The following is a 288,358-nucleotide window of genomic DNA, read 5'->3' as shown; positions in this document are numbered from 1 at the left end:
ACATAACAGTCAGGCTTAACTTAGAGGTAGTGTGTAAAGTATTTGTGCACCACTTCGAACTGTAAAACAATGAAAACACCACACAAGAAAGATCCCACACCCAGTTAGAAAAATAGAGCAAAGCTTAATAAATAAAACAAGAACAAAATGACAAAAATCCAATAAGTAGAACAAGAGTAATGCATTTTAAAGAATAAACTGTAAAATAGTGCCTAAAAGCAGAGAGTGCCAACCGGCCACTCTGGGGACATGGGTCCAAGACAAACTTACAGGACCAGTTCTTCTTCCCCGGGCAAGAGGGCAACAGGCAGCAGGTCAGCACGGCAGGGCAGCAGTTTCTTCAGAGCAGCATTCACTATGAGTCTATTTGGTTCAATCTCAGATCTTCTTGAAGCTAGAGGAGATATCAGAGGAGGAAGAGAACACTCATCATAACCTTCTTTCTGGCAGGATCCTCCTGTCAGAGTATAAATGCAATACACACAAACAGTGTTTGGCTCAGACCAGAGTCTCAAGTCAGTATCAAGCTATAGCAGAGATCATAAGAGGGACAGAACACTCAGCAGCACCTTCTGACTGGCAGGACCTGTTGTTTCATTTCAACGTTTTAAACTTTTTTGAGTGTTTAGCAGCATAATTCCTTTTTCCATATCACACTGTTTTCACGTTGTATACACAGTGTTAAGAGCAGATGCAGACCTGCATTAAACTACAGCAGGTATCAGGGTATCTGTTGAACACTCAACGTATGTTTGGAGAGAGCAGGTTGTAATATTCAGGATAATAACAGGGATAAACATGAATAGCTTATATGACATGATGACCTCACTAATGCTCTCCTTGCTCATTTCCACACCTGCCTCCTTTCTCTAATATGAGCTTCAACCTTACTATGACGTTTGCTGATTTCCATGTTTGTATCTTTTAGAAGACTACAAGATGCAGAATCAAGAACATCATTGGCATGACAAGACTGCAAACAAGCAAGGAGATGGCGAGAGCGAAAACAAGCAAGGAGATGGCGAGAGTGAAAACAAGCAAGGAGATGATGAAGAACAAAGGGAGAAACAGCAAGCTAGCAGCAAAGGTGAAGATTGGAGTGACAAAGAATAAGAAAGAAGCTCAGAGGAAGGAACATCATGGACAAAGAGGAGACAAATAAGGAAGGGAAAAGATGAGTGAAAAAAGAAATTGACATGAAAAGGAAAGGAGAGTAAATAACATGGAAGCGGACAAAGTGAACTGAAAGAATGGGGAAGGAAGAGAAAAGGTGGGACCATGGGCAGGAAGGAGAAGAGGGTGGGAGCATGAATACTCAATACTGATAAAGTCTCTCAATCCTTTTGTCTGTTCTCAAATGAAGATGTCTGGAAAAATATTATTGTTTATTGACAAAGTTAGAATTAGAATAAAACAGCATTTGAAAATACACTGGGCTTTTACTGAAAATATTCATTTCTTCAAGACTGTTTGTTTTTGTATGCTGGGTTTGTAGCGTGAAAGGAGAGTTGAATGATAGACAATTCCTGAAATGTGTGATACAAAGTGATAATGTTTCTTGCACTAAATGTCTTCTTAAGAAACTTGGTCCAGATTTACTATGCTTGTTTCACAAAGTGTTGTACAGAGACACATTGAGAATTACCTTCCAGCACTGGTGCTCGAACTATAACCTTTCAGGAGCCCAAAAAGTGGTTTGCCTCATGGAGTCATTTGTGGGGGGTATTGTTTGTGGATCAGGTCAAACACTCGTAGATTTTGATGCAAAGCCTGATCAACTTTGCCTAAACAAAAATAACACCTCCTTGACCTTGGAGTAACATAGGAAATGTGTTCATTTATCAAACAAAGCATGCATTGCATGTGTGCTGAAGCTCACAGAACATATTTTGTGGTATGCTTGTGGAATCCAGGTGAGTTTGTTTAGGCTCAGGAATTTATACTGGAATGTTTGCTTCCAATACATATCTTCTGCTATAGAGGGCACTCCTTCGTCCCCAACATGGTGCAAGGCTGCGCGTTGCACAAGGCTGCCTAATTAGAGGACCATTGAAGGGAAGGGAGCAGGCCGAGCTCAGTGGATGTGGCTCTGCTCTGTATCCCTCCTTGTGAAAAGAAGAACAGCAAATGTAGTTGCTGCGCTGGGTTAAAAGACAGAATAATAAACCAGGCACTTAGAGCAATATGGAACAGAAGTGACGTAGGAAAGTGTGAAGAAGGGAACTTGCCATATTTGAAAAAAGATGACATAAGCAAACAGAGAGATTGGGCCTGATTTAGAAGTTGACAGGGGAATACTCCATCACAAACATAGCGGATATCCCATCTGCCTTATTCTGATCCCCATAGGATAGAATGTGATGGAGTGATCCCCTCCACCGACTTCTAAATCAGGCTCATTATTTATTATCAAGTCTTGCATGGTGGCTGTCGGAAATTGGGTTATTAATTTATGAGGGGGAATCCAATCGAAGATTTGCAAAGGCTCTCTGCTCAACCCCTAGGAGCTGTGGCACAAGGAGAAATGCAGACCAAATTCAAGCAGCGCTGACAATTTTATGCATCAACTATTTATATTGAAGGTTTATGTACATGAACTTCATCTGCACATAGTGGCTGGTGAGGAACTATTGAAATATTGACATACTAAAAATGGATTCAACCAGGCTTGCGAGAAATATTACCAAAACTTTAAAATCCTGCCCCCCCCATCCAAGCATGGTGATTAGTGGGAAAAGGCAAAGGCAATGTTACAGTAAGTGTGTTGACTTTCATGTGCATTAGTAGGCAGTCATGCTGAAGGTTTGCACGTAGACATGCCTAGCCTCGAATGACTTAGGTCAAAGTTTACTTGTCTTTTGCACAGTCTATTTTAAATACTCTCATTGCAATTTGCACAGACTTTTGGATTTAATTCTTATTGTGGTTTAACTGAAAGATTTGATCTTATCTCAAACGCCTATCGCTTGTCCCCCGCACTTGCCTTTTTAGTCCCAGCCCTGGTCCGCCACGGATGTGGTGCCGTTTGAGCAGAGGGCGGGACCTAATTTTGGCACTCACTTCCGCCTATACTTCTGTTCATGGACGTTGGCAAACTAGCCTTTAGTGGCACTTGCCCAATTTGAGGCGCATGCTGCAGCGGTGGCACAGTGTTTGTGCGCAGCGGGCGCCCCAAAGGCAAGCCCATCTGTGCCCGTCCGCGCACGGTCTGCCCACAGCGCCAGCCACTATGCCAGTTTTAACCCAGATGACTCTAATAGGTTTTTAATACAGTATTCCAGGGAGGCCTTATTGCTTCTTAGACCTACTGGCAACCTTTGCCCGGGCGCTCCCCTTGATCAACACTCAGGAAAAAACACACTGTCCCCATTGCACTACTGTGGTTCACAGCTTTCCCGTATCCCCAGGGAGACGCTGATACTTCAAGCTAAGAAACCCAGATTTAAGACAGAACATAACTCGCTGTATACTCAATACTAGATCTCTTATTAAAAATGCCTTACCATTTCACAACCTCTTGGAGGAGCATGCAATCGATATAGCCTTCGTCACAGAAACCTGGGCTGACTCCTCCTCTGAACCACACCTCTTAGGGGCTCTTCCTGAGGAATTTAAAATTTACAGGAAAGACAGAGTTGGGAAAATGGGAGGAGGAGGCAGGGTGCTTATAGCAAGAAATGGTTTTAATATACAGTTTAAACTTCGGATGCACGTTGGTGTCCTATGTGGATGACACACAGATTATTGTGTCCATCAATAGCCCGTCCACGGATACTGCATATCGAAATAAAGACTGCAGGAGCCACATAGGGAAGTGGATGCAGGTCAACTGTTTAAAACTCAACACAACAAAAACGGAAGCTATGCCTTTTGGCAACACACCAATCATCTGGTCAGATAGCTGGTGGCCAAATCACATGGACCCTCCCCCAACACCAGCCAACAAGGTTAAGAAACTTGGAGTTCTCTTCGACTCAAGGCTTCTCTTTGAATCCCAGATGAATTACACCACAGCAGCTTGCTTCTGCATTCTTAAAATTCTGAAAAAAGTACTTCCGTTCATCCCATTTGAGCTAAGGAAAACAGTAGTCACAGCTTTAATTGGCTCTAGGCTGGACTATTGCAACGCCCTTCTCACTAGCGCGAGCAAGCGCAGTATAGATAAACTCCAGATTACTCAGAATGCCGCTGCCAGAGTCCTGCTCTGAATCAGCATCCAAGGCTCTCGCAGAGCTACATTGGCTGCCCATCAGCAAACGCATTCAGTTCAAAGCTCTATGTATTTCATTCAAGGCTACAAGCAGCAAGGGTTCTTTAAACCTTATATCCCGGCCAGATCACTGAGATCATCAGAGAGCGGCAACCTGTCCATCCCCAAGATACATAAAGTAAAATGGGGAGGTAAAAGTTTCGCTTACACCACTGCCAAACCTTAGAACTCCCTGCCCATTCCTCTAAAAAATGAATCCAACTTGTTTCAATTTAGGAAGCACTTAAAAACGTGGCTCTATTAACAATGGCCTTCACAATGCGGCTTTTGCCGACTGGTTTATCGAGCGCCTAGACACCTTCGGGGTTTTGTTGCGCTTGATAAATCCCTCATTTCATTTCATGTGCACACCCCAATCCTTGATAAGGATTGCCATTTACAGCAAGTGTGACAGCCCCAGAGCTGATGGAGCTGTGCACATTTTTATTAAATACCTTGCACAGGTGAGTTCTTGAATGTTTAGTGCTAAATAATTAAAGAAAAGGCACAATCCATTTCAAAATCTTCTGCTTTCTGCCCAAGAGTCTTGACTAGTTTCTCCATTATCAAGATGTTCCCACTGTCAAATGCTTCAAATCTCTCCTGTCAGGTGTTCCAGTTTTCTCATGTAGTGCAATTATTGTGAATGTTGTGGGAAGGAGTGATATTGGGGCATCCCAACAGTATATGAGCCATGAATCGAAGGGTATTTGTTTTGAACATTGTATCAATAGAATCAGGAATGTCTGGCTAGTAGTTTTAGTTTTAAGGGCAGCCCCATTCTATGTTTATAAGGGTGCCTCTTCCGTCACAGATTCTCCAGCAGCTGTCTGAATGCCTTTCCATTCAGGGTCCTCACCCTGAGATTGAAGAGATACCTGGCAGTCAATGACTTCCAGGTAGGACACACCACCCCTCTCAAGGGCAATATACACTATCTGTGCCATTTAATGGCCTGTCTGAGGCAGGTGTCCTGCTCAGGTGGTACCTTTGCTGGCCTCAACAGGGTCAGCTTTGGGGTGCTCTTCTCTTAAGGCAGGTAACCCCTGACCTACTGGTCATACCAATGTGGATGGCATTCACCTCCTACCCCTTACTCCTCGTCTGGGCCTCTGTATCCTCTAATTAGGAAAAGAAACCCCAGAAACCTTTGTTTTTTGGGGTGCCCTCTGAGGCTACCTGTCCCGGCTCTTTTCTTGCCAGTGGGAGCTCATTGCAGAGGATGCAATCAATGGGCATCTGTGGACTGACATTGCCCTTCCTCTCGGCAAGAAACCTTTCTCATTCTAAGGATAGCATGGCCATGTAAAATGTCCTGACTGTGGGACAGAGAAGCAGTCAACAGGAGGTTACGATGAAAGGTCTTTTGTCATCGTTGAGGAAGCCACTGGCGTTGAGAAGGCTTGGATTAGAATGCACTGGAGCAGAAGGCGGGATGCGTTGTGCCGGACTGATGTCAATGTCAAGCTGTGTCTGCATTAAGGGAGCTGCTGGGGCCTGGGAGGACTTGCACTGCGATGCATTGGCAAAGGGGTATTGAGATGCATTGAAGTGGGCTGGTTTAGGTGGCAAGCTCCATTGCAATGCATCGATATGTGTAGAGTTGCGTTGCCATCAAGGAAACCTATTATGTCCCTGTGGCTTGAACAGTGGACCAGCACACTGACCCATGTAGATTTCCTGGGTCCACTCAGGTAGTCTGGATTTGGAAGGGCAGCTCAGAGCAACAGAAGAATCCTTGGTCAGCACAGCATGGCTGGGGCAACAAGGCAGACTTCCCAGCTGAGTAATTATTCTTCCTGGTAGTGTCCACATGTCCATAAGTGATCTGAAGAGTGGGTCAGAGGGTTCAATATATATACGTGGTGCCCACTTTAAGGTGGGAGAAGTTTCTTGAGTCCCCCGTACAGAGGTGTCTGGAATTTCCTGCCTCCCTGCCCTGATCCTAGTCTGTGTGCGGGCACAATAGGCTAGTGTGAAGTCCTGTGTGTGTGAACTGAGCCAGAAACTTTGAAGTGAAATTATGGTAGGTGACATCTCCGCCCCCCATCAAGTCAGAGATTGCCCATCCTCCCAACATTCAGACCCTCTATTGTGATGCTGTCTGGGATGAATACTCCAAGGACAACTGCCAAATACACATAGCCATGTGACCCAGGATTAGGCTACAGGCACAAGGGAGCAGATATACGAGTTCTGGCGCATCTCTGCAAATCAGCAGGTATGCGCCAGCAAAGATGTCACGCACAATTCCCTCCCTGAGCCTCCACAAATGCGTCGCATATACAATGCGGCGCACCGTGGCACAAGGATAGGGCGATGCGTGTCGCATTCTGTGGCGTAAAGGCGGCGCATTGCTGGAGTCATGTTGCAAGCGCGACGTGGCTCCAGCAATGCTCAGGGGCGCCCTATGCCTAACATGCTGCGTCACTCCTTACGCCTGCTTCAAGCAGGCGCAGGGTTTTGACGCAGCAGGGATGTAAAAGTGACTCAGTGAAATCTTGTAGATTTTACTGCGTCACTTTTATGATGTGTTCCTGCGAAGGCACGCCCATCCTGAGCCGGAATGCCCACATGAAACCTAACGCAGGTTTCATATGGCGCAGGGGTTTACAGCGTGACACATCTCCCTATATGCGTCACGTTGTAAATAAGGCACAACGTGGCGCATTGTTTATGCCACCGCTGCATCACAGAAGTGACGCAACGGGGGCGTAAATGTGGCACATGGGGCTTGTAAATCTGCCCCTAAATGGTTAGGACAAGAAAATGACAACTTTCTAAAACTGCGATTTTCAGAATTGTGATTTAAATCCAACTTTTCCATTCAATAGGATTTTAAATCCTCAGACACCAAACTTGACATCCCTACCTGCTCCGTATCAAAAATGAACACTTATAAACGTAATAAGGAAACATGATGTTATCCTATTTGGACGGTAGAGCACTCAGTAGTGAAAAATGAATGTGTGAGTTTTCACTACCAAGACATGTACAACTTAAAAGTACATGTCCACTTTTTAAATTACAATGCATCCTTCTGAAGGGTTATTTAGGGCCTACCTTAGGATTGTCTTACATGTATAAAAGAGGAGGTGGGTGCATGCTAAGTGCTGCAGGGCCACTAGTAGCATTTAATTTGCAGGGCATGCTTATACAATATACCACTTTACTAGGGACTTATAAGTATATTAAATATGCCAATGAGGTATAAGTAAATTTGACCTTGTTTTAGACAGTGAGCACTAGCAGTCTGGCATTGGTTCGCAGTGGTAAAGTGTGAGTTTTACCGTCAAATTTTTATTACAAAATTCTCTATATCCTAAAGTTGTCTCTCCAAGGACTTGCTGGTGTATCATACAGTGGATCTGAATGAAAAGTGTAGACACTTTCAACAGTTTGACTTTTAAGTCTGCCCGGGACAGTGTATGGAAGGGGCATAGTTGTTCATGAACTCTCGATGGTGAATACAAGATTATTGTCAAAAGGCTCAGGAAATGGTATATCAAAAGGAGAGTTGTCAGGCATTTTATTGGGTTGAACATTGTGAGGCTCCTTAGCGTGTTATTCATGACAAGTACATATTGAGATGATGCTGTCTTTGACACCAAACTCTCCATTGATGGTGGTGAGTACCTGTTAATGACCTCCTGGCATAATGTCAGACAACCAAAGGCTGCATTTCCAAACGAGGCACCTACTTTTTCACAGATGTGCACCCTTATTGAGTGTGCCCAGCACATAACGGGAGTGTATATTGGATAACCAAAACAACAGCAATGTCTTCAAGACATTGCCCACATGCAGTTTAAGAAATGCCTCATTACAAGAAACATGTGATAACCTCCCACAATGAGAATTACCATGGTGGGTGCACAAAGATCCATAGTGCCGCAATACCAAAGACCCTGAAGAGGTAATATTAAGCAAATGCACTATTTGAACTCCTGTGACTCTTTGTTAATATATCTGCAGGTTTGTATTTCAGGGTTCACAGTAGAAATAGCAAAAAGTTACTGGATAAGTGGCTGAGATGTTATGGTTGTGGCAGAGAAGAAGGGTGGCAAGGTCTCAGTTCTCCTGCAGTGGGGAGTTCCAGAGAGGATGTGCTTAAACTGAGAACCAGATGTCTCTAAACGAGAGTCTAATCTAAAGATCGGCTGTACCCACAGACCGAGGGGCCTAGTTACAAGCCCCTAGAGCCACCTGAGCGTAATTTTTATGCTCTGGTGGGGCTGTGTGCTGGCCCCTATTTAAAAGGCCACACAAAGCCACTTTGCGTACCTTTACATGGCCTTGTAAATGTGGCCCTCTTTCACACACTATTCTGGGTTAAAGGGGTATGTCATGGGGGTTGCTGTGCCAACGCAACACCATGGCTTTTTGACACTTTTCAAGGGGAGGCGTTAAAGAGGCACAACAAGATGAAATACTTTTCTTTCTCCTCGTTTTTTGCTTTCTATGTGGCCTGCATTCTACAGCACATATAGAAGGAGCATGACGCCATTAATGATTATTTTTCTGCACATAGGTGTCCCTTCCTGCACAAACACAATCATCCCTGCAATGCAGACACCCTTGCACCATGCTGCAGGGGTGCCTGCCTTGGGGCACAGCTGCTGTTTTAGTGCCGGCGCAGAGGAAGGACAGAGGTGCAATAGATTCCTGTAAATTCAAAGCATTCCAGTGCTTTTTAAATGATGCAGCTCAGCGCAGCAAAATTGCTGACAGTGCTGCTTTGCGCCATTTCATTTTAATATCCCCCAGAGTTGGTTAGCTTATTGAAAAGGTCTAGAAGGAACCTTATAAATAACCAATCACTATCTGTTGGGATTGTTCATGTAATCTACAGTAAGTAATTATAATACACAAATGACATAGAACCATACTACATAGAAGTGCTTAGGTCCTGCCATGACTGTGAGATAATGACTTGACATGAACAGTGACTAATGACCAGCCTCTAGAGTAATTGAGTAATCCAGGCACAGCTTGTCCATAAAATGATGTTCTCATGCTGAATTTTTCTGGTGTATGGGATTGTCTTTTTAACACCCCACATGCTGATGAATTAATGGGTATGTATACTTTCTGCTGAAAAGAAGGATGTGTTTGAGAACTCCACCTGCTGTGTACCACGCCTGGTCCCCATGTGTCTCCTAGCACAGCCCTGACTCATTCAAATCATGGAAACACCATTGAAAGGGAATACTTGTGGGCAAAAACAAAGCTTGTGAGAGTAATTTGCCCCGGAAACACAAAGGCTTGACCTGATCATATCTAAATCTACTGCTCAGATGCCTGTTCTGTAAATTGATATCTGGCTGGTTTATAAATATATAAAGTAATCGCATTATGCAATGCATTGGATGGATGCACTTTGGGCCAATAAAAGTCTTCTTATCTTCTAGTTCTATTATCAAATGCCAGCTGAACTTGTCTCATTTAATCATAAAAGTCAACACATAAAAAACTAACTTCCAACTCCTGATAACAGAATGAAAAGAGGAGATGTGTAAGGAAGATTAACCATTATTGAATTTCCAAGGCTGGATAGATAACCCGAGACAAAAGGTGTATTTGTTGGTGTTCATATCTCGCCATGCCTAAGTCTTGACTGCTGTAACAAATGTAAAGGAGATCCACACATCCACAGAACAATGAGACACTCGCTATTTACAAGTCATCTTTGGTGAGGTGGAATAATCCTCTAATCGATGTGTGAGTCTGATCTAATTTTCTTATCATGACACTACCTCCAAAATTGTATAAATGATAGATTGTCTTGTACTGATCAGCAGTGGAAGGAGCCAGGTCATCTCTCTCCTTTGCTGATACTGAGACTGTACTGCTAGCTCAGCTGCCATGAAGATCCTTCTCTTCTCTGCATTGCTGGCCCTGGCAGTGGCCAATGTAATACCAGCGGGTAAGTCGTTAGACTCTGAGAGTGACTATGGAGGCTTACATGTAAGCCAGACTAGGGTGAACAGAACTGAACCTCTCAGCCTGTGGATCTGGAAAGTCAGACAATCCTTTGTGAAATCAGAGATCATCTTTTCTGGCCACCCTCGTAAAGTACGCTTTCTATCATTCTCAATGCACACACTTTTTCCGAGCCACAGAACAAAAGGTGATGCTCACTAGGGATGCACGTGCTGCACAAGATCCCACTAGATGTGTTATTTACTAGCTCTAAGCTAGGCAGTAGTTTAACCATGCTATACTTGCTGAGATCTAAGCTTCAGGTTACATTCCATGGATTTCAAAGAAGTTTCAACATAGATTACATCTCTATTTATCACTTTGTTAAATTAAAATCTAAATTTGATAAAGACTGATATTTAGGGGTTTATTAGGATGGCGTGCTGATTGCCACCGCCCTACCGGCGGTGGCGATCCACATGCCAAAACACCCCGCTTGTCGGCCTTTTACCCCACCACATTAGCATGGCGGGGGTACCACAATGGATGGAAAGACGATCTGCCGCTTTTACACTGGTAGCCAATCGCCAAGATTGACTACCGGGCGGAAAAGGCCCATGATATGGGAACGGCCATCCATATTATGATGTGGCATTTTCAATGCCTTTCCATGGTGGAGACTCCACCATGGAAAGGCAAGCGGAGTTCTCCTCGGCAGCCAGTAGCGGGCCCCCAGGGGTTCAGGGGGTGGGGGCTGCACTTGGGGGGGTACTGATGGTACCACCCAACATCGGCTTGCACAAGGTGGCAGGCACCGCGCAGTGCCTGTCACGTTGTGCATGCCAATGAACAACATGCATATATAGCATTGTGGCAGGTGCTGCTTACAGCACCGCCCGCCAGAATGCAATATATGTGGGATGCCACCGCCAATGTGGCGGTGGCATCATAATTGCCCGTGCGGGACTGCAGTACCACAGGCGGCCAGTCCCAGTACCGCTAGGGAGGCGGGCGGACTGAAGTCCGTCCCCCACCCTAATGTACCCCTTAGTCTGATCAACCTGGTGATTAGTGAAAGAGTTGTACAGGCAGAATGTTTGCTACATCTTGGTACACTAGTGCAGAATGCAGTATCGCCCAAGTGGCAAACTCTTCCTTTTGTGTGATTGTCTTCCACAGAGAGCATTAGAGTACTAATTCTCTGCAGTCCAAAGACACTGTGTTTTGTGTGGTACCACTTACAGAAGGACCCACAGTTTTTTAAAATAATCTACACCAGTACAGGATAGCAGACAAATCAATGAAGGAAATCTGAGATTTCAAGTGTAAGTGAGGTCAGGCTCTTACCAGTTCTTCTAAACTCGTCAAGGGCTGCATATTGTCCACCCCCAAACAATTATTCAAAACGCTTATGAGCAGCCTTGTACCATGGACATCATTGAGGCTAAAATGCATTTTATGAAATGGAGTGGAGACACAATCAATTTAATTAAACAGTTTAACTTCTATTCTAAATAAAGCTTAATAATACCATTTACATTGTCATGTAGAAGACCTCTCAATACAGTTAAAGATTTGGTCTAGGGTATAGTAAATCAATATAACCACCTTATTTCTACACCAGGAGGGTACTTTATATTGGTCCTCTAAGCATTAAACATGACCTGACAACTAGATCAGGAGTCAGCAAAATATAATTTCTACTTTTGTGTGCTAAACCGTGCACTAGTTAAACCATCCATAAATATAAATGCAACACTTCTCTGTAAAAGCCCTTATGGAGGAGGCAAGCACAATGCAGTCCAGAACAGTTTCTTCTGTGCATTGATTAGAAATTGCATTTGATACATTACAACCTTACTGGATTGGCCATACTAGTTCTGTGTGGCCAAATTAGATTGGCACATGACTACAAATTTTCAGAATGGCTGTTATTACTTTAAGAGGGGTTGACCCCTACCAACGTAATAAACACAACTTAATTAGGTCAACGCCCAGTTCTAAGAGAATCTTTACTCAACTCCTCCTGGTAGCTATGGCACAAGCAGAAGAATTGTGTGTTAAGTTCAATCAGTACCTACAATTTTAATTTAAGGACCATAATGAAAATCCAATATAAAGAAACAAAGAAAAATTAACTAAGCATAAAGACACCAAGATCATAAAAATAAGTGGAACTAGAGATACGATTTTGAAAACTTTTTAAGGCAAAAAGTGCCTAGAAAATTTAACGAGACATTGAAAACAAATGTTTTTACTTGACTGAGACATAGGCACGATTTGACACTGCCTGAAATAGAGCAGAGGTCAGATACATCAAGCAGGTTTCCCCAGTCAAAGTCTGTAGTCAGTGAGGGTCCCTCAAGTGTGGATACGCCATATTGAAGCTCCTGCTGAAGCTATTGATTTAGGAAATAAAACCTTTGAGCAGGACACTTTGTGGGTGGAAGGGATGTCCCACCACACCTTTGCCCATGGTTATATCTTTGGCCCTAGTCACTTTTTTGTAAGTCATAATCCTCCAGGATGGCAAGTTTGGAAATTGTTTTCAGGTAGGTGTATGTGAAGCTGGATACATTAGCAGTGACGTCTTACTGGACCAGTTTTTAGCTTGGTAGAAAGTTCCAAATGGGACAAACCTGAGTTTCTCGCCTGCCTACTGTGCCATCTTCCTGAGCAATTCTAAGTACCATGGGCCAGATGTACAAAAGGTTATCAAATCAATAATCAATCACAAAGTGTTTTGATACTGAAAAAAGTAGCATTAGTAGTGTATTATCTGTTAAAAATTTGGAATTTTATCATTTTACAACAATATACTTTAAAAGAGGAATCACAATTTAGCGCTATACATTACTGTATTGGAAAATAGAGAATCACAATTGAAATATAAAAGCATTTCTAAATTACATTATATTAAAGTAACAGCTTTTGCACTCACTATTTCCCACTGAATGGACTTAGGTGGTAACCAGACTTTTTTAATCAATATTAAAATTAATATTTAAATGATGGAAATAAAATAGGCTGAGAATGATTTTTATTATTAAGGTTTAAAAAAACACAATAATTTATATTTTATTTACAAAAATATGTATTTAAATATTAATTAATACCTTTAATGTAATGTAATAAAAATTATTAAGTATCATTGGTTATTCTTCTAACAATTATTAATTATTTCAATATAGCTTTTTACATGTGTGAATCCATAATGAGCCCTCTTTCTTTTAAATGAATTCATGTTGTCAAGCTATGTGACTGTGGAAAAATGACTATCAATATATATATCAAAAAGGCAAGGAAGGCCAGATCAAAGAATAAAAAGCAACAACAAACAGACGACGGAATCCTTTTCCCCATTTTCAAACTAGTCACTCCAAAGGTGCAAAAACTTCGAATATTCCCGGACAATATAAAGGGAGTCCAGGCACCATCAACCAAGGGAGTCTCAGAAAACTTATTAAGGGAAGGCTGGCAGGGTTCTAGAGAAACCGCACGCCCGCCCTCACAAGAGCGCATAATATCAAAATCTTTCCCCACACATGGAAACCAACAGAGTTCAACATCTTCGGTTCCCAAGAAAGAGTGTCAAGGAAAACAACAAGTTAAAAATGACCACACAATGGAGCCTGGTTATGCAGGTCGCTCCCAATTAACATCTTCATCGCATCTGGTAGGTAACACGAGAAAAACCAGCACAACCAGCGAGAACCCCCGACAGGGAGAGGAAGCCAGTAACGCGCAGTCAGCCCCAAATCAATCGGAGACTCGAATAACCGGAATACATGAGGATGACACAAACTCAGGAAGCAGTATCAGGCCAAACCCCCTGAGTGTTACCATTATGGGAAACAAACGTAAATGTACGCTATCCCATGGGGTCTCCCCCCTCGTTCCAAAAAGGTTATTAAAGAAAGGATCAACGCTAACCACCATCGGTAAAACTGTGGAGAGGAAGGATGAACAAGAGCAACAATCCGCTTTAAGGAGTGGTATGAATCTGGCAACATATGACGCTATCCCCCAAAGACCAGCTTCTTTAAAACAGCTCAAAGACTCTCCTGACTATTCAGAGGCATTTGAATCCAAGTTGACATTTGTGCCAGATTATCCAACAAAGGAGCACCAAGAAATTCTTAATCGAGGCAATCTCTTAAAACTGTTTAAAGAAATAGCAGATCTCAAAGAGATCACTTCCCAAGATTTACTATCCGTGGAATTCCAACCGAGTGCCCGCAACTCGGACATTGAAGAATCTGTAACAACTTGGGCTTCAAAGGACCTGGCTGTCAAGATATATTCCGCAAGAACCCAGTTTAGTGTATGGGTTATTATCTTGTTGCAACACAAGCGTCCAAGATATCCCTTCCCCCTACTAGGAAAACCTTACAGCTCAAAAAAAGGAATATGTGAGAAGGAAAGACAATTTACTTGCTTACGTGGAGCTAGAGGTCAAACGCCGACAACTATTACAACAGGTCATAACGCTACATCTCCAGAAGGCAATCAAAGTATCAGTCAACAATCAGCAGTTCAGTCGGACTGGTCATGGTTGCCTAGGATCCTGAATAATCAAAATCCCTAACATCGAGCATAACAACTCAATCCGTACGCTAAGGCAGAAACAAAGAAAACAATGCCACAAAGTATTTCATTCTGTTCCTGGAATGTTCATGGTTTTCATGAAATGGCCTTTGAAAATTACACTTTCTCCTTTTTCCAGCAACTAGATGTTATCCTGATCCAGGAATCATGGAAAATCTCTCCCTCGCCAATCGTAGGTTTCCAAGAACACCATATTCTGGCAGAAAAATTATCACCCTTCGGGCATCCACGCGGCGGCCTGTCAATATACGTATCCCAAAAAAATAATATAATATAATATATTATATATAATTGGGTAACAGAAGAGCTGGACGTGGGTCTCTCTTGGGTACAAGTGATTAAAATTACCGTTTGTTCACCAACAGGAAATAAGAAATGGCAACTATTGGTGTTTAACATCTATATCCACCCGGAACGGAAAACCCAGAAGGAGAAATATGCAAATTTAACATCTTTGATAAAAGTATTACAGAGATCATATGCGCAATGCCCGATGTTTATTTCAGGAGATTTTAACAGCAATCTCTTAGGGAACAATCAGGCAGAAAAAATCAAAAAAGCAGTATGTGACCTGGGAGATACTGAATGGAAAAACAAGGGGCGACATTCCGGCAGGCATCACTTATTTAAGTGGAAAAGTCCACTCGATAATTGATTACACAATAACAAGCAAGGTTCTAACTTCTAGCATAGAATCATTCCAAATAGTCACGCGTTTGGAAAGTGACCATTTCCTCCAAATAACCAAAATTAATATTCCACTCACTGCACTGCAAAGTCTGCCGTCCTTATTACAACAAGCCGAGAAGTTCAACCTAAAAAAGTTAAAATGGCGTGGGGGTGGCCTGGAAAGTATATTGGCCACAGTAAAACAACATACGTTCAACTCAAACACCCAGCCCGATGAAGAGCGTATAAAGAACTGGGAGCAACTGATTCAGGTCCTCTTGCTTAAATTCCCAGCAGGAATTTGGGGAGTATTAAGGCAAGGAAGGAGCCATGGTTCAATCTGGACCAAAGAGAAAAAAAGAGAATCGTTGCACGGGAGGTCCGAGCACTGGCTCATGGGAAAAAAATGGGAACCAGCATAAACAATTGCAAACTAAAAGAAGCAAGGAGTATATATAGGAAGTCGTTAAGGGCCGCAAAGAGAACGTATAAGGAAACTATCTGGAATAAGCTATTGTGCGCAGGAAAACGGCCAAATAGCAGGGATTTTTGGGGAATTATTAACGACCTAAACAAAGGTGCGAGCCTCCATCAAGAAGCAGGGGTAGGAGAGGAATCCTGGTCCCACCATGTGCAATCACTGTATGGAAACACAGTTTCAAGCACCACTAATAGGCAACGGGGGAGAGAGTTGGAAAGCGGGAAAAGCACAAAAAACGAGACTCAGGTGAATAAAGACAAAGAGGCCCAGGAAGAAGTAAACGTGATCATGGAAACTCCTCTAACCTCCAAAAAACAACTGAGGGTAATAATAACAAGATTGAAGACAGAAGGAGCTGCAGGTCCTAATGGGCTACCAAATATGCTCTTTAAAACCGTTCCGGATTTTTGGTCAGAGTCCTTAACTCCCCTATTCAATCATATATATTCTCAAAACAAAGTCCCCGCATCTTGGCAAGGAAATATCATTCACCCCATTTTCAAACAGGGAGACCGTCGCATCCCCGCCAACTACAGGCTGATATCCCTAATAGACGTTGAAGCCAAGCTCTATGCCTCCTGCATCCTAACTCAGTTACAAGATTGGACATACGTTCAACTCAAACACCCAGCCCGATGAAGAGCGTATAAAGAACTGGGAGCAACTGATTCAGGTCCTCTTGCTTAAATTCCCAGCAGGAATTTGGGGAGTATTAAGGCAAGGAAGGAGCCATGGTTCAATCTGGACCAAAGAGAAAAAAAGAGAATCGTTGCACGGGAGGTCCGAGCACTGGCTCATGGGAAAAAAATGGGAACCAGCATAAACAATTGCAAACTAAAAGAAGCAAGGAGTATATATAGGAAGTCGTTAAGGGCCGCAAAGAGAACGTATAAGGAAACTATCTGGAATAAGCTATTGTGCGCAGGAAAACGGCCAAATAGCAGGGATTTTTGGGGAATTATTAACGACCTAAACAAAGGTGCGAGCCTCCATCAAGAAGCAGGGGTAGGAGAGGAATCCTGGTCCCACCATGTGCAATCACTGTATGGAAACACAGTTTCAAGCACCACTAATAGGCAACGGGGGAGAGAGTTGGAAAGCGGGAAAAGCACAAAAAACGAGACTCAGGTGAATAAAGACAAAGAGGCCCAGGAAGAAGAAAACGTGATCATGGAAACTCCTCTAACCTCCAAAAAACAACTGAGTGTAATAATAACAAGATTGAAGACAGAAGGAGCTGCAGGTCCTAATGGGCTACCAAATATGCTCTTTAAAACCGATCCGGATTTTTGGTCAGAGTCCTTAACTCCCCTATTCAATCATATATATTCTCAAAACAAAGTCCCCGCATCTTGGCAAGGAAATATCATTCACCCCATTTTCAAACAGGGAGACCGTCGCATCCCCGCCAACTACAGGCTGATATCCCTAATAGACGTTGAAGCCAAGCTCTATGCCTCCTGCATCCTAACTCAGTTACAAGATTGGATAGAAGAGTCCAATATTATCCCCAAGTATCAAACAGGGTTCAGACAAGGAATGGGCACCATCACAAACCTAGCTTGTCTGTCACTTTTAATGGAAAAAGCACTATCCGAGGGTTCAAGACTATACGCCTGCTTTATTGATATTAGATCAGCATTCGACCGGGTATGCAGAGAGCGCCTATGGGCAAAGTTGACATCCTGGGGATTCCCGAAATCCATGTTAAACGCCATTGTCACCCTGTATAACAATACATGGGCAAGGGTTAAGTTAGGCAATGGTGGCAGTATTTCCTCAAAGATCCCGACGTATCAAGGTTTAAAGCAAGGCTGTGTGTTGGCCCCAAGCCTCTTTAACCTTTTTCTCTTGGACATCAGCAAAGTTTTGGTTGCAGCAGAATGTCATCCGCCGAGATTGGCCAACGAACCTATCAACTTTTTACAATACGCGGATGACATAGTAGTACTGAGCAAATCACCAATCGGTCTACAAAGAGCAATCAACAAATTAGCGAAATATTTAAATCAGGAAAAGCTGGAACTAAATAAAGACAAAACAAAGGTTGTCCGACTAGTGGACTCAAGAAAACTCAACTTTAAATGGATGGCAAACGGAGAAACGGTAGAAGAACAACCTTCATATAAATATCTGGGTATTTTAATAGAGCAAGGACTGAAACATAAAGAGCAAAAAGTTCTAATAAGGGCAAAAGCTCAGTCATTAATTTTCGCATACCGACTATTGAAATCCAAATTGGACTGTCCCAATCATAATCACCTATTGAAGGTTATGGCCGCGCAAATTTTACCTACCTTGTCCTATGGGCTGGTTACTTGGCAAGGCAAGGAGGCTGATTTATTAAACGCAATGCAGACTAAGATCTATAAAGCCGTTTTTAATCTGCCAAAATCCGCCTCTCCATCGCAGATACGGTTAGAATTTGGCCTGCAAAATCAAAACTTCTGGAGCATGAGCGGCTTTGTGAAGCTTTGCAACAAATTTCGTTCTGCAAATCAGGAGTCCTTGGACCATTTATGCTGGAAAGAAATCATGCATCAGGCGGATAACAAAATCTTGAGTGCCTGGGGAAAGCATTTGCAAAATTGCTTGATGGAACTTGACATAGAATCATCATGGGAATTAAAGATGGATAAAGTTGGTTTAAATAGCACAATTAACAAGGCAGCCAAAATGAAATACTTTTTGGAAGACAAAAAATCATTGGCCAAACGCAGGCATGGGTGGACAGTTATAGCATCTTACAAATCGTTTAAACCACAAGCATACCTATCCTCTCATTTCAGCGGGTTCCTAAAGAAATGCTACACGGACTACCGGATGGGCCAACACCTGTCAAAAGACCTACTCCCCTCCTGGAAACAGAGCTACCAAACTGAAAATTGCCGTTTATGCGGTTACAAATCCGAATCCCTAGCTCATATTTTTTGTGTATGCCCTGCAGTATTGGATCTAAGACGGCGATACTTAAAGCAAATTTTTAATGTCCTAAAAATTCGTACTTGCAGACAAGCAGTAACAAGTTGGCTGGGAGGATCCTCCATAATCCTGGCATGCAGGGGAACCAAATTTCTGGGGGCAGTAAGGATCCGCCTGAACCAGCAAGAGCAGAAAGCACGTATCATCGGAATCCTTAAGAAAAAGCAACAAAATAAATAACCAGTGGATATAGATAACTTAAATTTTACAGAGACACATTGTCCCATGCTAGAATCAAATTTTTTCAATTGTATTTAACAAGTTTTATGCGCTTTGGTGACAATGATTAGACGTTTTACGATTCTCATCTTTTATATTTTTTTTAATTTTTATACATGTGGGTTTTGTAATAATTTTAACAAATTATACAATAAAACTTTGACTTGACTTGACTTGACTTGACTATCAGCATACTTTATAACAAACTCAGGTTGTTATTATATATAAAGGCAAAATAAAAGCTTACATAAAAAAACCCTGAAACTGACAAAGAAATGCGCGACCGGTCATGTGTAATGTTTATTCATGTATTTTTCTAAATTATTGTTAATAATAATTAAACAACTGTTGTAAAGACAATTTAAGAAATAAAGGAGTAAAAAACGATTTCAAATTGCGTTTAGTTCTAAAGAAAATACTTTTCATATTCAGAACTATAAGTCTGTTCATTTCCTTGCCGACAGAAGTGCTTCTTTGGATTGAAGCATCCTCACTCTCGGCAAGTGAAAGAGATGCCTAATTGAAGCAGTAGATGTTTGAAGTTCCTGTAGCAGAGACAACTTGAAGTAGGTCTCTTGAGATGACAGCCTTGAAGTGATCCATTACAGCTGAATATTGAATGTGTCTACATAGATTTGCTGTACCACTAGCCATTCGATCACATAATTGGACACTGGTGTCTACATGACATTGATGTCCTCTTTGTGATGTAGTTTGTGCATTTATTTCTGCAGAAAGAGCTGTGACATCTCAGTGAGTTGACCTGGCATGTATTTGCTGTAATCTTAGCATTGATCTTTCCAGTTAGGTACATTTCAAAGCAGTATGTGTCCTATCGACTTTGTCTTCTAAATGTAGTTCACTGTGTCAGGCTGTCATGACTGGAGTGCTAATAACGTGAGTCACAGTTGACATAAATGATGATGATGATGTACTTATGCTGTGTTGAATGTTATAGGAAGAGTTGATTGTACCGGCACAGTAGTTTGTCGCAAACAAACTAGTTGAAGGTTAATGTAATCCACTTGGCTCTGCTGTGGCTAATTCTCTTCTCCAATTTGTAATTCTATTGCTTCACAGGTGCCGTGTGTATACTCATAAGTAACCATAATATATAAAAAAAAAATATATTGGTTTTATTCATTCAAATTTGATTATAATATTTCATGGCGAGGTTATATATTTACTACTGAAGTACTCTAGGTTGTACTGATCTTTAAAATCTGCGTGTGCCATTTATATAAAAAAGGCAAAATAGTTTGAAAAATAATATTTTTCCCTTTTTGTTTAAATGAATGCATATCAATTAAACAAAATGTTATTTCAGTATAAAAAATAAAAGGGTATAATCTCGATGGTAATATTGATATAGAAATGTTAATGCTTCACCTAACACAGTGGACACAGGCACAGAGGGATTCTTATGTACAACACTAGATACGTCTCAGGTTGGAAAGTGAATTCAATTAGTTGCTCTATGGGTGTTGGTTCTCTAATTCGTCCCTCACCAGCTTATAAAGCTTCATGTATCCTGATGGCCAATCTCTCTTTTTTATGAGAGAGAAGATCATAAAAACTATTCTTGATCTTGTTGATACTTCTTCTGGTAACAATTCCAGCGTTAATGCTCTTTTGGATTTCCATTCAAATCCTCTTAATTCTTACCCCAGGGACCGAGAGAGAGGATTTGTCAAATAGAATTTAATGTCTCCTCTACTCGTCGGAAAAAAAAACACCTGTACTTCCCGAACATCAAGGAATTTTTGATGTCATCAGTGGCCACTCCTGAGATTGTTGCAATTTTTTACTCACAATGATTCACAATTACTGATTTGGTATCATAAATTTAGCAAATAATACTGATAGACTATTTTAAGGGAGCTCACATTTATAATCCCTAAATATTCGCAATAAAGGCATCATTATATCATGATCCCATACATCTGGGCTAAATTCCATGTCCTCCAGAAGTGGAAAAATAACTAAATCCACAGCCTTTGATTGTGGAATTGCTGCCACCCAATCCTAATTATTTCTTTACTGCCTCCCACTTTCTTTTGTAGCACATCATTTTTGTCTTAAATAAAATGACCCAGGAGCCAGCTGTCCAATATGACTGTATCCTTCTATCACCAGGCAGTTGTCCTCCCACCTAAAAGAGTCCAAACCACTTCTCATCCATACTGTGATGGAAGGCTCACAGTCTGCCAATGACCTGAAAATGAATGGGAGAAGCTCTTCTTTAAATGGGGTAGTTCTAAATGTGCCCTCTTTTCTGCTACTGTTTCTCTCCACTCCAAGAGAATGAATCTCTGCTATATGGTCAGCAGTTAACAAACATATATTCTTTCTTGCCTCTGATGCACTCTGATCTAAAGTCAAGAACGTTCCTATGCAATAATGCACTTTACAGCATTAGAGGGGTAGAATGACAAACTGATTTTAGTTTGGTTTGTGATAAGGGGGCACAAAGTGCATTTTAAGAAAGATTCTAATGTGGCTATAAAAAATCTGATTTGTTTTTGAAAATGTTGTAATAAATAATTGGAAGCATTTGTCCAGTGCTTTCCCAGACGGAGATAGGAATGAAATATCAAAATCATATTCTAGGCTTATTCAAGGAAAAAAATAGCAAAGCCTACATAGTGGAAGCTTTATTTCACAGTGAAAGCACATTAACCCCAATATGTAGTGGGTCAAATTATACATGGTGGCACCCTACCCTGTGGGCTTAAAAGACACACTTTAGGGATGGTTTATGAATATATTTCAATGCTTGCTTTTCAAGCACTGATTTTTTCTATTCAGCTAAGCACTACACGAGACTGCATGTTTTTGAATGCTGTCTCCCTCATATACTTCTCTCCTCCTGAACTCCGTGTAACTCTCTGCTATATTTGCCGTCTGTGTTGCTTCCAACCCCCCCCCCCCCCACACTGGGTTGCTTCACCCCCTGTGTTGCATTTCCTTCATTGCTTCCTGATTTTTTAAAACAAGCATATAATACTTTCACACTTGTATTCTTTTTCGTTACAGATTCAACTTGGTTCTGTAACCAAACAGAACAGTAAAAAGTGCCCACCTCACTTTGTAGGCCTGAGCACAAAACGCTGAAACATCCGTTCTGATATATAGCTGTAGGCTCGTTGGTTGAAGAAATATGGCGAATCAGTCAAAAATCCAAGCATTTTTCTGACTCTTCTCGTTTGTCAATGGAGATTTTCCTTCAGTGGCTAGTCTCATGCTAAGGCTCTTTCTCTTCGCGTTTGAGAGATGAGACATGCAGCTGTTTTATTAAATGAATAACGTCAGTCACAATCTGTGATTGCTGAGTTGATAATAATTTCACTCTTCATCTTCTTCACATAGAACAATCTGAAAACCTGGATGCGCAGAAGCCGGGAATGTGCTTTGAAGATTACTTCAGAAAGCACCGTGATGATAAAAAAAAGTTTATGAAGAAGATGACTGAACCATCTGAAGAATCTTCTGACCCAGCAGCCCATCAACGTGGTCCACCACCTCATGACCAACAAGGGCCTCATGCTCATCAAGAAGATGGAGCCCATCATCATGGAAAGCCCAAACCCTGGCACGTAATTGACTTCTCCAAGCTGAGAAACTGCTCTCTGGACCAGGATTGTGATGATGCAGACAAGTGCTGCAGAACCCTGTGCGGCATGAGGTGCACCAGGCCGTTGTTCGGTAGGCATTAACTGTCTTATGTCTCCCACATGCAGGTGCGCAGCTTCAGGGGAGTGTTTGGGGTGTAACACTTCCTAAATATATACGTTCTTGGCTAGATAGTTAGGTCCGGGGGGCTTCAGTTGGGCGTGCTATGTATGTGTCGATTTTTCTTGTCATACTAATTTCACTAAGAGGATTTAACTTGCTCACTTTTTGAATCAGGAACTTAAGTATATTTAGCGACCAGTTTGCCTAAAAAATATAGAAGTTCTCTGTAAATGTATGCAAATTTACTACTTTTCACAATTCATAACATTGGCAGTAGTAGGCTTGGGAGATACACCAGTCTCAGGTTTCCATGCATACTACTGGAAATTTAACACCCAAAAGGTGATGGGACAAATGATTTCGAATAGTCGACCTGCTGGCAATCGCCCGGGTAGCATTCAAAACTAAACCTCTAGCCAGAGGGACTGATCAAGGATTTAGAAGATGGAGTAAAGGATGTAGCCTTATCGCTAGAACAGTCGACCTCGCAGATGGGGAACCGGATTCAAGTCTCGGCAACGACGCTCAACATCCTGTGATTCTTGGCAAATCACTTAATCTCCCCGTGCCTAACAAAAATGAATGTGTTCTCATGTAAAGAAACTGGTGCTCATCTAAAGTGCTCTGATACCTGATGCCTCGGGTCTAGTTCGTGCTATATAATACTCTAAAAAAACAAAAAAAAAACAGCATTGCCGAGGAATTTGCTGCCTTTACTCAGCCTGCCAAATTTGGATGATGTTTGTCAGCCCCACAAACACCTGTTTACATTGCCAAGAACTGCCATCATAACGGTTCCTGGCAATGAAGGAAAAGTTTGAGTGAAGGCTCCATCAGACATCATGGCTGCAGTGAAACTACTCCAAAGTTTTTTATTTTTCAAAATCAATCTTCCACTGCAGGAGTTTGTTTTTCAAAAATAAAAAAACGGTAATGACTGCCTCACCACTGGAATTTTCTTCCATGGTGTGGGGCTCAATTTTCAGTTTTTGTCGTGCCTCCCTACCAGATTGTACCTGATGGTGTGAGATCATAAACAAAAGCCTTCTGATCATCCACTCTAAATAGAGCAGATGGTAGTATGGTTTACTTCCAACAGCAGCCACTCTGTCAGGCCATGTGTTAGAAATTGGATAGTTAGTTGACTGGGGTGTTACCCCTGGTCCAGCAGTAACCACAATCTTATTCAGGCTAAGGCAGAAGCTGACCCTAATTTAACATGTGCACAAGCCTCTAATAGTTTGTCACATAGCAGTCAGACCTAACTTAGAGGTAATGTGTAAAGTATTTGTGCACCACTTCAAACAGTAAAACTGTGAAAACACCACACAAAAAAGATACCACACCCAGTTAGAAAAATAGAGCAGAGATTATTAAATAAAACAAGAAACAAATGACAACAATCCAATAAGTAGAACCAGAGTAATACGTTTTAAAGAATAAACTATAAAATAGCGCCTAAAAGCAGAGAGCCCCAACTGGCCACTCTGGGGACCTGAGTCCAAGACGAAGTTGCAGGTCCAGTTCTTCTTCCCCAGGTGAGAGGGCAACAGGCAGCAGGTCAGCACAGCAGGGCAGCAGTTCCTTCAGAGCAGCATTCACTATGAGTCTATTTGGTTCAATCTCAGATCTTCTTCAAGTTAGAGGAGATATCAGAGGAGGAACAGAACACTCATCATAACCTTCTTTCTGGCAGAATCCTCCTGTCAGAGTATAAATGCAATACACACAAACAGTGTTTGGCTCAGACCAGAGTCTCAAGTCAGTATCAACCTATAGCAGAGATCATAAGAGGGACAGAACACTCAACAGCATCTTCTGTCTGGCAGGACCTGTTGTTTCATTTCAACGTTTTAAAGTTCTTTGAGTTTTTAGCAGTATCATTTCTTTTTCCAGATCACACTGTATTAACATTGTACATACTGTGTTAAGAGCAGACGCAGACTCACATTAAGCTACAGCTGGTATCAGAGCATCTGTTGAACACTCAACGTAAGTTTGCAGAGAACAGGTTCTATTATTTGGAATAATAACAGGGATGTACATGAATGCCTTCTATGACATGATGAGCTCACTAATGCCCTCCTTGCTCATTTCCACACCTGCCTCTTTTCTCTAATATGAGCTTCATCCTTACTATGACATTTGCTTATTTCCATATTTGTATCTTTTAGAAGACCACAAGATGCAGAATCAAGAACATCATTGGCACGACAAGACTGCAAACAATCAAGGAGATGGCGAGACTGAAAACAAGCAAGGAGATGACGAAGAACAAAGGGAGAAACAGCAAGCAACCAGCAAAGCTGAAGATTGGAGTGACAAAGAATAAGAAATAAGCTCAGAGGAAGGACATCATGGACAGAGAGGAGACAAACAAGAAATTGACATGAAAACGAAAGGAGAGAAAATAACATGGAAGAGGAAAGAGTGAACTGAAAGACAAAGAGATCATGGGAGAGTAAGAGGAAATGTGTGATCATGGGAAGGAAGAAGAAGAGGGTGGAAGCATGAATACTCAATATTGATAAAGTCTCTCAAAATTTTGTCTCTTCTCAAATTATGATGTCTGGAAAAATAATATTGTTTATTAACAAAGTTAGAATTAGAATAAAAAGCATTTGAAAATACACAGTTTTTTTGGAACTATTCATTTCTTTAAGACTAACTGGTTGTTTTTGTATGCTGGGCTTGTAAGTGAAAGGATGTTTGTATGAGATAAACAATTCCTGAAATTTGTGATACAAACTGATAATTGTTCTTTCACTAAATTTCTTCTTAAGAAATTTAGGGGCAGATCTACAAGGCGACGAAAAGAAATTATCGCCACTTTTCCGGCCGTTTTCGGTCGAAAAGCGGCGATAATTTTATCGCTATATCAGCAAGGTCACTCTATCGCGTGAATCCTTGCCTTAGCGCCTGTTTACTGAACGCCCAGCTTTGCATCTCTAATGAGATGCAAAGTGGGCGTTCCTTCCCGAAATAACTGGAGAAATGTCGCTAACCGACATTTCTCCAATTATCAAGGGAATCGCTAACAAGCATAGCGATAAGAAAAGTAGTGCTAACCATGGTTATCGCTACTTTCCTTATGCCTGCTTTGGTTCTGACTTAGCCATGTAATCCAATGGGAGGTGGATTACATGGCTAAGACCACCCTGCCCTATCAGCAAGGTATCGCCGGTCAAAGTGCGATTATCGCTGGATTTTCAGCGATAATCACACTGTTTTCCAGCTAACGCTTGCATTTCTATCGCTTTGGAGATAAGCGTTGCTGATAGCACGCTATCTCTGCGATAAAATTCAGAGTTGGCCGGCGATAATTATCCTAGCGCTAAGTGCGCTTAGCGATAATTATCGCCGGCCCTTGCTGATATGCCTCTTAGTCCCCGATTTACTACGGTTGTGCGCTGTCACATAGTGTTGCAGATTGAGAATTACTTTCCCGTGCAGGGGCTGGAAAGATACCCTTTTAGGAGCCCAAAAAGGGCTTTGTCTCATGGAGTCATTTGTGGGGTGTATTGTTTCTGGATCAGTGTAAACACTTGTAGATTTAGGCGCAAAGCATGATCCACTTTGCATCAAAAAATAACACCTCCTTGAACGTTGAGTAAAATAGGAAATGTGTTCATTGATCAAAAAAAGCATGCATTGCAAGTGTACTGAAGTGCACAGCACACATCCATTGTGTGATATCCTTGTGGGATCCTTGTGAGTTTGTTTAGTCTCAGGAATTTATACTGGAATGGTTGCTTCCACTACATATCTCATGCTATAGATGGCACTCATTCATACACAACATGGTGCAAGGCTGCATGTTGCGCAAGGCTGCCTTTTTAGAGGGCCAGTGCAGGGATGGCAGCAGGCCGATCTTGCTAGATATGGCTCAGCTCTTTTTTTCTCCTTGTGAAATGCAGAACAGCAAATTTGGTAGCTGTGCTGGGTTACGAGACAAAATAATAAATCCGGGGCACTTAGAGCAATATGGAGCAAAAGTAACATAGGAAAGTGTGAAGAAGGGAACTTGCCATATTTGAAAAAGATCACATAAGCAAACAGACATTGGGCCTGATTTAGAAGTTGACGGAGGGAATACCCCCTCACAAACATAGTGGACGTCCCGTCTGCCTCATTCCGATCCCAATAGGATAGAATGTGATTGTAATACAGCGAGCGGGACATTCGTCACTTTTGGGATGGAGTGATCCCCTCCGTCGACTTCTAAATCAGGCTCATTATTTATTAACAAGTTCTTGCATGGTGGCTGTCAGAAATTGGGTTATTATTTATGAGGGGGAATCCAAAGGCTCTCTGCTCAACCCCTAGGAGCTGTGGCACAAGGAGAAATGCATATCAAATTCAAGCAGGGCTGACAATTTTATGCATCAACTATTTATATTGAAGGTTTATATACATGAACTTCATCTACATCTTGTAGCTGGTGAGGAACTATTGAAATATTGACATACTAAAAATAGATTCAAACAGGCTTAAAAGAAATGTTGCAAAACCAAGGAGATGATGGACGGAGCGCTGAAACCTTTCAGACACTCACCCCAGTCACATATCTGGGTTGGATCCATCATCAATTGTTAGCTCACTTCGCCACCTCAGTTCAGACACAGCTATATGCAAATCAGGCTTGACCCTATGCCTCATGGGAACAGTCCAGCCCAAACTGCCAAGCCAGGTCTTCCCTGACCCGGAAACAAGCCTAATGGGGCTGGTTTCTGGGTAACACCCCATATCAGCCAGGCTAGCTTGAATCCAGTGGCAAAGTGAGCAAGGGACCCACATCTGGGCATACCCTGACCGGTCCCAGGACGCTTGTTTCCGGTTCATGGAAAACAAGAAAACTAGGTGGGGTAAAGGCAAAACATTTGGGGGTAACCCTGCAGAGAGGGCCATGTACAACATGAGTCCCCTCCCGCCAAAAGCCTAGGGAAACTAATCAATACCTTGATGGTACCCCAAGAAAACTGAGCCTCCAGGGCAGCATGAGAGGCTCCCCCTCCAAGCAATCCTGACACTGGGTGCAATTCATTTCCCAGTCAATGAGCATCTGGGGGACTAAATATGACTCCCCTTTGAGTTACCTCCACACCCCACTCCAGGGGTACCAGACCCATGGGGTGGAAAAAGGTCCTGCCATTGAGCCTGAGTTAGCCTACACACCTGTCTGGATTACTGCCCTAAGGAAATCAGCCTTTTCATTGTCATGATCTACAGGCGTCAGAGTCCCTTGGAGCATGTGACAGGGATCCCATTAACTTCATTGTGGTGGAAGTAACCACCCCCCCTTCAGGAATCACCAGCTCACCATCCTATTCCACCTCTAGGGCATGGTCTATCACCTTCCCCTGGGGACCACTTACTTCTAAAGTCATATTGGCCACACTTGTAGAGGTTCCACCAGTAGGTGGGTTCTTATGACAGAGAGAGTCCTCCTGCTTGTGTCCTAGCTGAGAACAATAAAGGCAACAAGGTTGAAAATAGAGCAACCTGGGGCACCACCGACCAAAGCCTCCTCCCTGTTTCTCAGAAAGGGCATGGAACCCCTTTCCTCCCACCTCATTTTGGGACTTGGCTGTATCTTCCTTGACTTCCCCTCGCTCTATGGATGGGAACCTGAACCACCCTTCTTGGGGTCACTGTCATTGTACCTTTGTGTGCTGAGCCAGCAATCTCCCTCCTTAGCAAGCACCCTGGGGTCACTTAGCTGATTATTAACTAGGTGTTGGTGCAGCTCTGTAAAACAAATAGTGAACATGTGCTCCTTGACAATTAAATTGTACATCCTTTTTTAATCACTGAAATCACAGTCCTTCATCCAACCATCCAGTACCTTGCAAAATCATGCCAAAAAATCAACCTAGGACTGTTGGGGCAACATCTGGCTGTCCCTAAATTTCTGCCTGTACTTTTCTGCAGTAAACCCGTATTTCCTGGTAAGAGTGTCCTTCATGAGGGGATACCTCACCCTTTCATCTTTCCCTAGGACTACTAAGGTAGCCTTCCCTTCATTAGGAATGTTTTTCCAGAGACTGCCCCCCACCAATCCTCTTCAGGGACCCTGTGGATCTCCAGAGCAACTTCATGTGCCTCAAACTATGTATTTATGCCTTCCCCAACAACAAGGTTAGGCAGCAGATCCTTGGGAATGTAAACTCTCTTTTCTCCATGGACACTGGGGTATTGATGCCACCATTGTTGCTAGACTCTGAGACTTGCCTGGCTTTGAGTACAAGTTCCTTCTTGCTCATCTCATGCTCCAGCAGTACGTTCCTTGCAGCCAATACCCGCTCAGCCTTCTCCCTTGCCAAGGACCTCACAGCATCAGCCTTTCTCTCCTCTGTTTCCACTTTCATCTTAGCCAGCTTTAGTTTGAGCTCCCTCTCTGCCTTTCTGTCCTCCAGCACCTCAATGGACTGTCAACCTGGGAGCTGTAGCTAAGGGCCCACAGCCAGGCACTCCTCCTCTTCCTCTAAATCCATTCCTTTCTCCCCAGGATTGTCATCATCTGGCTTCTCTAGGTTGGACTGCATGCTCTTGACCTCCTCATAGGCATGGAGGGAAAGCTGAGGTTTTGCGACTCTCTTTCCCTGCATTCAGATCCCTTCTCTTGCAGAGATTCTTCAGATCAACCCTGCCGAGGTTATCAATGTTGAGCAGCTCCATCTCCATTGTGGAGAAAAGGAGTTAGGGAAACTTAAATTTTAGTAAAGGGAGAAAAAAACAAATCAAAAACTAAGCAGAATTGAATAAAAAGGTAAACTCTGATGTCAAATTATTTTTCTGGGATTTTAGTGCTACACCGATCACTGTGAGGCACTGCACCAACACAAATACTGTATCCCACAACCGAACACCGATGTGAGAAGTGACCAGGAGCAGGACAAAGCACTGGGAGGAGCTTCCAACACGGGAACAGGAAGCTGGAGTTTCTGGGGCACTTTATTCTTGTTGAAAAATAAAATTAAATAAAAAAAAGGTTTCCTACCCTAATACAACTTGAATGGTCCATTGGAGTAGAAAATTACATCAAAAACATCTTAGCTGCTAGTCAATCTGAAAGTCTGCTCGAGGTGCAGCTGTGGTTGCTCGTGTTTGCCTCCATCATGAAAAAGATACCATTACGACCAGAAGCAGTGCTAACGGCTCTCAACATTTTGCACACACTTGTTAGCAGCCTGCAAATCTCAATGTGCTTGCCAGTGCACTCCAAATGAAGACTCATGCGTGCCAACAGAAAAAGAATTCCACTGGGCACCGGATGGTGGATTTTACCGTGTTACATGTGGAGCGCGGAGTTCTCGAATTCCACCAACTCCATGAGGTGAGTGAATTTCTCCACCCAGACCTAGTTTTCTTTTGACTCATCATAAAGTAGCGCAGAGGGTTAATGTGCCTGCGACAAAGAGCCTGTACCATGTAGATGAGAGAACTGTATTTTATGTGGATGTCTCTGCCGGTTAATGCTTTTGTCAACAAGATCCTTACTCACTTGCATTTCATAGGTTACAATCCAAATATAGCACAGTGACCTATAAACTGTCCTCAAAGAGCTGCATGCAAACTGTAAGGTATAGATTAGAATGTTATGTAATTCCCCAGTCTTTCATTATGAAGTACTGGGAATTTTAAGCCCAGCGGTGCAGGGGAACACACCCTAAGACTTCGGGTTCTTCCTGTTTCAGACCAACAGAAACACAGAGTCTTCTGGGTGAAGTCAAAGATTGATTTATTGGCTGCAGACCAATTACAGGTATCCGAGAAGTACAACAGCATGTATGTTCTCAGGAGACTGCTTAAAGTTACAGAAACGAGCTTCTCCTTAAATACAAAATATCATGCTTCAGGCACACATTCCTTGTTTTATGGCATGGTCATTCATATGTATACATTACAAACGAAAAGGCAGAGTCATGATGACCATCCCACATTCCAGTTAAGCCAGCCCACAATTATTTACCCAGCGAGGCTCAGATCCCACATCAGATATCAATAGGCTCCAATAAACACGGGCATCTCCTGTTTGGAAAACAAGTCATAAAGCAGGAAGAGTCAGGTGTGAAAGAGATTAGCCGGAGGCTTGTGTAGGATGAAAAGGCTTTATGGTGTGTCAAACCCTGATGCTAATCACAGGTGGCCACAGGACGGGCAGCTCGTGGGACCGGATTGACCTGGGCCAGCGGAGCCAAGCTGCACAGGTCACAGAGAAGTCAAACAGAAAGTACATGTGTTCTAAAGGCCCGTACTCGTTTGTAATGTGTAATGTATAATATCGTATACACAGTGCATTCATAGCTAAAACGTTATACAAAGCACTTGTACATACCGCATTGACCATTCACGGTTCGCTAATACCGGAGTAGACAGGGGTAGGGCCCTACCTCCTACGCGGTCCCAAAGGTCAAAGTACGACAGACCCTCCTTTTGCCCTTACATAGGCAATAACTATACTCACATCAATCCGAGTCTACGTCAATATTCACGAAGTCATGGAGATGTTGCTGTAGCATCATCCTATTACTTAGCTCGTCCCTCGATACAGGTTTCCTTAAACATAATGTATCACAGAGGCCACATATCGCAGGAGCACACTGTATGCACAGACAGAACAGGAAAAGAATGGCTAAGATCATTCCAATGACCATCAGAACTTTCCAACCCCAGGCAGATATCAGTTCCCAGAACCACCCCACCAGTGACCAATCTCCTTTATCCACGTGTATGGATTCAGATATTTTATGCAGTTTGGAGATGGCTTGATAAACTGTTGGAGCGTTATCTGGTATGAAAATGCAACAACTAGATTGGATAACATTACATACCCCACCGCGGTCTGCAAGTATAACGTCTAGAACCATACGGTTCTGCAAAGTCATGAGGCGATCCGCTTGGAGCTCAGCTGTCAAATTACCAAGGGCACCAGCCGTAACATTAGCAGTGGATTCAACCACACGAGTCAGTTGTCGCAGGTTCCTACTATTAACCATAGGTCCCCAAAACGGCAGGAAACCCAAAAAGAAGTCTCCCGCTTCCTGACCGGCAGTATCCTCCTTACTAATCACGCCTCTTACAACTCTGGTTTTGTGATAGTCAGAGGCAGCAGTAAATGTTGGCAGTAGCAGATTTGCAATATAACATGTGCCCGAGAAGTCAGGGGGCAACCATGTATATGCTCGGTCATTGCAGACAAAATATGTACCCTTGGCAGCCAAAAACGCAGGGGAAAACTGTGATGGAAAAGTGTACGTTTCAGTACAGTCACTTTTCCCCAGTTGAGCTCTTGGATTCTGACCATTACCTTGTAAACAGAACCGACCTATGTGGGGTACGACCCAGATTGGGGATGAGATTTTTCGCTGTCTTTCACCCAGACTAATACTATACCCCGTCGCGTTCCACCCTACATAAGCTCTCAATTCATCATTGGGAATAGATGAGTATGCTTCGATATCTCGGCTCATATCGGCAACTCCTTTCATTAAGGCCTTATTGTTTGTGCTAGGTCTGATGGAACGCGGTTGTCACGGGGAGTACGCATCTAGAGCAAAGAGAAACATGGTCTGGAATGCCCATGACGATCCATTGTAACTAAACGGCAGCACTAGATAAGGAATACCCTTATTAATGGTATGTGGCATTAAACCACACACCCAGCAATTGGTTGTATTCATGACTAGTTGGTGCTGATGCAGGAGCTGAATAAACGAGTTGTTTACAAACTCTGATCGTCTGGCTTGTTCATGTTCAGGCAGAGGGTGAAAAGAGTGTGAGGAGACAGTAGGAGGAGGTATAGGCTGTACAGTGGGTGCAATGGGCTCTTGAGAGGAGAAGAATACAAATCCTACGGTAAACACAATCATACTACATAATATAAACAGACATAAAAATACAAAACGTTTGCTCTTCATTATTTTACATATTTTTGCTTTAAAGTTCATTTCCTCAGCGGGTCTCTCCATCTTGAAAAACTCCATCCTCTAATCGTGCCGCTCGCGGCGGGTGAGTATCTTCTGCTAAGGAGTACGCCTGTCGGTCCAGGGAATGCCCTAGACCAACCAGAACCGTTGACCTAACGTCTTCGGCCTGTACCCCAAAGTCTTAGCACCGCGACCCTGCGGCTGAACCCGGATGGTGGTTCGAAAAACAAAAATCAAGAAAGTCCTTCAGATGGGAGAGCTATAATATCAAAAACAAAAAGGTAAGGGAATCTTTATTTGTCCATAGGCCTTGGTCTCAAGTTATAGCGGAGACGGCCAGGTACTGTCTGATCTTGAAACAAGAGTTCAGGCTCTGTGGTGTCCAATCAAATTGACGGTGGCACAGCTTCTTGCAAAATATCGTCACTCTGTTGTGCTGAAGTTGTGCCTCTTACACGTGCATCACTGAACGGCACAAAACGAGGTACAGTGTCTGTTTCAGAATCGGCGATACCCTCCTGGACCCACTGGTCATATGGTAGAGGCAAAGGGATCCTCTTGATGTGGGCGCCGTGGATCCAATTCTTTTTCCCCTTTACTCGAACAGCTGATCTTGTAGACAGAAGTACGAGGTGAGGGCCAATCCAACGGGGCTCATCGTTGCTCTTTCGCTGTAAATTCTTGATGAGCACCCATGTGCCAGGGTCGATAGGGTGTGCTGGAGCTTCAGAGGCCTGGGGGAGAGTATCATGCACCTGTTGGTGTAAAACACGCAATTTAGCCGTCAATTCGTACAAATAATCAAGCAGTACTGGATGTTCGATTTCGCTAAATTTCGTCGGTCTTGGCACACCCCACACATTGGCCGGGCGGCCAAAAATAATCTCATATGGGCTAAGTCCCACTCGTGAGTGTACGGTCATTCTGGTGGACAGGAGTGCTAGAGGCAGAGCGTCAGGCCATTTAAGACCGGAGCTCGCCTGGATTTTGGCCAGCTTGAGTTTTAGAGCGCCATTGTAGCGCTCTACTAATCCAGCTGATTGGGGGTGATTTGCAGCGTGGAACTTTTGCTTAATCCCTAATCCCTCACACACATTCTTCATCACTTGGCCCACAAATTCACTCCCATTATCACTCCACACCATTCTTGGCATTCCAAACCTAGGAAAAAATTCCTTCCCAAGGGCTTTGGCTGTGGATAGAGCAGTGTTGTCTTTTAGGGGATATGCTTCTATCCATTTTGAAAAAGCGCAGACAACAACCAATACATATTTCAGGTTGTTGCACCTTTCCATGTGGATAAAATCTATCTGCAAAACTTCGAATGGATATGATGGAGGTGCAAAATGACCAGCTGGAGTTGGGGTTCCTCTACCAGGGTTGTATTTCAAGCATACCATACAATTCTTGACCACATTCTCTGCACACTTGGGAATTCCAGCATTCTGCCATACTGGAGCCAACAACTTACAGATTCCTTTCATACTAATATGTGACATTCCATGTGCCATAGTAACCACTGGAAGCACATATGCATCAGGTAACAACCATCGCCGATGTTCTGACAGATCAATCCAACAACCATTCTCATCCAATTTACCCGTACTTTCTCTCCACTTGCTCAACTCTTTCTCTGTGGCTTCAGCTTGAAGGGACTTTACACTCTCTATCGTGTTTTCACACATTCCAACATCACCAATCCATCTTGCAGGGCCTGCAACATACATTCGAGTTTTTACATCTTTTGCTGTTTCTTTCGCGATTTCATCAGCAAACGCATTACCACGACCAACATCATCAGTGATTTTCTTGTGCGCACTGCATTTCATAATCGCACCTTGTAACGGTAGGGTCAGTGACTCAAGGAGATCATTCACCAACTTGCCATTCTGAATCTTAGCTCCATGCGAAGTCAGGAACCCACGTTCTTTCCACAATCGCCCAAAACTATGAGCCACGCCAAAGGCGTACTGGCTATCCGTATATATGTTCACTTTCATTCCTTCAGACAACACGCATGCTCTTGTAAGGGCAATTAATTCTGCTGCTTGGGCCGAATTATGTGGCACACGCGCAGTTTCCACAATCGTGTGCAAAGTCGTGATAGCATATGCAGCAGTCGTATCACCATTTGGAAGCTTGAAACACGAACCATCCACCCATAAGGTACCATCACACTCAGTCAGGGGAGTATCTTTAAGATCTACTCTCCCTTTCGTCTCTTCTTCTGTTCTGAACAGACAATCATGTTGCTCAATCTCATCTAGGTCTGCTGGGATTGGTAATAATGTAGCTGGATTCAACGTGTTGCATCTCTTTTTGTGTATATGATTTGCTAACAGTGTCAATTCATATCCAGACAATCGCGCACTAGTTAAGTGCTGTGTCTTGGTCCTGTTTAACAATGTGTCCACAGCATGTGGAACCATAACAATCAATGTATTATCCATCACTAGTCCAGCAGACTGTCGAATAGACATAGCTGTGGCGGCTGTAGCTCTCAGACAACTTGGCAATGCCCTAGCTACCGGGTCCAAGGTTGATGAAAAATATGCGCATGGACGCGGTCTGTCGCCAAAAGGCTGTGTCAGCACTGATAATGCGCAACCGTTCTTTTCGTGAACATACAATGTGAAAGGCTTGCTGTAGTCAGGGGTAACCAACACAGGAGCTGAACATAATGCATTGCGCAATTCCAAAAAACTTTTCTGACACTCTTCAGACCATGGAATAGGATTCGGTGTGTCTTTACATGTTAATGCTAACAAAGGTTTTGCCAGCAAAGAAAAATTTGGTATCCAATGCCTACAGTATGAAGTGATGCCCAAGAAAGCACGCACTTCTCTCTGTGTTCTTGGCACACTTAATCGTGCAATGGCTTGAATTCTCTCTGGGGTCAGTTTCCTTCCCTCCTTCGATAAGAGATGACCTAAATAGGTCACTTCTTGTCGACAATATTGCATTTTTGAGAGGGACACTTTGTGATGAAAGGCAGACAAATGACGCAACAATGACAATGTAGCGTCTTTACAAATCTTTTCAGTATCCGCGGCGATTAGTAAATCGTCAACATACTGAATAAGGATAGCGCCACTAGGTAGGACAAGTGCATCAAGCTGCGCTTTTAAAGCCTGACTGTATATTGATGGACTTTCACAGTAGCCCTGGGGAGCGCGTTTAAAGTGAAAGCTTCGACCTCCTAAACTGAAGCCAAAAATGTCTCTGCTCTCCTTTGCAATTGGGATGCTAAAGAAGGCATTCTTTAGATCGATCACTGAGAACCATGCAGCGGAGGCTGGAATCATAGTTAACAAGGCAGTTATATCAGGGACAACTGGAAACTGTGGCACAACAATCTTATTAACCTCTCTAAGATCAATCACAAATCTGTAAACAGGTGGCTGTGAAGGGTCCGTTCGTTTAAAGACAGGTAAAACAGGACTATTGCAAACGTTGCCTCTTGTCTCTTCAATTACACCCTTTTTAATCAAATCGCTGACAATTGCTAACAACGCTTTCTGACCCTCATTGGAGATCTTGAACTGGGGAATGCGTGGCACTCTAACATTGGCTTTTAAAGTTACCATGTATGGCGGTATTTCCAGGAGACCCACATCATTTGGACCAGTAGCCCAAAGGACATCCGGAAGGGATGACAATTCAGGTGGCATTGCATTCTTAGACAAGTACATTGGGGAAATCACTTTCTTACCTAATGTAAGTTGTACTCCTGAGGGAGAACAATATAGCGTTGCATGCAATCTTTTTAACAGATCCAATCCTAGCAAATTTTCACCACAACCTGTCGTTAGGATGAGGGGTGCTTTTAGCTCACAAGGTCCAACAGAAAGTGGCACAGGACTAGAAATCGGGTTCCTAACTGGGGCGCCAGAAAAACCTACTGAAACGTTCATTTCGCCAGACAAAGGTGCGCCAGGGAGTTTTGAATGCATGATTGAACTCTTTGCAGCACCAGTGTCCAGCAGAAAGGGCTCCGTTACATTTGCTGTAGTCACCTTCACATACGGTCCACTCTGATCCACTGGTACTGAAACAACTCCCTCTCTCTGTCTATGGCTGTCCTAGTAATCATTACCTTCCACATTGTCGTCTTCTGCATAATAATCATTATTGTAGTACTGAGCTGTATTACCAGTCGCATTGGCTTGCTGATCAAAGCTGTTTATGGTATTTTGAGGCGGAAGAGGAAGCGCGTTCTGGGGAACATTTCCACGCCCTCTGCCTCTAGGAGCTTGTTGACCACCTCTACCTCTTGCGCCATACGCATTACTGTTACGCTGCATTAATTTAGGGCAACTATACTTGAAATGACCTTCCTCTTGGCAATATGAACATTGGTTGGGACCTACAGGGATTCGTGGTTGATAATACCCATTCATTTGCTGATTATTCTGAAACTATTGGGGCTGCTGATAGATACCTTGGGTTTGCCATTAATTATTCTGTCCTCCACGTGGCGGATAAGCCTGCTGTAAAAGGACCTTCGTTTTCAGTTCTTTCGTTTTCTTATCTGTTCTATCCTTCTCGTCTTTATCTCTATTTTCATAATACTGTGCAGTAGCCAGTATTTGCGCTGAAGAGGAAACAGCCCAAGAACTTTCTGAATCTTTTAATTTCTTACACAACTCGGGAAGTAGATTCTGCACAAATTTATCCACAAATAAGCGTTGGCCACCTTCAGTGCTCATGTCTTGACCACTGTGGTCGATAAACGTTTCTTCAAACCTTGTAAAGAAATCGGACACTGTCTCATCTTTCTTCTGCTTACATGCGGATAGTTTATCCCAATTTACACGCATCGCGGGCATTATGGTTTTCATGTAGGTAATAATTCTACCAGGGAGGTCTGCTACTAAAGGGTCAGGCTTTGCGCCACCAACTTGTCTAGCGTCTGCAGCAACGATATTAGCCCATGTACCCCCTAGTTCTGCCGCATGATCCGTATTACGGATGGATCCCCATAAAGGATGTGGAACAACATTCCCAAATAACATATCTATGTCAGCCAGATTCATGACACATGATTCTGCAGTTTGTGATAACTCCTTGTAATATCCTGTAGGGTTTTTACGGGGGTCAGGCAATGTCTGCTTAAGCGCTATTACTTCAGATCGTTTCCAAGGGACATGCACCCAAACACGCTGAAAATGAGCTGGCATAGCAGCAATACCATTAGCGGCATCAGCCGCAACAGCTTCCTTCCATACCGGAGGGACTTCTCTCATAGGGTATTGTCGCGCTTTTCCCTTGTTCCCCACAGGGAATTCCTGTTCGAACAATGATTGCTGACAATCGCCATTTCTGAAGGACAGTAAAGTTGCAACTGCTTTATCTACATTGGGACCCACAATTGTACCTGTTTCAAAATCAAACCGCACTCGACACAATTCCTGATGGTTGGGGTTTGAACCATGATCCTCCAATTCCTCACAGAGGAATTCACACATTTTGTCAAAGACATACCTCTGTTTCGGGGCATCCCATTGGTGAAAAACGTTAACAACTGATTCCACATTATAGAGTGAAGGGAAACCAATCCACCTACGCGCCAGATGATCTAACACCTCTTTCTCGTCAGGACCAGGCAGCTGACTACGCAATTGCTTACGTTGTAAACCAGGAGTCGCACTAGATGACCCAAAGAGAGGCGACATTAAACTAGTAACTACATTAACTAGTCGTTGTCGTGCTGAAGGAGAAGTTGAGGCAAAAACGGGGGGATAGACAGAGGGAAGAAAAACGGATTCAGATACAGGTACCGGGGTAGTGCAAGAAGGAGCGCCAGGGGAGGCAGCCGATGTGCTAGGCAAAGTCGCAGGAAGCACGGGGGCAATAGGTAACACAACTGGCGGCCCTTGAGAGGGCTGCACTACAGGGATAGGAGCCAGCTGAGGAGGAGCTGGCGGTTGTGGGAAGGCTTGCGGCACATTTACTGGAGGCTGCACATTTAGAAGCTGTGGAGGCGCTGTGGCATTTTGCGCATACGGGGGTGGCGAACTTAGCAAATGGGACATTAGGGAATCTTTCTCGTTCTCTTTTGCTTCATGTTGCACAAGGGGTGACAAAACAGGGTAACATTTATCGATCCCTAGTTTGCGCTGTCTGTGCAACTGTTCATTCATTTGTTCCTCCTCATTATCTTTAAATTGCACAGCTGCTTGCATCACTGACATATCTCTTTCTCTCTTATTCCTTTTCGCTAGCTTAATTTCCTTCTGTTTGGCTTCCTTTCGCCATAGGCGGAAAGAATCAAACATTGCCGGCCGGGCTTTCTTTTTAAACAATTTAACTTCCAAATTATCTAAGATATCTGTATCGAAACTACCATTTTGGGGCCATTTTAAAACACCGTCCTTTCTGGTGTATCGGATCCATACTTCATTATATGCAATGGGGCCCGTGCCATGTTTTACATAAAGCTCATAAGTTGGAGTTCCAATTGGAGGAACCGGACATGAATCCTCTAACTGGAAATCCCTTCTACAACTTAAACAAAACCAATTACCAAATACACTAGAACCAGGCATCTTCGCTCACTAGTCTAGTTTCAAACGTCAAAGGATTATCGATTATGATAGTCTCATGAATACACGAGTCCTCTGGCTTTGGGACTTGCAAGCTCCAAATCAAAATGATCCCGAAGGATACCAAAAATCCCGAAGGATACCAAACAAACTGGGAGACGCTCCACTTATACTTAACTGAATATCGATGATCGATGGCGTCACCAGAAGACTCTCTCGATTGTTTTGCTCTACCAAAATTGTCAAGGGTCCAAAACAGGGCGATTAATCAGGGCAGCAGTCCTTCGTAGCCGTCGGGACGCGGAGAACCTCGCAGAAAATACTTTTGGACCACGTCGACATGCAGGGGTCGATGAAGTGGCGGCCTTCCTCCAGAATTTCCACACGAAGCTCCTCACGAACCTCTGGCTTGGACCGGTACTGCTGAAATTGCCCCACGTTGGGCGCCAACTGAAGTACTGGGAATTTTAAGCCCAGCGGTGCAGGAGAACACACCCTAAGACTTCGGGTTCTTCCTGTTTCAGACCAACAGAAACACAGAGTCTTCTGGGTGAAGTCAAAGATCGATTTATTGGCTGCAGACCAATTACAGGTATCCGAGAAGTACAACAGCATGTATGTTCTCAGGAGACTGCTTAAAGTTACAGAAACGAGCTTCTCCTTAAATACAAAATATCATGCTTCAGGCACACATTCCTTGTTTTATGGCATGGTCATTCATATGTATACATTACAAACGAAAAGGCAGAGTCATGATGACCATCCCACATTCCAGTTAAGCCAGCCCACAATTATTTACCCAGCGAGGCTCAGATCCCACATCAGATATCAATAGGCCCAAATAAACACGGGCATCTCCTGTTTGGAAAACAAGTCATAAAGCAGGAAGAGTCAGGTGTGAAAGAGATTAGCCGGAGGCTTGTGTAGGATGAAAAGGCTTTATGGTGTGTCAAACCCTGATGCTAATCACAGGTGGCCGCAGGACGGGCAGCTCGTGGGACCGGATTGACCTGGGGCAGCGGAGCCAAGCTGCACAGGTCACAGAGAAGTCAAACAGAAAGTACATGTGTTCTAAAGGCCCGTACTCGTTTGTAATGTGTAGCCTATGTGAGGGCAACCATAAGATGGCCACCGCTCTAAGATGGAACCCACGTAGTCAATGTATAATATCGTATACACAGTGCATTCATAGCTAAAACGTTATACAAAGCACTTGTACATACCGCATTGACCATTCGCGGTTCGCTAATACCGGAGTAGACAGGGGTAGGGCCCTGCCTCCTACGCGGTCCCAAAGGTCAAAGTACGACAATTGTCCTAATATTGCAAAAAAAAGGAGTTAGTTTGGGTGAAAATACATTCCTATTAGTAAAGCGAACCACAACCACTGTGGTACATATTAAAACCTGAATTTGTGCATCTCCATACCAAACACTCTTCAAATTTACTGCCTACTAGTATGGCTGTCATGTGACTTCTACACCTTGTAGTCATTTCCGTATATAACATATTCTATAGAGTGATTTACAGCCGTATGGTTCATTTTCTCTTTATAAAGTGTGTGATGTAATGTGCTCCGACACCTTAGACTGGTATGAGTAGCACTATTAAATAAATGAAATGCATGTGAGAGAGGGTTTATGGAAAGAGGAGGGGCACTGTTAAAGGGTGGTAGTGAGGGAATCCATGCAGCAGGAGGTCATTGGAGAGGGTTGTGCCAACAAAGATTATCACATTTATCTCCAACAGTGCTAAATCTGGCAATGGTGAACATGGCATTGTGAGCGGATGTTCCTGTCACCAAATGTCCTTGCAGTCTGCAGTTAGTTGCTCAGTTGGAAGAAGTAGAAGAGGTTGACATTTCCTCCCATCTTTTTCTCCCTGATGCACTGTAGGGGTATGCACAACCATCCCATAACTGTGCACCACACTGCAAAGTTAGTGGGGGCTGCAGGACTGCTTTTCTATTGCCTCTCTCAGAGTTATGTGGCACTGAAGGTAGGGTTGGGGGAGAGAGGAACAATGTGCATAACAAAAAGGGGGCTGCAGTCCCAGCCGAGAGCAAGATATAATGTCTTTATGGTGCTGCACATGGTACACTCTACTTAATTCCATCAGCAAGCGGCGATAAGGATGTGGCCAAACGCAGAAATCTCAACTTTCCAAGGCCCATGCCTGAGCAGCTCATCCAGTTCAGGCTATTTTACTTGTGTTCTTGGACTTGTACTGTTTCCAAGTTAGCCATTATAAAATTGGGACCACACGTCCCAGAATGCTGAGTAAATATCTGGTCTCAATAAACTACTAAGTCATGGGACAGCTGTGCTACCTCGTGGGGGCAAATTTAGTATTTGGGTTTATGCCCTACTCTCTTCGAAGATCACCAGCTGCCACTGCAACATCTTAAGGCATTGGATTATCCACAAGGAAAGTTTAGTTGTGGCAAGAGGTTTATTTAGCCATGTCGATTTGGCAGATTTAAACTACATACCCCAGCTACAGGGGCAGATGTTTTGCTTTGTCACTTTAGTGGTGGCACAATATTCTGCAGTCCACTAGTGCCATTTAACTTACAGACCCTGGGAACACTTTGTACTGTATAGTACGGACACATCAAACCAAATCAAAACACAGCTTATAAAGTGCACAGATACGCCATGGAGTGTCCCAGCGCCGCAGGTAAGGAGACCACTGATTTTGGAAGTAGGGGGAAACAATCTAAAAAGCCTCATCAAAGGCCACGTTATCAGGTTACGCTTAAAGGGGTTTGCATATTGGTACATTAAATATGGCAATCAGGTGTGCTATTTCAACATACCTTAGGGCTCAGAACACATACAATGCAAATGATTACCGGTGTCGTAGTGTGCAGAGCAAAATAAACAGCAGCATCAGTCCAGAAACAAAATAGAGTGAGCATACAAAAAGAGTCATTTTCTTGCAAACCCTCAGATGAAGATGAGAAGCAACAAAGCCATTCCCTTGATAGCTATCATAATCTAAGCAGAAGAACCTAGAAAAGTAATCTGTCTGCACTGGCATGGTCAATCCTAGTTTGATGCTCCACTGTAGGGAGATGGACCTCCTCAAAAATGTTGCGCTTTCACCTCTCATCTGCATTAGCCATCTGGGGGCCCTGTGGTCAGTTCAAACCCTGAAGGGAGTCCCCAATGGGTATGGTCTCAGGTTCTTCAGTAACAAAACCACAGGCAAATCTCCCCTCTCTATGGCACTCCTGTGATGCTCTCTGGGAAGTAGTCACCTGCTAATCTAGGCAACTGATTGATCCTGACCCTCGTCATTTAGCTGTGATATCACTGCCCAATTCCATGTTCTGAAGCTCCTGTTTGGACCACAAACCTCTTGCTGATTTCAGCTGCCTTGAGTACTGGTGCTGCGCACAGCATCTTTGTAGTGATGTCACAGACCTTCTGACACTTTGAGGGACATATGACCTTCTTTGGCTACTTCTCTGAAGCAAGTTCTGTCAAGGGGACTACAATGGTGCCATACCCTCTGACAAACCTCCTGCAGTAATCATAGACCCAGGAAAGCTGTGACCTGAGTCCTGGTTTTGGAAAGTTCTCAAGCCATCATTGTCTGGATATTGAATATGTCCGGAACTCCATGCTACAAGAATAATGTGGACTCACCAATTTTCTGAAAGTTTCGTGGGTGGGATTAAACATTCCACCCAAACCCTAATGGAAATGACACAGGTGGCTAATGGAAGCAGCCAAATGGAATGCAGATGGTATACTTTTTGCTTACAGTTAATCCTTTTCTGCTCTAATTGGGGCTCTTCCATGCCACATCAATTTGATCTAAATCCTGCAATGTCACCAGTAATTAAAACATCTTTGTACTCCCCAGAATTCACTAAGTAATAGGTGAGACACAGGTGTGCAGAACACAGCAGAGCCCTCTAAGTCAGCAATCAATAACAAGCAATGTAAGCCAAAGAATGAGGACAAGCACATTTGCTTGCTACCACTGCCATCAGCTCTTTGTAAGTAGAGTTGCTCCATCCCCCGCTTCAAATTTGATCAGTAATGCCTTTTGCCAAGAGCCCTCTCATCACTTTGAGGATGCTTTACAAGAACATCTAGAGAACTGGCCCTTGTAGCTAAGTCCACATTATACTAATATATTTAGTTAAAAAAATAAAAAAAATAAACTGATCTTCAATCACATTAGCAAACTGAGCTACATATTTTCTTATAATTCCAAAAAGGTAAATTTTGCCAGCAATCAAACATCAATTACATTCTCCCCTGGTTCATTTGTTTCCTGTCAGTCTCCTTAATCCTGGTCCTCCTAAACACTGTCCATATATGTGACATATAACTATTCTAAGATACACAAGTATGGCACCTAAAAGCACAAAGTGCCATTCGCAGTTATCTGGTTATGAGAGGCTGGCTGAAAGTCACAAGTTCACACAGACCGCGATGGAGCTCGGGCAGGATACAGGGACCAAGGAGGCCCACTGCAATATGCTTGCCGTTTACTTTCAGCGTAATGTTAGCAGCATCGACAATGCCTTGGTAGGGGAGCCAGACTGCAGGGGCACACTCAGTGGTTCTGGACAGGTGGCCCTGACAGAAGAGGAATTTTCCTTCTTCACTCCAAAAGGTAAGGAAAATGTAATGCCCTTGCTAAATGTGTGAAATCAGGTTCCCTGCTTGACCCTGCACCTTCTGAAGACTTATTGAAAGGAGGAGACAGAATCTTTCCAGTGCAGACTAGTATTCACAACAGGTCACTGGAGAGGGGAACTGTTCTGGAGGCCTAGAAACAAGCCATTATTAGACCTCAGCTAAAGAAACCCTCCATGGACCAGGGGATTGCAGAGAGCTACAGGCCAATATCATTCAGTTCTGGCATAAGTACATTTTTGGAGAAATGTATTATTAAACATCTGTCTGGCTTCTTGGAAGCCCACAACTGACAGCACCCTACTCAAACAGGCTTTCAGACTGGATGCAGCACGGCGCCAGCTCTCCTAGCGGTCCAGAAGATTTAAAAGTGATCCTTGACCAGGGGGCTCTGCTGTGGTCATTTTGCTGGACTTGAGCGCGGCATTTAATATGGTCTCCCATATAATTTTGTATAAAAGACTGGAAGAAGTGGAGATTGTTGATCTAGCACACAAATGGGTCATCTCCTTCCTTGGAGGCAGAAGATTTCAAGTAAGTGAAGGTCATTTTTATTCAGCCTCCCTCCTCCTAAAATGGGGGGTTCCACAGGGGTCTTCACTGATCCCCACACTTTTTAGTCTTTATCTCTGCCGACTTGGTTCCTCAAGTGTGTCATATGCAGATGACGCATATTTCATTGTTTCCCTCCTTCCCAATTCTGAAGCAATATCACACCAACTTAATTCCTGTCTAACTGACGTTGCAGATTAGATGGCAGCCAGTTGCCTAAACTTAATGGTGATAATACAGATGCACTAATAGTTCAGAACAATCTCTCCTTCTAGGGCGATTTCAGCTGGCCCAAATCCCTAGGAGATCTCCCAAGCCAGAAGTAAAAAGTGTAGGCATCATCATTAGCAGCAAACTTTCCATGGAAGTCCAGGGTAGAAAGCTGTCGTCAACCTGCTTCGGTCTTCTGCGAACCCTCAGGAAGCTGCTGATGTGGTTGCCAAGCCGTGTACGAAGAGTGGTTGTTCAGGGCTTGATACTATCATGGCTGGACTATGGAAACTCCCTATATTTAGGTCGTCAGAAATCAGTGATTGGGAAACTTCAAGTGATCCAAATTGCTGCAGCGAGGATTCTCTTGGGAATCCCAAATCATCAGACAGCTTCGCCTGTATTAGCTACGCTACATTGGCAGCCGATACAAAATAGGAGCCAGTTTAAAACGTGCCTGGCTCACCATGCTCTGGATGTGAAGTAACCACAAATTCTACATCATTAGATTCACCCATACTGTCCCACAAGCGATATAAGATCAAGAAACCTAAATTTGCTGGTCGTCCTAAGGGCGAAAAAGGCCAGTATTGAGGGTGCTTGGTTGCATACTTAGGGGCATATCTACTAGGAAGTGGCGGAGTGAGGAGTTAACCTTCATGGCTTAACCCCTCTCTCCGCCACTTCTGAAATGCAAGGCTGAACCATATTTACAAGGATATGCTGCAGCCTTGCGTTTCCCCCTGCGCTGGCGCTACACTTAGCAGTGAAGCGCCATCGCAAGCACCCTTGCACCATAGTGCAAGGGTGTCTGCATGTAGGGGAGGATTGTTTATGTATAGGCAGGTGTCCCTTCCAGCACATCAACAATCCTAAAATGCCATTTTGTCACTTTTATGTGTGCTGCTTCATTCAGCACACATGAAAGTCACAAAATGGCATTCGTTTTTACAGATTGTTTGTGTACAGGAAGGGGGACCTTCCTGTACATAAACAATCCATGGCAGTTTGCTTTTTCCATGTGTGCTGCCGTGAAGCAAAAACGGGGAGAAATAATGCATTTCTCCTCGTTTCGCCAAGTTAATACAAGGTTTTCCCTGGTATTAATTTTGGTTGTATGATTAAATAACTACCTCTGGAATCACGAGTGCCTAAACCACGAAGGCTAAACAACATCCAAATCCTAACCACTAAGTATTGAACCACGACTTACTGAACCACGAAAAAAATTCTATTGATATAAAACCCGAATCTAAATGCGAGAAATCTTGTTATTGTTTAGTGTGCCATTTATGAACGGTCGCTTTCAGTAAACCATACTTTTAAACTTTTGGAAATGAAAACCTGACATCGTTGAAAATGCCACTCTTTACAGTGATTTTCTTTTTTAACAATACTGATATTTACATGTAGACGATTACCTCAGATTTTAATGACATTTTCTACAATGCTACTGACCGTTAATCTCCAGATTTAAATTAAAGAAAAATGTTTCTGGTGTTGACGTTTGATTACGGAAATATTTTCCTAGAGCTGCAGAAATAATGGCAGAAAAGAGAGAAGAATGGAGGAAAATAAATTAAGGAAACCCGCAAAAAGGGCGATCCTAGTGATGAAAAGGAACCTGCTATATTCATGTAAAGATAGGGGAAGTGCCGGGTGGTCTGTTCCTAAAATGATAATATATATTCCAATAGCTACGTGATGCAGCAGGCCACATCAATTTACTCTATTTCTGATTACTGAGTTATATAATCTGAATAAACAAGTGCAAAATGCCAGAGATCATACAGATTGACACTGTGAAGCTGGGATGTGAAAGTGTTCCTAACTAGAATGCTTACTTAATTGGCAGCACATCAAACGGAAAATTAAAACCAAATTCACTATTCAAAGTGATTAAAAAAACACTTCCGCATTAAAACATCAGTTGAAAACAATCCTATAGTGCCATCTATTGGCCTCACAAGGTAAATTAAAACTGTGTCTGTCCAATATTGTTTATTAAAAAAAGTTTTCAAAGTGATCTTTAAATTAATTACATTTTTCTTAGTGTTTATAGGTCAGAGTCGTAGTTAAGGCCACTCGTTGTTTAATAAAGTAGTTGTTGAGAAGGTCGTGGTTCAGTTCCAGGTCGTTGTTTATGAGTCGTTGTTAAGAACACTCGTTGTTGAAAAATCGTTGTTCAGACCGTTTCCCCTTAATTTTGGCGCTGTCTCCTATGTACGCTTCCCTTGTACATAGAGGGCAACGTCAAAATCAATAGGTGTTGTGGTGGAATGCCCACCGCAACACCCACTGCCACCCCTTTAACACTATGCATAAAGTAAAAGGGGGCCTTATATATAAAGCAGCATTAAGCCACGTTGAGTGGCATAACGTTGCCTTGGAAATAAGGCTAAGCTCCTATCGCCACCACAACGTCGGAAAAAGTGATGTTGTGGTAGCAATAGGGACTTGTACATATGCCCCTTAGTACCCAAATGATGGAAGTCCTTCCTTCTAGTGCTCAGGCAGTATTACAATTTACTCAGCTCTGGAAAAAGCTTAAAACATTCTTGTTTGAGTTATCATGATGTCCTAGAAGTATGGCAGACCTTTTAGCGCTGGGAAGCCGATTGGCTAGCCATGCACTTAAGAAATGCTTTTCAATTGAATTGAATTCTTCTAATGGCTACTTAAGAGGTGGCACATTCAGTGCTACGGGCCCACTAGTAGCATTTCATTTACAGGCCTTGGGTGCCAGTATTACCACTTTATTAGGGACTTACATGTAAATTAACTGTGCCAAATCATTCTAGGCCAACTTCACCATGTATAAAGAAGAGAACATAAACACATTCACACTGGTTAGCAATGATAAAGTGCGCAGAATCCTAATGCCAACAAAAACAAATTCAGCAAAACAGGAGTCAAAACGTTTGGGGGAAAGCCACCCGAAGGCTGACAGGTCCAACAGTCCCATATAACATTAGGGCTGCTAGTGCTATCATAACAATATGGTCTAAATCTACGTTTGGTTGTAAATGCATAAGATTTCTGAGAAGGCAATATATTACAATATTACTCGTTAAGCTTTATGCAATTTTTACATTATGTGTTTATTTATGGTAGGTAGCTTGAAGGAGCCTCGATAAAATGGAGCTAACATCAGGCAGTGAATGGAATTACAAAGTTTAGGTTTTGTTTACAAATAAAAGGATCTTAACAAAAAAATGGACAATGGTGAAGGCCAGTGAGTTTATGCGTTTCTCTGGCAGCATCATTTACCCCATATTTATAGATTTCACGGGAAATGCTGTTTCTAGCTGAAATAGATGAAAATAATTGTGATCCAGAATCTGTGCTATAAACAAGCAAAGGAGAAGGTTTTTTAGTCCTAAAGGAGGTCCCCTCATCTTTTCATGAGAATCAATAACATAAACCAAGAAGGGAACCTACCAAAACGAAACTAAATCTATAAGGTTCTATAAAAGAGAAGAAGGTATTCCTCTTTTTTTTTATAAAGGACATCATTTCTGTGGGGCCAAAATCCAAAGGGCTAAACCCCACTTTTGGGAGAGCACTATAATGTTCTAAAATCTATATTTAATGGCTAAACATCAGTGCAAGCAGCTCGACTTAACAGACTCAGAAGCTGGAAGAACTTCGCTGAGCACAGCGGAGTTTTTCCGGCACTTCGCAGAGTTCTGTGGATTAGAACAACGCGGGCTCTGCCCAGCTCTAAATAAAACACCCAAACTTGGTTGATATAGATATGTATACATTTTTCACTGAAAAAACACAGAGGTTAAAGTAACGTTAAATGTGAAAATTTCATTAACAAATGAACGTTTTACCTATTGGGCCGCGCGGCCCTCTTTAAAATGTTTGCGCTCCCGAGGTTTATTTATGCCCTCCAAAACTATCCAGATCTAGTGCCGCACTCCTATTTCATAGCGGTAGAGGCGGCGCAGCGGTCCCTCCTATGGGCAGGCGCACCTAGGATTGCGCTGAACAAGCTCACACTTGGATGGTACGACGGGGGAATAGCCCTACCGGACATCCGCAAGTACTATTGGGCAGCCCACTTGTCGGCGATTAACCAAGGAATGTATAGGGACGGCAACGACCCCGCTTACGGGATGGATCGGTGGCTGCTCCCCGGTGGGAATTACGAGGTCGCACTCTATTCCAAACCCGGGAAATACAGGCTTACGGGGCCAACGAAACACTCAGTGCAGATATGGCACGCGGCACACCGCAGGCTCGGCTGGGCTACTACCCTGACAATGGCAACTCCACTATGGGCCTCTGAAAGACTGGGCAGCCTGGGACGTACGAAGGGTTTCCGGGAATGGGACCTTATCGGTATCTCGCAGGTCAAGGACCTGTGGGAGCCAGAGGGGGTTAGACCCTTTGCATACCTGCAAGACACGTACGAGTTGGCGAACACCGAATATTTTAGATATTTGCAGATTAGACACTCCCTCCAGGCTAACATACCACCGGGAACCAAGCCTCCACAGGCATCCCCTCTCGAAGATAGACTGCTCGCAGGCTACATGCCGGAACATGCCATTTCACTTACATATAAGAAATTGATCAACAATCCTCCGGACCCCCTCGAGTCCCTCAGGGAGAAATGGTTAGCGGATGGTCTAGAAATAGATACTGAGGAATGGGTGGAAGCGCTAGCATCCCCGAGGGAGGTGGCGATATCGGTGAGACTCCGACTCATACAACTCAAAATACTACACAGAGTTTATATATCATGCACTAGACTGCAGGCGATGGGACGGGGGGGGGAGGGGCTCTACCGGAGGGGCTGCGGGGAGATTGGTCCGTTCTTCCACATACTGTGGGAATGCCCGGGGGTGCAGAGATACTGGAGGCGAGTGGTGTCCTGTATGCAGGAGGTGTGGGAGGTGGAAATACGCCCAGAGGCCAAGCGTTGCCTTCTGAACATTTGGGACCCCACGGACTTACCTGCAAGGGGGAAACTATGGGTCGCACTTGGGCAAATGGTGGCAAAGAGAAATATCGCACGCCTTTGGGGGGCACCGGCTCCTCCTAAGTTAGCCGATTGGCAAAGAGACATGGACTGGTGTATGCTGCAAGAGAAGACTGTGTACACAGTGCGGGGGTGCCCTCGGAAATGGGGGGAAGTGTGGGCAAACTGGAATGCATTCAGAGGTCACATCTGTGAGCCGCCGCAGGCCCGCCGGCCCGGCACGGAAACCAGGGACTAACGAGACACAGCTTCAATGTACTAAATAAAGTATACTGGCCTATAAATGGGCCCTTGTAACAACAGATACAGGGAAAGGGTGGTAAGTGAAGTGACCAAGTTGTTGTTTCTTTGGTTTTTGCAAAATAAAAACAGATTTGACACAAAAAACCAAATGAACGTTTTAAACTAAAGAAAGAAACTGAAATTCACCAGTTATAGACTAACCCTGGGCGTAGTTCGCGAAGTTGCGCTACGCGTAGCTACGCAAAGTGCACTTCGCGAGCTACACGTAGCACTTTGCGAACTGCGTAGTACCCTGTTCGCACTGTGCAAGATGTTGTTTTCAATGATTGCACAGTGCGGCCAAGCATCCGGCACTGTGCAATCATTGAAAACGGCATCTTGCACAGTGCGAGCTGTAGTTTTCTGCCGCTCGAGTAGATTTTTACTCGAGCGGCAGTTTTCTCAACGTGGACTGGTAGTTTTTCATCGCGAGTGGTCGCAAGCATACGCACCACTCGCAATGAGAAACCTGACCTCCCCGCGTTGAGAATCTCGCCGGGAGGTTTATTTTCCACGCTCGCGATCGCCAACTTGATGTTGCTGATCGCGAATGAGGAAAAGGTCTCGCCGGGATGTCATTTTGCTTGCTCACTGTCGGCAACTTGACGTTGAAGACCGCGAGCAAGCAAAAAATTATTGCTGCACTACGCAATGCTACGCTACGCGTGTTTGTACTGTGCTACGTGCAATTCGCATAGTGCAAAGTAGCGCAAACTTCGCAAACTACGCGAGCGTAGCGTAGTGCTTTACCCAGGCTTAGTTATAGTACAATTTAGTATCTATAACTCGTGCCCTAAGGTAACTATAAATAGCACCCTTGAGACGGGGATTGGCCCCATGACCTGGCCGGCAGCCAGGCCCTTTGGCCAACCCATCCTGAGCAGCCATCCCAAACAACGCACTATGCCAAGCATTATGCCACGCACAGCCTTCTGCAACACCAAAATATAAAAAGGGAGCCTATTGGCTTTATGAAGGGGCAAGCAGATCAATATATATATAAAGCATATCTATCATCTTTTTACAAAAATTACCAATATTTTTAATAAAATATATATATATTTTTTGTTGTAATTGTTTTTGGAGAATTTGCAGGCATTAGGTAAAACAACTTTATGTACCAATCCATATTTACAGGAAAGCTTGGAATGTTTGTTGGTTATACACATGATATGTGGAGTAAAATTACAAATCATTCAACAATTTAGCAAAATATGATGCCATTGATGAAAAAAACAGAGGGGGAGAAAAAAGAAAAAAGAGTGGAGAACAGATGGGAAAATGGGAGAATGGCAAGAACAGTTGTGTGTCTCAAAGGATGTAGGGAAAGAAATTGAGGTGCGACTCTGCAAACCGTCCCCTGCCTATTAAGGAATTCTGCCTTATGAGTCGTGCGGTGTCAGGAATGTGGTGCCATGGTACTGTGGACTGGAAGAAGTCACCAGGAGAGTGGGGCTGGGCAGAATGGAGAAACAGAAATGGGTCAACAGGGGATCGAAACAACATAGAGTTAGATGGACTATCCTCTGTCCCTAACCATCGCGCAGGAAGACGATCACGCTTGAAAAAAGGCTTCTGCCTTGCCCTGTAAATTTTAGATGCACTTCTCAAAGGTAGCCATCTTGTACATTTTTGTGATCTATTCCTCATGTGTGGGCAGGTGCAGGGATCGCCCATGGTGTAAGATGGAGAGCATGGCGGTTATGAGGGACACATGAAGTAGTAGACATTCATGATTGGACAGTGCGGACAGTCTGCCATGTCATACAGCATTATGTGATGCAGCATCGTCATATGGATCACCCCTGCACAGCTTAGCATCTTTCCCACCATCTCTCAAAGTGCACAATCATCAAGACAGTCACGGAGCATGTGCACGATTTCGCACTGTTTATGGCTGCAGAAGTCAGATTGACGTAAGAGCTTTGCAGTCCTGAGTTTCACCAGCACCAGTGCTAGTCTTGGAGAATTTGGAAGAGTCAGAATTTGTTTCTGGCTTCCCACACTCCATGGTCCAGATTAACTATTATATTGACCTAGTCCTTACTCTTGTATTCTACCCTATCTTGATTCTGCGATATGGTTCATAACCTCTCTACTTGTGGCTTGGAGTATAGGTGTCTCACCAGAAAATTAGAGAGTCCTTTGAATCACCCCAGGTATCAAGATAAGTTATCACCAGGGATGTTGGGAGGGCCAAGGGCATTGACCCATGTCTACTGTAGAGATACTGTCACAATTCATATATCTCCACTGCTGGGTCAGGGGTAAATTAATTTACTTGTGGAACACATCAATGTATTTGAGGGTCCCTTGTTCTATGACTTGGTGCAAGGATAGACATTCCTCTGAGGGCCACTGTTATCAGGTAAGTTTATCAACCCCAGTACTTATTTTGGCATTAAGCCATAGCAGCGTCTTGCCATGTAGGTGAGTCTCCAAAAAGGGGCATCTGTAAGCCTGTGCCCAATTTTCTAACAATGGAGTTCACACGTACAAACAAAGACATGTTGAACTGATATAGCACCTGGCACCCAGTGGGCATTACTTGAGAGTTATCTCAATAATGACCCACAGCGGGAGGGGTCTCAGCCACCTGCTCCACAAGGGCTAGATAACAATGTTTCACAGAGGGGAGACCACATCTGTCTTGATAGCTGGGTGTGCCATTCTCACCTACCTTTGTCTAATTTGCACTGCTTCTATTCACCTGGCCTTCTCAATCTGCACTTAGTGACAGGCCTTTCATTTTTAGGTCCAGCCTAGCGGGAAGACTGCTGTAGTAGAGTATGGGAGAGAAGCCACGCCCACTCTCCTCCCATATTTTTCATTGGCTTGTGTTATTGTCTTTCGGAAATGCTGCCTTTGGATTCGTAAATAGGCTTGTTAGTCCCTCCTTAGTACAGCCTTTTCTTCATTTGTACCCTCCAATGGCGACTGGCCCTTTCACTTCAGTTGTTACACGGAACCTGTTATTTAGTCTGTAAGCACTATTTACTTTATTGAGTTTCTCATACTGCAGGCCGGACATGCGCTGCTTCAGCTGAAACCGCTTGTGTATTTTTAAGCAACACTGCCGCCCCCGTAACACGAGCACCTGCTTTCAATCACGTTAACCCGGAATTATCTTGTGTCTGTTTCAGCCCCCAAAGTAAAATGGATTTAAAAATGATTAGAGAATTAAGCCATGTGAATTCCAGGTAGCACATAATCCTGTGCTAATGGGCTGAAGCTGACAACCGCATATCTGTGTTACATATCATCTGTACTAAAGCCACCTGACAGGTTGTTTTCAAAAGCCTGTTTTATGAACACCGCCACCAATACCACCACCACCAATACCACCACCATCAATACCACCACCACCAATACCACCACCGCCAATACGACCACCATCAATACCACCACCACAATCAATACCACCATCACCAATACCACCACCGCCAATACCACCACCACTAATACCACCACCAATACCACCACCACCAATACCACCACCACCACCAACACTACCACCATCAATACCACCAATACCATCTCCAATACCACTACCAACACCAATACCACCACCACCACAATACCACCAATACCACCACCAATACCATCACCACCAATACCACTACCACTAATACCACCACCACCAATACCACCAATACCACAACCACCAATACCACCACCAACACTACCACCAATACCACCACCACCAATACCACCACCAACAATACCAACACCACCACCAATACCACAACCACCAATACCGCCACCAATACCACCACCAACAATACCACCACCACTACCAATCCAACAACCAAAAATACCACTGCCACCAATACCACCACAACCACCACCAATACAACCACCAATACCACAACCACCAATACCGCCACCACCAATACCAATACCAACACCAACAATACAACCAATACCGCCACCACTAATACCACCAACAATACCAACACCAGTACCACCACCACCAATACCACCATCACCACCAATACCACCACCACCAATACCACCACGAATACCACAACCAATACCTATACCACCACCACCATTACCACCACCATCACTACCACCACCACTACCGCCACCAATACTACCACCACCAATACCACCACCACCACCAATACCACCACCACCAATACTACTACCACCAATACTACCACCACCACCAATACTACTACCACCAATACTACCACCACCAATGCCACCACCAATACTACCGCCACCAATACCACCACTACCACCAATACCACCACCAATAACAGCACCACAAATACCACCACCACCACCAATACCTATGCCACCACCACAAATACCAATACTACCACCACCAATACCACCACCAATATCAATACCACCACCAATACCACCACAACCAATACCACCAATACCACCACTACCACCAATACCACCACCAATAACACCACCACCAATACCACCACCACCACCAATACCTATACCACCACCACAAATACCAATACTACCACCACCAATACCACCACCAATACCAATACCACCACCAATATCAATACCACCACCAATACCACCACCACCAATACCACCAATACCCCCACTACCAATACCACCACCACCAATACCACCACCACCACCAATCTCACACCACCAATACTACCACCAATACCACTCCACCAATACCACTACCAATACTACTACCACCAGTACCAGTACCACCACCACCAAATAACAATACCGCCACTAATAACAATACCACCACCACCAATACCCCCACTACTTATAGCACCACCACCAATACCAGTACCACCACCACCAATACCAATACCATCACCACCAATACCACCACCATCAATACCACCATCACCAATACCGCCAATGCCACCACCACAAATGTAACCACCACCACCAAAACCACCAACAATACCACCACCACCACCAATACCACCATTACCAATACCACCACCACCATCAATACCACCACCAATACCACCACTAATACCTCCACCAATACCAATACCACCACCACCAATACCACCACCATCAATACCACCACCACTACCACCACCAATACCACCAATAAAACCACCACCAAAAACTCCACCAATACCACCACCACTAATACCACCAATACCAAAACCACCAATGCCACCACCAATACCACCACCACCAATGCCACCACCAATAACAACACCACCACCAATACCACCACCATCAATACCACCACCAATACTTATACCACCACCACCAATACCAATCCTACCACCACCAATACTACTACCAATACTACCACTACCAGTACCAATACCAATACCACCACCAATACTATTACCACCACCAATATCAATACCACCACCAATATCACCACTACCACCAATGCCACCAATACCACCACCACTAATACCACCACCACCACCAATACCACCACCAATACCACCAATACCACCACCACCAATACCACCACCACCATCAATACCACACCACCAATACCACCACCACCACCTATACCACTCCACCAATACCAATACCACCACCAATACTACTACCACCAGTACCAGTACCACCACCACCAAATAACAATGCAACCATCAATACCACCGCTAATATCAATACCACCACCACCAATAACAATACCCCCACCACTAATAGCACCACCACTAATACCAGTACCACCACCACCAATAACACCACCAATACCACCACCACCACCACCAAACCACCAATGCCACCACCATCAAAAATACCACAACCACCAATACCACCAATGCCACCACCACCAATACCACGACCACCACCAATACCACTACCACCAGTAGTACCATACCACCAATACCAACACCCCCACCAATACTGCTCCACCAATACCGATACAACCACCAATACTACTACCACCAGTACAAGTACCACCACCACTTAATACCAATACCACCACCATAACCATCACTTATACCAATACCACCACCACCAATACCCCCACCACTAATAGCACCATCACCAATACCAATACCAACACCACCAATACCACCACCAATACCACCACCACCAATGCCACCACAATACTACCACCAATACCACCACCAACACTACCACCAATACCACCACCACCAATACCACCACCAACAATACCTACACCACCACCAATACCACAACCACCAATACCGCCACCAATACCACCACCAACAATACCACCACCACCACCAATCCCACAACCACAAATACCACTACCACCAATACCACCACCACTACCACCAATACAACCACCAATACCACAACCACCAATATCACCACCACCAATACCAATACCAACACCAACAATACAACCAATACTGCCACCACTAATACCACCACCAATACCAACACCAGTACCACCACCACCAATACCACCATCACCACTAATACCACCACCACCAATACCACCACGAATACCACAGCCAATACCTATACCACCGCCACCGTTACCACCACCATCAATACCACCACCACTACCGCCACCAATACTACCACCACCAATACCACCACCACCAATACCACCACCACCAATACTACTACCACCAATACTACCACCACCACCACCAATACTACTACCACCACCAATGCCACCACCAATACTACCACCACCAATACCACCACGACCACCAATCCCACCACCACGAATACCACAGCCAATACCTATACCACTGCCACCATTACCACCACCATCAATACCACCACCACTACCGCCACCAATACTACCACCACCAATACCACCACCACCAATAACACCACCACCAATACCACCACCACCACCAATACCTATGCCACCACCACAAATACCAATACTACCTCCACCAATACCAATACCACCACCAATATCAATACCACCACCACCACCAATACCACCAATACTACCACCACCAATACCACCACCACCACCAATACCACCACTACCAATACTACTACCATAATACTACCACCACCACCACCAATACTACTACCATCAATACTACCACCACCAATGCCACCACCAAAACTACCACCACCAATACCACCACCAATAACACCACCACCAATACCACCACCACCACCAATACCTATACCACCACCACAAATACCTATACTACCACCACCAATACCACCACCAATACCAATACCACCACCAATATCAATACCACCACCAATACCACCACCACCACCACCACCAATATCACCAATATCCTCACTACTAATACCACCACCACCAGTACCACCACCACCACCACCAATCTCACACCACCAATACCACCACCAATACCACTCCACCAATACCAATACCACCACCAATACTACTACCACCAGTACCAGTTCCACCACCACCAAATAACAATACCACCACTAATAACAATACCACCACCACCAATACCAATACCCCCACCACTAATAGCACCACCACCAATACCAGTACCACCACCACCAATACCAATACCATCACCACCAATACCACCACCATCAATACCACCATCACCAATAACACCAATGCCACCACCACCACAAATGTCACCACCACCAACAATACCACCACCACCACCAATACCACCATTACCATTACCCCCACCACCACCAATACCACCACCAACAATACAACCAATACCGCCACCACTAATACCACAACCACCAATACCATCACCAATACCACCACTAATACCACCACCACAACCAATACCAATACCACCACCACCAATACCACCACCATCAATACCATCACCACTACCACCACCAATACCACCAATAAAACCACCACCAAAAACACCACCAATACCACCACCACTAATACCACCAATACCAAAACCACCAATGCCACCACCAATACCACCACCACCAATGCCACCACCAATACCAACACCACCACCAATACCACCACCACCAATACCACCACCAATACTTATACCACCACCACCAATACCAATACTACCACCACCAATACTACTACCAATACCACCAATACCAGTACCAATACCGATACCACCACCAATATCACCACCACCACCAATGCCACCAATACCACCACCAATACCACCACCACCACCAATACCACCACCAATACCACCACTACCAATACCACCACCACCAGTACCACCACCACCATCAATACCACACCACCAATACCACCACCACCACCTATACCATTCCACCAACACCAATACTACTACCACCAGTACCAGTACCACCACCACCAAATAACAATGCAACCATCAATACCACCGCTAATATCAATACCACCACCACCAATACCCCCACCACTAATAGCACCACCACTAATACCAGTACCACCACCAATACCACCACCACCATCAATACCACCACCACCAAACCACCAATGCCACCACCACCAAAAATACCACCACCACCAATACCAGCACCACCAATACCACCACCAATACCACCACGACCAATGCCACCACCACCACCACCACCACCAATACCACTACCACCACTAGTACCATACCACCAATACCAACACCACCACCAATACCACTCCACCGATACCACCACCAATACTACTACCACCAGTACAAGTACCACCACCACTTAATACCAATACCACCACTAATACCATCACTAATACCAATACCACCACCACCAATACCCCCACCACTAATAGCACCACCACCACCACCAATACCACCAATACCAGCACCACCACTACCAATACCAGCAGCACACCAATACCACCAATAACACCAATACCTCCACCACAAATACCAATACCATAATCTCAACACCTCTCACTCACTAGTAGTAGCAGGGGCACTGTACGAGGCCAAAGCTGCAGCCGAGATCATCCCTTCCTCCATGCCTGACATAAAGCACAGCCCGCCCTGCACCAGGAAGTGAGGCCAGGGCCCTACTACAGCTCAAGTGTTTTTATTAGGCCAAAGATAGTTATGACATTACGCAATGCCAAACTGCACACTCAAATCACGGAGAGGGCTGTAGGTAGCCCCCCTCCCGCTCTTCCTCCTGAGCCGAGACAGTCTAATCACAGAGCGAAAGGTGTTGGAGTGCTTTGTTAGTGTTTATAGCTCAGATCATATGTAACTCTCACTTCACACTTTGGGGCTTATTAAAATCCGTCCGTGGCAGTTGGATATGCGGCAGAAAAACACCAACCCACCGCAAGCATAGCGGAGACACTGCATGGGAAATTAGGAAATCCCTGACAGTCCCATGGTATGTACCGCTGTTTCCAACTGCCACGGTCGCACACTGGGATGAATGGGAGAGCCAGCGGAAGAGCTGCAGCACAGCCACCTCGGCGGATGATCCGTGAAAAATATGGCGGACGAAGCAAAAAACCCACAATAAGGCTAAAAAGTGCACACGGCAAACTAGCCATGCCCCCCAAATACACAAAACACACTCCAATGACACAACCACATGGCAAAAAAAAAAAAACATTTCCCAGGACAACACACACACCACACCTGACACTAATACCCCATGTGGACACACCCACCTAGCTGAGTATTAAACAAGTCCCTTCTCTGACCACAATCCTTTGCAATACTCCAGGAGAGAAGGGACACACACCCCAGCTTAAAGGAGAGGCAAAGAACACAACATCACTAGCCGCACCGCACACAGCACCACCACTTCCACACCTGCACCACTAACCCCCTGCACATCACACACCATACACATTACAACCACCCACACCCACACCCACAACCACTTTGCACACCACACACCATGGCAACACAGAAAATGCCCAAATTCACTGAGAGAGAGTTGACAGTCATGATAGATGAGATAGTTAGAGTGGAACCACAACTGTTTGGTAGCCTAGTCCAACAGACACCATTAGCCACAAGGACACAAATGTGGGCGAGGATAGTCCAAAGGGTCAATACAGTAGGGACCACCCCAAGATCCAACAAGGTGATCATGAAGCGGTGGCATGATTTGAAGAGGGTTGTCAAAGAGAGGAGAAGCAAGAACCATGAGCTGGCTCAGAGGACTGGCGGTGGCCCTCCCATTCCACCAAAACCATTCACACCATGGGAGCAGAAGGTGCTTGCCATACTGCATCCAGAGAGTCTCACAGGAGTAGCCGGGGGAGTGGAGGCTGGTAAGTACAAACAAATGACTACCACCACACAGATATGTACTGCCTTGCACAACTACAAAGCTACATCACCTAGGACAAATCCCATCCATCTGCACCACACACTCACAAAAACATGTCTCACAGATCCAACATTCACCCAATCCCATTCATCCCAAACGTAGCTAGCAACCTTACCATGGGGGCATGTGTACAGGCAAACAGCAGTACAACTCCCACCATGCCCCCTTGCCCACACCTCAGCAGGACAGAGCCCTCCCCCACCCAGAAGCAAGTGTCAGCCATTATATTACCCTCATCAAACTTACTGGTAGGTAGCCATCTTCACAGTGAGGGTGTCTGGGGGTGGGAGGCCTGTACCACTACTCCCACCATGCCCCCTGTCCCACACCTGAGCAGGATGGAGCACTCCCCCACCCAGAAGCAGTTGGAAGCCATTGCAGTTTACCAAAAAAACTTACAGGTAGGTAGCCATCTTCCCTGGGAGGGTGTTTGTGGGTGAGAGGCCTGTACCACTACTCCCACCATGCCCCCTGTCCCACACCTGAGCAGGATGGAGCACTCCCCCACCCAGAAGCAGTTGGAAGCCATTGCAGTACACCAAACAAACTTACAGATAGGTAGACATATTATTCTGTCTTGTGACCCCACTGAGCAGGATGTAAGCTTCCACCACATACACAGAGATGTGTCACATAACAAAGCCAAATGTGAGCACATTACAGGTAATAGCCAGTATGTGAACCCATATATTCGTCACAAAAGAAATGGTGCCATATGACAACACCAGCCCTCTCATTGCACAAATATGCACACCTATCCCATTGCCACGTACAGTGTGCACACAGTTAAGCTAAGGAAACTGTCACCGCTACCAAAGTGTGACACACCAATGCACATGTAGAAGAAAGTCTGGGCACAATCATGCACAGCACCTATTGACATGTGCATCACCATGGGGCAAGTGCAACAAGGACCATAAAAAAACATACAAAAGCATGTTTGGTGGTACAAATCAAGATATGCTCATGACAGGACAAAGGTATGCAGGAGATGACAATGTCCAGTCCATGGCCACATGTGACGCCTGCCAGGTCAGACAAATCAACAAAGAGTCCTCAATAAAAAACATGTTGTGCCAGTCCCTAGATGGCAACAGGTCCCTGTAATCATGAATTATGCAAGTTTTGCATGGTATGCCTTGACACCTCACACCATGAACAAGTAATGCATGTACCACTGCATCATGTCAGGAAGCACAGTAGTGCACATAGTAAACAATGTGATGATCAGTCAATTGTGCAGTGTACAAAAAGTGAATGAAAAACAGCTAACACAAAGCTTGCGGGGTGCACTACAATGACCATTTTCCCATCTGATCCACAGGTGACCAAGAACTTACTGCAGAGGACAACACCAACAACCTGCAGAGCCAGTCTCCCCCCCGGTACATGGACTCTCGGATGTTGACTCTCAGGATTCCCTGGACGATGAGCTCGAAGCCGGCCAATCTGGTGTGCCAGGGAGCAACAGGTCCCAGGACCCCATCGTCCCCCCACCACATCTGCAGCAATAACAACTTCACTGCAGAACCCTGCTGTTACAGCCTGTGTGGCCACTGCCACCAACACCACCACCACCAGTGCTGCCTGCTATACCCTCCCTGTCCCAGAGGAAGACCACCCCACACCACCGGCGGAAGAGGGCAGGGAGAGGATGCGGGTGCCCACAGTGGTGAGGCAACAGGTCCGTGGCAGCAGGGCAGGTGGGAGGGTCAGGGTCACCCACAGACACCAGGAGGCTGGGACCCATTCCCTGGAACACATCACAACAGGCCCAAGGACGAACCGGCCGGTTGGACGAACTGTTGAATGAGCTCATCCTGCTGATGAGGTCCATCAACACCCGCATGGGACAAATTGTGGACCTCTTGGGCCAGCAAGTGGCGGTACTGAGGGACAGGCCTGTGCCACAACCAACACCTCCACCTCTCTCTGGTGGGCCGCAGGATGACAGTTCACCATCCTCACCTGCACCCACAGAGAGGGGTGAGTCCTCAGACCCAACTGGCCCTGCAGCAGGGCCCCCCCTGCCAAACGACAAAGGGGCCGTCCTAAGAAGACCCTGGGAGTATCTGGAGGCCAAGCACCTGCCAGATGCCAGTCATGGAGCCAGCCATGATGGCAACCCTCTTCACCACTGCATTCACTTTTTGGACTGTCCTTCCCCCACACTGCCTTCTGAATGGCATCTGTCTGTTGGACTGGGTCACCACATCAATGTGGTAACTACTCGATTATCTCATTTACCATAACTGTCAACTCACTGCTCCACCACCACCTCAATGGATATGTACACCCCCCTCACATGTCACCATTGCAAATAAAATATCCTTACACACATGTTGTCGTGTCTGCTCTGTCTTTATTGCAGGATGTACAGTCTTCAACATGATCACAATGTACCAGGAGTATAAGCTGTATGTAGGCAAGGAGAAGTTGAAGGCACCTAGGGAAACACAACAGAACAACATTCACTGGTCTTGGTGTGGCATCACAGATATCACACAACACCTACCTTCAGGATAACTCAACATGCACACGTCACAATGGGCAACAAATGTCAACATACACGTCCTGTAGATGTTCCCAAATGACCTGTCCCAGAAGCATTGCCAACCACTGCTGAGTCTACAACTGGCTGCTTTTACAATTCTCACATACCGCTTCACGACAACAGCAATATCAACAGACAAAGGGTATGTTGTACATTGTAACCCACCTTCAAGTGAAGTAGCGGGTGATGAGCTGTTCACGCAGGTCAACACCTTCCTCCTCTTCACGGTCCTCATCACTGGACACGGGTTGGTTTGCAGGCTGGAGCCTTGGGTCCTCACCATCATCCAGGAGCAAGGGAATCTCCTTGCGAATGGCTAGGTTGTGGAGCATGCAGCATGCCACTACAATCTGACACACCTTCCCGGCCGAGTATGCCAGTGCACCTCCGGTCTTGTCCAGGCAGCAGAAACGTGACTTGAGCAGACCAAAAGTATGCTCCACCACACAAAGTGTCCTCCCATGTGCCTCATTGTAGCGGACTTCAGCGGGGGTCCTGGGATTCCGCAGTGGGCTCAGCAACCAGGGACGGTTGGGATATGCAGAGTCACCTAGGTATGACAAACACAAATATACATTGCAATGTTGCTGAGGCAGAGGGCAGCAGGTACGAATGAACTCGAGATTTGGAGGAATCCAAGCCGGCGTGATGCACAACTGTAGACCTAAGGTCTCAAACAAATGTTTGCCAATGATTAAAAACAATTCAACCAGTGTATTGATATGAAAGAAAAAACAGCTTGTATTAAATACGAAAGCCAATGAACATGATATTTTCATTTGACATACAAATTCAAAATTCAAAAGATATGAGAAAATCTAAATTCGATTTTACAGCATCAATAGAATTGAAACAATGTCACAATCTAGACAAAATCCCAATGCACTTCGGGTTAAACACAACCCTTCTTCAGGGGATAATTATCATCAAGAGGAATTGACTTTGGAGAAATCCACCATAATGAACTGCAACATAAAGTCAGAATAATCCATGTCAGATATTGAATGGTACATTCATAAAATAAAATAAGTATTTGCACTCTCTACGTAAAATACGACTAAGTGAATCCCGACTGTGATACTCATTACCATACGCCATCCAAAATCAGTGTGGGCAATCCCGTAACATGCAAGTGCTACACAAATATGAAGCTTAAGTTCTGTGTATTAGTGCGAAGCCACCAAACCAAAAGTATATGTATTCAAACCCACATAAACAAAGACAAAAGAAGGCGGCGTTTGTGAATACTAAAGTGGTGCGAGTGCGAGTTGAGTGAGGAGATCCGTAATGTTGTGCTCCGCAACTAGGTTGGCGTGCTGTTTAACCAATCATATTAAGCTGAATTGCTTACCCAACTGCTACTGCAATGAGCAACAGCTTTCAACTAAAAAGTATGAGAAGAAAGAGTTTCAATAAATGGATTCGGTCCTAAATATGTCCCGAATCTAAAGTAGGACCCAAGCACCCAAAGTGGCGAAAGTGAAGCTTACCCAAACTCAAGCGATTAGAGTAATCATCACAGTTGGAGGTAAAGCTGAAAAGGACAAGCATGATCAACGGTCCGTCTTGCATAAAGCAACTTATTTCAAAATGTGCAAATTAAGCAGCGTGCTCACCTCTTTGGTGTTGGTGTAGCGTGCTCAGTGTTGCTGCCGGTTCTGGTCCGCGATAGCGTATACGTGCGTGTAACGTGTAAAAAAAGGGTATGAGGCTCTGTTTGGCTGCTGACGATGTGAACGTCAACGCGTACGTGTGTATTTATCTATTACGAAAAAAACACATAAAAAAAGGTGGAAAATGAATGAGGAAAGCGGTTATGAAAAAAAGGCTACACGCATAAAAAACTTTATTCACCTGAATTCAACAACACTCCCAGCTACTATGTTGCGGATCGTGTCACGAATAGATTTTACCTACAAAATATGTTGTCAATCAGAAAAACGTGGTGTGTTAAGTAAAAACAAAGACAAAAAATTAAACAATGGTGTATATCGGAAAAGTGAATGTGTACCTCGCAAATTATATAAGATGGTGAAAGGAACTGAAAATACGAGGAGTGCAAATCCTGTACAAATAAGAGAATGGAATAACATTGTAATGGAGCGTGAAAGATGAGTAAACATACATATTACAAAAAACATAACAATTCATAATGATCATTGAGGCCCCCAAGGATCACTGTGCCCAAGTATTTTATCCCAAAAGTCTCCTTTCGGGGCTAAAGCTGTATGTAAATCTACACCTGGTGTGGCGTCTATTTTTTCTAGAATGGTAAACCGTAACTGAGGTATTGTGTGTGAAAAATGAACCCAATGTGCTGCTAAACATGACTTCAAATTTTTATTGCGAATTGTGCTTTTGTGTTCAATAATGCGTGTTTTGATTTTTCTAGACGTCCTGCCAACATAAACTAGCCCACAAGGGCATCTTATAGCATAAATTACACAATCAGTGTTGCAGTCAGAAGTATGTCGAAGTGTAATCTTTCTGCCGGTCTATGGGTGTGAAAAGGTGTTACCAAGAATGACATTGCCATATTGTCCGCAGTTGTGACATTTTTTCATACCCTTGTGACTGAATTTTGTGGGGCATGGTTTGGATTTGAGAACTTCTCTTACATTTTTTGACCTGTGATGTGCGAACAACGGAGGGTCCTGAAACAGATCTATAAAGTCTACTTCTTGTGCGATGATCTCCCAACGTTTTTTTATGATGGCTTTAATTTGTGATGATTGCGTTGAATATCTTAGTACAGATACTTCCCGTTTGCCAGATGTTTTCTGAGATTGAAGTAGAAGATCCTCGCATTTTTTTTAAGCGACTGTCGTTATGGCTTGTGTCAGCACCTCCTCAGGATAACCTCGCTCCTTGTATCTGTGTTTTTGTTCCTCAATGAGAGTTGCGCTCAGGAGGTGATCAGATGTGATTTGTTTGAGCCTGATAAATTGAGATACTGGGAGATGCTTCTTCAGGGAACATGGATGTGCACTGGTATAATGTAGCACGTTGTTCACGTCTGTAGGTTTTCAATCACATTTTGTGAAGGCCCGTGTCGGTTTTGAATTTTGATGTCTAAAAAATTATTGTTTGAGACTGAATATCGTGTGTGAATTGTATCCTAGGGTTACACGAGTTCAATTCTTGAATGTATGTTTCCAATGTTGTTCTGGATCCTCTCCAAATGACAAAGATGTCATTGATGTAACGTAGAAAAACAATAGCATTTTCTCGCCATGTGGGATGCTGTAGGATGTCTTCTTGTTCAAAGTAAGCCATTAAGGTGTTGGCATACAAGGCTGCCCCCGGAAATCCCATGGATGTTCCTGTTTTTTGTAAATAGTAACGATCCTTCCAGAGAAAATAGCTGTGGTATAGTGAAAAATGTAATAGCTCCAATAAAAAGGTACCCATATCTTGTGCGATAGAAGATTGTAAAAGTCTCCACTCCACTGCCTCAAGTCCTTCGTTATGGGGAATTGATGTATATAAGGCAACTACATCAATGGTGCATAATAGGGCGTCTTCCTCCATCTGATGTCGAATGCTGTCTAATTTCACAAGACAATCTGTTTTCTCTTTGACATAGGTACCCCAAGTTTGTACCAATGGTTGTAGATAAAAATCAAGAAATTGTCCAATTGGTTCATGTATCGATCCACAACCTGCCACTATAAGTCGGAAGGGTGGATTAGTCGCATGTTTATGTACTTTAGGTAACATATATATGTGTGGTGTTTTGGGTGAGTCGACTTGTAGAAACTTCCGGGTGTTCTCTGTGATTAAACCATTGTCCACACCGTTCTGCAATAGAGACCCCAGAAGGACCCGAAGTTCTCTGGTTGGATCCATGTCCAGCCTGATGTACGTTTCAGTGTTGTTGAAATGAATGTCAACACTGTGCTTATAAAATTCTGTGTCAAGAATGACCAAAGCTCCCCCTTTATCAGCAGGTTGGAATGTAATGGTTTTGTCTTGTCTTAAATTATTGAGAATATGTAATTCCTGCTTGGACAAGTTCGTATATTTTGGTTTTGTATACGTAATACTTTCCAGGTCCTTTTTAACCAAAAGCTCAAAGCTGTCTAAGGTCTTATGTGACAATGGTACAAAAGGGGGTGGTGATGGACGGAGCATCAGAACCAATCAAACACTCACACCCAGTCAACAGATCTGGGTTTGATCCATCCCCATTCTTTAGCACACTCTGCCACCCCAGTTCAGACATGGCCCTATGCAAATCAGTCTGACCCTGTGCCAAATGGGAACAGCCCAGCCCGAACTTCCAAGCCATGCCTTCCCTGGACCGGAAACAAGCTTCCTAGGACCGGTTTCTGGCATTTCAGCCGTCTTCAGCCAGGCTTGCTTGAATCCAGTGGCAAAGTGAGCAAGGGACTCATGTCTGAGCATACCCTGCCAACTTATGGTGAACAAAGCGGTACAAAAGGGGGTGGTGATGGACGGAGCATCAGAACCAATCAAACACTCACACCCAGTCAACAGATCTGGGTTTTATCCATCACCGTTTTTTAGCCCACTCTGCCACCCCAGTTCAGACATGGCCATATGCAAATCGGTCTGACCCTGTGCCTCATGGGAACAGTCCAGCCCGAACTGCCAAGCTAGGACTCTGGTTTCACGCTCCGCTGTTGAGCTTCCGCCGTCTCTGGTTGGGCGGTATCTCCGCTGCGGTGCATCTGGTTGTTTGGGTCATCCTAATTTCTGGAGCTGGGCGGATGTCATTCCGCATGGCAGGGAGTCTCCATTGGCTCCCACCACCGCGGTGGCGGGCGCGCTTTGATGGCGGTGCACGTCGCACCGCGGCGGTCGGAAAATGGGCTATGTTTGGCCATACTAATATGGTGGACGTGAGGACCACTGCTCGTGGGCAGAAAAAAACATTTTTCCGCACCGCCAGCACCGCGGTGGTGCCACTGCCTGACATCCTAATGGACCTCCTATGTGTCTGTGTAATTTACAACACTTGCACGTCTTCTTCACTGCACTATTTATCACTACTTCGAAGACGTCACAGGCCGATCTCTTCCTCTGGTATTTGCAATCTAACAAGGGGGCGAGAAGGCCCTTTATTGCAATGCAATATGTCTCACATTTGCGAGAGTTTAAGCTATTAGTATTGTAAATGACAATGCCTTTGATTTGTTTCAAAACCCAAACATAAATAAAAGGCATTGTCAATTACAATGACAATAGCTCAAACTCGCGTGAATGTGAGACCTATTGTTTGCAAATGCTTGTTGTAGTGTGTATTCTGTGTTTGAGGTAAAAAGCCCATTGAGGGCCAGGCGCGCTTTCTTGAGGAGCCGCCTATTAGAAATTGAGGGGTCAGGTTTGTGTTGCTTCGTCTGGTACGCTATTTCTCTTTCCAAGGAGCCCTGCCTTTCCACCCATCACCTATTGTTTTGGGTGGCATCTCTCATAAGCTGCCCCTGAATGGTCGCATTGGCTGCCACTCATGGGGGGAACTTCACAAGGACTTATCTCCGATTTATCTCCACCTTAACGCATCAAAAGTTGAGATAGATTTAACACCCCATTCACAAGCTAAAACTGCAAACTGCAGACAACGCCAGTATTCCCGCGATAACTGCCCCAAAATGTATCTCCATGCTGGACACCACCAACTAACCCTAATGAGATGCAGAGTAGGTATTCCCATGCAAAAACACACGAAAAAACCACAACACCACTTTCACAACAAACTGCCAGATTTGCGAACCAAAAACAGGAGATAAGCCACGGTAGCACCAGTGATTTAACACCTGCCTTTTGCTGATGCTAAGCAGGACATCTACCCACAGCATGAAAGGGAACCCAGCCAAGAGCCACACCTGAAGACCCACAGATGCCATGCAGACAATGATCATGCAGCTACGATACCCATGAGGGCCACAACACCCACCGCCACCACCCCCAGCCCCACACCCCCCGGACATACACATACCGTGGATGACACAAGAGCCACAAAAAGTGCATGATGATGCACATTGCCAAAAAAAACACACATGTGTGGCCAGAAGAACGAGAAACAGTCACACAGCACTGAAGTAACAACCAAAAACTTTATTCAAAAACAACACTAAACACCAATGCGGAAGACTCCTGTCGGGTCCGTCAGGGACAATCTCGACGTCACAGCCTGGAAAATAAAGCACAAAATCAGGACGTGTGTCATTCGTGCATCAAAGGAGCTTGTGGGGTTGCACTCGACCTCTGCGCCTGCTCCGGCTGCCTCCATGGTGCTTGGGTGTTGGTCAGTTTGTGTATTTTTTCTGGTTTTCTAGTGATGTTTCCTGCCTGCCATCTGTGTATTGCAGGCCTGGCGCTGCTTATCGCTGATTTCCTCATCGCGCTTTGGCCCATCGCATGTTTTTTCTCGTGATGGGTGTTGTGTTTTTATCTCCGTCGAGGTGGTTGTATCGCGGACATTGGCCGCGGTTTCCACAGACTATCGCATGGTACCGCCTTGTTGTGAATTCCACCTTGACATGGAGTTATTTTCCCGCGATAGTCTGCGATGTGTAAAGTTGCGTTCGCATTTTTGGTGTTGTTTAGCACACATTCTTGTGAATATCCCCCATAGTGTTTGCGCTGAGGGGACCAACCCTTTGTTTTGGCCAAGGTAGGCAGTAAAAAGAGATTTGAGCAGGGCCTTGCAATCAGGCAACTTATATTGAGAGGGGTTAAGATGCCAGCATTTGTGGGTCAGTGTTACCAGTCTCATTCCTGCTGTGAGGTGGACTGGGGAGTGATCTGAGAGTGCCCCCTCAGTATCTGGGAATCGTGATTGAGTGCAGTCATGAACCAGGAGACAAGAAAGTCATCCAACCTAAATAGGGTACCATGAACTCGAGAGACGTACATATATTCCCTTTCATCAGTCTGAAGGAGATTCCTTATGTCAAGGAGGCCTTGGTCTGCGAAAATATGGCCCATAAGGGCTCTGTCTGAATTGTTGGCAAAATATATGGGGCCGATCTAAGACTATGTGGTGCGATACTTTACACCCCTCCCACTGCGAGCAGGTGTGTGGTACCAAACTCTGGGGCATATCAACAACGCCTTATTAGCAAGGTCACACTAACGCGTGAAACCTTGCTTTAGCGTACGAAATCTAAACGCCCAGCTTTGCATCTCTAATGAGATGCAAAGTGGGCGTTCCTGACCTGACATGACAGGAGAAATGTCGCTAAGCGACATTTCTCCTATCATCAAGCCCCACGCTATGAAGCATAGCGGCAGGAAAAGTAGCGATAACCCCTGTTATCGCTACTTTCCTTACGCCTGCTTCAGGACTGACTTAGCCATGATATCCTATGGAAGGTGGATATCATGGCTAAGTTTGTGAGGCCCTATCAACAAGCTAATGCCACATTTCGTGAGATTGTCGCTGGGTTTCCAGCGATAATCTCACGTTAGGCAGTTAGCGCTACGATTTTTATCGCTTTTGAGATAAGCGTTGCTAATAGCACGCTATCTCAGCGATAAAAATCCACGCTAGCCGGCGATAATTATCCTAGCGCTAAGTGCGCTTAGCGATAATTATCGCCGGTTGTTGTTGATATGCGCCTCTGTTAGCGCAGCTTGTTTGGGCCAGTTACCGTGTAGACGGAGTCTATGCATAGGACCTTGTCGCCAACGTGCAGCTTGACAAATGCATACCACCCCTCTGTGTCGGTCCACGTCTTGAGCACTGTGCATTAGAGCTAGTGTTCTGCTTGGGTTTTCGGATCAGATAGAACCCGCTCATCAGAGCCTCTCTAACCCAGTCAGAACGTTACCCTCTCCCTAGGGCCTATATATATACCACCTAAGGACGGGGAATTCCTAATATATATATATATGTATATATACACATACACATATATATATACATATATATATATACATATACATCTAGACCTCTTACAATACAAGTGGCGGCCTCGCGGTCCCAGACGGACCCAGGACTTCCTACCCAGACAGCAGCCTCAGCCTCGCGGTCCCAGACGGACCCAGGACTTCCTACCCAGTCGGCAGCCTCAGCCTCACGGTCCCAAACGGACCCAGGACTTCCTACCCAGACAGCAGCCTCAGCCTCACGGTCCCAGATGGACCCAGGACTTCCTACCCAGACGGCAGCCTCAGCCTCGCGGTCCCAGACGGACCCAGGACTTCCTACCCAGACGGCAGCCTCAGCCTCGCGGTCCCAGACGGACCCAGGACTTCCTACCCAGACGGCAGCCTCAGCCTCGCGGTCCCAGACGGACCCAGGACTTCCTACCCAGACGGCAGCCTCAGCCTCACGGTCCCAGACGGACCCAAGACTTCCTACCCAGACGGCAGCCTCAGCCTCGCGGTCCCAGATGGACCCAGGACTTCCTACCCAGACGGCAGCCTCAGCACAAGTTCATCCTATGATTACCATAACATACAACAAGGGACTATTTATCAGATCACACAAGAACTGCCAGTTTGAGCACAACCTGTTCTCTGGTTCGAGGGGCTCCTCTCTCCCTTATTCAGTTACCACTTACCTGATCAGGGTTAACATCTGTTCATGTCAAGTCACAGCTGACTAGAAGAATAGGCTACCCTCTTATACAAGAACACGCAGCACATGTTGATTCACTACAAACTGGGTATTTTTTTATTCATTACATACGCAATCACATAACATTACTATGTAACACATAACCTGCAAAGAAAAGTGAAAGATTAGGTTGTACACTCTAATAAGAAAGGGGTCGACATCACCTTAGTCGTGTGTAGCCTGCACTCAATGGTCATCTAGGTTCCCTTCTCGTCTGTGCCTCGGCTCGTATTCCCTCCTCCCTTCTCCGAGTCACTGGGACCTCTTCCTCATCGGCTACTCTCTCCTCTCTGGTTATTCCGCCTTCCAGCTTGTCGTCTGTCTTCCCTGGCATAAGTAGTAGCTTTACTGCTAACGGCTAGATGCCGCCTACGGGCTGAAGTAAGTGCACCGTATCTGCCTCAGACTTTTACTAATATAGAGGTGCATTTCCTCATGGAAAATTCCGGCCCGTAACCTGCCGCCCACCAAATTCTTGTACCTCCCCGTACCAAGGACACGTTCCCAGCCGGCCGGCCTGATGTAGTGTCTTCGGCATGAAGAAAAATACAATCCTTCGATAAGGGCTGGCCTGAACCGGTTCTCTCCAAGCGAATAACACCTCATAACTAAAACATCACCCTTAACCTAGAAGCATCTCAAGCTGCCGGAGCAGAAAGAAAGATGGAGTCTCTCCCGTTTGAGGCCTACCAGGCCTGAATTCAGCACGGCTCCATGAAATACCCTCACTACAGGACAGGTTATCCCTAATACTAACTAATCTATCCCCTAGGATATGTGTGCAAGCCCTGATCTATGGGGAAGAACACAGGATCATGTCGAAGTGCCTAGTAAATAGGCTCCATTTACTACTCTAACCCTTAGACTTGGATGGTAAGAGACTGAAGTCACAAAAAATCACCCGTCAACACAATAGGGCCGGGAAAATCAAGCAGTACATTTCACCCTTGACTTCAGTCTATTATACATTCATTAAACAGAACTAACATCTGTGGAAGAATAATATGAAACAAAGCTAACTGATCTATGTCTAGTACCAAATGTGCAGAATTGAAGTAGTGAAGGAATACACTGAATAAAGCAACAGATAGAAATCAAAACAGCGATGGTAATCAGAATACCTCCTAATATTTGACGTAACAGATATAAATCAGGTAACCAATTAAAGAGCCAGTCAAACCAGCCCTGGTCAATGTGTTTTCTAACTTCTTCTGTCAAGTCATGAAGCTTGTCAATGTGAGCGCGAATGGATTGTGTATGATCAGACAAGTTAAAACAACAAAGACCCTCGAAATCAGAACAATCGTGTCCATGTTTAAGCAAAAGATAATCAATAGCCGCTCGATTTTGCAAGATGGCTCTGCGTTCACCCTGGGCGTCTAACAGCATGTCAGACAGGACTGTAGAAGTATGATTAATGGATTTTACCATCCAGCAGGCCATTTTCCCAATAGATTTGGCATTATAAACCGCCAAAGCAGGAACACCAATAATTGAAATAGCCAGGCTAAGGTATTCAGACTTGGAATATAAATGCAAAGACGAGTCACAATCCTCCTGTAACATCACTGTATCTCGAATCACACGAGAATTGGCATTCGGATGTGACGAGAACATCAGTAAACTGAGTCTCGTAATGGCACAAGGGCCTCCAGAAATGTTTGCGGGGACATATGGCCAGGAAGTATTACCACATGAGAAAAGCCATCCAGCAGGTAGTAACATCGTGCGATAATGACTGGGGGTAACTACCAAACTCTTGCAAGTCATATCGTTTTGGACAGAAGCACATGTTTTCGGTGTCCTTTGAAAGCACAAAGTTCGCTCATGCAGGGTAAAGGAAGTAACACCTTTCAATTTTAGACGCAGACATTCAGAAATTGCACTAGGATTACACGTAAGGAAAAAACATAAATCTCCTTGTGTGATATTATAGGTAACTATTTGGGACTGGATGGGGGGTATCTGGTCTGGTAGTTCAGTACATAAGGGGCAATACGCATGGGTGGCAAAATCGCCCAGAAGAACATTGGGGCGAGCCTTTGAAATGTTGAAAATATGAGTTAAAGTTTCTAGCGAAGCAGGGACAGCAACCAGGCAGGTCGCCAAGATGTCGTGTACAGATCTCATCGGCGTCAAACAGAAGTGAGGGGCATCAGTCACCCTTTTCGCCAGTGAGGTCCAAAAGTTCGATGACGAATCCCACGCAGCGAAGGAGCGCGAAACTCGGGTGCGTAAATCATCCCGGGTTGACGGGATCCCTCCTCTCTCGTCGAACCAACCCGAAAATAGTCCGACGCCGACACATCCTGCAGCAACAGTCCAAAGAATGATCTGAAAGAGAATCAAATACAGGCATTATTCATTCTCGTAAATAACATTTGTCAGCCGGGACCGTTTCCCAGCTATCTTTCCCTGGTCTCATAACTAAAATGGTATTGTCATGACCGGTGGCGATGACTTCTGCATGTTCAGGGGGATTCTTAGGCGACTGCACCCAAACCCTGGCCCCAGGGTTGTCTGTGGAGCCAAAACCTTTCTGGCCTCGTACAGTTAGCAAAGTTGGGGCAGTGCCTTTTACCATCTCACCGCTGAAGACAGGCATTATGAGTAATTGAGCCACTCGGTCAGTTTGACGTATCAGTAAGTCAGCCTCACTGCTATTCAGCAGGAGCACCTTAATCTCTCCCTGATAATCACTGTCGATGATCCCTCCAAGCACTTGAATGCCTTTTACAGCCAGCCCCGATCTAGGGGCGATTAATCCAAAATTCCCGGGTGGTATATGAACACCAACACCGGCCGCGATGATGACCCGATCTTTACCTTTTATAACGGTGTCATCCATGGCATGCAAGTCTAAACCTGCCGACCCTGGGGTCGCTCTACATGGAGCCAAAGCTCCGGGAGTAATTTCCCAGTACCTCACAGTCTCTCTGATTTCATTTGGCTGAGCATTAACATTCGGAGGAAACAAACGCATAAGTGGAGATTCAGCATTTAGAAAAGGACGATTATTCAAAATTAATAGCGCTTGGGACAAAAAGTCTCGCCAATTCTTATACTTGTCATCTGTCAATTTACGCAGTTGCTCCTTCAGCAGACCATTCAATCTCTCCACAAGACCCGAGGCCTGTGGATAATAAGGTATATGAAATACCCAGTCAATATTGTTTTCCACACAGAATTCCTGTACCAATCTTCCACGAAAATGGGATGCATTATCAGATTGAATTTGGAATGGCACACCATAATACATCATAATCAATTCCAATGTTTTAATGGTATTCAATTGGGTAGCTTGCTTACAGGGAAGGGCTACCAACAGGCCACTGTATGTATCAACAATAGTGCAAACGTATTGACAATTCCTACTCATGGGAAGTGGACCGATGTAATCAATCTGCCAAATTTGAGCGGGCAGTTTCCCACGATGTAAATGACCTTTAACAATTTGGGGCACTTTGCGCTGTCTGATATGCTGACAAATGGGACAATGTAAAATAACATTTTTGATTAAATCTAGGGGAATATAAATTCCTCGATCAGCAGCCCACCTGCTAGTGGCTTTCTCTCCAAAATGTCCTGCCTTCTGGTGGGCCCATTTCGCCAATCCCGCAATATCAGAATCTTGCCTGTCCACCACTGCCTCAGCAATTTTAGATTTCTCATCTGCAATGTTATGAAAAAATTTGTCAAGAGAATCTATCGGGGTGTGAGCATCCACATGGAAGATTGTAACAGTACTCTGTGGGAGCATCTCCCAAATCTCCTGCCATAATTCTTTTCCCCACAATTCTTTTGAATGCAGTTTCCAATTATGGAAATGCCAAGTCGGTAACCAAACCGCCAGTCCATTGGCAGTAGACCAAGAATCAGTGAAAATATGACATGTGCCAGGTAACTCTTGTTTCAGAACTTGATAAACAGCATAAAGTTCGGCAAATTGACTGCTCTTACCTTCACCAGTTGTGCTCAGCAGTTTTTGTGTGATCGGATTATAGGACACCGCTTTCCAGTGCCGTTTCGTCCCTATGAACCTTGCTGAACCATCCGTAAACCAGACATGGTTTCTGTCCTCTGCGGACAAATCATCAAAAGGTCTACCCCACTTGACAGGAGACTCCTGTACTAAAGGTACGGAACATTCACTCTCAGTCTCAGTCGATGGCGCTCGCGCCACCTGCTCATGTAAGGATGCAACTCCTTTTTGTCCCACACGTGCCCTGTCTTGTATATACCATTTCCATTTAATCACACTCGCCTCTTGAGCATGTCCAATTCGGTGAGTTTTCGGCGAACTCATAACCCACTGCATGATAGGAATTTCAGGTCGTAAAACTATATCCTGTCCCAAAGTCAGTTGCTCGGTATCCACCAGAGCCCAATAGCATGCAAGTAACTGTTTCTCAAAAGGTGTATAACGCTCACCAGCATCAGGTAACTTTTTGGTCCAGAAACCCAACGGCACTCTACTCCTGCCTTGCTTCTGCCACAAACTCCAATTTGCATAAAGGCCCTGTACAGACACATTCAAATCCACCTCACCATCACGTACGGGCCATAAATCCAAAGCATGCTGAATTGCCTCTTTTGCTAGGTTGAACGCATCTTGCTGTGGTTTATCCCATTCAAATGCATTCTTTTTACGAGTGACACGGTACAAGGGGGCCAATATTTGACTCAAATGAGGAATATGCTGACGCCAAAAACCAAACAAACCAATGAAGCTTTGGGCTTCTTTCCTATTCCTCGGAACTGCAAAATCAAGGATTTTCTGTTTAACCTGAGGGATCACTTCACGGTGCCCTTCATGCCAATTAATACCCAAAAATTTTACAGCCTGGGACGGGCCTTGTAATTTATCCGGATTGATTTCCCAACCTTTCTCACGCAGGCACTCAATGACTCTGTTCAATTGGGTCTGAACTTCCTCTTGTGTTTCGCCTTGGATCAAAACATCATCAATATAGTGACACATCTGAATTTGTGGATGAACCGGTACCTCAGCCAAATGCTCTGCCACCAGCCGGTGACATATCGTAGGACTATGCACATAGCCCTGAGGAAGACTTCTAAACGTCATCTGACGCCCATTCCATGTAAAACTGAACTGTTCCTGACACTCAGGGGCAATCGGAATTGAAAAGAAAGCATTAGCAATATCAATGGACGCATACCATGTACCTGGATGTTTTTGGATTCTTTCAATTAGAGTAATGACATCCGGTACTGCAACGGTCAACGAGGGTGTGTGTTTGTTCAATTCTCGATAATCAACAGTCATACGCCAAGAATTATCACTCTTACGTACAGGCCAAACAGGATTATTCCAAGCAGAAGTAACTGGGGTTATAACACCTGCATCCACCAACTCCTGAATAGTGGTACTAATCTCCTCATGACCACCTGGAATACGATACTGCTTCCGACAAACCACTTTTGTCGCCTGAGGAACTTTTATGGGGGGCATTCTTAAACGACCAACCCGTATAGGCCTGGACGATATATAATGCGTAGTACCAAATTGGTAACATCCATCATCTAAATGCAAAGTCATTCCTTTCAAAATATCAATTCCAATTATGAATTCTAAGAGTGGTACCACTAGTACAGAGTATTCTTTTCTAGGGATTCTACCTATTCTCATTTCAAGTAAAGTTTGAACGGCAGGAGTTTCCTTTCCACCCAATCCGGTAATTGTAAAAGGCTGACCAGTAAACTTCTTTGATTTTCCATGAATAAGAGTGGCCTCCGCTCCTGTATCTACCAATGCTCGGGCCCTCTGGATATTACGATGTCTCCAATAAATATCAATATCTACATAGGGTCTATTATCTCTGTGAGCCCATCTGTGTACAGGAGCTTGACCTATTTCCTAGTCATGCTTACTGCATTCTGTGTACCAGGATAAATCAGGATAAAGACTCTCACGTTTCTTAGGTATCGGTGCCTCCTGTTCATATCCATTCCCAGTACGAAATGGATTTGTGTCTTCTGCATTGCACTGCTGGTTTCGATCGGCCAAACTATGGCGATCCTCTCTCCTCCTCAACTCAGGGGATTGATCCCTATCATCTCTACGTCTGCTGTAAACATAATCATGTCTCCCCCTTTCTCTTTCCTCCTCTCCCTCTCTGTCTCTCTCACGACGGGGGAACATATCACGTACATAACGTCGATCATCACGACGAACAGAGCGCCCACGGCGGTCGTCATCACCGCTACCGTCAGAACTACCACGATCACACTCAGTCGTCCGAACACGCCGGGCACCCTCCTTCCGATCCAAGCCACGTTTGCGAAACAACTCCCACAAACAAGCAGTAGTCTCACCGTCAATGTCCTCCCTCCGCACACCATCGGCCAGAAGACCAGAAAAGATATCACGTCTAGTAAGTTTATTATCACCAGGAGTACGAGTGTCAGGCCGGGACTGACGTTCAGGTTTAAACCAGTCACCCAACTCACCGAGTTGGCGTACCGATTCCAGTACCGTATATAACACGTTACCAGTCTGATTAATCAATAAAGTCATCATGACCTGCTTATAGGCAACAGGGGAAGAACGAATGATGCGATTCCGCACAGAAGATGTCAAGAAACCATCAAGCAACCTGTCGGCAGTATTTAGAAAAATTGCCGTTTTCATCACCTCCTCTTTGAGACGTTGTGCAGCATCGCGCAAAGTATACCACGGTTTGTCATTCACAGGCCAATCAGACTCAATAGGATACTTTTGATTACAACCCTCAGTCGCCAATTGAAGTAAAGAAATTTGACCACCACCAGTATAGTTACGAAAATGATCCTGTACAGTAGAATCCGAACTTAAGGAACAAAACTTCAAACAATCGCCATTATCTAACATAATGCCCGCAGCGCCCAGTTCATAAAGGCGCACCATCCATGTGAGCAAGGTCTCACCAGCTCGCTGCCGAAATCGCTGCAAAATATCACTAATTTCTTGTTGAGTAAAGTCCTCTAAAGAGTCTAAAGAAACACCCTGCGGAGCAGCGGGAGACTGCTGCAACTTCCGACGAAAAACTGGATGCGCCGAGACCGCGGGATGAGCATCACAAGGAGCTCGACCAGTACACGTAGAGGAATAATCAGTGGAAGAAGCATCGACCCCGCTCGAAGGACGAGCGCAATCACGGGGTGCACCATCAGAGGCGCAAGAAGCAGATTTACAAGCACGGCCAGAGCGAGAGGACTCGCGCTTGGCAGACTCCTCACCCGAAGAGGGAGAATCACTCGAGATCCAGATATTACCATCCCATTCATCAGGATTCCAATCCAGTCCGGCTTTCGCCACGACCAGACGCACCTTTCGCGTCGAAACCCGACCACGCCGATTCTTGTATTTATAACGAGCAATTCGCACAGCCGCTCTCTCGGCAATAGTTTGGTACGTCTCAAGTTTGTCAGCAAGCAACTTATTTTGACACCGTAACAAAGTATGAGCATTCTGAATCTCAACAAAGTTCACTTCCAAATCCTTATGCAAGTTCTGCAACTTCAACAACCGCTCATGGAGAAGCCTGTACGCAGACAGAACAATCCAACCTCTGCGCCCTAAAATGGGAAGCTCATCACTCTTAGAGACCGGCGCCTTCTGTAAGCAAGTAATCACATTAGCCGGCTCCGCCAGCTCCAAAAAAGAATTCCAATTCTCACTCAAACCAGTAGAATCAGCCCACTCCCGGGCTAAGGCTTCATAAGGCGTTGAATCCCAGCCGGGAATATCAACGGGCAACTTAAAAGTAGATTTAGATTTTCTAGAAAACATCGTGAAAAAGAAAGAAGAAGCAAAACTAAACACAATTATAACACAAATAATATACAAACAAAACCACGGACACGCCGAAAGCAAACACGAGACAATACGACGCACACAGGTTTCGAAAACGGTTCGTGACGCCAAATGTTCTGCTTGGGTTTTCGGATCAGATAGAACCCGCTCATCAGAGCCTCTCTAACCCAGTCAGAACGTTACCCTCTCCCTAGGGCCTATATATATACCACCTAATGACAGGGAATTCCTAATATATATATATATGTATATATACACATACACATTACCTACTGGCGGTCGCCAGTAGGTAGTTATAGTTAGGACCACGTTTCCATAGGAAATCCGCAACATTCTATTTTGAATAACTTTGGCGCCGGTCGACGAATCCTCGCGAATTTTTCAAAATAGGTGGGGCGCTACGCTCCGCTCCTACCCTGAAAGTCTCGGGGGGATTCGTCAAGCGGGGGCTGAGATAAAAGGGGGGTCCCAAAACGCGTTTTTCCCATGCATTTTTCCATAGGACCTTTAGACACAGCTACAGCCCGAACGGCTGAACAGAATTACTTGAAATTTGGCAGAGAGGTAGCCATAAGGTCAAGGAAGTGCCTTTTGCAGGTCTGGTGTAAATCTGTTCAGTATTTCCTGAGAAAATAGCATTTAAAAGCATATATATATGTGGGCGGAGCCTAACCACACATCTCATCCTGAGATCTGATTGGCTGTCAGCACTTCATCCAAGAAGTGTTGGCAGCCATCTTGGGACCAATATACATGATAGCACCTCATTAAAAAGCATTGCAGTTAATAGAAGGTTTTAAGACTTTAGTTACATTATAAATCATTTGTTGATGGTACCATACTCATTTTAGGAATTGTGGTATGTTCTAAGGTGATTTCACCATGTGAAAAAGCCTTCTGCTGGGATATCATGATTGAGAGAAAAATATTTTCTCATGCTTTTACCACAGAGGTTTGGAAGGTGATCTATAAACTAAACTGAGAGCTTATTTTCTGTAAATTCACATTATCTTTCTCAGTCATGTGAGAATGAAGTCTGACATTCTCAGTAAAACATGTACATCCAACAAGGGCAGAGACTGTCAGTTGATTCCTTTGTGTTCTACTGCAGCTTCCCAGAGTGTTCCAAAGAACTACTAGAGCGCTAACAGTCCTACCTATGATAAACGTATGGCACACCTGAAGCCATCTTGCTTGGAATAAAGTGGTAACTCTTAAAACATTTAATTTCAAAAGGAACAAAATGAGGGGGTTCATTTTTCCATAAAAAGTATGATTAGTGCTGCAGAAAGAAAAATTAGGGCACATTTTGAGTGACTTCTCAAATCCTCTTCTATTTCATTAAAAAATTCTGACATGCAGACTGAAACATGCACTTTCAATACCAGCAGCAGTTTTCCCTGGTGAGCAGTAGCTTTACTACAGTGATCTAATGAGCAAAAAGAGGGCTAACATTCTGAATTTATGGCAAATGTGTGACACATCTGAATGCCTTCTTGATGGAATCAAAGTAAAAAACTGAAAGTATTTCTGTTGTAGTCCTTCTTTTGTTACTGTAGTTTATGCCAAGTTTGGTTACACAATGCAAGCAACCTAGCTTTTCCCTGTGACGTGACAATGGAATCCCCATATGGTATTTAACTGACGTCACGCAATTACTGGCATTCCTTCGCCAGCTGTCTGTGTATCGGCACACGCCTTCCTACTGCCGTTGTGGGCCTTGATATTGGTAAATTAAATAAATACAATTTATTTACTAATCTGTTGTTTCATTTTACATATACTTAATATACTACAATTTGGCGACGAGTGATTTTCGGAAAAAGGAATGCGGGCCCACATCGGACTTCAAAGAATTCTACATGCGGTGAATTTCAACGCGGAATACTAAATTCTACAAGGCAAGTTACTACATTCATGTTACTATTTCTCACTTGCCAGTTTTCTAACCTAAGAATGCATTTTGCATTCAATGTTCTTTATCGTAGTGTTCGTGAGAAGCTTGAGACTGTTGGAGTTTGACAGTTGAAGTCTGACGACGTAACGAAGCTCTCAGCTGTAACTGTCAACGGCTGATTCTGGTGTTTGTCAACGGTATTTCGTGACGCGCATCACGTGATTTGACGCAACGTGCGCGACTCCATTTTAGATTTAGCAGAATTCATGTAAGTTAACTGTATTTCGGTTGTTACGACCAGCAGACTACACGCGAGTGGATTTTCATACATATTCAAGGTATTGGAAATATTTTTTCTTGACAAAAACAAGTTGTGCTTTTAATTATACATTCGTTTTTGGAATTCTGAAGAAATTAATTAAAACTTTTTCAAAAGTAAGCAACTGTATTTTGAAAAACAGTTCATCTTTGACGAATACTAATTTATTTTAAGCAGCAAATTAATTATATTTCATCAGCCTACTTCAAGAATTGCATTAAAAATAAAAATTGAGGAAGACTTGTGTGAAAGTGACAGCATGTCTCAAAATTCTACCATAAATGCACCTGTTGCATTTTTGGCTGAACCAGGCAAACCATCTATGAAATGGAAGAACTGGCTACGTGCATTCGAAAACTATTTAGTTGCAATAGATGGAAAAAAATACGAGCCTGAAAGAAAAAAAGCTATTATGTTTGGGTTACTTGGTACTGCTGGTCAAGAAATATTTGATAGCTTGCCTGAATACGAAGTACAACCTGGACAATTCATACCTTTAGATGAATTTCAGGAAGCAGTAAAGAGGTTAGAAAAGCAATTTGGTGAGGAACCAAACATTATGGTAGGCAGGCACCGTTTTGCGATGCGCAAGCAACAAGAATCTGAGACTGTGGAGGAATACATTGCCAGTCTGAGAGTGTTAGCCACCAAATGTGAATTTACTGAAATGGTAGATGTATATATTCGTGATCAGTTTGTTTTTCATTGTTTTGAGAAAAAGATTCAAGAACGACTTTTAGCGTGTAGAAATCCTTCTCTACAGGAAGTAATAGATATTGCTAAAGGTATAGAACGTTCTTTAGAAAGTACAAAGGAACTGTCAGCAGATAAGAATACTAATGCAAACGTTTTTTCGATTCAGGATAAAAAGAAAAATTTTGTGAAAAATATACAGAAAAGCAAACAAAGTAATGTTGTAGATACTAAAACATTTGTTTGTTTCAGATGCGGTTCTAAAAACCACATTGCAGATTTTCCAGGATGCCCTGCGATGGGTAAGAAATGTACAAATTGTGGTAAAATTGGGCATTTTGCAGGAGTCTGCAGAAATTTTAGATCTAATTCAACGCAAAAAGTAAGAGTAAGTTATGTTGATGAGTTTAATGAAGAAATGTGTGCTAACATTGTTTTAACAATTGAAGCAAATGATGGCACAATAAAAGGGCCATTAGGTGTTGCGCATATTGGCGAAGTTGAGATAAACATAATGGCAGACTCAGGTTCTCCAATCACCATTATTTCAGATACTAAATATGAAAACAACTGGTCACATGTAGGATTATTAGTTTCGGATGTAAATCCAAAAGCTTATGGAGATTATGACATTAACATGTTAGGTTATTTTCAAGATAATTTAAATGTTAAAGGAAGGTCAATTTTGACAAAAATTTATGTTGCAGAACGTGGCAAAAATATTGTTGGGTGGCAAGACCTAGCAAGGTTAGGTATTATGTTGAAACCTGGTGCAGATGATCCAATTGTTCTTAGTGATGTTTTGGTTGCTTCTGTCCAGTATTCTTGTGTCCCTTCTTCATCTCACAACAGTTTAGATGCTGTTCTGTGCAAATATAAATCGGTGTTTGAAGACCGCATCGGATGTGTTAAAGGTTTCGAGCATTCTATCAAGTTAAAGAAGAATGCGATACCTATCAAACACAAGGTAAGAGCTGTTCCCTTATCCATTAGAAAGGATTTACAAAAATTACTTGATAGGTTAGTCAAAGAGGAAGTGATAGAACCAACAGATTCCTCTGAGTGGATTTCCGCTGTTGTAATTATTAAGAAAAAGAATGGCGATTTACGCTTATGTGCCGACTTGAGGTCACTTAACAAAAATATTTTGGTAGATTGCCATCCTTTACCAAAAATTCAGGAAATATTGGCATCCACATCTGGATCCACATATTTTTCATTAATTGATCTCAAATCGGCCTATCATCAAGTGAAGCTTGCTGATGACTCTAAAGATTATACTACATTTGTTACTCCTTTAGGAGCATTCAGATTTATTAGACTTCCTTTTGGTTTAGCGTCATCTGCAAGTGTTTTCCAGAAACTTATGGAAAATATTCTCAAAGATGTTAAGGGAGTTGAAAAGTTTCAAGATGATGTTTTGATTCATGCCGCTACTGCGGAAGAGCACAACAGCATTCTCGACATAGTTCTGCACAAGTTTGAAGAGAGAGGTATGACTGTCTCTAAAGAAAAGTGTAAATTTTTCCAAAAAGAAATTGAATATTTGGGCCATTTTATCAGCGGTAAGGGTATTAGACCAAAATTGGATCTTGTGAAAGCCATTTCTGAGGCACCTAGACCGGAAGATAAAGATGCTTTAAGGTCCTTCTTGGGCCTCAGTGAATATTATTCACGGTTCATAGAAAGCTATGCAGAGAAAGTAGAACCTTTACGTAGCCTTCTTCGTAAAGGAGAAAAATTTGTTTGGTCGAGCAACCAAGATTCAGCGTTTTCGGCAATCAAACATGCTATTATTAATGCACCAACTCTACATCCTTATGATTCGGAAGGTAAAAATATAATAACCGTTGATGCTAGCTCAGTAGGCATTGGTGCAATTTTTACTCAAAGAATTAGGAATGCTGTTCACACTGTAGCTTTCATTTCTAGGCGTTTGCTTGATTCCGAGCTTCATTACAGCACTATTGAAAGAGAAACTCTGGCCTGTGTTTGGGCAGTAGAAAAACTGAAAATGTATCTTTGGGGCAAAGAGTTTGAATTGGTCACTGACCACAAACCTTTAACTTATATGTTTGATGGTTATGGCAGGGGTAATGGTAAGGCCTCTGCCAGACTAGTTAGACTTATTGCAAGATTACAAGAATACAACTTTACCATTAAACATATTCCAGGCAAGGAAAATATCCGTGCAGATTTTTTATCTAGGTTACCTTTAGATTCTTCAGAACCACAAATGGAAGAAGACACTGAATGTGTAGTGGCTTCGGTAGATAGTCTTTTGAACTCTGAACAGTCTTGCACTGAGACGGAATGGTTAGAGCTCAGCAGCAGAGATTATATTTTGAACAAAGTAATGGAATTTGTTAAAGGCAACTGGCCACCTATGAGAAATTTAACTTCAGAATTTAAAACTTATTGTCAAGTGGAAAATGAATTAAGTATTGTAAATAATTTACTTTTCCGTGGTGATCTTTTGATTCCTCCAACAAAATTGAGGAAAAGGTTAATTGATATAGCACATAGGAGTCATCCTGGCTCAACACTAACTAAGAAAATGTTGAAAATGCATTATTGGTGGCCAGGAATGGATGCAGATGTGGATCTATTGATTGACACTTGTGTAGTTTGCTTGAAATCTGATAAGCACTGGAAGACAAGAGTAAATGAAATGCAATTGGTGTCCATTCCCAACACATCTTGGAGCAAAATAGCAATTGATTTTGCAGGTCCTTTTAATCTTTTAGAACCTGACTGCAGATTCATGATAGTAGTTACTGACTACTACAGCAAGTGGATTTATGTTGAATTTGTTACAGTGATAGACACAAATGCGGTAATCGCATTTCTTGAAAAATGTTTTGCTGTTGAAGGACTACCTGGTATTTTGGTGTCTGACAATGGCAAGCAATTCATCTCAGAAAAGATGTTGTCATTTTTGCAGCACTATAATATTGAACAGGAAAAGACTCCTTTTTATTCACCAAAATCCAATGGACAAGTTGAAAGAGTTAATAGATTCTTGAAAGAAGGCATTCAACTTGCTATTGCATCCAAATTTCCAGTGAAAGAATTCATTCAAGAGAAGGTGAATGCGTACAACAACACAACTAATTCGGTTACTGGTTATTCCCCGTTTTTTCTAATGAGAGGCAGAAAAGGTAAAACATTGCTGACACCTATGTTTATTGATCTTAGGAAAAATGCTACAAGCTTTAAAGAAGTCAATGATGGACTTATAAAAGTCAAAGAAAGAATCCAAGATCAACAAATCAAATCTAAAGCTTACCATGATAAAATACATAGAGCTATCAACAAAAGCTTTGCAAAAGGAGATTGGGTTATTCTTCAAAAACCATCCAAGGTACAAAAAGGAGAATCCAAGTTCACAGCTCCATCTGAAGTTGTTGAAGTTACTCATAGTTCTGTTCTATTGGACAAATTTGGATGGAGAAGCAAAAGTGATGTGGTTAAACTCAAACCTGGTCAAAGAGAACTCATTGAAGAGTCTATCAAAAATAACGTAGAATCAGAGAACGATTTTCTATGGTTACCTTCTGAGTCATGTATAGATAATCGTAATGTTACTACAAATGCAACATGTGTTAATAATTCATCTGATGCAAACGAGTTTGATAGCAGTGGTCCTTCCTTACCTGTTCACCATTCAGCAGAGAAACAGCTTAAATCTGGGTGCGGAATAGGTAGGCAAGATCTACAGAATACTGATGAGGTTACTGCAGAAGCTTATGTGCCATCAGATGTTGCAAGTTCTAGTCAAAATGTATTTGAAGGTACATGTACCACCTCCGGTAGAATGTCATGCATTCCCAACAAGTATAAGGACTATGTTTTATATTAACTTATTCATTGTTCTTTTTTTTATTGGCAAAGGAAGATGTTGTAGTCCTTCTTTTGTTACTGTAGTTTATGCCAAGTTTGGTTACACAATGCAAGCAACCTAGCTTTTCCCTGTGACGTGACAATGGAATCCCCATATGGTATTTAACTGACGTCACGCAATTACTGGCATTCCTTCGCCAGCTGTCTGTGTATCGGCACACGCCTTCCTACTGCCGTTGTGGGCCTTGATATTGGTAAATTAAATAAATACAATTTATTTACTAATCTGTTGTTTCATTTTACATATACTTAATATACTACAATTTCCTACTGAGGAGACTGCAGTAAATGAGGAAATTAGGAAACTTCATAACAAATAAGTCTCCCAAGATGGCCACCAGAGACAAAAGAGCCCAAATGTAGCCCAAATATCACCCAGATGTAGCCCAAGTATAGCCCAATGACAGAATGTCCCAGAATGTTCTTAAAAACAACTAGAGCGCTTACTGTCTTCATTATGACAAAAGTATGGCACACCTGAAGCCATCTTGATTGGAATAAACTGGTAACACTTAAAACATTTAATTTAAAAAGGAACACAATGAGGGGGTTCATTTTGCCATAGAAATTATCATTAATGCTGAAGAAAGAAAATGAGGGCACATTTTGAGTGACTTCTCAAATCCTCTTCTATTTCATTAAAAAATTCTGACATGCAGACTGAAACATGCACTTTTAATACCAGGAGCAGACTTCCATGGTGAACAGTAGTTTTACTACAGTGATATAATGAGCAACTAGAGTGCTAACATTCAGAATTTATGGCAAATGTGTGACATATCTGAATACCTTCATGATGGAATCAACGTAAAAAACTGAAAGCATTTCCTACTGAGGAGACTGCAGTACATGAGGAAATTAGGAAACTTCATAACAAATAAATCTCCCAAGATGGCCACCGGAGACAAAAGAGCCCAAATGTAGCCCAAAATCACCCAGATGTAGCCCAAATATAGCCCAATGACAGAAGTGTGCAAAACACTTATTATTTAGTGTTTTTGCAGTGTTATATAGTGCAGACTTGTCAGGTATTGGAGTGCTTTACATGAGCATTGGTTACATCACACAAGCACAAATTCATTTTGGTTGTAGACATGGGGAGACTAAGTGATTTGACCAGAATCACAGAATGTCGAGCTGAAGCAGAAACTTCAACCTGGTTCCCCAGTTGCAAAGTCTGCAGTTCTGGAAGTAACACCACATCCTCTCCCCTAAGTGCAACATTTAATCAAGTGGTCAACTGGATAAAAAAAACATAAAGATAACAAATAATTTAAAAGTGCTTTGTCGCTATTTGAAAACTCAGACAAAATGTCCTTATTTTAGTCTTTTAGAGCACTAACCATAATTTTGATGCCAATAAGACCCTCTCATATATGTAATTTCTAAAGGAAATGCTCTAGGTATTACAGTTTTGATTACATCAAGATGATGTCAGGCGTTCCACACTTTTGTAATAAATATAGAATGTTAGCAATCTAGTTGTTCATTGGGATACTGTTGAGAGGCAAAGGCCAGGGGCACGGACTCTGAAAATTGAAGGCAGGTAGGAGAGTGCAAAGGCAACAATTTAACCACACTGAGCAGGCAGGAAGGGCCGTGGAAGCACAACAGACTATGGAGGGCAGTGGAAAGGGGGGCAGGGGCAACAAACCAACAATACAGGACTTGCAAGAGAGGCTGTTGGAGGGAAGATCTATTACGGGTCAAGGAAGCTAGAGGTGGTCCCCAGAGCCCCGGGAGCCACCACAGAACTGAGCAGGAGAGTGAGTCAGGGACAAAAGGGGCACCTTAATTTGAGCCGGGGTGCCTAGGAACACTTGCTCCAAAAATGCAAAGTCTGCAGTTCTGGAAGTAACACCACATCCTCTCCCCTAAGTGCAACATTTAATCAAGTGGTCAACTGGATAAAAAAAACATAAAGATAACAAATAATTTAAAAGTGCTTTGTCGCTATTTGAAAACTCAGACAAAATGTCCTTATTTTAGTCTTTTAGAGCACTAACCATAATTTTGATGCCAATAAGACCCTCTCATATGTAATTTCTAAAGGAAATGCTCTAGGTATTACAGTTTTGATTACATCAAGATGATGTCAGGCGTTCCACACTTTTGTAATAAATATAGAATGTTAGCAATCTAGTTGTTCATTGGGATACTGTTGAGAGGCAAAGGCCAGGGGCACGGACTCTGAAAATTGAAGTCAGGTAGGAGAGTGCAAAGGCAACAATTTAACCACACTGAGCAGGCAGGAAGGGCCGTGGAAGCACAACAGACTATGGAGGGCAGTGGAAAGGGGGGCAGGGGCAACAAACCAACAATACAGGACTTGCAAGAGAGGCTGTTGGAGGGAAGATCTATTACGGGTCAAGGAAGCTAGAGGCGGTCCCCAGAGCCCCGGGAGCCACCACAGAACTGTGCAGGAGAGTGAGTCAGGGACAAAAGGGGCACCTTAATTTGAGCCGGGGTGCCTAGGAACGCTTGCTCCAAAAATGAAGAAAACAGACATATGAGACATGGAATTGGTGGCAGAATACAATGGCAGTTTAATGAGAAGATACAACTTCAAAGAAACCGCAGAATAGAGACATAAAGTACAAAATACAGAATCCAGATAATCATACAGCTGTCATGATATTCTCTGTATCTTAATTAATGTACTGACAGAGAGAGAGAGAAAACACATCTATAAATGCATCATGAGAAACAAGTTACACCAAGGAAAATGTTACCTAGGAACACTCACGTTTACTCTTAGAGCAAGCATTCCTGCAATTACAATACAAAATCTTTTAAATGCAAAAGTAAAGAGAACAATGGTTAAACATAACATGACATTTCATATAGGTAAAATAGAATAAGATACTTCAAGCAAAGCAGAGCAAGACATTTTAAGCAAAGGAAGACAAGAGCTCCCAGCTCTTGGGGAAAACCTGCACAGCCTGTTAACCTACATACAGACGGCGAGGTAGTCCGTCGATATCTGTGGGTGCTCCCTTTTTATATCATTTTGTGGGCTCCTTTGCACGCTACATCTACCTACGTATGCTACCCAAAAGCTTCGTCTGCAGATTTTACCAGACATTTCGTCATTTACCCACTTAATGCTGACAATGGACTGGGTGAAAAGGTCAGTCTCTCAGGCCAATCGCTTATCGTAAGTTCCATAGAGCAAGCAGAAAATAATGGGTATTGTACGGGAATTCAATATATTCATGTACAAAATCTCCTCAGTTCTCCTAACTTGACGCTCTGCGGTTGCCACTTCCTTAAAAGCGGGAAACCTGCCCAGGAAGCAAGTACCAGTCCAGGATGCAGCCTACTGTATGTCGACAGCTTCAGTGGGATGTTGAACTTTGATACCGAGCACGGAGCACTCGGGTAGGGTGGGGGCTACTAGTTTGGAGCAGAAGGCCTCGCAGACCTGCCTTCAGACTGCTATACACTAAAATTGCAGAGCTATGGTCAATTTAACAAAGAGGCCTACATATTGAACAGAAGGGCCTACACAGGGGTTTTATGCTGGCTGAGTGGTAAGGATGTCTCAGGATAATTATATAGCAACACAGGACCCGCTGGTCAATTTAATACGGCCTACAAATGCGGCTGGCAGGGCAAGGACAAGGGTCTCATACTTCAGGTGTGGACAGAACGGGCCAGGGGCCCCCTGTGATACAAAATCTACCCTCCTTCAAGGCTGTGGCAATGTAATAGACCATTGTGGGCAGAAGGAAGAGGCAATGGTAGTACAACCATACATGCCAACAGACCCGATTCAGCCAGGAAACGTCCAATGTTTTTAAGCTCAAATGGGCTTTATTTGATCTGTCTCCTGTCTACAATATCCTCTTTTTCAATGTAACTCAAAGGGGAAAATCAATACCCCAGTTTTTTTTCAAAATCTCCCTCTTACCAAGTTCAAAATGTTCGCAAGTATGGTACATTGGATCATGGAAGGAAATGGGATAGGGACATGGACTTGGATAACAGAGGACAAGAGGGGCATGGAGAGGTGCACCAAACTGACCCTGCAGGGCAGGCATCAGGGTTTGCAGCAGCACAATACACCACACAGGGCATGCAGGACGGGAGTGCAGCACAACAATCCATAGAAAGCAAGAGGGAGGGGACAGGACCATGCACATGGACAACAGAGAACAGAGGGGCAAGAGGCAATGGTAGCTAGCTGACCATAATGGACAGACAGGAGAGAAAGCTGCAGCATTACAGACCATAAAGGGCAGTAGGGACGGATCAGGGGCATTACAATGGAACAGACAAGCCAGGAGGGAGGGAGTAGGGGTCTTCACATGTAAACAGAGGGCTGGGGGCAAGGGGGCAGGGCAGGAGCAGCAAGATAGCCATGGAGGTCAGGCAGGATGGGCACTAGAAGCAAGACACACCATGAAGAGCAACAGTGAGACTGTGATGGCATACACACAGACCATGGAGGGAAGGTGGGAGGGGGTCAGGGGCAGCTAACTGACCACACAGGGAAGGTGGGAGGGGCCATGGCAGCACAGAAGACCAATGGCTATGATGGGCAAGAAGGAGGGTGCAGGGGCATGCACAAAGGACGATGGAGGATAGAAGGGAGGGTCAGGACCTGTGCACAGACAAGAAAGTTCAGGGGAAGGGACCTCACAACAGACCACACGGGGCACGCAGGAGGAGCAGTTGCAGCACAACAGACCAGGGAGGGCAGAAGGGTGTGGCAGTACAATGGACCATGTAGGACAGGAGGAAGAGGATAGGGGCATGGCATGTGGACAGGCAGGGTGGAGGTGGCAGGGACAGGTTACAGTCATCTGACAATGCTAGGCAGGTGGGAGGGGAGTGGCAGCTCAACAGAACACTCAGAGTAGATAGGAGTGGCAGGTCCATGGGACATGGTGGGCAAAAAGGATGGAGCAGGGGCATGCACAAAGACATCGGAGGGCAGGGGGAAGGAGAATAGGGGCAGCAAGCTAAGCACAGAGTTTAAGCAGGAGGTCAATGATGGGGCATAGAATTGGGCAATGGAGGGCAGGAGGAGTGGACTGGTACATCATACTAAATTGAGGGCAGTGGCAGCACATCAGACCATGCATGGCAGGAGGGAGGAGGCTATTCCATGGATTCACACAACAGAGGATAGGGAGGAGGGGGATGGGGCAGCAAGCTAACTGTTCAGAGAAGGCGGGTATTAGGAACTTTATTGTTTTTAAAACATTGAGTCTGTGCGAACTACTTAAAATATGAACAAGTATGCAGCATAATCACACTTTTATTCAGGAAGAAGAGGACGTTTGTGACTGTGACTCCGGGCTCACTTGGCAGAAACACCCCCTGACCCTCCACCCCCTATCGCAAAATGTAATGCCCGTGAAAAGGGTAGGTGAACACAGTGTTATATAGAACATAGTCCTGAGAGCACGATTGAAAATGAAAACTAGATATAGTGTATGGTATAAACTATGCACCAAAAAGTGTGATATAAGATGAACCGGGCGTGAAATATAATATGCAATACATTGTGCGCAATGACAGATTCATTGGAGAGCGCGAGATAGCACAGGCACTAGCGCGTGCTATGTGATATGCGCCTTGGAGTGTAATATGCACAGGGCAGTGTTGTGTAACCTAACTAGTCTCTAAAGTTGTAATATAAAATATGTGCTGGGGAGTGTAACGTTGCATATGCACTGTGACACAGATATGGATCGCAGATTGTAATATGTATGGCATAGCACTGTGCGTTATAACATAGGCATCGAGGAAGGCACGTTAGATGGGGCAATATAACCCGTGCGAAGACAAGTGTGGCATGACATATTCACGGGGTGGTGTTACAGTGCACATGGGCTAGAGAGTGTCATAGCATATGCACTAGCTAGTGGAATACAACACAGAGGTGTGTGGCACTCGGCAGGCAATGGTGGGTGTAACACAGCATTGGGCTCTGTCAGGAGCGCGCTGTGACTCTCAAGTGATGTTCATCCCCTTTCCAGAGAGTAAAATAAAAAGTATTACACATCCGGCAGTGGATGTGTGTTTTATTAACCGTGAGAGGGGTTTCTTGCATAGTTTTGGTCGAATTTTTGTCGAATCCCCTTTGAATGGCTTGGTGTGCATGTGTAATAAATGTGCCCGTCAATAGCTACCCATGTTTGTATAAATAAACGACAAGGGTGTCTACCGGGATTAGGCACGGTAGGGCATCAGACATGTCAGAGCTTCACTAGTAGTGTAAATACATTCCACGTGGATTCATTGCATGCATAGTCGCCTTTTAATGAATATCCCGCAAATCGTCATGGTGATAGGTACGTACGGTTTGTCCAGCATGTCCTAGGTGTGTCTATAAATAAATATTTTTTTAAAATAATAAAAAACAGTGGCCGGCCCTAGGGATTGGGGTCAAAAAAATATAATTAGGAGACAGGCCCTGGGGGATGGGGTCATCAGGGCCAATAAATTAGAATAAGAAGGGGAACCACACAGCCCCCCTTCTTAAAAAATTAAAATAAATAAAAGACTGGCATCGTGCCGGAGGCCATGCCCCCTCCGTGCTGCACTCTGCAAACGCGCCCCCAACAGGCATCTCCAGTATGCGCCAGGGAGCTGCGCTGCAGACAGGTGTTCTGAGGCCAAGCCCCTTTTTACACCTCTCTGCAACGCAGCTCTGTGGCGCTTACTGGAGGTACCTAGTGGTCTAGTTTGACCCTAGGGACCCTTAGGATTCAAGGGGACTTAATGTCTCAACTTAGAACAGCCACAGGGCGCGTTTACACAGTGGTGAAGGGAGGGGACGGAGCCTGAGGTGACGTGTGCAAACACGCACTATGGCACGTTTTAAATTGGGGATATAATTTCCCTTCAATACTGAGGGCCCCTGGGGGCTAACTAGCCCACCAAGTGCTTCCAGTAAGCGCCACTGAGCTGCATTGCAAGGAGGTGGTCCAGGCCGTGCCACTTTTTACACCTCTCTGCAACACAGCTCTGTGGCATTTACTGGAGGTACCTAGTGGGCTAGTTGGACCCTAGGGACCCTCAGGATTCAAATGAACTTAATCTCCCAACTAAAAATGGACACAGGGCGTGTTTACACAGTGGTGAAGGGAGGGGACGGGGCCTGAGTTAACGTGTGCAAAAACGCCCTGTGGCCTGTTTTAAGAGGTAGTTTTAATCCCCATGCCCTATTATGTACTAGGGGCTTACAGAGGAGGTCATGCTAATCACAGGGGGACCCCAACGCATAATGTTCCCTAGTGTATGTAGGTGTTTTCACTGTATTCTAAGTGTCTTTTAACATAGCACTGGCTAGTCAGACTCAGTTACCACCAGTATCCGTCTGAAAAAGTTGAGGGTACAGGATGATTTTGCAACAAGGCTTCTTTCTGCTCTTCTTTTTGTTCTTTCTGCACGTTATCCTTCTTCCTGCACTTATCTTCGTATTTGAGGACTTCTGTTGCTTCTTTCTGCACTTCTTTTGTTTCTTTCTGTGCATTTTTTCTTCTTTCTTCACATGTCCTATCTCTGTAGGCATAGTTAGAAATTAGCATTTAAAAAACCTTGCAAATTCACTGAAAAAACCATGGGTTTCACACACGTTATAGTTAGGAATTAGCATTTAAAAAACCTTAGAAATTCAATGAAAAAACCAAAGGTTTCACACATGTTATAGTTAGCTGGACATTTCACTCGTAAAAAACCATTGAAATTCCCCCGTTATAGTTAGTTCAGCTAACTATAACTCGCGCGCCCGCAATGCACTGCTGATGACGTCACATATTACATCACTCATGACATGGTCAGTGACATCACTCATGACATCACTGATGACATCTCAAATGACATCACTGATGACATCACTGATGACATCATCCTTGTGATAGAGTGGCAGACCTCCTCTCACCCTGATATAACCTTTGATACACACATTCAAAAATAGAGACTAACATTTTCAAAACAATGGACATACCAATACCAGTTACAACAACCTCTTCAGTAATTCTAAGATCCACATACACATCCACTCATTCACCAACAGTCCTATACAGTCACTCATACATGTACTCACTCATCATATGTACTCATGCACCTATACATCCTGTTACACAATGTCACTCATCCATAGAGTTACTCACACACATAGTCACTCATGCTAATAAAGAATCAAACATACATTTACTTGCATATACAGTTATACACACACCACCACACTTACTTCTACGGAAACTTACACATACTTAGTCTTTTAAACAATCACTTATAGAAACACATACTTATTCATACAGGAACTCTTTCAATCTCTCACTCTCACATATACTCACATATATACACCAATAGTCACATATACTAGTTTAAAACATATGTAGTTACTCATAAAGACACTATTGAGACAGTCATTCACTCACTAACACACCCATACACACACTCATCCACCCATACAGTCCTGCACACATGCTGTGTTCAACACATACAAACAGTGAGTCACTCATTCATGCACCTATGCACTACGTAATACCCCCCACCGAACCATGCAGACACTCAGACTGATACTCAAAAAACCAACTAATAACCTATATAGACACCCATGTAGCTACTCACCAACCCATGCAGCCACTTATACACAAAGTGAGAGACTGATACAGATATTTACATATTTAAACATTACTCACTAAGCCATGTATTCACTATGATACACTTAATCAGTCAGTTACACAATCAATTTTTCAAAAACAAATCATCCATTTAGACACTTATATACCCATTTATTCTTCCATCGACCTTGAGATATACATATATAAAACATATTTAATTTTCAGAAAAACACACATTCACTGGATGATGTCATCAGTGATGTCATCAGTGATGTCATTTGAGATGTCATCAGTGATGTCATGAGTGATGTCACTGACCATGTCATGAGTGATGTAATATGTGACGTCATCAGCAGTGCATTGCGGGCGCGCGAGTTATAGTTAGCTGAACTAACTATAACGGGGGAATTTCAATGGTTTTTTACGAGTGAAATGTCCAGCTAACTATAACATGTGTGAAACCTTTGGTTTTTTCATTGAATTTCTAAGGTTTTTTAAATGCTAATTCCTAACTGTAACGTGTGTGAAACCCATGGTTTTTTCAGTGAATATATATATACATATATCTATATATATATACATCTAGACCTCTTACAATACAAGTGGCGGCCTCGCGGTCCCAGACGGACCCAGGACTTCCTACCCAGACGGCAGCCTCAGCCTCGCGGTCCCAGACGGACCCAGGACTTCCTACCCAGACGGCAGCCTCAGCCTCACGGTCCCAAACGGACCCAGGACTTCCTACCCAGACGGCAGCCTCAGCCTCACGGTCCCAGACGGACCCAGGACTTCCTACCCAGACGGCAGCCTCAGCCTCGCGGTCCCAGACGGACCCAGGACTTCCTACCCAGACGGCAGCCTCAGCCTCGCGGTCCCAGACGGACCCAGGACTTCCTACCCAGACGGCAGCCTCAGCCTCGCGGTCCCAGACGGACCCAGGACTTCCTACCCAGACGGCAGCCTCAGCCTCACGGTCCCAAACGGACCCAGGACTTCCTACCCAGACGGCAGCCTCAGCCTCACGGTCCCAGACGGACCCAGGACTTCCTACCCAGACGGCAGCCTCAGCCTCGCGGTCCCAGACGGACCCAGGACTTCCTACCCAGACGGCAGCCTCAGCCTCGCGGTCCCAGACGGACCCAGGACTTCCTACCCAGACGGCAGCCTCAGCCTCGCGGTCCCAGACGGACCCAGGACTTCCTACCCAGACGGCAGCCTCAGCCTCACGGTCCCAGACGGACCCAGGACTTCCTACCCAGACGGCAGCCTCAGCCTCGCGGTCCCAGATGGACCCAGGACTTCCTACCCAGACGGCAGCCTCAGCACAAGTTCATCCTATGATTACCATAACATACAACAAGGGACTATTTATCAGATCACACAAGAACTGCCAGTTTGAGCACAACCTGTTCTCTGGTTCGAGGGGCTCCTCTCTCCCTTATTCAGTTACCACTTACCTGATCAGGGTTAACATCTGTTCATGTCAAGTCACAGCTGACTAGAAGAATAGGCTACCCTCTTATACAAGAACACGCAGCACATGTTGATTCACTACAAACTGGGTATTTTATTATTCATTACATACGCAATCACATAACATTACTATGTAACACATAACCTGCAAAGAAAAGTGAAAGATTAGGTTGTACACTCTAATAAGAAAGGGGTCGACATCACCTTAGTCGTGTGTAGCCTGCACTCAATGGTCATCTAGGTTCCCTTCTCGTCTGTGCCTCGGCTCGTATTCCCTCCTCCCTTCTCCGAGTCACTGGGACCTCTTCCTCATCGGCTACTCTCTCCTCTCTGGTTATTCCGCCTTCCAGCTTGTCGTCTGTCTTCCCTGGAATAAGTAGTAGCTTTACTGCTAACGGCTAGATGCCGCCTACGGGCTGAAGTAAGTGCACCGTATCTGCCTCAGACTTTTACTAATATAGAGGTGCATTTCCTCATGGAAAATTCCGGCCCGTAACCTGCCGCCCACCAAATTCTTGTACCTCCCCGTACCAAGGACACGTTCCCAGCCGGCCGGCCTGATGTAGTGTCTTCGGCATGAAGAAAAATACAATCCTTCGATAAGGGCTGGCCTGAACCGGTTCTCTCCAAGCGAATAACCCCTTATAACTAAAACATCACCCTTAACCTAGAAGCATCTCAAGCTGCCGGAGCAGAAAGAAAGATGGAGTCTCTCCCGTTTGAGGCCTACCAGGCCTGAATTCAGCACGGCTCCATGAAATACCCTCACTACAGGACAGGTTATCCCTAATACTAACGAATCTATCCCCTAGGATATGTGTGCAAGCCCTGATCTATGGGGAAGAACACAGGATCATGTCGAAGTGCCTAGTAAATAGGCTCCATTCACTACTCTAACCCTTAGACTTGGATGGTAAGAGACTGAAGTCACAAAAAATCACCCGTCAACACAATAGGGCCGGGAAAATCAAGCAGTACAGCTAGCTAGGTAAAAAGATGGCCACTCCTCATTTTCAGTGGGCTAGTTGTCTCCAAGGATGTCAGCTCTGTGTCCCGCATGGGGTATGGGCATTGGGTGAGTGCTAGCAGTGCAGGGCACAGGGCTTGGTGGGTGTTAAGTGAGTGTTCTTGTCGTGCGGGGAGAGGCTGTGACTCCAGAGGGGGCTGCGTCAGGGGGCAGGGGAAGGGAGATCTTGTGCCCCGCAAGGAGTGGGAAGGCATAAGTATGGATGCGTGTGCGTGCACACGGTGTGAGGAGGGTCATGGGGAGGAGAATAAAGAGAGAGAAGATATGGTTTGTGTGCCCTACGTGAGCTGAAAGGAAACTGATTCTGTACAGAGAACTATATCCCATGCACCAATCAATGCATGTGTTCAGCAGATCAAAGAGTGTGGCATCCGTTTCACGCGCGAGGCCATCGACGGCGGCCAGGATAAAAATAAACCGTGTTAATTGCGGTTTATGATTTCCCGTCTCTGCTCCCAGAGAGTGTAATTTCTTGAGGGCAGTCATGGTGGTGGGAGGGTATTACTAGGGGGTGCAGGTGTGTGAGCAGAAGCGCACGCAAATTGTGTCCAAATGGCTTCTGGTAGGGTGTCCCATGAGCTAAGGGAGCAATAACAGGGTAATAAGCGGGATAAAAAACATAATACCACGCTTAACCATTAACTAACAGACCAATCTGCTGCCCCATCCATGAGAAACAGCGTGCTGAGCATTAAATAGACATTCAGCATTAAATTGCAGCAGACAGTTTCAACGCTGGAAAGGTCAAGAAGCACGTTAAAGCTAAACAGGCAGCTTATACTCATCTGCCGGGAATGGGTGACATCGCAAAGCGATCAGTCGAAGTGGTGGGTATGTTTATATCTGTACTATCGTCAATGGGAAGTGGGACATAAAGATGAAATACTTTTATTTCTTGTTGTTTTTTGCTTTCTATGTGGCCTGCATTCTGCATCAGACATAGAAGGAGCAAAACACCATTTATGATTATTTTTGTGCACAAAGGTGTCACTTCCTGCACAAACACAATCATCCCAGCAATGCAGACACCCTTGCCCCATGGTGCAAGGGTGCCTGCCTTGGCGCACAGCTGTTGTTTTGGCGTCGGCGCAGCGGAAGCCACAGGGGTGCAACAGATTCCTGTGAATACAACGCATCCCAGTTTTTTAAAAATGATGCAGCTCAGAGCAGCAACATTTCTGACAGTGCTGCCTCGCGCCATTTCATTGTAAATATCCGCCAGGGTTGGTCAGCTTAATGTAGAGTTCTACGAGGAATAGATTTCTTAATAATGCTGTTGACGACTGGAGAAGCATTTAGCTGGAGTGGCTTATGATGGACGCGCAGAGGGGCTTGCGCTAAGCGACCTTATAAATAACCATTCACTCTCTGTCGCAATTCTTCATGTAGTCTATAGTAGGCCATTATAAGACACAATTAACATAGAAACATACTACATAGAAGTGTTTAGGTCCTGCCATGACTGCAAGGATAATGACTTGACATGAACAGTGAATAAAGACCAGCCTCTAGAGTCATCGAGTAATCCAGGCACAGCCTGTCCATAGAATGATGTTCACATGCTGAATTTTTCCGGTGTATGGGATTATTTTTCACAACATCCCATATGCTGATGACTCAATATGCACCTATACTTTTTGCTGGAAAGAAGGATGTGTTTGAGAACTCCACCTGATGTCTACCACGCCTGGTCCCCATGTACCCCCTGGCACATCCCAGACTCATTCATATCATGGAAACACCATTGAAAGGGAAAACTTGTGGGCAAAAACAAAGCTTGTGAGAGTAATTTGCACAGTATACACAAAGGCAAGGTACTTGACCTGATCATATCTAAATCTACTGCTCATATGCCTGTTCTGTAAATTGATATCTGGCTATTTTATAAATAATCGCATTATGTAATGCATTAGATGGATGCACTCTGTGCCAATAAAAAGCCCCTCATCTTCCATTTCTATTATGAAATGCCAGCTGAATTTGTCTCATTTAATCAGAAAAGTCCACACATAACAAACTGACTTTCAACTCCTGATAACAGAATGAAAAGTGGAGGCGTGTATGGAAGATTAAACCATTATAAAATTTCCAGGCTGGATACCCCTGAGACAAAAGTGTACTTGTTGGTGTTCAAATTTCACCTTGCGTAAGTCATGACTTCGGTAACAGATGGAAAGGAGATCCATAGATCCACAGAACAATGAGACACTCACTATTTACAAGTCATCTTTGGTGAGGTGGAATAATCCTTTAATCGATGTGTGAGTCTGATCCAATGTTCTTATCTGACACTACCTCCAAAATTGTATAAATAGTAGATGACCTTGTGCTGATCAGTAGTGGAAGGAGCCAGATCTTCTCTCTCCTAACTGCTGATACTGAGACTGTACTACTAGCTCAGCTGCCATGAAGATCCTTCTCTTCTCTGCATTGCTGGCCCTGGCAGTGGCCAATGTAATACCAGCGGGTAAGTTGTTAGACTCTGAGAGTGACTACGGAGGCTTACATGCAAGCCAGACTAGGGTGAACAGAACTGAACCCCACAGCCTGTGGATAGGAAAAGTCAGACAATCATTTATGAAATCAGAGATCATCTTTTCTGGCCACCCTCATATAGTGTGCTTCCTACCGTTCGGAATGCACTCACCTTTTCTGATCCACAGGTGATGCTCACTAGGGATGCAGGTGCTGCACTGTTCACAAGACCCCACTAGATGAGCTATTCACCAGCTCTAAGCTAGGGAGTGGTTGAGGCATGCTAGACTTGCTGAGATCTAAGCTTCAGGTTACAGTCCATGGATTCCAAATATGTTTCATCACAGATTAAATCTCTATTTATCACTCTGTTAACTTTAAATCTAATTGATAAAGATTGATATCTAGTCTGACCTATGGCAGGATGCAGTATTGCCCTAATGGCAAATTCTTCAGTTGGTGTGATTGTCTTCCACAGAGAGCATCTTGCCCACGCTCTTTGTGATATATCTATTAATAAAGTAGACCAGCCTATGACTATTGGTGCAGATTGTTGCCCCAGTAGAGCTGCTTTAGGAAACATCTTTGTTTGCATCAAGAATCTGTAATTTACTTTAATACTGTACTGTAATTTTAAGACTGGCCTTCTTAAATTACTCAAAGGTGTTGAGTTTTTTTTTATCCTTGCAGAATTTGAACACCATCAGGGTAAATTAAGTACTAATTCTCTGCAGTCCAAAGAAACAGTGTTTTGTGTGGTACCACGTTCACGAAGACCCACAGTTTTTTTTTAATTATCTTCACCAATACAGGATAGTCGAAAAATCAATGAAGGAAATCTGAGATTTCAATTACAAGTGAGGTAAAGATCTTCCCATTTCTTATACACTCTACAAGGTCTGCACATTGTCCACCCCCTAAGCAATTTTTCAAAACACTTATGAGCAGCCTTGTACCATGGACAGAGTTGGGGCTAAAATGCATTTCATGAGATGGAGGAGAGACACAATCAATTTAATTAAATGGTTTAATTTAAATTCTAAATAAATCTTAATAATGCCATTGACATTGCCATGTCGAAGACCTTACAATACAGTTAAAGATTTGGTCTGGGGTATAGTAAATCCATATAACCACCTTATGGCTACACCAGGGGGTACATTATATTGGTTCTCCAAGCATTAAACATGACCTGACAAGTAGATCAGGGGTCAGCAAAATATAATTTCTACTTTTGTGTGCTAAACCGTGCACTAGTTCAAACCATTCATAAATATAAATGCAACACTTCTCTGTAAAAGTCCTAATAGATGAGGCAAGGATGATGCAACCCAGGACTGTTTTTTCATTGTGTCGATCAGAATTTGCATTCTATAGAATGCAACTTTACAGGATTGGCCGTACTGGTTCTGTGTCCAAATCAGAATGACACATGATTACAAATTTTCAGAATGTCTGTTATTACTTTAAGACGGGTTGACCCCTACCATCATAATAAACACAACCTAATTACGCCAACGCCAAGTTCTAAGAGAATCTTTACTCAGCCCCTGATAGATATGGCACAACAACCTTCAAGAAGTGTGTGTTAAGTTCAATCAGTACCTACAATTTTCCTTCAAGGACCATAATAAAAACCCAATGTAGAGAAACAAAGAAGAATTAAACAAGCATAAGGACACCAATATCATAAAAGTAGGTGGAACTAGAGATATGATTTTGCAAAATTTTAAATCAAAAAGTGCCCAGAAAAAATTACAAGACATTCTAATCAAAACTTCGTACTTGACTGAGACCTAGGTGAGATTTGAAACTGACTGTGATGGAGCAGAGGTCATATACATCAAAGCGGTTGCCCCAGTCAAAGTCACTGGCCTGTGAGCGTCTCTTGAGGTTGGATATGTCTTATTGAAGCTCCTGCTGAAGCCATTAATGTTGAAATCAAAACATTTGAGCAGGACACTTTGTGGGTTGAAGGGATTTCCCACCTCACCTCTGTGCATGGTTTTATCTTTGGACCTAGTCACTTTTTTGGAAGTCATAATCCTCCGTCATGGCAAGGTTGGAAATTGGAGTAAGGTAGGGTTCCATAAGGCTGGATACCTTAGCAGTGACGTCTTACTGAACCAGTTTTTAGCATGGGAGAAAGATTCAAATGGGACAAACCTGATTTTATCGCCTGCCTACTGTGCCACCTTCCTGAGCAATTTCAAACACCTTGGGCCAGATGTACAAAAGTTATTCAAATCAATAATCAAGTTTAAAATGTTACCGCAGCATACTGAATAAAAGAGGAATTGCAATTTAGCGGTTACACATTACTGTATTGGGGAATCGCCATTGAAATGTAAAAGCATTTCTAAATAGCAATTTCTTAAAGTAACAGCTTTTGCACTCACCATTTTCCACTGAATGTACTTGGGTGGTAACCAGCATTTTTTTAATGAATATTTAAATGAATATTTAAATGATGGAAATAAAATAGGCTGAGCATGATTTTTATTATTAAGGTTTAATAAACACAATAATTTATATTTTATTTGAAAAATATGTATTTAAATGTTAATTAATGCCATTAATGTAATATTTAAATATGTATCATTAGTTTTTCTTCTAACAATTATTAATTATTTCAATATAGCGTTTTACATGTGTGAATGTGTGAATTCATAATGAGCCTTATTTGTATGAAATGAATGCATTTTGTCACAAGGTATGTGACTGTAGCAAAGAGACTGTCAATGTACTTTATCAGACTCAAGTTGTTATTATATATAAAGACAAAATTATAGATTGCATTTAAAAAACACTGAAACTGACAAAGAAAGGAGTGCCCCGCCATGTGTAATGGCTATTCATGTATTTTTCCAAATTATTTGTAATAATTTCCAAAACAATAGTCGTAACTGACAATTTAAGAACTGAAGGATTAAAAAACAATTTCAAATTGCATTTAGTTGTAAATAAAAAACTTTTTATATTCAGAACTATAAGTCTGTTCATTTCCGTGCCGACAGAAGTGCTTCTTTGGATTGAAGCATCCTCACTCTCTGCAAGTGAAAGAGATGCCCTAATTGAAGCATTAAATGTTTGAAGGTCCTCCAGCAGAGGCAACTTGAAGTAGGCCTCTTGAGATAACAGCAGTGAGGTGAACCATTTCACATGTATATTGACTCTGTGTCTGCATAGATTTGCTGTAGCTCTAGCCGATCGATCAAATAATTGAAGAGTGGTGTCTACATAACATTGATGTCCTCTTTGTGATGTAGTTTGTGCATTTATTGCTGCAGAAAGAGGTGTGACCGCCTGTGACATCACACTGACTGTACTTGTAATTGACAGAATTTTGTTATGAATAGTATTATTTAAGTTGACAATTTCTTACATAACATGTGAGTTGACCTGGCATGTAGTTGCTGTACTCTTAGCATTGATCGTTCCAGTTATGTACATTTCAAAGAAGTAGATATTCTACCTACTGATTTTTGGACCAATGATATGTTTCCTGTTGTAGATGTCCTGTGTTTTCTAAATGTAATTCGCTGTGTCAGCTGTCATGACTTGAGTGCTAGTAACTTGAGTCACAGTTGACATAAGTGATGATGATGTACTTATGCTGTGTTGAATGCTATAGGATGAGTTGTTTGTACTGGCATAGTAGTTTGACGCAAAGCACTAATTGAAGGGTCATGTAATCCTGTTGGCTCTGCTATAGCTAAGTCCTCTTCTTCATTTTGTAATTCTCTTGTTTCCTCAAGTACAGTGTGTGTACCTATAAGTAACCATAACAATATGTATTTTTTCATTTAGTTTTACTCATTCAAATTTGATTGTAATATTTCATTGCTAGGTTATATATTTACTTTCCTAAACTCTAAATTACATATTCTAAATGAAGTAATATAGGTTGTAGTAATGTTTAAAATCTGCTTGTGCCTTTTATATAAAAATTAAAAAATAGTTTGAAAAATAATATTTACCTTTTTGTTTAAATGAATACATATCAGTTAAAAGCATTTACGGGAATGTAAATGCTTCACTTAACACAGTGGACACAGTCACAGAGGTATTGATGTCTACAACACTAGATATGTCTCAGGCTACAATGTGAATTCAATTAGTTGTTCCATGTGTGTTGGTTCTCTTATTCTTCCCCCACCAGCTTAAAAAGCTTCATGTATCCTGATGGCGAATCTCCCTATTTTATGTTCTCACCAACATTTCTTGATCTTGTTATTTTTTTTCTGGTAACAATAACAGCCTTAATGCTCTTCTGGATTTGCACCCAACTCCTCTTCATTCTCACCCCAGGGACTCGGAGAGAGAGGATTTGTCATCTAACATTTCATGATTTTGGAGCCATTCTCCAACTAAGATTTCAAGTTCAAAGTCACTGAACTTTATTTTACTCTTCCTTCTGTTAACATCTCCCATGAAAATCTTCACTTGCCATTGTTCGTTTTTTGACTTCTGGTCTTTTCCTGCTCCTATCTACTCACCAGAAAAGCAAACACATATGCTTCCAGAACATTCAGGAATTTATGATGTGGCCACTCCTGTGATTATTGCAATTTTTTACTCACAAAGATTCATAAATCATTACTGATTTGGTATCATTAAGTAGCAAATAATAATGATAACTACTTTAAGGGAGCTCACATTTATAATCCCTAAATATTTGCAATAAAGGAATCATTATATCATGATTTCATACATCTGGGCTTAAGTCCCAATCCTCCAGAAGTGAACAAATGGCTAAGTGAACAGCCTTTGATTATAACATATCTGCCACCCAATCCTAATTACTTCTTTACTGCCTCCCACTTTCTTTTGTAACACATCATTTTTGTCTTAATATAAAACTACCCAGGAGCCAATGTTTCAATGTGGCTGCATCCTTCTCTCACCAGGCAGACCTGTTGTCAGCTCCTTGGCCACTCCCGTATTTATATAAGTTGTCCTCCTACCTAAAAGAGTCCAAAACATTTCTCATCCATACTGTGATGAGAGGCTCGCAGTCTGGGAATGACCTCAGAATGAATAGGAGAAGCTCTTCTTCAAACGGGGTAGTGCTAAATGTGCCTTCTGTTCTGCTACTGTCTCTCTCCACTCCAGGAGAATTAAACTCTGCTACGTGGTCAGCAGTTAACAACCATATAGTCTTCCTGGCCTCAGATGCACTCTGATGTGAAGTCAATAACTTTCCTTTGCAAGTATGCACATTACAGCATTAGAGGGGTGGAACGACAAACTGAATTTACTTCAGTCTTTTGATAACGGGGTACAAAGTGCATTTGAATAAAGTTACTTTCCCACTATGGTTATAAAAAATCTGATTACATCATTAAACCTGTTTTTGAAAATTCTGTATGAAATAATTGGAAGCATTTGTCTGGTGTTTTCCCAGAGGGAGATTAGAAAGAAATATCAAAATCGCAATCTAGGCTTATTCAAGGACAAAAATAGCAATGCCTACAAAGTGGAAGTTTCATTTCACAATGAAAGCACACTGACCCCAATATATAGTGGGTCATATTATACATGTTGGCATTCTGCTATGTCGGCAAAAAGTCACGCTTTAAGGATAATTTATGAATATATTTCAGTGCTTGCTTTTCAAACACTGCTTTTTTCTATTCGGCTAAGCACTTAATGAGAGTGTATTTTTTTAATGCTGTCTCCCTCATGTACTTCTCTCCTCCTGAACTCCTTGTTACTCTCTGGGATGTTGCTACATGTGCTGTCTGTTTTGCTTCCATCCCCCCACCAACTTGCTTCACCCCCTGTGCTGCATCTGACCCATTGTTTCCTGCTCCTGCTTTTTTAAAAAGCAAATATATAATACTTTCACACTTGTTTTCTTTTTAGTTCAGATTCAACTTGGTTCTGTAACCAAACAGAAAAAACAGCTCACCTCACTTTTTTGGCCTGGGCACAAAACGCTGAAACATCCATTCTTATATATATCTGTAGCTCATCATTTTAAGCAATATGGCGAATCAGAAAAAATTCAAGCATTTTTCTGACTTCTCATTTGTCAATGGAGATTTTCCTTCAGTGGCTAGTCTCATGCTAAGGCTCTTTCTCTTCGCGTTTGAGAGATGAGACATGCAGCTGTTTTACTAAATGAATAACGTCAGTCACAATCTGCGATTGCTGAGTTGATAATAATTTCACTCTTCATCTTCTTCACCTAGAACAATCTGAAAACCAGGATGCGCTGAAGCCGGGAATGTGCTTTGAAGATTACTTCAGAAAGCACCGTGATGATAAAAAAAAGTTCATGAAGAAGATGACTGAACCATCTGAAGAATCTTCTGACCCAGCAGCCCATCAACGTGGTCCACCACCTCATGACCAACAAGGGCCTCATGCTCATCAAGAAGATGGAGCCCATCATCATGGAAAGCCCAAACCCTGGCACTTAGTTGACTTCTCCAAGCTGAGAAACTGCTCTCTGGACCAGGATTGTGATGATGCAGACAAGTGCTGCAGAACCCTGTGTGGCATGAGGTGCACCAGGCCGATTTTTGGTAGGCATTAACTGTCTTATGTCTCCCACATGCAGGTGCGTAGTTTCAGGGATGTGTTTGGGGTGTAACACCTCCTAAGTAAATACACTCTTGGCTAGGTAGTTAGGTCTGGGGGGCTTCAGACCGGTGGGCTATGTATGTTTCTGTTTTTCTTGTCAACTTGATTTCAAAGTAGGTTTTAACTTGCTCATTTTTTGGATCAGGAACATAAATATATTTAGTTACCAGTTTACCTAAAAAGTATAGAAGTTCTCTGTAAATTGATGCAAATGTACTACTTTTTACAATTCATAACATTAGCAGTAGCAGGCTTTGGAGATATGCCAGTCTCAGGTTTCCAGGCACACTACTGGCAATTAAACACCCAAAAGGCGATGGGACGAACGCCTTCAAATAGTCTGACTGCTGGCAATTGCTCTGGTAGCATTCCAAACTAAACCTCTAGACAGAGGGCCTGATCAAGAATTTAGAAGATGGAGTAAAGGAAGACAGGGCGGCAGAGGAATTTGCTGTCATTAGTCGACCAACCAAATTTAGATGATGTCCTCCAGCCCCTCAAACATCTGTTTACATTTCCAGAAACTGCCATCATAATGGTTCTTGTCAATGTAGGAAACGTTTGACAGAGGCTCCATCAGACATCATGGCTGCAGCATAACTTTTCCAAAGTTTTTTATTTTTCAAAAACAAACTCTCACAGCAGGAGTTTCTTTTTCAAAAATAAAAAAAGCTGACTGCCACACCATTGGAATTTTCCTCCATGGTGTGGGGCTCAATTTGACATTTTTGACATGCGTCACTACCGGATTGTACCTGATGGTGTGGAGTCATAAACAAAAGCCATCTGATGATCCACTCTAAATATAGCAGATGGTAGTACGGTTTACTTCCAACAGCAGCCACTCTGTCAGGCCATTTGTTAGAAATTGGGTTGCTGGTTGACTGAGGTGTTAGCCCTGGTCCAGCAATAACCATAATCCTAGTCAGGGTAAGGCACAAGCTAACCCTAATTTAACCCGTGCCCAAGCCTCAGATTGTTCGGCACATAGCAGTGAGGCTCAACTTAGAGGTAATGTGCAAAGTATTTGTGCAATACTTCAAACAGTAAAACAACGAAAACACCACACAAAAACGATCCCACACCCAGTTAGAAAAATAGAGCAAAGTTTATTAAATATAACAAGAAACAAATGACAAAAATCCAATGAGTAGAACCAGAGTAATACTTACATTAGGCTCCAGCAGGTATCAGGGTATCTGTTGAAGACTCAACGTAAATTTGGAGAGAGCAGGTTGTAATTTTCAGAATAATAACAGGGATGTATATGAATGCCTTAACTAATGCCCTCCTTGCTGATGCCCACATCTGGCTCTTTTCTCTAATATGAGCTCTATCCTTACTATGACATTTGCTCATTTCCATGTTTGTATCTTTTAGAAGACCACAAGATGCGTAATCAAGAACATCATTGGCATGGCGAGAGTGAAAACAAGCAAGGAGATGGCGAGAGTGAAAACAAGCAAGGAGATGACGAAGAGCAAAGGGAGAAACAGCAAGCTAGCAACAAAGGTGATGGTTGGAGTGACAAAGAATAAGAAAGAAGACAAGAGGAAAGACATCATGGACAGAGAGGAGATAAACAAGGAAGGGAAAAAACGAGTGTAAAAAGAAATTGACGTGAAAAGGAAAGGAGATAAAATAACATGGAAGAGTAAAGAGTAAAATGAAAGAAGAAGAGATCATGGGAAAGGAAGAGAAAAGTTGAGATCATGGAAAGGAAGGAGATGAGGGTGGAAGCATGAATACTCAATATTGATAAAGTCTCTCAATCCTTTTGTCTGTTCTCAAATTATGATGTCTGGAAAAATATTATTGTTTATTGGCAAAGATAGAGTTAGAATAAAACAGCATTTGAAAATCCAATTTGGCCTTTCCTGAATCATTTCTTCAAGACTAACTGGTTGTTTCTGCATGCTGGGTTTGTAAGTGAAAGTAGGTTTGTATGATAAACAATTCTTGAAGTTTGTGATACAAATAGGTGATTTTTCTTTCACTAAAATATCTTCTTAAGAAACTTGGTCCTAGATTTACTATGCTTGTGCGCTGTCACAAAGTGTTGCAAAAAGACACATTGAGAATTACCTTCCAGCACTGGTGCCGGAACTATACCCTTCAGGAGCCCAAAAGGGTTTTGCATCATGGAGTCATTTGTGTGGGGCATTTTTTGTGGATCAGTTCAAACACTCACATATTTAGATGCAAAGCCTGACCAACTTACCAAATAACACCTCCTTGAGCTTGGAGTAACATAGGATATGTGTTCATTTATCAAACAAAGCATGCATTGCAAGTGTGCTGAAGCTCACAGAACATATTTTGGGGTATGCTTGTGGAATCCTGGTGAGTTTGTTTAGTCTTAGGAATTTATACTGGAATGTTTGCTTCCAATACATATATTCTGCTATAGAGGGCACTCCTTCGTCCACAACATGGTGCAAGGCTGCGCGTTGCACAAGGCTGCCTTTTTAGAGGACCATTGAAGGGCTGGCAGCAGGCCGATCTTAGTGGATATGGCTCTGCTCTGTTTTTCTCCTTGTGAAATACAGAACAGCAAATTTGGTTGCTGCACTGGGTTAAAAGACAAAATAATAAATCAGGCACTTAGAGCAATATGGAACAGAAGTGACGTAGGAAAGTGTGAAGAAGGGACCTTGTCATATTTGAAAAAAGATGACATAAGCAAACAGAGAGATTGGGCCTGATTTAGAAGTTGACAGGGGAATACTCCATCACAAACATAGCGGATATCCCATCTGCCTTATTCTGATCCCCATAGGATAGAATGTGATCATAATAAAGTCAGCGGGACATCCGTCACTTTGTGATGGAGTGATCCCCTCCATCGACTTCTAAATCAGGCTCATTATTTATTATCAAGTCTTGCATGGTGGCTGTCAGAAATTGGGTTATTAATTTATGAGGGGAAATCCAATCGAAGATTCGCAAAGGCTCTCTGCTCAACCCCTAGGAGCTGTGGAACAAGGAGAAATGCAGATCAAATTCAAGCAGCACTGACACTTTTATGCATCAACTATTTATATTGAAGGTTTATAAACATGAACTTCATCTGCACATAGTGGCCAGTGAGGAACTATTGAAATAGTGACATACTAAAAATAGATTCAAACAGATTAAAAAGAAATATCACCTACGCTTTAAAATCCTTCTCTCCCCTTCCAAGCATGGTTATTAGTGGGAAAAGGCAAAGGCAATGTTACAGTAAGTGTGTTGACTTTCATGTGCGCAAATGCAAAAAGAACAAATGATGGACAGAAGGCAGAACAATGTCATACATTCACCCCATTACAGAGCTCTGGGCTTAAATCCATAGTTTATTTGCCCACCATGCCATTCCAGTGTGGACCTGCCAAATGCAAATCACTCTTGACCCTGCGCCCAATGGGAACAGTCCGACCTAAACTGCACGCCAGGGCATACCCGTCCCACTCAGGGGGTCAAATGCAAAAAGATCAATTGATGGACAGAATGCAGAGCAATGTCATACATTCACCCGATTACAGAGATCTGGGGCTAAAGCCATCTTATTTTTGCATTCCATGCCATTCCAGTTAGGACCCTGCCATATGCAAATCAGTCCTCACCCAGCGCCTAATGGGAACGGTCCAGCCCGAACTGCCAGGCCAGGTCCTCCTTGTACTGGAAACAAACATCCTAGGACTGGTTTCGTGCTTTCAGCCCTCATCAGCCAGGATCGCTTGACTGCAGTAGTATGGAGGGAACAAAACCCACTTCAGGGCATACCCTTCCCACTTGGGGTGACAAATGCAAAAAGAACAATTGATGGACAGAATGAAGAACAATGTCATACTTTCACCCCAGTAAGGAGATCTGGGCCTATATCCATCATTTTTTTGTACACCATGCCATTCCAGTTTGGACCTTGCCATATGCAAATCAGTCTTGACTCTGCGCCCAATGGGAACAATCAAGCCCGAACTGCCAGGCCAGGTCATCACTGAACTGCAAACAAACATCCTAGGACTGGTTTCGGACTTCCAGCCCTCACCAGCCAGGACAGCTTGACTCCACTGGCATGGAGAGCACGGGACCCACATCTAGGCATACCCGTCCCACTCGGGGTGACAAATGCAAAAAAATCAATTTATGGAAAGAATGCAGAAGAATGTAATACATTCACCCCAGTACAGAGATCTTGGCCTAAATCCATCGTTTTTTTTGCTCAACATGCCATTCCAGTTTGGACCCAGTTATATGCAAATCCGTCTTGACCCTGCTCCCAATGGGAACAGTCCAGCCCGAACTGCCAGGCCAGGTAATTCCGGAGTGGAAAGAAACATCCTAGGACCGGTTTCAGGCTTTCAGCCCTCATCAGCCTGGACAGCTTGACTCCAGTGGCATGGAGAGCACGGCATCCACATCTGGGCATACCCGTCCCACTCGGGGTGACAATTGCAAATAGAACAATTGATGGTCAGAATGCAGAACAATGTCATACATTCACCCCAGTACAGACATCTGGGCCTAAATTCATAGTTTTATTTGCTCACCATGCCATTCCAGTGTGGACGGTGCCATATACAAATCAGTCTTGACCCTGCTCCCAATGGGAACAGTCCAGCCCGAACTGCCAGGCCAGGTCTTTCCTGGACTGGAAACAAACATCCTAGGACAGGTTTCGGGCTTTCAACCCTCATCAGCCAAGATAGCTTGACTCAAGTGGCATGGAGAGCATGGTACCCACATCTGGGCATATCCGTCCCTCTCGGGGTGACAAATGCAAAAATATCAATTGATGGGCAGAATGCATACCAATGTCATACATTTACATCAGTAGAGATCTGGGACTAAATCCATTGTTTATTTGCTTAACATGCCATTCCAGTTTGGACCCTGCCATATGCAAATCAGTCTTGACCCTGCACCCAATGGAAACAGTCCCGCCCGAACGGCCAGGCCAGGTCCTCCCTGGACTGGAAACAAACATCCTAGGACAGGTTTCGGGCTTTCAACCCTCATCAGCCAAGATAGCTTGACTCCAGTGGCATGGAGAGCATGGTACCCACGTCTGGGCATACCCGTCCCACTCGGGGTGACAAATACAAAAATAACAATTGATGGACAGAATGCAGAACAATCTCATACATTCACCCCAGTATAGAGATCTGGGCCTAAATCCATCGATTTTTGCTCTCCATGCCATTCCAGTTTGGACCCTGCCATATGCAAATCGGACATGACCCTGCGCCCAATGGGAACAGTCCAGCCCGAACTGCCAGGCCAGGTCCTCCCTGGACTGAAAACAAACATTCTAGGACCGGATTCAGGGTTTCAGCCCTCGTCAGCCAGAATAGCTTGAATCCAGTGGCATGAAGAGCACGAGACCCATGTCTGGCCATACCTGTTCCACTCGGGATTACAAAGGCAAAAAGAAAAATTGATGGACAGAATTCAGAACAAAGTCATACATTCACCACTGTACTGAGATATGGTCATAAATCCATAGTTTCTTTGCCCACCATGTCATTCCAGTGTGGACCCTGCCAAATGCAAATCAGTCTTGACCCTGCGCCCAATGGGAACTGTCCAGCCAGAACTGCCAGGCCAGGGCATTCCCGTCCCACTCGGGGTGACAAATGCAAACAGATCAATTGATGGACAGAATGCAGAGCAATGCCATACATTCAACCCATTACAGAGCTCTGCGCTTATATCAATCGTTTCTTTGCCCACCATGCCATTCCACTGTGGATCCTGCCAAATGCAAATCAGTCTTGACCCTTTGCCCAATGGGAACAGTCCAGCCCGAACTGCCAGGCCAGGTCTTTCCTGGAGTGGAAACAAACATCCTAGGACCGCTTTCAGGCTTTCAGCCCTCATCAGCCAGGACAGCTTGACTCCAGTGTCATGGAGAGCACAGCACCCACATCTGGGCATACCCGTCCCATTCGGGGTGACAATTGCAATAAGAACAATTGATGGTCAGAATGCAGAACAATGTCATACATTCACCCCAGTACAGAGATCTGGGCCTAAATTCATAGTTGTATTTGCTCACCATGCCAATCCAGTGTGGACGGTGCCATATACAAATCAGTCTTGACCCTGCTCCCAATGGGAACAGTCCAGCCCGAACTACCAGGCCAGGTCTTTCCTGGACTAGAAACAAACATCCTAGGACCAGTTTCGAGCTTTCAGCCCTCATCAGCCAGGATAACTTGACTCCAGTGCCATGGAGAGCATAGGACCCACGTCTGGGGATCCCCGTCCCACTCGGGGTGACAAATGTAAAGAGAGCAATTGATGGACAGAATGCAGAACAATGTCATACATTCACCCCAGTAGAGAGATCGGGGCCAAAATCCATCATTTTTTTGCTCACCATGCCATGGCAGTTTGGACCCTGCCATATGCAAATCAGTCTTGACCCAGCACCCAATGGGAACAGTCCAGCCCAAAATGCCAGGCCAAGTCCTCCCTGGACTGGAAACAAGCATCCTAGGACCGGTTTTGGGCTTCCAGCCATCATCAGCCAGGATAGCTTGACTCCAGTGGCATGGAGAGCACGGGACCCATGTCTGGGCATATCCGTCCCTCTCGGGTGACAAATGCAAAAATATCAATTGATGGACAGAATGCAGAACAATGTCATACATTCACACCAGTACAGAGATCTGGGCCTAAATCCATTGTTTATTTGCTTAACATGCCAATTCAGTTTGTACCCTGCCATATGCAAATCAGACTTGAACCTGCACCCAATGGAAACAGTCCCACCCGAACTGCCAGGACAGGTCCTCCCAGGACTGGAAACAAACATCCTAGGACAGGTTTCGGGCTTTCAACCCTCAAAAGTCAAGATAGCTTGACTCCAGTGGCATGGAGAGCACGGTACCCACGTCTGGGCATACCTGTCCCACTCGGGGTGACAAATACAAAAATAACAATTGATGGACAGAATGCAGTACAATCTCATACATTCACCCCAGTATAGAGATCTGGGCCTACATCCATCGATTTTTGCTCTCCATGCCATTCCAGTTTGGACCCTGCCATATGCAAATCGGACTTGACCCTGCGCCCAATGGGAACAGTCCAGCCCGAGCTGCCAGGCCATGTCCTCCCTGGACTGGAAACAAACATCCTAGGACCGGATTCAGGGTTTCAGCCCTCGTCAGCCAGAAGAGCTTGAATCCAGTGGCATGGAGAGCACGGGACCCACGTCTGGGCATACCTGTTCCACTCGGAGTTACAAATGCAAAAAGAACAATTGATGGACAGAATTCAGAACAAAGTCATATATTCACCACTGTACTGAGATCTAGTCATAAATCCATAGTTTCTTTGCCCACCATGTCATTCCAGTATGGAGCCTGCCAAATGCAAATCAGTCTTGACCCTTCGCCCAATGGGAACTGTCCAGCCCAAACTGCCAGGCCAGGGCATACCCGTCCCACTCGGGGTGACAAATGCAAAAAGATCAATTGATGGACAGAATGCAGAGCAATGTCATACATTCACCCCATTACAGAGATCTGGGCCTAAATCCATGTTTTTTGTTACTACCATGCCATTCCAGTTAGGACCCTGCCATATGCAAATCAGTCTTCACCCAACGCCTAATGGGAACAGTCCAGCCCGAACTGCCAGGCCAGTTCCTCCTTGTACTTGAAACAGACATCCTAGGACTGGTTTTGGGCTTTCAGCCCTCAGCAGCCAGGATAGCTTGACTGCAGTAGTATGGAGGGAACGAGACCCACGTCTGGGCATACCCTTCCCACTCGGGGTGACAAATGCAAAAAGAACAATTGATGGGCAGAATGCAGAACAATGTAATCCATTCACCCCACTACAGAGACCTGGGCCAAAATCCATCGTTCTTTTGCTCACCATGCCATTCCAGTTGTACCCTGCCATATACAAATCAGTCTTGACCCTGCTCCCAGTGGGAACAGTCCAGCCCGAACTGCCAGGCCAGGTCCTCCCTGGACTGGAAACAAATATACTAGGACCAGTTTCGGGCTTTCAGCCCTCATCAGCCAGGATAACTTGACTCCAGTGCCATGGAGAGCATAGGACCCATATCTGGGTATCCCCGTCCCACTCGGGGTGACAAATGTAAAGAGAACAATTGATGGACAGAATGCAGAACAATTTCATACATTCACCCCAGTAGAGAGATCGGGGCCGAAATCCATCATTATTTGCTCACCATGCCATTGCAGTTTGGACCCTGCCATATGCAAATCAGTCTTGACCCAGGCCCAATGGGAACCTTCCAGCCCGAAATGCCAGGCTAAGTCCTCCCTGGGCTGGAAACAAACATCCTAGGACTGGTTTTGGGCTTCCAGTCATCATCAGCCAGGATAGCTTGACTCTAGCGGCATGGAGAGCACGGGACCCACGTCTGGGCATATCCGTCCTTCTCGGGGTGACAAATGCCAAAATATCAATTGATGGACAGAATGCAGAACAATGTCATACATTCACCCCAGTACAGAGATCTGGGCCTAAATCCATCGTTTATTTGCTTACCATGCCATTCCAATTTGGTCCCTGCCAAATGCAAATCAGTCTTGCCTTGCGCCAAATGGAAACAGTACCGCCCGAACTGCCAGGCCAGGTCCTCCCTGGACTGGAAACAAACATCCTAGGACCGGTTTCAGGCTTTCAACCCTCATCTGCCAAGTTAGCTTGACTCCAGTGGCATGGAGAGCACGGCACCCACATCTGGGCATACCCATCCCACTCGGGGTGACAAATGCAAACATAACAATAGATGGACAGAATGCAGAACAATCTCATACATTCACCCCAGTATAGAGATCTGGGCCTAAATCCATTGTTTTTTTTGCTCAACATGCCATTCCAGTTTGGACCCAGTTATATGCAAATCAGTCTTGACCCTGCTCCCAATGGGAACAGTCCAGCCCGAACTGCCAGGCCAGGTATTTCCTGGAGTGGAAAGAAACATCCTAGGACCGGTTTCAGGCTTTCAGCCCTCATCAGCCTGGACAGCTTGACTCCAGTGGCATGGAGAGCACGGCACCCACATCTGGGCATACCCGCCCCACTCGGAGTGACAATTGCAATAAGAACAATTGATGGTCAGAATGCAGAACAATGTCATACATTCACCCCAGTACAGAGATCTGGGCCTAAATTCATAGTTTTATTTGCTCACCATGCCATTCCAGTGTGGACGGTGCCATATACAAATCAGTCTTGACCCTGCTCCCAATGGGAACAGTCCAGCCCGAACTGCCAGGCCAGGTCTTTCCTGGACTGGAAACAAACGTCCTAGGACCGGTTTCGAGCTTTCAGCCCTCATCAGCCAGGATAACTTGACTCCAGTGCCATGGAGAGCATAGGACCCATGTCTGGGGATCCCCGTCCCACTCGGGGTGACAAATGTAAAGAGAGCAATTGATGGACAGAATGCAGAACAATATCATACATTCAACCCAGTAGAGAGATCGGGCCAAAATCCGTCATTTTTTTGCTCACCATGCCATGGCAGTTTGGACCCTGCCATATGCAAATCAGTCTTGACCCAGCACCCAATGGGAACAGTCCAGCCCGAAATGCCAGGCCAAGTCCTCCCTGGACTCGAAACAAGCATCCTAGGACCGGTTTTGGGCTTCCAGCCCTCATCAGATAGGATAGCTTGACTCCAGTGGCATGGAGAGCATGGGACCCACGTCTGGGCATATCCGTCCCTCTCGGGGTGACAAATGCAAAAATAACAATTGATGGACAGAATGCAGAACAATGTCATACATTTACACCAGTAGAGATCAGGGCCTAAATCCATTGTTTATTTGCTTAACATGCCTTTCCAGTTTGTACCCTGCCATATACAAATCAGTCTTGACCCTGCACCCAATGGAAACAGTCCCGCCCGAACTGCCAGGCCAGGTCCTCCCTGGACTGGAAACAAACATCCTAGGACAGGTTTCGGGCTTTCAACCCTCATCAGCCAAGATAGCTTGACTCCAGTGGCATGGAGAGCACGGTACCCACGTCTGGGCATACCCGTCCCACTCGGGGTGACAAATACAAAAATAACAATTTATGGACAGAATGCAGAACAATCTCATACATTCACCCCAGTATAGAGATCTGGGCCTAAATCCATCGATTTTTGCTCTCCATGCCATTCCAGTTTGGACCATGCCATATGCAAATCGGACTTGACCCTGCGCCCAATGGGAACAGTCCAGCCCGAACTGCCAGGCCAGGTCCTCCCTGGACTGGAAACAAACATCCTAGGAGCGGATTCAGGGTTTCAGCCTTCGTCAGCCAGAATAGCTTGAATCCAGTGGCATGGAGAGCACGGGACCCACGTCTGGGCATACCTGTTCCACACGGGGTTACAAATGCAAAAAGAACAATTGATGGACAGAATTCAGAACAAAGTCATACATTCACCACTGTACTGAGATCTGGTCATAAATCCATAGTTTCTTTGCCCACCATGTCATTCCAGTGTGGACCCTGCCAAATGCAAATCAGTCTTGACCCTGCGCCCAATGGGAACAGTCCAGCCAGAACTGCCAGGCCAGGTCATTCCCATCCCACTCAGGGTGACAAATGCAAAAAGATCAATTGATGGACAGAATGCAGAGCAATGTCATACATTCAACCCATTACAGAGCTCTGCGCTTAAATAAATTGTTTCTTTGCCCACCATGCCATTCCACTGTGGATCCTGCAAAATGCAAATCAGTCTTGACCCTTCGCCCAATGGGAACTGTCCAGCCCAAACTGCCTGGCCAGGGCATACCCGTCCCACTCGGGGTGACAAATGCAAAAAGATCAATTGATGGACAGAATGCAGAGCAATGTCATACATTCACCCCATTACAGAGATCTGGGCCTAAATCCATGTTTTTTTTTACTACCATGCCATTCCAGTTAGGACCCTGCCATATGCAAATCAGTCTTCACCCAACGCCTAATGGGAACAGTCCAGCCGGAACTGCCAGGCCAGTTCCTCCTTGTACTTGAAACAGACATCCTAGGACTGGTTTTGGGCTTTCAGCCCTCATCAGCCAGGATAGCTTGACTGCCGTAGTATGGAGGGAACGAGACCCACGTCTGGGCATACCCTTCCCACTCGGGGTGACAAATGCAAAAAGAACAATTGATGGGCAGAATGCAGAACAATGTCATCCATTCACCCCACTACAGAGACCTGGGCCTAAATCCATCGTTCTTTTGCTCACCATGCCATTCCAGTTGTACCCTGCCATATACAAATCAGTCTTGACCCTGCTCCCAGTGGGAACAGTCCAGCCCGAACTGCCAGGCCAGGTCCTCCCTGGACTGGAAACAAATATACTAGGACCAGTTTCGGGCTTTCAGCCCTCATCAGCCAGGATAACTTGACTCCAGTGCCATGGAGAGCATAGGACCCATGTCTGGGTATCCCCATCCCACTCGGGGTGACAAATGTAAAGAGAACAATTGATGGACAGAATGCAGAACAATTTCATACATTCACCCCAGTAGAGAGATCGGGGCCGAAATCTATCATTTTTTTGCTCACCATGCCATTGCAGTTTGGACCCTGCCATATGCAAATCAGTCTTGACCCAGGCCCAATGGGAACCTTCCAGCCCGAAATGCCAGGCTAAGTCCTCCCTGGACTGGAAACAAACATCCTAGGACTGGTTTTGGGCTTCCAGTCATCATCAGCCAGGATAGCTTGACTCTACCCGTCCCACTCGGGGTGACAAATGCAAAAAGATCAATTGATGGACAGAATGCAGAGCAATGTCATACATTCACCCCATTACAGAGATCTGGGCCTAAATCCATGGTTTTTTGACTACCATGCCATTCCAGTTAGGACCCTGCCATATGCAAATCAGTCTTCACCCAACGCCTAATGGGAACAGTCCAGCCCGAACTGCAAGGCCAGTTCCTCCTTGTACTTGAAACAGACATCCTAGGACTGGTTTTGGGCTTTCAGCCCTCATCAGCCAGGATCGCTTGACTCCAGTGGTATGGAGGGAACGAGACCCACGTCTGGGCATACCCTTCCCACTCGGGGTGACAAATGCAAAAACAACAATTGATGGGCAGAATGTAGAACAATGTCATACATTCACCCCAGTACAAAGATCTGGGCCTAAATCCATCGTTCTTTTGCTCACCATGCCATTCCAGTTGTACCCTGCCATATACAAATCAGTCTTGACCCTGCTCCCAGTGGGAACAGTCCAGCCCAAAATGCCAGGCCAAGTCCTCCCTGGACTGGAAGCAAACATCCTAGGACCGGTTTTGGGCTTCCAGTCATCATCAGCCAGGATAGCTTGACTCTAGTGGCATGGAGAGCACGGGACCCATGTCTGGGCATATCCGTCCCTCTCGGGGTGACAAATGCCAAAATATCAATTGATGGACAGAATGCAGAACAATGTCATACATTCACCCCAGTACAGAGATCTGGGCCTAAATCCATCGTTTATTTGCTTACCATGCCATTCCAGTTTGGTCCCTCCCAAATGCAAATCAGTCTTGCCCTGCGCCAAATGGAAACAGTCCCGGCCCGAACTGACAGGCCAGGTCCTCCCTGGACTGGAAACAAACATCCTAGGACCGGTTTCGGGCTTTCAACCCTCATCAGCCAAGTTAGCTTGACTCCAGTGGCATGGAGAGCACGGCACCCACATCTGGGCATACCTATCCCACTCGGGGTGACAAATGCAAACATAACAATTGATGGACAGAATACAGAACAATCTCATACATTCACCCCAGTATAGAGATCTGGGCCTAAATTCATTGTTTTTTGCTCTCCATGCCATTCCAGTTTGGACCCTGCCATACTCAAATCAGACTTGACCCTGCGCCCAATGGGAACAGTCCAGCCCGAACTGCCAGGCCAGGTCCTCCCTGGACTGGAAACAAACATCCTAGGACCGGATTGGGGCTTTCAGCCCTCATCAGCCAGGATAACTTGACTTCAGTGGCATGGAGAGCACAGGACCCACGTCTGGGCATACGCATCCCACTCGGGGTTACAAATGCAAAAAGAACAATTGATCGACAGTATTCAGAACAAAGTCATACATTCACCACAGTACAGTGATCTGGTCCTAAATCCATAGTTTATTTTCCCACCATGCCATTCCAGTGTGGACCCTGCCAAAGGCAAATCAGTCTTGACCCTGCGCCCAATGGGAACAATCAAGCCCGAATAGCCAGGCCAGGTCATCCCTGGTGTGCAAACAAACATCCTAGGACCGGTTTCGGGCTTTCAGCCCTCATCAGCCAGGATAGCTTGACTTCAATGGCATGGAGAGCACGGGACCCACATCTAGGCATACCCATCCCACTCGGGGTGACAAATGCAAAAAGAACAATTGGTTTAAAGAATGCAGAACAATGTCATACATTCACCCCAGTACAGAGATCTGGGCCTAAATCCATTGTTTTTTATCTCACCATGCCATTCGAGTTTGTACTCAGTTATATGCAAATCAGTCTTGACCCTGCTCCCAATGGGACAGTCCAGCCCAAGTTGCCAGGCCAGGTCCTCCCTGGAGTGGACATAAAACATCCTAGGACCGGTTTCGGGCTTCCAGCCCTCATCAGCCAGAATAGCTTGACTCCAGTGGCATGGAAAGCACGGGACCTACGTCTGGGCATACCCGTCCCACTCGGGGTGACACATGCCAAAAGAACAATTGATGGATACAATACAGAACAATGTCATATATTCAGCCAGTACATGGATCTGGGCCTATATCCATTGTTTTTTTGCTCACCATTCCATTCCAGTTTGGACCCTGCCATATGTAAATCAGTCTTGACCATGAGCCCAATGGGAACAGTCTAGCCCGAACTGCCAGGCCAGGTCCTCCCTGGACTGGAAAAAACATCCTAGGACTGGGTTCGAGCTTTCAGCCCTCATCAGCCAGGATAGCTTGACTCAAGTGCCCAGACTTTTGTTCTCGTGCTCACTGCACCACTGGATTCTAGCTAGCCTGGCTGCTGAAGGGTGATGCCCTGAAACCGATCCCAGGATGCTTGTTTCCGGTCCAGGGAGGACCTGGCTTGGCAGATCGGGCTGGACTGTTCCCATAAGGAACAGGTTCAAGACTGATTTGCATATGGCTGGGTCCAAACTTGGTTTGTGTGGTGAGCAAACAAAATTATGGAAATTATGGATTAAACCCAGATCTTTGTGACTGGGGGCGAATATTTGGCATTGTCAAACATTCCGTCCATCAATTGTTTCTTTTGCATATGTCACCCTAAGTGGGTAGGGTATGCCCAGACGTGGGTCCTGTGCTCACTACACCACGGTATGCAAGCTAGCCTGGCTGATGAAGGGTGATGCCTTGAAACCAGACCCAGGAGGCTTGTTTCCGGTCCAGGGAGGACCTTGCTTGGCAGTTCGGGCTGGACTGTTCCCATAAGGAACAGGGTCAAGACTAATTTGCATATGGTAGGGTCCAAACTGGGGTGTTGCGGTGAGCAAAAGAATGATGGATTAAACCCAGATCTTTGTGACTGGGGGCAAATGTTTGCATTGTCCAACATTCCGTCCATCAATTGTTTCTTTTGCATATGTCACCCTAAGTGGGAAGGGTATGCCCAGACGTGGGTCTCGTGCTCACTACACCACTGGATACAAGCTAGCCTGGCTGATGAAGGGTGATGCCTTGAAACCGGTCCCAGGATGCTTGTTTCCTGTCGAGGGAGGACCTGGCTTGGCAGTTTGGGCTGGACAGTTCCCATTGGACACAGGGTCAGGACTGAATTGCATATGGCTGGGTCCAAACTGGGGTGGTGTAGTGAGCAAAAGAATGATGGATTAAACCCAGATCTTTGTGACTGTGGATGAATGTTTGCATTTTCCAACATTCCTTCCATCAATTGTTTCTTTTGCGACTTTCATGATTTGGATTGCTAATTCCAGCAAGTGTGACAGACCCGATGTAGCTATACACATTATTATAAGGTACCTTGGACAGGTGAGTTCTTGAATGTCTAATGCTAAATATTTCAAGTAAAGGTTCAATCCATTCCAAATCTTATGCTTTCTGCCCAAGAGTCTTGACTAGTTTCTCCATTACCAAGAGTTCCCAAGGGCAAATGTTTCAAATCTCTCCTGTCAGGTGTTCCAGTTTTCCCAAATAGCGCAGAGATTGTGAATGTTGTGGGAAGGTGTGATGTCTGCGCATCCCAATAGTGCATGAGCCGTGAATCTAAGGATATTTGTTTTGAACATTGTATCAAGAACATCAGTAAGACTGGTCAATAGTTTTAGAGTTAAGGGCAACCCCATTATGTTTATAAGTGCGCCTCTTCCTCCACAGATTCTCCAGCTGCTCTCTAAATGTCTTTCCGTTCAGGGTCAGCAAACTGAGATTGAAGAGATACCTGGCAGTCTAATATGTCCAGGCCCGACACACCATCCCTCCCAAGGGTGACATACACTATCTGTGCCACGCAACGGTCTGTCTGAGGCAGGTTTCCTGTCCTCTGCCTCAGTGACAGCTCAGGCCGCACCTACCTATGCTGGCCTCACCAGGTTCTGTTTTATGATGCTCTTCTCTTGAGGCAGGTAAACCCTGACCTACTGGTCATCCCACTGTGGATGGCATTCAACTCCTACCCCTTACTCTTTGTCTCTCTATCCCCCATTGAGGAAAAGGAACCCCAGAAACCTGTGTTTTTGGGGTTCCCTGGGAGGCTACATCTCCTGGCTCTTTTTTTGGCAGTGGGAGCTCATTGCCAAGGATGCCGTCAATGGGCATCTAGGGACTGACACTGACGTTGCTCTGGGCAAAAACCCTTTCCCATTCTAAGGATAGCATAGTGTGTAAAATTTCCTGACTATGGGCCAGAGAAGCAGTCAATATGAGGTTGTGATGCAAGGTCTTGTGTCACCGTTCAGGACGCCACTGGGGCTTCTAAGTACTAGATTAGAATGCACCGTCACAGAGGCCAGGATGCATTGTGCTGGACTGATGTCAATGTTGTGCTGCATCTGCATTCAGGGAACCCCTGGGGCCTGTGAGGACTTGCACTGCGATGCATCAGCAAGTGGATGAGATGCATCGAACTGGGCCGGTTTAGGTGGCAAGCTCCATTACACTGTGTCGATATGTGTAGAGCTGTATTGACAACAAGGAAGCCAGTTATGTCCCAATGACTTGAACAATGAACCAGCCAAATGGCCCATGGGGATTTCCTGGGTCCTCTCAGGGAGGGCGGATTCAGAAGGGCAGATCACAGCAACAGAAGAATCCTTGGTCAGCACAGCAGTGCTGGGGCAACTATTCAGACTTCCCAGGTGAGCCGTCCTTCTTCCTGGTAGTGTCCACATGTCTAGAAGAGATCTGAAGCGTGGGTCAGGGTTCAATATATATTTGTGGTGCCCACTTCTAAGTGGGAGAAGTTTCTTGGGTTTTACCCTACTAAGGTGATTTCAATTTCCTGCCTCCCTGCCCGATCCTAGTCTGTGTGCAGTCACAATAGGCTAGTGTGAAGCCCTTTGTATGTGAGCTGAGCCAGAGCTTTTGCAGTGCAATTATGGTAGGTGACATCTCTGCCTCCATCAAGTCAGAGATTGCCCATCCTGCCAACACCCAGACCCTCTATTGTGATGCTATCTGGGAGCAACTGCCAAATACACCTAGACGTGTGACCCAGGAACAGGCTACAGGCACTAAATGGTTAGGACAAGAAAATGCCAACTTTCTAAAACTGAAATCTTCAGAATTGTGACTTAAAATTCAACTTTAACATTAAATGGGATTAAAAATTACAAATCCTAAAACACCAAACTTGACCTTCCTACTTGCTCCAAATCAATGTTATCCTATTAAAAAGGTCGGGCACACAGTAGTGAAAAACACATTTGTGAGTTTTTCTCTACAAAGACATGTACAACTTAAAAGTACATGTCCACTATTTAAATTACAATGCATCCTTCTGTAGGGTTAGTTAGGGTCTACATTATGGTTGTTTTATATGTATTAAAAAGGGAGGTTTAGACTTGACAAGGAATTTATTTTGCTAAGTCGAATTTGAAATTTCATACTGCAGGCAGAATGCAATAGTAGGCCTGGGGCATAATTTACAGGGCTACGTTAGTGGGTGTACGCTAAGTGCTGCAGGGCCACTAGTAAAATTTAATTTGCAGGGCATGCTTATATGGTATGCCACTTTACTATGGACTTTTAAGCAAATTAAATAAGCCAATACGTTGTAAGCCAATTTTACCTTGTTTTAGGGAGTGGTCACAAGCATTCTAGCACCGGTTAGCAGTGGTAATGTGCACAGAGTCCTACGGTCAACAAAAACAAATTCTGAATTTTAGCAGGGGGAAAGGCAAAAGGTTTGGGGGTAAGCCTGGAGAAATGGCCACACACAACATTCGCTCCCTCCTGCCAGAAGCAAGGGGAGACTAATCAATACCTCAACGATACCCCAAGAAAACTGAGTTTCCAGATCACCTTCAGAATCCTCCCCTCCAAGCTCTCCTGACACGGGGGGCAACTCATTTCCCTGTAAATGGTCATCTGAGGACTAACTATGACTCGCCTTTGGATTGCTTCCTCACCCCACTCAAGGCGTACCAGAACCATGGGGTGGAAAAAGTCCTGTCAATGAGCCTGATTTATCCTACACACCTGTCTTGTTTACTGCTCTAGGAAAATCAGCCTTTCCAATGCATTGGACTGGCAGGCCTCAGAGTACCTCAGAGCATGTGACAGGGATCCCATTAACTTCAATGTGGTGGGAGTGACCATCCACCCTTCAGGCACCACCAGCTCGCCATCTTATTTTACCTCTAGGGCATGGCATATCACCTTCCCCAAGGGACCACTTACTTCTAAAGTCATATTTGCCACACTTGTGACACACAGAGTCCCCCTTCTTGTGTCCTAGCTGAGAACAATAACAGCACCAAGGTTGAAAATAGAGCAACCTGGGGCACCACCCACCAAAGCCTCCTCCTGTTTCACAGAACAGGCATGGAAACCCTTTCCTCCCACTTTATTGTGGGACTTGTCTGTATCTTCCTTGACTTCCCCTTGCTCTACTGAGGGGAACCTGAACAACCCTTCTTGGGGTCACTGCCATTGTACCTTGTTGTGCTGAGCCAGTGGTCTCCCTCCTTAGCAAGCAACCTGGGGTGAGAGAGCTTATTATCAACTACATATTGGTGCATCTTGGTAAAACAAATACTGAAAATGTGCTCCTTGACAATCAAATTGTACAGCCTGTTTTAATCACTGAAATCACTGTCCTTCATCCAACCATCCCCTGCCCTGCAAATGTGGGCCAGAATCTAACCAGGATGGTTGGGGCAACTTCTGACTGTTCCTAAACCTCTGGCTGTAGTTTTCGGGGGCAAGCCCATACATCCTGGTAAGAGTGTCCTTTATGGGGGGATATCTCACCCTTTCATCTTTTCCTAGGGCTAACTAGCTATCCCTCCCTTCATTGGGAATGTTTTTCCAGAGACTGCCCCTCCCCCAATCCTCTTCAGGGACCCTGTGCATCTCCAGAGCAACATCATGGCCCTCAAACTATTCATCTATGTCTTGCCCAACAACAAGGTTAGGCACCAGATCTTTTGGAATGTATACTCTCTTTTCTCCAGTCAACACTGGGGTATTACTTCCACCACTGTTGCTGGGCTCTGAGACTTGCCTGGCTTTGAGCACCAGTTGGAAAAACCTCTGGTATCTCATCGTAGGAATCGGAATCGGAATCTGCGTGACATTCTGGTCCATACTAGACCAATCGCAAATAATTCCCTACGACAGACTACCTTTAGAGGACTTCCAGTCATACTAGGCAATCACAAATGTGGGTCATGCCATGCCTGTGAGGCCGCGATTGTTACCGAATCCCTTTTGTGGCATGGACGGAACATAAAGCTAAATGATCTTACAAACTGCAGAAGTCAGAACATTATATATTTGCTGACATGCCCGTGCAAATTAGCATATATTGGTGAGACTGCACGAGAATTTCGCACACGTTTCAGCGAGCATAAATCTGCTATACGAACAAGGAAAATAGCAGCTCCGCTTGTCCAGCATTGTTTGGATAAACATTGTAGGAGAGTAGGGTCTGCTATCCTATGGTCACCCCAAATTTTTGCTTTTTGCTTCACTGGTTTTTGACATATTGAGGCTGTGGGCCTGCCAATCAGACCCCCAGCCTGCTGTTCTCTCTACTAAATTCACCCTATGCACCCTAGGTGCATAACCAATTGGAAGTGGATCACCCTGTAAGCCCCTGTACCAGTGTACACTAGGTACCCAGGGCATTGGTGTATCTAAGGCCTGCCAGGGGCTGAAGCATGTATTATGCCACCCCAGGCTTGGCCTAACAAATTTGACACAACTGGCTGATCACTCAGCTGGGGTAAGTTGGTGTAACCACCTCTTACTTAGGTGTAGTATACCTATACCTAACCTTAAATGGGACACATGTTAACCTATAAGTCACTCCTATGGCAGGCCTTAACAATCCTGAAGGCAGAGTGCTTGGTTCCATGTGAGATGGTGCTCTGGCATGAGCTGAGCCTGTCTGCAGTGGTCGGAACAACTTCCTTCTACTGTTTCCAGATATCGTCATACCATATACTCTTAAGTGCATTATGAACCTCGCGGTTAAATGCTAACTTTGGTTTGGCTTTATCAAAACATGTCGAGTAAGGTGTCATACGAATTGGAATACTAACCCCTCGCCAATTCTGGCGACGGGGTTAGCATTCCACCCTTCTAGAGGGACACGACATGTACAGTACCTGAAACCCGGGTAAAATCAGACATAGCCTCAGCTCCACAAAATGGATGCTGCCACCACAGACACAAGTCTGCCCTCCTGCTGCTGGGAGTCCTTCCAGCTTGGGAGGTGTGGACAAAGGGTTTCCTGCCAGGGGAGGTGCGTGCACCACCCCAGACAGGATTTTGTGTATTGGTCAGGTAGGGCTTGAAAGAAACCAGACATGCCTGAGGCTCACAAGGAGCCTCGGTGCATATGCCAGTTCAATCCGGTCCTGGGGCACACCAGTCCCGGGCCTGGGGCGAGCTGGACAAAGGATTGGGGGTGTAACCACCCCCCTTCCTGGTCCCACCCTTAGGGAGGGACCTAGCAGGTAGTCCGGCCCCTAGAATCCGCTTAAAGGTAGGAGCTGTGTCCTAAGACTTCAGACATCCTGGAATCAACTTGAAACTAAGAAGAAGACGGGAACTTCGACGCTCTGCCGCACAGAGGACTGAAGCCAATCTCCCCTGTGGTCAGGGAGTGACCACCTTGCTAACGCAAGCACCATCCAGCGAATTAATGTCTGCTTTGCCGATGCCTCCCGCCGGAGCCCGAGCCCAGAGACTGACAAGACTTGCACCTCCAGACCTCTCACCGCCCGATCCACAGTCCCTGAGAAGAGGAGATCCGTGGAGGCACCGAGACACGTGGAGCCAGCCATCTTGAAACGACCACGACAAGCTGCAAGCGCAACAACCGAGGCTCCCTCCAAGTTGTGCTTTGGGATCTGAGAAGCCCAACCCTCGAGCAGCATCTGCACCAAAGGTGAGCCCTCCAGCATCTCCACGATCTGCGTGGGGCCCTTCTGCATTTTGCCACTCGACGCGCCTAACCGGTTGCTGGCCCGCTGGCTAGTGGCCATCTTGGCGACGAACTTCAAGAAATACACCGCTGGTCTGGTTGCTCCAGACTGGCCCTTGCTCCCCTCCAAAGGAGCAGTCCCTCTGACCTTGCTGGTCAGAACCATCAGCTTATTTTGTTTTCCACAACAATTGCTTTTGCCAAGGATTGTTTGCTTCGACCAAGTCGCCGACACCGCCGACAGCGAGAGCCTGCGTGGGACAGCTCGTGAACCGACTCCTGGACGTCGTCGACCTTCAGGGACCACGTGGCTGCAGAGACAAGCTACACCTTTCTTCCTGTTTGCACCCGACATCGCCTGGTACCCACCTGGTGCCACGCTGGTCACTGGCTAGTGACTGTGAACACTGTCCCCTCTGCTTACAGGTCTTCTACAACTCCGATCCACTCTGGGATCCACCGCATCTCTTCCGGACCGATCGCCTGCAACATCTTTGTCCACAGGCTCCATTGAACAGATAGAAGAAACCCGACGCACTTCGAGACCTATGCACCCGCTTCCTGTGGGTGAGGTAAAGCTGGCACTCCGGTGCCCAAGTGTAGAGTATCATCTCTAGTGTCTGTGTTTCGAATCTTAAGTTCATAGTCCATCCGGAAGATCCTTTTTGCAGTAACTTTGTACTTTTTACGCACCCATTGAAAACCTATGGGAGCACGCGTGTGACTATTTGCTCTGCACACGCAACCCGTGGACCTCCTGGTCACTAACTGAAGTTAGCTCCTTGTAGGCCCAGCGATTCTAGAGGCCCTAGGCCTTTTCCCTTTTCTGTTCGTGGTACTTATACCACTATTTTAGTATATGGTTTGAGCGGCCACCAGGGCCTATCCATATAAAGTGCAACTTCTGTGTATTCTACTGTAATCTTGTTTGACGATTTGTGCTCCTGTGCTCATAAAGAGACTAGGGGTTACTTTGAGAAATAAATACATATATATTTTGAATATATATCTGTGTGGCGTCCTTTCATTGGTATAAAAGGGGGTTACATTTGGTAAAACAGCCTGCTTAACACGCTTCACGAGTTTAGCCTCAAAGACTGCTTAGCCTACGCTACACTAGGGCAGCTAGTCCGAAAAGGTTGACTTACAACCACACCATAAGGGTTGCTTGGCATGGTACAAGGTGGTCACTTTAACTAGTGAACATCATATACCAGGCCAACTTCTCACAAACATCATTCTGAGAAGTCTATCAGATGGTGTATTTTGGAAAAGATCAGAAGTAAAGCAGGGGTGCCTATTGATATTACCCGTAAAAAGGAGGGAAACCTTCTGAATTTTCACAATGGACAGTGTTAAACAGGGATTAAATGAAGATATTCAGTGGTATGTTACACAACTCTGGTGGAACTCTGTTTTCGTAAATGTATAGATCATGATCAGGCAATTCAGTTTTTCTTCACAGAATTGTGGTACACCAGGTGAGCACAGGGCCAGCACACTGTTATTGAGGTTTTTCTTGCTCTGATTCTAGAATTATCTATCCTTGAAACTTCAGTTGGGTAGATTACTACCAGTGATGACACTGTAGCTGGGACACTATGGGTTATTGTTCCCTTGGCATCGCGGTGGAAGCTTGTTCCCTGAATTTTTGATAAAGCCTTGTTTTGAAACCTTCTATTTGTTTGTGTAAAAGAAGAGGTGATTTATATTCCTGTTAATGGATGGAAGCTGGAATATGTTTTTTCTTTATTACCTTGGTACGATTTTCAAACGTTTGAAAAATACTTCTCCTAAACATAATACGCTGTCTTGTATTATACAACTTCTCTGTATTTGTGGCAACAGAGAAGTGCATCATCACCGCAATGCGCACATTGGATGTCAAGGATGTGCTTTGGTTGAGTTTATTGTGCTTCTTGTTTTGATGGCACACTTTTTTAGTTATGGTAATAGAGGAATGGTTACTGTCGAGTGGCGAGCTGATAACAAATATAAATCTATGTTATCACGCTGTTTATCTGAAATACATTGCCCTTTCAAAGATGACGGTACTGAATCTGAAACGTAAGTCTACTATTTGAGTATGTGGACGGGATTATGCTGCGCGCCCTTTTGTCGTCCCGGCGTTTAGCTTATAAACCATCGTGCTCACTATGTTACCACGCTGTTTCAGTGAAATACATTGCCCTGTCAAAGATGGCGGCATTGAACCTGACATGTGAGTCCATCTATAGTGTCGACTATTCAATCATGTGGATGGGATTAGACTGTGCGCGGTTTTGGCGTCCTGGCATTTTGTTTATTTTTTTTTTTATGTTTGAAAGCTTTATTAGAGAAAAATAAGTATTACAATAAGGTGACATCAGCAAATATGAGAAAAAAGGTATAAGATGGGACAAAGAAAATAGAAGCAGCCAATATCACAATGAAAAACAAAGCATTTTAAGTTATGGGGAGGGAAGGAGGGGGGGGAAGGGAGGAGAGAAGAAAACAAAAACATGGTATTTATCGTAGAAGATGGGTAAGCAATAATAGGAAATACAGTAAATGGCAATCAAAAAGTACAGTAAAAAACCATCATATGAGTAATTGCATGAATGAAAAAGAAGTATGAAGAAGGTCAATATAAAGCTAAATAATTACCATATTGAGACTGAAAAATATCATGAAAAACTGCAGGCAAGAGTACATGTGTTCAGGGGGGCTTGAAATTATCTGAAGATAGTGGAGAGTAACTCTTTTTGGCGGATTGATCAAGGTATAGAGTAAGAGGTAGCCAGTAAAATTCAACATTTCGGGAGGGTTTACAGGAGGAAGCAAAGGCAACATCAAGTCTGTGTGAGTGACATACAAGATTCCACCAACAATTGAGAGACAATTTGTTCAGAGATTTCCAATTAGAGACAATATGCTGTATTGCCAGAGCCAGCATAAGGTCAAAAAGACCGCGAGAATGTGGGGGGAGGTCTAAATCCTCTGAAAGGCTACCAAGAAATACTAAAGGAGGAGAAAATTGAATAGAGAGGTTGAAAATGCGAGAAAGGCGAGAGAATAGCTGAGACCAGAAAATACGAGTTGAAGGACAGAAGAAGAAGAGGTGGAAAAGATCCGCAGAAGGGGCATTACAGGTCCAACAATTAGATACAGCATCAGGTTGAAAGCGAGAGATAGAAAGAGGAGAAAGGTATAGTCTGTGGTAAAAGAAAAATAGGGATTGAGTGAGAGAGGCAGTACGGGAAATCTTCAAGGATCGAGCCCATATTTTGTCCCAGAGAGAAGTCGGCCATGAAGAATGTAAGTCTGTCTCCCAGGACAATTCTAATTTTGATTTGAGACGATCTGGATTGGGGGCTGAAAAGTACCGGTAAATGATGGAAGCTTTAGGAGTTGTAGAAAGGACAGTGAGTAGAGAGGAAGATGAGGTAGGTAGATCTTCAGAGGAGAGAGAGTAATAACGATCTAGAATGGTTTCCATAAGGATAGGGAATTTCTTTGCAAAAGAAGGAGGGCAGTGGAATTGAGACCGAAATGCAGGAAATGAGCAAGGGGATGACCCATCAAAAAGATGACGTATCCAAATGATACCTTTCGCTCTCCATGAGGGCCATGCAATAGGTCGGTTGTTAATTAATAGAAGTGAATTGTACCATATAGGCAATAGTAGGAAGGATTCCTGCGTTACTGAGGAAGGTGAAACTAAAGGGCGCAGAAGAGAAGAAGTATGCTTGAATAAAAGGGGATTAAGGCATGGGGCTTTAGAGGTAAAACGAATTACTTCTTGGAAAGAGTACGGAAGCAGTAGTTCCTGTTCAACAGAAAGCCAGAGGGGAGAAAAAGGGGAGGGTTCCTGAGATAACCAGCGGGAAGCCTGTCGAAGGGAAAAGGACTTATGATAGAGGCGAAAGTCTGGAAAATTGGTACCACCATTAAGTTTAGATTTACGTAAGTTGAAAAGCGATATGCGGGCTTTTTTCTGCTTCCAAAGAAATTTGGACAACGCAGAATCAATGCGACGGAAATAGGAGTTTGGAATACGAAGTGGGAGCATGGATAATAAGTAAATCAAAATAGGGGCAATCATCATTCTGATGGAGTCAAGACGGCCCCACCAGGAAAGAAATAGTGGATTCCAAGAGGTGAGTAATGAGTCTATCCTAGATATGACTGCATTCATGTTGAGTTGAATGGAGGAGGATATAGAGCTAGAAAAAAGAACACCGAGATATTTAATTTTTGTAGAATTCCAAGCAAAGCCAGTAGCCGTGAAAAAGTGGGGGAGACAAAGTTTGGTTAAAGGAAGAATCTCTGTTTTGTCCGAGTTTATTTTGTAACCGGAGACCAAGGAGAATTTCTGAAATTCGTCTAGTAATGCGGGGACTGAGGTAGGCGGGTCAGAAATAAATAAAAGAATATCGTCAGCATATGCAGACAATTTAAGATGACGTTTACCGTACGGGAAGCCAGAGATGGATGGATTATTGCGTATGGAGGTAAGGAAAGGTTCAAGCGCTAAAATAAATAAAAGAGGTGATAAGGGACAGCCCTGACGAACACCACGTTGGAGTGTGAATGGGGAAGTGAGTTGACCATTAACGAGAACAGATGCTTTGGGCATAGAATATATCAAAGAAATATAAGATATGAATTTGGGGTTAAAGCCGTGCCATTTTAAGGAGGCCAGAAGAAAAGACCAGTCGACCCGGTCAAAGGCTTTCTCAGCATCTACTGAAATGGCTGCAAGGGGAATCGATAGTGAAGGGGCTTTACTTAAAACATTAAGGAAGAGTCTAGAATTATCCGAGGTCAAGCGGCCTTTAACAAAGCCGCATTGTTCTTTCCCTATAAGATGTGGTAGGAGCGGGTCAAGGCGAAGAGCTAATAGTTTCGCAAAAATTTTATAGTCAACATTAACTAGAGATATAGGTCGATAATTTTTACAGAACTTAGGGTCTCTACCATCTTTAGGGATAAGGCATATGGTAGCGTCCTGAAAAGAGCCTTGGGCTGATCCAGTAGAACAAAAAGACTGAAATAGAGATAGAAGGTGGGGTAAAAGAAGGTCTGAGAAATGTAGGTAAAATTCAACTGGGAAGCCGTCAGGTCCTGGGGTTTTCCCCTTAGTGAGGGAGGATAGAGCAGAGGACAGTTCCGAAATCGTAAGATCAGAATCAACGGCCGAAATATTAAGGTGGGAAGTATCTGGTTGAGGTATGTTGTCAAAGTAGGATTGAATAAGCTCTGGGGTGGGAGGGTTTTCCGGAGTATATAAAGTCTCATAAAAAGAGTGGAATTGTTCCAAAATTTCTGCATTGGTATGAAGAAGTACATTAGAGGGGGAATAAATAGAATCAATATTAGTACGTTCTTTACGAGATTTTAAATAGTTAGCTAACAGTTTACCTGATTTATTTCGACCTCCATAAAATCGCGCGCTGCTCCGGAGAAGAAAAGAGGAGGCAGAGTCTGTGGTAAGTTTGTTAAAGGCAATTTTAGCCTTAAGCAATTCAGGAGACATAATCTTATCAGAGGAAGTATAGAATTGATGTTCCAGAGATTTAATATGAGCAAGGGTGACTTTACGTTTTTGAAGGAATTTTTTCTTCTTTTTAGAGACAAAATCAATAATAAAACCTCGGGCTGTGGCCTTGAAGGAGTCCCAAAGAATATGAGGTAGGGTATCAGGCGTAGAGTTAAGATGAAAAAATTCAGAAGCAAAAGCACGAAAAGAGGAGGAAAAAAGAGGATCAGTAAGAAGAGAAGGGTTGAAGCGCCAGCGAGAAGATTTAGGAGTAGGAGGAAGAAGGTCAAAACAGTAATAATAGGAGCATGGTCAGAGATAACAATCGGTTCAATAGAAGAAGAAATAAGGTGTTGAGAAAGAGATGAAGAGAGAAAGATATAGTCTAAGCGGGAGAAGGAAGCATGAGGAGGAGAGAAGAAGGAGAAATCCATAACGTCTGGGTGAGTGAGTCTCCATGAGTCTACAAGATGAGTTTGGGTAATAGTGTCAAGGAATTGTTTATGTGGTTTATGAGGGGAGAAACGAACAGAGGATCTTCGGTCTAAAAATGGGTCAATGATCTGGTTACAATCTCCACCCAATAGAAAAGCATCATCTTTATGTTGAATACATTTTGCTGTAATGGAGGGCCAAAAAGAGGAGTCAAAACATGTGGGACCGTAAACATTGAATATCGTAAGTGGGATATTGTTAATTAGTAGTTTAGCTAAGACCCAGCGTCCCTCGTCATCCTTTTCTTCTAGAACTACTTTACACTGGAGTCGCTTATGAATCAAAATGGCTACTCCATTCTTTTTTTGAGAAGCAGGAGAAAATAAAACAGTTCCAACCCATAGTCGCTTTAGCTTTAAAGATTCGATGTCAGATAGGTGAGTTTCTTGGATAAGGACGATATCTGGATTGTAAGAGGAAAGGTGGGAGAGTACTCTTTGCCTTTTGATAGGGTGATTAAATCCTTTCACATTCCATGAAACAACTTTGAAGGTGAAAGCTTACTAAACTGATCTAAATCAAGAATTGCAAAAGCATACTGTACATGTAATAATAATTCAAACTGTATAGAAGTATTAACCATAAAACTCTTCAAAAAGGAAGAAGGAAGAACAGGTAGAAAAGGAAGAAGAAAAAGGAAAAGGGAGGAGGAGAGGGATGGGAAAAGGGAAGGGAGATCAGTGGGGAAGGAAGAAGGAAGAAAAGAGAGAATGCATAGAAGACAGTACAAATCCAGAAGGATGACTGTATTAAACATACCTGAAAGAGAAAAAATACACATAGGGAAGGTGGGGAGGTGGTGATGCTTTACAAGACGTACGGACCAGGATCAGGAGGAGAACCACATCGAGACCGCACAAAAGGAACATGGAATGGGACAAGGTGTTGAGAGGAGTATCCGATACATATCCGTCTGGGGAGGAAAAAAGGGAAAAAATGTTAACATACATAACATGTAGACGTAAAAACAGAAGTCCAGAAAGTAGAAAAAGAAAATAGAGAGATATATAGGAGATGCCAGAAACAGATAAAGGAGAGAAGAGATACGAAAAGAGAGTGTAAGAACTGAGATGAGAGGTAAGGAGAATACATGAAGTCAAAGACAAGCCATTAGGAAGACAAACAAGTTAAACAATAAAAATCCAATTTCAGCCACTGGTCGAAGCAGAAGAGGAGGCGTCCATCCCTTCTTCACTGTGTAGAAGAAGAAAGTTCCTTAATTCTCCAGGTTCCTGAAATGACCAAGTCTTTTCTCGATAGGTGACTCTGAGAGTACAAGGATGAAACAAGCCATATCTTGCTCCCAAGGCGCGCAGAGAGGGACGCATAGCCAGAAATTCTTTACGTCTGGAGGCAGTGACGTTAGAGACATCCTGAGATAGATATACTCGTTGACCTTGCCAAGACACTTGTTTTTTACTCCTCGCAGCTGAGAGAATCAATAAAAGATCTGTGTATTTCAGAAATAAAATGATGACTCCACGAGGTTTTGAGGAGGAGCCCGTTCTGGCACCTAGTCTATGGGCTCTTTGTATACTAATGGAGGTGGAAGGTGGTAGGTCCAGAAGTTTCGACAAGAAAGTGGTGAAGAAAGTTACTGGATTATCCCCCTCAAGATTTTCCGGCAGATTGTAAATACGGAGGTTATTCCTCCTATTTCGATTTTCCAAATCCTCTGTATGCTTTTGGAGTGAGAGGACCGTTTTTTCTAAAGAGTCTATACGTTGTGTGTTGGACTGAACTTCAGGAAGGTGCTGTTCAACAGTAGAAAGACGGGCATCCATATTTTCCCATTTATCCTTTAAAAGCTGCATATCTGTACTCGTTTTTTCAATAAATGGGCGCAGCGCACGCAATTCCTCTAGAATTTGGTCAGTAGAAGAATGTGAAGGATTGTCTTCTGGCGTAGGAGAATTTTGCTTGAGGCGCTTGCCCGCCGGAGCGGGTGGGGAAGACTTACTGGTGTTAGTATGAGCCAATGATGATTTTGGAGTCGTCATTTTCGCAGATGCAGTGGCTCTATTTGTACCAGATGAAGATGCTCCTGAAGTACTCCCCGATGGTGTGAAGACAAATTTAGGTTTGCGTAAGTTGACCATAGAAAGAAATGAACGTGCGACAATATAGTCTCAATTCCCTGTGAGACGACTAAAGGTGCATGTGAAATGTTCCAGAAATATCTCCAAAGAGAGGGTGAAGCACCCAGACGTAACTCAGTGGAAAAGGCGACAGGGAATTAGAGTGTGCTAAATAACGAGTACAAAAAGGGGAGGATGACTAAAATGGAAGCACAGGAAGGAGCATCCTAAAGTAGCTGAGGCGCAGGAGAAACGGGCAGAAAGTCTCAGAGAACGTTGTTGTCATAGCGCCATGAGGAAGAAATTTAGGATAAAAAGTATTTCAGAGCAGTGAGCATGTTAGGGCGGGAAACATCCAGTTGTCAGGGGTGAAGCGCCGTAAAACTGCGTATTTGGACGTTTCCTCTAACGTGGAGGAGGAGAGAAAAAATGCAGTAAAGGCGTCTTGCACAATATATATAAATCTCACCCCTGAAGTGAAGTCGGTGTCTGAAAGTTCGTTGGTGTCCAGTGGCACGTCGTGTAGTGACAGCTCCTGTCAGCAGAGGCTCCGATGTTCGGAAGAGCTTCAAAATGGCGGCTCCGTGAGGGGCAGGGAATTCATCGCGGAGAGGGGCGAAAACGGCTCCACAAGCGGTGAAAAGCTGCTCCGCTGATTCCGTTAATGTTCCGCCAGCCAAATCCGGCGACGGTGCTCAATAGCGGTCCCGTTTACATCGGGAAAAATACGCCGTGAGGTGATCGATGCGGCGGAGCTCCGTACCTAGCCGGCCATCTTGCGCGGCATCCAAGCCACGCCCCCCCCTGGCGTTTTGTTTATTAACCATCGTGCTCACTATAGCGGGTGACTCCATCGGACACACCGCGTTTGGCAAGCACTGATGAGAATATAGTCGTAGATGCAGCCGTGACCAAGAAAGTAAGAGCGAGGGTCAGTGTTTTCTGACGATGCGTAGCATTGAAAGTTGGTTTGTTAAGATGTAGTGCATTGAAGAAAGAAGGGTTCGGTAACATCATGTGGCATCTTTTAGACTGTAGAATTGATGCGCACGATTAGTAGGATTAAATATAAGACATGCACTTTTCCATCTTGTAGTAAGTGGTATAATAGTAAAGAACTGTAAGAGATAGGAATTTGTTGGGATACAGGGTAGAACGCGGTTAGTCATCTTTTTAATGGTTCCCCTTATGACTCATTAGTAGTTAAGTGTTGGAATGAGGTGTAAAACTCTGTGTGCTTTTGTGGGTTTATTCATTTTATTTTTTGTCATAATTGATGTATGCCTGATATATATATATATATATATTTTTTTTTTTTTTCCAACCAAACGCCCTTGCGCTCAGGAATGCACTCGACAATGCTCTCTCAGTAATTGCCTCGATGCAGCACACATTTCCTCCGTCCATCAATTATAACCATGACTGACGCGTTTTGAGGCCAGCGCCTCTTAGTCATGGGCTTCACACAGAGGCACAGAATAGCGTGGCTTACAGTAAACGCCACATTGCAAGCTGGTTAATGCAGTTCAACAGGTAAGTACAATGCTGTGGAGGACAATGATTCCTTTCCATGAGGCACAATGTTCAGTTGCAAAAGAAAGCGCACAATGCCAGAAGTCCTTACCTACCAAAGGATACTAAAAGCTGTTAATTTACGCAGAAGCATGGAGCCTACTAAAGGATGAACATTGTACTTACCTGTTGAACTGCTTTAACCAGCTTGCAATGTGGCGTTTACTGTAAGCCAAGCCCACTAAAGGCGGTTTCTCGTAATAAATTGAGTAACAAACAGGTGAGCTATTCTGTGCCTCTGTGTGAAGCCCATGACTAAGAGGCGCTGGCCTCAAAACGTGTCGGGCATGGTTATAATTGATGGACGAAGGAAATGTGTGCTGCATCGAGGCAATTACTGAGAGAGCATTGTCGAGTGCATTCCTGAGCGCAAGGGCGTTTGGTTGGAAAATATATATATATATATATATATATATATGTCTCTTACAGCCTTGAAATATAAACCGAGGTATTCCGGAAAGTACACGATGCCTTAGAAATGATGGGATACATTTATGAATGGAGAAGTGACCGCGTACTCAAAATACGAGATAAAAGGTATTATTGCAGAAAACAAATTAGGTATCATATTAAGAACACTGATGCGCTCTGATATGTTGGCAAATGGATTCCATTGTAGTGATAGCAATACCTTTTTCCATGTCCCTTATATAGAACTGCACGTTTTTGGGATCAGAACTTATCCCTTGTTACTATAATTACTATACATCAGACTGGATATAGTTGAGGTAAGAACCATGTTTTTGCTGGGGTTAACCAATTAGTGAAATAAGGCATCAAGAGAGGCCACTGTCTGAATTGTATCCTGTTTAATTTTGACAGAATGCAGTAACTAAAAAAAACTTTTTGCACAGCGGACTATATCAATTAAGTGTCAGTGGAGAAGAATCAGTAGTAAGTATCCAAACAGAATCTCCTGTTCCAGTCTATAGCATTTGACTTCCCGATAGGTGGCTATAATTAGTGATGGTTGGTGTGGTATCTATGGTTGTCTGTACTTTGTCCTTGTTTGTGTTTTTGAATATGGTAAATTGGTGGTGGAGTTAGAGTTAATGGAATACCGTGTTCACTCATCTTTAGCCCTTAGTTAGTAGGGGCTAGATGAGCACACTGTCGGTTGGTGATGGTGATTGGCACAATATGATTGGTATAGATTGTGGTTATTTAATAAGTCTTTTAAGTGGATGAAATTTAAAAACATGAATACTGTATACTGAATGTTGAGGTCCAATCAATATAACTTTGTTAAAAAAGAAAATATAAATGTATGTGGGTTGTACTCTCATTGTTTTTATACCTTTTTAGGTTCCCCCTGGGTTGAGCGACCTTGGTCTGATATCTGGCAGGTCCTGAGGAAGGTGGCACCTAATTAGATTTCAAGCCACTGAAACGCGTCGACCGATGCCATTCAGATCCTGCTATATGCAGTAGTTCTATATGGTCGTAAAGACTATGATACCATCTATTGTCTTTTACTTTTCAGATGTATGAAGTGATGTGTGGTGTGAAGACAGTGGAAGAGGTGTGTATGAATTAAAGGCTGTTGATAGGGTGATTGTTCTCTCTACCTGGGGTTGCTCAATGTTTCTTTTTTGACTCAATATTGATGTATAACTATAGGAGTCATTGATAACAATAATGTGTATATGCTGATGAGAATAATTTTATGTGCAAAGTAACTAAAAATAATGATTAAAATATTTTTGATAAAAGAAACAAAATAAAAAAGTTATAAATAGATGAAAATATTGATGTTTTTTGTATATTTTTGCTGTTGAACACTGATGTTTAGCCCACTTTTGAATTTGTGCTGAATCAAACAAAAGAAATATAGGTCTAGAGGGAGTCTCCTTTCTTGTTTTGAGCACGAGTTCCTTCATGATCATCTCATGCTCCAGCAGTACTTTCCTTGCAGCCAATGCACTCTCAGCCTTCTCCCTTGCCAAGGCCCTTAGAGCATCAGCCTATCTCTCCTCTGCTTCCAGTTTCATCTTGCCAGCTGTAGTTGAAGCTCACTCTCTGCCTATCTGTCCTCCAGCACCTCAGTGGACAGTCAACGGAAGACACACTGCTCTCTCTCCTGAAAATGGGGACCATTCCTGCAGGCAAGTAGCTCCGCTCCTCTGGGAGCGGTATCTAAGGGCCCACAGCCGGGCACTCCTCCTTAGCCTCTAAATCCATCCCTTTCTCCCCAAGATTGCCATCATCTGGCTTCTCTAGGTTGGATTTATTCCTCCTGACCTCCTCATAGGCATGGAGGGATAATGGAAGATCTTGCTTTGTGGCTCTCTTGCCTGCATTCAGTTCCCTTACCTTGCAGAGATTCTGAAGATCAACCCAGCTGAGGTTACCAAAGTTGAGCAGCTCCATCTCCATTTCCATTGTAGAAGGAGTTAGGAAAACTTAAACTTTAGTAAAGAGAGAAAAAGAGCTAATCAGAAACTAAAGAGAATTAAAAAAAGAGGTCAACGCTGGTGTGGAATAATTTTCAGGGATTTTCAGTGTTACATCGATCACTGTGTGGCACTGCACGAGCACAAGTACTGTATCCCACAAGTGAACACCGATGTGAGAAGTGACCAGGAGCTGGACAAAGCACTGGGAGGAGCTTTCTAGAAGGGAAAAAGTAGTTGGAGTTTCAGGGGCAAAAAAAAAAGGTTTTCTACACTAATAAACAACTTGAATGGTCCATTGGAGTAAAAAATTACCTTAAAACATCTTAGCTGCTACTCAATTAGAAGGTCAGCTCAAGGTGCAGCCGCGGCCGCTCGTGTTTGCTTACATCACAAAAAAGACGCCGGCACGGCCAAAAGCAGTGCTAAGGGCCGTCCAAATCTAGCGCTCAATTGGTAGCAGCTGGCAAGTCTCATAGTGCTTGCCAGCGCACTCCAAATGAAGACTCATGCACAAGAATAGAAATAAACATTTCACTAGGCACCGTATGGCAGATTTTAGAGGGAACTCCTTGTTACACAATGGAAGCGCAGAGTTCCCAAATTCCACCAACTCCATGAGCTGAGTAAATTTTTGCACCCAGGCCGAGTTTTATTTTGTCTCATAAAGTGCCAGAGGGTTAATGTGCCTGTGACAAAGGACATGTACCATGTAGATGAGAGAACTGCATTGTATGTTTATAGCTCAGTCGGTTAATGCTTTTATCAAAGAGATCTTTTTGTCACTCGCATTTTATAGGTTACAATCCAAATATAACACAGTGACTTATAAACTGTCCTCAAAGAAGGCATGCTAACTATGAGGTTAGAACATTATGTTTCTACCCTGTCTTTCATTATCCTAATGTTGCAAAAAGGGGTTAGTTTGGTTAGAAATACATTCTTATTAGTAAAGAGAACCACAACCACTGTTCGCATTAAAACCTGAATTTTGTGCTTCTCCATACCAAACACTCTTTATATGTACTGCCTACTAGTATGGCTGTCATGTGACTTCTACATCTTGTAATTCTCATTTTCTTACAATACATTTTCTATATTGTGATTTACAGCTGTATGGTTCATTTTCTGTATATAATGTGTGTGATGTAATGTTCTCTGCCACAATCAAACTGGTACGAGTAGAGCTATTAAACAAATGAAATGCATGTGAGACGAGGCTTATGGATAGAAGAGGGGACTGTTAAGGGGTGGTAGTGAAGGAATCTATGCAGCAGGAGGTCATGGGAGAGGGGGTGCCAAAAACGATTTTCACATCTGGCTCCAGCAGTGCTAAAATCAGCAATGGTGAACATGCAGGGCCAGACTGGCCATAGTGGGCACTGGGCATTTCCCCGTTAGGCCGCTGGGGTGGGGGCTGGTTTTGGGCCTCTGGAGGGCTTTTTTTTACCGGGGGTCAGCAAGATCAGCCCCCTGTAACAAAATCAGCCGAAATCGGCTGTCGCAAACTGCTTGGCTGCAGGCCCCCTCAACCTAGGGTGGCAGCTGAGCAGTTTGCCAGGGCTGGTTTCTGTTCCCAGTCCGGCCCTGTGAACATGGCATTTCACCGAATGCCCCTGCAGTCTGCAGTTTGTTGCTCAGTTGGAATAGGTAGAAGAGGTTGACATTTCCTCCCACCCTTTTCTCCCTGATGCAGTGTAGGGGTATGCACAACCATCCCATGACTATGCAACATGCTGCAAAGTTAGTGGGGGCTGCAGGACTGTGTTTCTATTGCCTCTCTCAGAGTTATGTGACACTGAAGGTAGGGTTGGGGGTGAGAGGAACAATGTGCCTCTCTCAGAGTTATGTGACACTGAAGGTAGGGTTGGGGGAGAGAGGAACAATGTGCATAACAAAAAAGGTGCTGCAGTCCCAGCCGAGAGCAAGACCTTACATCTTTATGGTGCTGCACATGGTACACTCTCCCTAATTACATCTGCAAGCAGCGATAAAGATGTGGCCGAATGCAGAACTCTTAACTTTTCAAGGCCCATGCCTTAGCAGAACATCCAGTTCAGGCTTTTTTACTTGTATTCTTGTACTTGTACTGTTCTAAGTTAGCCCATTATAAAATTGGGACTACACATTCCAAAATGCTGAGTATATATCTGGTCTCGAAAAGCTACTAATTCATGGGTCAGCTGTGCTACCTTGAGGATACAAATTTTGTATTTGAATTTATGCCCCACTCTCTTTTAAGATTACCAGCCACCACTACAACATCTTAAAACATTGTGTTGTCCCCAAGGAAGGTTAATTTCTGACAAGAGTTTTTTTTTTGCCATGTGGAATTGCCAGATTTAACATACATACCCCAGCTTCAGAGGCAGATGTTTTGTTCTGTCAGTTTAGTGGTGGCACAATATATTCTTCAATCCCTGTGAACAATTTTGTGCCATACTGTGCGGACACATTGAATCAAATAAAAAAAAAAGCTTATAAGGTTCACAGATATTCCATGGAGTGCCTCAGTGCCGCAAGTAAGTAGACTACTGATCTTGTAAGTAGGGGGACACAATCTAAAAAGCCTCATTAAAAATCCACGTTATCAGGCTACGTTATAAAGAGTTTGCCTATTGGTACAATAAATATTCGAATCAGGTGTGTTATTTCAACATGTTTTAGAGATCAGAACATATGCAATGGGAATGATTAACAGTGTCCCAGTGTGCAGGGTAAAATAAACAGCAGCATAAGTCCAGAAAAAATTAGGGTGACCATACAAAATAATCAGTTTCTTACTTGTCCCTGAGATGAAGATGAGAAGCAACTCAGCCATGTCCAATGGCAGGCCTCATAATCTAACAGTCACAAATAAATTCTCTGGAAACCTAAAGACACACACCTCAATTATCAAAAAATGTATTTATACACCCAGTCTTGAAAGAGCCAAAGAAACAAATATCTATTATCAAATGTAATATTAGATATATTCAATAAATTCATCAAAAAAGTACAAATCAATCTAAAAACAAATCATAGAAAGTTCACAGAGATACACAAGTCAAAGGGAGGGACAACACATAAGACATTCACATTAGTCATAAAATTAGGTTATTTTGTAGAAATCCATAGAAGTAACATATTGTAACAAAATGTATCCTGGATATATGAAACTTTGTCCCTCAAATTTAACAAACACTAGGGTGCCGATTCCGATCCTGTAAAACCCGGGTACAAATGGTCGTAAGGAGCGTTTTCTCCATCCGACTCGTACCCGGGAAAAACACCTTACAAACTCGCAAGTACGATTCGCACAGAAATACCATTTCCGTACGAGTCGTACAAAAGACCGACCGGCAAAAAAATACATACAAATCTGAATCTGGACAGCGCGTACGCGACGTCCGGACGGAGTCAGGCAGCGTTTTACGGACCAGCAAGTACGATCCGTGCCTACGTCACTCCGCACCGCTATTTTTTTACGGCAGCCAAAAACTGCTGGGAAATTGAGGACGACGCGAAGAAGGAGCACCGGTACGTGACGGACAGCGATGGACCCCAAACTACGCGTCATCCCGGCCCTCATAGCCTACGACCTCGTGTACAGAAACCGCCGCAGACGCCACAGAAGGTCAGAACAAAACCCAGGGGCAAACGGGGGGGGGGGGCCGGGGCAGGAAACATTAGCCCACCCAATTACAAATATACATATGTCCTGCACAGAAATGACCTCCAGGCTCTGGTCACTGGGGGGGGGGGGCGTGTCCACCAATCCCTAACTACCTCCACAACGGAAGTGGATGTCGACTTGTACCGGTCACCACTACAATGGTGGTGCGGCCCGTACCCACGCCCCCAGAGCATGGGTACGGGCCGTACCACGCGTACCCCTATGTCACCACCACAATGGTGGTACAGCCCGTACCACGCGTACCCCTACGTCACCGCCACTATGGTGGTACGGCCCGCACCCACGCCCCCCAGAGAGTAGGTACAGGCCGTACCACGCGTACCCCTACGTCACCGCCACTATGGTGGTACGGCCCATACCCACGCCCCCAGAGCATGGGTACGGGCCGTACCACGCGTACCCCTATGTCACCGCCACAATGGTTGTACGACCCGTACCCACGCTCTGGGAGGCGTGGGTACGGGCCGTACCACGCGTACCCCTACGTCACTGCCACAATGGTGGTACGGCCTGTACCCATGCCCCCAGAGCATCGGTACGGGCCGTACCAAGCGTACCCCTACGTCACCGCCACAATGGTGGTACGGCCCATACCCACGCCCCAGAGCATGGGTACGGGCCGTACCATGCGTACCCCTACGGCACCGCCACAATGGTGGTACGGCCCGTACGCATGCCCCCAGAGCATGGGTATGGGCCGTACCACCCGTACCCCTACAGCCCCATTACATGATGAATACAAGGCGTACACACGCCACGGATGTAGGTGTACGGCTTGGTGCAGCACATCAGCTGTAAATTGGGGGTGGTGTATGCCCAGGACAGCAGTGTACCACAGCAAGGGCGCAAGTGGGTGGGTGCAGAGGAATACCAGCAGTGGACAGGGACATGGGGGTGGGTGCAGAGGACTCCCAGCAGTGGACAGAGACATGGGGGTGGGTGCAGAGGACTCCCAGAAGTGGACAGAGACATGGGGGTGGGTGCAGAGGACTCCCAGAAGTGGACAGAGACATGGGGGTGGGTGCAGAGGACTCCCAGCAGTGGACAGAGACATGGGGGTGGGTGCATATCAACACCAGCAGTGGACAGAGACATGGGGGTGGGTGCAGAGGACTCCCAGCAGTGGACAGAGACATGGGGGTGGGTGCAGAGGACTCCCAGCAGTGGACAGAGACATGGGGGTGGGTGCAGAGGAATCCCAGCAGTGGACAGAGACATGGGGGTGGGTGCAGAGGACTCCCAGCAGTGGACAGAGACATGGGGGGGTGCATGTCAACACCAGCAGTGGACAGAGACATGGGGGTGGGTGCAGAGGACTCCCAGCAGTGGACAGAGACATGGGGGTGGGTGCAGAGGACTCCCAGCAGTGGACAGAGACATGGGGGGGTGCAGAGGACTCCCAGCAGTGGACAGACATATATGAGTGGGTGCAGAGGACTCCCAGCAGTGGACAGAGACATGGGGGGTGTACATCATTATCAGATGACCACAACTCCATGGGTGTATGTACGCATCCCTAACTTTGGACAATGATGATAGTGCCATAACAACACATCACTGACAGCAGTGTCCCACTCCCAGGAGGATGGATGTCTTTCCCCGACTGCATGACACACCACATGTGGGTGTGAGGACAAATAACATATGCATACCCACCCCTGGCAGATGCAGCACAATACACACACTGAGATCATGCCACAAGACTGTATAGTCATGTCACTGCCTACTAAACTAAGACTACTAAACTAAGACAGCCAAAGAGAACACACACTGTCACGCACATCCCAGGACTGATAGGAATGTTCAGGTGCTGGGCCAGCCACCAAGATGTTGTCTGTCATGGAAGGAATAGGGTGGAGTTCCCACAGATACAATGCCCACAATTGTGAGTCAGGTGTTCAAATACCCAGCAGAACAAGTACCATATGTGTGCTAGGCTGGGATTACACACATGCATTGTGCGGAAAAGGGACAATTTCTCCATGAAGGCATGGCAAAATACTCTATACACAAGTACAGTGAGTACCAAGGATGGCACAGACGATGCAGCCGGAGAGATTGCCGAGCAGGCATGGCCAGAGTTGAAGGGATCCATCACCAACAAAGGAAATGTAGACACAGGTCAACACACCAATTGTGCAACTCTCTGCAGGGAAGATGTCAGGTGCCACAGAGGAAGGAACACTCCTTGGTACAATGTCTCCAAACACAAAGAGCATACGCGACAAAGAATCTTTGCAGAGACCTTGTGATGGCACGCAGATACCAGGTTCCACCCCATGAGCAGCAGACTACAACATTTCCCTGAAACATAACACATGCCCACAACCCCAACTCCTGTAGCATCAGCATCAACATCAATACCTGAAATGCAGGACTTTTCTAACGAAAATAGAAAATGCTTTATTCAGCATGAAAATAATAATGTGTAAACGAGACTATTCACAAAGGCCAATGGCCAGTCCATATCATCAGTCCATGGGGGGGGGACACATGGCCATGCATCTCCCCTAGTTTGTCTGCACATCAGAACACTCTGTGTCGTCGACTGGGGGGGGGGGGCATCATGTGGGGAAGGACCAGGCACCGCAGGGACAGGAGGGGGAAGGTTAGGTGTGGTGGGTGCAGGGACGGACGACTCCACCACAGGGGGTGGGGCAGCGCCAAAGGTGGAGGTGAGCTCGGCGCTGCACACTTCTGCCAGTTCTTCAAGCGTTTCCCCTGCACCCGGAGAAACAATAGGCCCCAAGGAGGGGGGGTGGCAGAGGGATGGGTTGCAGCGCTAGTGGGGGAGGTGGTGGACAGGCTGGGGGACTTAACTCCCCTACCCATGGAGTGCCTTGACCGTTTCCGGCCAGGTGAACTAGTGGGGCTGAGGCCCAGCCCAGTAAAGTAGGCCGCCTTCTCTGAATCTGGAGCAGGGGAGCCAAGGGGAGTGACATCGGAGGGACTGGGGAGTGAGTCATGTGGACGAGGACTGTGGCTGCGTGCCTGCCTGTGTGCCCCAGACCCAGTGGGTGTGCCTGCTTCCCCCTGAGTGTGCGTGTCAGGAGGTGTGCGCTTGCCCTTACGTGGTGGTGTGCTGCTTGTGTCTGGTGTGGTGCGTGTGTGTGGATGTCTTGGTGTGCTTGGGACAGGCATGGGTGTGGGACTTGTGGATGGGGCAGGGGTGGGGGGGGATGCAGCGCTGCTGGTGACTCACTACTGCCGTCAGTGACGAGTCCAGGGACCTCAGCAACATCCGTTGGTCAGACATCGCTAATGACATGCCCTCCATGTACGACACCCTCTGGGTCAGCACTCTGGTGTGGCCATGGAGGACAGTCAAGATCTATGTCTGCCCAACTTGCAACTGCTGCTGAATGTCCACAGACTCGGCAGTGAGGGCAGCAGGGGGGACAGGGGCAGGGGGTGCGCTGCCTGGCACGAAGGAGACACAGTGTGGCCTAGCATGGACAGAAGGGACCGAGGCAAGTGGGAGGGCGGTGATGGGAATGGAGGGGGCGGGTACGGATGGAGTGCTGCTGCCAGCTGTTGGAGCAGCCTCCGCCCCCTCAGGGAGTTTAGCCTCGGACCCGTCAGCCTCATAGTCAGTGTTGGTCCTGAGCAGGTCCTCCGCCTCACTCCCCTCGCCCTCAGTGCCACTTGAGTCCGCCGACTCCTCAGCAGTGGTGGCACCACTGCTCGATCCCTCCTCCACGTCCGTGCCGGTGTCTCCCTCGGTGTCCGATGATGCTGTGGGCAAGGTGAAGAGACAGGAAAAAATCAGTCACCTGTATACATCTGACACATGAGTCCAAACAAAATAGGCAACAGTGCATATCAGGAAAGGCATCATGAGTAACATCTAGAATACTCCCCACATATGTAAGCCCTGCACTCCCCAGTTGGTTGACCCACCATGCCACTTGGAAACAATGAAAATTAGGACACAACAGCAAATAACTTGAAATCACAAGATCATGAGAAGCTAGTGTCTGGGATCAGTTGAGCGCAGCAAGACTATGAAGGCATGCCACCTCTTGTTCACTGTGAACCAAACAGTATTGTCGCACCCAAGGCCAAATACCACATGCCAATGCAGAAGGTGTCCCCAAACCAGAGACCTGTGAGTACTTTTGAAACCCCAAAGAAATACATTGTGACTCCTGGAGAATCACAACCCTTTACACAATGGACATATCTAGAATGTGTGAATGTGGCACTCTGTGAACACAACACACATGTGTATGTATAGCAGAAGTCACACAAGGAGGTGCACACCAAACTACATGTACACAGTCATTGTCTGAGCTGCCAGACTCATTCAAATCAGCCACTGTTAGGCAGAAATGGCGTATCAGTAAGTACATATACATGGCACCACGGTGGTCTGGATGACTTGACACTCGTAAGTTGGTATCAGCAACAACCAAGGACTAACCCAAATGCTACCACACTGTGGGAACATGTATATGTATGAACTCCAAACAAGTTTTATTCAAAATGTGCCAGCGTGTTCCTAGAAAGTGTAAAGGTGGTGTCTTGTGCACTTCCTTGGGAGACATCTGTCATGCAGGCACATCATTGTCCTTCACAACAAAACAACAAGGTCAAGCATATGAAACATTGAGACATGTTGACAGGTGTAGTGAGTGTCAATGAACATTTTCTCTGAGTAACAACTTGAATAATGTCATTTGTCACATGGCTATCCGTCACCTGATCACACAGTTGGCTACACATATGACCTACTGACTGTCATCTGGAGTGGCACACATGTCCACACCCAGGACAATGCATAAGCTAATGGGCCTGCAGTTGTTTAGCAAAAAAGCCTAGCTGTACTGTGGGTTCCCCCTCATGGCAAGCCAGAATGTACCTACCCATGTCAGCACACAAAGTCACAACTGTGTAGCATCTGAACCACACACAGGTGCCAAAAATGTACAAGCAGGATACATGATTGTCAAAAACTGACACAGGCTACGAAGCACAAACATTAAGCACTGGCCAACATCACGGGGCACTGCACGATGACTTTCTGTACTGCGAATCATCACACACAAGTCAGAACTGGCAATGAAACATCAGGGTTGAACTTGTACGCCCCTCCCGCACACACCCACCCATACCTGACTCAATGTGACTGATACCGATCAAGAAGTGACACCTCTTATTCAGGGTTACAATAACTGTGCTTGAAAACTAGCTTCATTAACACGACATCACCTTGTAGGGCTGCCAAAACATATTGGTCACAACCAAACATCAACAGATTGTTGTGAATAGCCACACAGGCACTGCCCAGTGTGAGTATGCACAAGCAAACTGGTGTATCCCTGCCCAGTGTACAAATGTATCACACATGTGAAAAATACTACCTAGACCAGGGAACAATGCCACAGAGGCAGAGCCATGCTGAATCCACAGTGAATGTGCACAGTGTTGGATGACACACATGAGCAGGAGGGCAGGCTGTGTCAGGGGACTGTAGTGGGCACACTGCTCCATGGTCCTGGAATGAGCTGACTGTAACAGGAGCAACCGTCCCGGCACTATGCATATATCCCACTCATGCACATCATGTCTGAGGCCACAACATTGGTAATGCATGCTGCAAGTCTGTTCATTTGAAACCTCACACTCCTATGTTGAGACTCAGCATCAGTGCCAACAATTATGCACCCCCAAATGACTGAACAGGACAGGGCACAGGCAGACCACCCCACACATGATACTGAAAGCAGTGTGCACCTTGATTAACTGGCAGCCTAGATGACCATGTGCAATAGTGATAACACACAGACCAGGTAACACATGTCAAGGAGGGGAAGGGAGGAAGAACAGCACAGGTTGACTTGGGGGAACAGGATATGCACTGCACATATAGACCCTGGCAGTGTATCCAGGCAACAGAGCAGCTACAAAAGCTGGCAACACACAACAAACACACATGTACCTACCCCCTTCCTGCTGTTGTAACTCCTGTATCCGCCTATCCAGGTCAGGGAAGACCACCGCCAGGACACGCTTCATCTGGTGGGTCAGGCGCCGGCGCCCGCCATGCTTGCGAGGAGCCTCCTCCTTCAGCATGACCCGGGTGATCCTCCGGGTCCAGCACCGGATGTCCTGCCATCTCTTCCTCACTTGTGGCAGGCGCCTACTGCGACCCTCCACCGATGGCACAACCTTGACGGCATCCTTCCAGATCTTCCCCTTGTGGTAGGCGGTTACCTGTGTGGATGACAAAGTGGGACAACATCACTACACCTGCACCATGTCACAGAGACACACATTTGAACATCTTTGATTTGTTGAACAGGGCATAGTATGCTGGCAAGTAATAGCACCTTAGTCATAGGGACATTTTCCACTGTGGACGCACCAATGCACTACATGGCATAGTAAGTACACAGGTGGCATGAGGGGTGCGAAACACTCCCTGATCATGGCACACACTGTGGATCCCAAGCAACACAAGGCTGATGGACAGCACCGCAAAGCAGTCACATGCCCCAGGCCACTGACGAAACCTCAGCAGAGTACACAGACACACACAGGCACACATCAATCACCTGCCATTGGCAACAGTGGATGTAAACCTCACTCTGCACATGTGCCACTTGCCGGGGGGGGGGTCACAGGTGTGGGGCTAGCTCAGCAAGTCAGACACACAGCACGGCTTACTTCTCACATTAGATGGATTGAGCAGTTGCCTCCTCCATGCAGCTGTGGTCCAACTCTCCACATAGACACTCACCCACATGACGAGGAACATTCACACACATCAATGTCCAGGGGGCGTACACATCATTTGGACACTCTCACCACAGCTCCACTCAACTCTCACACACATCTGTGGGTGCAGTCACCTGTCACACCGGGGTGACCACTGAATCACCGCAGGAAAATAGAACAAGAATGCCCAAGAGGATTAGGCTGGCTGAATGTGCCATGCACTATGCAGTGAATGTAACAGTAAGCACAATGCAAGTGAGGAGTGCACACATGAACTACATCAAGCCCTGCATGAGAGACATAAGCCATCCACCCCCCCGGGACCCACTCCAACCAACATTGCATGTCTGTCACACCTGGACACAATGCCAGAAGTGACAGACACAAAAAAGGTGCACAGGCAAAGGTAGTGGAGTCAGCACTCACCTGCTCCCCTGGTCGACCATACAGCATGGGGTACCGTGGGAGGATCACATCAAGAAAGGGGCTCATTCTCCTCCTGGGTGAAAGGCTGGGCCCTCTCCACAGTCCTTGACATGGTGCCAGAGGGAGGCAATACAGCAGCAGTGGTATCGACTGACATGTTGTGCAGGCAAGTGCCCTCCCATGGGTTCTGCCTGCCTTATATCTGCCTTGCTGGCCTATGTCATTTACAGGAGTACAGAGTGATTGGTCAGACTCATTTGCATCCTACGTTTCCTCCAATCCCTTTAAACATACACCAGTGACAAACTTAGCCTCTTTCGAATTTGCAGCATCATGTCAAGTCAACAATCACTTTGCAACAATGCATAATGTGGCCAACTGCTTTTTCCAGACCACATGATGTAAAATTTTGAACTTGAAACTCGGTATCCATGACAACCAGCATGCATTTAGGCCCTAATACTTGTCCCTCATGCGTCCCCATTGTAATTCTTAAATCCCCACACAGGTACGGCGCGTTTCACACGTACCCCTAGGGCACCATCACTACAGTGATATGGGCCGTACTCACGCGTGTACGTGCCGTACACGCGTGAGTACGTGCCGTATCACTAGGGCCTACGGTAACACAACTATAGTGATAGGCACGTACTCACGCGTGAGTACGGGCCGTATCACTAGGGCCTACGGTACCCCAACTATAGTGATAGGCACGTACTCACGCGTGTACGGGCTGTACACGCGTGAGTACGTGCCGTATCACTCGGACCTACAGTAACACAACTATAGTGATAGGCACGTACTCACGCGTGTACGGGCAGTACACACGTGAGTACGTGCCATATCACTCGGACCTACAGTAACACAACTATAGTGATAGGCACGTTCTCACGCGTGTACGGCACGTACTCACGCATGAGTACATGCCGTATCACTAGGGCCTACTGTAACCCAACTATAGTGATAGGCACGTACTCACGCGTGAGTACGGGCCGTATCACTAGGGCCTATGGTACCCCAACTATAGTGATAGGTACGTACTCACGCGTGTACGACACGTACTCACGCGTGAGTACGGCCCGTACACACACCCTCAGAGCGTGTGTACTGCGTTTCACAGCTTACACTGGTGATAGGAGGCGCACACGAAAGGAATGGAGGTGTCAGACTCGCACAAGGCTGGACATCAAGTTATTGTCAGTGCAGTCCTTCATGTGCAGGGCCTAGGTGTGTCAGGCAGTGATTTGGCACATGTCTCCTCATGTTGTGGCACAATAGATGTGTGATCAGCTGTTTACACATGTCATGTGTGATGGGGCACTACGTGGCACACTTCCCCTTCACACTTTGCATATGTGTGCATGTAGAACACACGTGTCAAGCACTGCATCACTGGTATGGCACAGTCACCAACACCCGCAACTGTCCCCTGATGCCAGTTACATGGATAATTACACATGACATGTGACTACCAGCGTGCCACGATGTGACTATGTCATGTGTGTGTCATGTGTTCCCATGAGCTTGCCGTTGGTGTTCCGTCAACTCCATCTGCTGTTGCAGCATCCAACATGTGCATGACACACATATACGCACACCATTCCACATGTGGACTCACACGTTACATGTGTCATGATGGTTCGAAGATGACTTCCTGACATGAGGCAATATCTGCGTTGTCTCAATGTCTGTGTCATCTGTTTTTGACATGTACCCCTTCATGGAAATGTATGTTATCTGTCCTTTTTCAGATGACATGTGACCTGTGCGTCTAGACTCCCGCCAGCTGTCTGTATGAGATAACATCCTTCAAATGCTGATATGTGGATGTCTGTCAATCATGTAATGTGTCTGGCTGGTCCCTTACACTGGCCCACAGCTATTTTAATGGCATGTCACGTCAACATTGCCATGCAACTATTGTGGCTGGCTCTTCGTAGGAGTATCACCTGGCTGGCCTACGTGTTCTGGATGTATTGCACAGACCAGACTCTGTGTTAAGCAGATGTGTATTAGCTGTTGAACATGTGCTCACCTCAGTGACATTGGTGTGGTAGTGTACTCACTCTTCGTTATTCCTTCCAAATCTCTGCAGGGCACCGCCTCTCCCCAGACGAATGCCAGACCTGGATGCCATGCGTGAACATGACTGCATACGCAGATACCGCTTCTCGCAAGAGTTGATAGAGGACTTGACCCGCCGGCTTGGACCACACCTCCAACCACAACACAGGTATCCTACAGCTCTGACCCCCAAGATGAAGGTGATGGCAGCCCTACATTTTTTTGCCACTGGCAAGTTTCAATTGACCATAGCTGATGTTGGTGGCATGTCCCAGACAATGTTCAGCCGTGTCCTGCATGATGTTTTAGAAGCCATGTTGGTGCACCTGGATGAATTCATCCATTTTCCCACTTGTGAGCAGTTGACACGTGTCAAGGGTGAGTTCTATGCCCTGGGAGGGATGCCTCACGTAATTGGGGCCATTGATGGGACACATGTGGCTTTGGTACCACCACAGGCACAGGAGGTAGCCTTTCGGAACCGCAAACATCACTCTATCAATGCCCTTGTGGTGTGTCTGCCTAACATGTCCATTTCCCATGTCTGTGCCCGTTTTCCAGGGTCCGCACATAATGCCTACATCATGAGGCGTAGCAGGGTGCCAGAAATGATGCTGTAGCTGCACGCGGAACGAGCATGTCTTGTTGGTGGGTATACTTTGTTAGTCCTGTGTTTAGAGCTATCTTTGTATCTCACGGCATCTCCTGACCCACTTCTTCACATGATGTTTCCATGTAGGGGACTCTGGCTATCCCAACATGCCATGGCTGATGACGCCTCTCCGCAACCCCAGAACAGCCGCAGAACACCGGTACAATGACACCCATGGGCAGACGAGGCGCGTGATTGAGAGGACGTTTGGACTCCTGAAGAGCAGATTCCGGTGCCTCCACAAGACCGGCGGCGCCCTCCCATATGCCCCGGTGAAGGTCTGCAAAATCTTCATTGTGTGCTGCATGCTGCACAACATGGCAGTGGAGAAGGCCGTGCCACTCATCCTTGATCCGGATGAGCAGGATCATCCACCCATGGAGGATGAAGGGCTTGGGCACGGGGCAAGTGAGGATGCGGATAAGGATGAGGATGAGGACATCCGGAGTCAGCTTATCCGCAACTTCTTCTCATAATGGTGAGTCCCTGTGTCTGAGTGTGCACGCTTTGAGCCTTGTGTGGCATGTGTTGCAATGTGTGTGTCCAGCGACTGTGTGCTAAGTGACTTGGAGGTGTGTTCTGATGTGTCATTCAAGTGATGATGTCATTCCACACATTTTAGCTGGGACACTACATTTTTTAAGAGCACGGTGACAACATCATTCCTGTAGAGTACATGTACATGTCTGCGGATTACTAGCTCTTCGCTGACTTGTTGTGTGTCTGTCCTCCCCAGGTTCTTGCGGCTGTCGTCTGCTCATGTCATCATTGCCCTCCTGCTATTCATCATGAGTATTGCAACGTGTGCTGGATCAGAGTTACATGCAGAGACATGGTGAAAAGTCATTTTGGGTAAGGAGTGCAGCAAGGCATTTTGTGGGTGGTACGTGTTTGTGATATGTGGGGACTGCTCCTGTGCATGTTGTGTTACCATGCATACATGTCAACTCACCATGGGGCACATGACGTGTTGCATGGCTCCCATGAATTGATAGTCACCCTTCCTGACAGTCATCTGTAATGGTTTGTGGATTCTGATGAAGGCATCAATGTGTGTATAACGTCCCTCAGGAACATACGGGATGCTAATGGTGGACATAGTGTGGGACATCCCCATATGAGGCTCAATGGGGAATTGCAGACTCTCCGTGTGCAGCAAGGGGTGTTAGGCTCAACCCCTTCACTTGTGTGCCAACTCATGGTCAGCCAAATGACCTGTGAGTCTGTTCCAATTGATGCATTTCCCTTAGTGTGAGGCGGAGTAATAAAGGTGTTCGTCACACTCCAAGGTGCCTCATCTCTGTCAATGCAGGTCTCTTGCCACTTTGCATGCGGCATATCTGGCATAGTTGTGGAAGATTATGCATAGGAGCCCATGTGTTTGTTTAGCAACATGCATGCAGTTGCTCATGGATTAGGCTCCCTATTGGGCATGAAGTACATGGTTGTGTATGTTTTTTGGCATGTTGGTCCACACATTGGGCCATCAACACCTGCTGAGGGTGTGTCTCCTGTGCGCAGGTCGGCCTTCAGTTTCCTGATCCGGTGTCATGCTTCTTTGGTGATTGTGCATGCATTGTCTCTGGGTGTGCCATGTGACACTGGACACTCCTTACTTTACACACGCGCCTGTTGCAGTTGTCCTTCTGACATCCTGGTCTTTGTGTGCAAATTCTGGCATTTTGCAAGGAGATGCCGCCTGCTGCTGCGGCCCCTGCAGGCCCACAGAGTATCCAGATTTGGCAACACACACGCCTCCAAGATGCTCCTCACTTACTCCCTCCACCTATTCATTTGGCTGTCCTCAGCTTGTCTATGCCACTGTTGCCGCCACGCAGTGCCAAAGGCTGGACCATCCGCACATGCAAGGTGCACATTGCACCACCATCCTGTCCTTGCATAACCCACATCACACTACAGTCTGATGTAGCAGCCACACTCCGAGCTATGTCCATCCGCACATCTAACACCTGCTGTCAGACATACCCTGGGCACACACACGACACCTTTGCATGCTGAGTGTGCAACTCCAACTGCCTACACTGCGCTGCCCCGCCTTCCAGGCCCTGTCACACCAACCAGGTCACGTCCCTAGCACTCCCCACCGGCTCTGTAGCCCAGCAGGGGCATGGGAGTGGGACTCAAGGCTTCAGCATGTAGTATGGTGTCATCGTCTGGGACATGGCACAGGTATCATCTCTCAGCATGTCAATCTACAGAGTGTCCAGGACCCCCCTCTCCACCATCACATGCGCACAGCACCTCATCATAAGCTCGTATGCCATTGACAGCCAGGTGCTCCTCACCCTCAACAAAGACACAGACATTGCCAGTTCCATCATTCAAGTATGCATGAGATCCATTGATTAATGGCTGAACACGAGCCACCTGAGTCTGGACTTGTACAGGACTGAGGTGATCATCTGAGGATTGTCCTCTTCCAGCTGGGTCAAGTGCTTGTGTCCCACCCGCAAGAGCCCTGCACAAGCACCCAGTGGCCACACACACAAGATGGTGTGCATCATGTTTCGCTCACATTTGCCATGCTAGTCCACAGCATCTGTACCTCATGCTGCAACGCCCTCTGCATTATGCACATGATCCACAGATGGATCCACTCCAAGAAAAGACAGACCATCCCCCAGGTCCATGACAACATCCGTGTCAAATACTGCCCTGCCCTCTACGGAGCAAGTACATCCAAACTCCCAGGGAACTTGTCCACATCCAGGGTGCATCTGCACACCTCAGCTTCAACACCCTGCGCCCCAGCCACCTCACCGTCCACCATAGATATCTGCAATGGATCACTGTCTGCTGCAGGATGACCTCCACACTCCCCACCCACACTCAGGAGGCAGTCCACAACCCCGACCCCAAACCAACCTTGTACGTCTGTCATCCTAATCCCGTTGGGCCATCTCCGTGCATCCAACCTTGCCCTGGCCACCGTTCTTCACATCCACCGTACTCCAGCATACAGGACAATGTTCTCCCACCTGGCCACACATACCAGGGACTCCCTCCCCGGGAACCTCCACATGAGCCATGACTTCTACGCCTTGATGATAATCTCCCAAATAGGTCTGTCCGCACAGTTTAGCAAGCCCCCCCTTAGCAGCCAGAGGCCATCACAGGTGAGTGTTGTGCTCCATGCCTACATTGAATGTTACCTTATGACCCATGTGTGTCCTGTACCAGACTCTGATCCCAGGGTATGGATGGCTAGAGTTAGTTCAACACTCAGGCATAGTTTGACATTTCCACACACATATGTTGTTGAATAATGCAAAATGACAGGAACGTCTCATGACCAAAGTAATATATTTATTTGCGGTGGGGTACGTGTTTTGGTAGATGAAATTAGGTGCTCTACCGGGGGAATAGAATCCAAAGTTCACAGGGGGAGATGGTATCATTGGCATTGGATGTCATCAGAGTCCAGGGCACAGTGTTGGTCATCATTGGTCAGACTGTGACCATCAAGTCCATGTGGCAGAGAATGCCATTGGATGAGGTGCTGCTGTTGCACCAGAGGGCCAGGTGCCAGGCCACGTGGCCTGGGAGATGTGGATGGTCCGCTGACTCTCACGGTCTTTTCCGTGGATACCTCACCTTCCTCCGGGGACCCTCAGATGCAGGCCTTGACAATGTTTGGGACGTTCCGTCAGATGAATCCTCCTCCTCCTCCTCCCTCCCTGTGTCTGGTGCTGGTCTACGCCTGGTGGCACAGAGAGGGTTGCCCACGCTTTGGGCGATCTGACGGAGTGATTGGCTCATGTCCCTGTGCACCGCCAGGAGCTCAGCCAGTCTTGCCTCCATCTGTCCTTGGGTTTGTTGATGACTGGCATGATGCTCGACCTGCAGGTTCTTTATCTCATCGAGGGTCCCCTGCATCTCTGAGAGTCTCGACATGACCTGGTTGATGCCTCTGGTGTCACGCCGGTATGTGTCCAGGATGTTGCGTATGTGTGACATACCGGTGTCCTGAGCTGGCTGGTCAGGTTCGCGCCTCTGCCTGCCTCCACTCCCACCACCCCTGCCCACTTGAGCCTGGCCTGCCCTTGTGGGCAAATCGGGTCTACGGGACCCCTGAGGGATGGCATTTGCAGGGTTGCCTGCCTCCTCCTGGGTGCCCGGAGAACATTGTCCCTCCTGGTCAGACTGGCTCTGTTGTTCAGTGCGAGCAGGGCTCCTGGGTGTGTCCTGGGATGTGGCAGGAATGGGGGTGGTGGTTGGCACAGATGTACCTCACGCAGGTGCTGCAGGGGCTTGGGCACCAGAGGGTCCAGGTTGGTCTGGGTCATCCACGGAGTGGTGAGAGTCGTCGCTGCCGGTGGGATCATCTTCACGCGGAGCCTGGGACTGTGATTCTTCCCCCCCAGTGTTGGGGGGAGATCGATGACATTGCCCTGTGTGTGAGAGAGAGACAATGTTAATGGTGTTTCATGCGACATCTATGTTTCATACATATTCAAGTTGACACAGTTCCTCCAGGAAGTTGGATGTGCCTAGCATTCCTCTCAATGTCCACTTGGGGATGGGTATGTTGCGGGGGACAGATTGGGATGTTCTCCTGAGTGTTTGACCTGTAGATTGTTGGCTATGATGCTTATTTGGCTATGGATTGGTCTTGTTGTGTCACATGTCCATTGTGGGAGTGTGTAAATCCGTTGACTGCCCCGGGGGTGTGTGCTTGTGTTGGGGGGGGGGGTGTGACCGGGCCTGCTGTTGTGTGTAGTGTGAGTTGTCATTGGGTCTCCCAGGTGATGTGTCTGTCCCCTCATGGTGCATGCTGGCATGGCAGTGAGTGTGAGTTCCTGTGCTAGATACCTGTGCTTGTGGAGTTGGTGTTTGAGTGTACAGTGGTCCCAAGAGGGCATTGTGCTGCATACAGCAGGGCCAAGTGTCAGCTACCTTGTCAGTACTTGGCCAGTCCCTGTGCATTGTGCATTGGTATGTACCTATGCCATATGGGCTGAGGGCATTGGTGTCTGCGTCTCATTTTCACAATGTGTTGTGTGGGGCCCACCCTCCCAACCTCCCGGACATCCAGTCTTGTGTTTGTGGTTGTTGTAGCCTTGGACATGGCCTTGCCTTTATTTGTGAAGGGTGCATGGAGACGTTAGTGGCATGAGCGTGGTTTTTGAGTGTGGTTGTGTGCGGTGAGTGCTTGGGGAAAGTTGCGTGCATTTGGTGTATATGTGGTGTGGACCCCATTGCCCCCATGTTACGTAAGTTGTTTGTGTACTCACCAGGCTCTGCGACTCCTTCGACTCCGTGTACTCCCACCGGCGGTAGCAGGGCCATCACCTTCTCCTCCCAGGGATGGTAGAGTACGGGTCTGCGGGCGGCCCACCTCCAGTGATGTTACTCTGGGCATATTCTTCGTTCATTTTCCTCTTGACCGCCCTGCGCAGATCGTACCACCTGGCTTGGCATTCATGCCTGGTCCTTCGGATGGGCGCAACAGCATTCACCTTATCGACAATCCTCTGCCACATGGCAGATTTTTCAGCTATGCTGGTCTGTCTGACCAATGTTCCAAACAGCTGTGGCTCGACTCTGATGACTTCGTTGACAAGGAGGTCTAGCTCCGCCGTTGTGAACTTTGGACTCTTGTCTGTGGGCATGGTGTGGGGTGTGGGTGTGGGTGTGGATGGTTGTGGGTATGTGGGTGTGAATGTGACGGTGTGTGTGTGAATGTGAAGAGGGGGATGTTTGTGAAGGAGGTTGCGTGAAGGTGTGTGAGTGAAGGTGTACTGAAGGTATCAGTAATGTAGAGTTGTTTCTCTGTGGGGTCTGGCAGCAGTGGGTCTGTTGCAAAGGCTCATGGGTTGTGTGTGTGGGCCCTTTTTATTGGTCCATTTTTGGGTGTGGCTGTATTTGAATTTTTGTGGGTGTGTTATAAGAGGTGGTTGTGATTTAGGGCCTCTGTTTGCCTGTTTGGATGTGCCAGGTCAGTCATTGAGATGTATTTTGTCATGTAGACGTGTTTTGTGGTGTTGTGCGAGTCGAATTGACCCTCCTTGTGCTGTTTTACAGTGTCCTGGTTCTGTAAGAGTCTTTTTCGCGTAGGTACGGTCCGTACATACGCGATGCTGGGTGAGGGTGCTGGGGTACGGTGTTGGAGCGCGGCGCGTACATGCGGTGGGGGTACGGTGCGTACACGTGCGGGCCTGGGGTACGGCACGTACATGCGGAGGTACGGCGCGTACATGCGGGGGTAAGGCACGTACATAGGGGGAATGGCGCGTACAGGTGCGGGCCTGGGGTATGGCACGTACATGTGGATGTACGGCGCGTGCATGCGGGGGGGTAAGGCATGTACATGGGGGTACGGCACGTACAGGTGCGGGCCTGGGGTACGGCGCGTACATGCGGAGGTACGGCGTGTTCATGCGGGGGTAAGGCGCGTACATGGGGGGGTACGGCACGTACAGGTGCGGGCCTGGGGTACGGCGAGTACATGCGGAGGTATGGCACGTACATGCGGGGGTACGGCACATACATGGGGGAAGGCGCGTACATGGGGGTACGGCACGTACATGGGTACGGCGTGTACAGGTGCGGGGCTGGGGTACAGTGCGGACAGGGGGGTAAGGCACGTACATGGGGGGTACGGCGCATACATGGGGGTACGGCGCGTACAGTTGCGGGGCTGGGGTACAGTGCGGGCAGGGTGGTGTACGGTGCTGACATATTGAGGGGTGGGGGGGCTGTATGGCTCTTACACGGGCATAAGTTTACCCGTGTACATGTGTGCTACTGCGTTGGCTCCGTACGGGCCATTTTACGTGCGATTGTGTATTCGGATGGACGGTCGGGATCGTACTTGCGCGCTCGGACTTGTGTTTTACGATTTGCATGTAAAAATGTCCGGCCCACTCTCGTACACTTTTCCCGACGATATTCGGACGTAAAAACTTTCCGACGCCCTCTCATACACTTTTCCCGACGCTATTCGTAGTTATTTTTCACGTACGAATCGTACTTGGCTGTTTGTACGGTACTTGTACGACTCGTACGTAAAAGATTATGGATACGGGTCGTACGCAAATTATTTTTAACGGATCGGAATCGGCACCTAGGTGTCAACGCATTTCGCTGGATAGTGCAGGATAAAAAACACCTTCTTCAGGACCACAACAATATTTCCCTCCTAACGATTTATTTAATAAATGTCATAATTAACACTTGGGTGAGGCGAGATAAACTTCACTCCGACCATTGATAGCAATTGGAATTAAAACCTAAACCTATTATCATTTTGTTCCGCTCTTAAAATACTCTTCAAAACATGTAGCGGTAATCACCGTTTTTGAACAATCACTCACTATGCTTCATATCAATTTTGAGGTTCTAGGAATCCCTCCAATGTGAGTAAGAGCATACTCGCTCTGGTCGTGAACAAGTAAGAAAGAAAGCTTAAAAGCCTTTCAATCAAATACGTGTCGGACAGATAACACCTTCAAAATGTCTGTCCCAATATCCAGCGGCACCAAAGCTCTCTCTTGTACATCCTTCCTCTCATGTGGATCGTGATCGTCCCATGTGGATGTATTGATTGGACTCTCAATCACATCATTTTTGTGTGGCATGCTTCTTCAGAGAGTCCTCACTGGGGCCAAAACCCAGAGTGCTCAACTCCACTTTTGAATGAGCACTATAATGGTCTAAAATCTATATTTAATGGCTAGAAATAGGTGTAAGCAGCTCGACCTAACAGACTCCGCAGCTGGCAGAACTCCGCTGAGCACTGTGGAGTTTTTCTGGCACTTCGCAGAGTTCCATGCATTAGAACTCCGCAAGCTCTGCCCAGGCCTGAATAAAACACCCAAACGTTATAGATATGTATACATATGTCCCTGAAAAAACACTGAGGTTAAAGTAACGTTGTAGGTGAAAATTTCAGAAACAATTTAACGTTTTAAATTAAACAAAACACTGAAATTCACCAGTTATATTTATATCTAGTAATTATAACTCATGCCCTGAGGTAACTGTAAATTGCACCCCTGAGATGGGTATTGACTCCAGGACCATACCTGCAGCCAGGCTCTTTGGCAAACCCCATCCTGAGAAGCCATCCACACACAACACACTATGCCAAGCATTACCCCACGCACAGCCTTCTGCAACACCAAAATATAAAAAGGAAGCCTATTGGCTTTATGAAGGAGCAAGCATATCAATATATATAAATCATATCTATCATAATTTTTACAAAAATGACCAATATTTTTAATCAAATGTTTATATATTTTTTGTTGTAATTGTTTATTAAGAATTTGAAGCCATTAGGTAAAACAACTATATGCACCAAACCATATTTACAGGAAAGTTTGGAATGGTTGTTGGTTATACACATAAGATGCAGAGAAAAATCACAACTTATTTAACAATTTAGCAAAATATTATGCCACTGACATAAGAATAGAGACGGAGAAAAAAAGGTGGAGAACAGATGGGAAAATGGGAGAAGGCAGGAACAGCTCTGTGTCTCCAAGTACATCGGGAGAGAAATTGAGGGGAGACTCTGCATCCGTCCCCTGCCTATGAAGGAATTTTGCCTTATGAGTCATGTGGGGTCAGGCACGGGGTGCCATGGTATGGAGGACTGGAAGAAGTCACCGGGAGAGTGGAGCTGGGCTGAATGGAGAAACAGGAATTGGTCAAAAGAGGGTTGAAACAGCATAGAGTTAGATTTACTATCCTCGGTCCCTAACCATCATGCAGGAAGACAACCACACTTGAAAAAAGGCTCCTGTCTTGTTCTGTAAATTGTAGGTGCAGTTCTCATAGGTAGCCATCGTGTGCATATTGTGAATTATTCCTCATGTGTGGGCAGGTGCAGGGATCGCCAATGGTGTAAGATGCAGAACATGGCCGTTATGAGGGACACTTGAACTGGTAGATGTTCATGGTTGGACAATGCGGGCAGTCTGTCATGTCATGCAGCATATGGATCACCCCTTCACTGCTTAACGTGTTTCCCACCATGTTTCAAACAGCACACTTATCTCGACAGTCATGGAGCACATCCACAATGTTGCACTGTTTATGGTCTCAGTAGTCAGAATGATATAAGAGGTTTCAGTCTTGAGTACCACCGGCACCAGGGCAAGTTTTGGAGTATTTTGAAGAGGCAGAATTTCTTTCTGGCTTCCCATACTCCATGGTCTAGATTAACTAGTATCTCAACCTAGTCCTTACTCTCGTATTCTACCCAGAGTCAAATCTGGCATATGGTGCATAACCACTCTACTTGTAGTTCAGAGTATAGGCGTCTCACCAGAAGATTATAGAGGCCCAACATCACTCCTTTGAATCACCCCAGGGATACAGATAAGTTATCACCTGGGATGTTGGGAGGGCTCAGGGCATTGCCCCATGTCTACCGGACAGATAATTCCACAATTGCATGTATCTCCACCGCTGGCTCAGGGGTAAATGAAATTTCTTGTGGAAAGCATCAATGCATTTGAGGGCCCCCTTTTCTACGACTTGGTGCAAGGATAGAAATCCCTCTGAGGGCCACTGTTCTCTTATAAGCTTATCACCTCTAGTACTTATTTTGGCATTAAGTCATAGCAGTGCTTTGCCATGAAGGTGAGTCTCCACCAAGGGGATCCTGCGAGCCCGCACCCAATTTTTTAACAATGGGGTTCACATGTACAAACGCAGACACGTTGAACTGATATAGCACTTGGCACCACGGTGGGCATTACTTGACGGCTCTCTTTATCATGACTGGGCTGTCCAGTTTTAGGTTTAAACCTATAATAACTGATAAAACTCCACCAGAAGGGAAATAGCCCTCACCAATGTACACATATAAACACTGAAAAAAAACAGCACAACCACAAACTAAATGTCATTCAAAGAAAGGAAAAGGAGAGTGAACAAGTGATTTGTATTTATTATTGAAGGGACCAATACAATGTACCTTTGTTATATAAGGTAGCTGTAAGAAAGACTGTGCTAACATTTTTCTGCTTGAGTTTTGTTGTTAAAGGATGTCACTAAAATATTGTTTCTTCTTCCTTTTTCAGTTTTGTGGTCTTTGGTGTAAAGATGCAGGGGTTAGAAAAATGTTTTAGGAGTTTTTTATTTATTTTATAAACTGTAGAGAATCAGGAAATATCAAAACCATATTTGATTTTTTTGGCTATGTTTGAGTCTTTCACTGATAGGAAAAATGTTGGTTTCATAAGAATCTTTCCCAATAAATACCATCACATTTACCCACAGATATAGTTAGTCAGTATTGATAGTAGGTGAATTTCCAAACACCCCAGGCTTTAAACATTCAATGCAAGGTATAGTGACAGGTACAAGTGAAAAGAGTGCAGTCACAAAGCATCTGTGATACTGGTGAAAACATGACATCAGACTTTTAGGAAACATGGAACACAGTGTCACTTGGAATGCTGCTGCAAAAAGTTCTTACCGAGTTCAACAAAGATTGGAGTGATATTGTTTGTATTTGCAGTGATTCAGCTACGTATATGAAAAAGTTGTGATGACCTGTCAAAATCGATACCTGAGCTGAAGTGCTCCCTTTAAGAGATTTTTGCCACTTGTTAGATGGCATGCTGAAAGCATCTTTACGATCTTCAGAGTTAATGAAGACTGATATTGACTTTTTAGTCCATTCTGGTGCACTGTTTTGTTATGCGCAGAAACTAAAACGCAATTATTTCTCATTTTGTGCTTTGAGTGGCATCAAAGAAAGAGTCATCCCAACTGTGTCACTTAGCTGGTGATTATCACTCCTAGAGGCCATGAATGCTATATTATCCATGTGGCAACCTTTTACAGAACTTTTGCTGAGTGATGATGCCAAAGGCAAGAAATGTGAGGATCATTGATCACATATTGATAGTGATTCGAAAAAATGCACACTCTACTGCATTCTTAGATTTATACAGGAAACCATGACTTCTGTAGTAAAAATAATAAAAAAATAGAATCTGAAAACACCCTGGCCTACCAAGTGTTCATTGGTGTAGATGTGAAACATCTCCTTGAGAGTAAGCTAGGAGACACTTTTAGTGTCTTTGGCACTGCAACATGTTCCATGTTAGAGTGCTTGTCACTTGGTAAGCAAAGCAATGTTGAGGAGCAATTCAGGAACTTTTATTCCACAATATATGAGAAATAGCCCTTAACCAACCATGACATTTGAAGTCAATGAATCCTCACTGTAGTACTCTGCACAAGTTATTGATCCCTTCCGTAAAGGGAAATTTTCTCCAGAGTTTCAAAAGTGCTGCTCCATTTTTGACCGCTTCAATAACTGAGGGCATATGTGCCCAGTTTAACATATATGTTGCAGAACCTGTCGCAGAGAATCACAATCTTCAGGTGCACCAGTATTGGCATGGAAATCTATGTCAGTGGCCGGAGATAGCAAATTGTGCACTGGCTATTTTGGTGTTGCCTGTCTCAAGTGCCAAAGTTGAGAGGGCTTTTTCACAGATAAAAGTTTACATGGGAAGGAAAGAGCGAGCGTGCATGACCAAAGACTCACTGAAGAAGAATTGTAAGGTGTACTACAATAAGTTTGATTTGTAAAAATGTATTTGGACATCATATATACTGTACGTACACTGTCTATATAGCAAGCATTATGCGTGCAGAAAGAACATAATAATAAAAGCTCAAAGTTCTATAAACACTGAAAAAACACTGTTTCTGTTTTTAATGGCGCGTAAATGTGTAACCACTGATAACCACTTTTTTAACCTATTAAAATCACTTGAAAACACTGAAAACACCTCACCAGAATTTACCAAAAATACAAACTGAAAACAGGAGAGCCTAATCATGACCCACAGCTGGAGGAGTCTCAGTCGGGGGGTGTCGTACAATCCACCTGCTCTAGAAGGAGGGCTAGATAGTAATGTTTCACAGAGTTGAGACCATGTCTGTCTTGAAAGCTGAGTTTGCCATTCTCACCTCCCTTTGTCTTGGTTGCACTGCCACTAACCACCTGGCCTTCTCACTCTGTGCTTAGAGACAGGCATTTAATTTTTGCAGTGTGTATTCTGCCTTTGAGGTCAAAAGCCCATTGAGGGCCAGTCGAGCACCTCTCATAAGCTGCCGATGAATGGTTGCTTTGGCTGCGTCTCATAGTGTTTGCGCTGAGGGGACCAACCTTTTGTTTTGGTCAAGGTAGTTAGTAAAATGAGATTTGAGCAGGGCCTTGCCATCAGGCAACTTATATTGAGATGGAATAAGATGCCAGCGTCTGTTGATCGGTGTTACCAGTCCCTTGCCTGCCATGAGGTGGACTGGGGAGTGGACTGACAGTGCCCCCTCCAGTATTAGGGATCGTGTTTCAGTGCATTCATGGATTTGGAGACAAGAAGATCGTCCAACCTAAATTGAGTACCATGAACTGGAGAGATGTACATGTATTCCCTTTCAGTAGTATGAAGAAGATTCCGTACGTTGAGGAGGCCTTGGTCTGCAAGAAGGTCACCCATAAGGTCTCTGTCTGAATTGTTGGCAACGTCTATGGGGCCGAACTAAGACTATGTGATTCAATACTTTACACTCCCTCCCCGTGAGCAGGTATGTGGTATCAAACTCTGTTAGCACAGCGTTAGATTGTAGAAGGAATGATTGTTTTGGGCAGGTTGCTGTGTAGACGAAGCATACGCATAGGATCTTGTCACCAACATGCAGCTTGACAAACACATACCATCCCTCTGTGTCGGTCCATGTCATGAGTACTGTGTATTATAGCTATCTGTGAAAAAGAAGGTCAACTCCTCATTTTCAGTTTGCTAATTGTCTGCAAGGATGTCAGTTGTGTGCCCCACAGGGGTCGTGGGGATTGGGAGAGTGCTAGCAATGAAGTACACAGAGGTGGGTGGGTGTTACTGAGTGTTCTTGTCATGCAGGGAGAGGCTGTGACTCCAGGGAGGCTGGGTCAGGGGGCAGGGGAGGGGAGAACTTGTGCCGAGTGAGCAGTGGAAAGTCCTAAGTATGGATGTGGTGCAAGCACATGGTGTGAGGAGGGTCATGCAGATGGGGATAAAGAGAGAGAAGATTTGGTATGTGTGCCCTACATGAGCTGAAAGAAAACTGACTGTACAGACAACTATATGCCATGCACCAAACAATAGAGGTGTTCAGCAAATTCAAGACTGTGGCATCCGCTTCACGTGCAAGTCCATCGAGGGAGGCCAGGATAAAAAGAAACTATGTTAATTACGGTTGGATAGGGTTGGGTGGAGCCTCGCCACTTGAGTGGTGAGGGACAGAACACAGAAGATCTATGATTGCCAGTCTCTGCTCCCAGAGAATGTCATTTCTCAAGGGAAGGAAACTTGCAGAAGGCTGCTATACTAAAAAGCTCGCAACCATTCTGGTCTCTAATTAATGCTCTGTTCCTAAAAGATGAGCAGTCTAGGACCACAAATACCAATGTTGACCAGGATGAATACTCATTTCGCATCCCACTGAACACGATCGAGCTTGACAATTATTAAACGCTGACATTTGTTAAAAGCGAGATATCAGGCTGCTTTAGGAGGACTAATAGAATTTTAATGTGTTTTTAGAATTGAATTGTCATAGTTATTGTTTTAATCATTGGCCGCCCTGTAATACTTGCGCACCTTCACAGTGTGTTTTAAATAGATATTTGGCTCCTACCCGACCCGTTAGAACGGGGGGAACTGGGCACTCGAACTCGTCCACGAGCACCAGCCGCCATCTTAGGGCTGACTCGGGACGCGTTCTAGCTCTTCTACACTTCCGGGAGAGAGCTATATAGAGCGAGCGAGCCCGTTGCTCGGAGATACTCATTTCGCATCCCACTGAACACGATCGAGCTTGACAATTATTAAACGCTGACATTTGTTAAAAGCGAGATATCAGGCTGCTTTAGGAGGACTAATAGAATTTTAATGTGTTTTTAGAATTGAATTGTCATAGTTATTGTTTTAATCATTGGCCGCCCTGTAATACTTGCGCACCTTCACAGTGTGTTTTAAATAGATATTTGGCTCCTACCCGACCCGTTAGAACGGGGGGAACTGGGCACTCGAACTCGTCCACGAGCACCAGCCGCCATCTTAGGGCTGGCTCGGGACGCGTTCTAGCTCTTCTACACTTCCGGGAGAGAGCTATATAGTCCTCGCTCACCCAGGATGCGCAGCGGTCGTGCGCAGCGGGCGCGCGCCGAAGACGCGCCTAAGACAAGCCCGTCTGCGCCCGTCCGTGCCAGATCCGGGCCCAGGGCCACCCCCCCCTGGTCCGGCTACCACTCACGAAGCCACAGCTACCCTATGCTATACCTCCGCACAGCTGAAACAGTGGAAAACAGGTGTGGGTAGGTCTTGTAAATTACTATTGCCATGTAAACATTTGCCTACTGCACCCATATCTTGTGTAGGTTGCGCTTTTTCTTTGCCATCCCCACGGCTGCCGACAAACATCACACCCTATTCCCAGGAAACCCTCAGCGCCTTCCCAGTTGTCGACCAATATGTAAAAGCAGCACTAATCAATGTACGCTCACTCCCCCAACATAGTCTGGTAATAAGGGAGACCATTATTAACCAAGAACTGGATATACTCTTTATTACCGAGTCTTGGGGAGATGATGCTTCCGGTCCGGATTTTGTAATGGCTACCCCACAAGGTTATTGTGTATCCAGACAAGATAGGACCTCAGGGCGAGGTGGAGGCTTAGCCATTATATATAGGGATACCTATCGGACCAAATGTGACCCTGTTCACAGCACTAATTGCGAAGCTGTTGTATTTACTATTAATCTTACCCAGAAACAAGCTTTTAAAGGGACACTTGTGTACAGACCTCCAGGAACACGTACTAAATTTTTGGCAGCTCTTACAGAAATTACGGAATCGGTAATAGATTCACCATGCTATACGATTCTTGGGGATTTTAACTTCCCGCTTGAAAACATGGATAATCAAGACACAGTCCAACTCATCGCTGATATGCAGGCAATAGGACTGCAGCAGCTAGTGAGGGGCCCCACGCATAATGCTGGCCACACACTGGATGGTGTATTTACCAACGACCCCAAAATTGAGACATCAGTATTATTTCCTTTGATATGGACTGATCATCAAGCTATAACCTTTAGGATTAAACAGTTACCACTCAAACTTTCTCAGAATAAAGTCCGTCCGCTGGTGGGGGCACGGAGGTGGAATAAGGCAGATATGCCGTATTTTACTAATCTCCTGATGTCATCTATTCCAGAAAACACAGGTGATACTGAGACCATGTCCGCAAATTTTCAGGATTGGATCTTAAAGGCAGCCAACCAAGTTGCACCTGAAAAATATTATCGCCCCAATAGAGCTACGCCATCTGCCCAATGGTACACAGAAGAACTGCGTCTCCAACGCCAATACTGTAGAAACCTTGAAAGGCGCTGGAGAAAAAATTACAGTCCCTCTGCCAAGCAAGAGTATAAGAGCGCTCTAGCTATTTATAAAAAAGCCATTAACACGCAAAAAAATCTTTTTTATACTGGCCAAATTGAACAAGCACATAATTCATCTAGGATGCTTTTTCAAGTCGTGAATTCTCTCTCTAGTCCAAAGGGACCTATAATTGACAACTCGCAGGAACTATGTGACTCATTAGCCACATTTTTTAAAACCAAGATAACGGATATTTATTCTACTTTTTCCAAGGAACAGTTAGGAAAAACTGACGTTACATCCATCATTCATCCAATACCCAGCAACTCCTTTTTTGATCAATTTCAGCCAGCTACTGAAGATCAGATCAGTTCGCTCATCTGTAAGATCAAATCAGGCTCTCCACTTGACCCTTGCCCTCCTACAACAATGAATAAATTACAGAATGTTATCACACAGCCGCTAACTGAAATATGTAACACCATATTTAAATCCGGCGCCTACCCAGAGAGTTGGAAGAAGGCCATTGTTAAGCCTTTAATTAAAAAACCTTCCTTGGACCCCACTATTTTGTCCAACTACAGGCCTATTGCTTGCCTCCCTTTTACGTCTAAAATCATAGAGGCCATTATGAATAAACAGCTCTCAGAGTTTGTTGAAAATCATAAACTCTTAGATGACACTCAGTTCGGGTTCCGGAGGGAACACGGAACTGAGACAGCACTAATAAAAGCCTCAGACGAAATCAGAGAGATTATGGACTTAGGAGGAGCTGCGGTTCTCATTTTATTGGACCTATCGGCGGCCTTTGACACGGTCGACCATACCATCTTGGTCGACCGTGTCGCAACCTTTGGGATCAATCATTTGGCCAAAGACCTTATAGCCTCCTTTTTATCCAACCGCAGACAGGCAGTAAAGCTGGGCAATTACTATTCACCCACTACTGAACTACCTTGTGGGGTCCCTCAAGGATCCTCGCTAAGTCCCACACTTTTTAACATTTATGTTTCGGACTTGGCGAGGGTCATCAAATCTTATGGGATGCGCTTAACTACCTACGCTGACGATACCCAGCTCGTGCTAGCGGTATACAAGAATGGCCCTGTGGTAGCAGCTGGGTTTCAGGAGGGTTTACTGGGTGTACAATCATGGATGCACAGTAACTGCCTGAAACTTAATGCGGAGAAAACTGAGGTTATGACCTTTGGCACAATCCATCCAGAATGGTCTCACATATGGTGGCCTAGTCAGATGGGCCCGCCTCCGATACCAGCAACCAAGGTCAGAAATCTGGGAGTGATTTTTGATAACAAGTTATCTTTTGGATGCCATGTTAACAAGGTCGTTTCGTCTACTTTCTTTGTATTGAAGAAAATAAAAAAACTCTTGCCGTACTTACCAGTCTCTGCAGGAAAAACGCTAGTTACCACACTAGCTTTTTCAAAATTAGATTATGGAAATGCTCTCTTCCTTGGCACACACAAATACATCTTAAACAAGCTTCAGTCCGTCCAAAACATCGCAGCACGGATCCTGCTTAACATCCCTAGGCGACATTCCACTTCTGCAGCCATACGCCATCTTCATTGGCTAAGGGTTGAGAGCAGGATCAAATTTAAGGCCCTTTGTATAGCCTATAAGGCCATTCATCAAATAGGACCTAAGTTTTTAAAAGAGGCTTTTCAGGTGTACATCCCTAAAAAAAATCTAAGATCAGCAGCTAGCCATCTTTTGACTGTCCCCCGCACAAGAACGGCCACCTGGGGTGACAGGAGATTTTTGGTAACAACGCCTGTGCTCTGGAACTTACTTCCTTTGCACATTAAAACTGCATCCACCCTTATTAACTTTCGCAAATTATTGAAGACCTGGCTTTTTAATCAATGAGAATGCGGTCTGATCTGTGCTGTAATCTGGAGTATCTCGCTGCGCCTAGACACCTTAGGGTATTAGTTGCGCACATAAATAAATAAATAGGTGACAAATTTTGAAGGTCTTTTTAGAGCGGTCGATATGACAACCGCCCCAATCCTTTCCGCAACTTTTAGAGAATAACGAGACTGCTGCTAGTTTTACACTTGCTGAAACAAAGCTTGCTATAATTCAATGTCAACGTGCAAAGGCTCCGGGACCAGACCGAGTCCCTATTGATTTGTTCTTAGATAACCAAGATCTATGGGCCCTACTTTTAACAAACATTTTTAATAAAATTGCCCAAACAAGTGCACCGGCATCGTGGGAAACAACAATAATCGTCCCCATATATAAAAAAGGGGATAGATCGATTCCGAAAAATGATAGACCTTTCTCTTTAATAGACTCTACTGCAAAATTAATGGGTCAACTGATTTTAAACAGACTAGAGGATTGGGCACTAGAAAAGAATATTATCATCTCATGCCAGTTTGGCTTTAGAAAAGGGAAAGGCACTGTGGATCAGTGTCTGAACCTGAGCCTAATGATAGCGAAATACACGGCTGCAAAAAAAAGGTAATATCCATTTAGCCTTCATAGATCTGTCCTCAGCCTTTGACTGCGTGGCACAGCCTAGGCTGTGGCAGATCATGGAGGCAATGGGGATTGACCTGAACATTATTAATATCATCCGTGACCTGTATTCAGGTGCTTCAGCCTGTGTTCGCTATGGGATGTATGGTGAGTGCACCAGGTCTTATAAAATTGCAAGAGGTGTGAGGCAGGGGTGCGTTCTTGCCCCCTTCTTATTCGCACTCTACACCAATGGTGTAGAATCTGCACTGTTGGGTTCAACTCCGGAAGTCCCTTATATTAACTCAACACAGGTACAATTCTACTGTATGCGGACAACGCAGTGCTTTTAGCGCGTACTAGTAATGCACTGCGCCTTTTGGAATACACAGTTTATGAGCAATCTAGGTATGAAAGTTAATTATTCAAAGTCTTTTATTTTAGTAGCAGGCACAAAACAACTAAATCAACCGCAAATTACTACTGAAGGGGGAAATTTGGGGGTTGTCGATACTTTTAACTACCTAGGGAATATGTTTGATTTCCAAACCAACTGGCAAAAGATGATTGTTAATAGAGGGACTCAGATGGAAAACAATATTGGGGCCCTAACTAAATTCATTAAAAGAACTGGCTTAAAACCAATAGACTTAATAAAATCAGTATATCAAGCTAAGACTGTATCTGCTGCCACTTATGGGGCAGCTGTTTGGGGAATGAGAGATTTACGAAACTGCAGATTATTGAAGATAATTAAAAAAAAAGGGTCTTTTCACTACCAAAGTCATGTGTCAACTATAAGTGCCACATGAAACTGAGGGCACCTTAAATCACCGATAAAATTGTAATGGCACCAATCCGAATGTGGCACTCAATATGGCGAAAGGAGACCCTTGCTCTGACAAGAGACATTATAAAGGATGTTTTGAAATTAGATGGGCTAGGTAGCATTACCTGGTTAACTTATGTTGAATCGACATTGAAGGCAGCTGGGCTACATCATCTTTTTTTGGATCCTACTATCTGTTGTTCCATATCTAAAACTGAATTAAAAGCATAATTATTATCTAATCGACAGATAAGAAGGTAGACCAAAAATATTAATTTGTCGACAGTTAAAACATACTTGGCCTCCCCTAGCATAAATCTTTTGTTACTTATCTGCAACATAGGTACATCCTGGTGAGGTTTTGTTTAAATTATATTCCACTTATGTTGGGTTTCCCCCGTAATGACTATGTTGCTTCTGACCTTCCATTCTGAACCTGTGATGAGCAATCCGTACAGGATGATATACAGTTTTTGTTCTTTTGCAAATTTGATTGTGATGAAAGAAAATGATTTATTATCCCCATTACGCGTAAAATGAGCTTTAAACAGTGTTGTGTAGCCCTCTATTATTTGCAGTTATTATCTGACCCTTTTATTTGCTTCTCTTTGGAGTCCTTTTTACTATCTGCACTAAAAAAGAGACGTACACTCAGCTAAAAATATATCCCCAAATAAGAAATGAACTTATTGTATTGTGTAAATAACTATGAATTTGTACTTTTTAAATGTAATAGTTTTTAAAATTTTTATATATATTTTAACTTTGCTGTAATGCTGTGAAATGTTTCTTTTAAATTTAGTATACTTTATATGCCTACATAATAATGTTATTCTGACTGACTGAAAACTGACTCTAAACAGACAACTATGTGCCATGCAACAAACAATAGAGGTGTTCAGCAAATTCAAGACTGTGGCATCCGCTTCACGTGCGAGTCCATCAGGGGTGGCCAGGATATAAAGAAACTAGGTTAATTGCAGTTGGATAGGGTTGGGTGGAGCCTCGCCACTCGAGTGGTGAGGGATAGAACACAGAAGATCTATGATTGCCAGTCTCTGCTCCCAGAGAATGTCATTTCTCAAGGGAAGGAAACTTGCAGAAGGCTGCTATACTAAAAAGCTTCCAAGCATTCTGGTCTCTAATTAATGCTCCGCTAAATTCTCTGTATCCCGAAGTTTTTTCTCCAAGGACTTGTTGATGTATCATACAGTGGACCTTCACGAAAAGTGTAGACACATTCAACAGTTTGACTTTCAAGTCTATCCTGGACAATGTAAGGAGGGTGGCATAGTAGTTCATGACCTCTTGATGGTGAACACAAGATCATTGTCCAAGGCTCAGAAATGGTATATCAAAAGGAGAGGTAATAAGGATTTCATTGGGTTGGACATTGTGAGGCTCCTTAGCGTGTTATTCAGTGCATATTGAGATGATGCTGTCATTGACACCGAACTCTTCATTGATGGTGATGGATATCTGTTGTATGACCTCCTGGTATGATGCCAGACAACCGAAGGCTGCATTCCCAAATGAGACACCACACTTGCCACAGATGTGCACCCTTATTGAGTGTACCCAGCACATAAGTGGAGTGTATATACCTGATAACCAAAACAACAGAAATGTCTTTAGGACATTGCCCACATCCTGTTTAAGCAGTGCTTCATTACAAAGAACATGTGATAACCCCCCACAATGAGAATTACTGTGCTGGCCATAGTGCCGCAATAACTAAGACCCTGAAAGTGCTAAAATTAAGCAAAAGCACCATATGGATTGCTGTAACTCTTTGTTAATATATCTGAATGTTTATATTCCAGGATTCACTGTAAAAATAGCCAAAAGTTACTGTAGGCGTAACTGAGATTTTATGGTTGTGACAGAATAGAAGGATGGCAAGGCCACAATTCTCCTGCAGTAGGGAGTTCCAGGGAGGATGGGCTTAAACTGAGAATCAGATGTCTCCAAACGAGAGCCTCATCTCAAGATCTGCTTTGCCCACAGTCCGAGGGACCTATTTACAAGCCCCTAACACCACCAGACTGTCATTTTGTTGATGCTCACAAACCCACTTTGTGTTACTTTACATGGCCTTGTAAATGTGGCCCTCTTTCACACAGTATTCTGCGTTATAGGGGCATGTCATGGGTGTTGCTGTGCCAGCACAACATCATGACGGTTTGACACTTTTCAAGGGTAGATGTTAAAGTGGCACAATGAGATGAAATACTTTTCTTTCTCCTTGTTTTTTGCTTTCAATGTGGCCTGCATTCTGCATCACACATAGAAGGAGCAAAACGCCATTAATTATTATTTTTGTGCACAAAGGTGTCACTTCCTGCACAAACACAATCATCCCTGCAATGCAGACACCCTTGAACCCTGCTGCAAGGGTGCCTGCCTTGGCGCACAGCTGCTGTTTTAGCGCCGGCACAGAGGAGAGCACAGGGGTGCAACAGATTCCCGTAAAACAATGCATCCCAATGTTTTTTAAATGACGCAGCTCGGTGCAGCAAAATTGCCGACAGTGCTGCGTTGCTTCATTTCATTGTAAATATCCCCCAGAGTTGGTTAGCTTAATGTAGATGTCTGATAGGAATAGATTTGTTAATTAAGCTGTTGACGACTGGAGAAGCATTTTGCTGAAATGGCTTATGATGGACTGCTAAAACTTGCAGAGGGGGCTTGCGCTAAGCAACCTTATAAATAATCATTCTCTCTCTGTCGGAATGTTCACGTAATCTACAGTAGGTCATTATAATATACAAATAACACTGAAACATACTACATAGAAGTGTTTAGGTCCTGCCATGACTGCAGGGATAATGACTTGACATGAACAGTGAATAATAGCCAGCCTCTTTTGTAATTGAGTAATCCAGGCACAGCTTGTCCATGTATGGGATTTTTTTTTTCACAACATCCCAAATGCTGATGACTTATTGTGCACCTATACTTTCTGCTTAAAAGAAGGATGTGTTTGAGAACTCCACCTGATGTCTACCATGCCTGGTCTTCATGTGCCCCTAGCACAGCCCTGACTCATTCATATCATGGAAACACCATTGAAAGGGAATACTTGTGGGCAAAAACAATATGTGTCAGAGTAATTTGCACTGTATACACAAAAGCAAGGTACTTGACCTGATCATATCTAAATCTACTGCTCATATGCCTGTTCTGTAAATTGATATCTGGCTAGTTTATAAATAATCGCATTATGTAATGCATTAGATGGATGCACTCTGTGCCAATAAAAAGCCTCTTATCTTCCATTTCTATTATGAAATGCCAGCTGAATTTGTCTCATTTAATCAGAAAAGTCAACACATAACAAACTGACTTTCAACTCCTGAGAACTGAATGAAAAGTGGAGGCGTGTATGGAAGATTAAACCATTATAAATTTTCCAGGCTAGATACCCTGAAGACAAAAGTGTACTTGTTGGTGTTCAAATGTCACCTTGCGTAAGTCATGACTTCGGTAACAGATGGAAAGGAGATCTATAGATCCACAGAACAATGAGACACTCACTATTTACAAGTCATCTTTGGTGAGGTGGACTAATCCTTTAATCGATGTGTGAGTCTGATCCAATGTTCTTATCTGACACTACCTCCAAAATTGTATAAATAGTAGATGGCCTTGTGCTGATCAGTAGTGGAAGGAGCCAGATCTTCTCTCTCCTAACTGCTGATACTGAGACTGTACTACTAGCCCAGCTGCCATGAAGATCCTTCTCTTCTCTGCATTGGTGGCACTGGCAGCGGCCAATGTAATACCAGCGGGTAAGTCGTTACATTCTTAGAGTGACTATAGAGGCTTACATGTAAACCAGACTAGGGTGAACAGAAATTAACCCCACAGCCTGTGGATAGGGAAAGTCAGACAACCTTTTGTGAAATCAGAGATCATCTTTTCTGGCCACCCTCGTATAGTGCACTTCCTACCATTCGAAATGCACACACTTTTCCTGAGCCACAGTACAAGTGGTGATGCTCACTAGGGATGCATGTGCAGCACTAAACACAAAATCCCGCTAGGTGAGTTATTCACCAGCTCTAAGCTAGGGAGTTGTTGAGGCATGCTGAGATCTAATCTTCATGTTATGGTCCATGGATTCCAAAGATGGTCCATCACAGATGACATCCCTATTTATCACTTTGTTCGACTTTAAATCTAAATTTGATAAAGACTGATATTTAGTCTGATTAACCTGGTGATTAGTGAAAGAGTTGTACAGGCAGAATATTTGCCACATCTTGGTGCTCTTTGGCATGCCCCTGTATTGCACAGATGTCAAATTGTCCAGTTAGTGTGAATGTCTTCCACAGAGAGCATCTTGCCCCGGCTCTTTGTAATATATCTATTAATGAAGTAGACCAGCCTATGAGTATTGGTGCAGTTTGATGCCCCAGTAGTGCTGCTGTAGGAAACATCTTCATTTGCATCAAAAATCTGTACTTTTCTATAATACTGTACAGGGTGTATAGGACAAACACGACAGGCCTTCTTTAAAATACTCAAAGGTATTTAAAGTTTTTTTTCCTCCACTAATTTGAGCATCAGCAGGGTACATTAAGCACTAAGTTTCTGCAGTCCAACTATGGTACCACTTTCACAAAGACCCACAGTTTTTGAAATTAGCTACACCAAAAAAGGATAGCAGACAAATTAATGAAGGAAATCTGAGATTCCAAATGTGAGTGGCGTAAGGCTCTTACCAGTTCTTCTAAACTCTACAAGGGCTGCACATTGTCCACCCCTCTAAGCTATTATTCAAAATGCCTAAGAGGAGTCTTGTACTATGGACAGCCTTGGGGATGAAATGCATTTTATGAAATGGAGGGGAGGGACAATCAAATGAATTAAACGATTTAACTTCTATTCTAAATAAATCCTAATAATGCCATTGCCATGTAGAAGAACTTACAATGCAATTAATGATTTAGTGTAGGATGTAGTAGATCCATATATCCACCTAATGGCTACACCAGGGGGGTGTGTTATATTGGGCCTCCAAGCATCAAACATGACCCATCAATCATATCAGGAGTCAGCAAAATATAATTTCTACTTTTGTGTGCCAAACCGTGCACTAGTTCAAATGACCATAAATATAAATGCAACACTTCTCTGTAAAAGTCCTTATGGAGGAGGCAAGCACGATGAAACCCAGAACTGTTTCTTGAGTGCATTGATCAGAATTTGCATTTGATACAATACAACCTTACTGGATTGGCCATACTGGTTCTCTGTGGCCAAATTATTAGAATGACACATGATTACAAATTTTCAAAATGTCTGTTATTACTTTAGGAGGGCTTGACCCCTATCAATATAATAAACACAACCTAATTAGGCCAACGCCAAGTTCTAAGAGAATCTTTACTCAACCCTGGTAGCTATGACACAAGCAGAAGACAACCTTCAAAGAAGTGTGTGTTGAATTCAATCAGTACCTACAATTTATATTTAAGGACCATAATAAAAACCCAGTGTAGAGAAACAAAGAAAAAGTAAACAAGCATAAATACACCAAGATCATAAAAATAATTGGAACTAGAGATATGATTTTGAAATCTTTTTAAGGCAAAAGAGCCTAGAGAAAAATAATGAGTTATTGAAAACAAAAATTCGTACTTGACTGAGACCTAGGTGAGATTTGAAACTGACTGGGATAGAGCAGAGGACTGATACATCAAGCAGGTTGCCCCAGTCAAAGTTGATCGCTAGCGAGGATCCTTCGAGGTTGGATATGTCATATTGAAGTTCCTGCTGATGCTATTGGTTTTGGAATCAAACCTTTGAGCAGGTCACTTTGTGGGTCGAAGGGATTTACTACCACACCTCTGTCGATGCTTTCATATTTGGACATTGTCACTCTTTCAGAAGTCATAATCCTCCAGCATGGCAAGAGTGGAAATTGTAGTAAGGTAGGGCTGCACGAGGCTGGATACCTTAGCAGTGACGTCTTACTGAACCAGTTTTTATCATGGTAGAAAGTTCCAAATGGGACAAACCTGGGTTTCTCGCCTGCCTACTGTGCACCTTCCTGAGCAATTCTAAGTATATTGGTCCAGATGTACAAAAGTTAATCAAATCAATAATCAATCACAATGTTTTACTACTGGAAAAAGTAGCATTATTAATGTATTATATACTAAAAAATAGGAATTAAAAATGTTACCACAGCACACTGAATAAAAGAGGAATCACTGTTTAGTGGCCATACATTACTGTATTGGTAAATAGATAAGCAAGGATGAAATGTAAAAGCATTTCTAAATAGTGATTTCTTAAAGTAACAGCTTTTGCACTCACTATTTCCCACTGAATGGACTTAAGTGGTAACCAGATTTTTTTCAATGAATATTTAAATTAATATTTAAATGATGGAAATAAAATAGGCTGAGCAAGATTTGTAATGTTAAAGTTTAACAAGCACAATACATTTTATTCTATAAAAAAATGTATTTAAATGTTAATGTCCTTAATGTAATATTTACATAATCATCATTAGTTTTTCTTCTAAAAATTAACATTTTCAATATTGCTTTGTACATGTGTGAATGTGAGAATCCATAATGAGCCCTATTTGTATGAAATGAATGCATTTTTTCACAAGCTATGTGACTGCAGCAAAAAGACTGTCAATATACATTATATCAAACTCAGGTTATTATTATATATAAAAACTAAATAAAAGCTTACATAATAAAAACCAAAAAAAGCTGAAACTTACAAAAAAATGAGAGCCCGGGCATGCGTAATATTTATTCATGTATTTTTCCAAATTATTTGTAATAATTTCCAAAACAATTGTGGTAACTGACAATTTAAGAAATAAAGGATTACAAATTGATTTCACATTGCATTTAGTTGTAAATAAAACACATTTTATATTCAGAACTGTAAGTCTGTCAATTTCAATTTTTTAGCACATGTAGATGCAATTTCAACATCACCAGATTGACTTGTAGCACACAATACCATAACTCCCCCGCTGACAGATGTGCTTCTTTGAGTTGAAGCATCCTTACTCTCTGCAAGTGAAAGAGATGCCCTAATTGAAGCATTAGATGTTTGAAGTTCCTCTAGTAGATGCAATTTGAAGTAGGCCTCTTGAGATGATAGCAGTGAAGTGAACCATTTCAGCTGAATATTGACTCTGTGTCTGCATAGATTTGCTGTAGCACCAGCCGATCAATCAAATGATTGGAGACTGCTGTCTACATAACATTGATGTCCTCTTTGTGATGTAGTTTGTGCACTTATTACTGCAGAAAGAGCAGTGACTTCCTGTGACATCTCAGTGACTCTACTTGAAAGTGACTAAAATTTGTCACGAATAATATTATTTAAGTTGCCAATTTCTTACATATCATGTGAGTTAACCTGGCATGCATTTGCTTTACTCTTAGCATTGACCTTTCCAGTTGTGGACATTTCAAAGCAGTAGGTATCCTACAGACTAATTTGTGACAAATGATATGTTTCCTGTAATCCACTTGGCTCTGCTATAGCTAATTCCTTTTCTTCAATTTGTAATTCTCTTGTTTCTTGAGGTACAGTGTGTGTACCTATAAGTAACCATAATAATATTTGTTTTATTTTTTATTGTTTTTACTCATTCAAATTTGATTGTAATATTTCATGGCTAGGTAATATATTGACATTCCTAAACTCTAAATTGCATATTGTAAATGAAGTACTACATGTTGTATTAATGTTTAAAATCCGCTTGCAAACTTATATAAAAAAGGCCAAATAGTTTGGAAAATAATGTTTACCTTTTTGTTTAAATGAATATTTATCAGTTAAACAAAATGTTACTTCAGTATAAAAACATAAAAGAGTATATTCATGATAGTAATATTGATACAGAAATGTTAAAGCTTCACCTAACTCACTGATTTTTTTTTTTACTCTTCCTGCTACTGTCATCTCCCGTGTGGATTTTAACTTGCCATTGTTCGTTTTTGACTTCTGGTCTTTTTCCGCCTCTTGCCAGAAAAACAAACACCTGTACTTCCAGAACATTCAGCAATTTATGATGTCATCAGTGGCCACTCCTGTGATTGTTGCAATTTTTTACTCACAATGATTCGTAATTACTGATTTGGTATCATAAAGTAGCAAATAATACTGATAAACTACTTCAAGGGAGCTCACATTTATAATCCCTAAATATTCACAATAAAGGCATCATTATATCATGATTTCATACATCCGGGCTTAATTACCTGTCCTTAAGAAGTTAAAAACTGACTAAATTCACCAGCCTTTGATTGTAGAATTGCTGCCACCAAATCCTAATTACTTATTTACTGCCTTTCTACTTTCTTTTGTAGCACATCATTTTTGTCTTTAAATAAAATTACCCAGGAGCCAGTGTTACAATATGGCTGTATCTTTGCATCACCAGGCAGTTGACCTCCCACCTAAAAGAGTCCAAACCATTTCTCATCCATACTGTAATGTAAGGCTCACAGTCTGGGTATGACCTGAGGATGAATAGGAGAAGATCTTCTTCAAACGGGGTAGTTCTAAATGTGCCTTCTGTTTTGCTACTGTTTCTCTCGATTCCAAGAGAATGAATCTCTGCTACGTGGTCAGCAGTCAACAGCCATATATTCTTCCTGGCCTCAGATGCACTCTGATCTAAAGTCAATAACTTTCCTATGCAAGGATGTACATTACAGCATTAGAGAGGTAGAATGACAAACTGAATTTAGTTCAGTTTTTTGATAAGGCGGTACAAAGTGCATTTTAATAAAGTTTCTTTCCCAGTATGGTTATAAAAAATCTGATTACATCATTAAATCTGTTTTTTAAAATTTGGTAAGAAATCATTGGAAAAATGTGTCTACAGTTTTCCTCGAGCGAGATAAGAAAGAAATATTAAAATCACAATCTAGGCTTATTCAAGGACAAAAATAGCAAAGCCTACAAAGTGGAAGTTTTATTTCACAATGAAAGCACACTGACCCCAATATATAGTGGGTCAAATTATACATGTTGGCATTCTGCTATGTGGGCAAAAAGCCACGCTTTAAGGATGATTTATGAATATATTTCAGTGCTTGCTTTTCAAACACTGCTTTTTTCTATTCGGCTAAGCACTTAATGAGAGTCTCCCTCATTTACTTCTCTCCTCCTGAGCTCCTTGTTACTCTCTGGGATGTTGCTACATGTGCTGTCTGTTTTGCTTCCATCCCCCCACCAACTTGCTTCACCCCCTGTGCTGCATCTGACCCATTGTTTCCTGCTCCTGCTTTTTTAAAAAGCAAATATATAATACTTTCACACTTGCTTTCTTTTTAGTTACAGATTCAACTTGGTTCTGTAACCAAACAGAAAAAACTGCTCACCTCACTTTTTTGGCCTGGGCACAAAACGCTGAAACATCCATTCTTATATATATCTGTAGCTCATCATTTTAAGCAATATGGCGAATCAGAAAAAATTCAAGCATTTTTCTAACTTCTCATTTGTCAATGGAGATTTTCCTTCAGTGGCTAGTCTCATGCTAAGGCTCTTTCTCTTCGCGTTTGAGAGATGAGACATGCAGCTGTTTTACTAAATGAATAACGTCAGTCATTGCGGAGTTGATAATAATTTCACTCTTCATCTTCTTCACATAGAACAATCTGAAAACCAGGATGCGCAGAAGCCGGGAATGTGCTTTGAAGATTACTTCAGAAAGCACCGTGATGATAAAAAAAAGTTCATGAAGAAGATGACTAAACCTTCTGAAGAATCTTCTGACCCAGCAGCCAATCAACGTGGTCCACCACCGCATGACAAACAGGAGCCTCATGCTCATCAAGAAGATGGAGCCCATCATCATGGAAAGCCCAAACCCTGGCACGTAATTGACTTCTCCAAGCTGAGAAACTGCTCTCTGGACCAGGATTGTGATGATGCAGACAAGTGCTGCAGAACCCTGTGCGGCATGAGGTGCACCTGGCCGATTTTTGGTAGGCATTAACTGTCTTATGTCTCCCACATGCAGGTGCGTAGTTTCAGGGATGTGTTTGGGTTGTAACACCTCTTAAGTAAATACATTCTTGGCTAGGTAGTTAGGTCTGGGGGGCTTCAGACCGGTGGGCTATGTATGTTTCCGTTTAAATATATTTAGTTACCAGGGGCCATATGTATCAACACATTTGCCCAAAGACACAGAATGGGCAAAACCCTTTGATACATCTGGCCCATAATTACCTAAAGAGTATAGAAGTTCTCTGTAAATTGATGCAAATTTACAACTTTTTACAATTCATAACATTGGCAGTAGTAGGCTTTGGAGATATGCCAGTACCAGGTTTCCATGGCACACTACTGGCAATTTAAAACCCAAAACGTGATTGGACGAATTATTTCAAATAGTCTGACTGCTGGGAATTGCTCTGGTAACATTCCAAACTAAACCTCTAGGCAGAGAGCCTGATCTAGGATTTAGAAGATGAAGTCATGGAAGAAAGGGCAGTAGAGGAATTTGCTGCCTTTAATCAACCCGCCAAATTTAGGTGATGTCCTCGAGCCCCATAAACATCTGTTTAAATTGCCAGGGACTGCCATCATAATGGTTCCTATCAATGGTTGCTGTCAATGGTTCCTGTCAATGTAGGAAAGGTTTGACAGAATCTCCATGAGACATCATTGCTGCCGTCAAACTTTTCCAAAGTTTTTTATTTTTCAAAAACAAACTCACAGCAGGAGTTTGTTTTTCAAAAACAAAAAAAGATGAATGCATGGTGTGGGGCTCAATTTGACTTTTTTGTCATGCCTCACTACCAGATTGTACCTGATGATGTGGAGTCATAAACAAAAGCCATCTGATGATCCACTCTAAATATAGCAGATGGTAATATGGTTTACTTCCAACAGCACCCACTCTGTCAGGCCATTTGTTAGAAATTGGGTTGCTGGTTGACTGGGGTGTAAGTCCTGGTACCAGCAATAACCGCAATCCTAGTCAGGGTAAGGCACAAGCTAACCCTAATTTAACCTGTGCCCAAGCCTCTCGTAGCAGTCAGTCTTAACTTAGAAGTAATGTGTAAAGTATGTGTGCAATACTTCAAACAGTAAAACAATGAAAACACCACACAAAAAAGATCCTACACCCAGTTAGAAAAACAGAGCAAAGTTTATTAAATAAAACAAGAACCAAATGACAAAAATCGAATAAGTAGAACCAGAGTAAAACTTGCATTAGACCACAGCAGGTATCAGGGTATCTGTTGAGCACTCAACCTAATTTTGGAGAGAACAGGTTGTAATATTCAGAATAATAACAGGGATGTACATGAATGCCTCAACTAATGGCTTCCTTGCTGGTGTCCACACCTGGCTCTTTTCTCTTTTATGAGCTCCATCCTTACTATGGCATTTGCTGATATTTCATGTTTGTATCTTTTAGAAGACCACAAGATGCGGAATCAAGAACATCATTGGCACGACAAGACTGCAAACAATCAAGGAGATAGCGAGACTGAAAACAAGCAAGGAGATGACGAAGAACAAAGGGAGAAACAGCAAGCTAGCAGCAAAGCTGAAGATTGGAGTGACAAAGAATAAGAAAGAAGCTCAGAGGAAGGACATCATGGACAAAGAGGAGACAAACAACGAAGGGAAAAGATGAGTGGAAAAAGAAATTGACATGAAAAGGAAAGGAAAGGAAATGAAAGGAGAGAAAATAACAAGGAAGAGTGAAGAGTGAACTGAAAGAAGAAGAGGTCATGGGAAAGGAAGAGGAAAGGGTTGATTATGGAAAGGAAGGAGATGAGGGTGGAAGCATGAATACTCAATATTGATAAAGTCTCTCAAACCTTTTGTCTGTTCTCAAATTATGATGTCTGGAAAAATATTATTGTTTATTGACAAAGTTAGAGTTAGAATAAAACAGCATTTGAAAATACACTGGGCTTTTACTGAAAATATGCATTTCTTTAAGACAAACTGGTTGTTTCTGCATGCTGGGTTTGTAAGTGAAAGGAGGTTTATATGATGAACAAATCCTAACATTTTTGATACAAAGTAGTAATTTTTCTTTCACTAACATTTCTTCTTAAGAAACTTGTCCCAGATTTATTATGCTTGTGCGCTGTCACAAAGTGTCGCACAAAGAAACATTGAGAATTACCTTCCAGCACTGGTGCTGGAACTATACCCTTCAGGAGTCCAAAAAGTGGTTTGCATCATGGAGTCATTTGGGGGGTGTATTGTTTGTGGATCAGTTCAAACACTCGTAGATTTAGTTGCAAAGCCTGATCAACTTTGCCTAAACAAAAATAACAGTTCCTTAAACTTGGATTTAGCATAGGATATGTGTTTATTTATCAAACAAAGAATGCATTGCAAGTGTGCTGAAGCTCACAGAACATATTTTGTGGTATGCTTGTGGAATCCTGGTGAGTTTGTATAGACTTAGGAATTTATACTGGAATGTTTTCTTCCACTACATATCTTCTGCTATAGAGGGCACTCCTTTGTCCACAACATGGTGCAAGGCTGCGCGTTGCACAAGGCAGCCTAATTAGAGGACCATTGAAGGGAAGGCAGCAGGCCGAGCTTAGTGGATATGGCTCTGCTCTGTTTTTCTCCTTGTGAAATACAGAACAGCAAATTTGGTTGCTCAGCTGTGTTACGTGACAAAATAATAAACCCTTATCAACAACAGGGGCAGCCCTGTACAACTGAACCAGGGGCAGTCAATATTTAACCCTATTTTTTTATTGATATTGTAGATTTGTTTTTGTTCTCCATAATAAAGCTTGAATACAAAGCAATAGTACTGCCAATACTGCAACGCATAAAACATTAATAAACTAATATTTAAGAAAAGAAAAAGAGAAAAAAAGGAAATGGCCATGCAACATACAATATAGTAGTTGATGATTATCCAGTTCAACAAAATGTGCAAAACGGGTGCATAACACTGTACTCATATCATAATAATCTCTAAAAGGGTTAAATAATTCATTATGTCCTTATTTAATTTAATTAATTTAAAAAAAGGGTAGATAAACGAAAAATTAGAATAAGGAAATAACACAGATATACTGAAGACTTCCTCGTCCTTTAATCAACCAGATCCGCGATAGGTGCCCAGATTCGCTGTCCTGACACTTCCTACGCCCTTTTAATTTGCATATTGATGATTCAATGTTATATGCAGCAAATAGCCTTGAGCGCCAGTTAGAAAAGGTTGGAGGATCAAAACTAATCCATTGAGAGGTAATACACAAACGGGCAATAGCCATAGCCATAAACAGAAAGCCTGTCTCCGATCTCACCCTACTATCCGCTTCAGAGTTATTCCCTACTCCCAAAATAAGAAGAGAGGATGTAACTGAGACTGGTGACCCCAAGGCTATATTCAAAAACATTTCTATATCTTGTATAAAAGTAGAAAGTTTTGGACAGGAATAAAACATATCTACAGTATCCGCTGCCTAAAGATCACATCTGTTACATTCCTCTCCCCTCGCTCCCCTCCATTTGGTGACCTTTGCGGGACTATAGTACAAATCAAAGACTGTCATAAAATGCTGACTCTTAAGGTTCCCAGTGATCAAGATCTGACTTGCAAGGGACAGAGAGTCCTAAATATCAATTACTTCCTCCCTACACTTGTTTGCCCATTTATCCGAATATTCTGCGAGATCATCAGGGAGAGAATCAAGCAAGATATGATAGATCTTCGCTGGTCGAATGTTATTTTGAACAACTTCAACCAAGGGTATCTTTTCAAAGTTTGAGGCCGCTCTACGTATATTTTCCCCCAGGAAGCTTCGGATCTGCAAAGATTTTTAAAAATTCTCTCTACAAAGACCATATTCTTCCTGTAATTCTGCAAATGTTGCAAGATACCCATCTCAGAAAAGATCCCCCAGCAAGAAACAAAGTAACCCAATCCCTAAAAATTGATGGCAGCGAGCCTGTGATTACAAATGGGGTATATGCGTTCAAGTTAGAAATCATACGTTTATGCTGAACCTGTTTCCACACCTTCTATGCCGCTCTCACAATTTCAAATCTGGACTTTTAGTAATAGCTAGATTCAAGAACCGAGACCAAGCATCCCTTAGCTTGACTTCCCAACCCCAGTTCATATATACACGGGCTGCTCTCCATTGGTATATCAGCCTCAGCACCAACTAGCAGGATGGCCATATGCTGTAGAATAGCTGCCCAATAGAAAAGCAAGAAGCTAGGGATAGTCAGCCCCCCACGTTGTCTTGGGAGGATCATCCATTTGGCCTCTCTTTGGGACCTGCGATAGCCCCAAAGAAACCTAGAACACACCCGTTCTAATTTTACAAAACAGGAGGAAAAGAACTTAAGAGGGATAGTCGTAAAAAGATACAAAAATGTGGGTAGAATTGACATTTTAATAACATTGCTTCGCCCAAAAGAGAGAAAGGTGTAAATGGTCCAGTCTCTCCAGTTTCTTATTGGCATTTTCTATTATTGGAATAATACTTAAGTCTGGTATTTTATCAACCACAGCTGTTATTGTGATGCCAAGGTAGGTAGCGTCTGAAACTACTGGGAAGTCCAGGGGGCAAGCCATTCCTGAGCAGAGAATTTGAGTTTTATCCACATTGAGCTTGTACCCTGAAAGAGCCCCAAATTGAACTGCTAGATCTTTCACCACTGGGAAGGCGGAGTCAGCATCAGACGTAAGACCCGCAATATCGTCGGCATATGCTAATGCCCTATACTCAATCTCTCCGATCCATACCGCTTTAATAAGGATATTCAACTCAAGTTTCCCTAAAAAGGATCAATATACAGGGCAAAGAGTAGGGGTGAGCAAGGACACCCCTGCCTTGTACATCTACTGATGGTAAATGACTTAGAATCCTGCCCAGAAATCCGGATCACCCCCTCTGGAGATAAATACATTGCTTAAACAGCTTGCACAAAGCATCTAATTAGCTCCTTCCAATGTAGGACAGACCACAGGAACCTCCAGGAGAAGGGATATTACACGGCACACAAGATCTGCCGTGTCCCTTCCTGGAATAAACCCGTGTTGGAGTAAGAATTCCAGAGGGCTAATAACCTTTCCAAGTCTGGCTGTAAAAAGTTTTGAGTAGATTTTACTGTCGCAATTGATCAATGTTATAGGCTTGTAAGAAGCGGGATTGAGTTCAGGCTTATTTTTTTCTCCTAAAAACAATGATAGTTGTCTTCTGCCAAGAGTCAGGGATATAATTGTTATTTTGAGCCTGTTCAAATAAAAGCATAATGACATGATGTACAGATTGGAACGATCTATACAATTCTAGAGGAATGCTATCTGGACCAGCAGCTTTACCCATACCCAAAGAGGTTATTGCAAGGTCTATTTCCTCCCATGTAAACTGGGCTTCAAGTGCCTCATTTTGCTCCTGAGTTACCTTCACTGTTTCCATACCATTAAAGAAATCTTCCCAAGAATTTGACCCTGGTACGGCAGGTCCCTCGACATAAAGTTGACTATCAAATTTTTGAAATACATTCAAAATTACTGCCGGAGTATCCTGGATCTGCTCTGCATGATCCTTGATTTTACAGATGCGATTGGCTACCTCACACTGTTGCATTCATTTTGCTAGAACCCTGCCTGTATTTTCCCCCAGCTCATATGACTCAGCCCTCCATTACATATATTTAGCTGCCACCTCTGTACCCAATTGACATTGAATTTTAGATTTTATAATAGCAATTTGCTGCTGGCATTCCTCTATACTTGTACCCCTCTGAATTCTACTCAAATTCTGCTAAACTTAATTGTTCTACCAAGTTTTTTATTTCTTCCTGTATTGATTTTTGACGGGCTATAGAAAAGCTCAAAGTTTCCCCTCGGACAGCTGCTTTGAAAGCATCCCTCACAATACAAACTGAAGCCGTATTCAGATTAATAGAGAAAAATTCCTCAATCCATATGGCCATATGAGTACAATATGCCTCATCAAGCAGAAGTTTCCTTTCAAAGGTCCAGGGCCTCTGAGCCTTTGAAATCCCCCTCAATGGAATCTCTATCGTTAAAGCTTTGTGGTCTGAGATAATTCTCAGACTGATCTTGTTCTTACTCATCTCGGTAAATTGATTAGATACAAAAAATTATCCAGCCGAACTAGCTTATTGTGGGGAGCTGAATAAAACGTAAACCCAGGATCGGAAGATTTAATTTTATGCCATCTATCAAACAGCCCATATTCCGTCACCAATCCGTGGAGAGGTTTAAAAACTCTGGTTTTCCTACCTTGATATGGGAGAGTATCATATAAATTGAACTTACTATCTAAATGGATATTAAAATCCCCACAAAATACTAAAGGGTGCGGCCATAGAGCAAATTCAACACTTAAAAAATTTAAGTTATCCGGATCATCCAAATTAGATCCATAAATAGAACAGAGGAGAGAAGGCACACGCAATGAGTCTGAGCGCTGCTGCTCCACCCGCCCCGGTCCATCACGGCTTGTGCCGATTGTGTGGAGGGCGCGGCCGGGCAGACAGACGCATTTCCGGGTGGGAGAAGGGGAGGAGCTAACCTGACTCCTCTATTTAAACCTATGTGCAAGCGACCGCGCTCTGACACAAGGAGAGAAGGCACACGCAATGAGTAGGGGCTTTTAATCTTTTATGAGCTTCGCTTTTATCATTGACTCTTAATCACAGACTGTAGAAAGACTTTTAAGATCAGTGCGGAAGTGACTCGGCTATTTTCACGAGTTTAGCGCGTTTTTAAAGAATTGTCTTGTTTTAAACTGTGAAATATTTGTTTTACTGACTCTCACCTGTCTGAGCGCTGCTGCTCCGCCCGCCCCGGTCCATCACGGCTTGTGCCGATTGTGTGGAGGGCGCGGCCGGGCAGACAGACGCATTTCCGGGTGGGAGAAGGGGAGGAGCTAACCTGACTCCTCTATTTAAACCTATGTGCAAGCGACCGCGCTCTGACACAAGGAGAGAAGGCACACGCAATGAGTAGGGGCTTTTAATCTTTTATGAGCTTCGCTTTTATCATTGACTCTTAATCACAGACTGTAGAAAGACTTTTAAAATCAGTGCGGAAGTGACTCGGCTATTTTCACGAGTTTAGCGCGTTTTTAAAGAATTGTCTTGTTTTAAACTGTGAAATATTTGTTTTACTGACTCTCACCTGTCTGAGCGCTGCTGCTCCGCCCGCCCCGGACCATCACGGCTTGTGCCGATTGTGTGGAGGGCGCGGCCGGGCAGACAGACGCATTTCCGGGTGGGAGAAGGGGAGGAGCTAACCTGACTCCTCTATTTAAACCTATGTGCAAGCGACCGCGCGCCAAAGGCAAGCCCGTCTGCGCCCGTCCGCACCGGTCCGGGCCCAGGGGCCAGGTCCCCGGCGCCCAATCCTCCCAGAGACAGGATTGTATACAACAGAAGGGAGTTACTTATACTATCCAAACCTCTGAATTCAACATGCAAACACAGGCTGAATGTAGATAATCATACTCTTAAGTGCCTGCACTGCCAAACCGAATTCAGGCCTGAGAGTCAAATCTCAAATGACTCTACATTACGTTTGGCTCTGCTTAATTGCAGATCGCTAGTCAAACACAAATATGAAATTAAGGACTTGCTCGAAGAACATAGGTTAGACGCCCTATTCCTGACTGAAACCTGGCTCAATGTGAGCTCCACTCCAGATGTTTTAGATACCATGAATGATAATTACAGGATGATGAGGCAGGACCGTGTAGGTCGAACTGGAGGAGGTATAGCCATAAAACATAATAGCAAAATGACATGTGAGGTCAAACAAGTTGATATAGACAATTGTGAAGCTTTCTCTTTTACTCTATCAACTATAGAGGAAACTATATTAGCCGGATGGCTAATCTACAGACCGCCAGGCCCAGCCACTAATTTCATAACCAGCTTGGTAGACAGAGTAGTGCAACCAGCCCTCAGAGACAACAATTTCGTGGTGCTTGGTGACTTGAACATTCACTTTGATAATAAGCAAGACCAGGAAGTAAATCTGCTATGTAAGGACCTACTAACACTAAATCTGACTCAAAATGTCACAACACCTACTCACCAAAGGGGTCACATATTAGACCCTATTTTTACTAACAGCAAAGACCTAACGGTCGGACCTCCATGTCCCATTCCGTGGTCAGACCATTACCTAGTTCCTTTTTTTATACCCTCAAATAGGAAATGCCCTAAACAGCCTAAGCATGAAATAACTACTAGGAATTGGAGTAAATTTAACTCCAACTCCTTTTCCCAGGCACTAACAGAAAGGGTACCCAGATTTGAAAGGGACACAAATCGCGCTAATGACCAACTGGATTCATGGATTTCTGAGACACTAAATGAAATAGCGCCATGGAGCACTAGGATCCCGAAAAGGATGGGTGCTACCGCACCTTGGTTTAATAATGAATTGGCTGAAGCCAAAAAGAAATGTAAAAAGCTGGAACGAATTTGGAGGATCAACTACTGCAATAGGGCTAGAGAAGATTACAAGCGTGAGCTTAAACAATATCACGCACAATTTAAGAAAATCAGAGGCACATACTACACAGAAAAAATTAACAGAGCCAAGAACGCCCCTAAAGAATTATTCACTATATTGAAATCACTTAAAACCTATAAGGAGATGGAGGAGTGCCCTACCACCAGGGAGAATTGTGATAACATTGCAGAGTTCTTTGCCACCAAGGTCAAGAACATATATGACAACTTCCCTATAGAGGCCAGACAAGGAACCAGCACCATAGACTATAGTATGGAATCGTACGAAGGTGGAACACTGGACGAATTTACTATACAGAATCTTGCTGTACTAACTGACATAGCCAGAGGAATAAAATCCGGCTCACCACTAGATGCTGCAAGACCGGATATAATCATGGAAGGAGCCAACCCCATTATGCCGCATATTCTAGACATCATTTCGCGCTCCTTCAAAGAAGGTATGGTCCCCACTAAATGGAAACAAGCGATCGTCAAACCCTTGAAAAAGAACCCTCTTATCAAACACACTGTATTGGAAAACCTGCGCCCAATATCCCTACTGCCATTTGTAGCAAAAATTGCGGAAAAAATCACAAATAAACAACTAACTGATCATATTAATAAATACAGCCTACTGCACCCTTCGCAATCGGGATTCAGAAGTGCACACTCAACAGAGTCGGCACTACTCTATGCCACGGAAGCACTAAGGAAACTCGCTGATGAAGGGGAAACCGCTTCTCTGATCCTTCTTGACCTCAGCGCAGCGTTTGACACTGTTTCTCATCAGTTACTTCTACTAAGATTGGAAGCATGTGGCATTAGGAACAAAGCTCTGTGCTGGCTGAGATCTTTCCTCTCTGAACGCAGTTTCAGGGTGGCTCAGAAGCCCTACATGTCTAAGAGTATGTGGCTGGAGCAGGGGGTCCCTCAAGGCTCTATATTGAGCCCAACCCTCTTTAACCTATATGTAGGCCCCCTGGCTAAGCAGGTGGAACAACATAATGTGTCAATTGTCTCATATGCCGATGATACACAGCTAATTGTCCTACTGTCACAAAAGGAGGAACAAGCAGCCACTCGTTTCTCACAATGCCTAACAGAGGTGGCAGACTGGATGTCCAACCATTGCCTCAAACTAAACGGGAACAAAACTGAGGTAATGATTGTGGGTAGATCGCCAACTATATGGTCATCTGCTTGGTGGCCAGTCTCCTTAGGACAAATGCCTAAACCTAAAGCTGAAGTAAAGAATCTAGGAATCTACTTTGACTCTAAATTGAGCTTTATCAACCAAATACATAGGGTTGCGGGCAAATGCTATGGAGCTATCAAAGTCTTGAGGAAAATTCTCAATCTCCTGCATTCTAGCGCTAGGAAAACCATTGTACATGCGACAATAACATCTCAATTAGACTATGGAAATGTGCTCTATCTTGGAACAACAAAAGGGGGTATAGCGAAACTACAGAGGGTACAAAATGCCGCTGCCCGATTAGTACTTGGCCTCCCCAGGAGGGCTAACTCACAGAACGCCCTGGAAAAACTTCACTGGTTGCCAGTAGGAAAGAGGGTCATTTTTAAGGCTCTGTGCTACGGACACCGCATCCTTAGGAAATCCGGCCCCAAATACCTACTCTCTCTCCTAACTGAATACATACCTTGTCGGACCCTGCGATCCACGGATATGGCCTTGGTTAAAACACCGAGGATATATAAAGCCAGAATGGGAGTTCGCTCCTTCAGATATAAAGCTGCTAGGACCTGGAATACTCTGCCACTAACCCTGAGAACAGAAACTTCCGAAAGACACTTCCGCAAGCAGTTAAAAACATGGCTGTATAGCAGGATGGAACCAGTATAGACTCAGAACTAGCACCCTTCTTTAGCTGCAATCTCTCTCTCTCTTGTGTCATAGCGCAGGGACACACCGTTGTGGTGTAGCCATGCGCTCTATAAATGTATTAAACTAAACTAACAAAACTAAACAGAGTGACATAGGGGTGTTATTTACTATAATTTCAGCAATTGCCCAACGTTCCAGATTGTCAGCTTGAACTCGCTTACCGGACCCCACCCCTCGCGCGCTGAGAATAGCCACCCCCTTAATAGTTGTGCCCTGCCGGGTACAGGCCAACACTTCAAGCCCAAGATCCCTCAGCCACCACCGCTTGCTCCACGGTATATGGGTCTCCTGAATGTATAGTAAGTCAATCTGCATATATCGGAGCGGTTTGGCTAACATACCCCGCTTTCTCCTATCATTAAGGCAACAAATATTAAGTGAACAAATGCGCAAACTACCCATCATCCTTGTGGTTTATATACTCTGAATCATATATTGCACGGTAACACAAAACATTGAGCACGGTAATAAAGCACCCTCCTAACTTCTTTTTCCATGTAGCAGCACAAGAGCAAAACATATGAGAACAAACCAAAACCCCCACAATACTCCCCCTCCCCCATGCCCCCCACACCCTTGACCCCTGACTTCCCTGCCCCTCCCCCCAGAACCCTCCCTTCCTCCCAACTCGGGAGGCTTAAGGACCATTGGTCCTCCGTGATGGAGAGCTGACTGCAACCCCCCTCTCTCCTAAGTTCCAATCCCCCCCACCATGAAAAGAAAAAGGAAAAGAAAAGGAAGATCCCTCCCATTGATTTAAATCCAGAATGGGCTTAGAGAAAAAAACAGCTTTTGTGCAATTGAAGCAGCAAAGACCCGCACAGATATCATTATAAACATAAGTAGGTCAAGTTGCTCTCCCTGCCTATCCTACAATGTGTGCCGAAATTCCTTTGCTGAAACTTCAGAAAGGAAAAATGTTGCCTCCCCCTTAAAAAACACTTTCACCTTAGCAGGGTTAAGTAGAAACACCTGTGCCCCCTTTTCTTGAAATTGTGGAATTAATTGGCAAAGCTGGCATCTTTTTACGACTGTGACCTGGCAATAGTCGGGTCTCACAAGGAACTCACACCCTTTCCCTGCCCTTTTTTTATATGGTCTAGCTAAATCGTACAATGCCTCTCGGGCCACAAAATTATTAAATCAAATCAAAGTGGCACGGGGTTTTTCAGTACTTTGGCCAGTCTTTTTTCGTTGATTAAAAGGAAACCGATGGGCCCTCTGAAGTTTAGTCTTCCAATCCCATTGCTTTAACTCAGGGAATGCTTCGGTAAACAGTTCCACTACGAACTGACAAACATCAGTGCCTTCCTTGCCTTCTGGAATGCCCAGTATTCATAGGTTATTTCTTCTTGACCGGTTCTCATGGTCCGTCAGTTTCCACATTGTGTCCATCTCTGAGCTTTCAGGGATTGAGTAAGATCCTTTTGCGTTCCTAGTTCGTCCTCCAATGTGGAGATTCTGGCTTCTGCTTCTCCTTTTCTAGCGGTAAAGTCAGAAAAGGTCTTAGCCACCCTGCGTATTGAGTTCTGCAGTTTACTGTAGCCTCCTGATTCGTGAGCTCTCCACACCAGTCTCCTCCCTATGAGCCAAAATACTTTGATATATAGTTGAGAGAATTATTTCACTAGGTATGGCTTGGTCTAAACTTGAAACTCCTAAAGTTGTCACTTCATTGGTTGTGTCATTTCCACCCAGTTTAGAAGAGAAAGAATAATTCCAAACCATTGAGCCAGTTAGTCTGGAGGTCTTGTCTAGAGAAGGGGTGTCGAGATCTCTTTTTCGAACAGTTGCCGAAATATATGGAGAGTTTTCTCCAAACTCTCCCTCGCCCATGCGGAGACTGATTGCATCACTCTCTTCCTCTGTCCAGTCCCTCCCAGGGCTTTCGTCCCCTGAAGAGTTAGAAGGATCAGACATAGAATAAAATGTATCCCCTGATTCTCCATCCTTCATGTGAACCAGAACACAAGTTTCTTCATTTTGGAGGTCATAAGAAAGTTTCATTGCCCATGGATCTAAACACAATACAGGTTGCTAATTTCTCTGGTCCCCACTTGAAGAGACTAAGTTTCCCATAGGGCATTGTGCTGGCACTCTGGCCTTTTTCCAGCTTCCACTAGTTCCTGGCTCCAAATTAATTGCTAGCTTCTCCTGGCATGTTTCAGATCCAGAAAATTCAGTTCCTTCACCCATCATATCTTGCCTCGCAGCCTTACCAGCGCCTAAATCTCCTAAATTTTTAGAATCTGTCCCATCTGCAGATAAAGTACCTTGATTTAGAGTCTCATTAGGTATCCGAGGATTTTTAGATTCTACCGGTAGCAGAGGAGACGCTGTTTCTTTAGCAGGGGATTTCGCTCCAGACGTCGCGATTTTCTGGTTATGCGACTTGAACATTGAGGAGACCGTCTGGCGAGTATGAGCAGATGTGCCTCCTCCATTCACTCGACCCTTAACCCGATCTGTAGTTCCTCCTAATCCCTGCTGGCTAGCAGCGGCTCCTATTGCTGATCGGTTATTCTCGACACCACTTTTGGTTTTCCTGGGGCTTCCAGAGACCGCCGGCGGTGGTCTTCGAGGCTTAGAGCCCTTTCCCATTGTTTTTGGATCCATAGGAGTTACCAGGCAGGAACAGGTCGCAAAGACAGAAGTCAGTCGTGAGGGTGCCGGGAGCTCCAATCGCCATAACCATGAACGCCAGATCATGCCCGATAGCATGGTAATTTCTTCCTCCTTTCTTCATATCCACACCGCCTCAGACCATGTACATAGAAGGGGGAACGCTGCTCAGGAGAGCACAAAAGGTCAGCTCACTCGGCCAGCAGCACGGCAGCCATCTTGCCTCTGATGAACTAGCACAATATTTAATCCTAACAACGGTTCAAGGTATTGTAAAATATCAGCTTCACAAACAATCAATAACAACAAATTAAACTCTTAAGGAAAGGAAGCTATACAGAAAAACTAAGTAAAAAGAAAAGAAAGAAAAAAAGAAAAAGAACAACCCATGTGAAAATGTACAACATTTATTCAATGCAGAAATAAAAACAATTTAAGACAATACGCTCAGAAATATGCACTGGTACACATAATATTTGTTTTAATATACAAACCAAACAGAAGGGTTTATATAGGATGGGGGGTTCAGAAAAACACTGAAAAATCAACAAGCAAGACGATGCATCCTTCGTTAGTTACAGCTACATATGCGTCAACGTTGTTTCGACCTTTGTATCATTACATGATCATCATCAGGACACGAATTTTAAACTGAGCGTCCAAGGAAATCTCTAAAATACAAAGATTATATTCATATGGGTATATATGTACATTTCAATATTTCTAGAAGGCAGAAACCTAAAAAAAAAAGAATTAGGACAGAAAGAGAAAATAGCAATAGTTGCAGTGAAAATAATTTTTCACCAGCACACCAAAATGTGCAGAAGAAGTGTTTTTAAGAAAAGAAAGGAAAAATTCCACAAGTCAAATACCTCCACCAAGACATTAAAAACGAGAAAAAAGGGGAGAAACAAGTTCACCTATTTAATGAATATACCTCAACCACAGATGATTCCACAGGTTTAAGTAATATACAGACTTTGTACAAAAGTCTGTACATTACTTAAACCTGTGGAATGATTTTGTGGAGGTACTTCACTTGTGGAATTTTTCCTCCCTTTTCTTAAAAACAGGAACAGGATGCCGGCACCAAATAGTTAGGACAGGAAATTGCCAACTGTTTAAAAGTGACATTTTCAGAATTGTGACTTAAAATCTGACTTTAGCATTAAAGAGGATTTTAAATTACTATTCCTCAGACAACAAATGACTTCCTACCTTCTCCAATCAGAGGTAGCATTTAGTTAATGTAAGAAGGTAACCCAATGTCATCCTATGAGAGAGGTAGGTCTCACAGTAGGGAAAATCACATTTGTGAGTTTTTCACTACTAAGACATGCAAAACTTAAATGCACATGCCCAATTATTAAACCAGAATGCACTCTGCCCTATGGGCTGTTTAGGCCCTACCTTAGGGGTGACTTATATGTATTAAAAGGGAGGTTTAGACATGGCAAGTGGATTCTTTCCCAAGTTGAATTGGCAGTTTTAAACTGCAGGTAGGTTGCAATGGCAGGTCTGAGATGTTTACAGCACTACTTAAGTGAGTGAGACACTAATCGCTACTGGCTCACAAGTAGCATTTAATTAACATGCCCTAGGTATACGGTATACCACATTACTAGTAACTTACAAGTAACCTAAATATGCCAATCAGAGGGAAGCCTATTCTAGGGACTGAGCACAAGTACTTCAGCTCAGGCTAGCAGTGGTAAAGGGCAGAGTCCTAAGGCCAACAAAAATAAATTTAACAAAACTAGGAGGGGTGAAAGCAAAATGTTTCAGGGTGACTGTGCGGAGAGGGCCAAGGCCAACACTTCACCTTCCCTCTGTGGAAAAACACCTACTCCACCCTTGCTCTGGTCACTCCTGGGTACCTTCTCGGACATGCTGATCCAAAAGTCATCTGCTTTCTCAAGCTCTCTCGGGACAGTGAGGTTGGTGTCTATCAGGTGCTGATGAAAACTGTAAAACAATTAGGCATAATGTGCTACTTCATCATCAAATTATAAAGCCCATTATAATCATGTACTTTGCTGTCTTTCACCCAACCATTCAGTGTCGAACTAGAAGAAAGTATAATATTTGACCCTTGACTGGTATGTCTGATTTTGGCTATCCCTAAACTTCAGGCAGTGCTTTTCTTTGCTTAAACCATACTTAGTAATTAGGGCTAACTTCATGGTGGCACATGTCATCTGCTCAGCTACTTTAAGGGTCAACAAGTTGTTCCTCCCTGGAATGGGCATGTTCTTTCACATACTTACCCCCAGTTCTCCTCTGGGTCTCTATGCATGCGTAGGGCCATGTCATATCCTGCAAAGCACTTATCTGTGTTATCATCCATCACAAGGTTAAGCATCAGGTCTTTGGTGATGTGGATTCTTTTTACTTCTTTTAGGCACCTCACTGTCACTGCCACCATTTTCACTGGACTCAGGATCACACTTGGCTCTCAGGTCCAGTTCTCGAAGGCTTCTCTCATGGGCCAGCATAATTTTCATTTCTCCATGGGTAGGGCTGCTGTTGCTGCCCTCTTCTCCCACAGGGCCATCGCTGATGTAGCCTTATTTTCCTCACAGGTTATGGTAGATAGTTTCAACTTCAACTCTCTCTCTGCCCACCTGTCCCCCAGCTCTGATTGGGTCAAACTGCAAGAGATCACATTGCTAGCAGGTCTGAACACTGCTGGTCATAAAGCCCCCTGTGGGATTGTCCTTCTCTGGCCCTGAAGCCTCTTCAATGTCAATTTTATTATTTTACATCACCTTTTCGACTCCTTTCTCACCCATTTGCTCCTGTGGGGGTGGCCTGCATGCCACACCCCAGTCCTATGAACTGATAGCAATTTGTTGTCCTCCTTCTTGGATGCCTTTACCAGCTTTAGCCCACTATCATTGTACATGCTCCGCAGATCTGCCATGCTGAGGCTCTCCCTTCTGCTCAGATTCACTTTGGTTCTTTAAAAAATCAAAGACACAAAACATTAAAGGAAGGAGTGAGTTTAGGAAAATACAAAATGACCAATTAAAAATATAGGAGAGTATAAAAATAAAGTAGATTTTTTATGTCACCTTAAAAGGGATTTTTTAAATATTTTAACTTAAATTACTGAGTGGTGCTACAAAACTTGTATTGGGTTCCACTACACTGAACACCAATGTAGGACATTGGAGTAAACGTTGATGGGAGTAAGAACCACCTCAAGTAATAATCACAATCTTTGTCAGGGTGAAACCTAAAAAGTCACTAAATTATCCTGAGCTTGACTCTTTGGTAGCTGCGGCACAAGGCAGACAGCCTTAACTTGGAGGCAATTTGTAAAGTATATATGTAGTACCAAGACCTTAATAGAGTCAAAATGTAACTCAAGAAAAATCCCAATCCAATTGAGATAAATAGAAAATATTTTAATAAATAAAATGACACCAAGACAAGAAAAATTCAATAAGGGGAACAAGAGATATGAATGTTTAAATTTGAAAGTTCATAATAACACCAAAATGTATTAGGTGCCAGTCATAGTCAACTGGTCATGGTAGACAAGAATCTAGGTGCAATTTGAGGTTTACCATTATGAAGCATGGGTTGGCTAAAAAACCTTGGCTTGGAAGTTTTACCTTCAGACTTAGGGGTCTATTAGGATGGCAGTCGGATGGCCGCCGCCGGGCTGGGGCTGGCGGCAGTCATACACCCACGATCGCAACCCAGAAAACCGCCGGTCCCATTAGCATGGCGGTGACGACCGTGGCAGTGAGATTTTCCACCCGCCACTTTTCCGCCGGTAGCAGTCCGCACACTTGCCTGGCGGGTGCAGCTGGACTGCTAAAATGGGGCTGGTGCAGGGTCAGGCTCCGCCGGCATGATTATGATGATGGTGGTAGCCAGCCTTTCCGTGGCAGTGGAACCGCCATGGAAAGGCATGCGGAGAATGTCTCCGGGGGCCCATTGTGGGCTGTGCCTGCCAAGCAGTGCAGGGATATGCTGGACACTTCCTACGCCCTTTTAATTTGCATATTGATGATTCAATGTTATATGCAGCAAATAGCCTTGAGCGCCAGTTAGAAAAGGTTGGAGGATCAAAACTAATCCATTGAGAGGTAATACACAAACGGGCAATAGCCATAGCCATAAACAGAAAGCCTGTCTCCGATCTCACCCTACTATCCGCTTCAGAGTTATTCCCTACTCCCAAAATAAGAAGAGAGGATGTAACTGAGACTGGTGACCCCAAGGCTATATTCAAAAACATTTCTATATCTTGTATAAAAGTAGAAAGTTTTGGACAGGAATAAAACATATCTACAGTATCCGCTGCCTAAAGATCACATCTGTTACATTCCTCTCCCCTCGCTCCCCTCCATTTGGTGACCTTTGCGGGACTATAGTACAAATCAAAGACTGTCATAAAATGCTGACTCTTAAGGTTCCCAGTGATCAAGATCTGACTTGCAAGGGACAGAGAGTCCTAAATATCAATTACTTCCTCCCTACACTTGTTTGCCCATTTATCCGAATATTCTGCGAGATCATCAGGGAGAGAATCAAGCAAGATATGATAGATCTTCGCTGGTCGAATGTTATTTTGAACAACTTCAACCAAGGGTATCTTTTCAAAGTTTGAGGCCGCTCTACGTATATTTTCCCCCAGGAAGCTTCGGATCTGCAAAGATTTTTAAAAATTCTCTCTACAAAGACCATATTCTTCCTGTAATTCTGCAAATGTTGCAAGATACCCATCTCAGAAAAGATCCCCCAGCAAGAAACAAAGTAACCCAATCCCTAAAAATTGATGGCAGCGAGCCTGTGATTACAAATGGGGTATATGCGTTCAAGTTAGAAATCATACGTTTATGCTGAACCTGTTTCCACACCTTCTATGCCGCTCTCACAATTTCAAATCTGGACTTTTAGTAATAGCTAGATTCAAGAACCGAGACCAAGCATCCCTTAGCTTGACTTCCCAACCCCAGTTCATATATACACGGGCTGCTCTCCATTGGTATATCAGCCTCAGCACCAACTAGCAGGATGGCCATATGCTGTAGAATAGCTGCCCAATAGAAAAGCAAGAAGCTAGGGATAGTCAGCCCCCCACGTTGTCTTGGGAGGATCATCCATTTGGCCTCTCTTTGGGACCTGCGATAGCCCCAAAGAAACCTAGAACACACCCGTTCTAATTTTACAAAACAGGAGGAAAAGAACTTAAGAGGGATAGTCGTAAAAAGATACAAAAATGTGGGTAGAATTGACATTTTAATAACATTGCTTCGCCCAAAAGAGAGAAAGGTGTAAATGGTCCAGTCTCTCCAGTTTCTTATTGGCATTTTCTATTATTGGAATAATACTTAAGTCTGGTATTTTATCAACCACAGCTGTTATTGTGATGCCAAGGTAGGTAGCGTCTGAAACTACTGGGAAGTCCAGGGGGCAAGCCATTCCTGAGCAGAGAATTTGAGTTTTATCCACATTGAGCTTGTACCCTGAAAGAGCCCCAAATTGAACTGCTAGATCTTTCACCACTGGGAAGGCGGAGTCAGCATCAGACGTAAGACCCGCAATATCGTCGGCATATGCTAATGCCCTATACTCAATCTCTCCGATCCATACCGCTTTAATAAGGATATTCAACTCAAGTTTCCCTAAAAAGGATCAATATACAGGGCAAAGAGTAGGGGTGAGCAAGGACACCCCTGCCTTGTACATCTACTGATGGTAAATGACTTAGAATCCTGCCCAGAAATCCGGATCACCCCCTCTGGAGATAAATACATTGCTTAAACAGCTTGCACAAAGCATCTAATTAGCTCCTTCCAATGTAGGACAGACCACAGGAACCTCCAGGAGAAGGGATATTACACGGCACACAAGATCTGCCGTGTCCCTTCCTGGAATAAACCCGTGTTGGAGTAAGAATTCCAGAGGGCTAATAACCTTTCCAAGTCTGGCTGTAAAAAGTTTTGAGTAGATTTTACTGTCGCAATTGATCAATGTTATAGGCTTGTAAGAAGCGGGATTGAGTTCAGGCTTATTTTTTTCTCCTAAAAACAATGATAGTTGTCTTCTGCCAAGAGTCAGGGATATAATTGTTATTTTGAGCCTGTTCAAATAAAAGCATAATGACATGATGTACAGATTGGAACGATCTATACAATTCTAGAGGAATGCTATCTGGACCAGCAGCTTTACCCATACCCAAAGAGGTTATTGCAAGGTCTATTTCCTCCCATGTAAACTGGGCTTCAAGTGCCTCATTTTGCTCCTGAGTTACCTTCACTGTTTCCATACCATTAAAGAAATCTTCCCAAGAATTTGACCCTGGTACGGCAGGTCCCTCGACATAAAGTTGACTATCAAATTTTTGAAATACATTCAAAATTACTGCCGGAGTATCCTGGATCTGCTCTGCATGATCCTTGATTTTACAGATGCGATTGGCTACCTCACACTGTTGCATTCATTTTGCTAGAACCCTGCCTGTATTTTCCCCCAGCTCATATGACTCAGCCCTCCATTACATATATTTAGCTGCCACCTCTGTACCCAATTGACATTGAATTTTAGATTTTATAATAGCAATTTGCTGCTGGCATTCCTCTATACTTGTACCCCTCTGAATTCTACTCAAATTCTGCTAAACTTAATTGTTCTACCAAGTTTTTTATTTCTTCCTGTATTGATTTTTGACGGGCTATAGAAAAGCTCAAAGTTTCCCCTCGGACAGCTGCTTTGAAAGCATCCCTCACAATACAAACTGAAGCCGTATTCAGATTAATAGAGAAAAATTCCTCAATCCATATGGCCATATGAGTACAATATGCCTCATCAAGCAGAAGTTTCCTTTCAAAGGTCCAGGGCCTCTGAGCCTTTGAAATCCCCCTCAATGGAATCTCTATCGTTAAAGCTTTGTGGTCTGAGATAATTCTCAGACTGATCTTGTTCTTACTCATCTCGGTAAATTGATTAGATACAAAATATTATCCAGCCGAACTAGCTTATTGTGGGGAGCTGAATAAAACGTAAACCCAGGATCGGAAGATTTAATTTTATGCCATCTATCAAACAGCCCATATTCCGTCACCAATCCGTGGAGAGGTTTAAAAACTCTGGTTTTCCTACCTTGATATGGGAGAGTATCATATAAATTGAACTTACTATCTAAATGGATATTAAAATCCCCACAAAATACTAAAGGGTGCGGCCATAGAGCAAATTCAACACTTAAAAAATTTAAGTTATCCGGATCATCCAAATTAGATCCATAAATAGAACAGAGGAGAGAAGGCACACGCAATGAGTCTGAGCGCTGCTGCTCCACCCGCCCCGGTCCATCACGGCTTGTGCCGATTGTGTGGAGGGCGCGGCCGGGCAGACAGACGCATTTCCGGGTGGGAGAAGGGGAGGAGCTAACCTGACTCCTCTATTTAAACCTATGTGCAAGCGACCGCGCTCTGACACAAGGAGAGAAGGCACACGCAATGAGTAGGGGCTTTTAATCTTTTATGAGCTTCGCTTTTATCATTGACTCTTAATCACAGACTGTAGAAAGACTTTTAAGATCAGTGCGGAAGTGACTCGGCTATTTTCACGAGTTTAGCGCGTTTTTAAAGAATTGTCTTGTTTTAAACTGTGAAATATTTGTTTTACTGACTCTCACCTGTCTGAGCGCTGCTGCTCCGCCCGCCCCGGTCCATCACGGCTTGTGCCGATTGTGTGGAGGGCGCGGCCGGGCAGACAGACGCATTTCCGGGTGGGAGAAGGGGAGGAGCTAACCTGACTCCTCTATTTAAACCTATGTGCAAGCGACCGCGCTCTGACACAAGGAGAGAAGGCACACGCAATGAGTAGGGGCTTTTAATCTTTTATGAGCTTCGCTTTTATCATTGACTCTTAATCACAGACTGTAGAAAGACTTTTAAAATCAGTGCGGAAGTGACTCGGCTATTTTCACGAGTTTAGCGCGTTTTTAAAGAATTGTCTTGTTTTAAACTGTGAAATATTTGTTTTACTGACTCTCACCTGTCTGAGCGCTGCTGCTCCGCCCGCCCCGGACCATCACGGCTTGTGCCGATTGTGTGGAGGGCGCGGCCGGGCAGACAGACGCATTTCCGGGTGGGAGAAGGGGAGGAGCTAACCTGACTCCTCTATTTAAACCTATGTGCAAGCGAAAGCGCGCCAAAGGCAAGCCCGTCTGCGCCCGTCCGCACCGGTCCGGGCCCAGGGGCCAGGTCCCCGGCGCCCAATCCTCCCAGAGACAGGATTGTATACAACAGAAGGGAGTTACTTATACTATCCAAACCTCTGAATTCAACATGCAAACACAGGCTGAATGTAGATAATCATACTCTTAAGTGCCTGCACTGCCAAACCGAATTCAGGCCTGAGAGTCAAATCTCAAATGACTCTACATTACGTTTGGCTCTGCTTAATTGCAGATCGCTAGTCAAACACAAATATGAAATTAAGGACTTGCTCGAAGAACATAGGTTAGACGCCCTATTCCTGACTGAAACCTGGCTCAATGTGAGCTCCACTCCAGATGTTTTAGATACCATGAATGATAATTACAGGATGATGAGGCAGGACCGTGTAGGTCGAACTGGAGGAGTTATAGCCATAATACATAATAGCAAAATGACATGTGAGGTCAAACAAGTTGATATAGACAATTGTGAAGCTTTCTCTTTTACTCTATCAACTATAGAGGAAACTATATTAGCCGGATGGCTAATCTACAGACCGCCAGGCCCAGCCACTAATTTCATAACCAGCTTGGTAGACAGAGTAGTGCAACCAGCCCTCAGAGACAACAATTTCGTGGTGCTTGGTGACTTGAACATTCACTTTGATAATAAGCAAGACCAGGAAGTAAATCTGCTATGTAAGGACCTACTAACACTAAATCTGACTCAAAATGTCACAACACCTACTCACCAAAGGGGTCACATATTAGACCCTATTTTTACTAACAGCAAAGACCTAACGGTCGGACCTCCATGTCCCATTCCGTGGTCAGACCATTACCTAGTTCCTTTTTTTATACCCTCAAATAGGAAATGCCCTAAACAGCCTAAGCATGAAATAACTACTAGGAATTGGAGTAAATTTAACTCCAACTCCTTTTCCCAGGCACTAACAGAAAGGGTACCCAGATTTGAAAGGGACACAAATCGCGCTAATGACCAACTGGATTCATGGATTTCTGAGACACTAAATGAAATAGCGCCATGGAGCACTAGGATCCCGAAAAGGATGGGTGCTACCGCACCTTGGTTTAATAATGAATTGGCTGAAGCCAAAAAGAAATGTAAAAAGCTGGAACGAATTTGGAGGATCAACTACTGCAATAGGGCTAGAGAAGATTACAAGCGTGAGCTTAAACAATATCACGCACAATTTAAGAAAATCAGAGGCACATACTACACAGAAAAAATTAACTGAGCCAAGAACGCCCCTAAAGAATTATTCACTATATTGAAATCACTTAAAACCTATAAGGAGATGGAGGAGTGCCCTACCACCAGGGAGAATTGTGATAACATTGCAGAGTTCTTTGCCACCAAGGTCAAGAACATATATGACAACTTCCCTATAGAGGCCAGACAAGGAACCAGCACCATAGACTATAGTATGGAATCGTACGAAGGTGGAACACTGGACGAATTTACTATACAGAATCTTGCTGTACTAACTGACATAGCCAGAGGAATAAAATCCGGCTCACCACTAGATGCTGCAAGACCGGATATAATCATGGAAGGAGCCAACCCCATTATGCCGCATATTCTAGACATCATTTTGCGCTCCTTCAAAGAAGGTATGGTCCCCACTAAATGGAAACAAGCGATCGTCAAACCCTTGAAAAAGAACCCTCTTATCAAACACACTGTATTGGAAAACCTGCGCCCAATATCCCTACTGCCATTTGTAGCAAAAATTGCGGAAAAAATCACAAATAAACAACTAACTGATCATATTAATAAATACAGCCTACTGCACCCTTCGCAATCGGGATTCAGAAGTGCACACTCAACAGAGTCGGCACTACTCTATGCCACGGAAGCACTAAGGAAACTCGCTGATGAAGGGGAAACCGCTTCTCTGATCCTTCTTGACCTCAGCGCAGCGTTTGACACTGTTTCTCATCAGTTACTTCTACTAAGATTGGAAGCATGTGGCATTAGGAACAAAGCTCTGTGCTGGCTGAGATCTTTCCTCTCTGAACGCAGTTTCAGGGTGGCTCAGAAGCCCTACATGTCTAAGAGTATGTGGCTGGAGCAGGGGGTCCCTCAAGGCTCTATATTGAGCCCACCCTCTTTAACCTATATGTAGGCCCCCTGGCTAAGCAGGTGGAACAACATAATGTGTCAATTGTCTCATATGCCGATGATACACAGCTAATTGTCCTACTGTCACAAAAGGAGGAACAAGCAGCCACTCGTTTCTCACAATGCCTAACAGAGGTGGCAGACTGGATGTCCAACCATTGCCTCAAACTAAACGGGAACAAAACTGAGGTAATGATTGTGGGTAGATCGCCAACTATATGGTCATCTGCTTGGTGGCCAGTCTCCTTAGGACAAATGCCTAAACCTAAAGCTGAAGTAAAGAATCTAGGAATCTACTTTGACTCTAAATTGAGCTTTATCAACCAAATACATAGGGTTGCGGGCAAATGCTATGGAGCTATCAAAGTCTTGAGGAAAATTCTCAATCTCCTGCATTCTAGCGCTAGGAAAACCATTGTACATGCGACAATAACATCTCAATTAGACTATGGAAATGTGCTCTATCTTGGAACAACAAAAGGGGGTATAGCGAAACTACAGAGGGTACAAAATGCCGCTGCCCGATTAGTACTTGGCCTCCCCAGGAGGGCTAACTCACAGAACGCCCTGGAAAAACTTCACTGGTTGCCAGTAGGAAAGAGGGTCATTTTTAAGGCTCTGTGCTACGGACACCGCATCCTTAGGAAATCCGGCCCCAAATACCTACTCTCTCTCCTAACTGAATACATACCTTGTCGGACCCTGCGATCCACGGATATGGCCTTGGTTAAAACACCGAGGATATATAAAGCCAGAATGGGAGCTCGCTCCTTCAGATATAAAGCTGCTAGGACCTGGAATACTCTGCCACTAACCCTGAGAACAGAAACTTCCGAAAGACACTTCCGCAAGCAGTTAAAAACATGGCTGTATAGCAGGATGGAACCAGTATAGACTCAGAACTAGCACCCTTCTTTAGCTGCAATCTCTCTCTCTCTTGTGTCATAGCGCAGGGACACACCGTTGTGGTGTAGCCATGCGCTCTATAAATGTATTAAACTAAACTAACAAAACTAAACAGAGTGACATAGGGGTGTTATTTACTATAATTTCAGCAATTGCCCAACGTTCCAGATTGTCAGCTTGAACTCGCTTACCGGACCCCACCCCTCGCGCGCTGAGAATAGCCACCCCCTTAATAGTTGTGCCCTGCCGGGTACAGGCCAACACTTCAAGCCCAAGATCCCTCAGCCACCACCGCTTGCTCCACGGTATATGGGTCTCCTGAATGTATAGTAAGTCAATCTGCATATATCGGAGCGGTTTGGCTAACATACCCCGCTTTCTCCTATCATTAAGGCAACAAATATTAAGTGAACAAATGCGCAAACTACCCATCATCCTTGTGGTTTATATACTCTGAATCATATATTGCACGGTAACACAAAACATTGAGCACGGTAATAAAGCACCCTCCTAACTTCTTTTTCCATGTAGCAGCACAAGAGCAAAACATATGAGAACAAACCAAAACCCCCACAATACTCCCCCTCCCCCATGCCCCCCACACCCTTGACCCCTGACTTCCCTGCCCCTCCCCCCAGAACCCTCCCTTCCTCCCAACTCGGGAGGCTTAAGGACCATTGGTCCTCCGTGATGGAGAGCTGACTGCAACCCCCCTCTCTCCTAAGTTCCAATCCCCCCCACCATGAAAAGAAAAAGGAAAAGAAAAGGAAGATCCCTCCCATTGATTTAAATCCAGAATGGGCTTAGAGAAAAAAACAGCTTTTGTGCAATTGAAGCAGCAAAGACCCGCACAGATATCATTATAAACATAAGTAGGTCAAGTTGCTCTCCCTGCCTATCCTACAATGTGTGCCGAAATTCCTTTGCTGAAACTTCAGAAAGGAAAAATGTTGCCTCCCCCTTAAAAAACACTTTCACCTTAGCAGGGTTAAGTAGAAACACCTGTGCCCCCTTTTCTTGAAATTGTGGAATTAATTGGCAAAGCTGGCATCTTTTTACGACTGTGACCTGGCAATAGTCGGGTCTCACAAGGAACTCACACCCTTTCCCTGCCCTTTTTTTATATGGTCTAGCTAAATCGTACAATGCCTCTCGGGCCACAAAATTATTAAATCAAATCAAAGTGGCACGGGGTTTTTCAGTACTTTGGCCAGTCTTTTTTCGTTGATTAAAAGGAAACCGATGGGCCCTCTGAAGTTTAGTCTTCCAATCCCATTGCTTTAACTCAGGGAATGCTTCGGTAAACAGTTCCACTACGAACTGACAAACATCAGTGCCTTCCTTGCCTTCTGGAATGCCCAGTATTCATAGGTTATTTCTTCTTGACCGGTTCTCATGGTCCGTCAGTTTCCACATTGTGTCCATCTCTGAGCTTTCAGGGATTGAGTAAGATCCTTTTGCGTTCCTAGTTCGTCCTCCAATGTGGAGATTCTGGCTTCTGCTTCTCCTTTTCTAGCGGTAAAGTCAGAAAAGGTCTTAGCCACCCTGCGTATTGAGTTCTGCAGTTTACTGTAGCCTCCTGATTCGTGAGCTCTCCACACCAGTCTCCTCCCTATGAGCCAAAATACTTTGATATATAGTTGAGAGAATTATTTCACTAGGTATGGCTTGGTCTAAACTTGAAACTCCTAAAGTTGTCACTTCATTGGTTGTGTCATTTCCACCCAGTTTAGAAGAGAAAGAATAATTCCAAACCATTGAGCCAGTTAGTCTGGAGGTCTTGTCTAGAGAAGGGGTGTCGAGATCTCTTTTTCGAACAGTTGCCGAAATATATGGAGAGTTTTCTCCAAACTCTCCCTCGCCCATGCGGAGACTGATTGCATCACTCTCTTCCTCTGTCCAGTCCCTCCCAGGGCTTTCGTCCCCTGAAGAGTTAGAAGGATCAGACATAGAATAAAATGTATCCCCTGATTCTCCATCCTTCATGTGAACCAGAACACAAGTTTCTTCATTTTGGAGGTCATAAGAAAGTTTCATTGCCCATGGATCTAAACACAATACAGGTTGCTAATTTCTCTGGTCCCCACTTGAAGAGACTAAGTTTCCCATAGGGCATTGTGCTGGCACTCTGGCCTTTTTCCAGCTTCCACTAGTTCCTGGCTCCAAATTAATTGCTAGCTTCTCCTGGCATGTTTCAGATCCAGAAAATTCAGTTCCTTCACCCATCATATCTTGCCTCGCAGCCTTACCAGCGCCTAAATCTCCTAAATTTTTAGAATCTGTCCCATCTGCAGATAAAGTACCTTGATTTAGAGTCTCATTAGGTATCCGAGGATTTTTAGATTCTACCGGTAGCAGAGGAGACGCTGTTTCTTTAGCAGGGGATTTCGCTCCAGACGTCGCGATTTTCTGGTTATGCGACTTGAACATTGAGGAGACCGTCTGGCGAGTATGAGCAGATGTGCCTCCTCCATTCACTCGACCCTTAACCCGATCTGTAGTTCCTCCTAATCCCTGCTGGCTAGCAGCGGCTCCTATTGCTGATCGGTTATTCTCGACACCACTTTTGGTTTTCCTGGGGCTTCCAGAGACCGCCGGCGGTGGTCTTCGAGGCTTAGAGCCCTTTCCCATTGTTTTTGGATCCATAGGAGTTACCAGGCAGGAACAGGTCGCAAAGACAGAAGTCAGTCGTGAGGGTGCCGGGAGCTCCAATCGCCATAACCATGAACGCCAGATCATGCCCGATAGCATGGTAATTTCTTCCTCCTTTCTTCATATCCACACCGCCTCAGACCATGTACATAGAAGGGGGAACGCTGCTCAGGAGAGCACAAAAGGTCAGCTCACTCGGCCAGCAGCACGGCAGCCATCTTGCCTCTGATGAACTAGCACAATATTTAATCCTAACAACGGTTCAAGGTATTGTAAAATATCAGCTTCACAAACAATCAATAACAACAAATTAAACTCTTAAGGAAAGGAAGCTATACAGAAAAACTAAGTAAAAAGAAAAGAAAGAAAAAAAGAAAAAGAACAACCCATGTGAAAATGTACAACATTTATTCAATACAGAAATAAAAACAATTTAAGACAATACGCTCAGAAATATACACTGGTACACATAATATTTGTTTTAATATACAAACCAGACAAGTGGCAAACAGAAGGGTTTATATAGGATGGGGGGTTCAGAAAAACACTGAAAAATCAACAAGCAAGACGATGCGTCCTTCGTTAGTTACAGCTACATATGCGTCAACGTTGTTTCGACCTTTGTATCATTACATGATCATCATCAGGACACGAATTTTAAACTGAGCGTCCAAGGAAATCTCTAAAATACAAAGATTATATTCATATGGGTATATATGTACATTTCAATATTTCTAGAAGGCAGAAACCTAAAAAAAAAAGAATTAAGACAGAAAGAGAAAATAGCAATAGTTGCAGTGAAAATAATTTTTCACCAGCACACCAAAATGTGCAGAAGAAGTGTTTTTAAGAAAAGAAAGGAAAAATTCCACAAGTCAAATACCTCCACCAAGACATTAAAAACGAGAAAAAAGGGGAGAAACAAGTTCACCTATTTAATGAATATACCTCAACCACAGATGATTCCACAGGTTTAAGTAATATACAGACTTTGTACATAAGTCTGTACATTACTTAAACCTGTGGAATGATTTTGTGGAGGTACTTCACTTGTGGAATTTTTCCTCCCTTTTCTTAAAAACAGGAACAGGATGCCGGCACCAAATAGTTAGGACAGGAAATTGCCAACTGTTTAAAAGTGACATTTTCAGAATTGTGACTTAAAATCTGACTTTAGCATTAAAGAGGATTTTAAATTACTATTCCTCAGACAACAAATGACTTCCTACCTTCTCCAATCAGAGGTAGCATTTAGTTAATGTAAGAAGGTAACCCAATGTCATCCTATGAGAGAGGTAGGTCTCACAGTAGGGAAAATCACATTTGTGAGTTTTTCACTACTAAGACATGCAAAACTTAAATGCACATGCCCAATTATTAAACCAGAATGCACTCTGCCCTATGGGCTGTTTAGGCCCTACCTTAGGGGTGACTTATATGTATTAAAAGGGAGGTTTAGACATGGCAAGTGGATTCTTTCCCAAGTTGAATTGGCAGTTTTAAACTGCAGGTAGGTTGCAATGGCAGGTCTGAGATGTTTACAGCACTACTTAAGTGAGTGAGACACTAATCGCTACTGGCTCACAAGTAGCATTTAATTAACATGCCCTAGGTATACGGTATACCACATTACTAGTAACTTACAAGTAACCTAAATATGCCAATCAGAGGGAAGCCTATTCTAGGGACTGAGCACAAGTACTTCAGCTCAGGCTAGCAGTGGTAAAGGGCAGAGTCCTAAGGCCAACAAAAATAAATTTAACAAAACTAGGAGGGGTGAAAGCAAAATGTTTCAGGGTGACTGTGCGGAGAGGGCCAAGGCCAACACTTCACCTTCCCTCTGTGGAAAAACACCTACTCCACCCTTGCTCTGGTCACTCCTGGGTACCTTCTCGGACATGCTGATCCAAAAGTCATCTGCTTTCTCAAGCTCTCTCGGGACAGTGAGGTTGGTGTCTATCAGGTGCTGATGAAAACTGTAAAACAATTAGGCATAATGTGCTACTTCATCATCAAATTATAAAGCCCATTATAATCATGTACTTTGCTGTCTTTCACCCAACCATTCAGTGTCGAACTAGAAGAAAGTATAATATTTGACCCTTGACTGGTATGTCTGATTTTGGCTATCCCTAAACTTCAGGCAGTGCTTTTCTTTGCTTAAACCATACTTAGTAATTAGGGCTAACTTCATGGTGGCACATGTCATCTGCTCAGCTACTTTAAGGGTCAACAAGTTGTTCCTCCCTGGAATGGGCATGTTCTTTCACATACTTACCCCCAGTTCTCCTCTGGGTCTCTATGCATGCGTAGGGCCATGTCATATCCTGCAAAGCACTTATCTGTGTTATCATCCATCACAAGGTTAAGCATCAGGTCTTTGGTGATGTGGATTCTTTTTACTTCTTTTAGGCACCTCACTGTCACTGCCACCATTTTCACTGGACTCAGGATCACACTTGGCTCTCAGGTCCAGTTCTCGAAGGCTTCTCTCATGGGCCAGCATAATTTTCTTTTCTCCATGGGTAGGGCTGCTGTTGCTGCCCTCTTCTCCCACAGGGCCATCGCTGATGTAGCCTTATTTTCCTCACAGGTTATGGTAGATAGTTTCAACTTCAACTCTCTCTCTGCCCACCTGTCCCCCAGCTCTGATTGGGTCAAACTGCAAGAGATCACATTGCTAGCAGGTCTGAACACTGCTGGTCATAAAGCCCCCTGTGGGATTGTCCTTCTCTGGCCCTGAAGCCTCTTCAATGTCAATTTTATTATTTTACATCACCTTTTCGACTCCTTTCTCACCCATTTGCTCCTGTGGGGGTGGCCTGCATGCCACACCCCAGTCCTATGAACTGATAGCAATTTGTTGTCCTCCTTCTTGGATGCCTTTACCAGCTTTAGCCCACTATCATTGTACATGCTCCGCAGATCTGCCATGCTGAGGCTCTCCCTTCTGCTCAGATTCACTTTAGTTCTTTAAAAAATCAAAGACACAAAACATTAAAGGAAGGAGTGAGTTTAGGAAAAATACAAAATGACCAATTAAAAATATAGGAGAGTATAAAAATAAAGTAGATTTTTTATGTCACCTTAAAAGGGATTTTTTAAATATTTTAACTTAAATTACTGAGTGGTGCTACAAAACTTGTATTGGGTTCCACTACACTGAACACCAATGTAGGACATTGGAGTAAACGTTGATGGGAGTAAGAACCACCTCAAGTAATAATCACAATCTTTGTCAGGGTGAAACCTAAAAAGTCACTAAATTATCCTGAGCTTGACTCCCTGGTAGCTGCGGCACAAAGCAGACAGCCTTAACTTGGAGGCAATTTGTAAAGTATATATGTAGTACCAAGACCTTAATAGAGTCAAAATGTAACTCAAGAAAAATCCCAATCCAATTGAGATAAATAGAAAATATTTTAATAAATAAAATGACACCAAGACAAGAAAAATTCAATAAGGGGAACAAGAGATATGAATGTTTAAATTTGAAAGTTCATAATAACACCAAAATGCATTAGGTGCCAGTCATAGTCAACTGGTCATGGTAGACAAGAATCTAGGTGCAATTTGAGGTTTACCATTATGAAGCATGGGTTGGCTAAAAAACCTTGGCTTGGAAGTTTTACCTTCAGACTTAGGGGTCTATTAGGATGGCAGTCGGATGGCCGCCGCCGGGCTGGGGCTGGCGGCAGTCATACACCCACGATCGCAACCCAGAAAACCGCCGGTCCCATTAGCATGGCGGTGACGACCGTGGCAGTGAGATTTTCCACCCGCCACTTTTCCGCCGGTAGCAGTCCGCACACTTGCCTGGCGGGTGCAGCTGGACTGCTAAAATGGGGCTGGTGCAGGGTCAGGCTCCGCCGGCATGATTATGATGATGGTGGTAGCCAGCCTTTCCGTGGCAGTGGAACCGCCATGGAAAGGCATGCGGAGAATGTCTCCGGGGGCCCATTGTGGGCTGTGCCTGCCAAGCAGTGCAGGGATATGCTGGACATGCTTTTTTGGACATCGCGGTGGTGCTGCTGGCAGCAGCAACTGCAACAATGTTAAATGTCGAGATCGTACCGCCGCGGTCAGATTTCGACTGCGGAGCATACTAGTTGGACTGGCGGCCTAGTGGGTGGTGTTTTCCCGCTACCATGGCGGTCGGAGTGATTTTCCAACCGCCATCCTAGTAGACCTCTTAGTCTCTGAAATATACATCGAGCAAGGCAGCAGGTTCCATGGCGCCGGATAGCTATAGAACAAGGTCCCAGAAAATGGTCAAGCAGTTGACTTTTGGTGAGAAACCTGAGAGAGGGAGATGTTTGAATTTTGTGCCCAGTGAAGGTCCCTCACCGGCTGGATACTTTTAGTGCCTGGGTCCATTAAAATTGCTATATTTGAAAAAAGTCACTCTTTGAAGCTTAGATTCTTCCAGTGGGACAAGGTGACAGGCTTTAGCCAAACCGGACTATACACAGCTAGATACTTTGACCATGAGATGCTTGCTGACACGATTTGCTAGTGTGGAAAATCTCTGCGCAGGAGAAATCTGAATCTTTAGTCCAGCAGCAATGCACCTTTTTCGAACTAGATTGGCAGGTATGTCGCGTTCCTCCATTAGTCTTTGCAGTCAAGACATCGGGAGCAGCACATGGGGGGGCCAAGACTCCAGCAGAAGCCAAAAGGTTCCAGGCAGGTCCAGTTGGAACTGGTCTGCAGGACAGTTGCAGGCCTCTTGTAGCTTGGTGCATCCTTGCAGCTTCAAGAGCTCAGCATTACGAACCTTGGAGTCCACTTCTTTATCCTGAGTACTAGACATCGAACAGGTCTCTTCTTTTATCTTCTATGGTCTCAGACAGCATGTTCAGTCATTTCTGATCTTCCACAGGTCCAATAGGTTTCTGAAGTGGGTTCCTGGAGGTACCACATTTATGCCTGGTATGAGCTAGAGGGTAGGATTGGAAATGAATCCTGGCTATGCCCTAAACAATGATGTAAATATTCCCGTGGCCAACCCTACCCTCTTTGGGCATTTTCAAAATGGCAAAATTTGTCAGCCACAATATGGGTGCACTCTGAGGGCTGGAGGTGTGTAGAGGGTTCGAACAACCAGTCAAAGGATGCACATGAATAGTTTTGGCATCCTGTTTAGGTTCCTTTCAAGCGTGCCCCCAGTATTATATGTAAAACCGGGAGACAGAAGTCTGTTAGAACAAAGCGGGTGCTTCAGAAACTAGACATTGAATACAAAAGAATTATCTTGGCATCCTGTTTGATAGATTTCAAGTGCACCCCAAGGTATTATATGGAAACTCAGCAGACCTGCCAAGCAGGTTTTGACACCCAACAGGATTTGGCATAGTAATGCAAAAAACATTATCCCAGCTCCACTTTGCATATCCCAGGAGGTTCAGAGGCGTCATTTTTGCCCATTCAAGTCATTCATTTTGCTACCGGGAGGCATTTCCCACCATTTTACAACTATTCAAATGCTGGTTGACTGACACAACATCAATGTAATAAATATTGATGTAGAAAATATCGAGAAAAAAATAAAGATGTATAAAATATTGACTTTTATATAAATATAAAATAAAATATTATATATTAAATATTTAATTTACTTTTAACAAAATGAAATAAATGTAAGATACATTTTAATAAAAAGATAAACACACACCCAATTATTTATACATATATTTACTTTATAAACAATTAATAAACTATTATGTTTAATTTATGTTAAAAGTTTAAAATTATATAAAAATAAAAATATATATCAATGATTTAAAATGTAAAAATCTATAATAAATGACAACATTAAACTATTAAAAAATATTTAAACTTACATTTCACAACACAGTCGGTACAACAGTAGGGAAAGTGTTGGAAAGTGGAGGGGTAAAAATAATTATTCCCATTCCAGTGAGTGCAACAGTAGGGTAAGTGTTGGATAGCAGAGTAATTCAATTTACTATTCCTACTCCATTGAGTGCAACAATAGGGAAAGTGTTGGATAGCAGAGGGGTCAACATTACTTTTCCCAATCCAGTGAGAGCAACAGTACGGAAAGTGTTGGATAGCAGAGGGGCACAAATTACTATTTCCACTCCACTGAGAGCAACATTAGGGAAAGTGTTGCATAGCGGAGATGCAAAAATTACTCTTCCCACTCCAAAGAGTGTAACATTAGGGAAAGTGTTGGATAGCGGAGGGGTAAAAATTACTACTTCAACTCCAGTGAGTGCAACGGTAGGGAAAGTTTTGGATGGCGGAAGGGGAAAAATTACTATTCCCACTCCACTGAGAGCAACAGTAGTGAAAGTGTTGGATAGCGGAGAGGCAAAAATTACTATTCCCACTCCAAAGAGTGTAACAGTAGTTAAAGTGTTGGATAGTGGAGGGGTAAAAATTACTATTCCCACTCCACTGAGTGCAACAGTAGGATAAGTGTTGGATAGTGGACGGGTAAAAAAATCAATTCCCCCTCCAGTGAGTGCAAAAGTAGGGTAAGTGTTGGATAGCGGAATAATTAAATTTACCATTCCAACTCTAGTGAGTGCAACAATAGGGAAAGTGTGGGATAGCATAGGGGTAAAAATTACTATTCCCACTCCAGCGAGAGCAACAGTACGGAAAGTGGTGGATAGCAGAGGGGTACTATTCCCACTCAACTGAGAGAAACAGTTAGGAAAGTGTTGGGTAGCGGAGAGGCAAAAATTACTCTTCCCACTCCAAAGAGTGCAATAGTAGGGAAAGTGTTGGATAGTGGAGGGGTAAAAATTACTATTACGACTCCACTGAGTGCAAAGTAGGATAAGTGTTGGATACCGGAGGAGTAAAATTTAGTATTCCTACTTCAGTGAGAGCAACAGTAGGGAAAGTGTTGGATAGTGGAGGGGTAAAAGTACTATTCCCACTCCAGTGAGTGCAACAGTAATGAAAGTGTTGGATAGCAGAGATGCAAAAATTACTATTCACACTACAGCAGTTAAAAAGTATATATATATCAAACATTAAAAAAAATTATGAAAATAAATACATAATATATTTTTTTTAAAATCTAATTAAATATATAAAAAGAAAACATATTATAATATTAATTACAAAAAACAAATACCGCCAAATATTATATAAAATAATATAATAAATACATTAAAAAAAAATCTTTTAAACTAGAAAATATTTACAAACAAAAAGATTAATTAATACATAAATATATTTATTTTCTTTCCTACCCTGTAACACCACACCACTAACAACACACTTCAACATTTCAAATTAAATTTACTTTCATAACATCAGTAATGATCAATTGAAAAAGGTTAATTACAAAAAACAATAATTAACTACACACACTTTAACACTATAATGTCCACAACACACATCTAAATTAAACTATAAAATAATAAAACACAAATAAAACTTATTTTTAAATTAAAAGCTATTACAATTAACAACTAATTATAAAGTATTTAACAGTTGTTTAATACCTACGCTTTACCCCTTTAAAAGTAACACACACAAAAATAAACAATTAGCCAAACTAACTATTAGATAATTAACATTAATTAACAGCTATATATATTAATTAAACACCAATTACTTCCCATCCATTACCCCTAAAAAGACCACAACACACACCTAAAATTAATTACACAATTGCCACAATAGATTTTTAATTAATTTAATTAATATCAATTAACAAATAATTATTAATAAAAAATAAACTACCTAACACCTTTTACCCCTATAAACCACATAACACACACCTAAAATTAATTACACAATTCCCATAATTAATAACCAATTAATTCATTATAATTAACAACCAACTATTAATTCATCAATTAAAAATAAATTACTTCCCACCGTTTACACTTATAATCACCACAACACACACCTAAAATGAATTACACATTTAGCATAATTAATTACAAATGAAATAATTATTATTAATTAACAACACATTATTAATTAATAATAAATTACTTTACACATTTAACACTATAACATCTCAATTAAACACATATTATTAAATAAAAAATATTTAATTAATTTAATATAATTAAATTACTTCCCTCCCTATTCCCCTATAAGCCAACAACCCGCTACGGGACTAAAAACGCAAAATTCAAATAAAAAAATGATAATAACTACAAAAAATTTAACAGATATATTAAAAATACAAACAATTCTTTAACAAAAAAACATTTAAACAATTCTTTAACAAAAATACATTTACAACATGTACTAAAATAAATAACTAATTAAAAAAATCGATATTTTTAACAACTATATTTTTGCAAACGATATTAAACACTTCAATATATTTACAATCGTTATTACTTAACCCCTTCAGCGCGGCGCGGATTCCCGCGCCCAGCTGAAGGTTCGTTGCGCGGGCGGGCTCATGACGGAACGGTTCCGTCATGAGCACAGCCCAACCGACGCTCATGACGGAACGGTTCCGTCATGAGCGTCGAAGGGGTTAAGTCGATATTCTTGACCACAAAATTCTTGCTGTTAATATTTCAGAATCACAATATTTCTGACTCGATATTTTACATTCGATATTCTGTCCGCACATCAAAATACTAATGCCTGGCTGGAAGAAGTTTGAGATCAAGTGCAAATTAGCCTCCAAGAACTCCAGGCAGGGAAATGGCAAGAAAATACCATTCCCAAAATGCAGTATTAGGATTTTAATCTGTACTCTTGTTTTCTACATAGTCAAGCTAGGCCTGCCACAGTGGAAAATAGCTTTTGAGGGCTAGTCCCTGTAAAGACATGTTAACTTTACATTTCTACATGTCCTAATTTTAAATACAATGCACCCTGCCTTATGTGATATAAGGCCTACATGGTGACTTATAAGTATTTAGTAATAAGGTTTTGACGTGTTAAAAGGATTTATGGGCAAATTGTAGTTTTTACACTGCTACAATCAGGCTACACTGGTAGGCCTGAAAAATTGTTAGAACTGCATGTGTAGTAGATGAAACAATAGATTCTGCAGTACTGAAGTGGTATTTAACTTCCATTCCCTGGGGAATTATAGGTAAGTTATATATACCATTTAGGAACATGCAAATAGACCCATGTTTAAAGGAGGAGCACAGACACTCCACGGTTCGTTAGCAGGGTTAAATTGTACAGAGTTCTAAAGCCAGCAAAAATACAGTCTCCAACAAAAGGCAAAAAATACGAGGTGGCCCTGCAGAAAGGCAGAATTCCTACATCCAGCTTCTGCATGTCTGTGCATTATCTTGGCTAGTAAATCCATACATAAGGCAAATACTAGTGGAAAGAGCAGACATCATTGTCAAGTGCCTTTCTGAATTGGGATAGTGGGAAAGAAGGGCCTGTTGACTATATTAAAGGCCATTTGGTCATTGTACTCAGTGGTGTTCTAGCTTTGACATCTGAGACAGATCGCACATACCTTCAAGTTTCGGCCACCAAAAGGCCAGTTCACCTGCCCAAATGTTTTTTCAGCATTGAGAGCAATTAGCAGGTCTTCTTTGTGACTCCTATGTACATTATCTAAAATATGACATGCCTAATTGGTTTTATCATCCTAGCTGCCACTTTATTTGTTTACATCTTTGCTTCAACATTTCATATTGTTAAAAGTAAATAACAGGTAGTTGTGTGTGTGTATGTGCGCATGTGTGGGTGTGTGAACATGTGTGTTTGTTCTTTTACAGAGTGTATGAGGCAGTTATCGTGGCTTAGCTCATGGGAGTTGATCAATTTTTTTGTCTGAGATCAGTTTAAATAATCTGGTTATGATTAGGCCCAGGGAACACTAAAGTGTTTTATTGAATCTAGGCTTGAATCCACCCATGCTCGGTGAATCGCCCACTTTCAGATTTGCTATGCTTTGGCTCACTCTCTCAACTTCAAATAGGTGATCAAAGTGGGTCGCCTGCTCAGTTGTTATGGTGGGTGCTCTGAAGCTTTTCAGATGTCTCTATGCAAGTGCGGTATGAGCTCGCCACTCTATACAATTCACTGTAGAAAAATATATATCAGTATTTTCAGTCTGCAAAATGCCTTGAGAGTCTCTCATCCCTAATCCGACCTTTAGATATTTATCTTGCAGCTTACAAGTAAGCAATATGCCTGGGTTATTGCCCTTGCTACATCTGTTCGACTCTAAGCAGCGAGTACTTTGCTTTACCTAAATCTAGTTTTCACAAAAGTGTCCTCAAAGCACGGTTCATTCTCCTGTGTATTCCTTTCAACTCTTTAAGTTGTACCTCTTCATTCTGTGAGGCCTCTAATCAAACTTTATTCAGCCTAGAATAATCTGATGTGATTTGGCCTTTGACAACTGCTGTCAAACTGTACCAAATTGTTTTAATGCTTATATCTCCCCAATTGCTTTCTTTCAAATAGTTCTATATAGCCTCCTGATAATTGGTTCTTGTGAACGCGTCCCTCAAAATGCCATTCAGCCTTTTTCTTTCATTAGGCATGGGCTGGTTACTGTGGCAGTGGCCATAAATATGGGCATGGTCTGGCAGTGCCTATATCCCTGGGGAACAGTGAGGACCCTACCGAGACGTTTGCAAGTCAGCCATAGGTTTGATTAATAGAAAAGATTAGCAGGTGACATCAGGGTCCTGAGATCTGCAGACAGCTGTCAAGCCACTCCTTCTCCCACCTGTATTGATCCTTTAGGTAGATCAGTCCTTTAAGCCATCCAGAACTAAACTGAATTTGTCTCCTATTACTAGGTCTTGATTTGCCTTTAAAAAAATCGATGCTACTGTGGATTTGCAAAATATGTCCTGGTTGGAGTTGCATTAATGACCTAAAAAATCAGATGGGTAGTTCGTCTGAAGTCATCTCAGTCACTGGTCCGCAATCCAGTCCATAATTTGTTTGCTTACCATGCCGCATCAGAAGAAGCCATATGCAAATCAGCAATTAAGAATGTTTCAAAAGGAACAGTCCAGCCTGAACTGCAAAGCCAAGTCCCTTCTAACACCAACAACCATAGCTAGTTTTTAGGATATAAGGGCTTAATCAGTAGGGTTCAGCCTTAGTCCAATGGCACAATGAGCACAGTAAGCACCCGAGACACTTAAGGTGCTGCTGTGAGGACAACAAAGAAGTGATGGATGGATTGCTTGAATTAATCCCAGCCACTGTTAATTATTCTGGGACACAATCCAGTCCATCGTCTTTGTCCACCTCAGATAGGAACCAGCCATATGCAAATCATTCTTGATCATGTTCCACTAGGAACTCTCTAGCATAAACTGATAGTCCAGGTCTCCTCTAATTGCATTTAGGATTGCATACAGTGGGCACTATATATATTATTTTACCCTGCTTGATTTCTAATGATGTTAATCATTCTCCGTTATCAGATGTTGAGTTTAGTCTCATGACAACATTATTGCAATGCCTGCTATTTTATTAGTATTTAAAGAAAATAATTTGCATGGGGAACTATCTGGCTATGAGGTGAAACCAACCCTTCTTAACAATCCTTTTTTACGCATTTTGTTTCTCTAAGTAAATTTAACACCGGACATGATACATTCCGGCCTTGCTTCTGAGTGGAACGCATGCTCCAGAGCCTATTTCTTCTGTCACCCAAAATGTCTTGTGGTGCCTTTAGTATTTTGGAGAGGATTTACTTTTCTTTACCAGAAGAAATAATACAGAAGGCATGGCCCCATGTTGAAGACTGAAGGTGGAAGATCAAGGAAGCATTTAAACTAATGTCCCCGAAATGCTAGGCACATCGACTCTTCATTTTCTATGAAGTAATGTAAGTATTCAATGATGTCCAGTGGGGTACGGTGATAGGGTCCTGTAGATCTGATCTGATGTGGGGTCTGGTTTCAATACCGGGTTCTGCTGTTGATCACTGGTGTAGTTCAGAAGATTATTTTACAAAACTCTGTGTCTTGCTCCTCAGCACCATCTGCAATGCCCCTGAAACCATTATTGTTTCTGCTTTATCTGTTTCCAGGTTTTCATGCTTGAACTGAAGTTCCTCATTTTGTTCTTCTAGTGGTGTTGCATTCCCTAAATCTTCCACAGTTATTTCAAGGCCATGAAATCATGCTCCAGCTAAGAAAATATCACTCCTTAGTTCCCCAGGCCATGTTTTAAGGAAACTTTTTTAGTGTATAGTTCTGATCCAATTTCTGCAGAAAAATCTTTGAAGGAAATGCTGTCAGTTTTCGAGTTTACCAAATTCCAATTCTAGTGTTTAAGATTGTATTTCGGCCACTTGATGTTTACTAACTTTTTTGACTCTTTATTTTTGGGGGCTGTCATTGACGGGTTGTTTTTTATTATCTTTACTACCTGCGATTTTTGTCTTTGGTCCTGTGTCTTGGTCAGAAACCTTTCAAATGCCATCAAAGTTGATTGTTCCTCATGGTCTTTCATAAGTTTTCAACACTTTAAGCTTACTTCAAGGTAAAGGTATTTTGCTTTCCCTGGTTAAAATCTGTTGTTATTGTGCCTTTGTCATGAAAGTCTCTTGCACTTGTTGGTAAGGTGCACCCAGATTTTGCCTGCAAGAATCCATAAACAATTAGGGGATTGACCTGAGGTGCACCCTTTCAGATGTTAATGTCTAGTTCACCACCTCCATCTTCGGATAAAATTTGTATTGTTCAACACAATTTGTGGTCCTGTAGGGAGGTTTTAGTGTCATTAATGGCCACTCCCTCTTATCATCCTGTTAAATCATAGGGTGAAAAGACATTCATTCACTAGACTAAAAACTAATTCACTTGTTAAGAACATGGTGGCAGACTACTGTGAGGGATTTCCTGTAAGGGTTCCTGTCCCGCTCCCAGGCTGACAATATTATTGGTACTGTTGGTGAGTATCTAAGCGGGTAGAGAATACCTGTGTGTGCCTAGGTGAGTTGCTGGAAAAGCATGAAAACTTACCTTGGTCCATATGGCTCCCTCTTCTATAATTAGTTGGACCACTGCGTCTTGGATCCAAACAGCCACAGATTCTTTTAGGACCACAGTGCGATGTGGCGGTTCTCCCTCAGGGATCAGGGAGGTGGCAGAATTGGTGTTGACATTGGTTTCAGGAATCATGTCAGGATTTGTGTCTTCCAGCTTGAACTGCAAACTCAGCAGCCAGGGCTGGTCCTGGACCGTAGATCGCAGGAGATGTTATTATGGGGGCACTTTGAGTCATATAGCAATCACTGAACAGGACTTTGAGGCGGAGAGCAGGTGGTGCATTCCTAGCAACACGTTGCCTTCCAGTGTGAATTGTTGATGGATGTCTTGAGTTGAGAAAAAAGGAGGAACATAAGAGTGGACTCTTTCTTAGGCACAGCTGGTTCTGGGGCACCTGAAGAGGCACGTCAAGGAGGCTGCTTGAGTGAGGTATCAGCTGTTCCCCTTGGGTCGGAGGGATGAAAGGTAACACGTTGGAGAGAATATTTCCTCTCAGGAGCAGCAGGCAACGCTCTAGCGGCCCGGGAGGGAATGCTATTTCAGGGGGCACTGACGCGACCGCGCAGCGGGCGCGCCGGCTGCGCGCCGAAGGCGCGCCAAAGGCAAGCCCGTCTGCGCCCGTCCGCGCCAGACCGTCGCCAGATGCCAGCCCCCCTGTCCTGTCCCCTGTTATACTCCGTAGCTACTCACGCGATGAGCTGTTGAGTTTACAGCCTAAATGTTCTTCTTACACATATAATCCCCTTGCTGGTCCTTTCAAATGTATTGGATGTGCCTTCCAACTGCCGGGGGTGCCAAAAGACCCTGGCCCCCTTGGTTACACGGATTTTAAGTTTATGAGTATAAACTGTAGGTCATTATCAAAACATCATGCTGAAGTTTTTGATCTTTTGGAAGATGAATCCCCTGACGTTCTCTTCCTAACCGAAACCTGGCTTACCCAAGACTCCACGACTGAATCTTGGTTGGCTCTCCCCCCAGGTTTTAACATGAAGAACCTAAACAGACTGGGGAAACGAGGAGGCGGTATTGCAATCATCACAAAGAATATCTATTCCTGTGTTCTCAATAGAGAGAATGTGGTGGGTTGTGAAAGCGCTCTGTTTAAAATTAGGATGAACCTCAACCTCACAATTTCCGGTTTTCTTATTTATCGCCCGCCTGGGCCTTCGGGGGCTTTTCGGGAAGATCCGGTAAATAAGACCGCGCTGTATGCCAGCCAAGCGCCAAATTTCAGCATTGTTGGAGACTTGAATCTCCACTGTGATGTTGTTGAAAAGACCGAAATTTCGAGCTTTCTGGCCGATCTAGAAGCACTCCAATTGGTCCAGTGGGTACAAGAGCACACTCATGATGCTGGACACCTACTGGATCCTCTATTCTCGAATCTTACCTGGCTGATGACGGATCCTCCAGCCCCACAGTGCTGGACAGATCAGTTTTTGGTGACCTTTACACTAAGATGGCAGGGCCAGCTGAGAGAACATTGCCCGACTTCCACCTTTAAACGACCGTGGCACAAGCTAGACAGTGGTAAGCTGTCGGCGTACTGGTCGAGCCATAGGCCTCAACTACCACAAGATCTGGAGGTAGCGGATTTGCTAGTCCATGACTGGGTAACAGCAGGTCTGGACAATTGCATCCCAGCTAAGCTGACAAGGGTAAAATGGGACTAAACTAAACCTTGGTTCAACGAGTCGCTATCTAAGGCAAAGAAGCATTGTAAACAGTTGGAACGTACATGGAGGCACTCTTACGATGCAGTGGGGAAATCTAATTACCGAACAGCCATTAATCTTTATCATAAGCAAATTCGGAGAGCCAGGGCTGAGTATATAGGAAATACTATCCTAACAAGCTCGAATCCATCTAAAACAATGTTTTCCTTGCTTAAGATTATGAAGACCGGTGATATGGCTAAAAGTTCTCCAATTTCTTCCAATAACCAATGCGATGAGCTGGCCAACTACTTTATTAACAAAGTGGATAAAATATATCAAAATCTACCGGTAGCCGCTGATCCTGTTACGAAGATTGGGCCCACTGTCCCGGCCTCCCAAGGCCTAAATAGCTTGCTATCGTTTCCAGCGCTATGTCTAACAAGTCTGGAGGTCCTGTTCAAAAAAATTACATCTGGTTCACCTATTGATCCATTGGCCCCAAAAAATCTTTCTCAAGTCATGCCATCCATTCTACCAGTGTATCTCGAATTGATGAATCTCTCTCTAGAGTCAGCTATAGTACCTGCAACATGGAAACACGCAAAAGTTATCCCTCTGCTGAAAAAACCGTCGCTGGACCCAGCCGAGCCGGGTAACTATCGTCCCATTTCGCAACTTCCTTTTTTAGCGAAAATGGTAGAACTACATGTTCAGACTATTCTGATGGAGTTCATTGAACAGAACACTATCCTTGACCCGTCGCAGAACGGTTTTAGAGCCCGGCATGGCACTGAGTCTGCCTTGCTGACAGTGACGGAGGAAATCCGAGGGATACTGGATGTAGGGGACTCGGTGGCCTTAGTTCTTCTCGATCTAAGTGCCGCCTTTGACACGGTCTCCCATGAAATCCTACTGAAGCGGCTATCTGATATTGGAGTGAGGGATCTGGCTCTTGACTGGTGCTGAGCCTTTCTAACGGGAAGATCTTTTCAGATTTGGATGCCACCATTTCAATCCCGGAGGTATGCCTTACAACGAGGAGTGCCTCAGGGGTCAATCCTGAGCCCCCTCTTGTTTAATATCTCCATGCAACCTCTGGCCCAGGTGGCTCGGAAGAGGGGTCTGTCAATGGTGTCATACGCTGACGACACCCAATTAGTGATTGCCTACTCTAAAAAAAACACCGCCAATCTGAGTAGATTCAGGGAAGATCTGGTTGAGGTGGCAGACTGGATGGCCAGCAATTACCTTCAACTTAACGCCAGTAAATCCAAGGTGTTAGTATTTGGAAAAGATCGGGACCTATGGTCTGATCATTGCTGGCCTGACAACCTTATGCCAGCCCCTGTGCCCAAAGAAGCGGTCAAAAACTTGGGTTTCTGGATTGATAGCGGACTGACTTTTGACTTGCAAGCCAAGGCTGTGGCTGGGTCGTGTTTTGGCCAACTGCGTGGTTTGAAGCCAGTACTGGGCTTTTTTCCCCCTAGAGATCGTCAGACCATCATCCAGGCGACTATACTATCGAGGCTGGATTATGGGAATGGATTATATCTTGGGGCAAACAAATCCTGTATCATGCGTTTACAGAGAGCTCAGAATGCCGCAGCACGTATGCTAGTGGCACTCCCGAGATCTGCATCGGTTGCCCACATCCTCCCCAAGCTGCATTGAGAAAAGAATTCAATTGAAAACCTTATGTGTTGCTCATAAAATTCTCTCTCAACAGGCTCCATTGGGTCTATCTAAGCTACTTCAACCATATACACCTCAGCGATCTCTTAGATCTTCCAATCAGCTGCTGGCTATGGTACCCCGGACGGTGAGAGCAAAAGCCGGGGGGCGGTCTTTCCACTGTCTTGCAGCTTTACTGTGGAACCGACTCCCTCTCTCCATCAGACATATACAGACTCCTTTCTCCTTCCGCAAGGCGATCAAGACCTGGCTTTTCCCTGCCGTTGTATAATTGCCTCCTGTCCCTCCACTCTCTCGTGTCTCTGATCGCGCTGGGACGCACCATTGCTGGGGCAGCTATGCGCGCTATAACTCTGAAAAATAAAATAATAATAAATAAATAATACCGGGTTCTGCTGTTGATCACTGGTGTAGTTCAGAAGATTATTTTACAGAACTCTATGTCTTGCTCCTCAGCACCATGTGCAATGCCCCTGAAACCAATATTGTTACTGCTTTATCTGTTTCCAGGTCTTCATGCTTGAACTGAAGTTCCTCATTTTGTTCTTCTAGTGGTGTAGCATTCCCTACATCTTCCACAGTTATTTCAAGGCCATCAAATCATGCTCCAACTAAGAAAATATCACTCCTTAGTTCCCCAGACCATGTTTTTAAGGAAGCTTTTTAGTGTATAGTTCTGATCCAATTTCTGCAGAAAAATCTTTGAAGGAAATGCTGTCAGTTTTCTAGTTTACCACATTCCAATTCTAGTGTTTAAGACTGTATTTGGGCCAATTGATGTTTACTAACTTTTTTGACTCTTTATTTTTGGGGGCTGTCATTGATGGATTGATTTTTATTATCTTTACTACCTGTGATTTTTGTCTTTGGTCCTGTGTCTTGGTCAGAAACCTTTCAAATGCCATCAAAGTTGATTGTTCCACATGGTCTTTCATAAGTTTTCAAAACTTTAAGCTTACTTCAAGGTAAAGGTATTTTGCTTTCCCTGGTTAAAATCTGTTGTTAGTGTGCCTTTGTCATGAAAGTCTCTTGCACTTGTTGGTAAGGTGCACCCTGCAAGAATCCACAAACAATCAGGGGATTGACCTGAGGTGCACCCTTTCAGATGTTAATGTCTAGTTCACCACCTCCGCCTTCGGATAAAATTAGTATTGTTCAACACAATTTGTGGTCCCGTAGGGAGGTTTGAGTATCATTAATGGCCAATCCCTCTTATCACCCTGTTAATCCATTGGGTGAAAAGAAATTCATTCACTAGACTGAAAATGAATTCACTTGTCAAGAACATGGTGGCATACTACTGTGAGGGATTTCCTGTAAGGGTTCCTGTCCCGCTCCCAGGCTGACAATATTATTGGTACTGTTGGTGAGTATCTAAGCGGGTAGAGAATGCCTGTGTGTGCCTAGGTGAGTTGCTGGAAAAGCATGCAAACTTACCTTGGTCCATATGGCCCCCTCTTCTGTAATTAGTTGGACCACCGCGTCTTGGATCCACACAGCCACAGATTCTTTTAGGAACACAGTGCGATGTGGCGGTTCTCCCTCAGGGGTCAGAGAGGCGGCAGAATTGGTGTTGACATTGGTTTCAGGAATCATGTCAGGATTTGTGTCTTCCACCGTGAACCATGAATTGCAAATTCAGCAGTAGATCGCAGAAGATGTTATTATGGGGGCACTTGGAGTCATATAGCAATCACTGAACAGGACTTTGAGGCGGAGAGCAGGTGGTGCATTCCTAGCAACTAACAAGTTGCCTTCCAGTGTTAAGTGTGGGTGGATGTCTTGAGTTGAGAAAAAAGGAGGAACATAAGAGTGGACTCTATCTTAGGCACAGCTAGTTCTGGGGCACTTGAAGAGGCACGTCAAGGAGGCTGCTTGAGTGAGGTATCACCTGTTCCCCTTGGGTCGGAGGGATGAAAGGTAACAGTAGCTCCCAGTAGTTGTGGAACACATAGCTAAAATCATTATCAGCTCAGGACATTGTGGAAGAACAGGAATCGGGAGAGAATATAAGGCCAAGGTTGGAGAGAATATTTCCTCTCAGGAGCAAACTGAGTGGGAATACTTTAAAGAGTGGTGTTCAAAAGAGTGCAGGAGCCTCCTCTCATGGTAGGCCCCAGGAAAATAGGAATATAAGCCCTACCCTCCTTCCCTTAGACAATGCAGGCAAACTCCATCGCTAAGGTCCTTTTTTGTGGTGTTAAAGAGCCATAATAGGTCTCAGTAGGGGATCACCATGTAAAGGAACATATACTTGGATCTGGGAGGACAGAGGGTCAGGAGCAAAGAAGTGAAGGGGAGGCCTCTCTGGTATCTCTACCAGCAGGAAGCATAGGGCCCCCTTCAATCACACAAGCATACCCTCTCAGTATGGAGCTCCAGGGAGCTAGGAAAGTCAGTGCAGTGGCAGTGTAGCAGTCTCGCAGTTAATGGAAGGTGGGAAGGGCCTTTATTTATCTAAGCGATTTATGGCTGTCGATAACATGGAACCTTTATTATTCCGAGGGTCTGGTAGAGAGAGGTAAAATGGAGGTAATGGGGGCAGAGCTCTAGAACCCCCTGTTGATTATGCACCATCATCAAGTTGCAGGTGAATCAGCTGCTTTAACTGGGCAGGATGCCCCAACTCAGATTTAGGGTTGTGTCCTTTTGGGACAAAATATCGCTGGCCTAGAAAGGATTTAAGTGCGGATAGCAGAGAAGTTAAAATCTATTTTCTCTACAAACCAATCAGAAATTCGGTTTAAGTATAATGCTCTGGAGGGGAAAATGGTAGATTTGGCCTTTTGGACTGCTCATCCTGCGGAAGTCGTGGCGAGGAAAGCCCAACACGTGGAGTGTCACTTGATGGATGGCCATTGAATGGGGTGGATTTGAGACTTTGGAAAGGATTGAGACTCAGGCCAGACGCAACAATATAAGAATTTTGAATGTCCTGGAGGGTATGAAAGGTGCGGATATAAAGGCATATGAGATTATCCTAACTAAGGGTGGGGTGTTTAAGAGCGATGTGTCTGTGTTAAGAAAGGACCTCAGCATGGAGATCCAGAGGGTTCCTAGAGACCCATGCAGATTAAACCATAAACGGAAGAGCCCCAGGAAGACCCTGATTAATTTGTTGTCTTTTGTAGTGAAAGAGGCAATTGCAAGCACAGCCCTTCAACTGAAATCAATTGATTATAAGGGGCGGCATGCTTGATTAGATCTGATTTAAGTTGTGCACCCAAAGATAAAAATGGTCCCTGGGAAGAGAATGGACAAACTTTTGGAGTTGGGGGCAAAGTGCAATTGAAATTTCCTGCCTGTTTGAGGGTTATGTGCAGCAATAACATGTCACTTTTGGAGGAGGCAGAGGAGATGATTCAAATGATGGAGGGTGGACTACAGGGCCCTCGATAGGCAGTAATTCATTAGGTATCTGGAATGCGTACAGTGTAGTATTGTCAATGTATAATGTTCACAGGGTGGTAAAAGACAAATCGTAGTCCATGTTGAAGACTGTTGGCATTGGGTGTGGGGGACAGGGATGGTCCTCGAATCTGGTGGGAAGGCTGATAGAGTGTTAGAGGGTTCCTGGGGGTGAGGGGGGGGGTAAAGGGTCTCTCAAGATGGGGAAAACATAATAAAAAATGGTCCTCTTCACTAATGTGTGTCATATGTTTGGGGAGTTAGCCAGACACCATGAGCAGAAGTACTATCAAATTAGCCACTTGGAATGTCAATGGTTTAGGGATTAAGAAACGCCAGGGGCTAATATTTGAGTTCCTGAGAGGGAGTGGAAGGGAGTAATTGATGGTATTACAAGAGACATCCATGGCTGAGGGTATTACTCATGAAAACGTAATTATGAGTGCAGGTTGTTGATCTGCACTTCACAGACTGAGTATAAGAAAGGGATCACACTCATGGTCAGGAGCAATGTTGAGATGAAGGTAATCAGGCCAGAGACAGATCTAAATGGATGGTGGATAATTGTGGTGATACACTTCCCTAGGTCTGACTTGTTTAAAAAATATTGTGCAGGACTTAGGGCTTGGGGATGTATTGGGGAGGATAAAATGGGCATAAGAGAGTTTAATCACTTCACAGCAAAATGTCTAGGCATAGCTCTAGTATAGACTTCTGGCTAGTTAAGGGTCTTGCAGCAGGTGAAGGAAGTTGCTTATGTGCCATCCTTCTCAGATCATGTGATTTTAGAACTGGAGATGTATTTTGGGTGGTAAACAATTGGGCAAGAGGCAAAAGATTGAGAGAAGATTAATTATGCAATACGCCACCTCCATGTTCTAGCTCTAGAGCCAATGCCGACTTGTTCTCAGCCAGTTAGTCAAAATTGATTGACTCGATGTGGTATACATAGGAATATTATAGATTGCGTTACTTGTTCATTGTATTGCATGCCAAACAAAATTGTTATACTATTTACTGGGGGTTCCGGTGTAGCGTTGCCACCTCCCACTTGTAGATACACCAGAGTTATAAGCAGTTCGTTTTTGCACCGAGCTTTGGGTACGTTAATGGGATTCCCCATAGTACGAGAGATGTGGATGATTGTGGAGAGAGCTGGGAGGGCAACATTCAGCTTCTAACACAGTTCATGTCTCTAGGAACAATATTCCATGCTGTGCAATCACACAACCAGATCTGCTACATGACTCCACCTCTTAACAATGTTTGCTGAAGGTAGAACTCACCCGTTCGCAACTCTCACATTAATGGCACGGAACGTCCGAGGGCTTAACACTACTCGTAAGGGCAAACAGGTAACTCAACACTTACAGCGGCACCAGATAGATATTGCATTCCTACAGGAAACGCATCTATCCCTTTACTCTCCAACTCCCTTGCCAGGAATTGGGTCCCACATCACTACTTTGCAAAGTACAGCTCTTATGCTAGAGGGGTGCGCCAGGAAAGATGCTTTCATAGTATGCCTTAACTAGCTCTGCCTCGGCACACCAGCAGTCTCCATTGAAACTCCGAAGCAGATGTGGCGATACTGCCCACGCTCACTGAAGTAATGCGATCGTGCATTCTCCAACAGCTGGCACACAGCACCCAACAGGACTTTCTGCCATAAAGCAAACAGAATTGATCCCGCTGGTGTCAGCAACCCCCAAAGTCCATATGTTGAGCGCTCCTGCGCCTATAATGAACCGTCGACTCTCTGCCACCTTAGAATTGTAAAAAAGGTGTGATATATTATCAAGACAGCAGTGCATTATTTGTTTGTCCTGAAGATGATGCCCTATATTTAATGTGGAATCGAAACGTCGTCGACACCCAAACACCCTATGCTAGACTCAAGCTATAACACATTGTGCAACGGTGTTAAATGATTAATTTGTGTCTGTCTGTCTATACTGAGAACAACTGTACAGACCCATTTTGGCTTGCCTTTTGGCCAATTCTGTGTTCATTGTTCTGTCTTGTGTTCTGTTGGTCACGGCTGTGCCCACTTGACATTTGAATGTTTTATTTGATACTACTTTTGAAAAATACTATGAAAATAAATTCTTGTCCGGCTGGACAAAAGACATACATTCTATTCTAAGTGTATGGTTATCTGTCACACTGTATTCCTCCTGAATAGGGACCACTGTTCTCTATAACAGGAAAGATGCTTCAGGCAAGTTTACCCTTGCGCCACCACAGATGCGCCGCATTTACAATGCAGCGCATCGTGGCGCAAGGATAAACAGATGCGTAACGCATCTGATGGCATAAGGGCGGCGCATTGCTGGAGTCGTGTCGCAAGCACGACACAATTCCAGCAATGCTCAGGGGCTGCCCATACCTAACATGCTGCGCCATGCCTTACGCCTGCTTCAAGCAGGCACAGGGTTTTGACGCAGCAGCGTCGGAAAAGTGACTCAGTGAAATCTTGTAGATTTCACTGCGTCACTTTTCCGACGGAACGCCCACCCTGCATACATTAAACCTGGCGCAGGTTTAATGTAGCGCAGGGCTTTACAACGTGACGCATCTCCCTAGATGCGTCACGTTGTAAATAAGGCACAACATGGCGCATGGTTTACGCCGCCGCTGCGTCACAGAAGTGACGCAACGGCGGCGTAAATGTCTCGCAAGGGGCTTGTAAATCTGCCCCGATGTATTTAAGGCAGAGGTGCGGCAAGCTATAGTAGAGTACTTTGAGCTAAACGAAGGTACGGTATCCTAATGGGCCATCCTGTGGGAGGCCTTCAATGCCTGTTCTAGGGAAATTGCATATCCAAACATGCTGGCTTACTCAGGGACCTCCGACATACTCTTTCTAAGTTAGAACAGCAGCTACAGGATATGGATCGGGCACAAATTTCGCAACCACAATCTATGAGCACGACACTCCGCATCAAGCTGATGTCGGACTTCCATGAGGCCACAGACAGAGAGGCACACTACCGAAGGAACAATGTGACCGTGAGAAGGTACATGGAGGGTGAGCATCCAGGGCGCACGCTAGCACGCACACTGCAACCCATAAGAGGTCAGCCATACATTTCATCACTTCAATGTCCCAACGGCACCAGAGCAACAGACTCGAGCCCGATTCAAGACACTGTGCTCAATTACTACACTGAATTATACACATCCCGCTCCTCTGACGACACAACAGAATGTGACAGTTATCTAAATGAAATAGATCATGGTATGGCTCGACAATGCGCATTGCCAATTTTTGAGCAAACCCTTTACAGAGGAAGAAGTCACCCAAGCAATAGATGCCACAGACGGTTCCAAAGCACCGGGGCTGGATGGTTTTTCGGGCTGTTTTTATAAAACGTACAAACACTTACTTGCCCCCTATCTTCTATACGTTTACCAGGAAGCATTGGAAAAAGGCATTATGCCCCCCACCTGTCGAGAAGCAGTGATAATAATACTCCCCAAGCCAGGAAAAGACCCTTTAGTTTGCGGGTTCCACCGCCTGTTGTCCCTATTAAATTTTGATAACAAAATACTTGCCAAAATATTAGCCACCAGACTCTCCCTTACATTGGACCAGGGCAATCTGGATTTCTTCCACACAAATCCACAGCTTTGAACATCCGCACATTATTTGCTGTCCGCCATAGATTATCTCATACTATCCCAACTGCAGCTGTACTACTAGACGCAGAGAAGGCATTTGATTCACTGGAATGGTGCTTCTTATTACCCACGCTCCAACAAATGGGCATTCCAGGGTCGTTCACCTCTATAATCCGCTTACTGTACACTAAACCCACTGCCCATATCCCGCTCAACGGAACGCTATCTAAGCCATTCCATCCAACACGGGGGACCATACAGGGGTACACGCTACACCTTTATTGTTTGTTTTAGGATTGGACCCACTAGTATGTCATTTACAAGAAAGACATATTCACAGAGGGCTACAATTGAAAACTGGCTCACTGCTTCTCATGTTATATGCAGACAACATTGTTCTATATGTTACACAACCCAGTGACAATCTCGACCCCATACTTAGAGAGATGGGCACATTCGGGGCACTGTCTGGTCTTCAGATAAACTGGAGTAAATCCGAGATACTATCCTTGACACCCTGTAACAGGGTAATTGATACTGAATACCCACTGGTGAGATGTGCAGAATCTGTAAAATATTTGTGAATACACATCCACAGAGACACTGAGCAGATTGTGCGATTAAACTACAGAGCCCCACTTGACCACTTAACCAATCAAGTTGAGCGCTGGTTAAAGCTGCCCATAGCGATGGCAGACAGGATTGCCATAATTAAAATGGAAGTGCTTCCAAAATTTCTCTACCTGTTCCACAACATACCGATACCGCTGATCTCCTCTTTTTTCACAACACTTTGTACATCCCCTCTGCATTAGGTATGGGGCAATAAACAGCCTAGGATCAGATGGGATACTTTGACAGTAACTGTATTTTACCAGAAGGGTTGAAACATGACCCACAGTACATTCAAACAGTCTCTACAACTAGCTGAAGACACACAATTGATGGACGGAATGCAGATCAAATCAAAACCTTCTTCCACAGTCAAGAGATCTGGGTTAAATCCATCATTATTTTGCTCACCATGCCACCCCAGTTTAAACCTGGCCATATGCAAATCAGTCTTGACCCTGTGCCTCATGGGAACAGTACAGCCCAAACTGCCAAGCCAAGTCCTCCCTGGACCGGAAACAAGCATCATAGGACTGGTTTCAGGGTTTCACCCCTCTTCAGCCAAGATAGCTTGATCCAGTGGCACAGTGAGCCCAGGACCCACGTCGGGGCATACCTGGCCCACTTAGGGTGAGAAAGCAAAAAGACACACAATTGATGGACGGAATGCAGAACAATTCAAAATATTCACCCCCAATCAAGAGATTTGGGCTAAATCCATCATTCTTTTGCTCACCATGCCACCCCAGTTTAGACCTGGCCATATGCAAATCAGTCTTGACCCTGTGCCTCATGGGAACAGTCCAGCCCGAACTGCCAAGCCAGGTCCTCCCTGGACCAGAAACACGCATCCTAGGACCGGTTTCGGGGTTTCACCCCTCTTCAGCCAGGATAGGTCGATTCCAGTGGCACAGTGAGCCCAGGACCCACGTCTGGGCATACCTGACACACTTAGGGCGAGAAAGCAAAAGACACTGTACGGGCTGTTCGGGCTTAACTGTTCCCATGAGGCACAGGGTCCAGACTGATTTGCATATGGCTGGGTTCAAACTGGAATGGTATGGTGAGGAAAAAAACGATGTATTTAAGCCCAGATCTCTGTACTGGGGTGAATGTATGACATTGTTCTGCATTCTGTCCATCAACTGTTGTTTAGGTCTCGCCTTCGCAGCGCGCATGCGCTACCTAGGAGGGCCTTTAGCCATCGCTCTGCTAATTTTCAAGCACACACTCGTGCTTGTGGTGGCATCCACCTTGCGAGAACGAGCAGCGGTGCGCCACAAGCATGAGTGCAGTGCTTGAAAAGTGAAGACTGTGCATGCACGCATCACTCCTGAAAACAGCTGCTGCTTGTTAATTAGTGCAGCGCGCGCGGCGCACACCACTCGGGTGTTTAGCTGCTGCTTGTTTTCTCTTTCCCTTGCCTTCGATCTTCCTCTTGTTTTCCTTATATTGCGCGTGTGCGCGCACACCACTCGCAGCTGTCTTTTAAGCTTGTTTAATTTCGATGCAGACATGTCATACTGCCAGACTTCCAACGCGTGAGCTTTTGTCGAATGTGTTACCAGGCACGTAATTTTGTTTTCCAGTTTGAGGCAAGTGCATCAGATTGTCAGATTTAAAACGTTTGTGGCTGTGCTGCGTGTGTTTCCAAGTACAAATAAATATATTTTTGTTATTACGACATATATGTGACTAAGTTCCGAAGAATGTATACATGTTTTTAGGTCTCGCCTACGCAGCGCGCATGCACTGCATAGGAGGAGACCTCTTGATATCGATTTGCTTTTTGGGTCAAAAACGTGCATGCGTTGCATTGCTTTCAATGACAACACGTGCATGTTTGGCGATTCCCCTGCGGGAGCGAGCTTTGAAAGCATCTGTTTGTAATTACCAGACAGTTCCTGCTCGTTCCTGCAAGGGAAACAGGCGCAGGCCCCCTCCTCTCTCCCCTTCCTCTGCTGCTCCTCTCCTCGTGAAACTTGTTTTTTTTTTTTACTTCAGCGCGAGGCTCGCGCGCTTGTTATTTTTATCCATGTCTTAACCCCTTGCGTGCGGGCTTATTTCTCCCGCTGTGCGGGAGAAATAAATGGCGTTCGCGAACACGACGGCTCCCAGCCGTCGTGCGCACACGCCCACCGTAAAGCACGACGGCCGGGAGACATCATGCGCACACAAGGGGTTAAAGTTTAGAGTGTTTGAATCCGCCAGACAGCAGATGCGTGTTATTTTAAACTCACTTCCTCCTCCGTGCCCCGCAATCAGCGTTGAAACGGCGCTGACCCCTCCTCCCGGCTCCTCGTGTTTCGTGTCAGCCCCAGAGGGAACTGGTGCCTCAGACACCGAGGGATTCGACCGGCCGAAGGTGGGAGCAGAAACGCAGGCCTCGAAGCAGCGGCTGACTGACTGGCAGGAGCTGAAAACGCCGGCCTCTGCCTGACTTTAAGAAGCAAGGGATGTCGCATCACTGTCTTCTGTGTCTGTTATAAGTGAGTTTTTTTACTGGCTCGTACGTTGATATTTTTCTTGCATTCTCATTATGCATTATGATTTCCTCTTCCCCATCTAAATCACAGAATCACATAGCATGGGCAAGTTACCCACACCTTTAAGAGTTTGGGGGCTCATCTTCCCCCAACTCCTTTACTGAATGGCTCCACTGTCCCTCCTGAACGGAGGGGCTTCTTCTCCTCTGATCTTCTAGAATGTTACTGTCTTTATGTCTGAGCAGTTTATCGTGCCCGAGTTGTCTTTTTATTTTGGCATTTTCAGTACGGTTTATCCAATTGTATGTGCAAGAGTACATGTACCACAATGCAAAGTAACCTGGACTATACAATTTACTCCTACACCCAAATTGATAAACACGGAGACCCGATGACCGAAAGCAATGAATAAAAAATAAATCCCTTTTTTTATCACTGCTTTTCTTGTCTGCAGTTGAAGTGTTGGAAAACAATTTTGCCTTTTAATCGCAACACCCGCCTTGTTGTGACTGGTATCTTCATGGTTTCGAGATTGCAGTCATTTCGGGACACGTTGTGGGTTGCTTTCTCTGTGCACGTGAGTGCTGTTTCGTTTGCTTGCAGTGTCAGGAACTGGATTTTGTAAATGTAAACTGTGCTTTCGCTATTCTAAGCAAAAGAATGCCGCTTGTTTACTTTGCTTCACACGTCAGGTGTCTGCAGATTGACATACACTTTTTATTAGCAGTTTTTTTTTCATAAGTGGATGCAATTTGGGCGTGATATGGCCTTACACATATTCTGGAAATAAACTATATTTGAACGCTGTGAGTTAAATTATGTGTACATTGAATAAATTGGAAGAAAGTGTTTATAGAAAGGGAGCATGGAATCCGAGAGAACAACTTTTATCAAAATTACAGAAGTATGGCTGGGAGAGGAAGGTCTGCATGATCAGCCATTTATTTATACACCCACTTCCTTTGTTTGACACTTTACTTGAAGTTTGAGAGTTCCACTGAATTTAATAGTGGATTCTGCGTGCTTCATCTTACCATCAAGTGAAATGGAGGGTTCGGTTAAGGATCATTAATGTTGATTGATAGAAACTACACACTTGTGCATACCAAGCTATCAAGATTGCTTCTAGGCCCAGAAGCCCAACCAGAGTTTATTAAAGGAAGGGTAAAGCCATCAGGGGTTTCATAAAGTGGCATTTGTTGATACTTATAAGAGCGGTGGTAGGCACTTTCAAGTCATTGGACCTTCCTAGCTCCTTCATTCCACTGTTGCGTAATAGTGTAATCTGGTCTCATTACTGAGTAATGTTAGAGGGGTACAGATATGAGGGCCGGTATTAATGCCCCGATTACTTACCGTAATCTTCATTATCCCAAGTTAGTCTTCCTCGCCACATGACTAGCAAAGTGAGCTTCAGCTTCTCACCAGAACCCTCCAAAGCAAAAGAAGTCAGCCTCCCATGCCTCCCATCCCTTCCCAATATGGCCAACCCATTACACTCCATGACCACTATAAGAGGCGGGCCAGCCCAATCCCAAAGCCTGAAACTACCAAGCACAAACATGAAGCCGATAGCCAGACAGGGAGGGAGGGATGGGAACTCATGTGGCAAGGAAGACTAACTTGGAGTAATGAAGATCACCGGTGAGTAATAGGGGTATTACCTCCTTGTTTGTCTTCCTCGCCACATGACTAACAAAGTGAGCACATACCAAAGCCAGGTGGCTTCATGGAAACTCACAAGAAACCAACAGACCAGAATGGGACACCCTCAAAAGAGGTCAAACCCAACACACCAGTACGAGTGGAAGGACCACCCAGGAGAGAGGCAACCATGAGCCGGAAGAACCAGCCCGAGACCAAAAGACACCGGGAAGGCCGAAAACCCGGACCCCGGAGACACGAAGTGCCGCCAGAAAACCCGCCCATGCAAAAGCCGAGGAAGGACAGAGAAAGGCAGGGAAGAAGACTGCACGGAGCCAAAAGCAACAGCAAACGGCCCAGTACAGAAAAGAGCAAGCCGGACCAAACACCCCAGGACTGCCCAGCGGACAGCCAAAAGCAAGAGGGGAGCAAAAGTCCAGAGAGAGAGGAACTGAATGAACAGAGGGCATCCCCACCACAGTGACCCAACAAAAAAGCCAGAGCAGAAAGAGAGACGCTGTCCAACAAACACAGGAACACCGCAAGGGCGAGCACCACCCGCGAGCGAGCCGAAACCACCAGAGGAATGGGGCAGCGGAACCTGACGCAATCAAACAGACTGGCAAGAGCTGCAAGAATGGAAGGGGGTGCAGAAGAGAAACAGGTGGGGGACATACCCCAGCAACTCAAAGGGACCACAAGGAGAGACCCCAGCAAGCATAAAGCAAAAAGGACCCAGGAAGGCGCCGGAAACAAAACTGAAGAGACCCGGCCACCAAGGGAACCTAACCAGCTAACAGGGAAAAGCGGAAAACCCACAGGGCCGCCCACATTCGGAAGGAAGGGAAATGCAGCACGGCGGTCCGAGACCGCCCCGCAGAGGGATCAAGCAACCCCGTCCCAGGAATGTACCACAAGAAGGAAGCGAGCCGCCGAAGCGAGCACACAGGTGGCCATACAGTCATCCAGCCAACATACAGGCCATGACCAGCCCAACAACAAAGAACCGACTGGAACAGGAGCGCACAGGGAGAAAAAGGCACAGGCAGAAACACACCAAAGGCGAGAAGGACAGAAGGGCAGGGCGAAAACGAGCCCGAGCCATGTACAGACTCCCAGGGAGCCACCAGCGCCAACAGGCCCCGGGACCCCAAAACCAGGGACAAAAAATGAGGGTACAATCCCCACCAGAAGCACAGGGCCCTACCATGGAGATGAGAACCAGGAGAAGCACCCCCGGACACCCAACAGCACTACCGGAGACAAAAACCAGCAAGGGAAAGAGAAAGCGGGGGCAGGACACAAAACCCACGCCCACATAGGTATATTATGGACCAATGAGCAACAGGGCCCAAGACAACCACCGCAGCAGCAGACGCCAATAGAGATGCACCCAGAAGAACTCCCATCCAGGCATGAAAGAGGCCCGACCCACAATTCACTGAACAAGAGCCGATGAGAACTTGAGTCGTCATGGCGGAACGCCCGGAGCAAAAAACGACCCAGGAAAGGACAGCACCAATGTGCCCAAAAAGCCAACAGGGGCGAACCCTGTAAACACCCCGGAGCACGAAGAAGGGGACAAACCCACCAGAATGGCAACAAGAAGCCCCAGCAAGGCAGGGGAAAACCCCAGAGAAGCCAATGAACGGCAAACAGAAGCCCGACGGGAAAACCACCCTCAGGGAAACCCACCGACCCAGCACAGATCGGGAACCTAAGCATGCTCCCTAGGAAGGCCAAAGATGCCAACACCCCCAAGGAAGGGCCGGAGGCACCGAGACCAACAGGAAGGGGAGGATCCGCACAGGACAGACAGGGGTGAAAACACCGCCAGTCAACAAGACCCAAAACAGGTCCCGAGGAAGGCCCCTACCAAAGCACACAACCCCAACTGGAGCAACCGGGGGGCCAAATGAAACCTGACGAACAGGACCCATCATAGAAGGACCAGCGAGACCGCCAAAAGCGACCCCGCAACAAAAAGGGTAGAACGCACACCCCACCAGAGGCGGGCGCCGACGCCCCGGCCCGACCAAGCAGGCACCACCCAAAGGAAGCAGAGCAACCAAAGAGCCACAGCACCATGGACAGGAGCAGGGGAGTCCAATAACCGACAACTAGAGCCGACAGGCAGAGGGCAGGAGCCAAGGAACCGTGCCACCCAGGATGAGACGAGAGGCGACAGAAGGACCACAAAAAAACCCCGACCCCCAGGAGGCAAGGAGAAGCATGGTGACAGCAGGAAGCCATTAGGAAAGGGGCGCAGGAGCTGCCCGCTGAGACAGCGAGCCCGCCAGGAGCAGAAACAGCCAGCAAGGAAACACCAGGTTGACCACCGATACAGCCCAGAGACGGACGGACAGGCGCCAACCGCAGCCTGCGCTCATCGGACACACCGCAGTCCACAGCCCCTGGAACCCCCCGGAGGACGGCCACCAAGGAACTGCCCAGGACAGCACAACAACGGAGGTAACAGGAGTCCACAGGACAAAAGGACCGCAGGCCCAAAGCCCGCAAGGGAGGATGGAGACTGGGACAACACAGCAAACAATGAAGCTGAGGCCCTGCAACCCAACGCCACATGATGCGAATAACAGAACGTATCAATGTTACCAAAGGCAATCAGAGAACCCCGCGAAAAAGCAGATAGAACAACCCAATGGGACCCGCCGAGGCCAACATAGAAGAAAACCAGAGTGGGAAAACACCTGGACGGCCCTAATGCAGGGTCATGCAGAGCACGGAAGGGCGTACGAACGACTCCTCGATGCCGGATCCAAGGAAGCAGAAACTGCATCATCGAAACAGAAAGACATGACCAGCAGGGAATAATACAAAAATGTAACCACATTGCAACCATTGCAGTATGCGGAGGACGAAGTGCCAAATCCGGAAGCCGCTCCGACACCCTGCGCCATAAACTAGAAAATAAGGAGGAAACCAATAACCAAGCGAGTACAGTAATCCCAGACCCGTACCAGACAGCGGCAAAAACGGGACAGCAGCAGAAGAGCCAAGCCGAAGCGAGAACTCACAACAGGCCAAGGACACATACACCAGGGAGACAGTCACGGAGTACAAGCAGGGCACAAGTCCTAAACAAGCATTGGCATAGCCAATAGGTCTCGCCTTTGGGACCTTATAAGTGTTTAGCCATGCAACAGTTAATGTAGTTGCACCAAGGATATTGTGCTGGATAACTAAACACTTATAAGGTCCCAAATGCGAGACCTATTGGCTATGCCAATGCTTGTTTTCATAACGCCAACTAAGCTGGAGGGCTTTAGAGCACTTTCCAATAGGACCAGAGTACGTATCTTTTCCCCCCTTGTAGGCACGGGGAGATTGAGTGGTTTGCCCTAAATCTCAAGATGTTGCCTGTTCCATGGCGGGCAGCTCTAGGCGCTAGACCACCACACCCTCCAGATATAATTGAAACGAAGAAGGAGAAAAGAGAAGAGATAAAGAGACCGCCAAGGGAGTGATGAAATCAATGACAGGCACTCAGTAAGTTAGGATAGTGAGAAAGAGCGAAAGTGATAGAGACAGCCAGATAAATGTTCCAACAGACACAGCGCTAGGGAGTGAAAGACGCTAAGAGGAAACTAGAGCAGAGCGCGGGTAGAGACAGCGATTGAAAAAAATGAACTATGTCAAGAGAGCAGGGAAAGAAAGAAAGAGACAGTGAGCAATGTCAAGAGAAGTGACAACACAGAGATAGAAACAACAAGAGGTGTCAAGAAAGCGTTCAGAAGATAGACGAAGACAGACAAGTGTGACAAAGCGGCTGGGAGACTGTGGTGACAAAGAGAGACACAGGGAAGAGTAACAAAGAGAGAAGCACACCCTGGGAATAAACAGAGCCGACGAGCAACAGAGGGCACGAGTATGGGAAAGGGCAAAGGAGGCAAAGGGACAAGATGCAAACCAGATCTTAAGCCAGTGAGACGACATCAAACAGACATCCGTATTGATGTGAATTGTTTTAGTATTTCCATAGCGCACTGTTACTCAGGAGCCGGTTGTCTTGGCGCTAACTTGATTATACTGTAAGTGTAATAGGGATTTAGTTGAAACGAAGCAGAGAAAAGAACCGGTTTAATCGGTTTCCTGAAAAATAAATTTGTGTATGTGTATAGCGCTTCACAGCCGTTTCTAAGCACTGTGGTTAGTATTGCCTGGTTTTGGCTGCGTTCAGTTTGCTGACCTCCGAGGGCTGTGTAACCTGGCATCTGCAGCTCTGACATAAAAAGGCTGACATAAATCAGGACGTATGCATAAAGTAACAAATGCTGCCGTGAAGCGGGGACTCGCTTATATTAATTCAGCCAGAGTGACATGGGGCGAAAAACATTTGTTAGTAAGTGGGAAAATCTAATGCATTCCAGGGGAGGAGAGGAGGTAGCTTCATGGGTACACCGGTTGCGTGGCTGGAACTGTGAGTCACAGCAATTTTTTTTAAAAAGCTGATGAGAAGGGGGGGCAAAGGAGGAGGTAATGCAAGCAGAGGTTACGAGAAGGGCGGGGGGAGTGATGAAAGTGACGAAAACAGAGGGGGAGAAGGGAGGGGGGAGTGCGAGCAAACCACAATGAGTTACAGCAATCTTCATTGGAGAGGCGGAGCGAGGCGCGCACCCTTGTGCGCGTAATCTCAAGCTGATGGCCAAGTCTTTGCTAGCCACACTTTTAAAACCTGTTTACAAAATGTCTCGCAGAGCAGTGCATGCGCTGACTCAGCGAGACCTAAAAAAGAAGTGGGGGGACACTGATGTCACAACAGGAAGTGACGTCATGAAAGGTGGCTTGCAACATCAGACACATTGCCTCCCCTCGCTCACTGAAACACACACAGCCGCCGCCAAAACCGGGCATAGGGTAAAGGGACAAACAAAAACACAGAGGAGGCACGGCAGGGCACCGGACTCCATCCCAAACAGTACCCAGCCCCCCCACGCCCCCTTGGAAACCCTCGGCCCGCTGGAGCAGAGCCTAACCGGCCACATACAGAACACACCAGGGGAAAGGGGTGAAAAGAGAGTCCAAGATCCTAGGGTCCGCTAGAGCAGGACCTCCAACCCGAGACCCACAAACCTGCTACTGCAGGCACCACTTACCTGACGCATCTGGAGAGACGTGCGCAGAACTAAAAAAGCAGGCTTTGGGGTTGGGCTGGCCCGCCTCTTATAGTGGTCATGGAGTGTAATGGGTTGGCCATATTGGGAAGGGATGGGAGGCATGGGAGGCTGACTTTTTTTGCTTTGGAGGGTTCTGGTGTGGAGGTGAAGCTCACTTTGTTAGTCATGTGGCGAGGAAGACTAACGAGGAGCTTAGCTACTCTGTAAACTCAAACTTTGCTATTTTGTTCCACAACCTGTTAACAGTGGGTGCCTTAATCACCACTGGATATGGGACTGTATGATATGATTCCCCTAGAGCAACGGGACTGACATTTTTTGTTTTGATTGCAATTTTCAAAAAATTGGAAAAGGTCAAAGCAAAGTGTTCTGGTTGCAAGACGAGATGCACGGGCTGTGCACACGCTCTGGCATCTGTCCTCAAGAGAATACGTGCTATAAAGCATCAACTTTGTTGAAATGGGTGCCAGGATTCCTAATCAACAAGTCAGTTTGGGAAGTAGGATAACCTTTGATGGGAACCTTTTTTTTTATGCATATATTGATCTTCAATGCATATGTATCCACTGTGATATTTTGACACGAACATTCTGTTATAGTAATTGGGGTACAGCATTTCTTTGGGTCATTTGATTTGGTAGACTCACAGTTCTTCTTTTTTTGTTAGATATGTAGAATTGGGGATTATGCACTGTTTGAGTCTTTAAACCTTTATCCCTCAGACCCTCACTCTTATTAGAGATACTTTATTATTGTAACCTTTGCATCCACCATAACTCCAGGATACCTGCAAGGTGGCAATGGGGCTTTGGAGTGTAGTGAATGAATTGTTAGTGTTGTTCAACTTAATTGCCCCCGAACACTTCTTGGCGCATAGAAGTATGCTCCTGGAGCAGTAAATGGAGCTGCTGCTCAGAGGTGTGTTGATTTGAGCCATAGATCTGCACCACCGTTCTTTACTCCATTCAGTCCAATTAATGCTGGGGTCGTTCAGCTGAAATGATCGGCGCTGAGCTCCTCAGTAGTTTATTTGAGATGTGTATGTTTTGCATACTCGTCTTACATTGAAACATTTTGCCTACCCAGGAAAATGTGCTGCATAGCTACACTCTTATAAGGTCCAAAATGCGAGACCTATTGACTATGCCAATGCTTGTTTTTTTTTAGTTGCAGGCAAGCTTGTGAGCATAATATTGACACAGTTGAAATATTTCAGCCCTGAAGGCCAATTATCGAAACTGCCACTTTTCACTTGATTTGCAGCACAGAGAATGGATAGAAATTCTTTGACTTATTTTTGTTAGGTCTCGCCTGAGCTAGCGTATGCGTTGCACTGCGAGACATATAGTTGGTGGGATTTCAAAGTGCTGCAACAGGCTTTTGGTGGCCTAAAGCTTGTGTGCACGTGAGCGTGCACGCGCGCAGCCGCCATCTGTCTTTCCTTCGTTGATCGCTTATCCCCCTCCCCCACCACAGATCGCTTAACTCGCTGCGCATGATCGCGATTGCGATCTCTTTCGCGGGCCGCGCGGCTGTGTCACTTTCGCGGGCCGCGCGGCTGAGTCACTTTCGCCAGCCGCGCTGCCAATGCTTCTTTGTTATAGGTAAACCAATAAATTAAAAAAGAAGCATTGCCACATTCATAACAATTGTCGAGAGGCTACTGCAAGTGTAACATCACAGCATGTACTCCCGCACTTGCGCAACTTATTGTAGGTGAGTGTAGTCGTTCTATGGCTGTGGGGGGACGAACCTTTAACTTTCCCTCGCCTCTCATCCATATTAGTGCCAGGGCGCAGATATTTTAAACTTGCGTACCCTTAAAGACCGGGAATTGCCTTGGGTCACTGGATCAGAAGTGTTCGGTCAGCTCCGCTGGCGTGTGAGTTTATTCTAAAGCCTCGCTGTGATATGGGGCATGTTACAAATTGCTGGGGTAACATGAGACGTATGACTCCTACCAGACGTGACTGACAAACACAGGTGGGTGGTTCTACATTAATTTATCCAAGTACCCACTTCCTGCACACCAAAAACAGGCTGCGTCGTGTGGTCACTTAGAACATAACGCGACAGGGACACGAAACAGTCACCTAGCATCCGTCCTTCCCTGACTGCTTCTGCCGGTTTTCTCTGTGCTCTGCCGGGGAGGCACCGAAAAATTTGCCTTCCTCCTTTCAGTAGACGTGGCAGTAAGACCCACCTCAAGCAGTCATCCGTCCCTGCCCATTTTTTCATTTAAAGCGCCACTCTGAGAAGACAAGATTCCGATGACGAAACATTTCGCCGGCGGTGACATAATCTCCTGTGCGCATGTACATTTCAGCCACGGGCGCCATCTTGACTGGCAAATTCTCATTTGCACAAACTCAGTAAAGAGCGCCATGATTGCTCGGGATGATTCATTTCACGAGGACCAGTGCTGAGATGCTCGACTGAGAATATTTTCTTCTAGGAAACTGATCCTCGTCAGAGCAGACAGTTCTAGCCCTAAGCTAAGGGGAGACATTTAACCCCTTAACTACCATGAGTTTTCCACCCCGGTGCTGAACACTTTTTTGGATACTTGGTGTAGTTCATCGTTACACCTCCATAGCGTTTTTTCTACATCAGGAATTCACTCCAAATTTGCATCCTTTTTAGGTTTCGCTTGTGGTGTGCTTGCGAAATCTATTGTAATGGGAAAAAAATCTCAACAAGCATTGGCATAGCCAATAGGTCTCACCATTGGGACCTTATAAGTGTTTTAGCCATGTAACAGTTGATGTTGTTGCACCAAGGATATTGTGCAGCATAACTAAATACTTATAAGATCCCAAAAGCGAGACCTATTGGCTATGCCAATGCTTGTTTCTATTATGCTTGTGTCCTGTGTTTTGGTGAATGTTTTTGACTTCTAATTCTGAAAAAAGTTACGTAAATATCCTTTTGCAGCATTAACTGACTGTCGATTGAATTGCTTAGCACATGCCTGCCATCTAGTGGTTTTATCCAGTATAGTTAAAAAAAAAAATTATAATGCAAAACACCCTCGGTATATTGACGGAGAATTACACTTGACAGGAACTTCACCATTAGCTCTCGTTAGACTAGTTTTATTTACTGTATTGTTGATGCCAAACATGACCCCGAAGGCTTCACAAAACCCTGGCACAGCATACCCTCACTCCGCTCCCCCATACCAGCAGCAGGCCTAACGCACCCGCTGCCTCTCTTCATGCCCCAAAGCAGTAAATGTTGTTCACCTCAAGTCGATTCAGCTGAACGAATATACACAACCCCCATCTTACAGCTGCACTTGTTGCTTTGTGTTATTTTTTTGTTGTGTTAGCGTTTGTGACACGTGTATTTCTGGTCAAATCTCTCTTTTTGTAGCACGTTAACATTTGAATTATCTCCAAGGCTACATTTTTACTGCAATTTGATCGGGCTCGGTATAACCATGGGCGTATTTAGATATATATTTTTAAAGAAATACACCGCGCTTTATATTTTATTACGGTTGCATGTCTATTCAGGTTTTTAAAAAAAGCACAACAGGCTGTTTGCATTTGTTTGTTTTTAGTGGTCTCGTGTGCATTTTCTTTTTTTTATATGACACTGTTAATTGTACATTTTGTGTCTTTACACTATAAAACACGGGGCTTATATTATGGCTGCCCGCAGTTCTACTCATGTTTTTCTCTACCAAGCCCTCGCCCTCTCCCCTCACCAGCAAACAAGTGAAACCTGTTCACGCTGCAACGGCATTAACACAGCACCCCCGCCCCCCCCTTTTATACAGCCACCCTCTCAATATCATATCATAATAATGCTGCCAAGGTCAATAGGCACACATGCGTGCTCGGCACCATTACACCTGCCACGTCCCGCCTTGGCACCCATACTCGTGGCATGCTGCCCATTCATCTCCAATGCATCTTGGCTCATTTCATATCAACTTTAGATAGCAGGTGTAAGATTATTCGAAAATGTTGACTGTGTGGGCATGCTAATAGGGGATAATCTGCTGCATGGCTAAACTTAGAAGGTCCCAAAGGTGAGACCTATTGGCTATGCCAATGCTTGTTTTGCATTTGTCACCGCGGGTGGGATGGGTATGCCCAGACGTGGGTCCCGTGCTCTCCAAGCCACTGGAATCAAACTATCCTGACTGAACAGGGGTGAAACTCTGAAACCGGTCCTAGGATACTTGTTTCCAGTCCAGGGAGGACCTGGCTTGGCAGTTCAGACTGGACTGTTCCCATGAGGCACAGGGTCAAGACTGATTTGCATATGGCTGGGTTCAAACTGGAATGGCATGGTGAGCAAAGAAACGATGGATTTAGGCCCAGATCTCTGTACTGGGGTGAATGTATGACATTGTTCTGCATTCTGTCCATCAATTGTTGTTTTTGCATTTGTCACCCCAAGTGGGACGGGTATGCCCAGACGAGGGTCCCGTGCTCTCCATGCCACTGGAATCAAACTATCCTGGCTGAAGAGGAGTGAAACTCCGAAACCGGTCCTAGGATGCTTGTTGACAGACCAGGGAGGACCTGGCTTGGCAGTTTGGGCTGGACTGTTCCCATGAGGCACAGGGTCAAGACTGATTTGCATATGGCTGGGTTCAAACTGGAATGGCATGGTGAGCAAAAAAACGATGGATTTAGGCCCAGATTTCTGTACTGGGGTGAATGTATGACATTGTTCTGCATTCTGTCCATCAACTGTTGTTTTTGCATCAACAACTAGCTGGCCATGGAGCAAATTAGCCAGATTTATGGGCGGCATTTTTCATTATTTGCCAGCCCTACTGCTCACGGGTAATACATGGCTGCCCATCACACAAGCGGGAATCATTCAGGGCACAAATCACCAGTTATCCGCTCAAACCTCAAAACTTTACACCTTTGACTCTACTTATTAAGGACTCGAGTGGGGAACACCTGATGTCCAGGCTCTACAAAGCTTGCATTTCACTACTCCCCACTAAGGACGCTGGTATAAGAGGGGTTTGGGAGAGGGATTTAGGTCACACAATACCTAACTTCCAATGGCAATACTGTTGCACACAAACACGCAAAATCTACATGGAACCATTGCCACCAGTTTCAACATTTCTAATTCTTATGGCGAGCCTATGCCACCCCTTATAAAATATCCCGCATGGATAACACTTGCCCACATTCCTGTCCCAAATGTCGGGCTTCTCATGCAGATTTTTTACACATGACTTGCACTAGCATCAAGATAGCTGGATATTGGGCAGCCATCTCCATCAAGCTTTCACGTATGGTAAACCTGGCGCTCACACGCAACCCAGTACAGGCGGTACTCGGATTTGTGCAAATGCCCCACAAACAAGTGGCAGATATGTGGCAATAGCTTTGCTGCTTTCTAAAAGGTCGATAGCTTTACATTTGGGCAGCAAATCATCACCAACGTTGAAGGGCTGGCATGCCAGCTTAACATTCTGTAGCACTAATAGTGATATTTATGGCCAGCTTCAGCCGCCCACCTTGCGCCCCGAGACATATCGCAGCCCCTCCACGCATACCTTCTGGAAACACAAAATGATTTAGACCACACTCCCGAACCAGTGGCTTAGCAAAACACACACACATCACCAAAGTTCCACGGTCACTACACAGTTACGTTCCCCACATTAGCTCACTTTAGCAATGGGTGTACAATTGATTGAGATGCGAAGAAAATTCATGTAGTCTGTTATGCAGCACAGTATGGAGATATATGTTTGTCATTATCCTATGGGTTGTTAATTGTGTAAAAAACTGAAAATAAAGTTTACAAAAAAAATATGCAAAACGCTATGTCTTAATTTCTGCAGATGCAAATGCAAGTCTTTTTTTAAAGAGAATTTTGCCAGTACATCAATATCTATAGTTAGGGATTCGTAAAGTGCATACATGAGAGGCATGGTAGCTTCCTGGACTGCACAATTCATTAGGCAGGGGGCAAAGGGAGATCCGCAGGTTGGAGAAGCAACTCACCAGCCCAGTTAATGGCCAGAAATATTGCTCAATTAGAGCAGACCTGGAAAAATAAAAGTCTGAAGCAAGTGCAAAGTTAGATCTGGGAATAATCGCATGATAGGAATATGCGTTGCATGTATATTGGCAGAAGCCAGGGAAGGTATCAGCATGGAAGCAAAAAATACAGCACACCAGAAGTTTAGGGGTTCATCGGGATGGCGATCGGATGGCCGCTCCTAGGCCGGCGGTGGCAACCACCGGGCTGGTGGCGGTCATCCGCCCACGATCGCAACCCAGAAAACCGCCGGTCCCATTAGCATGGCGGTGATGTAGCGCTTAGAAGGTTGAAAATCGTAGGGGTGCGTTATATTCACTGTTAGTCGGCACCCGCATATAATCAATGTGTACTCAGGTATTTTGTGTGCAATGTATGAAGAATTGTATAACCTATGTTGATTTCAATAGAAGTGTTAGCTATGTACAAGCATCTTATGTATATATCGAAGCAATGCATAGAGCTTAGTCCTTTGAACAATGTGATGTTAAAACGTGTAGATTAGAATTCGTGTCTGTAGACTGTTTAGTTTGACCACACATGAAAGAAAGACGTAAATGTCAATACTGTGATTTAAACCTGCTTGTGTAACCGAAGTAGTGGCCAGAATTCGCATATATCGTTGAGGCGAAAGGCCTGGTATTTTCTTATGTTAGCCAAGGGCAATAGGCCAAAAAGGATTTATTCCAGTAGAGGTTTTAGGCTGTAGTAAATTGCAAGTTAAAAGATGTGAAGTATGTCTGCCTTGCATGATCTCACCCCAGGTGCAAGGACAGTTGCTCGTTAGTAGAGAAGCTCTTTGTTCACAAATTGACTTATGTAGAAAAAGCCAGACATGGGAGTGCATTGGAATGTGCCAATCGTAACTCCTAGTGCGGATGGCGTCTGGGACTCAAGGCCAAGCGATGGACGATGGAACTGGACAGCGCTCTGTGGAAAATTACTGAAAGTCGACCCCGCAGAAGAGGAGGCGCAAAGGGCGTGTTCTGAGATTTGGGGTTCTGTATTAGGGACAGCGCCCCGAGGGTGGAGGCAGATCAGAGCGGCCCTGAGCAGAGGAAGGCTAGGCGAAGAGATAGAGGGGGCAACTTAGAACAAGCTCTCTAAGTGAAGACTTCTTAGGAAGTTTCACTCTGACACCTTTTACTCGATTGAGGGTCTTGGGGATTGCTAAGTAGGGATGTCATCTAGTACAGAGTAGGGACAGAGATGGTATGGTCCAGTGTCCCTAATATCGACATTGGCTTGGTAGTTTTCTACCTCATGCTTTTAGAAATTGTGCTTTTAGTTATTTTTAGCCGTATGCGGATTCTTCGTAGAGTAGCATTTGTGTTAGTGCCTATGTACTTGTTGTGCCTCGTATTGAGGACTCTGTATCTCCAAATCTTTATGCTGATAATAAAAGCCAGAGAGCCAAGAGATTAAGTTTCGCGTCCTTGATTATGGCAAATTGTGGATAGTAATTTTGATAATTGTGTTTATTCCCTCTACGCTATTGGGCAAGTAAAAAGTTCCATCCGACCAGAGTGGGTTCTAGTAGATAATTGCGGGATACTAAAATGGGCCGGAGCAGTTGGTAGCAGAGGATGGTTACTTCCGATAGCGAGGGACGATTAGATTAGATAAGGATAAGTGATCCTCGAGGCCCAAAAGACGATAAGTGATGCTGAATCATCAGATGGCGAGCAGCAGACGGCAGCAGATGAGCATCGACGGCGAGTAGCGGCGCGGCCGAAAGCAGCAGTTCCAGGAGTGAGTATGAAAAGGAGATGTTGTAGATTGCGGTGTTGATTTGTTGTGTGATGTCTTGCGGAGTTGATGTGTATGTCGTGTGATTGTGAGATCAGGCTGTGAGCGCGCGCAGCCCGGGAATTGTGGTGTAGAAGACACCTGAGATAGATTTTGTTGACCACCCAAAGGAGATCGTGAGGTACCATCGATCACCTGGACCGAGATAGGGGGAGCGAACGTGTGTGTGTATGGCAACTTAACGCTGGTCGTGGGTTGTTGTGTGCGGATCGGAGTGTTAGTAACCTATCAGTGGCGATCTGTCTGGCCGGACGGGGGCAGACGGGCGCCAAACGAGGTCAACAAGGTCGAGAGACTGTGGACAAACAGTCAGAGGCTGTGGACGGACAGCCAGAGAAGTAACTTAATCGGTTATTTCGGTGTATGAATGGGACGAGAGCAAGCGTGAAACGTGTTTGGAGAAAGGAACTGCTGCGAACGGAGGAAGGTGACGTCAGAGGGTGTCGCGCTGTGATAGGCCGGTTGGTGTGAGTCGCGCTGTTATTGGAGGATTTAAGAACAAGAAGTAAACAGAGCGTGAGATCGAATCCGTGTATCATGAAGTGTCTCAGGGTTTTGCGAGAATTGTGTAGAGGCGATAAACATGTGGTTGTGCGAGAGGGAGAAGAAGCCCCTCCCGAGGACACCCCAGCACATTACATGGCAAAGAATGTGGGGTTACATACTATAGTTTGGATTGAGAATTGGCACAAGATTACACAAGGTGAAGGGGAATTAGCTTTCCCGAGGTATGGCTCATTTAGACTAGCAGTGCTGTACCAACTGAAGACGGTGATGGGGTCCTTAAGACCCTTGCCAAGACCGGCGCAGTTCGAAGCATTACATGCGTGGATTAGAGCAGCGCATGATAAGGAAAAGGGAAGGAGTCAGGAGAGGATGAGGAAGTCGATTAGGGCATTTCAGGATGCCAAGTGGGACGCAGCGGAGAAAAGATGGAGAGTGCAGACAATTGAGGAAGAGAAATTGTATCCCGTGCTGATAGACTCGACGGGGATAAGGCATGTGAAAGCACAGGAAGAGGAGAGTGACTCCGATGATGGGGTATTGCAAAGACTGTTAGACGAGAGACCACCTCCTTATAATCCGGACGGAGAGGATGATAGGTGGGGTGAGAGGGGAGAAGCTAGAAGGGTAACGATCCAACCTGAGACCCGAGTAGAAGGGTTGGTTTCGTTTGAAACAGCGAGTTCACAGGGTCAGTCTGAGGCTAGTGGGAGGATTGAAAGAGAGATGAGGTTACCGGATGCATTGAGGGTACCGGTCACCATTGGACCGATTGTGTCGATATACAGTCCGGAATCAGAGGAAAGAGAGAGGTCAGAACGAGTGGCAGAAAGAACGAGGAGAGAAAGCGGGGAAAGTGGGTTGGAAGGGGCAACGGCCCGACCTCCAAGCCCTGTCCAATGGAGTACACCATTAGCAGCGGTGTCAGATACATCTAGGGGCGAAGAGGACCAGAGATCGGAGAGGCCGAGGACTCTGATGGAGTCGAGATCAGATTTAAGGTCATGGGTACCGTCGGAGAGGCACCTGAACAGGAATGTGGGCCAAGCAGAGAAAACTCGAGATGACTTTAAGAGTTATTCTGCTCCCATAGAAACACCAGAAGAGAGGAGAGGGAAGGAACCGGAATGCGAATATGATGAGGGACGTGGAGCAAGTTGTCAGGTGTTGAAAGGAGCCTTGAAGGCAGGGATGATAGACATAGTAAGGCTCAAGGCAGAGGTAGATGAAATTATATATGGAAGTCTACCTCTTGAGAGGATAGTATCTTACAATCCAGATGAGCTGTTTTTCGTGGCGAAAGATGTGACTCGGAAAGCACGAATGGCACACGAGAAATTGAGGGGATTGGCGAAGGAATATGATGTGGATTTATCCAGGACTAGGGTGTTGCAAGGAAGCCATAGGATGCATTATACTGAGCGAGAGTTGGAGGAGAAGAGGGTTGTTGGATTGAGGTCACATGCCAGAGAACTGGTCCTAGCCATGCGGCCATGGCTGACGCTGGATAAATGGGAAGAGAAATGGTCAAAGAAAAAGACCTCTAGGGGAGCGGAAGGAGGGACCCCGGGTGAAGGGTTGTTACTAGCAAAGACCTTTCCCCTGAGGGAAGTGGCGAATGGAGGATATGTGCATGTACCATGGAGCAGGGGGGATTTGGCATCATTTACGAATGATTTTCCCAGGCTCAGGGAGAAGCCTGCAGAGTGGTACAAGCAAGTTGAGCGTTTTGTTAAGATTTCGAAGGTATTGTGGATAGACCTGAACACCTTATTTGATATTGTGGTTCCAGGAGATCTGTGGAACGCATGTAAAATTGCTGTTGATTGGCCGGACTATGAGCCTGAGAGGAATATGATTACAAATGGTCCGTCGCCCGCGGTGATGAGGCTGTATGAGAAAGTAATTACCTGGTTGAAATCGAAGGTTTCACCCCAAGACATTGATTGGGTTAAAATAGACAGGACGGTGCAGGAGCCTAAGGAGACAGTACATGAGTTTTATGAGAGACTTTTGAAGGCTTTTAAGCAATACAGTGGCCTAGATGAGCTGGAAACGAAGGATATGGGACAGTTTGTGTCTAAGTTCGTGCTGGGTTTGAAGCCCGAGGTTAGTCTCATGATACAGCAGCATTTAATCTGTTGGCAGAATAAGCCCGTAGATGAAATCTTGCGGTACGCCAGGTACTGCACGGATGAGATTGAGTCGAAACACAAGAAGATGAAGGATAACCTATTGCTCATTCAGATGCAAGCTGCTCAGGGACCGCCGAATGGGGGTCCAGTGGTAAGGAGACAGGGAAACTACCAGACAGGGAATCAGAACGTGCAGGGTCAGGGAAGGCCGAGGCCCGTAGACCCTAGGACAGGCATAGATGTAGCAATACTGAAAAAGACGACAGCTTGTCACCAGTGTCACCAGGTGGGACACTGGAGGCGCGAGTGTCCCTTGAACCCCTATAATCAGCCACAGATAGAGGGAGGAATGGGTCAGGTCCCTGGGGCGGAACAGGTACAGACGGTGACTGTACCGAGAATGATGCAAGGGGGGACCGGCATCTCGCAAGTGCAGGTTCCCCAGCCACCCAGAATACAGAACATACAGCAGGGAGCTCGGACTTATTTACAGATGCCCATGTTTGAAGTAAGCGAGGAGAAAGATGTGGATTTGCTGGCCCAGTTGAGTTTAGGCCAGGACGATGATTGCATACTTAGGGCCATTCTAGAGGTGGATCAGAGAGGACCCTTCGTGGAAGCAGAACTAGACGGACACCCTACTACCTTTTTGGTTGATACAGGGGCTACCAGGTCAACTATAAGATCAGCAGTAGTTCCGGGTGTAGCCCTTTCGGGAGAAAGCATACAAGTGGTTGGAGTAGCGAACAAAAGGCTAGTTAGCCCCTTGACAGAACCGATTCCAGTTAGGATAGGAAACTTTAGGGATCGACATCAGTTCGTGGTGTGCGATTCTAGTCCTGTTTGTTTGTTGGGGAGAGACTTATTGTGCAAGCTCAATTGCACAATTTACTGTACCCCGAAAGGAGTAGAGGTGCAGACAAGAGATGAGGATGCGACCTTTAAGGTTGCAAATCAGCGGGTGTGTGTGGAAATGCACCCTGCTTTGACGGTGGAGGAGCTTCCACAGGATTTGAGGGAGTCAGTATCGGCTGACGTGTGGGACCTAAGTGGAGAGGAGATAGGCTTAGTCAGGGGAGTGGAACCAGTGAAGATTCAGGTTAAGCCAAACGCGGAATTCCCGAGAACACCTCAGTATAAATTATCCCCTGAAACGATTGCTGGGATCAAACCTGTGATCGAGTCTATGATTAGGCAGGGAATACTGGTGGAGATTATGGGTAGTCCATGTAATTCGCCCATTATGGGATTGCAGAAACCAAGTGGGAAGTTCAGGATAGTGCAAGACCTGCGGAAAATAAACGACATAGTCGTTCCATGTTGTCCAGTGGTACCGAATCCATCTGTGATACTGTTTCAGATCCCATGTGAAGCTGGATGGTTCACGGTGATTGACTTGTGTCAAGCATTTTTTTCGATCCCCCTACACGAAGAGAGCAGATTTCTTTTTGCATTTAGACTAGAAAATCGGATATTAACGTGGTGTCGTATCCCACAGGGGTATACGGAGAGCCCATCGATTTTTAATCAGCTCCTAAAGAAGAATCTCGAAAGTCTTGTGTTGCCGCGAAATTCTGTTTTGGTGCAATACATTGACGACCTGCTTGTTGCGTCAGAAACAGAAGACGCTTGCAGGACTGATACAATTGCGTTGCTGAACTTCTTGGGAGAAAATGGTCACAAGGTGTCTCCAAGTAAGTTGCAATACTGTTTACCTGAGGTACAGTATTTGGGGCACAGAATCGAAAAGGGTAAAAGGAAGGTGTCTCCGGACCGCATTGATGCGATCCTAAGAAGGCCCGTTCCCTCGACCCAGAGGGAAGTTAGAATGTTTTTGGGAATGGTGGGCTATTGCCGCCAGTGGATCCCAAACTTTTCCTTTGAAGCGAAGCCTTTACAGCGGCTGACGCGAAAGGATGTAAGTGATCCGGTACCATGGGACGACGACTGTTTGAAATCATTTCTGAGGCTGAGAGAAGCCTTATGTAGCGCTCCTGCGTTGGGAATGCCGGATTACAACAAGGCATTTGCATTGTTCTGCTGCGAAAGAGAAGGTTGCGCATTAGCAGTGTTAACTCAGAATCATGGAGGTGTCCGTAGACCAGTTGCCTACCTTTCTGCTACTTTAGATCCAGTAGCTTCTGCGTTGCCCGGATGTCTCAGATCCGTTGCGGCAACAGGTGTCAGCATCGAGAGATGTGAGAGCATTGTGATGGGTCATCCTCTTACTGTACATGTGCCACATTCTGTTGAATTGTTGATGACTAGGACTAAAACACAGCACCTCACGAATAATAGGCTGACTCGGTATGAGCAAGTTATCCTTGCAGCCGATAATGTGACATTGAAGAGGTGTGCTGTTTTAAATCCCGCTACACTGTTACCTGTTCCCAAAATAGATGATAATGAAGATTGTGAGGACCATGATTGTCTCGACGTTACGGAACTATGCACCAAACCGAGACCTGACATTGTCGATGAACCACTCCCAGTTTCAGATGAGATTTTCTTTGTGGACGGTTCATGTTTAAGAGACAGTGTCGGTCGACTGAGAGCAGCGTTTGCTGTATGCACCATCACGGGTGTGGTTGAAGCCGCTTGTCTAGAAGGAGTACACTCCGCGCAGGTGGCCGAGCTCATTGCTTTGACTCGTGCCTGTTTGGCAGCTGAGAAGATCCGTGTAACGATTTACACGGACAGCCAATATGGGTTTGGTGTGGTTCATGACTTCGGACAGCTATGGTCCCAGAGAGGGTTTATGACGTCGTCAGGTTCACCCATAAGAAATGGTGACCACGTACGAAAATTGCTTGAGGCATTGCAAGGCCCTGATGAAATTGCCGTTGTTAAATGTGCTGCACATACGAAGGGGAATGATTTTGTTTCATTGGGTAACAACTATGCTGATGAAGTAGCTCGGTTTTGTGCAGAGCAGGGATGCAATTTTACGGGGACTCACATTGAAGAAACGGAGAAGGAATTGGTGTATGATCAAATGTTAGCAATGGCAGACTCTTGGGAGGAACTGAAACAGCTTCAAGAAGGGGTTTCTGATCAGGAGCGAGACAGTTGGATACGAGCTGGATGTGAGAAAGGAAATGTGGATATATGGGTTTCGAATGATGGACGGGCAGTGTTGCCGGAAGGGTTGTTGAACCCCATGGCGAGGCTAATACATGGTGCTGTGCATCTTGGGAGAGACGCAATGATGAGAGTGTTTCGTCAGACTTGGTACAACCCAAAGTTTCGGGCAGTGGCTGAAACCGTGTGCCACAGGTGTGTTACTTGTCAACAGATGAATGTAGGAAAGAGGACAGCTGTGACGTTGAGCCACATAGGGAGGTCAGGAGGACCTTCCAATAGGATGCAGCTGGATTTTGTTGAAATGCCGAAGTGTAATGGGTTGAGGTACATATTAGTCATAGTATGTGTCTTTTCCAGGTGGGTGGAGGCATACCCTACACGTAGATGTGACACGCTCACGGTAGCAAAACTACTATTGAGAGAACTCATTCCAAGGTACGGGTTCCCGACGTCCTTTGAATCGGACAGAGGAACTCATTTCCATAGCGAAGTTATGAAGTTGCTTTGTGCTGCCCTGAATATAGATCAGAGACTACATTGTAGCTATAGACCAGAAGCTTCAGGGATAGTGGAGCAGGTGAATGGAACTCTGAAGGCTCGGATGGCGAAAGTATGTTCGTCTACGTCTCTGAAGTGGCCTGATGCATTACCCTTGGTCCTTATGAGCCTCCGAAGTGTGCCTGATAGAAGAACTGGGTTGTCTCCCCATGAAATCCTCATGGGAAGAGTGATGCGTTTGCCTGCAATACCTGCCACTGCTCTGATAAATATCACTGATGATATGATCCTGGACTATTGTAAAGGCCTTGCTGACGTGGTCCGTTCTGTGTCTCAGCAGGTGCAGACAGCAACGGTTCCAGCTGCGAGTGACTTGTGCCACGACCTGTGTCCAGGCGACTGGGTCCTAGTTCGCAAGCACGTGAGGAAGAGTTGCTTGGATGCAAGGTGGCGCGGCCCGTTTCAAGTGATCCTCATTACGAACACAGCTGTCAAGTGTGGAGGTTTACCGAACTGGGTGCATGCTTCCCATACCCGCCGAGTCCCAGCACCCTTAGAAGATACAGCCCCTCTCGAGATCGAAAGTCCAGCTGAGCCGATAGAATCACCTGAGAGGGCCAGTCAAGCTGTAAGGGTTGCTGAAGCGGCTGATGGTGCACTGAATCGAGTTGGGGAAGGACGTGAAAGAAGTACTGACCCAGAAACAGGCGAAGGAGCAAGAGGTGCAGTGGGTAGTACGGAATCGAGTTCTGCCGAAGAGGAGGAGATCAGTGCACAGGGTATCGAAGGGAAGACCGGAGGTGCCACCGAAGCAGAAAGGGTTTGGCCCGCAAGACAGAACCGGGTAAACCTGAGGTCGGTACCGGACACAGATCTTGCACCAGTTTCGGAGGAGCCAGAAGAAGAATCAGGCGACGAGGAGAATCCTCAAGGTGTGAGAAGATCAAAGAGAACAAGAGTGCCAAGTCGGAAGTACGCTTCACCAGAGTGGGCATATCAAGTGACTGATGCCAGGGTTACCGAGCACGGGAAGATTGAGGTCGATGACATTGGTCAACAGTGTCCCGCTCCAGAGAGTGGAAGTGTTGTTGAAAGTTCCGGGATTGGAGATCGAAGGAATTCTGACAATTCATATACCGAGTCCGCCTTTCCTGAGTGTCATTCGAGGTATGATCTTGGACAATTTGGAGTTCCCGACGTTCACTACGGTGCCAGACCCACAAGAACTGATCATTCTTAAGCTCGAAATATTGCAGGGAGTCCTGGAGCTGTTGGGACCAGCGGTTATGTTGGATTGATTAGAGAGGGTTGCAAGCAGAGAAGAAGATAACCTAGACCCGAGCGGAAGAAGAACAAATTTAGGGATTTTTTCCATTATAGAACGAAGAAAAGTTAGGGAGGGTTGCCTAAGTTCACGAAAGAGACATTAATGAGAAAGAGACTTACCTTTCCAGAGACTGTATTGGACACTGAGTATATTCCGAAGATGGCAGATCCTGCAAACCCACATCGTAGGGCTAAATTGATAATAGGCACATTGTTAGGAGTTGTGATAGTCACCATATTTGCAGTAGTGATAAGTTCGTACATGGTGGCTCACAGGCAAGAGGGAAAGGTTCAGGGAGCACCCACACCTATTACCCCAGAACAGAGAGGTGTCAGTATCAGAGAGCAGGGAACATCGAAGTTGAGGGATGATCGCAGACTCCACATGGATTTGTCGAGGGGTGATTTTAAGCTTAACGCGTATGCAAAGCTGCTGTATGAGTATGTTGATGCGATGGATGTGAAGGATTGCTATGTGTGTATGCAGTTGCCTGCTTCAGTGGATGAAGGTATCAAGTATCATCATCTCCCATTGACATATGGGATTTCTTGTAGTTTATTGCTCAGTCTATTTTATGACAGGAGGCAGTTCGAGTATTTCTTTTCAAATTTTGACACAGTACTTCCTGAAGTTCCAGCAATAAAGCATTTGAACAAATACGATTATTATAAGAAAGAGGACAGACTCCTGAAGTATTTTAGACCGACTGTGAAGTTGGATACGGCGCATGCTCACAGGAATAACCTGACATGTGCGTTATCTGAGACGGAGAAAAAATTCATTGATCAGGTAGAAGATAGGTGTAGAAAGTTGACCCAGACACGAGACACCGGAGATAGTCCAGTAGATTGGACAGAGGAGGAGAGGGCTCACAGGTCAAAGGGAAGTTATGGACCAATAGCGTTAGATGAAGTGCAGAGAGGGAATTTGTGTATTGGGCGGCCTCAATCGGCCACGGAGAAGGTTGCAGTAGGACATAGCACTTGTTCTCAGACCTTCACTCTGGACACTTCTGTTAAGGGCTTTATGCAAGGTCCAGTAGAAGTGATTCCGACAGTGTATTATGTCTGTGGGAAGAATGCTTATGTCAGGCTACCCGCAAATTGGTATGGCATATGCTATTTGGCTATCATATTCCCGAAGATTTATCACACAGAGGACTTGGAGTTGTTAGAGACGAAGCGACATTCTAGAAGACGGAGGGCTGCAAACGCAGGTGCAGTGATTGGGGACATATATGGAGCAATGATACCTAGTATGGGTGTGGTGTTGAATGATGTGAAGATCAGGAGGTTGGCGACTGTAGTTGATGAGTTGTCTATGAACACGGCGAGGTCCTTGTTGTTGGTGGCTGGAGAGATGTTGTCGATACGAAATATGGTTATGCAGAATCGCCTTGCGTTAGACGTGTTATTAGCCAAAGAAGGCGGAGTCTGCAAATTATTGAAGGTTCAAGAATGCTGCACATATATTCCAGACAACACGAAGGAGATAGGGAAGTACATAGATAACATCACAACTATTCACAAGGAGATTATGGACTTGACGGAGGAGAATGTATGGGAGAAGATTGGAAAAGGATTTGGAAGAGTGGGAACGTGGTTTGCGAATTTGGGAAGAGGATTTCTTGGATCAGTGCTGAAGCCAATTATCATTGCTGTAGTTTGCGTGATTTGTTTGTGGGGATGCGTGAAAGCATGGAAGTGGTATCAAGGAGGCAAGGTTAAGAGAGCTCTTAGGGCAAACGAGAAGAGGGTGGCGAAGCTCCAGGAGCAGCAATATGAGAGTCTTAAAAGAATGGAGGGAATTCGACATGGCGGAGCCATGACTAGTACGGTTTAGATCAGTTCAGAAAAAGGGGATTGTAGTGGTGTGATGACAGATGTCATCAAAGGGGGGAACTGATGTAGCGCTTAGAAGGTTGAAAATCGTAGGGGTGCGTTATATTCACTGTTAGTCGGCACCCGCATATAATCAATGTGTACTCAGGTATTTTGTGTGCAATGTATGAAGAATTGTATAACCTATGTTGATTTCAATAGAAGTGTTAGCTATGTACAAGCATCTTATGTATATATCGAAGCAATGCATAGAGCTTAGTCCTTTGAACAATGTGATGTTAAAACGTGTAGATTAGAATTCGTGTCTGTAGACTGTTTAGTTTGACCACACATGAAAGAAAGACGTAAATGTCAATACTGTGATTTAAACCTGCTTGTGTAACCGAAGTAGTGGCCAGAATTCGCATATATCGTTGAGGCGAAAGGCCTGGTATTTTCTTATGTTAGCCAAGGGCAATAGGCCAAAAAGGATTTATTCCAGTAGAGGTTTTAGGCTGTAGTAAATTGCAAGTTAAAAGATGTGAAGTATGTCTGCCTTGCATGATCTCACCCCAGGTGCAAGGACAGTTGCTCGTTAGTAGAGAAGCTCTTTGTTCACAAATTGACTTATGTAGAAAAAGCCAGACATGGGAGTGCATTGGAATGTGCCAATCGTAACTCCTAGTGCGGATGGCGTCTGGGACTCAAGGCCAAGCGATGGACGATGGAACTGGACAGCGCTCTGTGGAAAATTACTGAAAGTCGACCCCGCAGAAGAGGAGGCGCAAAGGGCGTGTTCTGAGATTTGGGGTTCTGTATTAGGGACAGCGCCCCGAGGGTGGAGGCAGATCAGAGCGGCCCTGAGCAGAGGAAGGCTAGGCGAAGAGATAGAGGGGGCAACTTAGAACAAGCTCTCTAAGTGAAGACTTCTTAGGAAGTTTCACTCTGACACCTTTTACTCGATTGAGGGTCTTGGGGATTGCTAAGTAGGGATGTCATCTAGTACAGAGTAGGGACAGAGATGGTATGGTCCAGTGTCCCTAATATCGACATTGGCTTGGTAGTTTTCTACCTCATGCTTTTAGAAATTGTGCTTTTAGTTATTTTTAGCCGTATGCGGATTCTTCGTAGAGTAGCATTTGTGTTAGTGCCTATGTACTTGTTGTGCCTCGTATTGAGGACTCTGTATCTCCAAATCTTTATGCTGATAATAAAAGCCAGAGAGCCAAGAGATTAAGTTTCGCGTCCTTGATTATGGCAAATTGTGGATAGTAATTTTGATAATTGTGTTTATTCCCTCTACGCTATTGGGCAAGTAAAAAGTTCCATCCGACCAGAGTGGGTTCTAGTAGATAATTGCGGGATACTAAAATGGGCCGGAGCAGCGGTGACGACCGCAGCAGTGAGATTTTCCGCCTGCCACTTTTCCGCCGGTAGCAGTCCTCACGCTTGCCTGGTGGGCGGAGCTGGACTGCTAAAATGGGGCCGGTGCAGGGTCAGGCTCCGCCGGCATGATTATGATGCCGGCGGTAGCCAGCCTTTCCGTGGCGGTGGATCTGCCATGAAAAGGCATGCAGAGAATGTCTACGGGGGCCCACTGCGGGTCTCCAATGTGTTTGGGGGGCTTTGGGTGTACTGGGGTGTACCCATGGTACCCCCCTACATCTCCCTGTACCAGGTGGCAGGCACTGTGCAGTGCCTACCACGCAGTGCAGGGATATGCTGGACATGCTTTTTTGGACCTTGCGGCAGTGCTGCTGGCAGCAGCAACCGCCGCAATGTTAAATGCCGCGATCGTACCGCCGCGGTCTGATTTCGACTGCGGAGCATACTAATTGGACCGGCAGTTATGCCACGGTCCTAGCGGGTGGTGATTTGTTTCCCGCTACCATGGCGGTCGGAGTGATTTTCCGACCACCATCCTAATAGACCCCTTAGTCTCTAAGGTAGAAAGTGCTTCAGAGAGACTGATGATATACAGTAATGAGAGCATGGGAAGGCGTTTTGATTTTTTCAGTGAAGTTATAGATGCGCTCTGGATCCTGCTACCAAGGTAATCCGGAGGTGGTTGGATACTGTCCAGCTCCCTCACTTATTCTAGATGACCAGGCTTCTCTTGAGCGAGGAGGTGAATGAAGAGGAGAACAAGAAGATCAGCTATCAAGAAGCTCACGAAAGGGGAAGCAGCAGGGTTGGATGGTGTATCCAGAGAGGTTTACAAATTGTTGGCAGAATAACACCTTCCTATTTTGAATGAGCAATTTAATAACATTCTGATCAATAGACAGGATTCACTGGCTTCTTGGGGCGATTCCAATATAGTAATTATTTTAAAGCCAAACAAAATGTCTTCTTCTTGGCCAATGTCATTGGTAAATGCTGACTACAAGGTCTTTGCTGGGATATTTGCAAGGAGGTTGTCATCGGTAGTTGAAAAGTTGGTTAGTGGTGACCAAAAATGTTTCATCCAGGGTAGTCAGATTGAGGCATTGGCATAACTGATATAGCGGTCTCTCAGTCTCTCCCACTGGCAGTTGTGGCAGTAGACACTGCGAAAGCATTTGATCAGGTGTGTTGAGAACACCTGGGATCTGTCTGTGGTAGAATGGTATCCATCCAATTTATTATTATCACTTTAAAGGATTTATACAACAACCCCACTGCAAGAAACTGGGTGAATAACTACCTTTCTCAGAGAGTGATGATAAGGATGTGTTGATGTGGAGAAGTGTAGCTCACTGGTTAGAGGAGGCATACCCTGAAGCAGAAGTCAGACCCGGGACCAGGGTTCGATTCCCGACGCGGCAGGGTCTGGAGCCCAATTGTCCATGGACTCGATAATTCTCGCTTCGGTGCCTACTCTAAGCATGAGTTTACACTATGCAGCTCTGGGCAACAAGCTTGCTTAATCTCCACAACGGCCCCCTGCGGCGGGATGCCTGGCTTTCACCTTGGGGATGCCCAGTACGGGTTATCTCACAGGGAAAAACCAGGACGGGTTCCCAATGCAAGCGCCGAGATGCCCAAGGGTAATTTGAGCGCTATATAAGACCGCACATACATACATACATACGTACATTCAAGGAGGGGAACACGGCAGGGTTTCCCCATATTACCTCTACTTTTCGATCTATATATGGAACTCCTTGTGGAGAAACTCACTTGAGAACACAGTTCTGCCTCTGAAGGGTTATAGTTGCCGAAGAAGGTAGCATTATATGCGGATGACCTACTGTTATTCACTAAATTTCATTATACAAAAATTCAAAAGCTAGAAAAAATAGCAGGTTACTTTGGGGAGTTATCTGGCTACTCTATTAAAATGGCCTGGAATATAGATGGAGGTATTGAGGGTGTCAGGACCATGGTTAAAATGGGATACTTAGGTATTCAACTTTACTCTGATTTGACCTAAATTCCCTTAGAGTATTTAGCCAGGGTAGTGAATAAGGTTGGAAAACTCTTGGCAAAGTGAATAACCTAGTAAATATTGTGAAAATGTGCATTCGGAGTAAAATTGCCATTGTATTTAATAACATACAATTAAGTTTTAATTCGAAGGCAGTTAAGAGGTTGCAATCAGGTATAAATAGTTTTGTATGGGCTTCGAAATCCCCTAGAATCTCATGGAAGAAATGGAGGTGCAAGTTAAAGAAAGGTGGGCTTCAACTCCTTGGCCTGCAAAATCACTCTTGGGCTCATCAACGTAAGGCATTCAGGGTTTTTTTGGCCAACTGATCAGATGGACAGGGGTAAACTGTATAAGGCTATAACCTCTTCTCTGAAGGTGGACAGTGGTTTTTTTCCACAAGTTTGGTTCAATGGGCCCGATTCAGAGAACTAACTTAAGGCAAAATACTAAACCTACTACTTTTAGCATTCACAGAAGGCATTAAGTAGTAGTAAAGTTAGGATTTTGTCTTAAGTCTGTCTTAAGTCTGTCCTCAGTCTGTCTTAAGTCTGTCTTAAGTCTGTCTTAAGTATGTTTTAAGTATGTCTTAAGTATGTCTTAAGTCTGTCTTAAGACTGTCTTAAGACTGTCTTAAATCTGTCTTATGACAAAATCCTAACTTTACTACTACTAAATGCCTTCTGTGAATACCAAAAGTAGTAGGACAGACTTAAGACAGACTTAAGACAAACTTAGGACAGACTTAAGACAAAATCCTAACTTTACTACTACTAAATGCCTTCTGTGAATACCAAAAGTAGTAAGTTTAGGTTTTTGTCTTAAGTTAGTTCTGTCAATCGGGCCCTCTGACTTTATTGAGAAAAATATAGCTTAAAAGTTCTGCAGGCGGCAGTTAGAGTTTGGGTAAGGGTTAGGCATTGACGCAGGATTTCCTATTATAATGAGTTAGGCTTTGATTTGGGATCCACCTGGTACTCGAGTGCCTTGTGGATGCATTGAGGCAGCCGCTGCGGGATGCCAATAACAATCAATGGGCTGGTGTGATCAATTTTGATGGTCTACTAACTTAGGATACCTTAAACACAGAAACCGGGAGGAATCTGTCTCAGTCCAAATACAATCAGATCTCCTCAAGGTTCTTTGCACTAAACAAGAGCAAAGGTAAAAAGGGGCTCTCTTGGAAGACCCCAGTTCAGAGAGCTCAAGAAGGAGGTGGCAAGGAGGTACGGCCACTTGTGTGACACAGAGGACATTGAGAGACCTGCCTTATATTGTGTATAGGGTGGAGCTACAATTGTTATTGCAAGTAGCTTTAAACACTCTTTATACTACAGTTAGCCCAGCTGCCCTAAAAAGGAACCACTTCTTTACTCTTCACAGAGTGTCTTGCACTCCAGAGAGGACGGAGAAGTGGGTGAAAGGCAGGGAGTCCAGCATTGGGAAATGTGGCGAGCCAGTTGCGGCTGGCATTCATAAGTTCGCCACCTGTATAGAATGGTCTTCCTTTTGGGGAGCTGTCAGTAAGATCACATCTGAAGTGTTTGTCCAAAGTCTGGGGGTAAGCCCAGTTACCCTACTGTTTGGTATGGACATGGAGACCTAGGAGAAATTATCAGTGAAGGAGCGGATGTTCCTGTCTTATTCAATGGTGGTAGCCAGACATACCACAAGTTAAAGAACTGGTGGAAGAGACCTAGCCAGACATTAAGGATTGGCCAAATGCATTATTGTCAAGAATTCCTGTCATGCGAGGGGAGGAAAACGGTAACCAGCGAAAACGGACTACATCTCCCAGGATGCTTAGCGGTTGAGAGGTTATGTAAACAGGAGAGCTGTTACATAACTCAAGGAAAACACGCCCTTATGTAAACAGGAGAGCTCTTACATAACTCAAGGAAAACACGCCCTTATGTAAACAGGAGATCTGTTACATAACTCAAGGAAAACACGCCCTTATGTAAACAGGAGAGCTGTTACATAACTCAAGGAAAACACGCCCTATAAAGGGAGGAACCGGGAGGTACAACGCTGTCGGATATTGTGTTTACACCGACGTACCTGCTTAGTGAAGAGCAGTGTTCCGGAGTGGTGCTCCAGTAAGGCAAGAACGGAGGTAGGTCGAGTCGTTACTCCCTGGGCCGTGTCTTGCCCCATCGTCACCTGTGAAGGACCCGGAAGCTCTACCGGATAACCATTGAGCTTCGCTTTTTGACTCGGCTGAGTCAAAGCACAGTGGCGCTTTTTGCTGGTTGGAGTCGTAACTCCCAGCCCGACCAGAGGTACAGGGACTGCCAGCTGTAACGCACACCAGGAGGTGTTTGCCGCGTTACAGACTCGGAAGTCCACGGGATCGATCGAGCGGCTGCTCTCGGTTCAGTCTTCTTTGCTTGTGATTGGGGTATCGGTGACGCATCACCAGGAGGTGACCCCGCGTCCCGGTGCAGTCTGAGGAAGAGGTTGAGCGGCTGCTCCCTTCAGGTAGAGACCCCGGCTGGGTGTTTCCCTGACTCCTCGATTCTCCCCAACACTCTTCGTGCCCCTCACAGCCTACCGATTGGCATTGTCGGCCATTTCATTTCTGCCCTCTGTTGGCATACGCTGGGATCGGCGTATATGCAGAGGACGGTTAGGACCATCCGTGCTGTGGGCTGGTAACGTACTTAGCCTGGAGGATTCCAGTGACTATAACCTTTGTTTATTCCTTGTATTATTTTTGCCTTCATTAAAATAACTAAACCTTCACAAGTGGTTGCGTTCTCATTATCGTGTCTGTTAAACGATCCTGAGACGTCAGGGCGTTACAATTATGAAAAGTTATTACCTATTTCTCAACTAGATGAGTGGAGTACTGCCAGCAGTTAACTGAGTGTCTGGAGTAACTAGTACATCCCATGAAGCCCGATGATTATCCCACAATTCCGCGTATCGATCTGTCTCAGTCAGGGGTTTCCTTTCTGTATCATCGATGCAATGCTGATACATGTTGTATATCGGTGGGGTAGTATGAAGAGATGGGTGCTATTATGCACAGCCAGTGCATTGTGTGAGCAGTGATGATGAGGACATCAAAAAATGAAAAAACAAAACTAATTCACATGGCCCTGGACTCAGATTCCCATCTCTACTGTCTGTTTGGAAACCCAGACTACTACGGTTCTGCTTAGTGATGTAGTATCTGGTGCTGGGGATACTACTTTACATGGCCCCTTATTGTTATGAGTTTCCACAGGCCTTCCTTCACTTGGACCTTACCAATGGGGCTGAAGCTTCATCACAGCACGTGTGTAGATTTAAGACCTCCCCATCACCCTATGGCAGTGTTCTCTGCCCAGCTTCTTCATCTCCCAAGCTGATGCAGCAGTGAGTTTGGGTGGCCTCTACACCTTTTGGTTGGTTGCTCCATGTTTAGAAAATAAAATGAATCCTCTGCTCACTTTCTAGAAGTTTTCCTAGACATTTTGAGACATGGGAGTTGAAAAATATTTGTTTGACATATATTAGTAAGGTCCTCCCTCCTTCTGGCCTCTCACCGTACATTCGTGGAGCAGGGTACATTGACTCTAGCAGCTGAGTGCTGTGTCTACCACATCCTTCATGTGTGTCATATGTTTATCTCAGATCCATCATTTAATTCATCTGTGATTTCTACCATTAAATTCACAAATGCTTTTAGCATAAGATGCATGGATTTCAGACGATTCATATCAATCTGGAAAGCGTTAAAGATATACAAAAAAAGTTTATGTAGTTTTTAAATATCAGTCAGCACAGAATCATACGAATACATTTATTGATTTATACAGTTTAAATTAATGCATACATTCTGGATAGGAGATTTGGAAACAAAAAACAACACATAAAATAAAGCTTTAAAATGTAGGAAATTTAACTAATATTTTTGAAATTAATACAGACTTTTTTTTGCAAATTGTAAAAATGAAAAACCTTTTTAAAACCTACATTCATATTATAAAAAAGAAGACATTTCATGATTTCTTGGTAAAAATGTTCCACTTCATATTGATGTTAAATTAAGTCTCCCAATTTTTTTCTTTCCGCAGTTGTTGTCTAAACGTGGATCAAGATATGTGCCCATCATTTCTAGGACACAGTCGACGGAGGAAGAACTCACATACAGAATACTGCGCTAGGTAAGACATGTATTTTATTTCTTTCTTATAGATTTACTTAAAACTAATTGATTCATGGATTGGAGTAGGATAGGGCAGTGGAAGTGATTTTGTAGCAACGTTTTTTTGTTCTAAAAATCTTTTCTTATATCAGAGTTATCTTTACTTTTATGCAGGTGGGCTCGGGAGCTGTGAAGTGCTTAGGTGGTACAAACAATCTTAAACTGCATTTTATAATATTTTTATTCGGTTACTTTGGTTAGCAATGTGTTACATGTTTTTACTATTGCAAGTTGTCTCATAGATTTGCAATTGCATTTTTTCTAGAAGTTAGTAACAATGTGAATCCTTTATTTTTGGAATTTGAGTTGGTTTGTATTGGAGCATTTTTCTTGCATGTGAGAGAGTCTGGTCTTAGTCACGATTTTCTACAATGTTATCTTACATTTTGGTCATAGTTGGTGCATTTAGAGATCATTATTTTTGGCCTCATGTTTATTTAAAAAAAGTTTCTTTCTCACTTTTGTATTCGTATTTCATGGGCCTTTGAAAAGAAGGATTATATCACAAGGAATTTCCTTGGATAATCTTCAAGCGCTACAAATGCGTTTTCCAGTCTGAATTGTATTTAGGACACATTTTTTTGTCTGTAAATGATGGTGCTAGTTTCAAAGAAGGTGTTTTGGGTAGGAATCACCCATGACACCTGTAAGGGGGTGTTTCCTCCTTTTGTTCACGCCTTCGATCAAGAGGATCACATATATGGATTTTTACTGGAAATGTAGGTGTCTTTAGTGGAGATGTGTGTTTTTGGCACTGAATTGCGTTTAAGGCATAACTGTTGTGTAAATGTACGCAATGTGTTTTAAGAAAAGTTACAATGGTTCTCACAGTACTTTGTCTGTTTTCTAGTGAGTGGTGATTTCTTATGCGTTTAATACTTTCTCAAGGTGCTTAAGTGCCCTGTCCATGTGTTTTCAAAGTTGTCCAACCATTCTGTTAATTTCCCCACATTTCTGAGTAATAGGTAGGAGGGTGAGTCAGGAAGTACAAATGCATGTGAGGCTACTTGGTTTCATGTCGAAAGGTGAGATTTGTAGTGTGTTCTTCAACTACAGGCATGATTTGTTTCAGGGCCGGCTTTAGCGCTGGTGGCGCCCAGTGCGACAATGTTAGTTGGCGCCCCCCCAATGACCACCTCCACCAGGGATTCTCTCACTAGCACCCTTTAACAGTGACCAAGTCTCCATAACCACACTCTCTCAGATGCATTGAATTAGTTATATAGCGCCACTCATACAGTGTAGGGTGTCCGAGCACTTTGCATCACACACACATTACACAGAGACAATCAATCATATGTGTGTAACTCCGTGTATAGGAAATGTTACATAAGCCAAAGGACTGAAAGTGTAGGCGTCACATGTCATCCATACCGGTAGGCAGTATAGTTTAAGAGTGCTTGGTGTGGAGAAGCACAAACTCAGAGTCGAAAAAGAAACAGCATAGTTGGGAGTTTTCTTTAATAATAAGAATCGATTTCTAGCCAACTTAACCCTTTTTGCAACATTAATCAATGTTCTAATAATGTATACTTTGCAGTGAGTATGCAGTTCTAGGATGAAAGTTAATAGCTCACTATTCTATATTAGGACTGTAAGTTATAAATTGCAAGTAAAACAAGCATTTGCAATGCAATAGGTCTCGCATTTGCGTAATTTTAAGCTATTGGCGTTGTAAATGACAATGCCTTTCATTTATCTGTTTTCAAAACTAACACATAGATAAAAGGTTTGTCATTTACAATGCCAGTAGCTCGAAGTCTCGCAAATGCAAGACCTATTGCATTGCAAGGCCACTGGTGGTGCTCAGTCCTTGTATGCATGAAGGGGCGTGTGATCGTGTGCACTGATCCCTGGTGTGTGTCCTGGGAGGGCTGCCTTCACGAGCACATGGAAACGTCCGGTGTGCCAGCCGGTGGGCATGGAGCTTACAGTAGTGCTCAGCCCCTGTGTGCGTGAGTGAAGCGACAAGTGATCGTGTGCATTATCCACTACATGCCAGTGTGTGCTGTGTCAACCGGCAGGCACGGGAACTTACAAGTTGGCATGGTTAATGCTACATTGAAGACTTGTTTAAAGAAACTCTCCAGATAGACCTCCCGGTCGCTAAAGTGACCCCTCTTCTGTTCCACGTGCTGAACAACCTCTCGCCCCCTTCTCCTTCAGGACAGGACATCTAAGCGTGTGGTGGTAAGAGTATGAGTATGTGTTCCTCCCTTCCAAAACAATCTGTTTTAATAGATAGGATGGTTCCTTATTATAACACAATATAGTAGTCCAGGGTGATTTTCAATCATCACTTTATTAATCAATTTCACTTCTTTTAGATTCGGTGAAAGATGGTCAGAAAAAGATGACAGCCGACACGTGTTTCGCCCTATGTGGCAATTCAAGCCAGGGCTTTCTCAAGGCTAAGCATTATTTTCAAAGAACATGCTGTCTGACGTTGGTTCAATACATTTCAAATTACAGGGCAACATGTGAAAACATCCAAAATCTAAGGAAAAATACATCATTATTTTTATATTTATAATACATACAAAAACGTCAACAAGACAGTCCCACAAATATGTGACAGTTTAAAATCCATGTCCAGGTATCTAATCTACATAGTGTTCATATACAGGTCCATTATTAATTAATTACAGGACAATATGTGCCAAAGGTCTTTTAGGGTGCCATATTTAGCATTTAGTTTAGTTATTGCGTGGTGTATAGTTGCCAGGCAATCCTGCGTTCATTGTCAAAGTGAACAGCCTAGCGTATTTGGCAGAGCTTGAGATGTGTAGTACAGTGAAATGCCAAAACAAAGTTCGTTTGGACACGCAAGTAATTCTGATTGTGTGATCGCTCAAAAAAGGCTCTCAAGACTGACTAGCGCGTCTTAGTTACGGTCAGAAGAACGGGGGATAAAGCCACCATTCAAAGTAACTTACTTTAACTTTTCAACAAATCCCGGGATTAATCAATGGCCGAGACACTTACAGTTCGACAGTGAGAAGACGAAACGCTGACATAGAGGAGAGTGCAGAGGTCCAGTTTAACCCGGAAATGAACGTACGTCCCCTCGAGCAAGATCGATTGAATTGAGAACCAACAGTATTGTTCGCATGTTCGGCATAATTTCTAATACTTTGTTTGTACGAATAATAAAATTAAAATGAAAAAGAAATAAAATTAATTATGCAGGGATGGAAAATAAACTATGAGTGAACAGCCGATGAATAAGAAAGGCATTGGTTCATTGAAGGGAACAGAAGTATAGGTACTAAAAGCAGCCATATGGGCTCAAAACAGACGCCATCTTAGTGTGTCCAGATAGTTAAAAACAATATGAGTGATAGTAGCGCTGGGGGTAAGTTTAGTAAGCTAGGACAAAGTTGTGTGAACAAATACGCTAGAAATTAATTGTGGAGGATACCCGACTTGATGTAGAGAATATCGATATAATTATAGCACGTCAGGAGACTACGTGAATATCTGCAGAAGGTTTCGCCTACAGATGGTGCAGTCGCCAGAGAAAAAAGACTAGGTATATTACACAAACTGATTGGAAGTTTGGACAAACCTAGTGGGACAGAAGAGGAGTAAGACTGGTAAAAAAAAAAAAATATATGGATCATCAAAAGGGGCTATAAACATAGCACTACAGGAGGATTGTCTAAGTATCATAACTTGATAATTGGACGAGCATAGTTGGCAAGGCCTCGCAAGGACAAGTTTATAGATGAGGTAGATCTAAGTGTGTGGTGCAAGGAATTGATAATAAATGTTTATCCAGCTGAAAAATAATGCAGCGTGCCTAGCTCTGCTTTTTCTCACTTCAGAATCTCGAGGCGCTGTAAGGTGTCTGAAAGGTGACATGGCGCTATGCAATGGACTGGTAAATAATAAAGGACTCCCCAGCTAAAATTAATGCACCATGCACAACTCTGTCTTCTCCAAGAAAATGAGGCGCACTGAAGGATCTGAAAGGTAAAATGCAGGCGCTACACATTTTAAAAGTTAGCCCCGAAGAAATGTAAAAAACGTATTTTATTTTGTATGCAAATGATACAATGCGCCCAGATTTTACCCCTTGCCGTCTCCAGACTCCCTGAGTGGTGTAAAGGAGTGTAAGATCCCATGTACTAAAACCAGGATCAAATTGTAGATGAAGACAAGTAGAATTTTATTCCACAGAAGAAGATCCCATCCAACAGTCAATGAGGCTTTCCTGCAACTGGTCACTTACAGAACTTCCCCACATACAACCTTCCATGACATAGAGGAGATTCTAAGACATCACCTAGCAACCTAGTCCAATGTGAAATGCCACACATCTCCCTCCCTTGAAAGAAACATTCATTTAACTTACTATTAACATAGTTTCTATACACATGAAATTTAAACAATAACATTTATAAAATCACTCAAATAGCTTAAGAAATTTAAACAATAACGTTAATAAAATCACTCAGATAGCTTGGTCTTTTCCCCACTCTGGAAGATGTCCTAGGGCAATTTAAATCCTCTCTCTCTTCCCCTTTAGATTGATGAAGAGAAAAACCACCTTTAGAAGACACCTCACTCTTTTTCTGTTCAGACACCCCACTGCACACAAACACTCTACTTAAATTCCAAATCCGATGGTCCTGCGTTTGAATAGCATTAGAAAAAATTTTGATTACCTTGATTGGTTCCATGAATTTACACGAAGAACTACCCAACACACCAGGACGTTTAATTCTGACCCAATCACCTACATTCACCTTAGTTTTCCTAACAGCATGTTTGGCATCAAAATACGCTTTTCTCATTTTAGCTTTTTCCTCTTCAACTTTTACCATCTGCCCACTATCACACACTCCCTCCTTCCCTTTTGATAAACCATACTTGTTAACCCAATACGGTTCAACACAGGTATTAGGGACTCTACCCCTAAACAACAAGAAAGGAGTTTTACCAGTGGTAGCATGTGGAGTCAATCTGTACTCCTCAACCTTACTAACAACCTCCTTTTTCCAATCAATCCCCACTCCTTTAGCCAAATTGATGGTTTCTTTAATTACTTTGTTGAATCTTTCCACCATTCCATTGGCTTCAGGATGATAAAGAGCAGAAGTTTTATGGAGAATCCCTCTAGACGATAGAAATTGCTCCATTTCCCTGGAAACCAGTTGAACACCATTATCAGACAAAATTGACGATGGCAACCCTTCCCTAGCAAATAAATTCTTAAAACATTCAATCACATTGCCAGTGTTTATGGTTGACAAAAAAAAAACCTCAGGCCATCTCGAGAACATATCAATAATCACCAGTATGAACACTTGAGAGCCCTTACCTTGTATAGGCCCAACAATATCCACAGCAATCTCTTCCCATGGACCACTAGGACGTTTCCTCAAAACCATAGGTTGTATATGAGTAATCTTATTCTTGTCACTGATGGCACAAGGGACACAGTCCCTTATAACTCTTTCAATCATCTTGTCCATTCCTGGCCACCAATACGACATGCGAAGTCTTCCTTTACTCTTAGACAAACCTGAGTGGGCCATATGTACTAAATCAATCAACTCCTTCCTGAGACTGGTAGGAGGAATCAATCTGGTCCCACGAAACAATAACTTATTATCAACAGACAATTCATTGCGAACAGCCCAAAACACCTTAGTACCTTCTGATCCCTCTTTACTGGAATTCCAACCTTTTTTAAATAAAGACATCACCTCAACCAGAGTTGCATCACTCTCCAATTCCTTCAACCACCTCTCCTCAGAAATGATGTCATGGTCCACCATACAAACAATTTCATCCTCCTCATCATCATGCAAACTTTCTTCCTGTTCACCACCACCAGGTACCAAACGTGACAGAACATCAGCAACGCCATTTTCGACTCCAGGAATATATTTTATGCCAAAGTTATACTCCTGCAAACCAATTATCCATTTGGTTATTCTTCCAGAAACTAAATCCAATCCTTTCTTGCTAAAAATCTCAATCAAAGGTTTATGATCAGTCTGAACCTCAAACTCCAACCCCACAAGAATTTCTTCAGTTTCCTTATTGCCCAAAAAACAGCTAAAGCCTCCCTTTCCACCACAGAATATCTCATCTCTGGATCCCTGAGACTTCTGGACAAGAACATAATAGTTCTTATACCATCAGGACCACTTTGTTTTAATACAGCTCCAAGCCCCTTCTCGCTAGCATCAGTTACAAGGATTGATCTACTCGTTGGATTAAAACTTCTTAACGAGGGAGCCTGACTAAGCTTCCTCTTGATGGCCACAAATTCTTCTTCACACCGATCTGACCAAACAAACTCCTCACCTTTACGCAACAGTTGTCTCATGTTTACTGTTGCTACTGCAAAGCCCACCACAAATTTTGCATAATATTCTATCATCCCTAAAAATTTCATTAATTCCGTTTTATCAGTTGGAGAACACATTTTCATTATGGTATCAACTAACTCAGGCTTAGGTTTTACTCCCTCCCCTGAAATACTGTGACCAAGATAATTGATGGTGTTAGATTTAAACTTACACTTTTCTCCCTTGACCGTCAAGTTATGTTTGCACAAACTCTTCAAAACCGATTTTAGTCTGATATCATGCTCTGCATCATCTTTAGCAAACACTAAAATATCGTCCTGGTATACACATACCCCTGGAAGACCATTTAACACTTTCTCCATTACCCGTTGGAACACCGAAGAGGCCGATACCAAACCAAACGGCATTCTTTTGAACCTAAATGTACCAAAGGGTGTGATGAAGGGAGTATAATCTCGGGATGACTCTTCTAGTTCTATTTGATGGTATGCAGAAGTGAGATCTATCGTGCTAAATACCTGCGCACCATCAAGAAGCGTCAACAACTCAGAAATGTTCGGCAATGGATATCTGTCCACTACCACAGACTTATTAAGCTGCCTCAAGTCTATGCATAAACGCAAACTACCGTTAGGCTTGCGTGCTGCAACGACTGGAGCCAACCATTCCGATCCCTCTATCTCCTCAATGATCCCACAACTACTCAATTTCTCTATTTCTTTCTTCATGTCATCTCTAACAGAAAATGGTACATTTCTTACTTTACAACATACAGGTACTGCATCGCTTTTTAGTCGAATTTTAAGTTGATATCCTTTCAAACAGCCTAGAGTTTCCTTGAACACGTTCGGGAACTCTAGTTTTAAATCATGAACATACTTGTTATCCACCCCCTTATCAACAGATTGAACTCTATCTCTTAACTGTATAGAGGGATTTGCATTGGGATCAAGATACACACCTAGGTCACCCTGATGAATCCAGCTAATTAAGCTATCACCACGTTTAGAAACATAGATTTTCCCAGATATCAATCTATCTTTGTATTCTATCAACCCTAGAAAATACCCATGCAGCTTAATAGGTTCTCCACCATACGCTAAAGGAATTATGTCAGGTTTCATCAACGTAATCTTCCCCTTCAGCTTATGGTTGTAGAAATCACTTGATACAATGGTTATTTTAGCACCAGAGTCAAATAACACCTTAGTAGACTCTCCTTCAACCAAGATATTATCATAGGGACAGCTTTTGTTATTACACTTGACTTCCACTTGAACCACAATCTGTCCACAAACATTCTCCTCCGAATTGCATGCCTCAAATTCCCTATGATATATATCAATTTCTTTCACCTTGGGTTTTTGTTTCGTTTTGCAAAAGGCTGTAAAATGCCCCTTCAGTTTGCACTTTGAGCATGTTTGATTAAGAGCTGGACATTTCTTGTCATTAGCAAGATGGTCTGCCTTACCACATCTATAGCATTTCCTGTCTGCCCAGGATTTCCCAGATTTGCTTGTATCAACTAGACCACTACTATCAGATTTAACTTTTACTACTTCAATCTTAGTCCCCTTTTCTGAATCCTTTTTAATTACTGCAACACATTTCAAAGAATGTTCGATGCGTTTGGCAACTGTTAACACTTCATCCAGGCTTGGCTCATCTCTTAGCCATAATTCCTCCCTAATTTTCTCAATGGAACAACCGAACATGAACTGATCTCTAATACGTTCATCAGTTAAATTTTCAAATCTGCACGAGGAAGCTAATTTTCTTAGCTGCGTTATGTAATCTTCAATAGTCTCGTCAGTAGATTGCATCCTCTTTGCGAACTGATATCTTTCCAGAATCGTGCTGATTTTGGGCAGGTAATGCTTATCTAATTTCTTAATGCAAACTTCATAGTCATTTAACCTACCCGCCTCCTCAGTAGAAAGATCAGGCAAATGGTCAAACACATCCTGACCTTCCGAACCCAAACAGTGTTGTAACAATGCCGATTTCCTTTCCGCGCTCAAAGAGGGACCGCAAACTCTAGCGTACCTCTCAAAAACAACTTTCCACTTTTTCCATTTGATTGGAGGTGAACCAGGACAGGATAGGAAAAATGGAGCCGCAGTGACATTTTGCATGTTAAATGATTGTCACTACGGTACCAACACCACAATACGCTTACAGGACACTAAAGATCAAACCCTTACATACAAAGCATTTTTTTTTTTTTAAATAAAAAAAAAAACAATCACCATATGAGATATAACATTAACATACAAGAACAAATTTCAAAGTTCAGAAGTTTCCTTATGACTCACAGATATCTGCACATTAACTGCGAGTTTCCTCAAAAGAAACGTTTGAGAAAAAAAAAACGAAGCTCAAACACTGTCGAGCACCTTGTTATGATCAAACACACTGGGTTGCTAAGCAACCTCAAAATGGCCACCACGCACACGTGAGTCAGCGTGAGCGTAGTGACGTGCTTGAAAGAAATCCAGAAGACGTCAAAGACGGAGAGCGTCGATGCAGCAGCGATCGAGAACCTGGAATGAGCAGCAATGGAGAACTTGGAACGAGGCGAGAAGAGAGCGTCAATGCCGGTGGGAGACAGGTAAGATTCCGTCTCCTTGACGACTACAATGTTTATGTTTGATTCAAATGAAATCGAGGACTTGCAACAGCCACGTTGAATCAGATTAAATGATGCGGTTCCAGGCAGCCACGTTGCATCAATTTAAACGATGCGTTTTCATGGCAAAATGCGCTTTCATACCAAAACACATTCGCTTAGCAGCAACCGGTTCACCACAGAAATTCGCTTCCCCAAATCTCGTCAGCGGAGCAGCTACCGATTCACCAGACGAATTCTTTTCCCCAAATCTCGTCACGATACACCACTGCATCCACAGCGCTACGGCACTGATTCGAATGCTCCGCTGCCACTAGCGCTTAAACCGTCGTGTAAGTGCAGCTTGTAGACACAGTGTAGAAAGTGAACCAGAGTCAATCACGCTAGAGATTCAGCCTTCCTTCCAAGTTTACCAGCACAAAGGTATGCAGGGCATAACGGATGGTGAAGAACATCCAAGGCAGTCTCATAAGCGCTAATTAATTCAGATGAAGAAATAAATCCTTAGATCCTTAAGTTCTTTTAGTTGAATTATAAAATTATCCAGCCAAGAATTCTTGTTGAGATCTTCTCCTTTGACTTCCTGAGCCGACTACGCCAGTGTAAGATCCCATGTAATAAAACCAGGATCAAATTGTAGATGAAGACAAGTAGAATTTTATTCCACAGAAGAAGATCCCATCCAACAGTCAATGAGGCTTTCCTGCAACTGGTCACTTACAGAACTTCCCCACATACAACCTTCCATGACATAGAGGAGATTCTAAGACATCACCTAGCAACCTAGTCCAATGTGAAATGCCACAAGGAGCTATATCAAGCTCCAATAAATACAATTAAATAAACCGGTCTGTTTACCATAAAGATTAGCACGAGCCTGGCGCTTTCTTCCCCCCCATTCAAAACGCTATAGAGTGTATGAGCGCAACATGTCGGCACTACACAGAATACCAATGAAAAATAAATACACACACACAACTAAAGAAACGCTTCGCAAGCAAGATCACGTTATGTACCTAGTTTTTTTTTTTATCAATTGTTGCAGGCTAAGCGTATTGAAGCGCCTAGAACAGCAGCCCGTCGGTGCTACGCAAAACGGGGGGGGGGGGTGGAGGAGGGAGGGAAAAGGCATGGATAGCGGAGGGGGAGGGAAAAGGCATGGGCAGCGTGGGGGAGGGAAAAGGCACAGACAACGGTAGGGGGTAGAATGGAAAACACGGACAACGGGAGGGGGCTTGAATAAAGGGATCGGGGAATACAAATAAATAAACCGATCACTTGACCATAAAGATTAACACGAGCCTGGCGCTTAGTTCCCCCCATTTGAAACGCTATACAGTGTATGGGCGCAACATGTCGGCACTACACAGAATACCAATGAATAAATAAATACACACACACACAACTAAAGAAATGCGTCTCAGCTTCGCAAGCAACATTGCGCTACGTACCTAGCTTTTCATCAATCGTTGCAGGCTATCTAAGTGTACTGAAGCGCCTAGAAAGGCAGCCTGTTGGTGCTGGGCAAAACACTAATAACTACATTAATGGAGAAGTCACGGACAGCGGGGGGGGGAGGGAAAATGCATGGACAGCGGGGGGGAGGCACGGACAACGGGAGGGGGGAGGATGGAAAACACGGAGAACGGGAGGGGGCGTGAACAAAGGGATGGAGAAAAGAAAACAGGAGCGAGGGGGAAGGGATGAAAAGCAGACACCACTTTTAACAAATATAGCTTTCACAGATGCAAACAACGACAGGGTCTTCAATCATTTGCGGGGGATGCGGGGGCTACTGCCGCTGTTGGGGGAGCCGTTCCGTATCACCAGCGGGGCAGCAAGAGGGAAGCAGCCGCGAGGCACCACGCGCCTAGCTTGGCAGTGTAGAAGAAGTCAGGCGAAGCAGTGGAACCCAGGAGCAGGCCTGGCTGCTGCAGCTCTGCCGCTCCCTGTGCGCCCATGGGCTGACCCTGCCTCACGGCAATACACGGCAGGCAGAACTAGGCGAGAACTAAAAACAAGGGGGAGGAGGAAGCTTTTATAAAATCTACACGCGAGGAAGCCAAACGGGCCTAGTGAAAGCAGGGGAGCGAGCGCTGCATTTCATTAAAGTGATCGCAGACACGGCAATCAAGCAGGATGGCTTTGTCTCCCTTCACGCCCAGGGAGGAGGGAGATGCGAGCAGAGCATCAAAGGGCTGGGTGAGAAGGGAGGGGGGAATGCAAGGGTCAAAGCAGCGAAAGGGAAAGTAATCGAGCAGAGCATCAAAGGGCTGGGTGAGAAGGGAGGGGGGAATGCAATGAGCAGAGGAGCAGCTGTGCACGTGAATGTGATCTCGTGCACTCAAGGTTTAGGCCAGCCAAAAGACTGGGTAGCACTTTGAAAATCTCACATATAAAATGTCTCTTCGAGCCTTTGGCTCGCGAGACCTAAAAAGGATGTCTCTTTTGAAAGCAGTAACCTGCTGATCTGTTTACATCACATGCACTTTGTAATCTACTTGATACAAGTTCTTTGCAGCAGGCATTTTAACCCTCTGCACTAACTTCACCCAAGTCAAAACCTCAACTATACAAACTGCTCATCTCTCTCCAGGAAGATAATTAATCACAGGAGTTTTCTTGACATTTATGTGAGGCCTGGCAATTGCTGGAGGAAAGAAAGGCTGCAGCAGGTGCTTCAAAAGCATAATAAACTTTCAAACACGACGCCCCCAGGAAGCCAGCACCCGGTGCGGTGGCACCGGTCGCACCGCCCTAAAGCCGGCCCTGTTTTGTTTCTTAAATATTGCTCGACCCCCAAAAAATGGATATCTGGTGTCAGTAGTTTCTTGCATGTAGTGTACATTGTAGGCAACAAAGTAAGCAATGTTGCTAATTATTACCTGAAATGCACTGTGCCTTGTTTTAAATAAATATTTCATGTCACATGTTCAACTTATCTTGGGTGAGATGGCTCCATCAGTTTGCTAGATGTCACTGTTCTGTGTGAGAAGGCAGAGTTCTGACAGCTATGCCTGGGCAGGTCCATGTTCTCTTTAGAGAAACATCACCCTTTGAGGTGCTTCACTTTATATTGCTCGACTGTGATTGAATGTTTTTTTAAAAAAAAGGTTTCACAATATTGACGTAGCAAAAAAAAAAAAACTGCTGACAGAAATGTCAATGTTTAATACTTGTGATATTTTGAGCAGAATTAGAGTGGCTGACGCCTACTGGGGCAGAAGTATATGTTTTCGTTGCTTCATTTTTCTATTTGTAATTATTGTGCTCTGAACCTAGACGCTTGTCATCTTATGCGTGATATAAATAGGAAATCCACATTGTAGTTAAAGTACATTTTAAACAAGCATTGGCATTGCCAATAGGTCTCGCCTTTGGGACCTTATAAGTGTTTAGCCGTGCAACAGTTGCATAACTAAATACTTATAAGGACCCAAAAGCGAGACCTATTGGCTATGCCAAGCGGCCGCTTTGATGTTTGATCGCGATCGTGATCACTTTTGCGGCTGCAGGGCCGCGAAAGTGAAAGTAATCGTGGAAAAGCGCGGCGCCCGTGCACATGCACTGTAGCTCTAGGCTGGCCTGGTAGCACTTTTTGGAACCCTCTCAAAAAGTCTCGCCAGACCAGTGCATGCGCTGGGTCAGGCGAGACCTAAAAATGTCTTTATTGTTACTCATTCAATTGAGGAGTTTTTTTTATGTAGCAGTTACATGTCTGGCCACTTCAGGGTGCTATGTGGTGATGGGTACAGTCTGGTGGGTGCAATGTCAGAGTACATGTGAACCAATCAGGAAGACGCAGTGCAACGTGAAAGCCCATTGGACACTGTGAATCAATCCCCCTGCGAAAGTGAGAGAAGTCTGAGGGTTGGGTATATCATGGAAGATTAGGTCCTGGTGCCTGGGGTTTGAAAGTGTGGTCCCTTGAGGTTGTGCTGTTTGAAAGCATCCCTAAAAAGTGAGTTTTATTGTCTGGGAATGTTTTGCAGACTTGGTATGAATGACACGGATTTGGAAATTTGCTGTGTGTAAAACCCTCGCTCGTGTTTATATACTTTTGATGGCCACTTTCTCGGTTTCCCATCACTTACCACTTGCACTTTTAGAACAAACCCAGCCCTCGCATGACTTGCTCAAGGCGCTTTTCGAGGTGGGTATAAATGTGGGTGGTTTTCACCCGGGGAGCTCCTTTGCACAATTACGCTGTGCTCGCTGCTACTTTTTTTTTAAATTTAACTTTTGAACATAATGTCAGTTTTATTGTAAATAACTTTCGAAGAGTCATCCTAATACAGGATGTTTGTGTTTTTTTCAACAGTTTATTGGGTTCTCCTCTGTGTTGGCTGTGCTGCAGAGAGAGAGGTGTGACGCATTCGCAACACTCAAGCTGCTTTTGGGGTGATCTAGCTTAATTAGACTCGCAGTGCGTTATGGGTAATATGCAAGCCATGATCTTGTTCCTTCGCCAAGAGGCAGTCAGATAAGGTGCTCGTGGCACGAGAGATGGGTGTGTGCGCGTTATCAAGTTCAGGCATAGCTTATGTATGAGCTTTGCAATCTTTGTAAATTCTGGGGCTGGAAATTTAGAAGGTCAGTTTATAAACCAATAATAATTCAACATTAAGAAGACTAGTTCAATACTCAGTTAAATGAGATGATTGTTCTACAGATGGGCAAACTCTTCTCGGCATGGAAACAGTGCACAGGTTAGGGGGGATGTTACTAGTACGGCAGAGTCCGACTGGCACGTGAAGACACCGCTTCATGCCCCACGGATTGCCCACAGAGTACCCCACTGAGTAATACGGTATTTATTACACTGTTAAAGGAGGGGGAGACACCTTGGTAGAGTTCATCTCCTTCAGCTGCAGCCTCAGAGATCCCATCCTGCCTGGCGAGAATCTCTGCTTTATCTGGTGCCCTCCAGAGGGGGTGGAGGCGAGGGGCTCAGCTGACCTGGGGGGCGGGTGGGGGGGGCGGCAAGAGGTGTTAGCTAAGTGAAGTGAGCTGAGGTGTGCATTAAAGAACAGTTAAAGAAAAGTTGTGTTATTGTGAAGCCCTGAGGTACAGCAGAGCAAGTGTACCTCCGATAGGGTTGCTTGAGGTATGACCACACCCAACAGAAACAATGCGATCCAATCAAAGCCCTTTCTTTGAAAGCCCCCTCCCCACTGGTTCAATCCATGTTTAAGTGGATGACGGTGGGCTGAAGCCCCATGCTGAAAGCAGCAGAAAAGATACGTCAAGGGATATATAGGGGCAGATTTATATCAGACTTGCGCCACTTTTACGCCGCCGTTGCGTCACTTTTGTTACGCAGCGGCGGCGTAAACCCTGTGCCATGTTGCGCCCCATTTACATCGTGACGCATCTATGGAGATGCATCACGGTGTAAAGCCCTGCGCCACATGAAACCTGCGTCAGGTGTGTGTGATTGCGTGTACTCCTCCTGAGGCGGAAGCCGGGAGGCTGTGTGCTTTGCTCTTGCTGTGTAATTTTATATGCTGCTATAGCGATTATTTGCACTATTTGCCGATTTGGCCTTTTAACTTTTGCTGGCATCAAGCTTAATTTTGCACTAGGCAGACCTCCTTACCTCTGTGTCTTCCCGTTTCCCGCTGCCCGGCGCCCACTCGCAGCTGATTAGCGACGCTGTGGAGTCGGTCCCGGGGCTCAGAAGCGTGGCGGCCATCTTGGGGGTGGATCGGACCCGGAGCGCTCTAGTTGCGCATAAAAGGGGAAGGTCATGACTTCGCGCGGCGAACGCGCTCAGCGGGCGCGCCTGACTCGCGCCGGAGTCGTGCCAGAGTCCTGCCCGTCTGCGCCCGTCCGCGTCCCGGACGCGGCTGCGCCATGTTCTATCCCTTCGCCGCCGGAGCTCCTCAGCTCCATCTCCTACAACAGGGATACCCTATTACGCCTTAATTCAAATTCCTGCTCTTGGACACAAGCACTCCAAGCACTGCTGGATGATTCGACATCCCTTGTTTTCAAACCCTGCTGCGTATGGCATACAGATGATATTTCCCACCCTGCTTGCCATTTTCGTCAGCCCGTACACCGTCAACCCTTGATCGGCAGGAATACCACTATTAAAGCCGGACTAATTAATTGTCGCTCACTGGTAAAACATTCTTTAGACATAGCCCAATCACTCGAGGACAATAGGTGTTACATCCTTTTTCTTACGGAAACTTGGTTGGGAGCTGACACCAATCTTGCCCTCTGTCTTGCTATACCACCTGACTACAACATTTTGTGTGCTAACAGACAGAACTCCCACCCCGGTGGAGGAGTGGCCATTATATATAGATCTATTTGGTCAATCTCCTCCTTCCCATATCCTCAAATAGAGTGTATTGAGGCACTACCTTTCTGCATTAAACTTGCTGCTAACTTCACCTATTCAGGCTTATTAGTCTACCGTCCCCCTAAATCTAAAATTTCTTATCTTCCGGCCCTCATTGACTTTGCTTTACAAGCATCTTTCCGCTATGCCAATTTCACCCTCTTGGGGGATTTCAATCTCCACGCTGATAACATTAATGAACCCACTGCCTCCAATTTTTTGTCAACCTTATCTGACGGCGGTCTAAATCAAATTGTCTCCGGCCCTACACATAAGGGTGGACACACTCTGGATTTGATCTGTACCAATCTTATTGACACCATTTTAGGCAAGCCCACCCCTGTTATCTGGTCGGATCATTTTGTGATCCCTTTCTCCATTTCCTCTCGTTTGGTGGATCGCTCCAGACCTCCGTCCAACACCAAGGGGCGGAATTGGAGGAGAATCTCTCCCGAGAGTTTAGGCCCTCATCTCTCCATGACCTCCCCAGTGGAGGCTAACGATCTGGACTCTCGAGTGGCCAGTTTCAATCATTGGGTCACTTCGGCTCTGGATCTTTTAGCTCCTATGAGACCCATTAAATCCCTTCGCGCTACTCCCTCGGCACCTTGGTATTCTGAGGAACTCCGGATCCACAAATCAATCTGCAAGAGGCTGGAGAGAAATTGGAGATGGTCCTATTCTCCTGATAGTAGATCCAAATACAAAACCTCCCTTAAGGAGTATAGAAAGAAAATCATTGATCATAAAAGATCCCACCTTGAGGAGAAAATCACCCGGGCTAAGGGATCTTCTAGAGTCATTTTTGACACGGTCAGAGCCTTTACTGACCCTATGGCCCTCAAGCGCCAACCCATGGTCTCCCAGGCCCTTTGCGACAATCTTTCAAGCTATTTTGAAGACAAGATTGCGGTCATTCAGAACTCCTTTCCCTGTAACATCACCCCCCCCCCATCCGAAATCATGATAAGGTCTTTTCTAAATTTGAGGTGATCTCCTTAGAACAGTCACTGGCAGAATTACGCAAGTGCAAATCCGGCTCCCCCCTTGACCCGTGGCCAGCGAAGCAGTATAAATCCCTTGCTCCCCTGCTTAATCCTTTACTGAACAAAATCTGGAATGACTCCCTTCAGACAGGTATCTTTCCAGACTCCTGGAAACACGCTAGACTGGTTCCTATCATTAAAAAGGCAACCGCAGACCCCTCTGAACCAGCGAATTATCGCCCCATCTCCCTGCTCCCTGCCCCAGCCAAAGTACTGGAGAAACTTGTACATGGTCAACTGGCTAGTTTCTTGGAGATGAGTGGCGCCTTCCACATCTCCCAGCATGGCTTCAGGTCGGGTCATAGCACCGAATCTGCCCTTTTGGAGATGGCTGACGCTATCAGATGGAAAGTTGACGAGGGCTCTAGAGCGGTGTTGGTGCTGCTAGACCTGTCGGCAGCATTCGACACAGTCTCTCACCCTATCCTTCTCGATCGACTACAGGCAAAAGGCATTCAGGGCAAGGCCTTGGAATGGCTTGCCTCCTTTCTGTCCAATCGGACTCAGGCTGTATTCACTCCCCCCTTTACTTCAAGCAGCCGTCCCCTTAAGGGGGGCGTCCCTCAAGGCTCTTCACTAAGCCCTCTCTTGTTTAATGTATATTTCTCCCCGTTGGCCGAGATCATCTCCCTATCTGGAATACAGGCCACATCCTATGCAGATGATATACAGCTTCTTTTCTCATATGATTCCCCTTCTGAGTCTACCTTTGACCCACTAAAAAATTGCCTTCGGAACATTGCCAGCTGGATGAATAACAACTGCCTCCGGCTTAACGCTGGCAAAACCGAAGTTATATTTTTTCACCAGCCCTCTCCATTGGACCCTACTTTGTGGTGGCCTCTCGATTTGAGTGCCCCCCCTCTGCCTAAAGATTCCGTCAAAAACTTAGGAGTCATCTGGGATAGTGATCTTTCCTTCAAGAAGCAAATTCAGTCTGTATCTGTGGCCTGCTTTTCCAAAATGAGGATGATGAAAAAATTCATCAACTTCATCCCTAACCAAACCAGAAAAACGATTGTGCAGGCTTTAATCACCTCCCATCTTGACTATGCCAATGGCCTGTATCTGGGGTTATCCAGAGGTCTTCAGCGGCGTCTCCAAACAGTTCAAAATGCCGCTGTCCATCTGGTCTGTGGTCTCCCCCTCAGGGAACACATCACCCCCCACCGACTCAGGCTGCACTGGCTCCCAGTTCATAAAAGGACGGAATTTAAGGCTCTCACCCTCGCCCACCGTGCGGTCAATGGGAAGGGCTCTGCTCACCTGTCCTCATGCCTTCGTCCTTACAGAAACATTCGTTCACTCCGGTCGAGCTCTCAACATCTTCTTTTTACCCCGAGGGTTAAAAAGGCTCGATCTGGGGGGAAAACGTTCCAAGTATGTACTGCCTCCCACTGGAACAACTTACCCTTGTACATTAGGATCATTCGGGACGAACATCCCTTTCGGAGAGCCCTGAAAACTTTTCTTTTCTGCTAATTTTCATTTAACAGCTAGTACTGCACACGCTCTCACACAAGCGCCGGGACACCCCGTTGGGGTATCTGTGCGCTATACAAGATAAATAAATAAATGTGGACGTTTCTACTCAGGGGGGGCGTTCCGTCGCAGGAACGCCCCTGAAAAGTGACTCAGTGAAATCTAAAGGATTTCACTGAGTCCCTTTCCCAACGCTGATGCGTCAAAACCCTGTGCCTGCTTGAAGCAGGCGTAAGGCTTGACGCACCATGTTAGGGATAGGGTAGGTTGGAACAGTGCTAGAGTTGCGTCACGCTTGCGACGCAACTTCAGCACTGCGCCAACCTTACGCCGGCAGATGCGTCACGTATCTGCTTGTCCTTGCGCCATGATGCACCGCATTGTAAATGCGGCGCATCTGCGGTGGCGCAAGGGCAAACTTGCGTGACGCATCTTCCCTGGCGCATCCATGCTGATTTGCAGGGATGCGTCATGGAACATAAATCTGCCCCTTAGATTTATGCGGTGCATCGTGGCGCAAGGACAAGCAGATATGTGACGCATCTGCCGGCGTAAGGTTGGCGCAGTGTTGAAGTTGCGTCGCAAGCGCGACGCAACTCTAGCACTGTTCCAACCTACCCTATCCCTAACATGGTGCGTCAAGCATTACGCCTGCTTCAAGCAGGCGCAGGGTTTTGACGCATCAGCGTTGGGAAAGTGACTCAGTGAAATCTTATAGATTTCACGGAGTCACTTTTAGGGGCGTTCCTGCGACGGAACGCCCCCCCTAAATAGAAACGGCCACATGAAACCTGACGCAGGTTTCATGTGGCGCAGGGCTTTACACAGTGACGCATCTCCATAGATGCGTCACGATGTAAATGGGGCGCAACATGGCGCAGGGTTTACGCCGCCGCAAAAGTGAGGCAAAAGTGACGCAACGGCGGCGTAAAAGTGGCGCAAGTCTGATATAAATCTGCCCCTTGGACTCCCACTCTGCCAGGCGCAGTCTATACACATCGCATCATAATATTGTACTCACACACGTACACACAAACACTTCTGCCCATGCTTCCATCTCACTATAGAGCCACAACACTTCATCATCCCAAAGTGGGATCGTGCCAGTGACATTGTGCTCGTGCCTGTGGGTCACACTGGTGTTTAAAGGGCTCTGACTCTGCATATGTTTAAAATCAGAATCTCAACTCTGGGACAACAGCACCATCAAGTGGCCGGACTCGGGCACACCGCACATATAATACTGATCACACTGATTGGGGCTCCGGATGCACGATTAATCGACGCAACTTCCTCATCACCTTATTTCAAGCACTATATGAGGTTTGTTTTCAAAATAACAAAAACGTGTATAAAAATAAATACTGCCCTTTCTCGCATCCCTTAACCCCTTTCTCTGCTAAGTGCCAGAGTCATTTCACATTAGTGCAAATTGAAATATACGGTCTGAATACATGGCATTTTTGGTAGAATGTTGCATGGCTATGAGTTGAGTATAAACTCCTTCATCAGTATCCGTGCCAGGTGAGGGGTAGTTAGAGTTTGATGCACTCGTATGGTTGATAATCGTTACTTAGTAAACTGGCAAGTGGAACAATAAACAATGGAGAGTTGGGAAAGAAAATAAAATGGTCATCAAAATAAAACTGGTACGTACCCATTAGCGAATCAGAAGCTAAAACAAGTGGCGCACATTGCAAATCCAAAACTGCCCAGATTTGCAAAGACACGCTACAGAAGTGTTTTGCAAAGCACAGGAGGCTGTATGCATTTGTATTTGCTGCAGGCAATGTTTGTATTAATATCAGGGAACCCAACAGTAAAATCCAGCCATCCAACCCACAAAACAGACCGACAAGCAGACAGAAAATGTCTCTCACATTGACCTGTTGGACAGGTCTGGAGGCTTAGTGAACATCTATTGTAGGGGCCTGTGTTCGACCTCATGGTCACAGGTTAAAATCCAGGCTGGTCCACTCAGCCTTTCATCCTTCTGAGGTCGATAACATGAATACCATTGAGTTGGGTAACAATAAGCATCTGTTATTCAGCGCCAAGATACCCTTGGGTGAAGATGCGCTTTACAAACACACGTAAGTTCAGCACTGCCAGATTGCCCTGTAGGCCAGACCGACCGTGCCAGGAAGGGAATAACAACCGTCATCGAAGAAGGAGATTAATAAACGAGTTCTCGTCGGGTGGTCTCAGGCCAGCATGCTCGGTTCTCTCCCGCGCCCTTCTCAGTAGGTTCCAGCGTGCTCCCTCCTTTACATCTTCTTCATGCAGATGAAAGCCCTCTCAAGGTGACAGGATGTTGTGGTGATCGAGTTGCCGTCGATATAGGCACAGCCCTCTCGACTAACTAACTGGAAACTGAAAGACAAGGGAGACACTTCCTGAGAAGAGAGCCACCAGGGAGGAGATCAAAGTAACACAAACAAGACAATGGCAAGGTGTCTGTACCCCAGGCTGACCAGTTGCCCCTTTACTTCTGATTACAATTCCAATGTGGACAACTTATCACGTGAAGTGCATTGCCATGCGTTTACTGATTTAATTTTGTTTCACAAAGAAATATGTGAACACACAAAATGTGAGATTTTCTGGTTGATTCTGACAGCTTCGTGGACATAAAGGGAAAACTCAGACATGTTCTTTGTCAACCAGGTTCACCTAAGCTGCTCGGTCAGATGTCTGATTGAACTTCTTAAGGTGGGTGCAGGGTGTGCAGAGGATTCAACCCACTCACAGGTCAACAATCAGATGTCTGACTGAATTTCTTACGGTGGGCACATGGTGTACAGAGGATGTAGACCCTCTTAACGGATAACAATCAGATGTCTGACAACTTTTTAAGGTGGGCACATGGTGTGTAGATGATGTAGACCCTTTCGTAGACTAACAATCAGATGTTTGACCGAACTTCTTAAGGTGGGTGCATGGTATGTAGACCCTCTCACAGGCCAACAAGCATATGTCTGACTGAACTTCTTTCTTAAGGTGGGCACATGGTGTACAGAGGCTGTAGACCCTCTCACAGGCCAATAATCAGATGTGTGACTGAACTTCTTAAGGTGGGCACATGGTGTGCAGAGGAGGAAGACCCTCTCACAGGCCAACAACCAGATGTGTGACTGAACTTCTTTATTAAGGTGGGCACATGGTGTACAGAGGCTGTAGACCCTCTCACAGGCCAACAACTAGATGTGTGACTGAACTTCTTTCTTAAGGTGGGCACATGGTGTACAGAGGCTGTAGACCCTCTCACACGCCAATAATCAGATGTGTGACTGAACTTCTTAAGGTGGGCACATGGTGTGCAGAGGACATAGACCCACTCACAGGCCAACAACCAGATCTGTGACTGAACTTCTTAAGGTGGGCACATGGTGTGCAGAGGAGGAAGACCCTCTCACAGGCCAACAACTAGATGTGTGACTGAACTTCTTTCTTAAGATGGGCACATGGTGTGCAGAGGCTGTAGACCCTCTCACAGGCCAAGAACCAGATGTGTGACTGAACTTCTTTCTTAAGGTGGGCACATGGTGTGCAGAGGCTGTAGACCCTCTTACAGGCCAAGAACCAGATGTGTGACTGAACTTCTTAAGGTGGGCACATGGCGTGCAGAGGTCGTAATCTCTCTTGCAGACCCTCTCACAGGCCAACAGCAGCCTCGCTGGGTATTATTCTGTCAAGTTGGTTATTCTGATAATGACTCTCTAGAAGAGGAACGTGCAGGGACATACATTTGTCTTGCACACATTTTTTTTATATCACAAGACTGACTAACATTATGTAGCATTTAAAAGAAAAATGAAACAATGAAAGCACGCGCAATAATTAAAGAATGTTACTTTTTCTAAACCCTGTGTTGTGTAAATTAAACCATGCTATTCAACAGTGCCGTGAAATCACAGACATTATTGAAACACACAAGATATCTTTGCATTATATAAAATTGGCATATAGCTGTCCAAATAAAATCATGCAACGTATAATGGCAGCGCTTTAACCCGTAAACATACATCCCATAGACCGTTTCAATGGCAAGTCTTCTAAAAACACTCTTATCAACACACTAAAACAAAAGTAAGGGTTCAAACAGAAAGTTTAATTATGGAGTTTATTATTGTCAATGCTGATGGCTATTCACTGTGGCTTTCGCCAACAGGTAATTTAATATCCTTCTCTGACTACAACAAATTATTTGATTTTCTCTTTTTCATAATGAGTACATTTGGCATTCTTATGTTCTTAATGTATTGTCTTAAAGAAACCCTAAGCGCACCTAGTCACTTTGAAGGCTCAAAACAATTTGACAATTGTATAGGATCCTGATAGATTTGTAGGCTGTCATCTAGCATATATTTAATGACTGTTTTTCACTTGTAAAGTGACTGGAAATGTTTTTTGCAAGACCGACCTTAAAACAGGCAGCTCTCTAGGCAAAAACACTTTGCTGTGTGTCATTCCTATCCTGTTGTTGTATATACCCAAGTCGACATAAATGTTTGCAAAAACAGACATTAAGGTGCCGATTACGATCCTGTAAAAACCGGGTACGAACCA

This window comes from Triturus cristatus, chromosome 7, assembly GCF_964204655.1.
Source record: "Triturus cristatus chromosome 7, aTriCri1.1, whole genome shotgun sequence".
Taxonomy (NCBI): domain Eukaryota; kingdom Metazoa; phylum Chordata; class Amphibia; order Caudata; family Salamandridae; genus Triturus; species Triturus cristatus.
The sequence above is the reverse complement of the archived record's forward strand: the minus strand, read 5'-3'. Positions refer to the sequence as shown.